The sequence below is a fragment of the Biomphalaria glabrata genome, chromosome 4 (genome assembly GCF_947242115.1).
Source record: "Biomphalaria glabrata chromosome 4, xgBioGlab47.1, whole genome shotgun sequence".
Classification (NCBI taxonomy): domain Eukaryota; kingdom Metazoa; phylum Mollusca; class Gastropoda; family Planorbidae; genus Biomphalaria; species Biomphalaria glabrata.
In genome coordinates, this window is record NC_074714.1 from 36,454,827 (window position 1) to 36,670,188 (window position 215,362).

General features: G+C 34.1%; 6 protein-coding genes and 1 pseudogene across 14 annotated transcripts; 6 read left to right on the top strand and 1 right to left on the bottom strand.

The window, feature by feature from the left end:
• Nucleotides 1-4,400: 4,400 nt before the first annotated feature.
• On the top strand, nucleotides 4,401-37,403 carry LOC106051916 (uncharacterized). 5 transcript variants are annotated; one of them, XM_056027627.1, is made up of 55 exons: nucleotides 4,402-4,544; nucleotides 5,695-5,776; nucleotides 7,641-7,934; nucleotides 8,574-8,601; nucleotides 9,225-9,299; nucleotides 9,859-10,093; nucleotides 10,575-10,683; nucleotides 11,043-11,073; nucleotides 11,362-11,448; nucleotides 11,876-12,110; nucleotides 12,249-12,366; nucleotides 12,486-12,516; nucleotides 12,731-12,817; nucleotides 14,301-14,535; nucleotides 14,697-14,814; nucleotides 15,501-15,528; nucleotides 16,942-17,028; nucleotides 17,222-17,456; nucleotides 18,241-18,358; nucleotides 20,451-20,481; nucleotides 20,622-20,687; nucleotides 20,853-21,087; nucleotides 21,556-21,673; nucleotides 22,410-22,440; nucleotides 23,014-23,100; nucleotides 23,236-23,470; nucleotides 23,619-23,736; nucleotides 24,327-24,354; nucleotides 24,551-24,637; nucleotides 25,486-25,720; nucleotides 26,619-26,736; nucleotides 26,910-26,940; nucleotides 27,072-27,158; nucleotides 27,257-27,491; nucleotides 27,779-27,896; nucleotides 27,985-28,015; nucleotides 28,327-28,413; nucleotides 28,581-28,815; nucleotides 29,110-29,227; nucleotides 29,488-29,518; nucleotides 29,918-30,004; nucleotides 30,187-30,421; nucleotides 30,960-31,077; nucleotides 31,943-31,970; nucleotides 32,070-32,156; nucleotides 32,306-32,540; nucleotides 33,122-33,239; nucleotides 33,569-33,599; nucleotides 33,971-34,051; nucleotides 34,486-34,720; nucleotides 34,915-35,032; nucleotides 35,184-35,214; nucleotides 35,368-35,454; nucleotides 35,666-35,900; nucleotides 36,413-37,403. In XM_056027627.1, exons 2-55 carry the CDS (start codon nucleotides 5,716-5,718, stop codon nucleotides 36,533-36,535), a joined length of 6,423 nt encoding a protein of 2,140 aa, XP_055883602.1. In that variant the 5' UTR covers nucleotides 4,402-4,544; nucleotides 5,695-5,715; the 3' UTR covers nucleotides 36,536-37,403. The 5 variants fall into 5 exon arrangements, with proteins under 5 accessions (XP_055883604.1, XP_055883606.1, XP_055883602.1 ...); XM_056027629.1 differs by lacking the exons at nucleotides 30,187-30,421; nucleotides 30,960-31,077; nucleotides 31,943-31,970; nucleotides 32,070-32,156 and having other exon boundaries at nucleotides 4,401-4,544; XM_056027631.1 differs by lacking the exons at nucleotides 28,581-28,815; nucleotides 29,110-29,227; nucleotides 29,488-29,518; nucleotides 29,918-30,004 and having other exon boundaries at nucleotides 4,401-4,544.
• A 2,564-nt stretch (nucleotides 37,404-39,967) lies between these two features.
• LOC106050211 (uncharacterized) lies at nucleotides 39,968-104,791 on the top strand (annotated as a pseudogene).
• A 5,826-nt stretch (nucleotides 104,792-110,617) lies between these two features.
• Nucleotides 110,618-111,640, top strand: LOC106073905 (galanin receptor 2a-like). Its single transcript, XM_013234584.2, has one exon. The coding sequence runs from the start codon at nucleotides 110,618-110,620 to the stop codon at nucleotides 111,638-111,640; it is 1,023 nt and encodes a 340-aa protein (XP_013090038.1).
• A 3,847-nt stretch (nucleotides 111,641-115,487) lies between these two features.
• On the bottom strand, nucleotides 115,488-120,153 carry LOC106073908 (peptidoglycan-recognition protein SC2-like). Its single transcript, XM_013234588.2, has 4 exons — nucleotides 120,037-120,153; nucleotides 117,647-117,829; nucleotides 116,867-116,980; nucleotides 115,488-115,908 (listed from the first exon to the last, which is right to left on the bottom strand). Exons 1-4 carry the CDS (start codon nucleotides 120,086-120,088, stop codon nucleotides 115,703-115,705), a joined length of 555 nt encoding a protein of 184 aa, XP_013090042.2. The 5' UTR covers nucleotides 120,089-120,153; the 3' UTR covers nucleotides 115,488-115,702.
• Nucleotides 120,154-125,427: 5,274 nt separating this feature from the next.
• Nucleotides 125,428-143,213, top strand: LOC106073907 (uncharacterized). 3 transcript variants are annotated; one of them, XM_056028138.1, is made up of 7 exons: nucleotides 125,428-125,616; nucleotides 127,451-127,549; nucleotides 129,143-129,192; nucleotides 130,284-130,334; nucleotides 139,590-139,679; nucleotides 141,773-142,010; nucleotides 142,158-143,213. In XM_056028138.1, the coding sequence occupies exons 2-7, from the start codon at nucleotides 127,499-127,501 to the stop codon at nucleotides 142,332-142,334; spliced, it is 657 nt and encodes a 218-aa protein (XP_055884113.1). In that variant the 5' UTR covers nucleotides 125,428-125,616; nucleotides 127,451-127,498; the 3' UTR covers nucleotides 142,335-143,213. The 3 variants fall into 3 exon arrangements, with proteins under 3 accessions (XP_055884113.1, XP_055884112.1, XP_013090040.1); XM_056028137.1 differs by having other exon boundaries at nucleotides 125,428-125,565; nucleotides 127,397-127,549; XM_013234586.2 differs by having other exon boundaries at nucleotides 125,428-125,565.
• A 3,474-nt stretch (nucleotides 143,214-146,687) lies between these two features.
• On the top strand, nucleotides 146,688-185,345 carry LOC106054046 (globin-like). 3 transcript variants are annotated; one of them, XM_056027005.1, is made up of 4 exons: nucleotides 146,688-147,084; nucleotides 176,674-176,899; nucleotides 177,724-177,949; nucleotides 184,963-185,345. In XM_056027005.1, the coding sequence occupies exons 2-4, from the start codon at nucleotides 176,721-176,723 to the stop codon at nucleotides 185,113-185,115; spliced, it is 558 nt and encodes a 185-aa protein (XP_055882980.1). In that variant the 5' UTR covers nucleotides 146,688-147,084; nucleotides 176,674-176,720; the 3' UTR covers nucleotides 185,116-185,345. The 3 variants fall into 3 exon arrangements, with proteins under 3 accessions (XP_055882980.1, XP_055882979.1, XP_055882981.1); XM_056027004.1 differs by lacking the exon at nucleotides 146,688-147,084 and adding an exon at nucleotides 155,447-155,606; XM_056027006.1 differs by lacking the exon at nucleotides 146,688-147,084 and adding an exon at nucleotides 174,146-174,169.
• A 14,094-nt stretch (nucleotides 185,346-199,439) lies between these two features.
• On the top strand, nucleotides 199,440-210,539 carry LOC106054047 (kelch-like protein 24). The gene is made up of 2 exons (XM_013209757.2): nucleotides 199,440-199,485; nucleotides 202,771-210,539. The coding sequence occupies exon 2, from the start codon at nucleotides 202,808-202,810 to the stop codon at nucleotides 204,575-204,577; it is 1,770 nt and encodes a 589-aa protein (XP_013065211.2). The 5' UTR covers nucleotides 199,440-199,485; nucleotides 202,771-202,807; the 3' UTR covers nucleotides 204,578-210,539.
• Nucleotides 210,540-215,362: the final 4,823 nt, after the last annotated feature.

The following is a 215,362-nucleotide window of genomic DNA, read 5'->3' on the forward strand; positions in this document are numbered from 1 at the left end:
TAAGTTTGTCAAAATGGAATTGGGTGGTCAATAGGTCTATGTACTTTCAGAAGTGATATCTAATGACCCAACCTCTAGTGGTTTGTTGGAGACGCTTATTGTTTTTTTTTCAAGAAATAAAATACTTTATAGTCCAATTTCAACTTTAAATTCACAGTAGATTGAACATGTAGCTTGAGACTGATAGAATGAACAGAAGGATTTTGGACCCATGAAATAAGCTCGTCTACTCAATTCCAAACCGAAATTTCAAGACTATTCTCCAATCGTAAACAAATCGTCTCAGGGATATTCTTATCTGTGAAGAAACTAGAAGCTATCAAAATGTCAACTGCTTCCTGTTTAAACTTCTCTGGCAAACTTGACGCGTTCATTTTTGTATTGCCTCAGTTTAAAAACAAAATATCATTGGAGCCTTTCCCCTACGAGGACCCAATTAGTCTATCAACTGTGTGCTACCCAGGAAAAAATCTCTACCGTCTTTTTTGCTTAAGTTTCCTTTTTATTTATTTTAGCTATAAGCATATCTATTGTGATGTTGCTTGTTTAGGCTGTCTTGAGGTCAACTATGGATGACTGTTGAATTTCAATCAATTACTCTGCAAGCGTTTGGGTATTATTGTTCGGGTGTATTCCGTGTAGTTGATCAACAATCCAGACAAAATAATAAACATCTATTTAACAAGTAAAGAGATGTAGTCAACGCTGAAGAACAATGTAACATGTATTTATTCTAAGAAAAGGCCACAGTAAACGTCTCTGTCAACTAAACACGTCGTTACCCTGGAATATTCTATCGCTAACTGATTTTCCGGTCTCTAACCCAACATATCCCAAACGTCACTAGTCCCGTTCAATATGCGTCTTCTATGGTGCGTCGCTAAATAACTAAACTATATAAATAAGGTGTCTAACACTATGCACCTACGTATATATTTTTCTGTGAGTGCGTGTATGTGAGTGCATATTATATCTTTGTATTATTGTTTGTCTGACTTATATACATTTGTATTACTATTTAAAAAAGGACTCAAAGCTATTTGGGGATTTATTTACAATAAGCTAAACAATGGAAACTTCAATGTTGCTAACTAAAACAAAGAATAAAATGGAGTTACAAACGGAAGAGGTTAGAACATTTGATCCTGCAGTGCTAAAAATGGCACACAAATTGTCATAGAGCTTTTAAAATTGTTAGTATCACTTCCTCTATTGTTTACACAAGAGGAACCAAAAACCTAGCAACTTAAAGTGTTTTCTTTTCAAATTATTCATAGGTATTCAAGAGAGAAAAAAAAACAATACAATAATGAGATAAATAAATATTTTTTTTAATTGAAGGCTCCACCCCTTTTATCCCACATTTAAATATACATGTTTAAGTAACTGAAGTGAATTAGTAAAAATCTTCAAACACTTTTCATTTGACTGTGGAGCACTATTCTCGAGAGACACTCCCGTCCACCTGTATCGCAGGGCATTTGTTTTAATGGTAGAGGAGCAAATCATTTTTCGTTTCTTCCAGAACTGCGGCCAGTGCTTTTTCGCTGTTCATAGCTTTCTTGGTCACCATTTCTCTGGTGCGGTTTAGGACCAGGTCTTCCCAGTAGTCAACATCCATATCCACTTCTTTTTGAGGTCCCGTTGGCTTACATTCACATAGCGAAGGTAGGCACGACCAGTTTTTTGTTGAGCCAGTCACACGTTGACCATAAAGAATGCCTTTCAGAATACGATTGTCCTGCATTCGGCGGACTTGATCGAGCCAGCGCAGGCGGAATTTCTGAGGATTGTAAAGATACAGGGAAGAAGACCTCTTCGAGACAGTATCTCAGTGGTACTCTGAGCGCAGGGCAGGTGAAATGAATTTAGTTTGCTCTCTACATGACATACTACCGTACAGAAGCGTGCTCATGAAACATTCCTTGTAGGCCTTCATTTTGGTCATTGTTTAAAAAAACAATCAGGAAGAAGTTTCAACTAAGTCAGTGATGCCCAAAGTACGGCCAACGGGCAAAAATAGGCCCGCGACCTGGTTCCATCCGGCCCTCCGAAATGTTGCACAAAAGGTAGAAAATCCTCCACCCTTCAAAAAGGTAGAAAATGTATCTTTACTTTCTTTATGACCCTAGTCACTTTTCTCTGATGGATTGGTACCATGACCTTTAACGATTGTGAGTTTATGAAATGGAAATCTGAATGTATAAAATCTTTCAGGAAAGGTGAATGGATCTTTTTTGTGGAACATGATAATAAGCCAACAAATTTTTTTTGTAAAGAAAATCTGGCTGTTTCAAAAACAACATATTAGTCATTTACAGCGGCATTATAAAACAGATATGAAGGCCTTCTTGATTTGAGCCGCGCATAAAATATTGGTTAAACTACGCCTATAGATTGGAGGATCGATGGAAATATTGACAATAATGAGGCAATAAAATACGTTGGTGGTAAAGGTAGCTACAATGTTGCTCACATTTTAAGGAGAGAAATAAATCTATTTTTAGACGCCTAAAATTTTTTAGACTTTAACTATCCAATTAATAGTCTCAAATAGTTTCATCGGGATTTTTATTTCATAGTACCTTTTTGTTGATCTGGGCCCGCGACACGCGTGTCGAAAGTTAAAATGGCCCGAAGGTCGAATTAGGTTGGGCATCAATGAACGGAGTAATTCAGTATTAAAGACCAAATGAATGACATAGAAATAAGATGTCTTTGCACATTTTTGTTTCGCTCCTTCAGACTATTGAGGTCATGACCTTTGTGTCTATTCTCTGTGTCACATTTCCATGAGCTTTGTGCTGAGCCACGATGTCCTTATCATTTCTTTCCGTCGCAGATATCAAGTCTTGTCCATGTTGGGAAGTCTGATGCGAACAGCGCTTCTCAAACTGATAAGTAAACAGAACTACTCAGAAAAAATGTAGCAGCTATCAATTGGTTTCACTTTCTGCTTTGTGGGTACTTCACCTTTTAAACACTTTCATTTCATTGAACAGAAGTATAAATCCGATATACAAGCTAAATTATCATGGCTACAGAGGATGTTTTTAGCCTTATTTTACAACCTTTCTTTCCACTAGAGACATTTTGGGGGGGGGGGGGAGAGGAGTTCCGTTATTTGGTTAGTGAAAGGCGTGGTGACTGGTAGCACGCTCAGTTTACCAGCTGATGAGTCTCAAGCTCAAATCTTGCAAAAGTCTTGGATCTCGAATTTTCTTGGTTTTCAAGACGTCTCCTAGTTGACCCTCCTCTTTCACATTCTGCAAGTGTTAATGACAGTAATATCAATTAGTCGTTATGCTAGCCACATGATGCTTCAGTTAAACTTGATTTAGAAACGTTTTCACTTAACTGTTTCAAGAAAATTTTTAACTTGTACCCCCAGTGTGTAACTGTATATTTTATATTCTATTATACACCGGAGGGAGATGTATTTTTTTTTTACAAACCAAATACTTGTACCCAAAAGATAACGTCAAAAAAAAACTCTTGTAGCCACAATAATGAAAGTGTTATATTATAATAAAACTATGTGATATGCAACAAAAAATAACAACAACAACAATAAATTAAGGACCATTTTTCATAAACATCTTTTTGTATTGAACACAACAGCTAATAATAACACATTCTTCAGGATTTCACGAGGAACTCTTCGTCTTGAAAACCAACTAGAACTAAGGACTTGTTGCATAGTGGCTCCCGAACCGAGATCTCGGTGAAGACTGGTTTTTTCTTTCTTTTTATTTCGGGATTTTAAGGGTGCCCCTGAGTCCAGCCAACAGGTACATAACTTTGGTGGGGAAAATAAAGGTGATGAAATAATCGTTGTGCTGTCCACATGACACCCAAAGAAAGAGCCCCATAGATTGCAAGGTCTGAAATGGGTAATTTAATTTTATATAAAGTACATTTGATTAAAAACAACATACATTTAAAATACTGTTTTGAAACCAACATTAAGTTAGGAACCTGTTCGTTTCAAAGTATAAGGAGTACACTAGACAACGTCATGTCCCACATCTTTTTGAACTTAGCATAATGAATTCCCATCACTTGAGTTCTAATAATTAGGCGAATGGCTTCGAGTCGGAAGGTAAAGTGCATTTCTCATGACTCGTCCGAATCAGTGGTGACCTACAAAATGAGACTCAAACGACCACGATATTCAGCAAGCATTGAGACAATAAAAATGATTAACATGCAAGTCTGAAATAACGGACACTCAGAGGAGATCAATGCCCTAGGTTTTGAAAATGGTCCCGTTCTTTATTTTACTAGTACTGACCCATATCCCCTGTCATTCGAGTCATCAACAGACCTATGCAATTATTTGAAGACAGCAAATGCTGATGCCACATGGAATCCTAATCAATCCAAAATGTAGGTGAAGGTCAGGGGGCGTAGATGTCGCATCATTAGGGTCGTGACTTGAATGGGATGCTCATCTTACGCAACAAAAGGTACATATACCGGGGCAGAAGGCAAAGCCATTCAGAGCCTCCTGTACCTTCCACAGTACACGGAGATTCCGGAAGGTAATTGGTTCATTTCAGAACAACATTTAGTTGGATAATTTGTATTTTTTTAAATCAGATTTTAAACTTATTGTTGATTACTATAATTGATTTATATCTAAAGATACAATAATTTAACAAGAAAAACATAAAAATACTTTAAAAAAAAACAAAGCTTATATTAAGTGCAAAAGTATCAGTTTGGATCTGTCATTTGTGTAATTAGCCTAATATATAAATCTGTGCGATAGAAACAATTTTACCAATTATTTTTGTTTAGCTTTTAGCTTTCCCTATGCGCTATGATCCCATCACTTGTCTGGACCACTTGGGAAAAAGGGAGGGAAGAAAGGAATATCTTGGTGAATGTTTACATGATCGTTTTTTTTTTTTTAGATGCATTAAAAAATGTTAACTAGGGCTCAAGATTCGTCTTCAACTTATACCACCACGTCTATCAAGTACGATTTCTTTCCCTTGTTCAAGATACCAAACAAATTAATCAATTACAAGACCAGGCAACATTTGCTATAAATATATAAAGAGTTGAAGAAAAAAGAAGTCAGTTAAATCTTTATTTCAAATGAATGTACTAATATATTTTAGTAAATAATTTATTTTTTTTTCCCATTATTCTAGCAAACGTCTTTTCCTGTTCATATAAGATATTGAGTAGACGCTAATTAGTATTTTTTTGGACGAGTTGAAGTTGATTTTTTTGCAAGACTGTATTACTTTCAAACCGAAAGGAAAGCTCCTGTCGAAGATAATGGTAGATGAAGAACAGAGAAATTAAATCAGCCACCTACAGACATCATTTTTGTCTACTCTGAGTGTGGTAAAATATGTAGTTTACGACTAGGTCTGTGTAGCCGCTGGACACCTTCTTAATTAATGTAAAGACTCAGAGATATATTTAATACATTGCGACTGAGTGACAAACTTTAAGGACTTTACTGTGGGAGATTTCGATGACTGAAACGTGTGCCTGTTTTCTAATTGAATAATTGTCACCACTGATAGGCTAGAAAGTTTAAGAAAATAAAAGAATTATGAAATCTTCCAGAAATAAAAATTGCTTTATTTTTTACATTCTTCTTTTTTTTTTAAATATTTCAGCTCTTGTTAAATTTTTATAAATAAATGTTTTATATATCTCTGAAAAACCTAGCTCATAGTACAAGGGGAGAGAATGGTGATGTCCACGAAAAGTATGGCCCAAGGCTTCATTGGTTTTGTTCTTCTTAGTATTGGTGAGTAGTCCTATAGTAAATTAGAATGTGAATCAAATGTGAATCATTTTTAGCCGTCCTCGAAAGAGGCATAGCCACTATTAGTTTTGTGTGGTCAGAATACAAATTAATATTAACAATGTAATATTAGCATTAATCTATCTCCGTACCCTAAAGTATCATGTCGTCTGTAGACCTATCAATACATTAATCTATCTCCGTGCCCTATGGTATCATGTCGTCTGTAGACCTATCAATACATTAATCTATCTCCGTGCCCTATGGTATCATGTCGTCTGTAGACCTATCAATACAATAATCTATCTCCGTGCCCTATGGTATCATGTCGTCTGTAGACCTATCAATACATTAATCTATCTCCGTGCCCTATGGTATGTCGTCTGTAGACCTATCAATACATTAATCTATCATGCCCTATGGTATCATGTCGTCTGTAGACCTATCAATACATTAATCTATCTCCGTGCCCTATGGTATGTCGTCTGTAGACCTATCAATACATTAATCTATCTCCGTGCCCTATGGTATCATGTCGTCTGTAGACCTATCAATACAATAATATCGGCCACACTTTTGACACACACACACTCGTCTCTTCTGTATAGACGTAGATAGAGTTCTGGTTGTTGACAGTTTTTGTTCATGGCTTCTGATAGTCATGTTGAAAACATTGAAACCTGCCTTTTGACCTGTCTGAGTGACCACTTCGGGGGCTGACTTTGAGCTTGTTGCCAACTAACTATCTTGCAACCTTGTTCTTTTTTCTTTTACATCTAGAAACTATAATAATGCTTCTAATTACTTTGTGAATGACAGAATGACATTGAATATTTACAAATTAACATTATTAACAGAGACTGAAAAAGATCTAAAGTAACATTCTTTCAGGTTAAAAAAAAGAATACTTAAAAATTTATCTGGATAAGTTTTGATTTTCAAAACTCCTCGCTGATTGGTAGAGCCTCTCTATTACTGTTTGAGGTCCAATGGATGAGCCCGTCTTTAAGAGTCAGATTACCTGGCTGCGGATTCAAACTTTTCTGATGTATATTTTTGTGAAGAAGGGATTTCTGGTCGGGAATTTGCCGTATGCATTATATCTTTCAAAGTCAGTTTAAGATTATTAGAGTTGTTTGAACACCAGTTGGCCTAGGAGCTGGATCCATACCATTCTTGTAAGAACTTTGTTACAGACTTCTGTTTTTTTCTTTGGTCACAGAGATAAATGTCTAAAAAAAGTTTACGTTTAAATATTCCACTTTAACTTCACCATTAATAAATGTCCAATACAGTGACAGTTTATTTATTTTGATATTGTTTTATCCATATTAGAAACCTATGGTCAGTTTACTTTGTTCTTGAAGTAGTATTAGAAGTGCAAGAAGAGTCTAGTACTATAACATTAGTAAGTTGAGTCTCTGCTACATAAATTGACAAGTCCATAGATCTCACTCGAACTGATCTCCTTTAAAAAGCCATCACTATGAAAGATGTTCAGGAAGCATAGACATGGCAATACAGTTGTCTCTAAACTTTAAACACACAAAAAATAATTAAAAAAGGATTAAACCCTACATTTGGAGATTTAGCAATACTGGAAGCTGATTACAATTTACCCGTGATATTCTCCGAAAGGATGCTGTCATCTGCTGACATCTTCGAGATCTTGAACTTTCCGGTACTGCCAGGAGAAAATTTCCCAGTCACTGCTTAAGAAAACTGTTAAGATTTTTTTTTTTACGAATGTCGATTCAGGCAGAGGCAGTTAATGACTTTTTTGGATTAAGTTTAAAAATACTATTAAAAACAAATATACTTACATATATCTAATGACCAATGTTGTCTATTTTCTCCGTTGTTTCAGTCTGTCTGAGTAATTCTATAGCCGACAGCGCTCGCTACGCCAATGCTGACTGGAAAAGATCAGAACAAAATCAAGGGGGAAGTCACTCCTGCGTGGCCAGACGACTGGAAGACAACAGTGAAGAAGTCTCGTGCAAGACATTAGTCACATTCAGACAAAAGTCGCCAGAGGAGTATGCCAACAAAGTCAGACAAGCGGAGAACAAACTCGGGCAGTTAGAATCACAGTATGATGACTGCCAACAGGAGACTGAACGCAAAGGAAGACTCATTAGGACTCGAGCCTTGCTAACAGGTACAGAATTGTGTGTGACTGCATGGAAGCTATGTTGCCAGTGATGGCTTCAGTCTATTAATAACGTGTGGATATCTGTGTGGACATCTGTGTGGATATCTGTTAGATATATGTGCGGATATCTGTGTGGATATATGTATGTTGAAAAACAAATCGTTGTCAGAAAATTTTAATAATAAAATATTAAAATAAAGTAACCACGTTCACAAAGCTTCTCCCCTCCCCTCTACTCTCGCCCCCTTCCCCCCACCCACATTAAGTTTACGCCAAAATACTTGCATTTAATTAGTATACATAATGAACAGGTAACTAGGAGCATGAATGGAAAGAATGCACATTAGACGGGTTATTAAGAAGAATATAATAGTTACAAAGGATATGGTAAAACCAGGTCTAGAATAAATCCTTTTTTTTTTAATGACAAAGAAATAAAAAAAATTATACATGAAGTAAATTTGAATAAAGTAGAATAACGTTTATACTTGTTTTCAATTATTTTGATTCCTGTGTGAGATAGTAGCTTCGAGTTTGTTGGTCAAATGTAGTATCTATTACGACGTTGGAAATAACATTAGAATACTTCAATTGTAAATTTTGAGAATTATAAATATTTATAGATTTCCCCACTCTTTATTACAGATTCAATTCATAGGCTTGTAACTGAGGAGTAAGTATTTGACTTACATTGTTTAACATTCATCATACTATCTTTTTATTTTCGGTCTCTTTTAATGTTAGAGTTCAGAGTTAGTAAATTGATACTTACATAATATGTTCATACAAATGTGCTTCAGTCCATTTGTATCAATGAAATAGACAACACATTTCCTGAAACAATACTGACATTCTGAGCGTGGTGATGGTTCCTCCACGTAACGCGATAGTAAAACATAGGCCTGGCATGGGGTGGGGGAGCCCATTACATTAACTAAAGGGACATGACCTATGAACAAACAGAGCAGATGTGATAACAAGATCATCTAGTTGATGGCGGTCTTCAGAAAAAAATGGTCGATGCTGGTCACGTGATAAAAGCCTTTCCCTTACTAAAGGCTCATAAAAGGCATTTATCTCTAACTTTTTGGACATTTCGAATTAGATAATCTGATCAAATCTGATCAGCATGAGATAATATTTGTCTGCTTTCACAAAAAGACACTTGCTAAAAAATGTTGGGTTAAATATATATTTAGGCCTATACACAGGGAACAATTAGTTGAACTGAAAATACTCCAGCCCTATGAAAGGCTAATTGTTTTCTTCTTTTCCTGTCTTCACTTTGAAATCTAGAGATATTAACGCTCTTCAGAATAGCTGGGATCTGTTGAACTCTTCACCAGAGTTCGCAACCGATCTGGTTATCTGGTAAGTTTATTTTATATTATATATTTGGTGCTTATATATTATTTGTATTACACTTTTGATCAGATATCTAAACTCAAAGACTGAATCGGGGAGGCATGTTTGTGTAGGTGTAGAACTAAAATTGCACTATATGAAATAAAACCGTTTAATGCCTAAGTAGAAAATAAGAAAATATTAGATATAGGCTATTAAGACACATTATAATTTAATTTCAGTTATAGATTCTTATAAATAGTCTGAAAATAAAGCTTGACACTTATTAAGCAAACAGAGTGCTTAGTAAACCCCAGCAGAAGTTATTTTTATTTATAGGCTGCCAAGCTCATATTAAAAAACGTAATCTCTCCAACTGGATACTCGAAACTTCTAGCTCCCAATGTTTAAATTAACATAATGTTTACACTTCTCCTAGGACCTTGACTCATACACCATGTAGTTTATATATATATATATATATATATATATATATATATATATATATATATATATATATATATATATATATATATATATATATATATAAAAGCAAAGCAATATTTTCATATCCCTAACGACACAGGATGTTGGACAACATTCCCAACATGCGTGCTAGATTCACCAAGTTCAATGCTGAGCAGTCTTCTGATGCACTTAAGAATGATGCAGAGTTTGTCAAGCAGGTGAAACTAATTAAAAGTGGTCTGAACTCTTTCATCTCAAACCTGAACAATCCTGGACAACTTCAGGCAACAATGGAGAGACTTGCAGAGGTTCATCTTCGAATGCAACCTAGCATCGGTCTTGAATATTTTAAGGTAATTTGTTCTGGTTGAGTAAATCGTATTTAATAATAAGCTCCTTTATCTCCTTATATTGCAATTAAGGTTTTTTTTCATTTATTTGGTTACTATGATCTTTCTATATGGCTTTCATGAAATGCACTGTTCTTCAATTTCAAAATATCTCCCAATTTTTCTCCATTTCTTTTCTTGCGAATTTCTTAAGGGTAACTTATATTGAATCAGCATTTCTCCATATCGCTTTCTCTTCTTTCTCAAGGATACTCAATGTTATTGCTTAAAGAATGTAAGCCGGATATTAATATCCAAGATTGCGGAAAAAAAAGAGCATATGACTGTGTTTCAACAATTCTTTTACTTGCTGTGTCGTGATATATCACATGATATTGTCACTCGTTGCATATATTTTACATCTTATTCTAATTAGTTATATTATAGTACAATGAAATTCATATTAAACATTACATTATTTTGAACATGATATTCTTGCTTCCAGCCATTGCAAGAAAAAATCGCCAGTTTCCTTGCTGAAAAACTTGGCAGTGATGATACTCCAAAATCCTGGGAACGTTTACTGGCTGCCTTCAACGAGGTTCTCAATAGCTGTAAGTGAAGACTTTTTGTTTTAAGTTTGAATATTTACTGGCTGCCTTCAACGAGGTTCTCAATAGCTGTGAGTGAAGACTTCTTTTTAAGTTTGAACATTTACAATACTTTGAATTACAGTGAGTGAATGCGTGTTAAGAAACATTAAAAGTAAGGGATTGCTAGGATGACGGGTCAGAGTTCAATTCTACAAGGTACAAAAGCTTCACTGTAGTGTAAGAGTAGACAGAATTGAAAACCAAAATGAGTGAATGAACATTCAATGAACTTTCTAGAAAGAACATTTTTATTCATAATTTTTTAATTTTAGAATTTATTATTTTAGAATTTCATTAATTTTTTTATTGTTTGTCCGTAGATACTAATTTCAACATTGGACTTTCAGAAGCGTAAGTAAATGTACTTTTAAATGAAAAGAAACTAAAAAAGAAATATTTGAACACACTTTGTTTAGTCACTGAGACTGTATTGAACTGTAGTATAATGTTCTTTGATTTTCCCTAATCTCTTTCTATCTCTCTCTCTCTCTCTCTCTAAAAGTAACACTATCTTCTAAGTTCTCTCTCTCCCCTTTCTGACTTTCTCTCCTCTCTCTCCCTCTCTCTTTCTTTCTCTTACTCCCATTCTAAACCTATATTCAATTCATGCGGACTCTAAATTTCTTGCACATTCTACAGTGACAAAGCAGCTCTTCAAAGTTCTTGGAGCAGACTTACAGCTGGAGCCAACGGAAAAAGAAATGCTGGAGTTAGACTTGTTCTCTGGTATCTCATTTTTTTAAAAATCACTCTATAAGAATATCTTCTAAATTTTTCATTCTCATCGAGTTTTTACCCCAAAAAATTCTTTGAGACCATAGTGTGAACAGGAAAATTTTTTTTAATGTATCCAAAATAAAAAACGAATTAATAATTGAAGCCTCTAACTTGATTCAAATACGAGAGTAAAGAAATCAAACGCTCTACAACTTCAGATTTATTAAACTTAGTTTAATGATAAACAATTATCTTCGTATTCTTTATGAACATTTTTCCTCTTGCAACAAATATCTTCGAAATTAGTGTATGTTTAAATATTGACTATTTGTTATTTTATATTATACGTTTTTGTGACCATTTAATAAAATTAATAACAAAATAAATTATTTTTTTTTTAAAAACGTAATTAAAAGCTTAAAATATATCATCAAAGGATGTTCGACAATGTTCCCAACATGCGTGAAAGATTCACCAAATTTAATGCAAGAGAGTCAGACGATGCTTTGAAAAACAATGCAGAGTTCCAGAAACAGGTGGATGTCATTATAGGAGGATTTGAGACTCTTATCAACAACCTGAATGATCCAGCCCTGCTTCAAGATCGTCTGGAAAGTTTAGCTGAAGCTCATTTGAATAAGAAGCCAGCCATCGGCAATAACTACTTTGTGGTAGGTTTTGGTGATTCGCTTTTTTAAAAAATGATTGGACTGACGCTTATTTTTCATCGCTCTATTAATAGCTTAATTAATTTGAAACGATTTACCTTGACCTTGTAAAACTTAATATCGTTTTACTTTTGATTGTAGCCACTCCAGAAGAAAATTAATTTGTTCATTGAGACTGCACTTGGTGTCAGTTCTGACAGTGAAGAAGCCAAGGCCTGGTCAAATTTGGTGGGTGCATTGAACAGAGTCATCAAAGATCGTAAGTTGTGTTGATTTCTTTGTAACGTCTGTAGCCTAGTTCATCCAGTAGTTCATTTATCTATCACGCAAATTTGTAATAATATAACAATCATATTCTACTGTTATTTATCTCCACAGAGGCTATCAATGCATTTGGCCTTACAAACTTGTGAGTTACCTTTCAATGTTTAAAAAAAAAAGAGAGAAAAAACTTAAGCCATTTCAGTCTAGATAATGACTCTAATATTACTGTTGTTATTGCTCTTATTCATTTTTTTTTACTTTAGTTGGCTTCTATCTTTTAAATAACGTAGCTTTATATTGTTATTAACATAATAAAAAGATATTTGTAACCAGATATTATCGTAACAAATGTGTTACAGAGACAGGGAGTCACTGGTCTCTTCATGGAATCAACTTAAAGCTCGTGCTGGCGGAAGTCAGAATGCTGGAACTAATCTTGTACTTTGGTAAGTGGCTAGACCAGTGATCTTAAACGGGGCGCTAGCGCCCCCTCCCTCCGGGGGACGATTTCGTTAAATTGGGGTGGGGGAGGCGCTGGGAACCAATGGGGCGGTAGTGGAGCACAGGGTATAATGGGGGGGGCGATAAAGGGGCGCAGGGCATAAAAGTGGGATGTAATGATGAAAGAAGACACTAGAGCTGCACTGAAACAAAACAAATAAATTTCTTCAAAATTAACGTTGGCAAACTGCTTATAGACAAATTAAAGCTAGTTTGCATCTAATTAAAGAACTGAAACATCATTAGAAATTGAGTTCGAGACTCTCCTTTTTCTATGTTTAAATTCTTACTATGTTGCTGTTACCGGAGTGTATCTATTGTCTCTAGTTTTCACGCGAGTAAACGTTAATGATTTGATAAGCAAACTAGGCCAATGCTTTTTAGATTATAGACATATGTTAATATATTACTATGTAAATCTTAAAAAACTAACATTCAAATAGAATAAATTTAACATTGACAAAGTCGGTTTTGAGGAAAAAACTCTCTGGTACGTACGTATAAATCTCTCCCAGAGTTCTATTGAATTACCATCAGATAAAAAGTAAGCTTATAATCCATTTTGAAAGAGAACATTTTCAAATGAGGTTATGAAACCAAGTCAGCTTCACGAACATATAGCAATATCCAAATAGTAATTAAGGAATGTTCATGAACAATTGAAAAACTTTCTATTTGCACAATACTAAAAACAAGCGACGAAGCAGAAAATGTTTTAGTGGCCTATCAGAAAACTGCATAGCTCCTTTGTGTTTTTTTTTTGTTTGTTTGTTTTTTTGCCAAAAGAAAACAAAATTTTTAAAAATTTTAAAAAAAACTTAAGTCTAATGACGTTGTTTAAAAATTGATTAAAACTCAAATTTAAAAAAGTTAAACAGTAATCTGTGACACAGAAGACTTTGCTTAGTGATTAAAGATTATTTCAAAATTGTGTAGTTATGTGGCTAATTGCGAATTATGGGGCACCATCAGTGGTTGAATGCTACTATCTATCCTTATGTGTTGTGATACACAACAGGCAACATCTTGTTAAAATTTGAGCCCATAATTTCATTCCTATTTGAATCTAATTATAAAAATATTAGCTCGTCTTTCAACAAAAGGGGGAGGTCGGCCAACAAATGTTAAAGACCACTGGCTAGACAAACATTTTGAGTCAATTCGAGTCTGTACAGAGATCTTACGAAATGTTTGCTTGTTAAATTAACTAGAACATACAGGAGAAATGAAACTAGACAGGCCAAAAACAAAATGGTGAACTATTTCCATTTACTATGAATTAATTTTTTTTTTTTTAAATCTAGAGTTTTGTGTATTGATACATAGAGTTTTAATAGCCATAAATTACATATGTTGATGTTTAATTCAGTTGTATTCTATAAAAATATTTCTAATAGCCTTATAATACTTCTTGTCTGTGTCTAACAGGATGCTTGAGAATGTCCCCAATATGCGTAGCAGGTTTAACAAGTTCAACGCACGCCAGTCAGATGACAACCTGAAGAAAGACGCTGAGTTCAGGAGACAGGTGTCTCTCATCACTGGTGGTCTCGAGTCTTTGATCAACAATCTCAACAACCCTGATAGACTCCATGACACTTTCGAAAGACTAGCCGATGCCCATTTGAACTTGAAACCAAGAGTTGGCCTTGAATACTTCGGGGTGTGTTTTAAGTTTGTCATTGTGAACATTCAAAGATTTTAGAACCAAATCATTTTTAGAAACATCAACATTCACGCATAATCTAATTTCATTTCAACATAGGCCTACATCTTTCGATACATAACATTGACAGTTAATAATCAAACAATCTCTGTCTTTAGCCCCTGCAACAGAGCATCAATGTCTACATTGAGAAATCTCTTGGTGTCTCATCTGACAGCGCGGTCTCTAGATCCTGGACAAGTCTTATCACTGCTTTCAATAACTTCCTGAGAGATAGTATGTACTACTAATATAATAAAACTTTACGTATATTAACATTCTACTCTAACGAATTTGTTTATTCAAAGATATTAAAAGTTAGTTTACGTTTTGATTATGTATTTATTAAAACGTAACGTGTTTAAATAGATATATTTTAAGAAGTAATACAAAACCCATAAACATCTGTTCAAAACGTTGAGACCATTACACTGACCACAAGGTCGGAACAGGTTGCCTAGTCGTTCAGTTTGTCCATCCATTTGTCATCACAAGAGTTCGAACCCTGCCTGCCGTCACAACTGTCATCCCTGAAGCTTGTAAAACACATTACAAACAGCAGAATATTACAAACAGTTGATAAAACATTACAAATAGTTAGTAGAGCATAACAAACAGCAGAATATAACAAACAGTTAATAGAACATAACAAACAAGCTAACATAACAACCAGTTGGTGAAACAGAAACAAACAGCAGAACATAAAAAACAGTTGGTGAAACAAAACACTGTTAAAGACAAGGACATTATTGAAAACACAATTGATATGCAAACTTGTTTTGATTTCACAAATAAAACTCGAAATGGAAAATTAATTTCCCCAACTTAAATATTTACTCTAAAAAAAAATGTGCCCTTTGTTAGTTTGAATTAAGTTTGTTTCTTATTCTTTATTTCTAATTCGTTTTCTACTTTGTCCCCAGGAACTGCCTTAAGGATTGTTTCCGACGAGTAAGTCTCTTATTTATTTTTACTATGTACACATAGAAACAATGGCATTTATTTTTTAATTTGGTAATAGCGACTAAAACGTACTTTTACTTCACTGTCTATGTTTTGGGAATGAAGTCGCTAGACCTAGAAAAACACAAGAGGATGTAGTTGGAAATGGAAAGCTAATGTTTGACAAACTAAAATGTAAGTGTAATGGAAGTTAAATGTCACAGCCATGCCTTGTGTAATCGGTAATCGATTTAATATTGATTTCAATATTTCTAATCCGCACGAACAATAGGGAGACTATGCATATACCTTGCATAAACCTTTTTCGTTGCTTATATCGATTCTTGTCGTCCTGGTACAGTTCTAAATCAGGAGCTAAGTATCGTTCAAGAAATATGTAGGACAAATGTGTATTGCAAATTTCTAACGATGCGGATAGCCATAAATAGCTAGCTTATTTAGTGTATGCTGATGACAGAAATAAAGACAATGCTGATAACTATGTTGTTTTTTAAGTGTATGATAATTTGTGTGCACTTTTCGGCACTGAAATTTTTAAGGACTTTCGCTTAAACTCAAATTTTTATTTAGTTGGCAACAGTGAACGTTCTACATGGCGTCCTTGACATTGTTTAGTTTGTCTATTTATTTCAAAATCTTTCCTTATTTCCCCTTTGTTTTTGTTACGTATTTTTTTTTTATATCGCCCCCCCCCCCAATTTTTTTTTTTTTACATTTTCCCATACCGCTTTCTCTTCTTTTAAGTTAACGAATGTGGACCATATGTTAAAAGGAGATTAATGTGTTGAGAGTGTATCCTTAAAATTCCTAAACAGGATTAAAGGAAAAACAATTATTGCTTAATGCTAAATCCAGGGCCGGATTTTAGGGAGGGCAGGCGAGGCTTCAGACAATTCAACAAGAAAGAGGCATCCACAAAAGAGATAAAATATATCCGACGGGTCAGAACTTTTAAGCTTTTCTTTTTCCTAACATTTTTTTTCAAATTTGTACAACTGGCACAACACTTACGTGATGAAGAAGTGTACGCTGGTAGCATGCTCGTAATGTGTACAAGTAGAACCGGATTTACCGACTAAAAAAACTAAAAAAAAAATATACATTTAAAAAAAATATATCAAAACTATTCAATATTTTATAAAAGGAAAGTGGTATTACAATTGCAAGATCTCTATTTCTTTCTTCCATACTTTAAGTTAAAAGTATTTTATTGATTCAATTTCGAAACATTAATAGGGGCCTCCACAAAAATCATGAAACTTATTTACTTATTTCCACCTACTCATATCCGGCCCTGGCTATATTTTAAAAACATTGTGTCTGTCAACTTTTCATTTTGATGTTGTACACATTTAGTATAACTTGTAAACCTTTCCGTCCATTGTTTCAACACAATCGCAGCGACAAAAAGGCGCTACAGAGCTCATGGAACAGACTAACAAGTCAAGCTGGAAGCAGCCAGAATGCGGGAATCAACCTTGTACTTTGGTGAATATACAATTGTTTTTTTCCTGCATCCACATATTCATTTTTCTTGGTTATGTATTTTTTCCATTTTTAAATGAATAAAAAAACAATATTAAACGTTTCTTATTAATTATTCCCAGTCTATGTCAATTATTAGTTTTAAATGAACACATGTTTAGCACATTATATTATCACGTTAATTATCTTATTTTAGGATGTTGGACAATGTTCCCAACATGCGTGACAGATTCACCAAGTTCAACGCTCACTCTTCTGATGAGGCACTGAGGAAAGATACCGAGTTCCTTAAACAAGTGAATGTCATAACAGGAGGTCTCGAGTCTCTGATTAACAACGTCAACGACGCTGATCAACTCAAAGCAGCTATTGAAAGACTGGTGGAAGTTCATCTGCACATGACACCAAGTGTTGGTCTGGAATATTTCGGAGTGAGATTTAAGTTCTCAATATTTGACTAAAACTACTGTTTGAAATTTGTGATCATGATATATCTAGCTGTTGTTTTTATACAATGTAAATAACCGTTATTGTCAAACAATAATAGAGTTATTTGTAAAATTCATTTGTCATATTTTACCAACAGATGATCGTTATTGAGTATGCACACCTGAGTCGAAGTCCCAAAATGGTTGTAGCCATCGCCATTACCCTATAAAAACCCTAGGCCATTGGAAAGGATTTCTTCTCATGATCAGGAGTGAAGCATAGTTTTTCACCCTTAGCTCTGAGCGCCTCTCGATTGGGCGAGAATTTTTCCGGGTTTGGTTCACACCCATATCTCAAGGTGTAGTCCCCTGACCTGCTGTTCTGTCTTATTCTAACACTAACAGACGAGGACAAAGGCTTTGCACCTCTGGGAATCTCCCTGTATACGTTTGGGTGACTAATATTTTCCGAAGTAGAACTGTTTTTTTTTCTTTTAGAAGACCACTTCCTGACCTTGTAGAAAGGCATGCTATACTTTTATATACTTTTGGACAGGTCTTTGTCCCACCATAAATCACAGGATACAAATTAATTCTCTCAGAATGTTAAATAATTCATAGAGAGCAAGTTTTTCCCGTTGCCCTATTCATTTTGCACTTCAGGTATATCCCTGGGGTGTTCACACCTTGTACTATATTTATTTGTACTGAACGACTCTAACACATTCTATGAAATTTAATGTATTAATATCTGTATTCATATCTGTATTCATATCTGTTTTTCCAGCCACTCCAACAGAACATCAGATTTTACATTCAGAGTGCCCTTGGAGTCGCGTCTGACAGTGTTGAAGCCAGAGCCTGGTCACGTGCGCTTCAAGTTTTTAATGAATTCCTTGCTGACCGTAAGTTATGCACTACTGCTTTTACTATGGCTTCCTTCAGTCGCGAAGCGACAATAAATTTTCATATAGAAATTAGATGAATGCATGGGCATTAGCTATGGTCGGAACGATGTCGCCGACACACAATTTTTTCACCTCTCCACGCAGATGACGTACCCAAATGAACTGCCTAAGGGTCGCCTGCTTCTGATTTTTCCTCAGGATTGACTCTTGAAGCCTTTCCCATAGTTGTGTATATCTGCAAGGCAGCAGAAGTTTGAATTTAGTTTTCTGTCTCCTAGATGGGTAACCAGTAAACTTGGGGCATGAGGGGCTCGTTGAGTACTAGATAATACTGTATCCGAAATTTTATATAATGTTCTTTGAGTATAGAAGTAATCAAAAAAGCTATCTGCATATTGTCTCTTCTACAATGATACTATTTTACCAAATTGGTGCTAACAATTTGATACATAACAAAATGTAACCCAATCATATAATATTAATAAATTGCAAAATTTTGGGCGATGGAGAGTGCAGTTTTAAAGGATATGATGGGCATTCTGTAGTGACATTCCACACGGGCAAATTTCAATATTTCCAATTTTCAGCTTTCGGTACATATGTTGTCTCATTTTGTCTCGAAGCGAAAAATTATGCGCTAGTCGTGTAGGGATAGCGTATTATAAGCGTCGTCTTTCTTGAAATTTGGATAAGAACTTGTTCATTTATGCTTTATTCTACTCACTATTAAATTCTTCATTCTCATAATGAATGAATATAAAATTAAAGTAAGTGTATGTGAATTGTCTCACTTTAATAAACTGAAAAAAGAAGTCACTAAACATTGACATAAGCTAAAATTTCTACCCTATTAAATATTCAGCAGCTGAACCAATATACCATGTCCTTGCTGGTGAAATACAAACATCTCTAAATAATGTAGTCTATTTCTCAGGAGATTTTTTTAATGAGTTTTCAGAAGATTTTAATAATTCCAGAAGATTTCCAGGATCTCCTGGAAAATCAAGTGGCCGTGGAAAACCTGTTAAAAGTTATAATAGTTTAAATTAATAATTTACACCTAGAATTAGCGCGGGCCTATGAAAGTGCGGGCCCACTGTCGTCGAAGGGTTGAAGTGGCCTAAGGCCGGCCTTGCTTAGGTCGTCCTGCATAGGATAAAAATCGTGGTTCTTACGACTACGAGCCCCCGACTGTAGTAGTGTAGAGTACTTTAGTTGATGCTCTCTACTGTAAAGAGCGACATGGGCTCACAGATGTATAGTGCAATTTTGGTGCTGGCCCTTTAAGTGTAACGATGCGGTGGTCTTTTTACATTGTGTATATGGCTCGATGTGGATGAAGGCAACACCACACTGTTGTACTAAGGGATATCATGGGTTGACCATTCTAGATAACATTCATATGAACAACTATATCAACACTCAATAATTGAGTAAGCTAAGATTCAGTCGATTCACATATACAAGTATGGAATTCACAATGAGATTTAAAACAAAAAACAGTAGGTAAATATAGGCCTACAAATATAACTAGTACGAGGGCATTTAGGCCTGTACTGTAATAGGCCCTATATGCACTAATATTTTAAAGTAAGCAATTTATGAACAGATTTACATTACTAGTTACCTGTACCATACAAGTGATATCCCCTTCGTGTAATAGAGTAGAAAAAAAACACAGAAACCCAGAAGACCAAATCATCTAACTATTTACAACATAATCTCTCCTGAATAAAAAAAAAAAAGCAACAACAACAAAACAACCCGTGTTTAAAAAAAAAAAAATTCCCATGTCCCACTCACAATAAATAAACAAAACCAACCCACACACACACTCAAATATATAACTATCCCCGCTCCTAGCAGCCTATTATATAATTAGTCGGGAAAATAAAACATTTACACAGCGATCGTAATTGTACTAATTTAGTTATAAATTAGTATTAATTAATTTAAATTTTTGACCTTCTTATTCACATTCAATGATTCAGACATTCACATTGTCACATTCATCACATTCATCATTGTGTTCATATTATATTAATTATTAATTACTATTAGTCAGTAATTTGTTTTCCTCTGTCTACAGGAACAATTCAGAAGATTGGACTTTCAGCTACGTAAGTAGATCTAACTATTTTTTATTTGTCTTCATCTCTCTCTCTCTCTCTCTCTTTTCTACATATATAGATCTAGTAGCCTATAGAATCTAGATCTATATAATTTAAAATTTTAAATTTACATGTAACATTGTCTGCAGAGATAGGAAACTTCTGGCTTCATCTTGGAAGCAGTTGAAAGGAAATGGCAATGATCTTGTATTCTGGTAAGTCAATCAAGAAAACTCTTTTTTAATAAAGTGTCTCATTAAGTCATTAAGTAATCAACTATAATCTATATCCTTAAGTACCATTTATGTAGGACAGCAAAGAAGATAGATTCTTGTTCTTAGATCTATAAATTATGTTTTTATAATTTATACACATTTTAGGATGCTTAACAATGTTCCTAACATGCGGGGACAGTTTTCCAAATTCAATGCTTTCCAATCTGATGAAGATCTCCAAAAGGATGCCGAATTTATTAATCAGAGGAACAACATTATTAGAGGTCTGGATTCCTTGATAAACAGCCTGGACAAACCAGGTCAGCTTCAGAAGACACTTGAGAACCTTGCTGATTTCCATTTGGATAAGAAACCAAGAGTCGGACTAGAATTTTTTGGTGTAAGTTGAATACTGTCTAGGTCTATATTTAGGTGTAGAGCTAGATCTAAATAAGTTGAATACTGTCTTGGTGTCAATATACCGTGTGACAAACATTCTTGTTTGAAAAGAGCAAGTTGTTTAATGCGAATTCCGATTTTTTGTTGGGGGGGGGGGAAGGCTAAGTGCCTTTTGAAATATACAGACAAGCCTAAACATAAATCTAGGATACATAAGTAGCCTAATGACAATTGTGACTGAAATTCTTAGAAATGAAATGCACCAAAAACTTATTGATCAAATTAATTAAATTATCTTTTTTTTATCAAAGCTTTCTTTTAAAAAACAATCAAGTCCTCTCTCTGATAAAAAATATTGGTAGAAAAATGTATTTAATGCATTGTAATTAAGAGCACATGCTACATATAAAGAACATTCTTTTTTTTTTTTCTTACAACCTTACAAGACTTTAAGTTCTCTCTCTTTTAGCCACTACAAAAGTATTCACACCTCTATATTGAGAGCACTCTTAATGTAGCTCCAGGAAGTGCTGAAGCCAGAGCCTGGACCAACTTACTCACTGCTTTGAATAATGTCATTAGAGACCGTAAGTATAAAGTTTGATATTTAAGTTTGACTAAAACTTATTTAAAAACTATTGGAACAGCTTAAAAAAAAATAATGTAAAGGCTAGTGCATTGATGGGCAAATGTTTTTAGTATAGGGTCAAAAACTTTATGGAAAAATTTTAGCCGGCCATAGTATTTTTGTATTTCAAAATACAGAAATTTATTATAAGATTTAATGATAATTGTTTTGGTAACAATAATCATAAGTTTAAATTGGGACATAGTTATTCTTACTATGACATTCCCTCTGAGTTGATGCCAAATGTAATACAAAGTGTTCCTTTGGAACACAACAGCAAAGTCGAGAGAGAGACCATGACCCCTTTGTCTAATGCCCAGAAATGTGCCCCTGAGAAAAAACTTAGATTAATACAGCTATACAACATGGGAGGCAGTTAGGGTTGCATATATTCTTAAGAGTGAAATGAAGTGTTCACATCTATTTTTGGCTCAGCGTTTTTTAATTATGATTACTGATTTGGGAAACTCAATGTCTCCAACAAATCATCTCAAACTATCTTCATAATTCATAAGCTTGTCTTCTTTCATATTAGTGAATTTATCCTCATGGAGTGCAAGGGGAATTTTTATATTCAATCATTTTAATCATGTGGCAGGCTGGATGAAGCCTTCTTCATAACTACTACACTAGTGAATTCAAAAAATATGTTAACAAAATTTTTTCATTAATTGATTTATTAAAACTTTTCCCAGATGCTATTGAAAGACTTGGTCTCACTGCCAAGTAAGTTTCATTGTTAACATTTTTAACATATATCATTATTTTAAATCAACAAAATGATGATTTGATTAATTAGCTACATATTTCAAAGTTTAAATTCCTTTTACTTCAAAACTCTATAAATGGGTTTGTTTCCTTAAAATTAAGTTCGACTTTTGTATTAGTCTAAGTATAAGAGAAACTAGTGATTATCATGACAAAAGCTGCTCCAAGCTGTATTGAAGTCTTTAAGTAGTACATGGCTGTTAACACATGTGTATATTCTTAGTTCCTATTATATTTTATAATTCCTTTTAATTCAAAACTGTAAAAAAGATTTGTTGACTCAAAATAAAGTTAAATTTTTAAATACTTCTAATATGAAAGATATTAATATTATATCATGGCAAAAGGTACTTCGATCATTACTTATTGAATTCTCAGTATAATTACAAGTTCATTGAACTCAACAACTAAAACTTTATTGCAAACAATATTTAATTTTACAAAATGTAGTAGATATATTTACATGGGTGTGAACACATATTTATTTTCAATATAAGTTGTTATTTTATGTTTTATAATATTTATGTACAGTGACAGAAAAGCTCTTGACAGTTCCTGGAAAAAACTCAGATCAGGAGCTGGTGGCAGAAAGAATGCTGGAGTCAAGCTTGTTCTCTGGTAAGACTTGTTTTTCATCTTATAGAATTAATAGCCTCATACAAAAATAAAATGGTTGGTTCAAGAAAAATTATTTTAAAAAGTCAAATAAAACAATGAAGTCTATTATTGTTATGGTGACTTTTTTTTACCTAGGATGCTGTCCAACGTTCCTAACATGCGCAGCCAGTTCAGCAAATTTGATGCTAATCAGCCAGACTCCGTCCTGAAAGAAAATACTGAGTTTCTGAACCAGGTGGACCGTATTCTTGGGGGCATTGAGTCATTGGTCAATACAGTCAATGATCCTGTTGCACTTAAAGCAGCCATTGATAAACTGGCTGATGCTCATTTGAGCATGCCATCTAGGATTGGTCTTGACTTTTTCGGAGTAGGTTCAATCAAATTTTTTTTTTTGTATATCTAAAAGAATTTTATTGCTGGTTTAATTAATATCACTGATGAACACCAGAATAAATGAAATGTTGAAGAATTTAAATCAGACTCAATGTATAATTCAATTCATCCATGCTCACCAGCCACTCCAACAAAACATTGCTCAGTACATCCAACAAGAACTTGGTGTTAGTGCTGACAGTGATGAGTCAAAGGCCTGGCCAGATTTATTTGCTGCCTACAACCTTGTCCTTAAAGAACGTATGTAATGATTTCTTAGCAACTAAATAAGCTAACCAATTGTAACTCTTTTCTAAAATACAAACAAAAAAACTCCTTTAAGCATTTAGTATTCTTATAAAGTGAAATGAAATATAATTAAACACTTTTGAATAATTCTTGTATAAACTCTAATTGCTGCTGAAGTCAAATTTTTTTTTTTAAAGTTTATGTCTCATGAGTCAGTATAAAATTTAAATAAAAAAAAGTAACCAGTTTGACAATTATTTATTGGTGTTTTATTATTTTGTTTAATAGCAACAAATATAAATAATACTTCAGAATTCACAGATGTGGCTAATAGTGTCCCCTTTAAATAATTGTTAATGCTATTTCTCCCTAATGCATTCTCCGATCAAGTACCTAACAAAAAATGAACCAGTAAACAAAAATACTCAATCCGTCAATTAATTATTGTAATTAATTATTTTGTTTGATATCAAATAGCGGAAATAACTTGTAAATTATTAGTAGATATAGTTTTAAGCATGTAGTTCTTCCCCTTTAGATAAGTTTTTTTTTTTTTTTAAGTGGATTTTTTAAATTTTGCTTGTTTTAATTTTTTTTGTTAGGTACTGTACTGAAAATTATTTCTGACAAGTAAGTCATTACATTAATTGCCTTTGTTCCTCTTTAAAATACTTTTTATTCTACAGTTTTAATAGTACATTGTATTTAAGATGATAATTAATTAAGATGCTACTTAATTCAATGTTGCCATTATTTTATATGAAGCTTATACATTTATTTATTAATGAAACCTAAAATTTCTTAATTTGTCTTCTTCTCCTATCAGTGAAAAAGTTGCACTCAAGAGTTCTTGGAAAGCACTTGTTGATGCTGCTGGAAGCCAAGAAGGTGCTGCAGTCAATCTGGTTCTCTGGTCAGTTTAACACAGAAATAAGAATTGCCTTATTTTCTAGGGACAACTATGTCATTTCATTGTTTGACTTGTACAACTATTTGTTATTTAATACACACAGTAAGGTTTTGTTTAATTATATATCCTGAGTCACCCACAGATTACTTTCACTCTAGCATTCTGTCTACATAGAACAAAATGACTGAACAACAGGTCACTAGCAAAAATGGTTATTGATGATATACAATGTACCAATGATGTAATATGATTCTATGAATAACTACATTAATCAAGCCTTGCACTGCATCTATACATATCATGTATAAATAATATGAACTGACAATTCACCTTGTAGTACCATAAGATATGCCTGCAGCCAGCAATATAATAAATAATAAGGCACACTTTGAACCATCTCTCATCTACCACTCTCTATCATTTGAAATTAGGTTGGTCCTAACACCAAAGCTAGATCCCAACTAGTTCCAAGCTCTCACAATAGCATTTGTAACACATAAGCCAAACTCTTACTCACAAACTACCCTACCATAATTTCATATGGGAGCCATGCAGTACCTAATATGAACAAAGTGATACTTAACAGAGCAGTGTTTTACAGAGACCCAATATACAAGAGGCATAAACAGATATCAGTGGACATGACCAAAGATAATATAAGAAAACATTACAACATATGATGAATGACATAATATTCATAAAACCAAAATGTTTTTCACTTTAACTATTGCATATATAAAAATACATATATTTAGAATGCTTGCCACCATTCAGACTTAAAAAAAAACAACAACATTTAATGGATTTAGAATTAAAATTAAATAAATCAATTATTTTTACTTTACCAACAGGATGTTTAAAAATATACCCAAAATGCCTGAAAGATTCACAAAATTCAATGGTCTACAATCTGATGATGACCTTAGAAAAGACACTGAGTTTATCAAGCAAGCAAATGATATTGCTGGTGGTCTTGTTTCTTTGGTCAACAACATTGACATCCCAGGCAAACTCCAGGCAGCTATTGACAGACTAGTTGATGTTCATTTAAATATGAGACCAAGTGTTGGACTGGAATATTTTGGGGTCAGTTCCTTTTCTTTTTTTAAGTAATATTTTGAGATAAAAAAATGTGTATTGAATAGGCCTATATTCAATTTTTAAAGGTTTCCCCAAAAATGTATTTTTAAATAAAATGAAAACACTTTAAAGACTAGCTTAGGGGCCAGCTTGCTTTAACTGACAGGACATGGCTTTCCAATAAGACAGCTGGAGAATTTTTACAAATGCATTTGATACACATTTAAGACCAAAAGGAAATCTACTGTCGAGGACAGACATAGATGATGAATAGAGAACCTAAACCAACCACTGGTAAACAATGGTTAGGTCTGCAGTGGAAGGGGCAAAATATGTAAATCACAGCTAAGGCTATATAGCTTCTTGAAATACTGCACTTTTCTATAATTTTTGGACTCAAAGAATAGCCCTTATTATATAAAACCATGTAAAAAAAAAAAAAAGAAAGTAAAGTTCACCTTTCAGACCTTGCGATTTATGTGAGAAACAAAATTATTGCCTATTGCTTAATCTTTTACTGTATACTTTTTTTTAATACATTTTCAAACTTAATTTTTATTTTTTAAAAAATGTATTTATCTTTCTAGATTAGCCTTTATAAAATAGTGTATTTCTTTTTTTATTTCAAATAAAATTATCTTTTTTTTGTGTATTTGGTAATAAATAAGTTTTTAATGTACATATATAATGTATATATTTATTTGTCAATGCTTTTTATAACTTCTGTTTCTTAATGTTTAAGAAATTAAACCAGATTAATAACCTTACTGTTTATCTTTATCTAAATCCTTTTAAATATTTATTTTTATAAAACTCAGTCAGTTGCTAAAGAAGCTTTGAAGAACTTTAATGCTGAATGTTTGTTAGATGTTTGAAGTATCACTATTTGTATCTTACATTTCAGCCACTAGAAGAGAAAATAGCTCAATACCTGGTTAGTGCTCTGGGTGTCACTGAAGACAGTAATGAAGCTAAATCATGGACACATTTATTAAATGCTTTCAACACAGTCCTCAGAGAAGGTATGTCATCTGCTTAGCATTGTTGATAATAATATCAATTCCATTGGCTAACATCTATATCATCTAGTATTATCAAGACAGATGTATCATGAATAAAGAAAAATATATAATTTATTGCTAGCCCTGTCAGTTATTGCCCTTTATAATATTTTTTTTCATTTATGCCTCTTCAGATTCCTTACAAAAAATTGGCCTCTCTGCTGTGTAAGTTTATGATCATTCATTTTTAATTATTAATAAATAAAAAAGTACTTTTTTTTATTTGAATTTCTTCTCATTTAAGTTCACAGTTGTTGTTTTTATTAACCAAATCTTGTAATGTTTATAAATGGCAGTGATAGGAAATCTCTTGAGAGCTCATGGAACAAACTTGCAGATGTTGCTGGAGGAAAGGACAAAGCTGGCACAAACCTTGTTCTCTGGTAAAATGTCATAATTTCATTATAAAATAATATTACACTTTTTTCTGTTGTATACTTAAATTACACAAATAAATAAAATAAATTACATTTTATTTCAGGTTGTTGGACAATATTGCCAAAATGAGAGAGCGATTCACTAAATTCAACGCTTTTCAGTCAGATGATGCCTTGAGAGCTGATCAAGAATTTGTAAACCAAGTACAAAGAATTACTCAGGGAATTGATTCTCTCGTTGACAATGTCAACAACCCAGCAGGTTTACAATCTGGTATTGAGAGATTGGTTGATGCTCATTTGAACATGCAGCCCAGCATTGGCCTTGCTTATTTTGGGGTAAGTTTATTTAAAATAGTTTTTAAAGGTATGCTTAGTCAGCACATCTCAACCAGTTACACAAAGCAACTGGCTTACTTTAATTTTTTTTTTTTTTAATATCAAAGTTCTCATTAATTTTCCAAAGTTAAAAGAGTTTTACCAACCATCGTTTTATGTATTAAAATAAAAAAAAGAAATAGTTTATATCAATAGATATATAAAAATTATAACTATAGATTAATTCTTTATTATTATATAAAACTTTACAACATCTGTATTATTACTGATTCTGCTGATTTCTTCAGTCTGTCCAACAATACATCCATCTGTATGTTGCCAAAACTCTTGGTGTGGCTGCCAACAGTGATGAAGCTACATCCTGGACCAACCTTTGGGCTGCTTTCAATAAAGTTCTCAAAGAGCGTAAGTTGTGATCAATAAAACCTTTTAATTAGTTTCTGTATTATAAACAAACATACTTCATTTTCTTAATTTTACTATTTATTTACAGATTCTCTAGAAAAACTTGGAATCACTGACAAGTAAGATGTATTCTTTGTTTCATTTTAGGCCTGAAAGTATGAAGTATTTTTAAGTAGAAGAGATTTAGATAACAAGTTCATATATTTAAAAAAAATTAAACTGCCATTAATCACTAGCTGATGAAAGTTTTTTTAAGTAAAAAAAATGTATGGTATAATATACATTTCATTGATATAAACTTACACTACATGCATATAATAGTAGCTTTGATACACAATCAATTGTAATTCACTAATTGCTCTGTCCAGATTTGCCAGCATTCTAACAGTAAAAAATGTTAATATATCCATATGGCTGTTATGTTTTACAGTGAAAGAAAAATTCTGGTTAGTTCTTGGAAAAGATTGACAACTGAAGCCAATGGTCAGCAAAATCTCGGAGTCAAACTAGTTCTCTGGTAGGCCAATGTTTGTTGGATCGCATTTTGTTTCTTAACTCATATTTTGTTTAGGAGTCTGTAATACCTCAATGTTGCATTAAGATCCTCTATTCTTAACAAAGTAATGTAATATTTATACAAAATACTGTTAATACAATATTAAATACAATTTAAATTAAAAACAGGATGTTGGACAATGTGCCCAATATGCGTGACCAATTCACAAAGTTCAATGCACGCCAATCCAATGATGATTTGAAGAGAGATGCTGGCTTTCTGAAACAAGTTAAGAAAATTATTGGAGGCTTGGGCTCCTTGGTGGACAGTTTGAATGATCCTGGACAACTTCAGGCTAACTTGGAGAGATTAGCTGGGGTACATTTGAATTTCATCCCAAGTGTCGGTGTTGAATTTTTTGAGGTCAGTTTTTACATGGAGTAAATATTTGTCAAGACCTTTTTAAAGTAATTAGACATACACCTTTGTTTTTTTTTAATTGAGATTAGTTTCTGTGTTTTTTAGTCATTGGCTTTACAAATTTAAGAAATATCTAAACATCATATTATATTTACCTATTTAACTATATATAATTGCTTATGAGCATAATTTTTGTACTGATCAAGGCACAATAGATTGAAATAATTCTAGTTAGAATGTTTTTATCTCTTATTACTATTTACCACCATAGTTTTACACAATGTGTTTTGCATCTAGCCTTTAGAAAGTCAAATTGGTTCCTTCATTGAACAAACTCTTCGTGTGGATAGTAATAGTGCCGAGTCTAAGGCCTGGACAAGACTCATTGGTGCCTTTAACAGAGTTCTTAAGGAACGTAAGTGTTGTTTTAACTTGATTAATAAGTGATCAATCTAAATTCTAGACTATTGAAACTTTATTTTGTGTATTAGATTTCTACCATTTTGTAGCTATATAGACCTATTTCTCATCATCATTAAACTTCTTTAAAGTTAAGGCTTCACGGGATCAAAACTTTCCTTTTAAATCCTGTAAGGTGTAGCTGGTTTTTTTTATCATTTTTACATTTGGTATATAATTTTATTAATTTTATTTATTGGTTTTTATATTTCACAGAAGCCCTCCAACAGATTGGTATCTCTGACAGGTACAAACTTGTCTTAAAGTGTATTTATTTTATTGAAGTAATGATAAAGTGCATTTCAGCATATATTTATATATTCATTGGATTACTACTATTCATGTAAAATGATCTTTGAAATCTCTATTTTGATACTTAATATTCATTAGCAGTTTTCTTTTTTTTTTTTGCCAAAATTGTCTGAATGCTGATGAACATCAGCTTCCAGTGTCCCATGTAACAATTGACGCTATAATGTGTAACATTTTACAATGTTATTTATATAGTTAACAGTTTCATGTGTAGTATTTTACAACATTATTTCATACATATTATTCACCCTAATTTCTTAAAAAGATATTAATATTTTATTCATTAAAAACTTTTTACTCATTACATTAATACTATTTACTTGACTCACCATAGTGACAGAAAAGCACTTGCCAGTTCCTGGAAGCTATTGACTGCTGGTGAAGATGGTGTCCAAAAGGCTGGAATTAGTTTGGTACTTTGGTGAGTCTTGCACAATGATATCAGTAGTTTTTAAGCTACGATTTTAAGAATATCTTCAAGGGAAAGTAACATTTACCTTTTTAAAACTTAACAGGTTTTTTCTTTTAAATGTGTTAGTAATAAGACATTTAGCAAGCCAAATATTATATGCTATTGTAGTTGTGGGCCTTGTTTTTCAACAGGATGTTCAACAATGTGCCCAACATGCGCCAAAGATTCACAAAGTTTAATGCAAACCAGCCAGATGATGTTCTGAAAGCTGACCCTGAATTCCTAAAACAGGTGGATGTCATCATTGGTGGCCTCAAGTCTTTCTTGGATACTGTTGATGATCCAATTGGACTGCAGACCAACATGGATAGAGTTGCTGAAGCTCACTTAAGTATGGAGCCAACTGTTGGTGTCACCTACTTTAAGGTGTGGAATAACAAATTACTTCTAATTTCATTTTCTCACTTTAGCTCTTCTTTAGTGACTACTTATTGGACATATTGAAATCTGATTTATACAGTTATTATTGACAATTGTACTTCTGGTAAGCAGTAACATGCTTGGTATTAGCACCATCTAAAGGTCTCAAGACTCAAGTTGAAATCCAAGTAAAGACTGGGGTTTTATTTTATATTTTAGAGCATCCATAGGTACACACATCTCTAGTAAGAATTTGTTATGACTTATGAAAAGTAAAGATGGTTTGTCATTGTTCTGACCAACTCTCATAAATTATTGTTGTAGGACCATGTGAATTTTTCATGAATTATCATTGTAGTACCATGAGAAATTCTAATAAACTATTAGCCTTTAAATGTTCATTTAAACATCATCTGTCCAAATCCTCTAATGGAAACGTTTTCTTCCACATACCTCACATTAAATAATCTGAGAGGTTATGTTTATGAAATTAACTTTAAAAAGTAAATTGTCATTTAATATCAGCATTTGAATCTCTGTACAGGCACTTGCTCAGAAGATTGATGCTTTCATTGAAAAATCTCTTGGTGTTGCCCAGGATAGTGATGAGTCCCAAGCATGGACAAACTTGCTAACTGCTTTCAAGAGAATCCTTAGAAACCGTAAGTATAATAAAGAAAAATGAAAACTATTTATTTATTTGTAAAAAAAATTAGAAATTTCACTATATTTAGATGAATATATTTATATCTATCAGACATTAGACATCTCAATTTACAGGAATATATTTATGTCTATCAGACATTAGACATCTCAATTTACAGGAATATATTTATTATGTTTTTAAAAAGTTACAGTTCACTCATGGAACTTTTAAAAAATACCAGCACTAGAATACTATATTTTGGTGACTGAAAATGGTAAATTAAATATTGCAAAGAAAGTCAAGCTACAGACACAGAATGAGCCAAGAACCTACAACTTGGCATCACCAACTGTCAGCAACACAAAGACTAGGTTACAATGCCATATAAAAGTCTACATTCTCATGACTTGGTAATAATTCCTTCACTATTGAATCTTCTTCTTCTTCTTGAAACTGTCAGATAGAGTTGAGCCTTCGGCTCTTGGAACTCTAGGCCAGCAAAAGTAAACAAGAACTCCCTCTCATCTGCCTGAATGAGAACAGTGTACATTGTTCTGTCTGGCAGGGCGTCAGACACACATACAATGGGATTTCTGCCTTTTTCCTTTTCTATACCAGGCTAACCGTGCAGGATATGCAATTTATGTAATGGCTCCTTGAGGAACAGCGCCTGGATTGTGACAAGGTTGCCTTAAAATATTGTATTGTAGTGTTTATTTAAAAGTTCTTTTATACTTTTGTAGTAGTCTAATTGTAAAGTTTTGATCTCCAGACCTTGATAAGTGATTTATGTCTTTTTAAAATTCATATTGTTTTTTTTTTATTATTTTATATTTGTGGTTCTATTTAAATCAAGATTTTCAACATATATTTCTTTACAGGTAAAGTACTTAGAAGCATTTCTGACAAGTAAGTAATGCAGTTTGAAAGATTTATTGCTCAATTGTTTAATAAGTTGGCCTATATTTTCTGGAATGTACTACATTTATTTCACATTTCTGTTCACAGCAATAAATCAGACTTGACAGCTTCCTGGAACAGACTTGTTGAAAAAGCTGGCAGCAGACAAAATGCTGGAGTCAATCTGGTTCTTTGGTAAAGCTAAATACTTTTTTTAGAGTATAAAAAATGAATATAAATTTTTGATCAAAATATTTTTGAAATGATTTTTACAAATTAATTTCATTAGCAATAGATTTTTTTTTTGTTTAAATCTGTTTTACTTTCTTCTTTTCACAACTTAGGATGTTAGACAATGTGCCAAACATGCGCAATAAATTTACAAAGTTCAATGCCAACCAGCCTGACGATGTCTTAAGAAACAATGCTGAGTTCCTCAATCAGGTAAACCTTATTGCTGGAGGTCTGGAGTCATTGGTCAAGAATGTGAACAACCCTGGACGTCTCCTTGATGCTCTAGAAAGACTTAGTTCTGCTCACTTGAACATGCAGCCAAGTGTTGGCCTGGAATATTTCCAGGTAATTATAGTTCTTGCAAGTTGTTTAAATATTTTTTTTTAATGTAGATTTGAAAGCAATTTAAAAATGAATATGATTTAAATAAAATAATAAGACTTATATTTATTTTATTTCTTATTTTTTCTTATAAACATTTTGAAGGATAATTTATCCATTACAAATTACTTGTTGATTAATGCAATAGAATTTAATCACTTGTTGATTAACAAAAAAAATGAAAATAATCAAATATTAATTACAGGAATACACTATTTTTGTTAACATACATCACCATAATATGATCACTTCAAGATACATAAGTCATAGAGATTTATCTAATGGTTGATACATACTGCACAGAAATAAAATCCCATACCCTAAAGTAAAGGGTATACCAATTATTGGATATAATCTATGTAATGCATTAGAATTTAATTATTAACATAATGAAACATATTTGGCAGGATCAGAAATGTAGGCACTATGTAAATAAATTCCACTTAGAAAAGTACATTCTCATTTTTTAATTAAAAAAAGCTTTGCCAAGTCTAAGAATACTAGGATATGATTGTAGTTGCATGTGTTGTTTTTTGTCAATCTAGCCACTACAACAAAAGATTGCCAGCTACATTGCCAATGCTCTTGGAGTGGCTGTAGACAGTGATAAAGCTAAGGCATGGTCCAATGTATTGGGTGCTTTTAATACAATCCTTGAATTTAGTAAGTAGAGTGTTAATGTAAATGCTGTGATTATTTTTTAATGTCAATTTTTTTTTTAATTACAGTTGTACTCTTTAAAATGTGACTTTTTCTCTTTAAAAAACAAGATTTATTGGTGACTTATCTCAAATCAAACAAATAATTTATTACAATTTTACCCTATGATTATGTTAGAAAGATATAAAAAAAGATTTTGATACATAGCAAATATGCACAAATCTGTGGATTTTGTTATTAATCTGTTTACATTTTAAAAGTTATTGTTAAATCATATATCTAATCTGTATATATGTATTCAAATCTACTACCAAATAATTTCCATTTCACAGGTTCAGTTGAGAAAATTGGTCTTTCAGACTCGTAAGTTCTATTTTTCTACAAATAAATACTATTTTTATCTATGAAATATTTAAAGTGAATTATTGTAAGTTGACATTTGCACATTTGTCAAAGGTAAATAATTTAAGTAACATATCTTGATTAATTCATCAAACATTTGATTTTCATACAGTAGGGAGAGGAGTGAGGCAGAATATAGTTGAGAAAAATGATGTAGAGTATTTTACTATCTATTTAGGTACTTGATGCTTAGTCTCTGTTTAAACCATGTTTGAGCTTTTTATTTGGTTAAGTCACATTTTCTTAAATCTCTTAATTATTTTTATGTTTAATTAGATGTAGATTAACAGGCTCAATAGTAATGCACTATCTATTTTTTTTTTTGCCATCAGTGACAAAGATGCTTTGGTCAGTTCCTGGAACACATTGACAGTTTCAGGTCTAGAAAAAGCTGGAGTTGATTTGGTTTTATGGTAAGTTTTCTCACAGAAAAGTGACTGTTGAAATTAAAACACCATGTTAATAATAAAAATATATAGGAAAAACTAATTAGAAAAAAAGGAAAAATCAAAACCAATATTTTAAATACTTGAAGTATGATGTCAGCAGAAGGTGGATTTATTTTAGAAAGAGTAGCGGTCCTCTCTATGATTTGTGATAGTCTTCTGTAGACTTCTTATAGATTTTCTTTCTAACTTAATATGATGACTTAAGTAGCTACCTTTGGCTGGTGTTAGGCTGTTTAGTGAAACAACTGCAACAATTACAGAAACATAAAGCTTACTCAAAATCAGGACAGTTTAATGGGCCTGATAAGGGGTGGAAAGAACACCAACACTTGAAAACATCTTCAAGATTGCTTTGATTGCAAGTGTTCAACTGTCTCAATCTTGTACTTCCTCCACAGGATGTTTGAAAATATTCCAAACATGAGAAGAAGATTCACCAAGTTTGATGCCACCCAGTCTAATGACAATCTTAAAAATGATGCTGAATTCATTGCCCAATCCAACCGCATTGTGGGAGGACTCGACTCTCTGGTTAAAAGTGTCAACCAACCTGGTGAACTCCAGGCCAACCTCGAGAAACTTGTGGATGTTCACTTGCACCTTGTACCAAGTGTTGGTTTGGAATATTTTGAAGTGAGCTGTATTCTTATGTTACTTTACTTACTTATGCTTTGTTAGTTTATCTTAAATGAAAATCTGAGCTCTTAATAAATTCATGAAGTTATGACTTATGACATCTAGACTATTCTCTGAGTACATCTATGAAAAATACTATACAATAAGGTTGATTCCCAATGCATTAATCTGATATTTTATCCTGTCTTCAGCCTCTCCAACAATACATTCATCTGTATATTGAGAAATCTCTTGGAGTAAGCTCAAACAGTGTTGAAGCCAAGGCCTGGCCTGGCTTGATTCGTGCTTTCAACAAAGTTCTCAGGGAACGTAGGTCCTTTCAACTTCTGTTTCTACACGTTTTATTAACTTATTATTTTTTAAACTGTCAAGTTTTATTGTTTAAAGTTTTGAATCTTTTTAATAATTTTTTTTTTAATTATCTAGTTGTAAATTAATCTACTAATACACATGTTCACAGATTCAGTCAAGAAAATTGGACTTTCAGATTCGTGAGTAACTTTTCAAATTTTTCAAAGTCTAAATTGAAGCATTTTTTACATTTTGAAGCTAATTGTTAAAACAAATTTAATGTTACCCAATGCAACAATTTATTTGAAAGTCAAATGGGTTAAAGTATTAATATTTAAAATGTGTATCTACAGAGACAGAAAATCTATAGTTAGCTCATGGAAAAAACTTGCAAGCAGAGCTGGTAGCAAACTGAATGCTGGTATTAACCTTGTTCTTTGGTGAGTTTGGCTGTAGTTGACATTATAATACATTTTTCTTTAAGACAAATATTTGCATGTTTCTTATAAAATTGTAACTTTCCAAAATATATGCACAGAATATGTTTATTACTTTAAAACAGATAAACAGATAAATATGTATCTCTCTCTCTCACTCATCTCTCTCTCTCTCTATATATATATATATATATATTGGTACAATATATTTTAGGATGTTGAAAAATGTCCCCAAGGCACGTGAAAGATTTACAAAATTCAATGCTTTCCAACCTGATGTCGCGTTGGTTAAAGACAAAGGTTTTATTGACCAAGTCAATGCCATTGCTAGCGGACTAGAGAGTCTGGTCAACAATGTAGAAAACCCTGGTCAGTTCCAGGCTGCCTTAGAGAGACTGTCCACCCTTCACAAGAACAAGACACCTAGCATTGGACTTGAATACTTTGGAGTAAGTTTCTTCAATTAAAACTTTTTGGTTCAATTTATTTACTCTTGTTAATGTCTCTTTTAAGTCTCAGGAGCGTAGCTAGGAATTTTCCATCATTTGGGGGCCCAGGGGGCTTGACCAATTTGGGGGCTCCTGCATTTTGCATAATATTTATTGTTAAAAACACTAATTTGGGAGCCCCCCTCAAATGAGGGCCCAGGAGGATTTTTACATTCTCCCCCCACCCTAACTACACCTCTGTTAAGTCTGCAATCTAAAAGGTAGGTAAATATTTGAGATTTTTGTTTGTTGGGGGGGGGGGATGTTGTAACAGTTTGATATTTTGTTTTAATGTTAATAGATTTTTTAATGTTTTTTTGTGACTAAGAGTTAAATTTATTATATTAATTAATAGAAATGAAATTCTTTAAAAAGAATCTTTCCAAGTTGAGAAAGTATTTTTTTTTCTTACATTTTTATGTCTTTAACTTTTTAATAAGAGCCTAACATTCAATTGTGTCAATGTTTTCCAGCCATTCCAAAAATACATTCATCTCTATATTGAAAAAAGTCTGAATGTTGAGCCTGACAGCCAAGAACCTAGAGCTTGGTCTAATATGTTTGCTTCCTTCAACGAAGTTCTCAAACAGTCATAATTCTTATGCAATCACTAGATCATGATTTGTATTTTAAATATCTTAACCCTGTTGTTTCTTATAGACTGTCTGTGATCTCTAGTCAATTACTTCTTTTTTTAACCATTCATTTTAAGTTGAAAATGAAAAATTGTACCAATGACTTGTATTTATTCTTTTGAAGTGTTGCAAATATGTTAGTATTTCTGTCTCTCTTGTCTGTATAACTGACTATTTGTATTTAGTTTTATACATATGAATGTTATCTTCAAAGTCAGGACATTCTGACATTTAGTACTCTTATGTTATGGTCTGGATTTTGAGGGGGGGGGGGGAAGGAGACTTTTTTCCTCTTCGTGAAGTTTGTCATGTTTGTATGTCCACCACTTGCTGGTAGTGTAGTCACTGGAAACAGCAAATATCTAGCTAGTACTCACTGAACTAGATGGCTACTATCTGAAATTAGCTAATATCTAGAACGTTTTAAATAATTTACTGGAACTAGGTAGTCACTGTCTGGGATTGTCTTGTTCTGTCTAAAACTAGTTAGTTGCTGTCTGGGTCTAGTAAGCCTATTTTGGAAACTAAAAATAGTCACTTCTGGAACTAAAGTAGTCACTGTCTGGAGCAATTTAGTCACTTCTGCAACTAATAAGTCACTGTCTGGAATTAGTTAGCTCTGTTGTTCTTCACATTTCATTCAGTGTTTTTTACCATCCCTATGATGCATTCCAGTAATAAAAAAGTTTATTCAACTTTAAAAATGTATCGCATTAAAGGTGGATAAGATAGACAGGAAACTGAATATTTGCACACAGTCAAAATTGTGTATTGTATTTTGTTATTGGGAAAATCAAAATGTGAATTAAACAGGATGCTTTGAAATCTATTTACAAAAGTTAAGTGTTTTTTTTCTTTTCCCTTGTTTTTTAATGCTGTAATTAACTTAATTATAATGAATTATTGTCTCTATGATTTAAAACATATCTACAAAACATTTTATAATGAACTTTCACCCAAAGAAAATCAATGCTGTAGTCATTCTAAAAATATGGCTTTCACATAGGCCTTAGTGGTATCTGTCATTCACATACATACATATTTCATTCAAAAATAATGAATTCACTAGCTACATATCAATAGCATCTAGGTTTGTCACTTGAACTAATATAATAAGTCAAAGAATTCAATGATTCAATTATATAGTGGAATATTTAGTTAATCACTTAGTGGATTTGAGTCAATCATGAAGTGAAGTATTATGTCAATCCAAAGTGACATCAGATCAGTCATGAAATGAAGTATTAAGTCAATCCAAAGTGACATCAGATCAATCATGAAGTGAAGTATTAAGTCAATCCAAAGAGACATATATCAGATCAATTATGAAGTGAAGTATTAAGTCAATAAAGTCAATTCAAAGTGACATCAGATCAATGATGAAGTGAAGTATTAAGTCAATCCATTCCAAAGTGACATCAGATCAATCATGAATTGAGTTAATCGTGTTGTCGTCGCCTAATGTTGTTAGAAAAGAGAACAAATTCAGTTGCTTGAAAAGCCACAACGTTGGCCTCGTTAACTATTTCACTGTCACCTACCTGTATAGACGTGATCATTCAAGAATGTTGAGGTTACCACTGATGTGTCATTTTGTCGCTCCTTTTTATTTTCTTGGCCTATAGGCAAAATAAGATTAGCAGATGACATCCATTTTTGACCTAGCAAAATAATCAGTGACTTCTATTAATCATTTGTATGTCAGAAAGAAATAATAGTTGTGGACATACAAATGTGTATTCACTTGAAAGTTTTCAAGTAAAAAAAAAATTGAGAAAGTAAACAAACAAAAGTGGAGGACGTTTATGAACCAGTGGCGTCACTAAGGTTGGTGTCATCCTGTGTGGTTAACTCAACGACATATAGGCCTACTTTACCTTCTCTGAAAAAGAAGTTCTTAATTAATAATGAATCACTACATCACTGTATATGAATGTCGATTCGTTTTAAAAATCTCACAATTTACGACATTTTATAAATAGTTATTAAATTCATTAAAATGAAAAATTATTAATATTAGAAACAGACTAAAATTCAATTGAATAGATTTTCTTTTTTATACTTTTAAAAGCTTAATACTTGTAACGACACATAAAACAATTACACTTCTTGTAAAATACACCAGTGTACACAAAATATAAAACAAATAAAAAAAAAAGCTTCAGCAAATTATGATTCCTTTCTGGATTTCAAACTTGCAAACTCATCAATAACTTCATCAGTCATTATCTTCCACGATTTGTTTTAATAGAAATCGTTTTCAGAGCTGTCCCATTGTCAGCCTCGAATAATTCTAAATTAACTTTTGTTTTGAACAGTTTCTTTGACATGACGCTACAGATGGTAAAAAAAAACAGTCTAAAATCATGTAAATTCTAAAAAATTAATACAATACTCTGATGACAGTACGTGTCCTATCAGTTTTGATATTTGTGCTAAAATGTCGAAATTGACTTCAACAATCCTTCATCATTTTCTGAAATAGCACTACTTGGATGAATTGAATAACATCGGCTTTTGCTAAAATGCTATTTTTTTTACACTTAGGTGCTATCCACTGGTAAAAGTCACTTGGTGTGGGCCGCACTCCCGTACCTACCTAGTCACACTACTGATATTAAAACTATGAATCCTTGTCTTATCTTAAAAACTCTTTATGGACTCTGCGTGTATAAAACCAAATATTACAATTATTATTGGTTTTGTTACTGTATCGGCAATCTGCTGCGTCGTAAGTCATATCATACAGCATCACATTAGTACCGTGTTGGCGTAGCAACAGTTGTAGCGCTGGGCATCTTGGTGTTTAATATATATATAAACACATTACATATGTTCATTTTATTCTTTCTTTAAGTGGAGGTGAAGTGTTATTTTTTTAACGAGAGTGTCTTGCGTCCAGCACAGCGACTGACCGACTTCACTCTCTTGAGAAATTTAGGATCCATTAGAGGTGGGACACGTTTCAAAATGTTTTGGTCAAGACATGAACTAGATTTGAGATGGCTTCGTAAGCTGGGCACTTTGACAGCCACCACAACTCTTGTACACACCGAGTACCGCAGCACAAAAATATCTCCACTGAAAGAGAAGATTGCAGTCTAATGCCCTAAGCCTATTTTGTAGACACGATCTCGTATATCTGATATTGTAACTATAAATTTGTTTACTTTTTATAAACGAATAATCGGAATATATCAAATAATTGTGTCTATGCTCTGTATGCATATAACTATGATTGCCTTTTATAAGAAAAAAGTGTCCTAAGATTTGAAAATGTTCCCGTTATTTATTTTAGTACAACTGACCCATATGGTCATTCTAGTAAACAACAGTCCTATGCAGTTATTTGAAGAGAGCAACAGCTGATGACACATGGAATTCTTATCAGTCCAAAATGTAGGTGAAGGTCAGGGGGCGTTAATGTTGTCACTTTAGGGTCATGACATGAATGGGTTGCTCATCTTACGCGACACAAGGTACACCAAGCCTACTGGACCTTCCACTGTGCACGGAGATTCCAGAAGGTAATTGAATCATGTTTAAAACTTAGTCTAATCCAGTAATTTAGAATCAGTTTTTCAAAATTTTAGTTAAAACTCTAACCGAACTATATGTCGGTAGATTCAATAATTAAAAAAAAAACACAATCGATACACTGCCATAAGTCTCAAAATTGTACAGAAGTACTCTTACTAGTGTAGGAATGAAACATTAATTTGACAATAGTCCTAGAGCCTACATTAGGCAAGAGAGGGCACGGGGTTCATTCCAGCCTAGAAATGTTTAAAAATGTATGAATCATAAAACAGGTTTCTTATTGCAATTCTGTCGTGCAGTATCTGGCTATATATATTTTCACAAAGCTTATATCAACTCACTCTGTCTGTTTGTCTGGTACAAATTTTGAACACGTTATTTCTCCCACTTCCCATTCTTTGAGCAAGTTATTTATTGTCTCTCAAAAAACGTGAATCAATATAAAACAAGGTTAAAAAGTCAGTTTATGTGGAAACACAAACTCAAAATCGGCCCCCGAAGTGGTCCCCCCAGGCAGGTAAAAAAGGCAGGTTTCAATATTTTTAGAAAGAATATCAGAATGAAATTCTATCAAAGGCAAATGACAGAGCACAATGGAGAAAGAAGGTTGACAGATCTTGTGTGGTGCCCCAACTATCCAGCTGACCAAGGGATAGGTGAAAGTGAAGGAGAAGTTAGATGTGAACCTGGCCTAACTGATATCATATAATGATTATCTAATTGTTTTGTAAAGGGTCAATCTCTTATTCAAAGCCTCAAGAAAAAAAAACGTTCAGTAAAAAAAAAAAAATAAAAAAAAGTCCTCTAGCTAAGTGTTGTGTGCCTGTGGATCAATCCTGCAGTTCACGCGATAATATGAAAAACTACTTATTAAATGTTGTTTTAAATTATGTTCCACTATATGCATATTAAATAGATTTGACATTATGACAGAACTTACATAATTTAGCAATAAATGTGTTGGAAATATGGTATATATATATATATATCTTCCTTACTGAATAGCCTTCCGTGTTTGTTACTATTAATAGTGAATAGTTGTAAAAATGGTGTATTTTTATGAAAAAAACTCCTTGCATAGTTGATTTAAAAAATACATTTTTCGCTTTCAGAAAAGACAAAAAGTAGCCATTGCATCAGAACTTTGAAAGGTCTAAAATATCATGATGTCGGATTTTCAATATCTTTTCTAGTTTACGAAATCTCAACGGGACGGACGGACGGACGGACAGACCGCACATAACTAATAGTGTCTATTCTCCTTTCCGGGGGCCGCTAAAAATAATCAATTAATTAATTAAATAGTGGTAATTAATTACTTTTATTTGATGAAGAAAAAGGGAAATAAATATTGCAGTATTGAAACACATGTCTGTATATGTGCAGTTTTTGTATCTATATAACCTTTTTTTTTTAAAAAAAAAATATCTGTGTAGGCCTACATAATTCTCTTCATGGCTCAAGAGTTTGGACACCACGTAAAGGAAAGAACACTCTTTTATTTCTAAAAGTCGTACTAGAGTTACCTTACGAAAAAACAAGAAAAGGGGGGGGGGGAGAACAAGTTTTATTCACCCGTCACCAAATAGCAGAGCTGGACTTAACCGTTGTGACCCAGAAGGCATGGAAAGATCACTCTTTTTTTATTATTTCTACACCACGTAGTTTTTGCGACGAAAAAAAAGGGTGGAGGGGTAGAAAACAAGTAATCTACTCTGTATTCACCCGTCACTAAATAGCAGGGCCGGACTCAACCGCTGTGGGGCCCTATGCGAAACGGATTTTGCGGGGCCAAGTTTGGGTAGGGATACGGATAGTAAGTAAAAATTAAGAGTTTGTATTAGAAAATAAAATCGTCTTTGCATTTAATTCATTCTTTACTACATACAGAGCTACTTTACGTATGACTTGCGTGTAACGAAGTCATACAGTATATAATAAAATTTGTATTTCCTACATAAATCACGTTCAATAGCAAGAATTACCAAATGTTTCAATCTATTGTGAGCTTGCGCTCCCAGAGCTATTTTTTAAAATGTATTTTTGTTATATAAGTTAGATCTATTTTTATATATTTTATTTTTATAGGTTAGTGTCAGAATTTATTAATTGTACTTCCGCATATTTATATAGGTTAGTGCGGGATAGTATAAAAGGGATGTACTACATGCTGTCTTAAAACAGTTGAGTGTACATTTGACCAGTGGTCAGTACCATATCTGTCTGTGTGACAGCTGAGGATCTTTGTGGTCTTGTGATAGTAAGTGAATGTGTTTTGCGTGGCTGGTAGTGCAGTGTGTGTGCCTGTGTATGAAATGACCAGTGGACCTTGAGTGTACATGCTTGAGTGAACAGCAGTGTGTCAGGGACTGTGTGTAAAAGGAAGTCAGAGGATAGAGAACAAGTGGCTGGAGTAAAGAGCATACAGATGGACGAATAAAATCATTGTGTTTATTGAAGCTCGTGTTGTTTTAGTCTATTACATGGTGTCAGAAGTGGGATGATCTACTTTTTCAATGACACCCTCATCTTCCATTCTTCTCATGGTGTCAGAAGTGGGATAGGGTTAGGGTTAGGGTCTAATTATATTTTTATTCCTGTACCTGGGACGGCCTGCTATTATACATTATAGCTGCTTTTAGCTGCTTTTAACTGCTGCTTTTAGCTGCTGCAATTACTCTGCTGAAATAGCTGCTGCTTATAACTGCTGTTGTAGATCTATTCTAATTCTAGGGAATCTAGATCTAGTGTTATTTTGTTTCTGCTATTGATAGTTTTGTTATTGTTTCTGTAGATCTAATTCTAGGGAAGCTAGTGTTATTTGTTTTTTGTAGTGTAGATCTAGGTCTAGTGTAGTAGTTGTAGTGATTTAGTTAGATAGTTAGTTTGTTAGTGTTTGTAGCGGTGTAAATTTAGAGGGTTTTAGTTAGTTGATGGGTTCAGTAGTAGTGATTAGTCAAGTTAGTGTCACTGGCGGATCGAGGGGGGGGGTGGGCGGTAGGGGCGATCGCCCCCCCCCCACTCGGCCGACCCCCCCCCCCCCCACAAGGAGGGGGGGGGGCGGACGAACTTTAGTATAGGATTCACACAATTTGTATACGAATTTATTACTTATGTTAAAAATATATACTAATTATTTATATTTCAACCTATTTTTAGATTATTTCGCCCCCCCCCCTCTAGTATGTTGGCCGATTTGGTGGCGATGGTATCAATCCCGCCCCCACCCCCTTAACTTTCGAGTGGGGGGGGGCGGTCCAATTTATTGGTAGAAATCACAGCCTGCTAACAAAATCAATTAAATATCTATATCCTTGTAACTTGTTATTGATATTTTAACCGATCTTTATATTATGTCGTTCCCTGTTTGCCGATTGGTAGGGGGAGGGGACGAATACCTCTTCTGCCCTTCCCACCTAAACCCTTTGAGTGGGGGGCGGTCCGTTTTTATTGAGAAATCATAGTTTGTGAACAAAATTAGTTGAATTAATATATAAATTTTATATTATGTCGCTCCCTTTCTGGTATTTTGGCCGATTCGGTGGGGTGAGGGGGGGGATTGCAAGTACTGCCCTCCCCACTCTAGCCCTCTGAGTGCTGGGGGGGGCGGTCCTATTTTTGTGGAGAATAATAGTGTGTGAATAAAATTAGTTGAATATCTATATAATATAAACTACGTATTGATATGTGACCCATTGTATTATAGTTAAGAAATTACAAAATTAAAAAAATCTGTCACTAATATAATTTATATATACTATAAATTAAATTCTTATATCGAGTCGCCCCATACCTATTCTTTAATGCCAAATGCAATCTTTAGCAGAAATTAGTAAAGGAGCGAGGATTAATCGTTTTCACTCTACCGCCATTCCCATTTCCAGACAGAGTTTTTGTAATTTCACATGAAGTTATCATAAGTATTTTAAGAAAGACTTTGCATTGGAAAAGTTAGAATTCAAACGAAATTTTTCAGTATAAGAGTCATGATTGAGATGAGTTCTAGACTCAAATAACGTTTTCATAGTCGCCTTTTCCCAACCTTTACTCAATCTGATATTTTTCTAGCTAAATAAATTTGGGACTATAACTCACAATTTATGCTAGAGTTTTCTTGAATACTATTTATCGAATAAGTTTTTTTTCGGCGGCGATCCTCAAAGCAAAAATCTAAATACGTGGGGTATCCTATCTTTTCAATGAACAAATCGGTTTTATTTGCAATGTATTATGGGTCTATAAATTCAAATTAGAATATTTTTCAAGTACAACATTATTCGAAAGGTCGTTTTTTAATAGTATAAATAATGAGCTTCAGGTCAGGAGAATGCGTTTCTGCAGTGAAGAATGCAAGAAAACGTTTTTGGCGTCGGGGCTTCGCCCCGAACTCCATTTATGAGTAATGAGTTGTAGATGTCAGGAGAATACGTTTCTGCAGAGAAGAATGCAAGAAAACGCTTTTGGCGTCGGGGCTTCGCCCCGAACTTCACCAGAGAACCTTATAGCGCTGCCCCAGTTGTTTTGGTTTTCGCCGAAGGTTGAGAAATGCTGCTTTTTATTCTCATATATATATATATATATATATATACATATATATGTGTGTGCGTGTGTGTGTGCGTGTGTGTGTGTGTGCGCGCGCGCTGTATGCACGTTTATGCGTAGGGTTAAGGTTTACTGGGCGTTAGGGTTAGGGTTTGGAAAAAAATCGCCCCCCCCCCACTCCAAAGTTCTGGATCCGCTAGTGGTTAGTGTATATATTATATTTTATTATTGATTTTTTTTTGTATGTAAATAAAGTATCTTTTTGTTTTATGTATCGTAAACTAAAGTTTGTTATCTTGTTTTCATTTAGTTAAGTTAGTATAGTTAGTTGTCTGGTTACTTAGGTGACTCTAGCCCCTTGGTCACCATACCGAGGTGCACAGATTGAGCCCACCCAGTAGCGCAAACATCGGCCTACTGTTGGTAAATTTTAATGTTGAGCAGTAAGAATATGTCCTCTTTCCTACTCGCGCCTGCCTGACCTGCTCACACTATCTACGAGAATTGTTGACCTCAAGTAATTCTTCATTAGTTTGAGGCGCGAGAAGCTTCTTTCACCAGATTACTCAATTACGGCTAATGCATAATGATGTTATCGTGCGTAGGATTGACGTTTTCTATATTGAATGACACCCCAAAATGACAATTTTTGTATATATATTTAATGAGATTTGTATGAGTTTTCAAAAGATTTTTAATAATTTCCGGAGATTTCCAGGACTATTTTTTGTATATTTTGCAATTTCAGGAGATTTCCAGGAGCTCTTAGTAAATCAGGGGGCCGCAGGAAATCTGTTATAAGTTATAGTATGGTTTAATTTAATAATTTATACACCTATAATTAGCGCGGGGCCTATGACAGAATTACTTTACGAGCCTTGCATGTAGCGAAGCCATACAGTATATCATAAAAATTCCAAAAAAAACCCAAATGTTTCAATCTATCTACGAGAATTGTTGACCTCAAGTAATTCTTCATTAGTTCTTTCACCAGATTACTCAATTACGGCTAATGCATAATGCTGTTTTTGTTTTTCATCGCGCGTAGGATTGGCGTTTTCCATTTTGAATAACACCCCAAAATGATAATTTTTTGTCTATATATTTCAGGCGATTTTTTTTTTTTAGTTTTCAATAGATTTTAATAATTTCCGGAGATTTCCAGGACATTTTCGTATATTTTGCAATTTCAGGAGATTTTCAGGAGCTCCTGGTAAATCATGACGCTGCGGGAATTCTGTTATAAGTTATAAAATGGTTTAATTAAATAATTTACACCTAGAATGAGCGCGGGTCCTTTGAAAGTGCGGGGCCCACTGCGGTCGCATAGGTTGCATTGGCCTAAGGCCGGTCCTGCAAAATAACGGCGTATGTTACGCCGTGGGTCGACTAGTGTTTTATATTTTGCTTGTTTTTATTTCCTTTCAAATTACTGTCTGTCTGTTTTGTTCATCTCTGGTGATCATATTTATATAAAACCTGTTCGTGTGAAAACATTCGTGTAGTCTCGTAAGCCCCTTCTGTATGGCGACCGTCGAGTTCAGTGGTAAAACACGTCTGCTTCAAGGCGCTATACGGCCATATTGCCGTTGTAATGTAAAAGCTACCCCATGCCCAGGGGTTTACTGGGTGTCAAAATCTGCCCGGGCATTTGTATGCCATGCGGACCACAAATTGTATTTCATATGATTGGTATCCAATCATACGTCCTCAAAATCATTGTTAAATTTGATAATGTGTCGATAACTATACGCATGCATACACCGTGGCGTAGCTAGGGTGGTGGAGGGGGGGGAGAATTTTTAAGTCTTCTTGGCCCCCACTTGAAGTGGGCCCCCAAATGAGTGTTGTTTTTACATTTAATATTAAGTATTACACAAAATGCAGGGGCCCCAAAAAAGAGGTCAAACCCCCTGGCCCCAAAATGATGGTAAATTCCTAGCTACGCCCCTGTGCATACATTGAAATTCTTATATCTTGACAAGAAATAAAGACCTTATATTGCTATTTGATCGCTTAGTGCAGTGATTCCCAAAGTGGTCTATATAGACCCCCAGGGGTCTACGAGAACTTCCAAGGGGTCTACGAAAGTGAAAAATCAAATTGGGGGTCTATGAGATGTCCACGGGGGTCTATGATCATGGATTTCATTAAGCAGGTCGTGACTTTAATTTTCAGATCCCGTTAATGTAATTATTTCATTTAGCCCCTCAGATTTGTACCTGATGTAATTCTTTAAATATTTATCCTACTAATGAAGCAAAAAAATGTTGTATTTTATTTCAATACTTATTTAAATTTCTTAATTTTGTCTACATGTAACTAATATTTAACAAAAAGAAATGTAGATTGGACAGCGTTGATTAATTAAAAACTGGGACTCATTCCACCCTTGTCAAACAAGCGGTTGTTGATGTGTCTTTTATGACGAAGATCATTTGAGACGATGCCACCCTAATAAAAAGATACATATTTGAGAAACTTTCGAATTCTCAAACATAAAGTTCAAAATAGACCTACAAAATTTCTCTTCAACATCATATAAACAAGATGATAGTTTGTGAGCGTCTTATAATATCTCTTTTACTTAAAACCAAATACAGAATAACACTACCAGCCGTGGAAGTAGTTTAAAAACTGTTTAACACAAGCCTACTTCTGAAATTATTTAAGCAACAATTCAGTTCAAGGGTACATCGATGACATTAGTGATAACATTAAAAGCTTCTTATGTATTTCTTTGCAAACAGCATATTATATTCAGTTTGGGATCAGCGGCATCACAGGCTCTCACGGGGTGTAGCGCTGTGTGCTACAAACTGCTTAAGAAACGCCGGTTCCTTATTTTTCCTCAGGGTTGACCCACGAAACCTTTCCCATGTTTGGGTATAGCCGCAAGGCTGCAGAGGTTTGAATTCAGTTTTCCTTCTGCTAGGTAGGCTGCAAGCGAAGGCTGATGAGCACTTCATGCTTGAAGTTACTGGTTTAGTCGACTGTTACTTGCCTTCGCCCCTTCTCCTGTTAGTGAAAACAGTTCCGCGGACCCAATATTTGAGCCAGACGTGAAAATCAAGAAATACACGAGAAACTGCTCTTTGCGAAAACGTTAATAATGATACTTAAGGCTAATTAATAAATTAATTATTATATAATGTTTAAGGACTACTTCAGAGAACAACAAATTCCTATATGAAACATAATATCCGTAGAAATTGATGATGAACCGGCAAAAAAGAAAATATATATATTGTTATTTTATTGATTTAAATTTAATTTTCTATCAATAAAAAAGATAGAGCTCTCTTACTTCTAATGTAGCTTTAAATTACTTGTTCATACTTCGACTCACTTCAGTTAGAAATAAGTTTAAAAAAATGGAATATGTAAATTTGCAAAAATGCAATATAAGTTAATCGGGGGGGGGGGGTCTACCGTAGCTCAGAAAACATGGTAAGGGGGTCTACATGACAAAAAAGTTTGGGAACCACTGGGCCTTAGTGTGTGGGCCCTAAAAGGATGAATCCTACTAGTAGCACTGTCTTCTGATGTAGGCTATTACATTATTTTGGAAAATGTGTTACTTTAAATTAGTAATAGAATGTAGTGAAAAGATTTTTTTTTTCACACAACGCTCTGAGGGCCCATTTTTTAAGAAGATATTATAAAACCTTTAACAATTTAATACGAGTCATAGTGTAATCGCGGCCCTTTCGGTGGCCCTACCTGTCCATTTGGGTAGGCCCACAGGCCCACCTGGCATTTGCCCGAACCCCCATTTAGCCCCTACCCATGCGCTTCTTCACATCTTCTGTACTATGTTTCAATTTTAGACTTGTCAGCATTAATGGGCTACAAAGTTTACTAATGAAGAAAGTAAATGATTTTAAGTAATGCTCCAGAAATAATTGCGCCAACATTTTTATTTCAGCGCTTTTTATATTCTTTTTTAACAATATATATGCATTGTATATGACAAGTATAGCTCTGGGTACAATCTGGAGAGAATGGCAGTGGCCAAGAGAAACATGGTTCAAGACTTTATTGGTTTTGTTCTTATCAGTGCTGGTGAGTAGTTTTACTGTGGATGAAAACGTTTTCAAAATATGAATTATTTTACATTATTCCGTTACGTCTAAAAATATAATAATACGTCTAGTTATTATGTGAAAGAAAGTCAATAATTATTATTTAACTCTGAGAGCTTGATGGCAGATTTGCAAAGCGCTTGGCTTTTGAACCAAAGGGTCTTGAATTCGTTTTCGAACCTCAGTGAAGGCTGGGATTTTTAATTTCGCGATTATCAGAACGCTTCTGGGTGCTTCCAACTCTGATATCCCTCAGATATTATTTGGAGAAAGTAAAAGCAGTTGGTCATTGGTCTGGCTACATGACACCCCCGTAGGCCAAAGACACAGATGACCTATACATCACCTTTACATCATCTTCCCTATAGATCGCAAGGTCTGAAAAGGGTACGGTACTTTTACTTTTAAGGAATACTTATCAAAAGTGTTTAATTGACCAAATGAGATCTTAAATGTTAAGTGTTATTTACATCAGATACTTTTTCATTGAAAGCAGCAGGAAATAAACAAAATTATTCTAGGGATTTGGTTTGATTTCTACATTTTCTGGCTCATTGGCAGATTTAGTGTTAGAGCCCCAAGTCCAGTAATTTCCGTTTTAGAGGCACGCTGCCTGACTGCCGATTCTATAATTTCGAGTGTATACTCTTTTGAAGATTGTGATTATAACTTGGAATTTTGACTTATAAAATAACATCTTTCAAAGCAAATAGTAGGTTTATTAGAGATCCATAGAGCTTAGAGCAGACTAATTAGTCAATGTGCTAGATCCACGAAGTTCTTTCAAGATCTTTGCCATAGAATTAGTTAAAGTTATTTTTTACTTCTTTGAATTGTCTCTTTAACAGTTAAACATAAACTGTTTATATTTAATGATTGATGTTGTTTTATAGAGTTTAGAAATCTATCGTCAGTTAACTCTGTTATGGAAGTACATGTAGAAATACAAGTAAAGTATAGGCCTAATTATATCTGGCAATAATAATAAAGTATGTAGTATTGTCTCTACTGGCATAGGCCAATCGTAAGTAACTACTGTGATAGTTCTATTCTAACTAACTACTGGTATAGGCTTATTTAAAGTAACTATCGTGATAGGCCTATTTTAACTAACTACTGGTATAGGTATATTTTAACAAGCTAATGTGACGTGCCTATTTTAACTAACTAATGTGATAGGTCTATTTTAACTAACTAATGTGATAGGCCTATTTTAACTAACTAATGTGACAGGTCTATTTTAACTAACTACTGTGATAGGCCTATTTTAACTAGCTAATGTGACAGGTCTATTTTAACTAACTACTGTGATAGGCCTATTTTAACTAGCTAATGTGACAGGTCTATTTTAACTAGCTAATGTGACGTGCCTATTTTAACTAACTTATGTGACAGGTCTATTTTAACTTACTAATGTGACAAGTAAAGTAAGTTCCCCTTTCCAGACCTTGCGATCTAAAAGCAGATGATGTTAGGGTCATCTGTTTCTGTGGCCCACGGTTCACGAGCAGGGTTTCATGTGGCCAGCACAACGACCAACCGCCTGTACTTTCCCCAACTAAATTCAGGTACCCAATAGAGTTGAGTGGACTCAGGGGCGCCCTAAAAATCCCAAAATTCAAAATCCCAGTCTTCACCAAGATTCGAACCCAGGACGCCAGGTTCTGAATCCAATGGGTTAACCACTCAGCCAACGCGCCTAATGAGACAGGCCTTTTAAAACTAATAAGATAAGAGAAATAAATCGACCAAATCTACTTTTTTTTACATATCATCCGCATCGAACATTAGCTTCTCAGGATTCTAGAAAAATGAAAAAAAAAGAAAACCAACGCTTGGATATTTAGTGACAATGGAATAGGTTTTTCCTTTTACAAATATTGAGCTTGACTGTGCCAGAGAATGAATCGTGTTTTAAATTATAAATAAATAAAGGAAAATAATTATAGTCCTACTGTCTGTAAATAATGACCAATGTTGTATATGTTCTCCGTTGTTTCAGTTTGTCTAAGTAATTCTATAGCCGACAGCGCTCGGTACGCCAATGCTGACTGGAAAAGATCAGAACAAAATCAAGGGGGAAGTCACTCCTGCGTGGCCAGACGACTGGAAGACAACAGTGAAGAAGTCTCGTGCAAGACATTAGTCACATTCAGACAAAAGTCGCCAGAGCAGTATGCCAACAAAGTCAGACAAGCGGAGAACAAACTCGGGCAGTTAGAATCACAGTATGATGACTGCCAACAGGAGACTGAACGCAAAGGAAGACTCATTAGGACTCGAGCTTTACTGACAGGTACAAAAGAATTGTGTGTGACTGCATGGAATCTATGCTGCCAGTGATGGCTTCATTCCAGTACAATAATGAGCATGCGCACAAAGCTTTCCCTTCTACCGAGTTTACGTCCAATATCTTACAATGAATTCATAGACATGGTCATCCGTTAACTGGGTTCATGTCCGAAAAAAACTTTGTGCTTTAAAAATGTTGAGTGTCTATCACGTTACTGATGTCGTCTGGATGCGCCAGTTGTTCACTTTAAATTTTTAAAATATTTATGGTTCGTTTATCTCTTTTTTTTTTTACAGATTTAATCCACAGGCTTGTAACTGAAGAGTAACTTTTTTTTTCTCTTTTAGCTATATATATATGTATTCTTTAATAGTTATAATTATATATATTTAATATTATCTCAGCGCCTTAAGCAATACATCATGTTTTTAAACAACGCTCTGTAAATTAAATTATTATTGTTATTATCTGATAAAGAAAACATATTCAGTTAATGTTAGGTCTGTTTGTTAATAATCATACATTTTAATATACAATGACTATTGATAAATAGGCATAAACAACGAAATGTTAAAATAAAATTGACAATCATTCTACAATTGTCATACACCTTCAATGAATGTTGATATTTAGATCTGTTTAAGGTTTTAATATGGTTCAACAAAAAGAACAAACCAACGATTCTTTTTATTGTATTTTTTGTGGGGGGGGGGGAGGGGAGTAAAAAAAGGTAGGGGTGATAGCCAAAGCTTACTACACCGGTTGACACCGACCCTAGTGAATCCTCTGATTAGTTCAAATATAGATATGGCCTAAACACATGGAGCGATTAGTTGAACTAAAAATTCACCAGCACTAGGGCAAAACAATACATAAAACAATTTATAAAAATAACCAGTTAGTTAATTAATTATTATAAATTAATTATTTTTTATACCGACAAGGGAAATTAATTCTTCAGTATTTTGATTACTTAATTATTGGTAATTAATCATTTTTATATCAAAGAAGGGAAATAGTATTATTATTTATTATTATTGAAAGATAAAGTTGAAAATGCGGAGTTCTTCACCTTAGATATGTTTTTTTAAAAATAGAATTAAAAAAATATATTTTTCTTGTTGTTCTTCTTTACTTGTTATCACTTTTAAATGTAGAGATATTCACGCCCTTCAGAATAGCTGGGATCTGTTAAACATTTCACCGGATTTCGGAACTGATCTGGTTATCTGGTAAGTTTACAATAATTAACATTTTATTGATATATATATATAAGTGTATAAATCTTCATATGCAGGTTTACAAAATTACGTTATAGAAATTTAGTGCTATAAGTTTCAGTTTCGCAAGGGAATCTATGTTTACGAAAAAACAAAATAAACAAATTCATGTTTATGAAATTTTAAAAATTAAACAATTTAATTCTCAACAAGAAAATGGAATTCAAAAACTATTAGCCAACACCAAACCAAATAAAGCTTCTGGACCTGATGGTATTCCAGCTAGATTACTCAAAGAACTAAGTAATGAGCTAGCCCCAGTGTTCAAAATACTCTTTCAGGCTTCACTTAACCAGGGCAGAGTACTAAAGGACTGGAAAGAAGCTAATGTCACCCCCCTATTTAAAAAAGGAGAAAAATCTGACCCAGGGAACTACAGACCAGTATCACTTACCAGCATCACATGTAAAATCCTAGAACACATAATATGTAGCAACATCATAAACCACTTAGACAAACATAATGTCCTCACACCATACCAACATGGCTTTAGGAAATATAGATCATGTGAAACACAACTAATAGGACTAATTGATGATTTTTCAAAAGGTTTAGATAATAGTGAACAAATAGATGCTATCTTACTAGATTTTTCTAAGGCTTTTGACAAAGTTCACCACCATAGTTTGCTTAAAAAATTAAAATATTTCGGCATTAATGGTCCACTGCATCAGTGGATTAAAGACTTTCTGATAGGGAGAGAACAAACTGTAATAATAAATGGCTCTAAATCAACACCGATAACAGTAAACTCAGGTGTACCTCAAGGTACAGTCTTGGGTCCACTACTATTTTTAATTTACATAAATGATTTACCAAATTGCATTAGTTCAGGAACAAAAGTCAGATTATTTGCAGACGATTGCATAATATATAGAACAATAAAAACAACACAAGACACAGATATTTTACAAAGAGAATTAGATGAATTACAGAAATGGGAATCAAATTGGAGCATGTCTTTCCACCCAGAAAAATGTCAGTTGTTAAGAGTAACAAAAAAACTAAAACAAATTAATTCCACTTATCTTATTCATGGCAAACCAGTATCACAGACTAAAAACGCAAAATACCTAGGTGTTATAATAAATGAAAAACTATCATGGAATCCACATATTGATGAAACTACAAAAAAATCAAACAAAGCATTAGGATTTATTAAAAGAAATTTCTATAAATCAAATAAGAACATAAAACTAAAATGTTACTTAACCTTGGTTAGGCCAATAATAGAATATGCATCCTCCGTTTGGGACCCCTCAACTCAAGAAAACATTAAGAAACTGGAACAGACACAAAATAGAGCAGTGAGATTCATAACAAACGAATATTCACATTTGACTAGAGTAACACCTTTAGTAAAATCACTAAATTTAGAAAGCCTTCAGGACAGAAGGCTCAAAAGTAAAGTAGCAATCATACATAAAACACTGAACCATAATCTTCAAATACAAAAACAAAATTTAATAAAATACTCTGAAAGACACAAAGATAAAGGCACATTCCTCGTCCCATATGCTAGGACAAATTTGTACAAATACTCCTTCTTCCCTAGTGCTATTAGAGCATGGAATGGGTTGCCTGAGCTAGCCAGGAAAACCAGTGACTTGGCAGAATTTAAGTCATTGGTTAATATGCATGACTAAATGCATGACGCGTAGGACGTAATCATCTTCTTTTTTGAAGTAACGTCTGTATTATATAAGATAAGATAAGATAAGAAATCGTGAAAAGATTTAACACACAATATAAGTTAATTTCAATAATAGATACATCATACACTACACACCAGTAGATTTAGCATGAAGCTTGAAAAATATTGGCTGAACAGAGTTTGTTTTTTTGATTCGTTATAAGCGTGTCTCCCTTATTTTTAGAATAGAAAGTTCTCCAAATTTCGGTACTAATTTTACATAGAAACTCATTGTTAACACTTCTATGAGACCATGACACGTACAGTCGTACACCATGCAAGGCCATATTTAAGTTAGATCACTCGGGGTTACTGCCCGGGGACCCAAAAGAGAGTTACCCGAAGAATAGAGATAACAAAAAAATTCCAGTATTTGATTATTCTACACATCGACGATTCAGCATAATCATCAACCTCTTTTCATCGAATAAAGCTCGCTAAGTTTTATTCGTTAACTTGCTGAATAGTTTTTAATAAATTGTAGCTGACTTTAACAAATTACACATCCATATAGAAATAATTTTATATTTTGACAATGAACTTTTTTTGGAAAAATAAATAAATGGCATTCACGCCCTTGTTGCCCCCGGGGCCTCTTTCTCTCTCTATATATATAGTAATAGTTTCATTGTTCACGACACAGGATGTTGGACAACATTCCCAACATGCGTGCCAGATTCACCAAGTTCAATGCTGAGCAGTCTTTTGAAGCACTTAAGAATGATGCAGAGTTTGTCAAGCAGGTGAAACTAATTCAAGGTGGTCTTGACTCTCTCATCTCAAACCTGAACAATCCTGGACAACTTCAGGCAACAATGGAGAGACTTGCAGAGGTTCATCTTCGAATGCAACCTAGCATCGGTCTTGAATATTTTAAGGTAATTTGTTCTGGTTGAGTAAATCGTATTTAATAATAAGACATATGTTCCTTATATCTATGGGAAACGTGGTCGAGAGGCTAAGTACGTTTGAACTTGGCTTGGCTACCAATGATGGGGGCTCGAGGTTCGACACCTGAATCGAGCAGAGTTGTGTTTACTGAACGCCCAAAGCAGGGGTTCTCAACCTGTGGGTCGCAACTCCCTTGGAGGTTAAATGACGATTTTGCAGGGGTCGCCAGAGACCAACAGAAATATGGATTTTTTTTTTAAAGTGTAGTTACTATTTTGTTGTTTTGTTTTAGGATAGATGTTGCAGAATATATTTGAAAAGAGTTTACGTTTATATTTCATTGTTTTGTCATTGTCTTTTAGTCCATACGTTACTGAAAGTAATATTTTCATAACGGAACAACTCATGAAACTGGATCTAGAACAAATAACGTTAAGAAGATTTAAATGGTAAAGTTTTATATAAATAGTTACGCAGAAATTGGAAAACCTCAATAAGTCATTTGTAAGGAAGTTCTTTAAGCCGAATCTATGAAACTGAAACATCTTTAACTTCATTTTAACAGAAGCATCCCAACTTTACAGAAAATGATACTGATTATCTGAGACGATTTTAACAAGGCGTTTCTTTTTTGCAAACCTCTTGAATCGACTTCTACAATATCCGATGTATGCGACTTTGATCAAGTTAGTTTTTGGAAAAGTATAAAATCTCTTGTAAAATATTTGTGATTTTATTGCGATGATATTGGTCTGGATTTCAGCATTTGGAACAAAATGAGTCACCAAAAGTCATCGACGAATATTAGTAACAAATACACTACCAAAAGAATTACAAAAAGTTAGGAAAAACGTCATTGGAATGATCAAATGCAACAGAGCTGGATTTGACTGAAAAAAATCCAATCTTTCCAAAGGACACTTCAGCTTTGGCAGACAAATATAGGGCGAAAAATATATTTACATGTTTCCAATATTATCTGCTTTCTACGAGGATACAATGATAATTTCTGTCAAGTACATTTGCCCATGCTTGCAAACAAAGTTCATACTTTTGCCGATTTACCGTTTGCACTTGTTAAGAGTCTATTTACACTCAAAGTTAAAGTTGTTATGGAGAAATCACAGAAAAAGTTTATTGAACTCATTAATTGTGATGCAGAGAAAAAAGTTTCTCTTGAATGTTCAGTTACACAATTCTTGATCTTTTTCAGTCATATCCGGTTGTGACTGTGTTTCTTCCATTTCAGTCATATCCGGTTGTGACTGTGTTTCTTCCATTTCAGTCATATCCGGTTGTGACTGTGTTTCTTCCATTTCAGTCATATCCGGTTGTGACTGTGTTTCTTCCATTTCAGTCATATCCGGTTGTGACTGTGTTTCTTCCATTTCAGTCATATCCGGTTGTGACTGTGTTTCTTCCAGTTCAGTCATATCCGGTTGTGACTGTGTTTCTTCCATTTCAGTCATATCCGGTTGTGACTGTGTTTCTTCCAGTTCAGTCATATCCGGTTGTGACTGTGTTTCTTCCATTTCCATAAACATTTTTCCCCACCATGTTAGTTTACAAATCTTCATACAGAAGTAGACTTGATAAAGAAGATGACATTCGTTGTAATCTAGCAAAGACTGTTAGGAGAATCTCTGAGCTTAGGAAACAGAAACAAGCTGAACCTTTGCACCGACGTTGTATTGTATCCACTAGTCTCTATCTCAAAAGTAATGTAGCCGTGTAATTCACTATCTTTCTTTGTGTCATGCTTTTGAAATAGTCACATAAGTATAAAACATGAATATGGGGAAAGTGCAATAGAAAATAAAATAAATGGTAGTCATCAAAAAATATTATTTTTTTTTACATTTAATTATAAGCAGAAATATATTTTTAACAAAATATAATTTTATATCATTTCGTAATTAAGCATAAAGCTTGGGCAATACTTATTTTACATTATGATTAAGATTTCAAAACATTATCAAAAGCGCAGTTACTTTATTATTATTTTACTGTTGGGGGTTGCCGCATGGTGGGGAATAGTAAAAAGGGGTCGCAGAGCTAAAAAAGGTTGAGAACCGCTGGCCTAAAGGCAGCACAGAAAACCTTCTCTCAGATACCCCCTCCACCCACTGGTCCATAAATGAGATTTGACCACGGCGCTCTTAGCATGCTATAAGCATGAAAGTAGCGCTATATAAAAGCCATAATTTAATTTTAATTTTAATTGCAATTAAGTAAATTTTATAATAATAGTAATCTTTGTTATCCAGAGGAAATTTATTTTACAATTGAACACTAAAAGTTTCTCTGCTGTGTTTAAAATCAATACTTCAAATCCCCAATAGCAAATAATTCATTTACTTGCTGTGATATATCACATGACGCTATCACTTGTTACATATAGTTTACTTGCTGTGATATATCACATGACGCTGTCACTTGTTACATATAGTTTACTTGCTGTGATATATCACATGACGCTGTCACTTGTTACATATAGTTTACTTGCTGTGATATATCACATGACGCTGTCACTTGTTACATATAGTTTACTTGCTGTGATATATCACATGACGCTGTCACTTGTTATATATAGTTTACTTGCTGTGATATATCACATGACGCTGTCACTTGTTACATATAGTTTACTTGCTGTGATATATCACATGACGCTGTCACTCTTTACATATAGTTTACTTGCTGTCCTTATCTGTTATAGTACATTGAGATTCAGATGAAACATGATATTATGTTGAACATGATATTCTTGCTTCCAGCCATTGCAAGAAAAAATCGCCAGTTTCCTTGCTGAAAAACTTGGCAGTGATGATACTCCAAAATCCTGGGAACGTTTACTGGCTGCCTTCAACGAGGTTCTCAATAGCTGTAAGTGAAGACTTTTTGTTTTAAGTTTGAATATTTACTGGCTGCCTTCAACGAGGTTCTCAATAGCTGTAAGTGAAGACTTTTTGTTTTAAGTTTGAATATTTACTGGCTGCCTTCAACGAGGTTCTCAATAGCTGTAAGTGAAGACTTTTTGTTTTAAGTTTGAATATTTACTGGCTGCCTTCAACGAGGTTCTCAATAGCTGTAAGTGAAGACTTTTTGTTTTAAGTTTGAATATTTACTGGCTGCCTTCAACGAGGTTCTCAATAGCTGTAAGTGAAGACTTTTTGTTTTAAGTTTGAATATTTACTGGCTGCCTTCAACGAGGTTCTCAATAGCTGTAAGTGAAAACTTTTTGTTTTAAGTTTGAATATTTACTGGCTGCCTTCAACAAGGTTCTCAATAGCTGTAAGTGAAGACTTTTTGTTTTAAGTTTGAATATTTACTGGCTGCCTTCAACGAGGTTCTCAATAGTTGTAAGTGAAGACTTTTTGTTTTAAGTTTGAATATTTACTGGCTGCCTTCAACAAGGTTCTCAATAGCTGTAAGTGAAGACTTTTTGTTTTAAGTTTGAATATTTACTGGCTGCCTTCAACAAGGTTCTCAATAACTGTAACTTAAAAAAAAAATTTAAGTTTGAATATTTACAACATTGATTTTGATTACAGAATGGATTGCTAGGTTGACGGATCAGAATTCAATTGAACAACGTACAGAAGTATGAAATGAAATTTCTATAAAGGATATTTTTATTCATAATTTTTTATTTTAGAATGAATTTAATTTTTGTTTGCTTTTTCCGTAGATTTAAGTTAAAACATCGGACTTTCAGAGACGTAAGTAAATGTTTTTTATTTATTTTTTTTTTTTGTATTGAAAGAAACTAAAAAAAAAAAGAAATATTTGCACACACTTTGCAAAGTCACTGAGATTGCATTGAACTGTAGAATGATGTTATTTTATTATCCTTTCTATCTTTGTCACTCCATGAAGGTAAAACTGTAATCGAAAGCATTTCTCTGTCTTTCTCTCCCTCTCTGTTTCTCTTTCCCATCTTTCTCACTTCCCTTCTCTTTCCCTCCCTCTCTTTCCCCTTCTCTCCCTCTCCTCTCTCTCTTACTCCCATTTTAAACCTATATTCAATTCATGCAGCGGACTCTAAATTTCTTGCACATTCTAGAGCGACAAGTCAGCTCTTCAAAGTTCTTGGAGCAGACTTACAGCTGGAGCCAACGGAAAAAGAAATGCTGGAGTTAGACTTGTTCTCTGGTATCTCATTTTTTAAAATTATTTGACTAAACAAATCGGCTCTCATCATTCTACTTTGATTCACATCTTTCTAAATCTTTCATTCTCATCGAGTTTTTACCCCCAAAGAAATCAAACGCTTTACAGCTTCAGCTTTAACAAAATCATCTTCAAGATAAAGAATTATCTTCGTATTCTCTATTGCGACATTTTTCCTCTTGCAATAAATATCTTCAAATTTAAGTGCAAGTTACATTATTTGTTGTCTTGTATAACACATTTTTATGACCATTTAATAATTTTACTGTCACAGTGATCTACTTTAACAAATTTTCTCACGTTTAATTTTTGAAAAATTAATAACAAACGAAACATTTTTTAAAAAGTTAATGAAAATGCATAAATATATCCTCAAAGGATGTTTGACAATGTTCCCAACATGCGTGAAAGATTCACCAAATTTAATGCAAGAGAGTCTGACGATGCTTTGAAAAGCAATGCAGAGTTCCAGAAACAGGTGGATGTCATCATAGGAGGATTTGAGACTCTTATCAACAACCTGAATGATCCAACCCAGCTTCAAGATCGTCTGGAAAGTTTAGCTGAAGCTCATTTGAATAAGAAGCCAGCCATCGGCAATAACTACTTTGTGGTAGGTTTTGGTGATTCGCTTTTTTAAAAAATGATTGGACTGACGCTTATGTTTCATCGCTCTATTAATAGCTTAATGAATTTGAAACGATTTACCTTGACCTTGTAAAACTTAATATTGTTATACTTTTGATTGTAGCAACTCCAGAAGAAAATTAATTTGTTCATTGAGACTGCACTTGGTGTCAGTTCTGACAGTGAAGAAGCCAAGGCCTGGTCTAATTTGGTGGGTGCATTGAACAGAGTCATCAAAGATCGTAAGTTGTGTTGGTTTATTATATCAACTCACTCTTTATGTCTGTCTGTCTGTCGTCTGTCCGTCTTATAAAAATTTTGAACACGTTATTTCTTCCATACACATTCTGGATCAAGTTGAAACTTTCCTAAATTATTTATTATACCGGTACATTAAAAAAACACAAATCAGTTAATAATTAACCAATTAGTCAATCAGTTGCGCCACTAGGGGGTGTCGTAGGTGCGGGCCGCACCGGCTGATACAAACACAAAAATAAAATAAAAATACTTACTGTTAACAAAATATTTGCAAACAGATGTATTTTTTTTATTGAGAAAAAAAAAAACCATGAAACATAATTTTAAAACATCTTCTTAATTCAGAAAACTTGTCAAGAACTTATCTTGTGTGATCTGTTATGTTCTTACGCTGCGATGAGTAATTGAACTATATACAAACTCAAAGGAGGTAATGCCGAACTGGAACAGCAACACCAACGAAAGGTCTAGCCTCTCTTAGAACGTTCTTACTTTTTAAAGATCTATCACGTCATTTGTCACTAATTAAAACTTTCCCCTTATTCCTGAAACAAATACCTAATTCCTAATCCTATCATAACAGATCTAATGCGTTCTCTACATTCAAACGAATTCACCACAAGCATCTAAAGCAGCAATGGGATCACCTTAGTTTCCTTTGTGTATGAAGTAGCGAGACAAAGTTTCAGTGCTCCTGGCATCCTGCCTAGTCACACTAACAGCACACGTTCATCATCATTCTTCATTTCAGTTCTCCATTTTATGTTTATGGAGAGGCAATGAGGGGGGGGGGGGCTGGAAAATATTTAAAACCGGAATGATGTTGCCATCCAATTGTTCCTCTCTTTGGTACATTTAAACAATCCAGGGGTATGTAAGAAATCTTTCAGTGATGGCAAGTTTCAACTGTATTTTTTTATGGAGGGGGATAGGTTTGTCATTATATATATTTTTTTTGGTTTTTCGTTTTTAATATTAGTATAGAAAACAGAAAGACTGCATTTCTTACTTGCATTGAACAGTGAATCCATAAGCGAACCCACCGGGCCTGCTAGAGTTTGTGAGTGACTGTAATAGTTACTAAGGTTATTGGCATTTCTAGGGTCAGTATCACATAGTGAAATTAGTTAATGGAGTACCCCCCTCCTAATCAACTTTTCCCCAAAAAGGTCCCTATAAAAACTATCGTAGGTTTTTTTTTTGTTAAACTATAATACAGTAAACTAACCATCTAGGTTTATTAGGGATTACGCAGATAATTTAATATGAACAAATATCATCTAGGTTACCGCGTATATGACATTTAAAAAACAATGAAAACAGTCCTTTTATAGCTGTGTAGCAATCAATTAATGTATGTAATGAGCTTACTATGTTGATATTTAACAAAACGAACAAAAGATGGAGTTCATAGAGAAATTAAGGGCTTGGGGGTGGCGATAGGGGGAGAAAGGTGAAGATGAATGGGGTGGGGGTCACCTTGAGCTAAGCGCACCGGGTGACACAGATCCTGGTGACGCCACTTTTATTAGTAATACATTTGTTTGATATCGGAAAAAGGAAATAAATATTCTACAATATTTAGAGCTTTAGGCTTTCTTGTAAATGTGGAGCTCTTCCCTTTAGATAAGCTTGCTTTAAGCGGCCCCGAAAGAAGAAAAGACGCTATTAGTTTTGTGTGGCCTGTCTGTCCGTCTTTCCGTCTGTCCGTCCGCCTGTCCCGTTTAGATCTCGTAAACTAGAAAAGATAGTGAAAATCCGACATGACAATATTTAGGACCATTCAAAGTTCTGATGCAAGCAGTTTTTTCATAAAAATACACTTTTACAACTATTCACTATTAATAGTAACAAACACTTGAGGCTCTTTATTAGGGGGGACGAGTATTTACCAGTTTTTCAACACATTTATGCAAACGGTTTTAGATTTTTGTCAAAAAGTTTTTTGAAATATTTTTATTGTTAAGTTATGTAAGTTCTGTTATATTAAGTACAGTATTTACACATAAAAAATGTTTATTATTTTTTAAAGAGAAAAAATCTATTTAGTATGCATATAAGACATCCATAATTTAAAACAACAATTAATAAGTAGTTTTTCATATTATCTCGTGAATTGCACTGGTAGACAGCATATCCTATACTCTTAAGCGAGCAATTCTTGTATGTATGTATGTATATATATTTATATATATATAAATTTTATTTCGAAAACGGCTCTAACGATTTTCTTTAAAATTTCAAGGTACGTGCATATTAGTGAGAAAAAAAATCTCAACTCATTGGCCACATCGGGAAAACTCGAGGTCGACCGTTATATCGGTTTGAAAATGGCTCATCGAAAAATTAATTTTGGCTAGAATGTTTTATGAATGAAATTTTCTATATGACGTCAATGTGAAAAAAACTTGACACCGCTTACGTCACTAGGCTCACAGCAGTACACTAAGACATTTATTCGCAAACAAGAAAAAGTTTTAATGATTCAATTGGCCTAATTAAACATTTGCGCACCATCTTATTGTCATCGATCCATTATGAAACTATGGAAGAAAAATATGCGAGTTTAAATATCTTTATATATGATTAGTTATTGTGTTTTAAAGGCTTTTAAAATTTGTTTACACTTTAATTGCGTACACTCGTAGATAGCTTTTACTTTGTTATTATTTTGCTGGTGAATTAGTGCAATGTGTTTAAGCTTCGAAGTCTACTGTCCCATACCAAAAATTGGAAATGGTCTTAACACAGCTTATCTATGCCTTACTTGCACAACCAGGGCCGGCCCTAACATTTGCGGGGCCTTATGTGAAATGGATTGCGCGCGGACCAGTAAGGGTAGGAATTAGGATAATAAGTGAATATAAAGATTTTGAATTAGAAAATAAATGCGTATTTGCATTACATTTTTATTAATGAAAGCTGACGATGCCGTTTTTTTTATATCACGCGTAGGACTGGCGTTTACCATTTTGATTGACACCCCGAAATGACAATTTTGTCTTTTAAAGGACATTTTTATGAGTTTCAGGAGATTTCCAGGAGCTCCTTGAAAACAAGGAGACCACGGGAACCCTATTATAAATTATAATGGTTTAATTTAATAATTTACACCTAGACTTAGCGCGGGGCTTTTGAACCTTCGGGGTCCAATGCGGCAGCATAGGCCTAAGGCTGGCCCTGATGATATCCAGCTCGCGGTCAACAAATTTTCATCACGCTGCTGCTTTTTTTTTTTGTTAACCTATAAACCTCAGTAAAACAGAAGTCATGTTCCAGAAGTCACCCAATAAAACCAACTCAGCCCAAAGATCACCGCACATATACATCCCTTCAAGTGGTAGATAACTTCACATTATCTGGGAAGCATATTATCAAATGACGCATTGCTTTAAAGGGAGGTTGATATGAGATCAGGGATTGTCGTGCTTTTGGATCAGTGTCAACCAGTGATTATCTCAACCCCTCTATGTGGATCTGAGACATCAGTACTTTATAGAAAGCAACTAAGACTTCTTAAACGACTTCACCAAAGACCGCAATACAAACAGCGATATTCTTGCAAAATGAAATGAACTTCTTATAATCCGACAGTCTTATCTTCTTATCTTATATAATACAGACGTTACTTCAAAAAAAGAAGATGATTACGTCCTACGCGACATGCATTTAGTCATGCATATTAACCAATGACTTAAATTCTGCCAAGTCACTGGTTTTCCTGGCTAGCTCAGGCAACCCATTCCATGCTCTAATAGCACTAGGGAAGAAGGAGTATTTGTACAAATTTGTCCTAGCATATGGGACGAGGAATGTGCCTTTATCTTTGTGCCTTTCAGAGTATTTTATTAAATTTTGTTTTTGTATTTGAAGATTATGGTTCAGTGTTTTATGTATGATTGCTACTTTACTTTTGAGCCTTCTGTCCTGAAGGCTTTCTAAATTTAATGATTTTACTAAAGGTGTTACTCTAGTCAAATGTGAATATTCGTTTGTTATGAGTCTCACTGCTCTATTTTGTGTCTGTTCCAGTTTCTTAATGTTTTCTTGAGTTGAGGGGTCCCAAACGGAGGATGCATATTCTATTATTGGTCTAACCAAGGTTAAATAACATTTTAGTTTTATGTTCTTATTTGATTTATAGAAATTTCTTTTAATAAATACTAATGCTTTGTTTGATTTTTTGTAGTTTCATCAATATGTGGATGCCATGATAGTTTTTCATTTATTATAACACCTAGGTATTTTGCGTTTTTAGTCTGTGTTACTGGTTTGCCATGAATAAGATAAGTGGAATTAATTTGTTTTAGTTTTTTTGTTACTCTTAACAACTGACATTTTTCTGGGTGGAAAGACATGCTCCAATTTGATTCCCATTTCTGTAATTCATCTAATTCTCTTTGTAAAATATCTGTGTCTTGTGTTGTTACGCTTTGCAGGGCACTTATTCCGTATGGGGGACGAATATATTTTTGGCAATCTTTTTTTTTTAGTAAGCTGAAACGTTGTCGGAGTAACAGAGATGTCTCACAATAACGCTTCTTTAGAATACTAACGCTATGTTTTTTGTTACTTTGTTACTAGGTGCACGTTTTACACTATAACGTAAAGATTTTGCATTACTTGATGATTCTTACTAAAGCCATAATAATAAGGCTTGTCTTTGAACCGAAGATTAGTGAGGAATGCAGTATTTCCCGTGGCTGCGCATCCCCAGCTGTGACCTACATATTTTGCCACATTCAGGGCAAGCATAACCATTATCTGCAGGTGATTGATTTAGATTTCTTTTCGCCGTCTGCATTTGTCCTCGGCAGCAGATTTTCTTTTGGTCTCAAATGTGTATACCGCGGCCTTCGTGAGTGACCTCCAGCTGTCTCGTTCGGAGGCCGCATAGAACTAGGTGCTCTCTTCTATGTCAGCCAAGGAAAGTTGACGCCTAAGCTGGTCTTTGAAGCGTTTCCCTGGGGCACCTCTGTTACGTCGACCACCTTTTAGCTCACCAAAAAAAAAAAGACTGCCTTTGGCATACGTTCGTCTCCCATACGGGATATGTGCCCTACCCAGTGCAACTGTCGGACCATAAGAAGTCCCTCTATACTGTCCATACCGGCGTTGGCAAGGACATCGCTGTTTGTAGTGCGATCCTGCCACCGTATGTCCATGATGGAGCGCAAGCATCTTAGGTGAAAGCACTCAAGAAGTCTTAGTTGTTTTCTGTATAGTGTCCATGTCTCAGAGCCATAATGAATATATTAATTGCAATATTAAATGTCAGAAAGGAACCATTTTAGAAGTTACACTGCAAAGACTTTCTTCCAAGCCTATAATAGCCCAATAGTCTTACGCGAAGATAGCAATGTAAAACATTAAGACGTGAGCTGTGGTTTTCTATAGGCCTACTGTTGGGGGGACTTTCTATTCCAATCGCCATGTACAATTACATTGAAAAATGACAGTACGAAAAAGCAACTCTTCGGATTGATAGTCTTTAACCGATCGTTCATTTTCGTAATTAAAAAAATATTCCCAAAATGACTTCGGGTATATATCCTTCCTTAGCAAATTATTCATCCGAGCGAGGCTCGGTCACCTGATATTAAAACACCTAACCAAAGAAAAACAAATATTTTGTTTTGATTCTTGAGGAATAAGAGATTGGCCCTTTACAAAACAATTAGATCAATTAGATATTCATTATAAGACATCAGTTAGGCCAGGTTCACATCTAACTTCAAATTCACTTTCACCTATCCTTTGGTCTGTGGACCGCTGGGGCACCACACGAGATCTGTTAACCTTTTTTTCTCCATTATTTTCTGTCATTTATCTTTGATAGAATTTCATTCTGATAATATTGAAACTTGTCTTTTTACCTGCCTGGGTGGACCACTTCGAGGGCCGATTTTCAGCTTGTGTTTCCACACAAACTGTCTTTGTAACCTTGTTTGTTTTTATTTTTAAAAAATACATTTTGCTTGTTTGTAATGTTTGTAGTCTAATTCTTCTGGTATTTCATTTACCTATCAGGCTTTTTTATAATATATAACAATCTATTATTCTATTTTATTATCATTTATCTCCACAGATGCCGTCAATGCATTTGGCCTTTCAAACTTGTGAGTTACCTTTCAAATTTCTATATGTTTCAAAATAACTTGTACTATAACAGTTTTGTTAGAAATTCTTCACGTTCTATTAGTTGTGTTATAATTGTATTGCTTTAGTTTGCTAATGTCTTAATTCGATATTGTTATAAATATAATAAAAAGACATTTATAAAAAGATTTTTATTGAGATAATAATATAATAGAGACAGGGAGTCACTGGTCACATCATGGAATCAACTAAAGGCTCGTGATGGCGGATGTCAAGATGCTGGAACTAATCTTGTACTTTGGTAAGTGTCTTGACAAACATTGTCAGTTTATTAAAGTGTGCACAGAAATGCATTTTGTAAGATCTGACATGACGACGTTGAATTAAGAGAAACATAAAAGAGAAATGAACCTAGATCTACAACGGAATTAATACAGAGAGAACATTTGTTTTCTATGTACAGAGAAATTAGATTTTTTAACGGCCCGCGAATGGGGAAAAGAGCTATTAGTTTTGTGTGGAATGTCCGTCTGTCCGTCCGTCTCGTTTAGATCTCGTATACTTGAAAAGATTGTGAAAATCCGAGATCATAATATTTTAGACCATTCAAAGTTCTGATGCAACGGCTACTTTTTTCTATTCTGAAAGCGAAAAATCTATTTTTTTTAAATCACTTATGCAAGCAGTTTTTTTTTCATAAAAATACACCACTTTTACAACTATTCACTATTAATAGTAACAAACAAGGGAGGATCCTTAGTTTGGGAGATATCTATCTACCAAATCTTTAACACGGTTTTAGATTTTTTGTCAAAAAATATTTTTTTTACATTTGTATTGCTAAGTTAAGTAAAAAATGTTTACTTTTTTTAAGAGAAAAAATCTATTTAGTATGCATATAATTGAGACATAATTTAAAACAACAATTAATAAGTAGTTTTTCATATTATCGCGTGAACTGCAGCACAGCACTATAGCGATAGAACACTGAACTAAAGGAAATTTTTTTTTATGGAAATGGTTTTTTTTCTTTTGGAATACGAGATTGTCCCTTTACAAAACACTTAGATCAATTAGATATTCATTATACGACATCAGTTAGGCCAGGTTCACATCTAACTTCACATTTACTTCCTTCTATCCTTTTGTCTGTGGACCGCTGGGGCACCACACAAGATCCGTCAACCTTCTTTCTCTATTCTTCTCTTTCATTTGTCTTTGATAGAATTTCATTCTGATGTTCTTTCTGAAAATATTGAAAACTGCCTTTTTACCTGCCAGGGTGGACCACTTCGGGGCCGATTTTGAGTTTGTGTCTCCACCCAAACTGTCTTTGTAACCTTGTTAAATTAAAGCTTATAGTTGTGGTAATTATCTTATATATAGTACAGACTTTCCTTCCACAAATGATAATGACGTCCTTTGCCTATCCATGTGTTCATCTAGTCGTGCATGTCACTAGAGGCTAAAACAGTTAACCAAAGTCTTTGGTTTTCTGGCTGATTCAATCACTAAAATAGTTAACCAAAGTCTTTGGTTTCTGGCTGATTCAATCACTAAAATAGTTAACCAAAGTCTTTGGTTTTCTGGCTAATTCAATCACTAAAATAGTTAACCAAAGTCTTTGGTTTTCTGGCTGATTCAATCACTAAAACAGTTAACCAAAGTCTTTGGTTTTCTGACTGATTCAATCACTAAAACAGTTAACCAAAGTCTTTGGTTTTCTGGCTGATTTAATAACTAAAACAGTTAACCAAAGTCTTTGGTTTTCTGGCTGATTCAATCACTAAAATAGTTAACCAAAGTCTTTGGTTTTCTGACTGATTCAATCACTAAAATAGTTAACCAAAGTCTTTGGTTTTCTGGCTGATTCAATCACTAAAACAGTTAACCAAAGTCTTTGGTTTTCTGGTTGATTCAATCACTAAAATAGTTAACCAAAGTCTTTGGTTTTCTGGCTGATTCAATCACTAAAATAGTTAACCAAAGTCTTTGGTTTTCTGGCTGATTCAATCACTAAAACAGTTAACCAAAGTCTTTGGTTTTCTGGCTGATTCAATCACTAAAACAGTTAACCAAAGTCTTTGGTTTTCTGGCTGATTCAATCACTAAAACAGTTAACCAAAGTCTTTGGTTTTCTGACTGATTCAATCACTAAAACAGTTAACCAAAGTCTTTGGTTTTCTGGCTGATTCAATCACTAAAATAGTTAACCAAAGTCTTTGGTTTTCTGACTGATTCAATCACTAAAATAGTTAACCAAAGTCTTTGGTTTTCTGGCTGATTCAATCACTAAAACAGTTAACCAAAGTCTTTGGTTTTCTGGTTGATTCAATCACTAAAATAGTTAACCAAAGTCTTTGGTTTTCTGGCTGATTCAATCACTAAAATAGTTAACCAAAGTCTTTGGTTTTCTGGCTGATTCAATCACTAAAACAGTTAACCAAAGTCTTTGGTTTTCTGGCTGATTCAATCACTAAAACAGTTAACCAAAGTCTTTGGTTTTCTGGCTGATTCAATCACTAAAACAGTTAACCAAAGTCTTTGGTTTTCTGACTGATTCAATCACTAAAACAGTTAACCAAAGTCTTTGGTTTTCTGACTGATTCAATCACTAAAATAGTTAACCAAAGTCTTTGGTTTTCTGGTTGATTCAATCACTAAAACAGTTAATCAAAGTCTTTGGTTTTCTGGCTGATTCAATCACTAAAATAGTTAACCAAAGTCTTTGGTTTTCTGGTTGATTCAATCACTAAAATAGTTAACCAAAGTCTTTGGTTTTCTGGTTGATTCAATCACTAAAATAGTTAACCAAAGTCTTTGGTTTTTTTGTTGATTCAATCACTAAAATAGTTAACCAAAGTCTTTTGTTTTCTGGCTGATTCAATCACTAAAACAGTTAACCAAAGTCTTTGGTTTTCTGGTTGATTCAATCACTAAAATAGTTAACCAAAGTCTTTGGTTTTCTGACTGATTCAATCACTAAAACAGTTAACCAAAGTCTTTGGTTTTCTGGCTGATTTAATCACTAAAACAGTTAACCAAAGTCTTTGGTTTTCTGGCTGATTCAATCACTAAAATAGTTAACCAAAGTCTTTGGTTTTCTGACTGATTCAATCACTAAAATAGTTAACCAAAGTCTTTGGTTTTCTGGCTGATTCAATCACTAAAACAGTTAACCAAAGTCTTTGGTTTTCTGGTTGATTCAATCACTAAAATAGTTAACCAAAGTCTTTGGTTTTCTGGCTAATTCAATCACTAAAATAGTTAACCAAAGTCTTTGGTTTTCTGGCTGATTCAATCACTAAAACAGTTAACCAAAGTCTTTGGTTTTCTGACTGATTCAATCACTAAAACAGTTAACCAAAGTCTTTGGTTTTCTGGCTGATTTAATCACTAAAACAGTTAACCAAAGTCTTTGGTTTTCTGGCTGATTCAATCACTAAAATAGTTAACCAAAGTCTTTGGTTTTCTGACTGATTCAATCACTAAAATAGTTAACCAAAGTCTTTGGTTTTCTGGCTGATTCAATCACTAAAACAGTTAACCAAAGTCTTTGGTTTTCTGGTTGATTCAATCACTAAAATAGTTAACCAAAGTCTTTGGTTTTCTGGCTGATTCAATCACTAAAATAGTTAACCAAAGTCTTTGGTTTTCTGGCTGATTCAATCACTAAAACAGTTAACCAAAGTCTTTGGTTTTCTGGCTGATTCAATCACTAAAACAGTTTACCAAAGTCTTTGGTTTTCTGGCTGATTCAATCACTAAAACAGTTAACCAAAGTCTTTGGTTTTCTGACTGATTCAATCACTAAAATAGTTAACCAAAGTCTTTGGTTTTCTGACTGATTCAATCACTAAAATAGTTAACCAAAGTCTTTGGTTTTCTGGCTGATTCAATCACTAAAACAGTTAACCAAAGTCTTTGGTTTTCTGGTTGATTCAATCACTAAAATAGTTAACCAAAGTCTTTGGTTTTCTGGCTGATTCAATCACTAAAATAGTTAACCAAAGTCTTTGGTTTTCTGGCTGATTCAATCACTAAAACAGTTAACCAAAGTCTTTGGTTTTCTGGCTGATTCAATCACTAAAACAGTTAACCAAAGTCTTTGGTTTTCTGGCTGATTCAATCACTAAAACAGTTAACCAAAGTCTTTGGTTTTCTGACTGATTCAATCACTAAAACAGTTAACCAAAGTCTTTGGTTTTCTGGCTGATTCAATCACTAAAATAGTTAACCAAAGTCTTTGGTTTTCTGGTTGATTCAATCACTAAAACAGTTAATCAAAGTCTTTGGTTTTCTGGTTGATTCAATCACTAAAATAGTTAACCAAAGTCTTTGGTTTTCTGGTTGATTCAATCACTAAAATAGTTAACCAAAGTCTTTGGTTTTCTGGTTGATTCAATCACTAAAATAGTTAACCAAAGTCTTTGGTTTTCTGGCTGATTCAATCACTAAAACAGTTAACCAAAGTCTTTGGTTTTCTGGTTGATTCAATCACTAAAATAGTTAACCAAAGTCTTTGGTTTTCTGGTTGATTCAATCACTAAAATAGTTAACCAAAGTCTTTGGTTTTCTGGTTGATTCAATCACTAAAATAGTTAACCAAAGTCTTTGGTTTTCTGGTTGATTCAATCACTAAAATAGTTAACCAAAGTCTTTGGTTTTCTGGTTGATTCAATCACTAAAATAGTTAACCAAAGTCTTTGGTTTTCTGGTTGATTCAATCACTAAAACAGTTAACCAAAGTCTTTGGTTTTCTGGTTGATTCAATCACTAAAATAGTTAACCAAAGTCTTTGGTTTTCTGGCTGATTCAATCACTAAAATAGTTAACCAAAGTCTTTGGTTTTCTGGTTGATTCAATCACTAAAACAGTTAACCAAAGTCTTTGGTTTTCTGGTTGATTCAATCACTAAAATAGTTAACCAAAGTCTTTGGTTTTCTGACTGATTCAATCACTAAAACAGTTAACCAAAGTCTTTGGTTTTCTGGTTGATTTAATCACTAAAATAGTTAACCAAAGTCTTTGGTTTTCTGGCTGGTTCAATCACTAAAACAGTTAACCAAAGTCTTTGGTTTTCTGGCTGATTCAATCACTAAAATAGTTAACCAAAGTCTTTGGTTTTCTGGCTGATTCAATCACTAAAACAGTTAACCAAAGTCTTTGGTTTTCTGGCTGATTCAATCACTAAAATAGTTAACCAAAGTCTTTGGTTTTCTGGTTGATGCAATCACTAAAACAGTTAACCAAAGTCTTTGGTTTTCTGGTTGATTCAATCACTAAAACAGTTAACCAAAGTCTTTGGTTTTCTGACTGATTCAATCACTACACTAAAACAGTTAACCAAAGTCTTTGGTTTTCTGGCTGATTCAATCACTAAAATAGTTAACCAAAGTCTTTGGTTTTCTGACTGATTCAATCACTAAAACAGTTAATCAAAGTCTTTGGTTTTCTGGCTGATTCAATCACTAAAACAGTTAACCAAAGTCTTTGGTTTTCTGGCTGATTCAATCACTAAAACAGTTAACCAAAGTCTTTGGTTTTCTGGCTGATTCAATCACTAAAACAGTTAACCAAAGTCTTTGGTTTTCTGACTGATTCAATCACTAAAACAGTTAACCAAAGTCTTTGGTTTTCTGACTGATTCAATCACTAAAATAGTTAACCAAAGTCTTTGGTTTTCTGGTTGATTCAATCACTAAAACAGTTAATCAAAGTCTTTGGTTTTCTGGCTGATTCAATCACTAAAATAGTTAACCAAAGTCTTTGGTTTTCTGGTTGATTCAATCACTAAAATAGTTAACCAAAGTCTTTGGTTTTCTGGTTGATTCAATCACTAAAATAGTTAACCAAAGTCTTTGGTTTTTTTGTTGATTCAATCACTAAAATAGTTAACCAAAGTCTTTTGTTTTCTGGCTGATTCAATCACTAAAACAGTTAACCAAAGTCTTTGGTTTTCTGGTTGATTCAATCACTAAAATAGTTAACCAAAGTCTTTGGTTTTCTGACTGATTCAATCACTAAAACAGTTAACCAAAGTCTTTGGTTTTCTGGCTGATTTAATCACTAAAACAGTTAACCAAAGTCTTTGGTTTTCTGGCTGATTCAATCACTAAAACAGTTAACCAAAGTCTTTGGTTTTCTGACTGATTCAATCACTAAAATAGTTAACCAAAGTCTTTGGTTTTCTGGCTGATTCAATCACTAAAACAGTTAACCAAAGTCTTTGGTTTTCTGGTTGATTCAATCACTAAAATAGTTAACCAAAGTCTTTGGTTTTCTGGCTAATTCAATCACTAAAATAGTTAACCAAAGTCTTTGGTTTTCTGGCTGATTCAATCACTAAAACAGTTAACCAAAGTCTTTGGTTTTCTGACTGATTCAATCACTAAAACAGTTAACCAAAGTCTTTGGTTTTCTGGCTGATTTAATCACTAAAACAGTTAACCAAAGTCTTTGGTTTTCTGGCTGATTCAATCACTAAAATAGTTAACCAAAGTCTTTGGTTTTCTGACTGATTCAATCACTAAAATAGTTAACCAAAGTCTTTGGTTTTCTGGCTGATTCAATCACTAAAACAGTTAACCAAAGTCTTTGGTTTTCTGGCTGATTCAATCACTAAAATAGTTAACCAAAGTCTTTGGTTTTCTGGCTGATTCAATCACTAAAACAGTTAACCAAAGTCTTTGGTTTTCTGGCTGATTCAATCACTAAAACAGTTTACCAAAGTCTTTGGTTTTCTGGCTGATTCAATCACTAAAACAGTTAACCAAAGTCTTTGGTTTTCTGACTGATTCAATCACTAAAACAGTTAACCAAAGTCTTTGGTTTTCTGGCTGATTCAATCACTAAAATAGTTAACCAAAGTCTTTGGTTTTCTGACTGATTCAATCACTAAAATAGTTAACCAAAGTCTTTGGTTTTCTGGCTGATTCAATCACTAAAACAGTTAACCAAAGTCTTTGGTTTTCTGGTTGATTCAATCACTAAAATAGTTAACCAAAGTCTTTGGTTTTCTGGCTGATTCAATCACTAAAATAGTTAACCAAAGTCTTTGGTTTTCTGGCTGATTCAATCACTAAAACAGTTAACCAAAGTCTTTGGTTTTCTGGCTGATTCAATCACTAAAACAGTTAACCAAAGTCTTTGGTTTTCTGGCTGATTCAATCACTAAAACAGTTAACCAAAGTCTTTGGTTTTCTGACTGATTCAATCACTAAAACAGTTAACCAAAGTCTTTGGTTTTCTGGCTGATTCAATCACTAAAATAGTTAACCAAAGTCTTTGGTTTTCTGGTTGATTCAATCACTAAAACAGTTAATCAAAGTCTTTGGTTTTCTGGTTGATTCAATCACTAAAATAGTTAACCAAAGTCTTTGGTTTTCTGGTTGATTCAATCACTAAAATAGTTAACCAAAGTCTTTGGTTTTCTGGTTGATTCAATCACTAAAATAGTTAACCAAAGTCTTTGGTTTTCTGGCTGATTCAATCACTAAAACAGTTAACCAAAGTCTTTGGTTTTCTGGTTGATTCAATCACTAAAATAGTTAACCAAAGTCTTTGGTTTTCTGGTTGATTCAATCACTAAAATAGTTAACCAAAGTCTTTGGTTTTCTGGTTGATTCAATCACTAAAATAGTTAACCAAAGTCTTTGGTTTTCTGGTTGATTCAATCACTAAAATAGTTAACCAAAGTCTTTGGTTTTCTGGTTGATTCAATCACTAAAATAGTTAACCAAAGTCTTTGGTTTTCTGGTTGATTCAATCACTAAAACAGTTAACCAAAGTCTTTGGTTTTCTGGTTGATTCAATCACTAAAATAGTTAACCAAAGTCTTTGGTTTTCTGGCTGATTCAATCACTAAAATAGTTAACCAAAGTCTTTGGTTTTCTGGTTGATTCAATCACTAAAATAGTTAACCAAAGTCTATGGTTTTCTGGTTGATTCAATCACTAAAATAGTTAACCAAAGTCTTTGGTTTTCTGACTGATTCAATCACTAAAACAGTTAACCAAAGTCTTTGGTTTTCTGGTTGATTCAATCACTAAAATAGTTAACCAAAGTCTTTGGTTTTCTGGCTGGTTCAATCACTAAAACAGTTAACCAAAGTCTTTGGTTTTCTGGCTGATTCAATCACTAAAATAGTTAACCAAAGTCTTTGGTTTTCTGGCTGATTCAATCACTAAAACAGTTAACCAAAGTCTTTGGTTTTCTGGCTGATTCAATCACTAAAATAGTTAACCAAAGTCTTTGGTTTTCTGGTTGATGCAATCACTAAAACAGTTAACCAAAGTCTTTGGTTTTCTGGTTGATTCAATCACTAAAACAGTTAACCAAAGTCTTTGGTTTTCTGACTGATTCAATCACTACACTAAAACAGTTAACCAAAGTCTTTGGTTTTCTGGCTGATTCAATCACTAAAATAGTTAACCAAAGTCTTTGGTTTTCTGACTGATTCAATCACTAAAACAGTTAATCAAAGTCTTTTGTTTTCTGGCTGATTCAATCACTAAAACAGTTAACCAAAGTCTTTGGTTTTCTGGCTGATTCAATCACTAAAATAGTTAACCAAAGTCTTTGGTTTTCTGGCTGATTCAATCACTAAAATAGTTAACCAAAGTCTTTGGTTTTCTGACTGATTCAATCACTAAAACAGTTAACCAAAGTCTTTGGTTTTCTGGCTGATTCAATCACTAAAATAGTTAACCAAAGTCTTTGGTTTTCTGGCTGATTCAATCACTAAAATAGTTAACCAAAGTCTTTGGTTTTCTGGTTGATTCAATCACTAAAATAGTTAACCAAAGTCTTTGGTTTTCTGACTGATTCAATCACTAAAATAGTTAACCAATGTTCTTGGTTTTCTGGCTGATTCAATCAACCCGTTCAGGAAAACAGTTCTAGTCAGATATTGCGTATGTTACTTTACGGTTGAACTGTATTTCTTTACTAATATTTCCGATAGTCTTATAATACTTCTTGTCTCTGTCTAACAGGATGCTGGAGAATGTTCCCAACATGCGTAGCAGGTTTAACAAGTTCAACAAGTTCACGCCAGTCAGATTACAACCTGAAGAAAGACGCTGAGTTCAGGAGACAGCTGTCTCTCATCACTGGTGGTCTCGAGTCTTTGATCAACAATCTCAACAACCCTGATAGACTCCATGACACTTTCGAAAGACTGGCCGATGCCCATTTGAACTTGAAACCAAGAGTTGGCCTTGAATACTTCGGGGTGTGTTTTAAGTGTCATTGTGAACATTCAAAGATTTTAGAACCAAATCTTTTTTAGAAACATCAACATTCACGCATAATCTAATTTCATTTCACATACGTGGTTCATGTTGTACCCAACAAGAACAGTTGATAATCAACTAATGTCTGTCTTCAGCCCCTGCAACAGAACATCAATGTCTACATTGAGAAATCTCTTGGTGTCTCATCTGACAGTGCGGTCTCTAGATCCTGGACAAGTCTTATCACTGCTTTCAATAACTTCCTCAGAGACAGTATGTACTACCAATATGCGTTATTTATAGAATTTTACATATATTAACATTATACTCTAACAAATGATCTCAGAATTTTTTTTCAAAGATATTAAAATCTAGTTTATGTTTTTTTAAATAAGTAGTTACTAAAATGTAACGTACGTAAATACCTATATTTTAGAAAAGCAACAAAAACAATAAACATTTTCATTACTAAGAACTTTTTGAGTATTATAACACTGATTACTAAATCTTGGATGGCAGCCTGGTCGTGCAATGTGCACCTCTGGCTATACCAGAGTTGGAACGCCGCTACCCTCAATCCCTGCCATCCTCACGGAGGTCTAAACTATTACATAATAGTAATCTTCATTTCTGAAGGAACCGAAGAAGCTTGTAAAGTGCATAACAAACAAACACTTAGTAGGAAATAATACAGAGACAATGGCGCAGCCTAAAGATAAATTACAAGCAACAACAACAACAGGAAACCCCAAAAGTAAAATTCCAGATTTTTAAAGGAAAATCTTTGCAGAAGTACACTTTGAAAAAAAAAAAACAAAAAAAAAAACGACCAAAAATAAATTTAAAAAAACAACATACAATCAAGTTTGTTTATTTCTAATTCGGTTTCTTCTATGTTAATAGGAACTTTCTTAAGGATTGTTTCCGAAGAGTAAGTCTAATTTTTTTACATGCACTTACATATATAAAGGCACAGCATGAAAACAATTTTCAATGTTTTTTTTTTTTATTTCGGTTATACTAATTCAGATGTAATTATATTTTACTGTGGTGGGTGAATGGTGAAACGCTTGACTTTCAAACTGAAGAGTCTTGGAAGAAAGACTGGCATTTTGAATTTTGGGTCCATCCAACTTTAATGAATACTTGACATACTTTGTAAAAAGTAAAACGTTTGGTCGTTGTGCTGGTCACATGGCACTCTTGTTAGCTGTTAGCCATAGAAACTGATGTTCTTTACATCATCTGCCCTATAGATCGCAAAATGTAAAAAAGGGAATTTTACTTTTATTAAATTTTTCTGTCTATGTGTGGGAATAAAGTCGCTAGACTGTATTAGAAAACGTAGCGAGATATGAAAAGCTAGTGTAAGAAAAACTTTAATATTAGTGAGATGAATGTTACATTTCAAAGCCAGAAGTGGTGTATTCGGTAACTGATTCATCTGGATTTCATTATTTTATAATTCACCAATAGTTAAGGCATACTGTGAAACTATCTTGCACAAATTATATTTTCCCATTCTTACTACATTATTATAGGTTACACTGACTCTTGTAGTCATGTTTTAGTTGTCAGTCAGATGCAAAGTGGCGTTCATAAAATATTTAAGGAAAAATGTGTATTGGAGGCTTTCATAAATGGCGGACAAACCTTTAAATAGCTAGCTTTTTGGTGTTTCCGGTGATAAGCTCTATGTTTAAAAATGTTTTTTCAAACTCTGTATTTCAAAATTATACAATACGTTTTATGTACTTTTTAGCACCGAAATTCGTAAAGACTTTCGCTAGTAACTCAAAGTGTAATATTTTATTTACTTCCTCATTTAAAATGGCCTCATTACATTTGTAATTGTTTGTCTATTTATTTCAAAATCTATCCCAATCTTTCCTTATTTAGCTGGGAGGTCTTCAAACAGTCTTTTATATCACTCAAAAAGATTAACATGTTTAGAATTTAAGGCGACAATCCCCAATAGAATTAAAAACCTTTCATGCGTAATGCTCTATTTTAAAAAATTTTGTTACCACAACTTTTTTTTTATGTTGTATATTTTTTCAAACGTTGTTTCCGTCCATTGTTTCAACACAATCGCAGCGACAAAAAGGCGCTACAGAGCTCATGGAGCAGACTAACAAGTCAAGCTGGAAGCAGCCAGAATGCTGGAATCAACCTTGTACTGTGGTGAGTACACCAAAGTTTTTTCCCTTCACCCATTCACATATTCAGTTTTCCTGATGATATTAATTTTTTTATGAGTAAAACATAATATCAAATGTTAATAAAATGAATTATCTCAATTATTCTCAATGTATGTCAATTTTTATTTTTCGTTTAACTCATTTTTGAAGTAGGCCGATATATAAGTGTTAACTGTTCGTTTTGTGTTCAGGATGTTGGACAATGTTCCCAACATGCGTGACAGATTCACCAAGTTCAAAGGCCACTCTTCTGATGAGGCACTCAGGAAAGATACCGAGTTCCTTAAACAAGTGAATGTCATAACAGGAGGTCTCGAGTCTCTGATTAACAACGTCAACGACGCTGATCAACTCAAGGCAGCTATTGAAAGACTGGTGGAAGTTCATCTGCACATGACACCAAGTGTTGGTCTGGAATATTTCGGAGTGAGATTTCATTTCTCAATATTTGACTAAAACTACAATTTGTAATTTGAAATCGTAATATACCGTATATATTTATTTACAGAGATTGTTTAGCAGCAATGGGGTAATTTGTAACTCCAGCTTCATTAACTGTTTATGTGGATGAATCTGTTTTTTTTTATTATTAATACGTTTTAATTAGTCTGAACTGGTTATCTTCTGTTCAATAGTTTTAAATCAGCATTTGATTGAGGCTCTTTTTGTTCATATCAACAGTCAATCGTATACAAACATGAAAAAGTCTTAGTCTGTTATTAGGTTTTCATCATGACCCCATTAAAATTCTAGGCCGTTAGGAAAGATTTCTAGGTAGTTTTTCTTCTAATGGTCAGGAATCAGGCAGAGATTCTTGGCCCTCAGCTCTTTTTGAGGGCTACTCTACTTGTTGAGATCAATCCAGGCTTGGTTGCCATATTATCTTCTCGAGGTGTCGTCACATGCATGTTCCATGCCTTTTATCCTATTCCCATTACCCGTGATAGTGCTGTTATTTTAGGACAAATCCCCCCCCTCCTCAAGGTGTTGTTGTTTTCCGGATTGGTCTTATTTATTAAATCCTCACCATAAAGCTTCGGATTAAAATTCGTTCTCTCAGAACATTATGTGATTCATAAAGCCATTTTTTTTCCGTTAGCCGCTTCATTTTGCATTTCACGAATGTTTCTAGCGGTCATTAAAGCTGACACAAAGAAAGCAGATACCCCTGGTGTGTACTCAACCTGTCCGTGGACCTTAGGGATATGTTTACATAACGGAAACCTTTTTCTATTACTTGTATTACTTGTGAAGTAAATTGAACTTCTTGAATGAATGGGAATGATGAATGAGATTGAACTTCTTGAATGAATGGGAATGATGAATGAGATTGAACTTCTTGAATGAATGGGAATGATGAATGAGATTGAACTTCTTGAATGAAAAGGGTAATGATGAATGAGATTGAACTTCTTGAATGAAAAGGGTAATGATGAATGAGATTGAACTTCTTATTAAACGACTGTTAGAATTAACAAATCCGATAAAAGTTAATGTATTTATTTAATTTTTTTTTTCTTTAGCCACTTCAACAGAACATCAGATTCTACATCCAGAGTGCTCTAGGAGTCGAGTCTGACAGTGTTGAAGGCAGAGCCTGGTCACGTGTGCTTCAAGTTTTCAATGAATTCCTTGCTGATCGTAAGTGATGCATATTTTCTTTTTAACCATAATGTTATTTTAGCCTTTACCATAATGATACTGAACCGTTTGATATTTAACAAATTGCTATTCAATGATTAATAAATAAATATAGAGTGGAGATTAGGTTATATTAAAAGCATTTTTTCACATAATTAATGAATTCAAAAGACAAAATTGGTATTGTGATCTACAGATATTGACTTTGATCGAGTAAAACTAAAAACATACATTTCATAATATTTCATCTGAAAAAAAAGTCATTAAATATTTAAATTAAATGTTTAAAATTTTAGAACCAAAACCATTTTATCAATGTTATTTAGTTCTAGGTTGAATAAACAGATAACCATAAATAGCTGAATTGTTGACTTTGAAGAAAGGGAAATAATGACAATAAAGAAATTAGTATTTTTAGCGGACCCCGAAAGGGTTTAAGACGGTATTAGTTTTGTGTGATCTGTCTGTCCGTCTGTCCCGTTTAGATCTCGTAAACTAGAAAAGAAAGTGAAAATCCGACATCATGATATTTTAGACCATTCAAAGTTCTGATGCAATGTCTACTTTATTCTTTTCTCTGAAAGTGAAAATTTAAATTTTCAAAATCAATTATGTCAGAAAAATACACCACTTTTACAACGATTCACTATTAATAGTAACAAACATTGAAATTGATTGAAAAGACTACCCAGTGACGGATGTCTACATGGTCTGTGATGGAGTCCGACACAACGAGCCTAGTGTGTGAAGTCAGTCCTGAACTGTTGAACCCAGTGCAAGCCCGGAACGAGACGGAGAGCCCAGTGCAAGAGTTGATACGGAGAGATATTTGTACAGCCTGTGTTACGTGTTGCCAGTTGTATAGTTTTGGCTCAGATTTATTCAACTATTAAAGTGTTAAGTTAACTTTGAAGTCCTGAGTTGTCACGTTCTGTAAGTTGGTGGTGTGTGGTGCATTTATACTTGCAACACGTTTATACTAATGGTTTTAGATTTTTGTAAAAAAAAATATTTACAATTGTTAAATTAGTTAAATAAGTACTATTATACTAACTAATACATTTACAAAAAAAAATGTTTACTTTTATTTTTAAAGAGAAAAAATCTATTTAGTAACCATATACGTAGAACTGAATAATTATTAAGTAGTTTTTCATCTTATCGCGTGAACTGCAGAGCTGTACAACAGCCGCGAAACACTGAACTAAAGGATTTTTTTTTTATGGAAATGTTTTTTTTCTTGAGACTTTGAATAAGAGATTGACCCTTTACAAAACAATTAGATAATCATTATATAACATCAGTTAGGCCAGGTTCAAATCTAACTTCGATTTCACTTTCACCTAACCTTTGGTCTTATGGACCGTTGGGGCACCTCACAAGATCTGTCAACCTTATTTCTCCATTCTTCTCTGTCCTTTGTCTTTGATAGAATTTCATTCCGATATTCTTTCTGAAAATATTGAAAGCTGTCTTTTTACCTGCTGGTTGGACAACTTCGGGGGCCGATTTTGAGTTTGTTTCCACACAAACTGTCTTTGTTTACCTTGTTTTATTTCTCTCCTAGTCTTGTAAATATTTTTTGAATAATGAATGTAGTTTTTATTGCATTTTGCACAGCAAAAGTCTCAGAGTATCGAAAAGACATTCAAAGTCAAACGTAATTGTACAAATACGATTTTCCTATTTATGTACTCAATGGACTCACATTAGTAGTCATATCATTTGCTTTGCTCTGTCTACAGGTACTAGTCAGAAGATTGGACTTTCAGATACGTAAGTAGGCCTACATTGAAAGCTGTCTTATTACTTCATACCAGGTGTTTGGTCTTTGGCGTCTTCAGACTGCAGCTTTGCTATGTTCATTATTCTTCTCCGACTTTTTACTTCAATTTATCTTATTGATGCATTGCAGCAATGACAAGAGCAACAAAAAAAGCTTTGAGATGAAAAGTTTGTTTTAGTTTGTGATCAGACTACCACCCTTCTCGACGCTAACTTAAAGACAGAAGACTAAAAAGTAAAGTGGGAATAATACATTAAACACTGAAACATAACTCACAAATTCAGAAACAAAACCTAATAAAATACTCAGAAATTCACAAAGATAAAAGCAATATTCTTATTTCATTTGCTAGAACAAATTCATACAAGTGCTCCTTCTTTCCTGGTGCCATTAGAGCATTTAAAACCAGTTGTCTAAATCAGCCAATTATTAGCAGAGGTTAAATATATATATATATATATATATATATATATATATATATATATATATATATATATATATATATATATATATATATATATATAAATATATATATATATATGTAGTGGAGTGGATAGCGTTTCAGGAAACACCGGCCACCCCGATATCCACGTGACCCTTCACCCTAGATGGCACCTTGTGTCCGCGCATGACAAGGCAGACCAACGTGGGCACTGTCCGTTCGACCGGCATTTCTTGTCGCTGTAATGTCCGTATGTTAGTGGACCTAAGTCGTCTCCACTCCCTTTTGTGCTTGGTTCTACACCATGTGTTCACGTATGGCTGCAGGTCTTTAGTGTATAATAAAGTTTGGATTCGTCCTACGAGTTGCCTTCGTCATTTAGAATTTAGTTGTCTTCTGTGCCAAACCCACCACACATATATATATATATATATATATATATATATATATATATATATATATATATATATATATATATATATATATATATATATATATATATATATATATAAAGAGAGAGAGAGAGATTTGAGACATGCATGTCTCTTATATTAATTTAAGATCAGATCTAGATTTAAACCTTGATCTGCATCATGTTACATTCTTTGTGATTTAACTTACAAATTTATGTTTTTTTAATTCAAAAATTACACTCTCTGCAGTGATAGGAAACTTCTGGCATCATCTTGGAAGCAGTTGAAAGGAAATGGCAATGATCTTGTATTCTGGTAAGTCAACCAAGAAAACTTTACTAATTAACTTTCTCTTTAAGTTGCTAATGATATGAAGGATAGTAAAGAAAAGAAGATGGATTCTAGTTCTTATAAATTATATTTATACACATATCTAGGATGTTTAACAATGTTCCTAACATGCGGGAACAGTTTTCCAAATTCAATGCTTTCCAATCTGATGAAGATCTCCAAAAGGATGCCGAATTTATTAATCAGAGGAACAACATTATTAGAGGTCTGGATTCCTTGATAAACAGCCTGGACAAACCAGGTCAGCTTCAAAAGACACTAGAAAACATTGCTGATTTCCATTTAGAAAAGAAACCAAGTGTCGGACTAGAATTTTTTGGTGTAAGTTGAATTCTCTTTAGATCTAAGTGTAGATATCTTGGTGTAGATCAGTGGTTCCCAAACTTTTTTGTCTCGTAGACCCCTTGCCATGTTTTCTGGTTTTCCGTAGACCCCCTGCTTAAGTTATGTTGAATTTTTGAAAATTCATCATTTTCAAATTACACATAATTAAAACTACATTTTAAGTTGAACTATTTTTTTAATAACTCTATTAACTGGCACAAATTAAAACCCATTATAGAACAGTGAATACGTATAGCATACAATCACTAAACACATTGGAAACTTTTTGTTTTTAAAGGCTTGCAAGCTCACCATCCGTTGCTATGGAGATAATTTTTCTTATAGGAATTTGCTGTTTAATGAAGTAGTTCTTTAAAACATTAAATATTTATGTGCCTTAAGCATCACAGTAAAGTTTTCACTTGGAGCAGTTTTTCGTGGATTTCTTGAGCCATAATAATTTGAAAAAAAAAACTCAGCCAGCTGTATAGAGAAATATGTTGTTTGCAGAAATATGTCGTTTGCAAAGACTTACATTAGAAGAAAGAAATATTTGACTACATTCCAACAAAGCTCAAGAATTTAGTGAGCTCTTCTATAAATCCATTGCCCTAACAACCAATGGGTCAGAGTTTGCATGGATGGTTCTCAGAAATCCACCACAAACGGAGGAGCTGGAATACTCATTTAATGGCCCAATGGAGACAAAATAATTTAAAAATTAAGTTCATTATAACTAATGAGCTCTATGACAACCACAGAGAAGAAATAGGAGCACTGGAGCTAACAGCTACCATGCTAGCGAATCAGCCAAGTTCACTAAACAGTTGTTTTTTTCATGGCCGATATAAAAAGAGTCCTTCAAAGCTTGACAAACTCTGATTCCTCCTGAGTAAAACAACTCATGATGCCTGAAATGACGTTCGGTAGTCACCTTGCCTGCTCGCATCTCCGGTCTGGAGGTTTGGGCTAGGATGTAATTATCCACATAATCTGAAGGAACATACAAAAGATTTTGTACAAAACATATTGGGTCACATTGTAAAGCTCAACAACAACAGCAAGAACACTGTTCTCCAATGTTGAAATAGAAGGAAATAGAAGGCTGACACGCTTGCCAAATGTGAGAAAACAAATACACACTTCAACATCGCACTCTATCCGGAAGAAATGAAGAAACCAATAGTGAATTGTAAAATCGAGAAATGGACAAGCTCTCATTCGATGACATCTTTTATTATCTATTCCGATAGGACCACCTATAATTTTTCACATCAGAACCGTACACATCATAATGAGAAAACATATGTTCCAGAAGCTCAAAATTGGGACCATTGAAATTAGCCCTTTTGGAGTGAAACCAGAGAATGCCGACCATGTCTTCAAAATTGCACTCTTCATCAAGAGGCCCAAAACAAGACACCGGCCACAGAACCCAAACATGAAATTCTTTTAATGATTTAAGTTTGTGTAAGAGTTTGTACAATTTCTTCAACGGCTGTTAAAATAAATAACTTGCCTATCGTGTGAAGTTTTCAGTATTTTACTATAAGTAAAGAGATATAGTAAAACGCTCACTAATCATCATCTTCTCAATGTCAGGTCAAAGAGAGATTTTTGTGGTTGTTTTATAAATTTTATCTTTGAGTGTTTGAACGTTTTGCAAACCTTTATCTTTTTTTATCAGGGTAGCATCATCTCAAATGATCCTCCAGCTTAATTGGTTTCATGGCATCATAAAAAATGGCACATTAACATTCGCTTGTTTGACAAGGAAGTAATGAAGTTCAATTTCAAATACTTAACGCTGTACATTCTACATTTCTTTTTGTTAATTTTATAACTAGACAAAACTACACTCTTTAAATCTAGTTATTAAATTAAATAAAACAATTTTTCATTCAATCAGGATGATAAAAATTTTAAGGATTTCCTAAGGTACAAATCATAAATGTGTGTATGAAAAGATTCCCATTGCAAAAGTGAGATTCTTTATCGTAGACCCCCTTGCACATCTCATAGACCCCCAATTCCCTTTTAAACTTTCGTAGACCCCTTGGAAGTCTTCGTAGACCCCCTATTACTAGATCTATTCGATTTTTATATAGAGATCTAGACTAGAATTAGATTATAGATCTAAATATACTAATGGAGAGATGATATGCGGTGTTAGCTAATAGCGTTGCACAAGAAACAAACCTGGGTTTGTCTAAACTCTAATACTTGGTATGTCTTATCTTATCTTATATAATACAGACGTTACTTCAAAAAAGAAGATGATTACGTCCTACGCGTCATGCATATTAACCAATGACTTAAATTCTGCCAAGTCACTGGTTTTCCTGGCTAGCTCAGGCAACCCATTCCATGCTCTAATAGCACTAGGGAAGAAGGAGTATTTGTACAAATTTGTCCTAGCATATGGGACGAGGAATGTGCCTTTATCTTTGTGTCTTTCAGAGTATTTTATTAAATTTTGTTTTTGTATTTGAAGATTATGGTTCAGTGTTTTATGTATGACTGCTACTTTACTTTTGAGCCTTCTGTCATGAAGGCTTTCTAAATTTAGTGATTTTACTAAAGGTGTTACTCTAGTCAAATGTGAATATTCGTTTGTTATGAGTCTCACTGCTCTATTTTGTGTCTGTTCCAGTTTCTTAATGTTTTCTTGAGTTGAGGGGTCCCAAACGGAGGATGCATATTCTATTATTGGCCTAACCAAGGTTAAATAACATTTTAGTTTTATGTTCTTATTTGATTTATAGAAATTTCTTTTAATAAATCCTAATGCTTTGTTTGATTTTTGTAGTTTCATCAATATGTGGATGCCATGATAGTTTTTCATTTATTATAACACCTAGGTATTTTGTGTTTTTAGTCTGTGTTACTGGTTTGCCATGAATAAGATAAGTGGAATTAATTTGTTTTAGTTTTTTTGTTACTCTTAACAACTGACATTTTTCTGGGTGGAAAGACATGCTCCAATTTGATTCCCATTTCTGTAATTCATCTAATTCTCTTTGTAAAATATCTGTGTTTTGTGTTGTTTTTATTGTTCTATATATTATGCAATCGTCTGCAAATAATCTGACTTTTGTTCCTGAACTAATGCAATTTGGTAATTGTAAAACAGCACCTACCTAAATAAATCGTAACTAGAAATCAAAAACCTATATTTATTGTAGTATATATAGGTCTGTGGCTGTATTTTATATAGCCTTCGTAACTTCTATAGAGAAATGACTTTTGTAATTTCTTTTACTGAAAATTGGGCTATTCGCGTCTAACACATATAATTTTTTTGTTCAGCAACAAACCCTATTATTAATAATATTTTTGATTGATTCGTGTATTATTACGCCGATGAATATTCAACTGGGTCTGAGAATAGGTGTAGGAGAAATAACGTGTTCAAATGTTTTACCAGATAGACAGAAACAGCTGGTGATGTAAGCTTTGTAAAAATACAGTGCATTGAGTACTACTTATAAAATTCTTTTAGTCATTTTTTAAATTAAGTATTTCATTTAAAAAGAAATCATGTCATCTATATAATCAGAAAAAAATGGTAGAAAAACCTATGTAATGCACTTTAATAATCAAGTTCTTTTGTTGCATAAAAAGAACAAAAAATAAATAATTGTTACATTCTTTTTTTTTGTTACAACCTTACAAGCCTTTAAGTTCTCTCTCTTTTAGCCACTACAAAAGTATTTACATCTGTATGTTGAGAGCACTCTTAATGTAGCTCTAGGAAGTGCTGAAGCCAGAGCCTGGACCAACTTACTCACTGCTTTGAATAATGTCATTAGAGACCGTAAGTATAAAGTTTGATATTTAAGTTTGACTAAAACTAATTTAAAAACTATTGGAACAGGTTATAGTAGAAGTAGGCTACCAAGACTATTTTTTAAAAAATCATTGTAGCATGCATAAGATCATAATTTAACAAAATTTATTCAAAACATTAATTGATTTATTACAATTTTTCCCAGATGCTATTGAAAGACTTGGTCTCACTGCAAAGTAAGTTTCATTGTTAACATTTTTAACATTTATCATTATTTTAAATAAACAAAATGATGATTTGATTAATTAGCTTCATATTTCAAAGTTTAAATTCCTTTTACTTCAAAACTCTATAAATAGGTTTGTTTCCTCAAATTTAAGTTAGATTTTTGTATTAGTCCAAGTGTGACGATACGAAACTTGCATGCAAAAGTTCATTTGAGTTTTTCCCAGCAAACCGTGAGAAACTTTAATTTTTAACTTAAAACAATTATTTTCTTGTCCACCCATAACTAAATTCTTTTAGGATTTATCTCCCCTTGCACTGTTTCTCACGGGACGAATCTCGACCTAAAACATTAACTAGCGTCTCTAGGGCTAACTTTACTTTTAATTATTGACCGCTGGACAGGTGACCAGCACATAATAAGTCGCTGCACCAGCGCTACACGCCGTGGCCTAACAACTTTTCACACCTATTCCCTCCCCCCCCGCCGCCCCCCCCCCCCCCCCCCCCCCCGCAGGATACACATCGCTCTAAGAATAGCATTGCACTCGGGCTGGACAGATACATATTCGCTTAAGACTTTACTCTCACGGTAGGCAACGAATATTGACCATAAATCTGACCTGACGCCTGACATCTCCGGTACATCGATACATGTGAGAAAATCAGCTAGGTTTCTTCCCCACCCGTTAAACAAAATGCCTCAACTATATAGAGAGAGACCCGAGCATTCTAAGTTAGGCCCGCTAGGATTCATACAGTCTCCTCTGTTAGGAAGCTTAGTTGTGAGGATTCATTAGGGACAAACGGGTGAGTGTAAACATTTTACTATACTTATTTTATCTTATAGGAATGTGTGAGTACATATTAGTACACAACCACGTTCCCCGTCATTATGCTATGACTTTATTATGTATGTACATTGTGCTATTCTATGTCAATGCTATATCTTCATATAGTATTATTAATGCCGCTATGGTTGTCTACGTTTGAAGCCATAGTTAGTATATTTGATTTGTTATGTTTCATCCATTCCTGTATCTTAGTGATTGATAACCTTTCGGGAATCTAAGTACAGTCTAAGAACTAAGATCACAGTGCTCTAAGATTACAGAGCCCATGTGAAATTAATCATTTCACATTTCTATTATATCCCTCATACATATTATTATGTCTCACACGCTTGTGAACTAATAGTTCCTTGGATGAATACAATTTTGATTAATTATATCAAACCCTTATTAATGTAGCCCTATCCCTAATATTTTATTTGCATCTTATCCTTAGTATATACTATGCTCATTCCCCATTTTACTATAACTGATTACTTATCGTCGTAATCAAATTTAATGGATGAATCTTGACTAGTATCATCCTACATTGTATGATGACACATTTATTGTGGTAATCTTACTTGTATCTTTTTGTTATTGAGTTATATGCATGCTTTAAGATTTTATACATGATTGTCTTAAATGCCTTCTTGGGATTGATACCAATGCCTGCAACTGAATGATTGCAAGGCATATGGGAATCCCTGCTCAATGCCTTTAGGAGGTTCCTAATTGTCTGTCTTATCCCCAGCCTGGTTGCTACCCCGATTGCTACACACAATTGCTACAACTACCAGATCTCCATAGGAAGCTGTAACCGGAGCAGACCACACCAGATACCCCCCCCCATTATATACCTGTTAGCAAGAAGGCATTGCCTACTGTCCTTGGCCTTCACATATTGCCCAGTGTCCACAGTGCCCTATACTGCCCAGTACCTGGCCCAAATTGTCCACTGCCCAATAGCTATTGCCTAATGCCGACAGATTAGAGCAACCTTCGCAGCAGAAGATAAACTGGTGTTGAGTTAGCACGGCTCTCTACGAGCTAGAGATCACAGCTGAGAGATTGTCCCACTACAACTTAGTCTGCAGCACCAACCATCTCTACTGATAAACAGGCAGCGGCCTCACGCTAGAGTCAGCATAGAGACTACCCCGAGCCGACATCCTAAGACAGAGCCGGATGACTCATCCTTCTGAGTGCCAGTCCTACGACTGCCAGAAGACGACCCACGGGCTAGCAGCTAAGAAAATAAGTAACCAGACATAGGAACATTCTTCTCCTCCAATCACTCAATAAATAGCAATCCATGATGAGCACTTATGTTAGACATTAACACCTTCATTTCATTTCTTAATTATAATTTTATTTGATCATTTATCTTTTGTAAACTTTCATTTATTAAATTATATTTATTTATAAACTTATAATATTGGTCTGTTCTTACTGTTAGTTGCGGTGTGCCTGAACAAAATCTTATATGTGAGCGGGATAAAATAATATAATTTCCCCTAGACTTAAACAAACAAGCCAAATAATAACTAAATAAACATCTCATCACACCAAGTATAAGAGAAATTAATGATTATCACAACAAAAGTTGCTCCAAGCTGTATTGAAGTCCTTAACTCTTTCTCTCCTAACTGATGATACCAACGTTGATTCCACCAGAATGTGGTAAATAATTACAGAGAGAAAGAGTCAAGTAGTACATGGTTGTTAACACAAGTGTATATTCTTAGTTCCTATTATATTTTATAATTCCTTTTAATTCAAAACTCAAAAAAAAGATTTGTTGACTCAAAATAAAGTTAAATTTTGTATAATATTAATATTAATATTAGGGCCTATATCATGGCAAAAGGTACTTTATTACTTATTGAATTCTCAGTATAATTACATGTTCATTGAACTCAACAACTAAAACTTTATTGCAAACAATATTTAATTTTACAATATGTAGTAAATATATTTACATGGGTGTGAACACATATTTATTTTCAATATAAGTTGTTATTTTATGTTTTATAATATTTATGTACAGTGACAGAAAAGCTCTTGACAGTTCCTGGAAAAAACTCAGATCAGGAGCTGGTGGCAGAAAAAATGCTGGAGTCAAGCTTGTTCTCTGGTAAGACTTATTTTTCATCTTATAGAATGAATTGCCTCATATAAAAATGAAATGGTTGGTTCAAGAAAAACTATTTAAAAAAGTCAAATAAAATAATGGAAGTCTATTATTGTTATGGTGATTTTTTTTTACCTAGGATGCTGTCCAACGTTCTTAACACGCGCAGCCAGTTCAGCAAATTTGATGCCAATCAGCCAGACTCCGTCCTGAAACAAAATGCTGAGTTTCTGAACCAGGTGGACCGTATTCTTGCGGGCATTGAGTCATTGGTCAATACAGTCAATGATCCTGTTGCACTTAAAGCAGCCATTGATAAACTGGCTGATGCTCATTTGAGCATGCCATCTAGGATTGGTCTTGACTTTTTTGGAGTAGGTTCAATTATTTTTTTTTGTATACCTAAAAGAATTTTAGTCCTAGTTTAATTAATATCAATGATGAACACCAGAATAAATGAAATGTTGAAGAATTTAAATCAGACTCAATGTATAATTCAATATATCCATGCTCACCAGCCACTCCAACAAAACATTGCTCAGTACATCCAACAAGAACTTGGTGTTAGTGCTGACAGTGATGAGTCAAAGGCCTGGCCAGATTTATTTGCTGCCTACAACCGTGTCCTTAAAGAACGTACGTAATGATTTTTTAGCAACTAAATAAGTTAACCAATTGTAACTTTTCTGAATTACAAATAGATACTCCTTAAGCATAAAGTTTTCTTAGAGAGTAAAATCTAATATATAAAGCAGAAAGAAAAGTGTATGTATGTATGTCATACATAGAAATGAAAAATGTTTGAGCAATCTTGATTAAACTTAGCATAAATGTTCGTTAGATCATGGTGGAGACTGTAGTTTATGTTTAATATCCCTCCCACAATCGGTGGCCCTAAAAATAAATAAAAGTAGCTAAATTTATCTATATTAAAGAAAAAACTTTTTAACAAATCGGGTTAACCCATTTTCACAGTATTTTATATAAATGTATTGGCTTACTGGCTTAACCCATTCTCGCAATAACTTTTGTGTTTGTGGTGAAAGAAGGAACATTAGCTAAGTTTGACATAGATCTAAATCCAATCCATCTTTATATTAGCCTAGATATTTTATAATTGATGCAAATGTATACAATTATAAAATTCATTTATATATATCTAGCCTACTTTAATTTTTTTTTTATTTTAGGTACTGTGCTAAAAATTATTTCTGACAAGTAAGTCATTAAATAATTAGCCTCTGTTTCCCTTTATATTATCTTTCATATTACAGTTTTAATAGTATGTATTTAAGACGATAAGCAACAGATGCTACCAAATTATTAGTTGGCATACTTTATTAAGCTTATTTATGCATGGAACAAAAAAAATTACTTAAATTGTCTTCTTATCCTATCAGTGAAAAAGCTGCACTCAAGAGATCATGGAAAGCACTTGTTGATGCTGCTGGAAGCCAAGAAGGTGCTGCAGTCAATCTGGTTCTCTGGTCAGTTTAGCACAGAAATAGAATCACTGCATTCTCTACATATTATTTCATTGTGTGATATGTAGGCCTATAATTAGTATAATGTTATTTTTTAATACACCTTTCCTAGGATGAATCCGAAACTGCCAGGGGAGTCTTGCAGCACATGCGCCACCCTAACCGATACGAGGCTAAAACGGTCAGAACAGTTGATAATAGCGCAGTGGCGTACGAGACACTGACCCATTGGTGCATACTTTGCACGGTTCCGACCCAATCATGATGCCCGTTTCCCATACTGTGGGGAGTCAGAAGAAACAGTGGTGCACGTCTTGCAAGAGTGTCCGCAGCTCCGCGAGCTGCCGGGAGACGTATCCAGTGGTCAATTAAATATGTATGGAGGCTATGAGGCACTATGCCACACAGCAGAGTTCCTTACCAGGGCACTACGGGAGACCTAGGTGTCCTTGCCTTGTCACCAATCGGAGTTCATCTCAGGTTCAATCAAAGAAAAATATTAGATTTTACACCACTAAACCTTCTGGCAAAGCAAAGCAAAAAGTGAAGTAAGGGAACACAGCGTTGGTTTCACAGTTAAGAACACACTTATGAACACAATAGTGTTGAAGTGATGTATTGGACTATTTTGTGTTGAAAAAAATAAATGAAAATGGACAGATAACTCGAGGTCTGCTCAATACACTCCTTCTGAATAACTAATACCTATTTCAAGACTTGATCACAGCACAGGGTATCAAGGCAGCATCTTTGCTCCAAACATTAGAACAAACTAGATCTAATCATGGTAAAACTTAAGTGCTTCAAATTTCAAGCTTTCCAGGTCTTATCACAGTGCAGACGGCTACACAGATCACTCTTGGTATGTTGTAAGATCAACCGTTTGCCTAAAAATCCACCATATTAAGCAAAACAGAGCACCTCAACCAAAATTAAGCAAAAATGTGTCACTCTGATCTCCAAATGCAGTTTGCGGGACATGTCCCCATTACAAGTTACAGGGTGCTAGTGTGAGTCAGTTTGAACTACTTTGGAGTTTTAGGGTTAGGACCAACCCAGTGCTGAGCGACAGAGTGTTATTGGCGATGTTGCCTATGTTATCCTATTATTATTTTGCCAGCTGCAGGCCTGGTACCACCATGTGTGTTGGCCTCCTTCAGTCATAGAACGACTATGGTTCATCTCTGGTTCATCTCGTAGAACTACTCTGCTATTATTTCATTGGGAGTAATACAATACCAGATGCATAAAAAAATTAAAATATATTTAGAATGCTCAACTTTGCATTATTCAGTCTATTACACAAACTTTGTAACCAATGCACTTAATCATTTGAATTCGATTTACAGAGGAATTTCATCAAACCTTTATATATATATATTGCGTTCAAACAGGATGTTTAAAGCTGTACCTAAAATGCCTGAAAGATTCACAAAATTCAATGGCCTACAATCTGATAATGACCTTAGAAAAGACACTGAATTAATCAAGCAAGCAAACGATATTGCTGGTGGTCTTGTTTCTTTTGTCAACAACATAGACATCCCAGGCAAACTCCAGGAAGCTATTGACAGACTAGTTGATGTTCATTTAAATATGAGACCAAGTGTCGGACTGGAATATTTTGGGGTTAGTTCCTTTTCTTTTTTAAGTAATATAAAAAAAAATGTTTATTGAATATATTTAAATTTTCTCAGGCTTTCTAAATGAATTGTTTGATAAAGACATATAAAAACAATGTGCCAAACAAAATTATCTCTTTCGAGAGTGCTAGATGTTTTATTGTATACTTTTATGCATTCTAAAACATGTTTAATTTTATATTTCTATGTGTTTTTTTAATCTCAAATAAGTTTTTTTTTGTACCTGGTAAGAAAAAAGTTTGTAATGTTTTTATTTATTTAAATGGATGATTAAAAAATGGTATTGTTCATTTAAACTCTTCCAGTTTCTAATATGTTAAACCTACTTAATAAACTTTCTGTTAATTTAAAAAAAAAGTATGTCAAATAAACTTATTGTTAGTTATTGAAACTACTGTCAGCTTCACATGAAAAGTTTTACAGTTCTTCCTCTTAGACTTTTAGGTATTATCTATCAAGAGCAGGGTATAACAAGTATGGGTTTTGGTCATCAACACTATTTGGAATTGCTTTGTCTGTACTCTCATAGCACCTTTAAAAACCTGGAAGATGGAGTATATATGCACAGTAGATTGGATGGAAGGCTTCTTAAACTGGCTTGACCAAAACGACTAGACGACATATCCTTATTAGGGAACTGATGTTTGACGACGATGCGGCTCTCACTACCGGTCGCAATAATGATTACAAAGGCTGGTCAATACTTCGACAGCTGCTGATCAATAATTCAGTCTTACAATAAATCTCACCAAGACAGAAAAAAGGGCATAAAAAGTCAACATCATCAAACTCCATTTGAGTGAAGGCTTGAGAGGCTCAAATCCTCTCTTGCAAAAGCCCTGGACAGAAACCCTGCTGTATTGCATAGTGCATACAGGTCGAGAATTTTTGGTTTCCCTGACCTGTTGAGATGGAGATCAGCCAGTCTGGGCAGTCAAACAGAATATGGGGGCACTGTGAATCGAAATTTGGCCATAACCGTGAGAAATATGAGCCAACAGGACAGTGGCCTGGCCTGCACTGTATTATAATAGGTTGCCATAAAATGTCACAGAATATACTGAAATGTGTGATTCCTCCTTTTTCTGTTTTATCATTCAAAAGCCGCATGTAACCAAGATGCTGTCTTCTATGTCAGCTAAGGCAAGTTGGCGCCTAAGCTGGTCTTGAAAGAATCTCCATGGGTCATCTTTGTTATGTCCACCACCTTTTAGCTCACAAAAAAAGACTTATTTTGGCATACGTTCATTCACCATATGATATTTTGTGTAAATTGTCAAATGTGATTTTTAAAAAAATAACCCCAACTGGCATCACAATTCAAACAATGTCGTAAACAAGAAAATACACGAAATACAGGCTTGGCTAATTAGTCTATATTGGCTCAGAAAATCAGTTATAAAGCTTTACAGTTATAGATCTAAGTCACAAAATGGTTTGTGCACACTTAACTCTGTAACATCTTCTATGACAATTAAGTTTCCATTCATGATTTGCTGTAAAAGTGGTGGTAAAAATCTTCGGGAATGGTTTCTTTATATATGAAAAAAATCTACGGAAGTCAATTTGTCATGCAACCAAGGACGCCTCGGTGAACGGGACTTATTTATTGAAAAATATAGGCTTAGTGCGCAGTCCATGTAATATATAGTCTATGGTTTTTATGTAAAGAATGTTTAATAACCTTAATGTTAATTTTTAACTCAAACCTATTAAATATAATTACTTTTTTTACAAAATTCAATCAGTTGCTAAAGAAGCTTTGAAGAACTTTAATGCTGGATGTTTGTTATATGTTTGAAGTATCACTATTTGTATCTTACATTTCAGCCGCTAGAAGAGAAAATTGCTCAATACCTGCTTAGCGCTCTGGGTGTGACTGAAGACAGTAATGAAGCTAAATCATGGACACACCTATTAAATGCCTTCAACACAGTTCTCAGAGAAGGTATGTTATGGGATATCATTGCTGACAATATCATTTTAATTGGCTAAGAGCTACTTACTTCATCAAGTATTTTCAAGACAGGATAATAATGTATATGAAATAAAATAAACACTTAAAAATTGATTGCTAGTAATGTAATTTATTGCCTTTTATAATATATTTTTAATTGATGTCTTATCAGATTCCTTACAAAAAATTGGCCTGTCTGATGTGTAAGCTTATGATTATTCAATTGTAATTATTACAGATGTATAAGTTTTTTATTATCCAAATCTTAACTCTTTGTAATGTTTATCATATGCAGTAATAGGAAATCTCTTGAGAGCTCATGGAATCAACTTGCAGATGTTGCCGGAGGAAAGGACAAAGCTGGCACAAACCTTGTTCTCTGGTAAAATGTATTTTGAAATAAGATTGTCTTTATAATTTCATTATAAAATAATATTAACTATTTTTTCTGTTGTATACTTAAATTATACAAATAAATAAAATAAATTACATTGTATTTCAGGTTGTTGGACAATGTCCCCAAAATGAGAGACCGATTCACTAAATTCAACGCTTATCAGTCAGATGATGCCCTTAGAACTGATCAAGAATTTGTGAACCAAGTACAAAGAATTACTCAGGGAATTGATTCTCTCATTGACAATGTCAACAACCCAGCAGGTTTACAATCTGGCATTGAGAGATTGGTTGATGCCCATTTGAACATGCAGCCTAGCATTGGCCTTGTTTATTTTGGGGTAAGTTAATAATAAAAAAGTTATTGAAGATAAGTTTAGTTGTTACATCTATTTCAAGGAAAAAAAAAGTTTAATCAATATATTTGTACCAATTTCAGAATGCAACCATATTTTAAAATATTATTTGTAATAGTAGTATTGAAAAAGATATTATTACCTTTTTGATTTGAGGAAGTAAAAAAAAAAAGATAATACTAACAAGGAGCAAAAATATAAATGTTTTAATGAGTAATAAATTATCATATAACAAATTAGAAGATATATTTTATATCCATATTTTGCTAATTTCTTCAGTCTGTCCAACAATACATCCATCTGTATATTGCCAAAACTCTTGGTGTTCCTGGCACAAGTGATGAAGCTACATCCTGGACCAACCTTTGGGCTGCTTTCAATAAAGTTCTCAAACAGCGTAAGTTGTATGGCCTATTCATTATAACCTTTCAATTTTATTTTATTTTAATAAAAGTACTTAATTTTTATTTTATTTTATTTTTTCATAGACTCCCTACAAAAACTTGGAATCGGTGATAGGTAAGTTTTCTTTGTTTTTTTTTTTTGGCCTGAGATTTTTTTTTTTCTTGTAAGAGCACATGAGATTTAGATACATTCATGTAAAGTTAACTATTTATAGTCTGATGGTGTCAGTTTACCAAAAAACATCAGATTACGCTAGGTTAGCTGTACTTGGATATAACCATATATCAAGAAAAGTCTTTTTATGATGTAATAAGATTTTGCTTAGACTTTCATTAGATAAACTGTCTTAAAATTGTCCAATCTTATTTGAAAACTAATTACTAGAAGAAGAAAATCTTAACATAGATGAGCTAAAATATGTTTGATATAAGGAACGTTTTTATTGTTTGATTTATTTTTTGCACCCATAATGTTAAAATTATTTACAAGTCCTAATAGGTTTTGATATACGTTCAATTCAAATTCATTAAATTTTTGTCAAACTTTGTCCACCTCCAAACTCCTAGTAATAAAAAGGTAACTTATCATAAAGCTTTGACATTTTACAGTGAAAGGAAAATTCTGGTTAGTTCCTGGAAAAAATTGACTATTCAAGCTGGTGGTCAACAGAATTTTGGAGTCAACTTAGTTCTTTGGTAGGCCAATATTTGTTGGATTGCATTTTCATTTTACTATCTATAATACCCATCTTTCACTCCAACAAAAATAATGTAATAATTACAACAAAATACCCATACTACAATTTAAATTAAAAACAGGATGTTGGACAATGTGCCCAATATGCGTGACCAGTTCACAAAGTTTAATGCACGCCAATCCAATGATGACTTGAAGAGAGATGCTGGTTTTCTGAAACAAGTTAAGAAAATTATTGGAGGCTTGGGCTCCTTGGTGGACAGTTTGAATGATCCTGGACAACTTCAGGCTAGTTTGGAGAGATTAGCTGCGGTACATTTGAATTTCATCCCAAGTGTCGGTGTTGAATTTTTTGAGGTCAGTTTTTACATGAAGTAAATATTTGTTCAGACCTTGTTAAATTGAGAGAAAGATTTCCTTACACTTCTATTGTGAAATTTGATGTTTGTAGAATGTTAAACATTGACTTGACCAAATTGATAAATAGGCACAAGTTCTGAAATATTTAAATTTTAGACAATTAGACATGGCATTCGAGCATAATATTATAATAGATCTAAATGCAAATAATTGGTATAATTAAAGTACTAAGGTTATCTAATTAATTATTTAGCACCATAGTTCTACAAATCCTGTTTGTATCTAGCCTTTAGAAAGAAAGATCAATGTCTTCATTGAACAAACTCTTCGTCTGGACAATAATAGTGCTGAGTCCAAGGCCTGGACAAGACTCATTGGTACCTTCAATAGAGTACTTAAAGAGCGTAAGTATTAACTTAATTATTGTTTGATCCATTTAGGCAATAAAAACTTAAGTTTTTTCTTTGCCAAATTTCTATATGTCTTAATCAAATTTTGAAACTAAGTAGCCCAGATCCTCCTTTTGGAAAGCTCAAGATAAATAAACCTCTATCTATTTGTTTATCGTTTTGGCAATCTTTATATTATTATGTTACATTTATTTATTGGTTTTCATATTTCACAGAAACTCTCCAACAGATTGGTATCTCTGACAGGTAAAACATCTTGAAATGAAGTATAGTTGTGAAAAAATATCAAATATATCTTATTAAATGTCTTTCCAGTTTTGTGTGCGTCAACTATACAGTTGTACGATCTACATTTTAGAAAGTTAGCATCAATTAGAAGTCTTTTTTACTGAATCATAAAAGAATGAAAGCTTACAGTGTCAGTTATAATGGTGCATCTATAATAAAGCCTTTAAGCAGTTTACAACTTATCTATAACATGTCAAAATGTTATTTATAACACTTTTCAGTTTCTTGATCAACAGCTGTCTTACTATAAAATAACTAATACATTTCTAATTTAGAAGTTCACAATTCTGTGTGCAATATTTATCAGAGTTATACCTATCTATTAACATTGTCATTAAAACAATTACAGTATTAGGTGTAACAATTATGTCTCAGTTTAACACATATTAATAATTTAATACTTTCTAAACACATCTTTAAACCATAACTTGTCCTAACATATTTCAGAGACAGAAAAGCTCTTGGCAGTTCCTGGAAGTTATTGACCACTGGCGAAGATGGTATAAGAAGAACTGGAATCAGTCTGGTACTTTGGTGAGTCTAACACAAATGATGTCTAGCTATAAAATCAAGATTTAATGATAATGGTTTAAAAGCTAGATTTTGTCTTTGAATTGTTGTGTTGGTAATAGTACTAACATAATGAAAATATACTTAGGTAAACTTTTTTTGACAACAGGATGTTCAACAACATACCCAACGTGCGTGACAGATTCACTAGGTTTAACCCTAACCAGCCTGATGATGCTCTTAAGGCTGACCCTAAATTCCTTAAACAGGTTGATGTCACCATTGGAAATTTCAAGTCTTTTGTAGATAATGTGAATGATCCAATTAAACTACAGTTTAACATGGATAGAGTTGCTGAAGCTCATTTGAATATGGGAGCATCTGTAGCTGTCAATCACTTTAAGGTAACATCTTAACTTGCGCTTTCATCTTTCTCTTGCTTTTCAACAGAGAAAACTAAGTTTTTCATAAGAGTAGTTCTTGGACTTTGTTAAGCTTTTAAACTTGACTGAAAACTGGTTAGCTATAATCTTAATTTGTTCTAGTGGCTAGTGATTATGTGCATGATTTGGAACTTTAAGTCCTTAATTTTAATACATGTAAAAATGGGATTTTTTATTTTAGATTTTAGTGTCCCATAGTTCAGACATATATTATGTGTATGTCATATGAGTTTTGCAAGGTAAAGACAGTTAATAGGCAGACCACATAATACTCTCATAAACTGTTGACGTTAATTCACTACGGTCTTAAAGGGGATCTTATTGAAGTTTTTTCTTACCTAATAGATCTGTGTAGTGATTTCAATAATTTTAAAAATCTTTGACAGTTGATTGAACTATTTCATTTGAAATTAGATTTTGTCAGCACAACAAAACTATCAAATGTGATTTAAACCTGTTTGTTTGAAGACATATGTTTCAAACAAACATGTAAACGTAACAATTAATTTTAAGCTTTGAATCACTGTGCAGATCCTTGCTCAAAAGATTCATGGCTTTGTTGAAAAATCTCTTGGTGTTACTCAAGATAGTGATGAATCCCAGGCCTGGACAAACTTGTTCACTACTTTCCAAAAGACCCTTAGAAATCGTAAGTATGAAATGAAAAGCTAAAACAATTTGAGTAATTATCTCTATGATAAGCTAAAATTTTCTATTCATTTATAAAAATATTTTGCTTTTTAAAAATAATACAAAAAATGAATACCATGTTAAGAATTAGCTTACAGTGCTTTTAAAACTGAACCAACATAAAACAGAAGTGATTGTATAACCCTAGAATATTTTTAAGCTTATGTCAATAGGAAAATGCATAAAGTAAGGAAAGGTGTAAATAATATAATAGTTGTAAGACAAAATCATGTTAAATGTGTTTTACAAATACTCTTCTTATATTTGTCAAATTGAGTAATTATGAATTTCCTGAAGGTGTGGATTTGTGAAATAGGTTTACAGGTTTTCTTTTTACTTGCAGGACCACCTATGAGTTTGTGTGTTTTTATTCATAGTTTTGTTTGTTGCTAGTATTTATTTTTGTATATAGATCTACATTTTTCTATATCCCAAGCCTTTCATCTTATCTCTATTTCTCTACAGGTGAAGTTCTAAGAACCATTTCCAACAGGTAAGTAGTGTAATTAGGAAAATTTTGTTTTTTTAAATTGAAAAATTTAATCTGTCTATTAAAAAGTGAAACATGCAAGATTTGTTGATCACAGCAATGTTTTTCACAGAGATAAATCAGAATTAGTTTCTTCCTGGAATAGACTAGTTGAAAAAGCTGGCAGCAGACAGAATGCAGGAGTTGAATTGGTTCTTTGGTAAAGCTAACATATTTATTTTAACTTAAAAGATTAATAAACATTCAGTTTTGTTTTAATTTTAGGTTTCCCAAAAGATTACTTTTATTACCACTTTTTTTTCATGTACTTGATATGTAAATCAGGATGTTAGAGAATGTCCCAAACATGCGCAATAAATTTACAAAGTTCAATGCCAACCAGCCTGACGATGTCTTAAGAAACAATGCTGAGTTCCTCAATCAAGTAAACTTTATTGCTGGAGGTCTAGAGTCATTGGTCAAGAATGTGAACAACCCTGGACGTCTCCTTGATGCTCTAGAAAGACTTAGTTCTGCTCACTTGAACATGCAGCCAAGTGTTGGCCTGGAATATTTCCAGGTAATTGGAATTTTTGATTTAGTTAAAAATATATAATGCAGGGTATTTATTAATTGCAGAGTAAATTGCAGTTATTGGATAATTATATCCTTTAAATCATAAAACTGATTGAATACACAATCATCTAGTGATAAATACTGCCTCAGAATATAATCACTTAAAAATATGAACTCAAATGAAAAAAATTTAGATCTCTGTATAAAAAAATCACATGACCAAAAAATTACAATTTAAGTTGAAAAAAATAAAAAGAACACACTTGTAAAAAAATGTTTTGTCTCTAGCCACTACAACAAAAGATTGCCAGCTACATTGCCAATGCTCTTGGAGTGGCTGTAGACAGTGATAAAGCTAAGGCATGGTCAAATATATTGGCTGCTTTTAATAAAATCCTTGAATTTAGTAAGTAGAGTGTTATTTTGAATGTGATATTTTACAAAATAATTTTAAAAATAAATTATATTAACTTGCTAAACAATTAAACTTTAAGGCTTGATTTTCTAAAATGATTATTTGTCAGCTACATCAATGCAAACTGAAATAATTTGATTACATTTTAAGTTTAAGATTATGTTAAAAATACATCTAAAGCCTAAAATATTTTCATTGAATAAGTGTTTTTTGACTATCTATTTGTTGAAATTGCTCATTGTTGAAATACATAGCTATTTGATTAAGCTGTACACAATATACATACTGATATATATAATATAATATATATATATAAATTTATTTATTTATTTTATTTTAATTTTTTTTTTATTTCATAGGTTCAATTAACAAAATTGGTCTTTCAGACTCGTAAGTCTTATTTTTTATTATTTATGAATTAATGTAAACTCTTAGAAAATGATAAATTGAAGTAAATTGGTGTTTGCTGATATATATAGATCATGACTGTAACGTAATACATTAATTAATTAATTGATACTCAGTTTGTTCTTTGTTAAATTACCATGTTTGAACCTTACTAAAGGAACATTTTTTTTTTTAAATCTCTCACTGTTTTAATGTTTTTAAATGTAATTTGAATGTAATTTAAAATGCAAATTTACTTTTTTTTCTATTACAGTAATAAAGAAGCTTTGGTCAGTTCCTGGAACACATTAACAGCTTCAGGTCAGGAAAAAGCAGGAGTTGATTTGGTGCTTTGGTACGCCTTTTCATTGAATGAAAATACTGCCATAATTGAAATTAAAAGACTTGTCAAGTTCTATCAGAAGAACAAACTACAAGATCAAGAGGAAAAAACAAAATTTTGTTAATGTGTGACAGTAGCATTTCTTTTTATTAGAGAAATACTAACATTATTCTTGTTTATAATAACTGTCATTTTATTAGAGAAATGAGTTCAACATAAATTTTCAAACTTAATGTAGTAACATAAAAAGTTGTTCTGTGGATACTGTTGTGAAAAACAAGTAAAATAACTCCAACAGTTACATAAACATTAATAAAGCTTGCAAAGAATCAAGGCAATGCCACAGGTTTTGCTAGAGCTGGATAAAACATCATGAGTATCCTTGAGGCTGCTTTAATTTGTATGTCTATAACTGTCTCAATCTTGTACTCCCAGGATGTTTGAAAATATTCCTAACATGAGAAAAAGATTCACCAAGTTTGATGCCACCCAGTCTAATGACAATCTTAAAAATGATTCTGAATTCACTGCCCAATCCAACCGCATTGTGGGAGGACTCGACTCTCTGATTAAAAGTGTCAACCAACCTGGTGAACTCCAGGCCAACCTCGAGAAACTTGTGGATGTTCACTTGCACCTTGTACCAAGTGTTGGTTTGGAATATTTTTAAGTGAGCTATTTTCTATGATACCTTGTTAGTTTAATAGTGTTAAGCAAATCCATGATTTTTATAAAGTCCTTTTTTCTTGGTAATTGTAACTTATTAAAAAGAAACAAAGCTATGTTAATTATTTAAAAATAAATTTTAAAACAAATTTACAGATAAGATTATTGTATTTCAGCTCAAATATGCAAAAGACATAAATATATAAAAGTAATGCTATGAGATTAAATAACCATTTTATGAAGTCCAAATTAGACAATTTTTTTTAAAGATAGTTTAGATCTAGTTGGGTAGCACAAAATCCCAATTTAAACTTAAAGTATTTGGTAGATTAAATTTCCAGTTAAAAATATATATATCAGGGTGCATCAAAAAAATGTATACACACTTTGAACTGACAGACAATTGATTTCCCGTTCTACAAGGTTTTAAATTTCTGTGAGAAAGTAATGTTATGTTTCTTCAACAAGTTGCAGCAGTGGCAAGGAAGTAACTGCAACATGGTGGACGTGCGTTTGAGTTTTGAAGAGCGGAAGCAGATAATTAAGTGGTACTGGAAGTTTGAGAATGTAACTGCGGTATGAAGACAGTGGAGACATGAGCTTGCTGACTCAATATTCCCTGCCATTTGTGCATTATACGGTAATAATGAGTTTTATTTCCAACAAGATGGCGTCCCGACGCACTATCATAGAGACGTATGAGCATACCTGGATCACAATGTGCCAGGCCAGTGGATAGGATGCAGGGGACCAATCGAGTTTCCTGCACACTCTACAGACCTCATGCCGCTGGATTTCTTCTTATGGGACACAGTTCAAGATGAGTTGTACAAACGTAAACCACTTCACCTGGACACACTGTGGAATGAGATTCAGGCAGTGGGGGCAGAAATCTCAGTGGACACTTTGGTACGATGTACAGAATCAGTTTTGACTCATACTCAGCAATGTATTGACGCTGAGGGCCACCAGTTTGAACATTACTCACATTAATCACATTTATTTTTCCAATCAGACATTAAGCTTTCCATGTCCAGAAATTTAGCATTGTAGAATGGGAAATAAATTGTCTATGTCAGTTCCATTTTTTTGATGCACCCTATAATCATTTTTCCCAGTGTACATCTAGGAAAAATACTACACAATAGCCATTCACAAAAGTATTTGTGTGATATTTTATCCTGTCTTTAGCCTCTCCAACAATACATTCATCTGTATATTGAGAAATCTCTTGGAGTAAACTCAAACAGTGTTGAAGCCAAAGCATGGACTGGCTTACTGCATGCTTTCAACAATGTTCTCAGGGAACGTAGGTCCTTTCAATTTCTGTTTCTACACAGTTTATTAACTCATTTTTTTTTAAATTGTCAAGTTTTATTGTTTTAAGTTTTAAATGTCATTAATAATTCTTTTTGAATTGTCTAGTTGTAAATTAATCTACTAATACACATGTTCACAGATTCAGTCAAGAAAATTGGACTTTCAGATGTGTGAGTGACTTGTATATTGTTAATATTTAAATTCTATATTGATTAGTTTTTTTTTACATTTTGAAGCTAATTTTATGTAACCTTATGTCTAATTCTAACATAATTTATTTAAGCCATTTTCTAAAGTGTTTTATTGTCTTCTCCTAAGTCAATGGGTTAAAGTATTAATTTTTAAAATATGTATCTACAGAGACAGAAAATCTATAGTTAGCTCATGGAAAAAACTTGCAAGCAGAGCTGGTAGCAAACTGAATGCTGGTATTAACCTTGTTCTTTGGTGAGTTTGGTTGTAGTTGATATTATAATACATTTTTCTTTAAGACAAATATTTGCATGTTTCTTATAAAAAGTGACTTACTGTAATATGTACTGGTAAATATGTATGATATAATGTGTACACATATATACTTCAGGATGTTGAAAAATGTCCCCAAAGCACGTGAAAGGTTTACAAAGTTCAATGCTTTCCAACCTGATGTTACATTGGTAAAAGACAAAGGTTTTATTGACCAAGTCAATGCCATTACTAATGGACTAGAGAGTCTGGTCAACAATGTTGAAAACCCTGGTCAGTTCCAGGCTGCCCTAGAGAGACTGTCCACCCTTCACAAAAACAAGACACCAAGCATTGGAATGGAATACTTTGGAGTAAGTTAAAATCTTTTTTGTTCAATCTCATCATACTTGTATGTAGTAGTCTGAAAGAGATGACATTATAATGAATGATGTTCACATGTCACTTATAGGCAGCACTAGGAACACATTTTTCAAGAGAAAATGTGAATTAAATTTAAAAAAAGAATAGACAGTCCTGACTAGGACACCAACCATGGATCCTTCGATTGGTCAACTCCTCCAAGTAGAAACATAGTACCAGACAAACATTATTTTGCTATATTTAATTCACATTTTCTCTCTTTGAAAATCTGGTCCCTAGTGCTGCCACTGTATATATATTTAACATATCTGCAAGCATTCACTGTTTTGGCACTTAGCTTCACATTTCTAGTTATGACATTATTAGATTTGTGGGTGTAAATAATTTGTCTTTTTTAAAATAAGTATTAAGGTTGTTATGTTATTTAATATAAATGAAATTCTTTAAATAAAAACTTTCCAAGTTGAGAAATATTTTCTAAGTGATTTTTTATTTCTTACACTTTTATGTCTTTAACTTTTAATAAAAACCTAACCTTCACATTTTTTCCAGCCATTCCAAAAATACATTCATCTCTATATTGAAAAAAGTCTGAATGTTGACCCTAACAGCCAAGAACCTAGAGCTTGGACTAATATGTTTGCTTCCTTCAACGAAGTTCTCAAAAAGACATAATTTTATTGAAGGGAATAGATCATGATTAAACACTTCAACTCTGTTATTTCTTATATTCTGTGATCTAAATCTGTGGGAGTGTCTGAAGTTACAGAGGAAATAGATACCTGCCAACAGACCAAATAGTTTTATTTTAAATCTCTAGATCTCACAGGCACTCCTATTACACAGCTAACACAATGAATTAGTTAAATGTAACCATTGGTAGTAAGAATTGGTTATAAGGTGACAATACCAGAAGTAAATCTTGTGAGACTATATCCAAACATAGGAGAAACTCAGTGAAATAGTATTCACTATGTGAAAATTCAATTTATAAAATATATATATACATTAATATCACAAATGATTACCTTTTAGCTGCAAAGGAATAATATAAATTAATTCTAATAAGAAATTCATATTCAAAGTAAAGAAATAAAGCACAACTGACCCTTAATTTCAGTGAGTTTGAGAACAAAATGGTAACAACCAGCTTTCTTTGGTATTGGCAACCATTGGCACGATTTATGGCGTGAATGTAATCATAACTTTTGTTTTATTTACAAAGATTACATCCACTCTCTTTGTTTGTCTGGTACACATTTTGTATGAGTTATTTCTTTCTTATATTAAAATATTCTAAAAAGTAGAAAATTTGAAATTTTACACAGTTATTCATAGTCGATGACAGTACATAAATCAATAAAAAAAATTAACCAATTAGTTAATCAATTAGTGTAATTAATTTTGTTTAAATAGAAAAAGAGAGTTAAACCTTGCAGAATGGAATGATTTTGCAATTCTTTCCTTTATATAACAATGTTTTTAAGTATTTTTTTTTTACAAAGCTGTTTGGTCAAAAGTTTCTACACGTTATTTCTCCCACACCCAGTCTCAGGTCAAGTTGAAATTTTGCACAATTACTTCTTGTTTCTGACAAAACAAGAATCAATTTTAAAATAACCAGTTAGTTAATTAACTATTGGTATTTCATTTTTTTGTTTGGTATCAAACAAAAGAAAGAAATTGTATTTGAATAATGATGATTGAATCACCATATTGATGAAATTATTTTAAAAAATCAAGCAAAACATAAAACTAAAATACTATTTAACTTTAGTTAGGCTAATATTAGAATATGCATCAACTCAAGAGAACATAAAGAAAAACATATAAAATAAAGCAGTGAGATTTAAAACAAACGAATATTCAAATTTGGAGTAACACCATTTGTAAAATCACAAAACTTTTGAGACATTTCATAAAAAAAGAATAAAAAGTAAAGTAGCTATAGGCCTAACACACAAAACTCTGAACCCTAATTTTTAAACAGAAAAACAAAACCTAATTTTGATTCAAAGAAAAAGGCACATTTCTTATTCCATACGCTAGAAGAAATTCGTACAATGTTCTCCTTCTTTCCTAGTGCCATTAGAGAATAGAATGGATTGTCTGAATCAGCCAGGAAAACCAACGAATTAGCAGAGTCTAAGTCTTTATTAACATGCATGATTAGATTGACACATGAAATGCGTAGGACGTAATTATCTTCTTTTTGAAGTAACGTCTGAAATATATAAGATAAGAAGATACAAGTTAAATTAGTCCCCTTGAGAGGAGGTATCCCTAGAGAAAATTGAGTTTTAGGTCTAGGATATTGATTTTTAACTAATAACATAATTAAGTAGATCAATCATTTTTCTTTACATTACAATCATTTTTAATGCTTAAATCTGTGTCTAAAACATGTTTTTTAAATGTTTTTGTAAGGTCTATGAGACAAAATCTTAATAAAATTTATACTTTAAACTCATTTTTCTCAAAATGTTAGTTTTTGCACATGTCATTGTGCTTTACTAGGAATTTCTCCTAAACTACTTGATAGATTTTGATGAAATTTGAAACACTTAAGGACATCATTAACTTTACTCGTACAATGATTTTTTTTCAATATTTTATTTACTTTTTTTTTAAAAGAATTTTTAATTAATATTTATCCTGTTTTTTTTAGGTATAAAAAATACTAAAAATTCAAAAATTTGTAAAAAATTTAACATACTTAAATCTTTAATTCTGACGTTGTATCAATTTAGAGAATCCTTTTTTCTTATCTTTTAATTCAATTTCATGTATTTCTGATCAATAGTTTTTACAAAATTCAGACTTTTAATTTGTATACAATAAACAATATGGCCGCCGTTACCAAGGCAACCATCATTCAAAAAACTTTTTTTTAGCATTATTTATTTTGGAATATCATTATATGTTACCATAACAAATTTCAAAGGCCTAGCTTCAGAAATAACAAAAATAAGATTTTCAGGGATACCTCCCCTTGAGGGGGCTTGAGTCCGGAGTTCTAATTTTAGTCGTACAACTTTTATTTTTTCAATGTATTTAAAAAGCGATCACGGTAACAGTTATTCACATACCCACCTTTTGCCCCCTTTCCCTTTGGTCCAAACAAGTGATATGTTTATACGCATTTAGAAAAGTTAAAGCATGATTTCGCGCTAAACAAAAATATTTTTGATCGCACAGGTTTATTATTGTTATTCAAGATCTTTACGAATTTAGCTACATGACTGATCCAAACTATTTCTTACTATTACACTTAAATTAATAAAATAATTTTTTTTTAAAGTATTATTTATGTTTTTCTTTTTTTAATATTTTCCTTGTTTAAAGAAAAAAAAAACGGTTCCCGGTCATTTCATCCCCGGTCACTTCATCCCCCGGTCATTTCATCCCCTGGTCACCTTCATCCCCAGTCATTTCATCCCCTGATATTTTCATCATCTGATCATTTTTATCTAACAAATTGTAATTTTAAAAATCATGAAATGAGCACTATTTAATGTATTCATTTTTTATTTAAATGACAAAATTGTAACACGTTAATGTTTAAAAGGAATTAAAGCAAAACTTATACAGGCGACATGATATCACGAGGATGGGTGATAACAAAATAAAACCTTATTTCAAGGCTAAAAATGACGCGCCCATGGTCAAGAAAGAGCGATTGAAAAATAAAATAAAGTGAAACATGGTCGTACTTCCACCACACCTTGGCCTTTGATGATAAGTTATCAGTGGCAAGATCATAACTATTCTAATCGCACTTCTATCTCTCAAAAGATTTCCACTACTTGCACCACACCTTCGCCTTTGATGATAAGTTATCAGCGGCATGATCATAACTATTCTAATCGCACTTCTATCTCTCAAATGATTTTTTACTACTTCCACCAAACCTTGGCCTTCGATCCGAATAATATTATGATATTACAACCCCCACATCCAATAGAAGCGCTATAGCTAAGTACACACCCAGATTTACAATATAATATAAGATTTCTCATTAAGAAAACAAAGTGGAAGAGGAAACACTATAAACGCATTAGTAACAAGTCATAAAATGTCAAATAGCATTCTACATAATCATATTTATATATAAAATATTTAATTGGGGATGAAATGACCGGGGATGAAGTTACCGGGGGATGAAGTGACCAGGGGATGAAGTGACCGGGAATGAAATGACCGGTCACCAAAAAAAACCCACCAACCACTTGTTTAGACAGTCGTTTGGCTTAGATAAACCAATACCATTATTAAAATGTATTTTTTTTTAATACTTTGAAGTTCAATTAGCACGCTTATTCGTCTCTTAAATAAGACAAGATCGATATCCCTCAAATTTTCTGAATTAATCCATTAATTCAATAATAGATTTTTTAAAGCCCTTAAATTCATTGGTAGTGTTTCGAACAATTGAGATTAGTAATTATTAGAGTTCACTAAATTAATTAGACAATACAATTCACGTTTTTTGTTGCTACATCTAATCGACAGTCTTTTTTTTTTCAGTTTAGAATAATGTAAGTTCTCATTTTTATTGAGTTGTTCAAATTCTGAGGGCAGCGTTTCTCAAACTGTGGGGCGCCCCCCCCCCTCGTGAGCGCTAGAAAGTCCAACTCAGGCGCCATTTTACTCTCATTGACATAGAGTAAAGTAGCTGAAAGCAGATGGTCTTTCAAAAAGACAGTTGTAGAGCTCTCACTAAGGCCGCGGAACATACATTTAAGGCCCAGAAGAAAGCCTTTAAAGAAGACAGCGCAGAAGACTTAAAGAAAACGTAAGAAGACTTCTAGCGGAAAACGGCTTTGTCTGCATGAGATGCAGGAAAATATGCAGGTTGCAAATGGGTCTGCTTAAAAAAATTCAGAAACACCACAGAGTATCAGAGTTCTTTTTAGCGCGCACATCAGTAGAGTCTTTTGTAGAAGTCAAATAGATGTAGATATCTTATTTTGTGATGTTCATGGAAAACTGGGAGGGGGCCCCAATAAAGTGCCTTGCCGCGGGCGAACGTTATGCTCACTACGCCCCTGTGTCAGACTGTCACTGATTCTTGTCTAGTACACACGTTCCTTCAATAACGTTCTACGGGTATATGTTTATATAGATTAAACTTACACTCTGCTAAGTCATTGGTTTTCCTGCCTGATTTAGGCAACCCGCCAATACACTGGTTGCAATATAGAAGAAAGAGGTTGTAAAAAGCCTATAATGTATATTACATTTCGATAAATAATCTACTCCAGCTCCTACAAACTACTTAATATCTTAGAGCTAAAGCGCTCAATGTTTTCTAATTGAACCTTATAGCAATGTCATAATGAGGTCAATAAAGAGTGAATTTGGTTCGGTAGATGTGCAGCCACTGTACAAAATTACAATTACTATCTACTAGCTCTTGCAATGTTCTTAAATGTCTGTCCAAAATGTGATTATTATCGATCGTTTCAATTATTAACGTTTTCGCTACATATGTCAATTGATGTAAGCTGCATTACCATTATTATTATTTTTATCATCATTAAAACTAAGAGAAAGGAAAGAAAACAAGTATATCCCCTGAAAACATTTTTGTTTGTACCAAGCCGATGATTAGCTATGACACATATAGCCTAAAGCCAAAAGATTCGCAGTAAAATTGAAAAATTGCCACGCCCATCAAAGAAATTCTGTTGACATCGAAAACAAAGACCAAGGAAGATTGCATATTGTTACAATTTGTCAATTTAAATACTCCGATCCTATGTGTAATAAATCGTTTGAAATACCTTTAATGTATAATTTATTTAACTACGAAATTGTATTTATGGCATTTTTACTAAAAAAGAAATTTACGAAAAGCTAAATCTGAACATTCTAGATTTTTATTTAATACAACTTGGTTGAAATAGATTTCAAACATGTATTGGTTAGGATTACTTTTACAGAACAGGTTGCTAGAATTAGACAAGATAATGGCTTGAACAGTTAAAGTCTCTAACATAGTCTCACAGACCTATACAATTTCTATGTCCATGGTCTCTAACATAGTCTCACAGACCTATACAATTTGTATGTCCATGGTCTCTAACATGCACGACTAGATCCACACAGGACGTAATTATTTGTTCTCTATTGAAGGAACGTCTGTAATGTATAAGATAAGAAGATAGAACTTAAACTTTTTGCAATCTTTTTTTATGCAACCTGAATTAGCAGTTTTTATTTCATCTTAAATAGGAATAATTTTGAATTCTCGAATTGCAAATGAGTAATTGAATACATCCTACGCAATAAAAGGTGTCCAGAAAGTGTTTAAAGGAAGTTTTAGTTTCCCATTAGTTTTTCATGATTTGGTTTGAATGCAACACCAAGCGAGATGTGAACCGATGATATTGGACAAACTCTACAAGAGGAGAATATATCTTATTTAACTGAATTAGTAACAAACCTGGGGAAACAATTCGAAATTCGCATCTTAATGTGTTTGAGAATATTTTTAAAGTTTTAGAAGAACTTCATGGTAATTCAAAATACATTATCTTTAATCATGGCGGAAATAAACAAATCCAAAGGCCTCGACGACCAGTACCAGGAGTTCTTCCACTGGGAGATATTTAGCCTAGTCAACAATGCCATCGTATGCACCTTAATCGGACTCTTGGGGCTGGTGGCCAATGTGATCAATATGATGGTCTTTGTTCGACAAGGCTTCAACAGTTCCATGAACATCAGCTTCTTCTCCATGGCTGTTTCAGACATTGTACGCATCCTTTCTGTTGAGTGGGCCAATATCTGTTTTAATCCTTATATTGAAAAACTGGAAGCATCTATTATGTTTGACTACGTGTTCTATATCACAGGCGGCTGGACTGTGGGCTGTGCCTGTCGTATCACTCTGCACATCACTCTGTATGTTACGGTGGAGAGATGTCTCTGCATCGTGTTTCCGCTGACCATAAGAAAATTTATCACGATCACAAGAACCAAGATAGTTATCATCCTCATTTATTTCACAAACGCCCTGACATTGGTGCCCGAGTATATGTCTGTCTATCTGACCTGGCTATATGACGTCAAGAGAAATGCCACAATACTGGGAGTTGGGTTTAGAAACAATGGATTGCAGACGAAAGGAATCACTTTCATGCTGCATGTCTTGTTAATCGTGATTGGTCTGTTCTGCATCGTCGTCATGACGACAGTGCTGGTGTTGCAGCTTCGACGTCAGAGAAAATGGCGGTTGAAGAACTCCAGCAACAGCCTTGCTAAAAATTCTCTGACGTTACGTGATAGAAGGTCTGCAGTACTGGTCATTGTCGTGGCCACTTCGGTAGCCATTTGTTACATTCCCATAGCTTCGCTTTCACTGGCCACAGTTTTCGTGCCAGATTTTTATGTTGGAGGAAAATACGTCAATTTTTTTAGAGACTCTTGGGCTTTAGCGTTTTTATCTGGCATAATTAATTCAAGTTCCACTATACTTATTTATTACCGAATGAGTTCAAAATATCAAGAGACTTTTCTGAAACTTTTAGGCCGTAATGTGCAGAATACAAAATCTGATAAATAGTTAATATAAACAGTGATTCAATGATAGCGTGAATGTGTCGGGGGCGCATTTTAAAGAGGGTCTTTCCAAATCAAGACAAAAGTCTCTGTTGGAGAAATTACGATGCGCAGGTTAAAAATACAAATGGGGGTTCCTGAAAGCGAAAGAGAGAGAGAGGGCCGCGAAATTTTATTGTAACAGGTACACTAGTTCACGGGCTAAAACTGTGGGTGGTGAGGGCCGAACGGAGCATCAAGTGGCTAGTGGCATCAAAGTATGGATAAACTTTCTCAGTAAAAACAACACATTGTACATGCATAAACAAAGACTGCTCTAGAAATGTTAACTACAAATTTAATAATTTTCGAATCTGATATCTCCAATATTAATTCTTATATGAAATGTAAGCTGTCGACCAGCTTGTATCAAATTAAATAAATGCATTATTAAATGCCCACATTCTTCTGATGTACATGTTACACGTTTTTACTGCATTGTTCAATTCACTCGTGTTATAAGAGGGACCAGGTTATGATGGTAGGTCCTACATTGTTTATTTCATTGTTCAGTGCACGGGTTTCATTTAGATATACGTTTTAAAATATAGTAATATACCTCTAGGCTCTAAATATAGAGTCATCATAGTATTACTTTACGTGACTAGATACGCTAAATCAGGTTTCTCTTATATTTTAAGAATATGCAGAAAAAAAATGCATATTACAAATATGTAATTGGATTTCCTCGGAGATAAATAGTTTTTAAAATATATTTTTTTTAAATTTAATTTCTTATTACCATATATTTTCATGGGAAATACGCCATTTTTGTTTTGAAGGATCAACACTAGATTATCTCCCATAAGTTAATTGCCAACTTTTTTTGTTTGTATTTTATCTTTGTTTCTAACAGCTATTAGATCTAATATTAAAATTCATTTAAAATGAAAGCATTAGAACAAAAAACTCTCTTTAAAAAAGTTATTGAAAAAAAGAAGAAACAACTTCATCAATTTATTATTAACATTTTTTTAGACCTTCATTTCAGTAAACACACTTAAAAATTCATAAGTTAACAGCAGAAGAACAAAAATCTCTTTAAAAAAGTTATTGAAAGTTTAATATAGATAACAACATGGTGGTCAGTAAAGGTATCTGGGCATCTAAACTATTACCACCATCATATTTTGTTTTTCGTTTCTCTGTAATTCATTTTAGTTTTAATCAATTCTGCAAGAATTTACTGCTTCTAGACTTAAGCGTTTGATGGAAATCCACTGGAGTGCTAGAAGAGGATCCGTCAAAAAAAAAAAAGGCAATAATTGTAAAAACTCTGGAGACACTCTGGAGACCAGACACTCTGGAGAAACTGACCAGTACAAATAATAGTCTTCTACTTGATCTACAGCCGTCAAATTGTTAGTTGCTATGCAGGCTTTTAATTTTCTAACCTCCCTTAAAAAGTGGCTTCAATGACTTGTAACAGTTTGTTCAGAATAATGACCTGTTGTGCTCTTGCGTTGTATAAACAAATATTGGCTAGATGATTCAGTCCCGAATATCGTCAGCGTGATTCCCATACTTCTGGCAATAGCGGTAGGCTAAGTGTGGTAACAAGTGGGCGAAGTTTTCCCAAACTAAATAGATCAAGAATTTAACAACTGTAACAGATCTATAACTCACTAAGTTTGCAATTTTGTTCATTGAACAATGGCTATTATATAAAGTTTTTTTTTTTTTTTTTTTTGGGGGGGGGGGCATCACGAGCTGCCGCACAGGGCATCAACAACTCTAGCTACGCCACTCGTGCGAAGGTTAAGTTTTTTTCTTCTGTTTCACAATTAGGAATTCTTTGGGCTGTCTTAGTAAGATTGCAGCGAATCTCTTGCATCAAGTCTATGTCTGTATTTAGACTTGATAACTAACAGGCTCGGAAGTCTCGCAAAGATAAGAAGTGAAAAAATCTCAACTAGAACGGAATGACTGCGAAACGTTAATCCAGAATCGATGGCATTGAAGAGAAATCATATTTAGTTGCATCGCTATTGATGTAATGATTATAGCAGTGTCTTTGTTGCCAATTTATGTAAATTCCAATGACTTTTAGTGACTCATTATGTAGCAAACATAAAAATTCAAACCGATATCCAAGCATTGTGAACTATATTCAACGTCTAGGGATTCAACAAGCTTGGTGAGAAATATTGGATGTGGAGCAGATATCTTTTTTCTGGACTACCTTTTCTATAATATCAAAGGACATATAAACTATTCTTCTGTTAAGTGTCATTTTGAAGTAACGTCTGTATTTTATAGGATAAGATATAAGGAAATTGCACTAAATTTATAAACGAATTCGAAAAATATCGTTAGGCCTATATATATATATGGAAATTGCACTAAATTTATTAACGAATTCGGCTTCTATCATAACTCTAACAAGGTCTTAGGCCGCTGACATTAACTCCTTGGTAATGATTATGAGGTTTGATAGCTCTTCAATACTGACAGCCAGCAAATAAGAAGCTTCAATGACTACTATGTTTCCATTGAGATAATGTTTCAAAAATCCTAGATCGAAATAATTCAAGTGTGTTGATTCTAATCATCTTATGCACAACTTTACTTCTTATAAATACTTTACAAAACAACGCCTTGTTTCAACTTTTTAAAAAATGTTCATGACATTTTTTGTAGTGTTAAAAAATCTCCATGTCCAGTCTAGGTCTAATCTATATATAAGTCTATGTGGTATCAGCATCAGCTTTAGTTCAGTTCACCGGATACACCAACACGTTGGCTATTTATAGTTTTTTCCGCCATGTATGAAAATCTCCAATTGAATGTTATTGTTTACTTACTTACTAATTTACTTTGTACTAGATTGAAAACAGAGGACAACAAGAAACAAGCAGTAACAACCCTGGTCTTATCTGATCAAAGTTCTTATCTTTTATCACTCATATATGTCAACATGTGAATTTATTTTTAACTTACAAATGATTTCTATAAATAGCATTGTTCATCATTGAGACCATTTGAAGAGTTTGATTGTGTGGGAGAGAGAGAGGAGATAGAAAAAGAGAGACAGACAGAGGGAGAGAGATAAAGAGACAGACAGACAGAGAAAGTGGCGAAGAGAGACAGACATAGAGATACATAAAGAGAGACAGACAGAGATACAGATTGAGAGAGAGAGTCAGAGAGAGAATAGGCAAGATTCTGCCAAGTCGACAAAAAAAACAACAAAAAAACTACAGGGATTACAAAACAACTTTCTACTTGACTCGCAATATTTTTCTAGTTAATAATAAAGTAACCTTCACATCATAACATGTACAACCTTTTTTTTCATTCCATTGCTGCGTTAATAACGTAGGTCTCTATGTCTGTATGTCATTCATTACTTCAAATACTAAGACTTGATTTTGTTTGATATCTAAACACTTGAAACCACTTGACATGGTTGAAGGTATATTCATATCTCTAAATAAAGACGTCACATCATTAAACAAAGATTTGACATCGCCTAAAAAATGACTTCACATCACCAAATGTTTCACATAAAAAAAAAAAGACTTCAAATTACCAAACAAATATATATAATTTACATTGCCGAAAAAAAAAACAAAAAAAAAACTCAACGTCAATAAACAACGATTTTTCATCACCATACAAATACTGCCCATAACTAACTATTAATTAACTCTTTCTCTCCTTTCTAATCGACGATACCATCGTTGATTTGACCTCATTTAATTAATGTTTAATTTTATAAACGTTATTTTGGGTTATAAAAAAAGAGCATGCATTTCCCTTTAACTCTACACCAAATACAACATTTTCTGATGACAAACAACAAAGCTATAGAAGCTTCATCATAACAATTTATTGAAATAGTAATGAGCAAAATGAAGAATTTCTTCGAAACGTGGACAAATAATAACCATGAGGTGCACAAAGGAACACATGTTCAAAACAACAATTGATTTTATTTATTATGAGCAACACCAAGTCAACTATGACCATCACCTAGTCAGCTTTGACTAACACAAACTCAACTATGACCATCACCTAGTCAGATCTAATAGTGGGGCCAATGTTTGATTGCATTCCACAGCATGGTGCCAGGACACTCGGTGCTTGAGCCAGGCATGTCTCGATGACCTCTGAGGGTGTATTCGCGCTTGATCTTGCCAAGCTGAACCCCGCAGTCGATCAAGTCTTTGACTGCTTGCTGTGCGGCTGCAGTTGGCATGTGGCTCGTGAAGGTACCGATCATACAGAAACCTAATAGACAAGAATATGCCACAGTGTTAGAATTTCAACTAATTATGTAATTCATTAAACATTTTAATTGCAAGAAACAAAGCTATTAAGACATTGAGAAACAACATTATACTTTACTGATAACGTACATTCCATTTAGTACAAAGGCTGGGATCACAGCAGTACAGGATGGAAGAACTCAAAGAGGTAAGACGTGAGGTTGCAACTAGACAGAATGGGTCAAGCAAGCCAATAGGGTCACTTTTCAGACACACCAAAAAGAACGAGCACGTGATGTCTTTGGATAAAACACCTACGGTCACGTGATATCCATGTTTGATTCAAATTAGGTCGTAAGATGGTGGTGCATGTGACTGAAGGAGCATTTGATTACGATTGGTAAATGCGGTCCATTGTGTGCCTATAATGCTACGACCCGTGAAATCTTTGATTCCCAATGTTGACAGTACCAGGAAGATTAGGAAATGTTAGAACACATTCTTTATAAGTGCAAGGTGCTCTCTTTGTCTCTCTCTCACTCTTTTTGTCTCTCAATCTCTGTCTTTGTCTCTATTTCTCACTCTGTCTCTCTCCCTTTGTCTCTCTCTTTTTGTCTCTCTCTCTCTCTCTTTGTCTCTCTCTATCTTTGTCTCTTACTATTTTCTCCCTGTCTCTCTTCCTTTTGTCTCTTTCTTTTTGTCTCTCTCTCTCTCTTTTTGTTTCTCTCTTTTTGTCTCTCTATTTGTTTCTCTCTCTTTGTCTCTCTCTCTTTGTCTCTCTCTCTCTCTCTTTTCTGTTTCTCTTCTCCACCTAAATCCTGTTTTTCCATCACAACATTTTTGTTTGAAACAAATGACTGAAATAGTTTAACAAATGACTGAAATAGCTTAACATTATTTGTAATATCGAGTGTTATTTGTAAATAAAAGTAGACGCTGGACAAGAGCTGTTTAACAAATAAATAGAAACAAGTACTTACCATAGCCAACACTGTTGTAGTTCAATGTATGGGCCCCTACTTTATCCCATCCACGGCCCTCAAAGACAGAACCGTCACCACCAATGACATAAGTGTAACCAATGTCAGGCCAGCCTGAAAGAAAATATTGCTTTGACATCAGGTGCCAGGTGAATAATTGTAAAATATTTTTTATCGAATTAAATAATCAATATTAATGGTTATTAATTAATTATTATGTGTGCATCGTTATGTGTTAATTTGTCTTGAATTAAAAAAACATATAAATATTTCATTCATGTAAAGGATTAGGAAGATATATATCATTTTTTTAAAATTATTTTTGCGTATGGTATTTAAAAACAGAACTGCTTAAGGAACATGCAATGGTATAACAAAGCAGAAAACACCGAACCGTGGGAGATGGGTGGACATAGAAATATAGAGGAGCAGATCTTAGAGACAAAGTGGGGGTGGATTGGTCACACCCTAAGAAATGCAAACAACAGAGCTAGACAGGCCTTAGAGTGGAACCCCCAGGGCACAAGACGCAGAGGAAGACCAAAAAAAACCCATGAGACGCAGTGAACTAGAATAACTAGATGACGCCGCGAGGAAAGAAAAGAGCAGGGGAGTCACTAAACTAGCAAAAGATCGTTGAGAGTGGCGAGTTTTTACTTAGGGCCTATATTTCCACAAAAGACAGATGATGATGAGACGGGCTTAAAGAGAAATGTCTTTTGATTTGTGTCATCAACCTACCACAATGTTTAAGGTGAACATTTTATTCTATTTCCTTACCGTGTGTGTCCATATGATAATTCTGGAAGATTTTCACTTGAGCCTGGCAAGTTGCTCTATCGTGACAGTCAGGTCCAGCTGAATGGTGGATGAAAGCGTACTGAACCGGGTTGGTCAGAAACCACTCACCATTAGGTTGTCTCGCCCCCCATTCAGCCCTTGTGATGATATGTGGACACGCCCCTGTAACAGCAAATGACACGTGTTACTGTAGTTTTGACTTGCAAATAAATGTCATATGTCAATGTGCTCAAGTTGGGTTTGTCAGTTTACCATTAGCTCTTTAAAAGTCTCTATTCGGAATGTATGGACATCTTTTAAGTATGACAAAAAGCAGAGAGTTGTATCTGCAACTGACCAAACCTACCCATGACACGTATACGGCCGGCTTTTTAAAGCGAAGATTGGAGTTCTTCGAGTTCATAGGATATGAGAAATGTGCTCATCTTATGGTTCCGCAAGGTTGTCATAGCCGGAAGTGGTAATGGATGTAAGCACCCCACTTCCTATAAAATGCTTCACTTTGGCATGCGTCTCAAATAGCCTCTGACAACCAGTCCAACTTCTGGCCTTCACGTGTGGCTCAGATATTGAGTCCGGCGGAGCTGTTATCATTAACAGAAGAAGGGGCAAAAGCGAGAAACTGGTGCCTTAACCAGTAGGCTTCGGGCAGGAGGGGCTCGTTAGCCATGGCTGGCTACCCACCTAGGAAAAGGAAAACGCTGAATTCAAACCTCTGTTGCCTTGCAGCTATACTCAATCATGGGAAAGGCTCCGGGAGTCTACTTTGAGGAAAAATCAGGAGCTGGCGACCCTAAGGCAGTTTGTAGCACCCAGTGCTACACCCTGGCAGAACCTGCGATGCCTCTGAACCCAAACTGTATCGGCACTGCCGTTCCTTTGGATACATCAGCTGCGTTGAGAGGGGGAAACTGATGTGTGGGAGACATCGTTCCAACCACAGCTAACTAATGCCCAGGCATTCATCTTATTTCCATCAGATGATCCATAGTCGCTTGGCGACTGAAGGAGGCCATATATATCGGAATATGACTGCAAACACTTGATCCTGATTTGTGTAATTGATATTAAAGAGAAATATTTTTTCTCTACATCGCTATAAATGAGTGCAATAAACTCTGTCTCCGAAACACCTACTTTGTGAATGAACTTCTAGAAAGTGTAAGCAGCAAGCGGGATGTTAGGTAGATTTGGAAAGTTGGATGAAATTTTGTGCGCATGCATTCATAAATGCTCATTCAGATTTTTTCCCCCTTTGTAATGTTCACTCTCATTGTCCTCATAGAGAGTAGATAAGTTTGGCAACATGCTAATTATTTTTTAAATTCAGTTTTTGTTTGCCAATTGGCCAATTCAGATTGTTTCAGAAATATCGAGCCATGTTACATTTCTTCGATGCAGTTAGCCGTTTAATTTCTTGTCATTTTTATAGCTGTGTCTTTGTTACTAATATTCGTTCATGAATCATACAGTAAGTTCCAATAACTTTCTATGACTCATTCTTTACCAAACTTTGAAATCCAGAACAACATAGTTTCAAAATTGAAGCACCATCTATGTTGACACCACTAATATTTTTATAAAATTTTATTTACTTTACCAAAAAACAACAACACATGTTTCTGTAATCATTTCGAGTTGCTTGCAAAAGAGAAACTTGGCTTTGAAATCGCGTCCATAAAGTAATGGTTACCCTGTCGACAATGCTCGGATGTTAAGTATCAAAATGACGTTGCCTTTATTTCGGCTACAGTGATTCGGCTTATAGAACTTTGTTACAAATAACGCACTGGGAGTTTTCAATTTCTGCTTAAACTATTGAAGTAAAACCAATCGACATTATATTTTCTTTTCTTAACGGTTATACGTGCTAGAACCATTGTCATAGGGTTTCCATAATGAAACTATTACCTTCAATAACATGTAGCCTACTCTTAAACGATGGTGTATTAATAACGTAAACGAAATGACTTATTAATTTCGCCACGACGTAACCATTGAAATAACATCTATGATTCCACACTATTGCAACGTTGTGGCATAAATTATTTTACATTAATTTAAACTGTTAAAAATAATTCTTCTGCTACATTGCAAATGTTTGAGATCATTCTGTTTCAATTGTCTAAAACGTCGATTCTAGAATGGCAATAAAAATAATTACTAACTTCCAATGGGAAAAAAGTTTGTACAATTTACATTTTTACACGTAAGGCAATAGACAAAATAGACACAAACTATCCATGTATTCGATGGTCTTAGCCGACCCCTGGCAAATCGTCAATCGACCCCCAAAGAGATCGCCATCCGCAGGCTGAGAACCACTGATCTAGACAATATATTTTAAAATAGAGCGTTAAAAAAATCACCATTAACACTGTAGGTCTGCAAACAAATGAGGGCGACAACTAATCCTAACATGGTTCTACTATGTAATCAAAACATAAATCACTGTTCTGTACCTTATATACAACACCATAGAATAAGTAGTTATTTATAAAGTAAAACACATGTTCTCTTTCACACGCAATTTTTTTTTAGTGATTCTGCTTTTCCTTGACCTATTTCTTAACGATAATTCCGATAGACATACTCGTTCATTGGTTGTACTTCAAAATAAGTATATTGTTCATACTTTTTTTTTTCAGAAAAAATTTTTTTTTCAGATTTTTGTTCAGACTTCAAATTTAAGCGCTGTTTTTAAATGTTATTTTTTGCCATGACCTTGGTCATGGAAAAAGAAAAACTAAAATACTTTTAAAAAAAAAAAAACTTATACAAAGTATAATTGTATCAATTACTTTGGATTAGTCATGTAACTAAATTTGTAATATATCTAGACCAACAACAATAAATCTGTGCGATTAGAAATATTTTGACCCAATGTTTTCGTTTAGTGCTATTTCGTGCTGTTAGCTTTCTCAATGCACTATGATCCTATCACTTGTCTCAATGCACTATGATCCTATCACTTGTCTCAATGCGCTATGATCCTATCACCTGTCTCAATGCACTATGATCCTATCACTTGTCTCAATGCGCTATGATCCTATCACTTGTCTCGATGCACTATGATCCTATCACTTGTCTCAATGCAATATGATCCTATCACTTGTCTCAATACTCTATGATCCTATCACTTGTCTCAATACTCTATGATCCTATCACCTGTCTCAATGCACTATGATCCTATCACTTGTCTCAATGCACTATGATCCTATCACTTGTCTCAATGCACTATGATCCTATCACTTGTCTCAATGCACTATGATCCTATCACTTGTCTCAATGCGCTATGATCCTATCACTTGTCTCAATGCACTATGATCCTATCACTTGTCTCAATGCGCTATGATCCTATCACTTGTATCAATGCACTATGATCCTATCACTTGTCTCAATGCACTATGATCCTATCACTTGTCTCAATGCACTATAATCCTATCCTATCACTTGTCTCAATACTCTATGATCCTATCACTTGTCTAAATGCACTATGATCCTATCACTTGTCTCAATACGCTATGATCCTATCACTTGTCTCAATGCACTATCATCCTATAATTTGTCTCAATGCACTATGATCCTATCATTTGTCTCAATGCACTATGATCCTATCACTTGTCTCAATACTCTATGATCCTATCACTTGTCTAAATGCACTATGATCCTATCACTTGTCTAAATGCACTATGATCCTATCACTTGTCTCAATGCACTATGATCCTATCACTTGTCTCAATGCACTATGATCCTATCACTTGTCTCAATGCACTATGATCCTATCCTATCACTTGTCTCAATACTCTATGATCCTATCACTTGTCTAAATGCACTATGATCCTATCACTTGTCTCAATGCGCTATGATCCTATCACTTGTCTCAATGCACTATGATCCTATCATTTGTCTCAATGCACTATGATCCTATCATTTGTCTCAATGCACTATGATCCTATCACTTGTCTCAATACTCTATGATCCTATCACTTGTCTAAATGCACTATGATCCTATCACTTGTCTAAATGCACTATGATCCTATCACTTGTCTCAATGCACTATGATCCTATCACTTGTCTCAATACGCTATGATCCTATCACTTGTCTCAATACACTATGACCCTATCACTTGCCTCAATGCTCTATGATCCTATCACTTGTCTCAATGCACTATGATCCTATCACTTGTCTCAATACACTATGATCCTATCTCTTGTCTCAATACACTATGATCCTATCACTTGTCTCAATACGCTATGATCCTATCACTTGTCTCAATACTCTATGATTCTATCTCTTGTCTCAATACATTATGATTCTATCTCTTGTCTCAATACACTATGATCTTATCACTTGTCACAATGCGCTATGATCCTATCACTTGTCTCAATACTCTATGATTCTATCTCTTGTCTCAATACACTATGATCCTATCACTTGTCACAATGCGCTATGATCCTATCACTTGTCACAATGCTGTATGATTCTATCACTTGTCTCAATGCACTATGATCCTATCACTTGTCTCAATGCGCTATGATCCTATAATTTGTCTCAATGCACTATGATCCTATCATTTGTCTCAATGCACTATGATCCTATCACTTGTCTCAATACACTATGATCCTATCACTTGTCACAATGCGCTATGATCCTATCACTTGTCACAATGCTGTATGATTCTATCACTTGTCTCAATGCAATATGATCCTATCACTTGTCTCAATACTCTATGATCCTATCACTTGTCTCAATACTCTATGATCCTATCACCTGTCTCAATGCACTATGATCCTATCACTTGTCTCAATGCGCTATGATACTATCACTTGTATCAATGCACTATGATCCTATCACTTGTCTCAATGCACTATGATCCTATCACTTGTCTCAATGCACTATGATCCTATCCTATCACTTGTCTCAATACTCTATGATCCTATCACTTGTCTAAATGCACTATGATCCTATCACTTGTCTCAATGCGCTATGATCCTATCACTTGTCTCAATGCACTATGATCCTATAATTTGTCTCAATGCACTATGATCCTATCATTTGTCTCAATGCACTATGAACCTATCACTTGTCTCAATACTCTATGATCCTATCACTTGTCTAAATGCACTATGATCCTATCACTTGTCTAAATGCACTATGATCCTATCACTTGTCTCAATGCACTATGATCCTATCACTTGTCTCAATACTCTATGATCCTATCACTTGTCTCAATACTCTATGATCCTATCACCTGTCTCAATGCACTATGATCCTATCACTTGTCTCAATGCACTATGATCCTATCACTTGTCTCAATGCACTATGATCCTATCACTTGTCTCAATGCACTATGATCCTATCACTTGTCTCAATGCGCTATGATCCTATCACTTGTCTCAATGCACTATGATCCTATCACTTGTCTCAATGCGCTATGATCCTATCACTTGTCTCAATGCACTATGATCCTATCACTTGTCTCAATGCACTATGATCCTATCACTTGTCTCAATGCGCTATGATCCTATCACTTGTCTCAATGCACTATGATCCTATCACTTGTCTCAATGCACTATGATCCTATCACTTGTCTCAATGCACTATGATCCTATCCTATCACTTGTCTCAATACGCTATGATCCTATCGCTTGTCACAATACTCTATGATTCTATCTCTTGTCTCAATACACTATGATCCTATCACTTGTCTCAATACTCTATGATCCTATCACTTGTCTCAATACTCTATGATCCTATCACTTGTCACAATGCTCTATGATCCTATCACTTGTCACAATACTCTATGATACTATCACTTGTCTCAATACTCTATGATCCTATCACCTGTCTCAATGCACTATGATCCTATCACTTGTCTCAATACGCTATGATCCTATCACTTGTCTCAATATTCTATGATCCTATCACTTGTCTCAATACTCTATGATCCTATCACTTGTCTCAATACTCTATGATCCTTTCACTTGTCTCAATACTCTATGATCCTATCACCTGTCTCAATGCACTATGATCCTATCACTTGTCTCAATGCACTATGATCCTATCATTTGTCTCAATGCACTATGATCCTATCATTTGTCTCAATGCACTATGATTCTATCACTTGTCTCAATACTCTATGATCCTATCACTTGTCTAAATGCACTATGATCCTATCACTTGTCTAAATGCACTATGATCCTATCATTTGTCTCAATGCACTATGATCCTATCACTTGTCTCAATACTCTATGATCCTATCACTTGTCTCAATACACTATGATTCTATCACTTGTCTCAATACTCTATGATTCTATCTCTTGTCTCAATTCACTATTATCCTATCAAGTGTCTAAATACGCTATGATCCTATCGCTTGTCACAATACTCTATGATTCTATCTCTTGTCTCAATACACTATGATCCTATCACTTGTCTCAATACGCTATGACCCTATCACTTGTCTCAATACTCTATGATTCTATCTCTTGTCTCAATTCGCTATGATCCTATCTCTTGTCACAATGCTCTTTGATTCTATCTCTTGTCTCAATACACTATGACCCTATCACTTGTCTCAATACACTATGATCCTATCACTTGTCTCAATACTCTATGATCCTATCACTTGTCTCAATACTCTATGATCCTATCACTTGTCACAATGCGCTATGATCCTATCACTTGTCACAATACTCTATGATCCTATCACTTGTCACAATACTCTATGATTCTATCTCTTGTCTCAATACACTATGATCCTATCACTTGTCACAATACTCTATGATCCTATCACTTGTCTCAATGCACTATGATCCTATCACTTGTTTTAATACGCTATGATCCTATCACTTGTCTCAATACTCTATGATCCTATCACCTGTCTTAATGCACTATGATCCTATCACTTGTCTCAATGCACTATGATCCTATCACTTGTCTCAATACTCTATGATCCTATCACTTGTCTCAATACTCTATGATCCTATCACCTGTCTCAATGCACTATGATCCTATCACTTGTCTCAATGCACTATGATCCTATCACTTGTCTCAATGCACTATGATCCTATCACTTGTCTCAATGCACTATGATCCTATCACTTGTTTTAATACGCTATGATCCTATCACTTGTCTCAATACTCTATGATCCTATCACCTGTCTTAATGCACTATGATCCTATCACTTGTCTCAATGCACTATGATCCTATCACTTGTCTCAATACTCTATGATCCTATCACCTGTCTTAATGCACTATGATCCTATCACTTGTCTCAATGCACTATGATCCTATCACTTGTCTCAATACTCTATGATCCTATCACCTGTCTTAATGCACTATGATCCTATCACTTTTCTCAATACTCTTTGATCCTATCACTTGTATCAATGCACTATGATCCTATCACTTGTCTCAATGCGCTTTGATCCTATCACTTGTCTCAATGCAGTATGATCCTATCACCTGTCTTAGTGCATTGTGTAGCATTTTGACGCAAAACCTCATGAAATTGTATTCGCAAAATATATTTTAGTTTTTTTTTAATGTTTAAACCATACAGACGGACGGGTGTTTGGACAAACAGGCCTCGACACGCACAAAACTAATAGCGGCCTTTTCCCTTTCGTGGGCCGCTAAAATGTAGGTACCGCTACATATACAAAAAAAAGTATCTAACTAATACATTTTGAAGAGATTTTAAGACATCGAACTGCACCACTATTGAACTAATTGAGAATAGGGAAGTATTAGTGAAAAACAGACACTAATCATGAAGTAAATGAGAAGATGCTTTTGAGATGTATTCTGTTCAACCAGACTCACTAGAGACACACTGCCTGATTTGACCCTGGTCATTTGTACAGCAAGATATTCTATTAATTGGAAAAAGTATTTTAAATCTTTTTTTATACTAGATCGTGATCTAAAACTAGATCTAGAGTAATCTACTTTTGTTTATCATATTTTATGCCTAATACTTACTGATAGATTATTACATCTAATAAGATTAAGAATCTAGATTCTAGATCTGAAGAATTAGATCGATACCAGACGAAATACAAATGTTTAATTTGTACGTGTATACTAATTACTAACAGTGCCAGATTTACGGAAGTGTATCTTTGAGACCCACCAGGTTCTTTTAAGTTATCTGATATAGTACAGACATTACTTCAAAAAAGAAGATAATTACGTTCTACGCATTTCAGGTGTCGATCTACTGATGAATGTTAGTCATGAACGTTGGTTTTCCTGGCTAATTCGTGTTTAATCATCCACAAATTAGACTTTAATTAGACTTTGGCATAGATTTTCTCGATAAGTTCGGCGCATTGGACGGAAAGTATTCTCCATAGAGACATGACTCAGGCAACGTCTGCAGCCTCATCTTAGCCGTTGTCCACTGTTCTGGGGTCTTCCATGAAGATGTGGAGTCAGCTTATAAGAGAACGTCCCGTTTGCCCTTTTCTTGTATTGGCATTCATGTCATTGCAACTCTTGGTGTATGTGCTTCATTTTGATGGAGAGCTTGTCCAATGAGCTTCATTCGACGCTCGGTCACCTCGACTCCCAGCTTGGCAAAGGATTACTTTGTTTGTTACCCGATATCTGTAACTGACTCCTAAAATCTGTCTTAGTCGGGTTTTTTTTTCTGAGTCACACTTAATATTTTCTCGATCTTGCAGAGGACTTCCATATCTTGTATGAATACTTCGCGTAATAATTTTAATAATACAAACAAAAAACATAAAACAAATACTTCAAAGCTTATACCCCGTGTAATTGTATCCATTAGTTTGGATCAGTCATGTAATTTGGTTTGTACAGAGCTAGACTCATAAAAATAAATCTGTGCGTTTAGAAATATATTTAGCAAATTATATTTGTTTAGCCCAATTTCAATGAGCTATGATTCTATCACTTGTCTTGACCAGTTTGGAAAAAAAGGCTGGGGGGGGGGGAGGAGGGGGGGATCTATGTGAAGGTTCCCGTGATCGCTTTTTAAATGTATTTATAAAAAAAAAGTTGTACGACTTGAATTCGAGCTCGAGGTCTCAAGCCTCCTCAAGACATTACACTAACCACTGTGCCAGAGAAATGCTTTTGAAAATATAAGGTTTTATAGCTATTGTTAGTTTAAAAATTTTATACGACGACACAAAGTATAAAGGGAACTTATTCAACTTATACCATCACATCAATCAAGTACAATTTATTTCGCTTTTTCGATGCCAAACAAAATAATTAATTACTAATAATTAATTAACTAACTGGTTATATTTTTGTATACTCTTGTTTTGTTAGGTACAATAAATAATTGTGCAAAATTTCAGCTTGATCCAAGACTGGGTGTGGTGGAAATAGCGTGTACAAACTTACAACCAGACAGACAGAGTGAATTAAAAAAAAAAAAAAACTTTATAATTAACCTTGAAATTCTACAGATTGGGATGTTTAGATTTATATTCCTACATGTATTGCACAGTACAATTGATATTGAGCTAATGAGAATAATATTTGTACGAATTGTCATTAAAATGGGACATGTTAAATTTGTAAACATTAAAATTGAACAAATTAGCCTTAAACAGTACATATTCCCCTGAAAGTAGTATCCTTAAAATGAGCAATAAAATAGCGCAAATCAGCATTAAAAAAGACTTCAACTAGTTGAAAGCATTGAATTACGTTGCACCAAGAACCTAATCATTGCGTTTAGTACCATACAATGTTCAATGTGAAAGCCAACACAAACTGTCTCTCTCTAACAAAGAAAACCAGAGAAGTTGTGAGCAAGTGGGAACCAAAGTTCCAACATCAAATGCCAAGCCCGAGTTCTTCTAAAAGAGGCTCTTCCCTGCTTGTCCCTCAGGTACATTGGAGATTTTTTGTTTGAACTTCAACGAATTGACTTTGTTTTGTTTAACATTTATTGCTTTATTTCTTTTTTTTAAATTTAAATTCCTTAAAAAAAAAACACATTCTAATGGCGCTTTTAAAGGGGTTTCTATTTCTATCGTTGTGATTGTAATATAATTATTTCAGAAAAAGAGACGATTTTTATTTTCATACCAATACATTGATTTTTCTTTTGCCTTTTAAAAAAAAAATCTAGACAGTTATTTAAAGATTTAAAACATCAAAAATATTTGTTCAGATTTTGTAAAGTTTTATTTATTATTTTCATATACTTATTTGGATTTTAAATAATGCACTTTTTTTAACGTAGTTTCAGGAAAACTGTCACGTCAACTGTTACTGTCTATTCCTTAATGTTCCAATTTTCTAGTCTATTTTCTAGTCTATTTTCTAGTCTATTTTCTAGTCTATTTTCTAGTCTATTTTCTAGTCTATTTTCTAGTCTATTTTCTAGTCTATTTTCTAGTCTATTTTCTAGTCTATTTTCTAGTCTATTTTCTAGTCTATTTTCTAGTCTATTTACCTTAGTGTTCCAGTAAACAGGTTTATTGATCCAGATCTTACAAACCTTCTTACACAATCTTCACGTGTAATGCTGAAGTGAAACTATGCTCTAAATAATAAAAGTATTTATCTTGTGAGCTGTCGTATAATTTCTTTGCTCTTGTCTTGCATTGTTATGTGTGATGCACAATTATAAAATACATTATAATAATAATTGATATATTATTACAATCATTAAACGACAAATAGCAAACAATGGAAAAATACTACTGCAAAAAAAAATAAAAATAATATTACATAGGGAGTTTGTCTTATAACACAAAATCATAGCCCCCCCCCGAATCCGCCCATGGACAATGAATATTCAAGCCATATTGTTCTTTTGATTGTTTAAAGTAATAAAATTGCAAAGAATTTTACTTGGCACTTCTTTTCAATTGAAAAAAAAAATGGGCAACCTATTATCAATAATGTGACCTTTTAACCTTTTGGTAAGAAAACGAAATGAAATAAAAGTTGTGCGATGTCAAAGAATCTCTTTGGAGTTTTTGATTGAAAACAAACTTAACTTTCGATATTGAGATTTCTGATTAATATTCAGATTTTTTTTTCCTAAATGAAAAATCATCTTTTCAATTTCTTTTTTTAGTTTATTTCTGTATAATCGTGGTAGACCGACAGTCAGACAACACAAAACTAAAATCACCAATGGGCTTGTGTTTGGAAACAAAACTGTTCATAGCTTTCATAAAACAAAAGTGACACCAAAACTTTTGCACAATATCGTGAGATCGTATTTTCTATAACTTTTTTAGTTTGTCAGATGTGAGTGTAGCAGACGGCGGACGGACGGGCAGACAGACCACACAAAACTTTCGGCCACTTAAAAAAGTGTTGAGAACAATAGATCTAAGTACTTCTGTTGCCACTTTGTAATTCAATTCAAGTTCTTCATTTGTTATTGTCTTGTAAATAACTCAGTTGTGTCTATCTTTTAATTAATAGTTGACACATAAACATTGCTTTGAATATTTGTTTCTAGGATAACAAAATCGCTCGTCTAAGAAGATCTATTTCTGGCATGATGGATAGGTAAAGTTTATAGAACTATCATTGTAGGTTTCAAGTATCTTTGTATAAGACAGACAGACCGATAGATATGTGTGTTTTTTTTATTTTGGATATTAGAGTGTACTATGTCACATGATCACGCAAAGCCGTTGTCCGGGGGGGGGGTAAGTTTTATAAGTTTAAGTTTTTGAAGTTTTCTTTTCGTCGTCTGCGCCTTTCGTTAGCAGGGATCATCATGTGTTTATCTAATGAGTATCAGGTGACATTCGTGAGCGCTCACCAGCTGTCTCTGTCAGAGTCCCTCTGCTGCTATCTGCTAACCTCTTTACCAGTGAGAGCATGAAGGTGCCTTATTTGATCTTTATATCGCTTCCAGGGGCACCTCTTTACGCACTTCTCCTCTAAGCTTGAATGCGGTCATCCTACATACTGGATAGGTATTCCATCCAGCGCAACTGTCGAATTGTAGGTAGTTCTTCTATACTGACCCCACAAGCCTCTGGCTGAATATGGGTATTTGTGAGATAGTCTAGGCAGCGTATGCCCATTATGGAGAGAATGCACCTTTGATGGAATCGTTTGAGGAGCACTAGAGAGCTTCTGGAGAGCACCCAAGTGTCCCAACCTTACAATAAATTGGTGCACTGTTTTGTAGACATTAATTTTCTTTGGTAAGGGAAGAGGCCCATTCCGCCCTACTTTCATTTGAAGGTAACCAAAAGCGCTGCTGGGCTTATTCCTTTTCCTGAGGTTGACAGATAAACCAAACGACACATCAGCCTTATTAAATTCATTGATTGCAAGATGAAGCTCCTGTTCGGTGTGCGCTATTGATAGATAGAAAGATAGAAAGAAAGATAGATAGATAGATAGATTGATAGATAGATAGATAGATAGATAGATAGATAGATAGATAGATAGATAGATAGATAGATAGATAGGTATATAGACAGACAGATAGACAGATAGATAGATAGATAGATAGATAGATAGATAGATAGATAGATAGATAGATAGATAGATAGATAGATAGATAGATAGATAGATAGATAGATAGATAGATAGATAGATAGATAGATAGGTAGGTATAATATTATCTTTCGTTCCTACAGAGGAAGTACAGAAGAAGAAGCTCGATGTCTGATCACTGAAATGACAATAAAGTAAGTTTATTTTTTAGATAGATCTTCCTAATACTTACTTCTACTCCTGAAACCAAAAAGGAATCTAAATGGATGGGGACAGCCTCTTGCATTCACCTCAGAACCCACAAATGTCCCCGAAAAAAGTTAAAACAAATATATTTAGCTCTTCTGTGCTATTGTGGGTTTGGGGCTGAATTGTATAATTCTGAACGCTTGCTTCGAATTTCGATGAAGACTGGGATTTTTAACGTTTTGAATTTTTAGGACACCCCCGATTTTTCCAACTCTAATCGATACCTGACATGCATTAGGGAAGTAAAGGCGGTTGGTCTTTGTGCTGGCCACATTACACTTTCGTTAGTGGACTTTTAAAACCGATGACCATTACATCATTTGCCCTACAGACCGCCCATTGCGAAAGTTTTTGTTTACTTACTTTTTTTAAAATTTTATACAATTCTGCACAATTCAACGATTAACCAAAGATATCTTTCTAAGACGACTCATTGCTTATAGTGTCATCGGTTCCAGTCTAGAACGTGTCTAGCAATGTTGTCTGCTGTTCTTCACATTGTATACTCAACCCAGCGCTATTTGATTTCTTGCAGTTTTGTTGGGAGACTTCAGTATGAGATTTTTGTGCGGCCATCTAACACCAATTAGATCTATATATAGCGCAAGCATTTGCTAATGAACGCTATGCGATTGTCTGCTATCACAAAGCTTATATTAACTCACTCTGTCTGTCTGGTAAAAAGTTTGTACACGTTACTTCTCAGACACCCAATCTGGGATCAAGCTGAAATTGTGCACAGTTAATTCTTTTACCTGACAAAACAAGAATCAATAAAAAAAACAATTAGTTAATTAATTTATTATTTTATTTGGTATCGAACAAGGGAACAAAATTGTAATTGACTGATGTGGTGGTACAAGTTGAATTAGTCCCATTTATATTTGAAACTAACTATAGATAACTATAAAACCATCTATCAAATGGCGGGTGCTGTGGTCGTTCACCTTCTAGTTTTATAAATTCATTAAAAAATAATCGTGATAACATTTACCCAGATAAGCGATTTGAACCCCCTTCAGTCACCCCATCTCCTTTCTCAAGTGGTCCAGACAAGATTGTCCGATGTAATTGAGTGTTATTCTTTCTCGGAATGGGGGGGGAATGGATTGGCGAGGTAAAAAATGTTCCATTGTTGTTTGTTGTTATCTAACAATGTATTAATTATTAAGAAAAAAAATGTCGTAGTCAGCCGTTGTGTATCGATAACTAAATTGTTTATTAAATTTAAAGTTGCATTAAGTTTATTTATAGATTATCTAAGATTTGCTTGTGTTTTTACGTAAATCTAAATCTAGACTTTAAGAGTTCTAAATTAGCAGTCTAAATCTAGATCTAGTTCTAGAAGTCTATTCAATGAAAGTGCCACTAAAACAATGACATACATGAAAGCTCTGGCCTATTGGATAGAGACTTAGGTTCACTGAGTTGACGGTGCTGGAGCATGAGTTCGAGACCCGGCTTGACCAAAATGTTTTCTTCAATAATGTCTTTTGTTTACATTTCATTTGAATTTGTATAATGGAGGTACTGTCTTTTTTTTTAAAAATGTATTTTTTCTTGTTAAAGACTAGACCTACCTAATAAACACCCGATTTTGAAGTAATAACATCCATTCAACATATCCCAATGTTTGTACTTCACACGATTAAATAACATCAATTCAACATATCCCAATGTTTGTACTTCACAAGATTAAATAACATCCATTTAACATATCCCAATGTTTGTACTTCACACGATTAAATAACATCCATTCAACATATCCCAATGTTTGTACTTCACAAGATTAAATAACATCCATTCAACATATCCCAATGTTTGTACTTCACACGACTAAATAACATCCATTCAACATATCCCAATGTTTGCACTTCACACGATTAAATAACATCCATTCAACATATCCCAATGTTTGTACTTCACACGATTAAATAACATCCATTCAACATATCCCAATGTTTTTACTTCACACGATTAAATAACATCCATTCAACATATCCCAATGTTTGTACTTCACACGATTAAATAACATCCATTCAACATATCCCAATGTTTGTACTTCACAAGATTAAATAACATCCATTCAACATATCCCAATGTTTGTACTTCACACGATTAAATAACATCCATTCAACATATCCCAATGTTTGTACTTCACAAGATTAAATAACATCCATTCAACATATCCCAATGTTTGTACTTCACACGACTAAATAACATCCATTCAACATATCCCGATGTTTGTACTTCACACGATTAAATAACATCCATTCAACATATCCCAATGTTTGTACTTCACACGATTAAATAACATCCATTCAACATATCCCAATGTTTGTACTTCACACGACTAAATAACATCCATTCAACATATCCCAATGTTTGTACTTCACACGATTAAATAACATCCATTCAACATATCCCAATGTTTGTACTTCACAAGATTAAATAACATCCATTCAACATATCCCAATGTTTGTACTTCACAAGATTAAATAACATCCATTCAACATATCCCAATGTTTGTACTTCACACGACTAAATAACATCCATTCAACATATCCCAATGTTTGCACTTCACACGATTAAATAACATCCATTCAACATATCCCAATGTTTGTACTTCACACGATTAAATAACATCCATTCAACATATCCCAATGTTTTTACTTCACACGATTAAATAACATCCATTCAACATATCCCAATGTTTGTACTTCACACGATTAAATAACATCCATTCAACATATCCCAATGTTTGTACTTCACAAGATTAAATAACATCCATTCAACATATCCCAATGTTTGTACTTCACACGATTAAATAACATCCATTCAACATATCCCAATGTTTGTACTTCACAAGATTAAATAACATCCATTCAACATATCCCAATGTTTGTACTTCACACGACTAAATAACATCCATTCAACATATCCCGATGTTTGTACTTCACACGATTAAATAACATCCATTCAACATATCCCAATGTTTGTACTTCACACGATTAAATAACATCCATTCAACATATCCCAATGTTTGTACTTCACACGACTAAATAACATCCATTCAACATATCCCAATGTTTGTACTTCACACGATTAAATAACATCCATTCAACATATCCCAATGTTTGTACTTCACAAGATTAAATAACATCCATTCAACATATCCCAATGTTTGTACTTCACACGATTAAATAACATCCATTCAACATATCCCAATGTTTGTACTTCACACGATTAAATAACATCCATTCAACATATCCCAATGTTTTTACTTCACACGATTAAATAACATCCATTCAACATATCCCAATGTTTGTACTTCACACGATTAAATAACATCCATTCAACATATCCCAATGTTTGTACTTCACACGATTAAATAACATCCATTCAACATATCCCAATGTTTGTACTTCACACGATTAAATAACATCCATTCAACATATCCCAATGTTTGTACTTCACACGATTAAATAACATCCATTCAACATATCCCAATGTTTGTACTTCACAAGATTAAATAACATCCATTCAACATATCCCAATGTTTGTACTTCACACGATTAAATAACATCCATTCAACATATCCCAATGTTTGTACTTCACACGATTAAATAACATCCATTCAACATATCCCAATGTTTGTACTTCACACGATTAAATAACATCCATTCAACATATCCCAATGTTTGTACTTCACACGATTAAATAACATCCATTCAACATATCCCAATGTTTGTACTTCACACGATTAAATAACATCCATTCAACATATCCCAATGTTTGTACTTCACAAGATTAAATAACATCCATTCAACATATCCCAATGTTTGTACTTCACACGATTAAATAACATCCATTCAACATATCCCAATGTTTTTACTTCACACGATTAAATAACATCCATTCAACATATCCCGATGTTTGTACTTCACACGATTAAATAACATCCATTCAACATATCCCAATGTTTGTACTTCACACGATTAAATAACATCCATTCAACATATCCCAATGTTTGTACTTCACACGACTAAATAACATCCATTCAACATATCCCAATGTTTGTACTTCACACGATTAAATAACATCCATTCAACATATCCCAATGTTTGTACTTCACAAGATTAAATAACATCCATTCAACATATCCCAATGTTTGTACTTCACACGATTAAATAACATCCATTCAACATATCCCAATGTTTGTACTTCACACGATTAAATAACATCCATTCAACATATCCCAATGTTTTTACTTCACACGATTAAATAACATCCATTCAACATATCCCAATGTTTGTACTTCACACGATTAAATAACATCCATTCAACATATCCCAATGTTTGTACTTCACACGATTAAATAACATCCATTCAACATATCCCAATGTTTTTACTTCACACGATTAAATAACATCCATTCAACATATCCCAATGTTTGTACTTCACACGATTAAATAACATCCATTCAACATATCCCAATGTTTGTACTTCACAAGATTAAATAACATCCATTCAACATATCCCAATGTTTGTACTTCACACGATTAAATAACATCCATTCACCATATCCCAATGTTTGTACTTCACACGATTAAATAACATCCATTCAACATATCCCAATGTTTGTACTTCACACGATTAAATAACATCCATTCAACATATCCCAATGTTTGTACTTCACACGATTAAATAACATCCATTCAACATATCCCAATGTTTGTACTTCACACGATTAAATAACATCCATTCAACATATCCCAATGTTTGTACTTCACAAGATTAAATAACATCCATTCAACATATCCCAATGTTTGTACTTCACACGATTAAATAACATCCATTCAACATATCCCAATGTTTTTACTTCACACGATTAAATAACATCCATTCAACATATCCCAATGTTTGTACTTCACACGATTAAATAACATCCATTCAACATATCCCAATGTTTGTACTTCACACGATTAAATAACATCCATTCAACATATTTCAATGTTTTTACTTCACACGATTAAATAACATCCATTCAACATATCCCAATGTTTGTACTTCACAAGATTAAATAACATCCATTCAACATATCCCAATGTTTGTACTCCACACGATTAAATAACATCCATTCAACATATCCCAATGTTTGTACTTCACAAGATTAAATAACATCCATTCAACATATCCCAATGTTTGTACTTCACAAGATTAAATAACATCCATTCAACATATCCCAATGTTTTTACTTCACAAGATTAAATAACATCCATTCAACATATCCCAATGTTTTTACTTCACACGATTAAATAACATCCATTCAACATATCCCATATCAACATATCAACATATTCAAAATATAGAATCAACATTTTGTAAAATTAATACCACCTCAACATCCCTAATAATAGGCAGCATTTACAGACCACCAAATTCTAGTTTAGAATACATGCAGGAACTATGTAATCAGATTACTACACTTAAAGAGACAAATAAAAATGCAGTTTTTTGGATTATGGGTGATTTCAACCTACCTGATATAAATTGGAAAACACTAACCATAGATAAACATCAAAACCTTAAGGACATAAATGAGCTTTTCATAGAAACTTTACACAACCTAAGTTTAGATCAAATCATTAAAAAGCCAACTAGATTAAACAACACATTAGATCTCTTCTTAACCAACAGACCTGGATTAGTAGTTGATTATGAAATTATCCCTGGTCTATCAGACCATGAGATCATAAAAATACACAGTCAGATAAAAGCAGTAGCCAATACAAAACCCAAAAGAAAAATCTTACTCTGGAATAAATGTAACCTAACACAACTACACCAAGCTGCACTAAACTTTCAACAAACATTCTTATTAGAAAAAGACATTAACCAACCAGTCGATGACCTCTGGAATTTCATTAAAAACCATCTTAAAAGCATAATAGAAAATCATATACCAACTAAATACACATCAAACAAAATAAATAAATGCTGGTTTAATAATAGACTAAAGAAGCTTTGTAAACAGAAGGAAAACCTCTATAGAAAATTTAAAGAAACTAATGCAGAAAGAGTTTACAAAAAGTATATAAAAATTAAACACTTAACCCAAAAAGTAAGCAGACAGCTGCAGAGTGAATACATAAACAATGTAATATCTAAAGATAACAACAAAAACCTTTGGTCATACATTAAGTCTAAGAAAATGGAAACAACAGGCGTAGCGCCATTAAAAGATGAACATAACATAAAACATAATGATAATGAAACTAAAGCAAACATTCTAAACAAATACTTTGCATCAGCATTCTCAGCCCCAGGAGACAAAGACATATTACTGAATTTGAACCAAGTAGACAACATAGAAGATATAGTAGTACAAGAAAATGGAATTCAAAAACTATTAGCCAACACCAAACCAAATAAAGCTTCTGGACATGATGGTATTCCAGCTAGATTACTCAAAGAACTAAGTAATGAGCTAGCCCCAGTGTTCAAAATACTCTTTCAGGCTTCACTTAACCAGGGCAGAGTACCAAAGGACTGGAAAGAAGCTAATGTCACCCCCCTATTTAAAAAAGGAGAAAAATGTGACCCATGGAACTACAGACCAGTATCACTTACCAGCATCACATGTAAAATCCTAGAACACATAATATGTAGCAACATCATAAACCACTTAGACAAACATAATGTCCTCACACCATACCAACATGGCTTTAGGAAATATAGATCATGTGAAACACAACTAATAGGACTAATTGATGATTTTTCAAAAGGTTTAGATAATAGTGAACAAATAGATGCTATCTTACTAGATTTTTCTAAGGCTTTTGACAAAGTTCACCACCATAGTTTGCTTAAAAAATTAAAATATTTCGGCATTAATGGTCCACTGCATCAGTGGATTAAAGACTTTCTGATAGGGAGAGAACAAACTGTAATAATAAATGGCTCTAAATCAACACCGATAACAGTAAACTCAGGTGTACCTCAAGGTACAGTCTTGGGTCCACTACTATTTTTAATTTACATAAATGATTTACCAAATTGCATTAGTTCAGGAACAAAAGTCAGATTATTTGCAGACGATTGCATAATATATAGAACAATAAAAACAACACAAGACACAGATATTTTACAAAGAGAATTAGATGAATTACAGAAATGGGAATCAAATTGGAGCATGTCTTTCCACCCAGAAAAATGTCAGTTGTTAAGAGTAACAAAAAAACTAAAACAAATTAATTCCATTTATCTTATTCATGGCAAACCAGTATCACAGACTAAAAACGCAAAATACCTAGGTGTTATAATAAATGAAAAACTATCATGGAATCCACATATTGATGAAACTACAAAAAAATCAAACAAAGCATTAGGATTTATTAAAAGAAATTTCTATAAATCAAATAAGAACATAAAACTAAAATGTTACTTAACCTTGGTTAGGCCAATAATAGAATATGCATCCTCCGTTTGGGACCCCTCAACTCAAGAAAACATTAAGAAACTGGAACAGACACAAAATAGAGCAGTGAGATTCATAACAAACGAATATTCACATTTGACTAGAGTAACACCTTTAGTAAAATCACTAAATTTAGAAAGCCTTCAGGACAGAAGGCTCAAAAGTAAAGTAGCAATCATACATAAAACACTGAACCATAATCTTCAAATACAAAAACAAAATTTAATAAAATACTCTGAAAGACACAAAGATAAAGGCACATTCCTCGTCCCATATGCTAGGACAAATTTGTACAAATACTCCTTCTTCCCTAGTGCTATTAGAGCATGGAATGGGTTGCCTGAGCTAGCCAGGAAAACCAGTGACTTGGCAGAATTTAAGTCATTGGTTAATATGCATGACTAAATGCATGACGCGTAGGACGTAATCATCTTCTTTTTTGAAGTAACGTCTGTATTATATAAGATAAGAAGATCCCAATGTTTTTACTTCACAAGATTAAATAACATCCATTCAACATATCCCAATGTTTGTACTTCACAAGATTAAATAACATCCATTCAACATATCCCAATGTTTTTACTTCACACGATTAAATAACATCCATTTAACATATCCCAATGTTTGTACTTCACACGATTAAATAACATCCATTCAACATATCCCAATGTTTGTACTTCACAAGATTAAATAACATCCATTCAACATATCCCAATGTTTGTACTTCACACGATTAAATAACATCCATTCAACATATCCCAATGTTTGTACTTCACACGATTAAATAACATCCATTCAACATATCCCAATGTTTCTACTTCACACGACTATTCAGATCGTAATGAGATTTTGCCTTCGTTTTCTCACGTCCCAATGTACTAGGAATACTACTGGTTTATTATATAACTATTTTTTATTTACACCTAGAGACTCAGTGATATAACAATAATTAACAAATTAAATGTTTTTATCGATGCTAGCTATGAATTTCTAGTTCGCCATTGACCACACCGAAGATAAAGTTATTGAACAAATACACCCTTTATCACATTTTTGAAAACTACATGCATCATACTTTGTAACACTGACTAAGTGAAACATTGTAACACAGCATAAATCACATTTTTGTAAACTGCATAACACAAATTTTAAACACTGGCTATAGGAAACATTTCTACACAGCACAAATCACATTTTGAAAACTGCATAAGTCACATATTGAAACACTGAATATATAACACATTCCAATTTCTGTATAAATCACATTTTTTTAAAATACTGACTTAGAAATATACTATAACACTGCATCAACCACATTTTGTACATCACATAGATGACTTCTTTTGACAAAGCTTACATCAACTCAATCTCCCTGTCAGTCGGTATGGTAAAAAGTTTGTACCAATTATTTCTGAAATTTTGCATAATTATTTTTTTTTATCTGACAATACAAGAATCATTTTTTAAAAAATTAAACAATTAGTTTATAAACTATTGATTATTAATTATTTTGTTTGGTACTTTGAACAAGGGACAGAAATCTTACTTGACAGATGTGATGGTGTAAGCTGAATTAGTCCTTTTGAGGGCTCGAGCCCTGAGTGAACATTTTTATACATTTAAAAAAAAACGATCATGTAAACATTCACCAAGATTCCCCTCTTCTTCCCTCCAAGTATTTTTTAAATGTTTTTTTTCTTGTTTACTTTTGATTCACCAGAGAAAAAGAAATGCTCCATGCTTCATGGACTCGAGTTTACGGTTTGACGGACGCACAACGTAAGGCCTCTGGGATCAAGCTGCTGTCTTGGTGAGTAAAGAAAATACTTTGAAAGGTTTCAACACAGAGACAGGACAAAGTACAAGGGCCCTAACTCTCTCTCTCTCTGCCAACAAAAACGTTAAAAATAACTGTTTCGGTAATAACATTTTAGGGTGAGCGAAGCTTATTGGGCTGAATTTCCTTTTTTTTTTTTTTTGGGGGGGGGGGGGGGGGGGGGAGGGGAGACACAAAACCAGTTAAAATCTAAAACTTTGGATCTAAAACTGAAACATTAGTGACGGATACCACACGGCTCGTCCTCTAATAAGAATCACACACACTGCCTTGTTCAGCATTTGTTTTAGTGGGGGATTTTTGTGTGTGGTCAATATTCTATTCTCTTTTGAAACCCTGAGAGAAAATGTCAGCCATACCTTTTCTTTATTGATGTATGTATTGTCATCGCATATGAATAATTCTGCAAAATTTCAACTTGATCCGAAAATTGGTTGTGGGAAAAAAAACGAGTACAAAACATAATAAAGGAAATAACTCCACATAAAAAGCTATATCTCTCAATTAGTATTTATTTTCCTTTTCGATACCAAACAAAAGAATTAATTATGATTAATTAGCTAAATGGTTAATGTTCTGGGTAATTTTTTTTTATTGATTCATGTTTTGTAAGGTACAACAATTAATTGTGAAAAGTTTCATCTTGATCCAATAATGGGTTTGGGAGAAAAAATGTACAAAAATTGAACCAGACAGAGTGAATTGGAATAAGCTTTGTAAAAATGGTTCGAGTGCTGGATCATAAATCGCTCTGGCCGGCCTCCCCGTGGTGCAGACTGACCAGGCCTAATAGAGCTATTTTAGCACACTCAAGAATGGCCTCTGTCCAGCTGGTTCATGTTTCGACTTACTGCCCCTGACTTTCTTATTTCCGTTTCGACAGGTTTGGGAAGCCACAAGTGCCTTACACAGGGTTTCTGTCCTGGGCTTTTGCAAGAGGAAGATTTGAGGCCCACACTCACAGGATGATCATGAACACCGATAACTAGGATATCTATTACTGTTGCATTCGACGTCTCAAGAGACAATCTTTTCCCTTTGCAACTTCTTGTATGACTAAAGAGGTCAATCCCTGATACACAGCTGCGGTCGCAGGTTGGGCATCACCAAGTGCTGTTGCACTTTCACCCTTCTTTCAACTTCTTTATGAATGGCATCTGAACTACGGAACCCTTCCTTTAGGATTGCTTTGTATTTGGATCTATCTAGTGCTGTTAGTGTCGATTTTTAAGAGCTTCATGTCGCGTTTGCATACATCAGTATACCTTAAAAGTGGACGACCAGCGGCTCTCCTGCCTTCTGTTAGATCATACTACAAAATGTCTTGCAGAATTCACTTTTGGCATTCTTGGAATTGACCAAGCCAGCTAAGGCATCTATTGTTGATAACAGCGCCATGTCCTGACACCCTGCTCACCACAGCACTTCCTGTTTGGTAATTTTATCTTGCTTTTTTTATTCAAAGAAAAACACCTTAGGCTTTGTAGGTGGAAGGCAGTGCTTTTATTGTGACGGTAGGCACCGGTATGGCGTACCGGCACCTTTCTCAATGTGTGGAAAAAATTATTACATTTCTAGTATTTTAACTTTAATTATTAATGTATTAGTAGTTAAATTTAGGCAATCCATCACTGAGTACCGGCACCCATATTTTTTTTTTTAAAGCACTGGTGGAAGGTATTTATTTTTTTTCTGCCAATTTTCCTAGCAAATGTATATATGGCTCATTCTGGCCCGGAAGACAATGGATGCGTCCAGATGAGTCACATAAGATTTATTTCCCTTTCTATTAAAAACAAAATTTAGTTAAACCATTTGATTGCCTAATAGGTTAATTTTTCAATTGATTATGTTTTGTTAGGAACCATGAATAAGTGTGTAGACTTTCAACTTTTCCGACAATGGGAAATGGGAGAAATAACGTGTTATAAGTTTGTACTCGACAGACAGACTTCGCATTCCCCAAAGTAAAAATGGTTCAAGGATCAGAAACTTTCTTCAAAACTTTTCTTTTAGACAAAACAGTGTTTACTCCTAGGTTTATGAAATACACTTGATATGTTTAGGTTATTGGACCATGTCCCCAACATGAGGTCCAGAATCGTTCTCAAGCAACCACCCGACCAGAACGAAGATCCTCCTGTGATGTGCCGCTGGTTTATCCACCTGAGCGTCGCGGTCCCCAACACGATTGACGACATGGTCAGGCATTTGAAGGATCCCATAGAGTTCAACAATTACCTTGGAAACATAGCTAGATACCATATCGACCAGGAGCCGCCTGTTACCGTCCAGTATTTTAAGGTAAATGAATTAGTTTTATAGAAACATATACACTGAGATTTTTTTGTCTTTGGAGATAGACAGGAACACTTCTACTGACTATAGCAAAGACAGACAGACAGACTTTATGTGGTCCAGGACTTTAAGATAATGTTTTATATGTTCCAGGATTTTGAGACTATGTTTCCCCTCTACGTCCAAGCTTTGCTTGAACTGCCAAGCAACTCTGATGAGATCATTCTGTGGAAAAAGTTGTTTGGCCTGCTGACCAGGAGAGTCCAGCAAGAGAGTATTGCCGCAGGTCTCGACGAGAATCCCAAAAAAAGATGTTGTGTTATCTTATGATGGACACTCGTGTCTGTGTTTGTATCGGGGAAACCTTTTAACAAATGAGAACACACACCATTTACGTCTTCGTTGAGGCCCAACACATTGACGGCCAGTATTGTATTGAAAAACAAATTGTTGATCATTTCTATGACGGGGCTGTAGTGTTTGTCGATGGAATATGGCGATTGCTATGGTAACTAGTGTACTAATGTTTTAGACTGACTTTCTGTTGGCAGGATCAACATTTTCTTTTAAAATTCCTTATTTCAATTTCTGTATATTAAGTATTACCAGCTCATACATATAATTAACTATTGAATTTACGCTATTTACGCTATATATAATATTGAGGCATTGTCTGAGTTGAAATGTCGATTACAGACTTTTATGTTGCTATGATGATGACCTAATAGTTTGCTATTAACTTTCTAAATGACGGCGTTGTCGTCTGCTCGGGAACGTTTTAGTTCTAATTGTCTGTCGGGCATCATAGCTATTTGTCATAAGTATTTATATAAAAATATTTATTTAAAACTTATACGTTCAGACAGAGTGTTCATTTTATTGGAAGAAAAATTCCAACATACACACAGCTAGGTCTCTCATTCCATTCAAGTAAATCTTCAGCAGACCAGGCAGCATGACGAGATCAGTTGTAACTGCTTTGAGAAGATGATTAATTATTTCACTAGTGTAAATAATATGAAATCATGGTCATGACAATGTTTTTATTAATGCACTAATTTGTTTGATCTTTGCTTTTATAGTCTCTATATTCCATACTCAATACATGTTACAGCCTTGTCATCTGTTGGTCCAAGACTGTAATAACTTTTTATTTGTATTTTATGTAGAAGAGGAAATTGAGCCTTTTAATAAATGGAAGAAACATAATTTTGAAAATGTATTTTGTTTTCTATTTTCACTTTAATTTTTAGCGGCCCCAGTAGGAAAATCGCTATTAGTTTTGTGAAGCTTTGTGAAGATTGTCTATCCCTCTGGGACATGTATACGAAATTTCATGCGAAACCCCCGTGGGTATTTTGGGCTTTAATTAATTTCCCCTTAAAGACCTTGCGATCTTTAGGATAGATGATGAAAAGGTCATCTGTTTCTGTGGCCCACGGTTAACGAGAATGTTGTGGTCAGCACAACGACCAACCGCCTTTACCTTTTCCACAACTAATGTCAGGTACCCATTAGAGCTGGGTGCACTCAGATGCGCCCTTAAGACCTGAAATTAAAAACCCCAGTCTTCATCGGGATTTGAACCCGGGAGAAAGATAGATGGAATGATAGATAGACTAAATCTAAATATACTTTTCTACTAAGCCTATTATACTATACGTTTTAGTTTACCGAGTAAATTAATTTGTTTGTTTTTTCTTAAGGATGCACTATGTTCATCACTAATTTTACGCATTTTAAAAACAAGATTTAATAATCGGGGTTTAGTGTTATTTACCGCAGTGTATTGTAATAACGGGGAAATATTGTCTCTCCAGACGAAAATGCCATTTTCGTTTTAACAACATAATGAGGGAGGTAACTTTTCAAGATATGCGTTACTCGTACAATGGGTAAATACAGCATTACCTCCCTTAACAATCCCCTTACTTCAACTATCCCATGGGGAAATGGGCCCTGGCGATAAATTACCTGATAACGATGGACATCCATTCTTACCTGTTCTTACAGTATGTACAATTTTGATCTGTCTAACTACGTAGCTATCTATTTATCTATCTATCTATCTATTAATCTATCTATCTATCTATCTATCTATCAATCAATCTATCTATCTATCTATCTATCTATCTATCTATCTATCTATCTATCTATCTATCTATCTATCTATCTATCTATCTATCTATCAATCTATCTATCTATCTATCTATCTATCTATCTATCAATCTATCTATCTATCTATCTATCTATCTATCTATCTATCTATCTATCTATCTATCTATCAATTGAGGTTTGATGATGACCACTTTCGTCATTCACGTGACTGTTAGACTGTGGTCTCTAGTCTCAATGATTACAAACACAATCTTATTTATACTGAATTACTTTTAATCATTCCACTCCGTTGAGACAGCCGTACGGAATAGAGGCCCTGTGTTGTTAACTGTTCGCTTAGTATGTAGTTCTACAAGGGATGTACAAGGAATGGAAGCTCAAAGTAAAACATAAAATACGTTTTAAAAAAAGACAAATCTCTTTAATAGAACTTACAGTGAGATTTTTTTCGGCTCTAATTAACAAATAAATATTAGATTAAAAAAAAAAAGAACATTATTTACACCGCGGCATTACAAGCCTGCCTTCACAGATTTTCTAGCCCTCCATTTCTGTAAGTCCCCTTTAGGTTTAACTCTTTCATCCTTCACTCGAATGGCCCGCAAACCCTATTATGGAGTAATCACAAACATTTCTTAGGCTCATCCTTTGTAGTCTTCAGATCTACCTTCTAACCTGCCTTTTAACCCCCCCCCCAAACTATTTTTAATGAAACGCCCCTGCCCCAATACTTTTGGCCCCTTGTAGATTCAGTGGAACAGCCAGTTGTACAATAAAAGGTCCATTCTATTCTTTACTTTTTTGTTTTGTTTTGTCAGTTATGGTCCTAAATCTAGAGCGGCACCTTATTTAGAGCAACCCCTCTGTACACGGCGTACTATACACCCACCCTCAAAACAACAACAGCAACAATACGTTCACACACTCGTACTTTGAATAGGCCCCGCCCTTCACTGTGACAATTTAGTTTTTGCTCTAGAATTAAGGACTACTTGTAGACCTAGGTTTAGTTTTTGCTCTAGAATTAAGGACTACTTGTAGACCTAGGTTTAGTTTTTGCTCTAGAATTAAGGACTACTTGTAGACCTAGGTTTAGTTTTTGCTCTAGAATTAAGGACTACTTGTAGACCTAGGTTTAGTTTTTGCTCTAGAATTAAGGACTACTTGTAGACCTAGGTTTAGTTTTTGCTCTAGAATTAAGGACTACTTGTAGACCTAGGTTTAGTTTTTGCTCTAGAATTAAGGACTACTTGTAGACCTAGGTTTAGTTTTAAAATTGTTCTACACACACGCCCGCTTTTATACAGATGTGAAAACACATTAGATAATCACAATGATCTAAGGATAGTCCCTCACATGCACTCTGACAAATTATATGTGAAGAAATATACACAAATAACAAATTGGAACCAGAAAAAAAAGTTACCCACCAAAAATGTGTTAATATTGTTCATATCAGCACATCTTTTTCCTAAACATTAATTTATAAAACTCTTAAATAATATACAACAACCACGTGCATAATTACCAGAAGACATAAAGTCTGTTCAAGATAAATATCTTCGAAATTCCTCTCAAATATTAAATAGACAGAGAGATAATGCCCTATTTACTATAGCCTATGTTCTATTCTACTCAAATCTATTTATTTAATTCTGCTATCTATCTATCTATCTATCTATGCATCAACCTAGGCCTATATCTATTAGTATCTATCTATCTATCTATCTATCTATATATTTATCTATCTATCTATCTATCTATGCATCAACATAAGCCTATCTATTTATCTATCTATCTATCTATCCATCTATCTATCTATCTATCTATCTATCTATCTATCTATCTATCTATCTATCTATCTATCTATCTATCTATCTATCTATCTATCTATCTATCTATCTATCTATCTACCTGTTTGTCTGTCTGTCTATCATCTATCTATCTATCTATCTATCTATCTATCTATCTATCTATCTATATATCTATCTATCTATCTATCTATCTATCTATCTATCTATCTATCTGTCTGTCTGTCTGTCTGTCTGTCTGTCTATCTATCTATCTATCTATCTATCTATCTACCTGTCTATCTATCTATCTATCTATCTATCTATCTATCTATCTATCTATCTATCTATCTATCTATCTATCTATCTATCTATCTATCTATCTATCTATCTATCTGTCTGTCTGTCTATATACCTAGCTATCTATCTATTCAAGTTTTACTTGTAACAATCGATGCTAGACCAATGCAATGCTCCAGAGTCTGCACGTGTCGCAGTGAGCGGCTATAACACTCACGTGCACATTTCCCCTGGGCTCTGAGAGTTCCTGGCCTCTCGACACCATCGATAAGCATTACATCTTCCTGAGCCCCCGGAAACGATGTGGGACAGATATAGAAGAGATTATGTCCATTGATTTCTCAGGCGCTGGTCAGTGGGGCCACCGTGTGACATGAGTTGAACCCGAGGATTTGTGTCAAAAGGATGGACACCTTTGATTCATTAGAAAAATACTATTTTGGGAAAACAGTGCTTTTGTTTGTATTTATATCTAGGTTAAGAAATATTAAACCCAGAAACCAAGGCCAGTGAACTTGAATGGAGTAAATTGTATTCTTCTAGTCTAGGCGGCTTAAGATTGTGAAGGCCCGAAGGCTGTAGTTTTATGTGCCTGTTTACATAGCTGATCACACTCATCTGAAGTGCACTGTTAGGAGAAGGCTGAATTATACACGTTTAAGGATTGCTTGAGATAAAGATAGTTTAAGGCCTGGTATTTGAGGACAAACATTGTGGATTAAATAGTTGTACATGTCACATGGTTGAAATGTGTGTGCGTGTGTGTGAAATGTATTGCACAGGATAGTGGATGATATTTTTGTCTTATTGTTTACTTCCTGGAGTACGCCAGCTGTTTAGTTCTTTAATGATTTGACTATAAACTTTTAAAGGTAAGTTTAGGTTGAATTAAGCTTCCTAACAATAATGTATGTGCGTGCGTATCTTTTTTTTTTTTGTTTGCTAATTTTTTTTATCTTTCAATAAACTTAAAGAAACTTTAAATTTACTCAGTTATCGCATATTATCGGTACATTATGACTGACTACGCCATGTTTTTGTTTTTTTAATTATTGAATAATTCCAATGATAGGCCTTTAAATCTTAGAAGACTATACGCAAAATTATCCTGAGCATTAATTTCATAAACTCTAGAATCAATAATGCCGTACATTCGGAAATCCCCGAATGCTGTATTTCTTTGAAGAACGCGGTAGTCCTTTCAAAACCTATGTTGGCTCTAGATCTAAGTCTACTTCTTAAGCCAAATTTACATTTATTTATTTTTTACTTTGAAAAATTATAACGGTCAAACTAGAGTTTTCCATGTGGCCAACAAGCTGGTAATTCTTTTCTCAGCGATATACATCAACTGTTCATTTCTAGGATAGCCTAATCGTTAGAGAAGTTTTTGAGATCAGACATCGTGTCCAGGTTCCATGCAGGTTCCACGAAGTTCTGAATTGAATAGAGGTATTGCAATAAAAACAAATTAACTTGTATATCAAAGATCCGTTTCAAAATCTAGAAGTACTCAATTGGTGTCAAGCATGTAGCCTATATTTAAACGAGAAATCTTAACTTTGAAAGCATATAAGAGTATATTTTTACATCTAATGTAGAGCCTACTTTATTTTTTATTCATTCAATATCATATAACCAAAAATAATAATGATACAATTTGTTTTTTTACTAGCCGGATATGACCCGCGGCCTGCGGGCCTTAGTCTGGGTATTACTGATCTAGTGGACTGAATTTAGGTCTATGTCAAACATGGCGAATTCTACCTTATTATTTTTTTTTTATTTTGCTACTAAAATGAAAGTAGAGTGTGAAAATAGGTTTTCCAGTTTAGCCGCAGTATTGATATCAAGTATAAAATACTGTGAAACCGGGTTAACACGCTTTGTTAAAAAGTTTCGTCCTTTAATAAATATATATTTAGTTTTTTTTTTATTTTTTATTTTTAGAGCCATCCGGTTGTGGGTGGGACATTAAACATACACTGCGACATGATCTAAGGGACATTTATGCCAAGTTTTATCAAGATACATGTCGTGCGCATCTGGTAGGGTATTTTCGTTTGAGCACCATAAGGTCTTATTAGTTCTGTTTCTAAGGATGCGCTATATTGGTGTCATTGTTCTTTTGTTGTGCCTTGAGATGAGTCTCTTTGTGTTCTCTTGGTCTGCCTTGAGATTGAGTTATCCGTGTGGTGTTATTCCCCAGTATTGGGTAAGTTAGTTTATTTTACTATCTTCTACATGTCGTAGCTTTACAATCGGTTCTTTAATAATCGTGAAAATGGCGGTATCAAAGGAGTGTGTATTTTTCTTATCTAGGGACGCAGGCTTGGGACTCTGCTGGAGTCAAGTCTGAGTTGTAGGCTTGGTAGTTGACTATTGCCCGTGGCGTTGGGTTGGCGTTGTGAGGCCTGATTGACTATGGCACTGAGATTAAGGTGTGCTATAGCCCTTTGAATGTAATCTGTAATTGCCATTGATATTTATTCATAATGTATGCCTCATAATATCATATATATCATTAACTCATTAAACCTTTGTTGTTATATGCAATATTGTTATTCACTAGTATACGTTAATATTTGGTTTATTCGTTCCTAGATATTTATTGCATAAATTGATTACTAGACTGTTAGGGGTGCCCAGGCAGACGAGCCAAGGCTAAATTATAACCCCGGCATAAATTTAATAAACACTGTTCAGGTGGGGAGCCCGGCGGAGTACATCATACCCTAGATGAGCGCGAGGACAAAACACACCTGACAATACATACATATATACATACATATATACATACATACATACAAACACACACCTACTTTCTACTTTCTATGTTAGATTAGGGCGGCTACTAAATCTCTACCGGCTGAATCAATAAGGCGAAGCAAACAAGAAGCCAAGTGGTGCAATGCCAACCGGTCGGTCGAAAGTGGCCAATGAATTAATAAAATGATTCGTTTTTTTTTCTAATGTATTGAAATTTTAGTAATTTTACTTAGCACCCATTGTGTATTTATCTTTATTAAATTATCATTATGGCATAAAAGATAATAACAGAATTGGAATGTTTTTTGGTAAATGATTTGTTTCACAATGAATGGCTCAATTAGCATTTTTTTTAAATCGGGAGATGGCCCTTGAGTTGGCCTACGCTACTGCTACTGTGTAGACTAAGACCTTTGTAACATTTAAAGTAAGTCATTGACATTGTTTACACTCGGCACTCGGCACATTACATTTTTGTTTATGCTATGTAGTTGAAATCTTTCTTTTGTATACTTAAAGGAATAACTCACTATAATACTCAGTATGCTAAATCTATTTCGTTACTAGCGGTGGGATTGCCCGCTGTACACAAGAAAGTCTCTGTATTGACATAATGTTGTAGCCGAGACTAGTCACGTAGCACATTCACACCTAGACCTGGAACGCCTGATACAGCCTAAATAGAAGGTCTTGTGACGGAACCTTTCAGCTGAGAATGAAAAGTCTCATCGAGTTTTTTTCTAGTGTGCGGATTAAGTATTAAACTCAGCTCTACACTGCCCTGTTAAATAGCGGACACTATAACACGTTAGATCTGAACATGTTAGATCTGAACTTGTTAGATCTGAACATGTTAGATCTGAACTTGTTAGATCTGAACATGTTAGATCTGAACATGTTAGATCTGAACTTGTTAGATTTGAACTTGCTAGATCCGAGCTTGCTAGATCTGAACTTGTTAGATTTGAACTTGCTAGATCTGAACTTGTTACATCTGAACTTGTTACATCTGAACTTGTTACATTTGAACTTGTTAGATTTGAACTTGTTAGATTTGCACTTGTTACATCTGAACTTGTTACATTTGAACTTGTTACATTTGCACTTGTTACATCTGAACTTGTTACATCTGAACTTGTTACATTTGCACTTGTTACATTTGAACTTGTTACATTTGAATTTGTTAGATTTGAACTTGTTACATCTGAACTTGTTAGATTTGCACTTGTTACATCTGAACTTGTTACATTTGAACTTGTTACATTTGAACTTGTTACATTTGAACTTGTTACATTTGAACTTGTTACATCTGAACTTGTTACATTTGATCTTGTTACATCTGAACTTGTTAGATTTGAACTTGTTAGATTTGCACTTGTTACATTTGTACTTGTTACATTTGAACTTGTTAGATTTGAACTTGTTAGATTTGAACTTGTTACATTTGAATTTGTTAGATTTGAACTTGTTACATCTGAACTTGTTAGATTTGCACTTGTTACATCTGAACTTGTTACATTTGAACTTGTTAGATTTGAACTTGTTACATTTGAACTTGTTACATTTGAACTTGTTACATCTGAACTTGTTACATTTGATCTTGTTACATCTGAACTTGTTAGATTTGAACTTGTTAGATTTGCACTTGTTACATTTGTACTTGTTACATTTGAACTTGTTAGATTTGAACTTGTTAGATTTGAACTTGTTACATTTGAATTTGTTAGATTTGAACTTGTTACATCTGAACTTGTTAGATTTGCACTTGTTACATCTGAACTTGTTACATTTGAACTTGTTAGATTTGAACTTGTTAGATTTGAACTTGTTAAATTTGAACTTGTTACATCTGAACATGTTACATTTGATCTTGTTACATCTGAACTTGTTAGATTTGAACTTGTTAGATTTGCACTTGTTACATCTGAACTTGTTACATCTGAACTTATTAGATTTGAACTTGTTAGATTTGAACTTGTTAGATTTGCACTTGTTACATTTGTACTTGTTACATTTGAACTTGTTACATTTGAACATGTTACATTTGATCTTGTTACATCTGAACTTGTTAGATTTGCACTTGTTACATTTGAACTTGTTAGATTTGAACTTGTTAGATTTGCACTTATTACATTTGAACTTGTTACATCTGAACTTGTTAGATTTGCACTTGTTACATTTGCACTTGTTACATTTGAACTTGTTAGATTTGCACTTATTACATTTGAACTTGTTACATCTGAACTTGTTAGATTTGTACTTGTTACATTTGAACTTGTTACATTTGAACTTGTTACATTTGAACTTGTTACATTTGAACTTGTTACATCTGAAGTTAGATTTGCACTTGTTACATTTGAAGAACTTGTTACATTTGAACTTGTTACATCTGAAGTTAGATTTGCACTTGTTACATTTGAACTTGTTACATTTGAACTTGTTACATTTGAACTTGTTAGATTTGCACTTGTTACATTTGAGCTTGTTAGATTTGCACTTATTACATTTGAACTTGTTACATCTGAACTTGTTAGATTTGCACTTATTACATCTGAACTTGTTACATCTGAACTTGTTAGATTTGAACTTGTTAGATTTGCACTTATTACATTTGAACTTGTTACATCTGAACTTGTTAGATTTGCACTTGTTACATTTGAACTTGTTACATTTGAACTTGTTACATCTGAACTTGTTAGATTTGAACTTGTTAGATTTGCACTTGTTACATCTGAACTTGTTACATCTGAACTTGTTAGATCTGAACTTGTTAGATTTGCACTTATTACATCTGAACTTGTTAGATTTCAACTTGTTAGATTTGAACTTGTTAGATCTGAACTTGTTAGATTTGTTGTTGAACTTTGTAAAATGAACAAAGGTACTTGACTTCTATTGTCACAAACATCTGCCACTCTTCTATAAACGCTGAGGTGTTATGTCCGATTTTGTAAATATCCTAGATATTTTGTTCTTAACCCTAGTCTTGAGATGAGTGGATGTCATTAAAGGACGCAATGATCAACAAGATCTAATCCTGCTCTGCGACTAATACAATGTCTCGAGACAAAGTATGTCAACAAGTTTCACGGATGTGGTTTTTGTTTTAACATTCTAGTCCTGTTGATCTCTTGTTCAAAATGTACTGGATAATAATAGCTATGTAGTCTTTACTTTATATCAGGGCCGGCCTTAGATAATCTGAGCCCTAGGTGAAGTGAATTTGGTATCCCTAAATAAAATTAAAAAGTAAAAATTATACAGCAAAAAAAAACAAATTCGCAATTTTATTCAAAACCTAGGGTACTCCAACAATACCTTTGAGGACAAGTTTCGCTATTTCTTCTCTAAAAATAGTTTTTAGAGTCCTGTGCGAGGCCCCCACCGATTTGGGACCCTATGCCTAAGGCCGGCCCTGTTTATACATAAGAAGAAGATAGGTAAAATTGTTTATGTACAATATGAAGGGACCAGATGCGTTGACTGCAGTCGTGGTTACAATATTGTGGGAGGGCTTCGGCAGACATATAAATTGAGATTACACTGGACTAGGGTTTACAAATGTACTTGTCCATTTTGTATTTCTAGAAGCTTGAGACACACTGCCAAAAACAACGAGATGGAGATCTAGCTATAAGCGAGTTTCATTGAGTTCAACTTGTCTGCGCTCTTGAAATAGACATAGTCTGGTCTTGACCAGATATTTTGTCCGGGATGTCAATATCACGTGGTTGGCTCAGCTAAGGGAACTAATCCTGCCTAAAAGGGAAATAATGAGGTCGGATGTTTAATCGGTAGATCTAGTAAACAAAAAGCACAGAAAGAGTATAATTAGCTTTAGGTATGTTTTATTCCATAAGCAAGAATGTTTATTATGTATTAGCCTACAAATAATGTTATCAAAGTTCACACGACAGAAAACATTAACCCAGAGACCTATATATATTATATGTAGACTGGAAATGGAGATCTACATCTACACTACAAAAAATATTTTAATTTTTTTTTTTTTTAAAGTTGAAACAAGGCGTTGTTTGTAGGGTAATAATATGTAATAGTCTTTTTCAACCCAAACCTATGTAACATATAATTTAATATTTAGATCTTGATCTAGTAATTTAAACCATGATTGAACAACGAAATAAGAGTACTCTCGTCTCATAATTATTATTTTGCCATTGTTAGATACATAAAAACAAAATCAATTTATTGAAGTGTACATAAGATGACTAAAATCAATAGACGTGAATTATTTCGATCTAGGATTTCGGAGTGTTATCTTAATGGAAACTAACAGGAAATTACTTTATTTCATGAATTTGCGTGAACATATAGTTCTGTGATTAATACATATATTAATATATATAGGTCTGTGAGTTGATCCATCGCGGATAAGAATTTGTTTCCGTTTTCCAGTCTAGATATACTATTTATATAGGTCAGTGCATTAACCATTGTTTAGAGAGTTTCTATAATTTTTGTCTTTATTGGTGCTTTTCACACTAAAAGTAAATCGCAAGACTCTACTCTTTGTTTGCACTTCGATTTTATAATACTCCGTTACCTTTAATTAAGCAATAAAATTCAGTAAGAGAGATAAAGAAGACAAAACGATATGAAGAAATGTGGTGGAGATTTGATATAACCTAAAAATCCCTGTTGCCAAATAAATTATAATAATTTATTTTGTGCTTCTAGCGAAGGCGCTTAGAAATAGTATTCTCCAGGGCTAACCAATGCTTCCCTCTACACCGGATACAATAAAAAGCTTGCAATTTATGGATTGGTATCTATGTATGAAAATGTTCAATGGAAATTAGATCTGATTAATGTTAAACTGAGTGGATTAAGAAATTTCCTCAATAAATCTCAATTAATATAATCACAGCCTGGTATGGAATTTAACCCTCTTTATAGCAAGGAGGACAGGCGTGTCTACAGCCCAGCGGACTCCAGGGGTTCCCACAATAGAGAAAACAAATCCATATTTCTACATGTCGTGTATTGTACGTTTGCAACTTTACCAATGATACTTTAAATCTTACAGTTGGTAACATAGTCGTGGTTTCAAAGTGTTCGCTAATAGTGTGTTCGTATTCTCCTAGTATACTCCGGATTTACTACATTGCGTGAACGTTAAAAAAATTTTTGTTACTAAAATATGCATATTAAATAATTGTATTTTTTTTTAATTGAAGGAAAATTAAATTGAATTTTCAAGTACTATCTTTTATAATACGGCATGTTTTAGTATTTTTATTACACTGTTTCTATCAACCCACTCTCTGTCTGTGTGGTAAAAAGGTTTGACACGTGATTTCTCCCACACCCAGTCTCGGATAAAACTAGAAATTTTGCACAATTATTTCTTTTACCTGACAACATAAGAAACAATTAGTTAACATGTAAAATAGGTCGAGACTATAGAAACAATAGATAGCTATACAATCTTCCATGTTCATAAGCCCTCTAAGCATGTTTGTAAAATGTTTTACAGGCTTCGGATGTTCCTTCAGAGTTGAAGAGTTTACTTCCTAATCCAAACCTCCCGCAGGACGACGGGGGATGGGAGCGGGCAGGGTTTGAACCCTCGACCGTCGATAAATCCGAACGACAGTCCAGCGCGCAAACCGCACGACCAGGCAGCACTCTACTAGCAAAGTTGTTACCGTGTTGGCACTCAGTCATGAGTTCGAATTCAGGTCTCCCCCCCCCCGACCTTTTTTTTGTAAATGCTTTTTTATTGTTAGTCTAGAATAGTCTAGATCTATATATATGGCTCCTTTTGTCTCGAAAGGCAATGGATGCGCCCAAATGAGTCACTGGTTTTGGCTTAATCTTGAGACGGGGCAGAATCTGGTGTGGCCACACCAGTCTAGATCTATTACACATTTAATTACATAACTGATCCAAACTAATTGATACATGTACGCTTAATATAAGCTTTGTTTTTTTAAAGCATTTTTCTTCTTTAATAAGTAAGCTTTAGAAAAAGTGTATGAGCCTTCACAAAATTATTCAGCCCCGGGGCTCCACCTACTTAAACCCTGTCCTGAGAGCTGGACATTCGAATTATCAAGTGAACAGCTCATGACATAGTCAAACATTTTACATTCGGAAAGGGAAATCGACTGGTCAGATGTACGAACTGGTCAAAGACAACTATAATCATGGTTTGACCATCTTTGACCACTGCTCAAGAATGGTGTCAAGCGTGTTCATTCGATAAAATACAAGGATGGAATTGACAACCTGGACTGCAGTAGTATCGTATAACTTCTTGGTTACAAGCTTTCTACTTGTCAACTAATACAACACACTGATAACCTGTATACAATATTTGTCTCTACGTAAAGTTTTTTTTTAGACTTAAAATGTTCATATGTGTAAGTGTGTGTGTGTGTGTGTGTGTGAGAGTGTGTGGGTGGGGGGTGTGTGTCTTTGATCGAACTTTGAACTATATGATACGTTTCTGTCTAGCGAAGTCACAGAGATATCTGTCCTATGACCTACTTCGAACGACCTCTACATTTGGGCACGTAGTAGTCTATTCAAGTTCCAGGTGTAGAGAATTCCGCTATTGTATTGTTTCGTTTGTGATTTGATTGAATTTTTTATTCCAAAAGTAAGTATTCCGCTTTAATTGATACTAATAATAATCATAGAGTTCTGCTGTAAATGTGCAGTATTAATTTGATTTAAATTAAAAATACATTCAATTAAATATAATTAAATTGTATAAATACATATATACACAAAAAGTAGGACATAAATAATCAATACTAGCGCTTTTTTTAGGACGGTTACATTATTCCAACAGGCATGCTTCACAACTCGCCAATACATAGTTATACTTCTAGTTAGGGTGGTGCCCCCCCCCCCCCCCCGGGGTATAAGGCTTTGTGTTGTAGCTCTGTTTCTCTCCGAGCCCGTTCTAAGTCTAATTATACATAAGAATAGCATCATGTTTGAAAAATAAGATCTCAAACATAAGACAATACAAACTACATTGTCGATTATTTATGTTGAGAATTTTGTAGCATGACTGTAATATTATAAGAAGGCCAAGAGAAAAAGAGACCTAGTATGATTAAAGAGGCCTGGTATTACTACAGATAAAAGAGACCTGGTATAATTACAGATAAAAGAGACCTGGTATGATTACAGATAAAAGAGGCCTGACATGATTACAGATAAAAGAGGCCTAGTATGATTACAGATAAAAGAGCCCCACATGATTACAGATAAAAGAGGCCTGACATGATTACAGATAAAAGAGGCCTGACATGATTACAGATAAAAGAGGCCTTGTATGATTACAGATAAAAGAGGCCTGACATGATTTCAGATAAAAGAGACCTGACATGATTACAGATAAAAGAGACCTGACATGATTACAGATAAAAGAGACCTGACATGATTACAGATAAAAGAGGCCTGACATGATTACAGATAAAAGAGGCCTGACATGATTACAGATAAAAGAGGCCTTGTATGATTACAGATAAAAGAGACCTGACATGATTTCAGATAAAAGAGACCTGACATGATTACAGATAAAAGAGGCCTGACATGATTACAGATAAAAGAGGCCTTGTATGATTACAGATAAAAGAGGCCTGACATGATTACAGATAAAAGAGGCCTAATATGATTACAGATAAAAGAGACCTGGTATGATTACAGATAAAAGAGACCTGGTATGATTACAGATAAAAAAGATCTGGTATGATTACAGATAAAAGAGGCCTGACATGATTACAGATAAAAGAGGCCTAGTATGATTACAGATAAACGAGGCCTGACATGATTACAGATAAAAGAGGCCTGACATGATTACAGATAAAAGAGGCCTGACATGATTACAGATAAAAGAGGCCTTGTATGATTACAGATAAAAGAGGCCTGACATGATTTCAGATAAAAGAGACCTGACATGATTACAGATAAAAGAGACCTGACATGATTACAGATAAAAGAGACCTGACATGATTACAGATAAAAGAGGCCTGACATGATTACAGATAAAAGAGGCCTGACATGATTACAGATAAAAGAGGCCTTGTATGATTACAGATAAAAGAGACCTGACATGATTACAGATAAAAGAGGCCTGACATGATTACAGATAAAAGAGGCCTTGTATGATTACAGATAAAAGAGGCCTGACATGATTACAGATAAAAGAGGCCTAATATGATTACAGATAAAAGAGGCCTGACATGATTACAGATAAAAGAGGCCTAATATGATTACAGATAAAAGAGGCCTTGTATGATTACAGATAAAAGAGACCTGACATGATTACAGATAAAAGAGACCTGACATGATTACAGATAAAAGAGACCTGACATGATTACAGATAAAAGAGGCCTGACATGATTACAGATAAAAGAGGCCTGACATGATTACAGATAAAAGAGGCCTGACATGATTACAGATAAAAGAGGCCTTGTATGATTACAGATAAAAGAGGCCTGACATGATTTCAGATAAAAGAGACCTGACATGATTACAGATAAAAGAGACCTGACATGATTACAGATAAAAGAGACCTGACATGATTACAGATAAAAGAGGCCTGACATGATTACAGATAAAAGAGGCCTGACATGATTACAGATAAAAGAGGCCTTGTATGATTACAGATAAAAGAGACCTGACATGATTACAGATAAAAGAGGCCTGACATGATTACAGATAAAAGAGGCCTGACATGATTACAGATAAAAGAGGCCTTGTATGATTACAGATAAAAGAGACCTGACATGATTTCAGATAAAAGAGACCTGACATGATTACAGATAAAAGAGGCCTGACATGATTACAGATAAAAGAGGCCTTGTATGATTACAGATAAAAGAGGCCTGACATGATTACAGATAAAAGAGGCCTAATATGATTACAGATAAAAGAGACCTGGTATGATTACAGATAAAAGAGACCTGGTATGATTACAGATAAAAGAGACCTGGTATGATTACAGATAAAAGAGGCCTGACATGATTACAGATAAAAGAGGCCTAGTATGATTACAGATAAACGAGGCCTGACATGATTACAGATAAAAGAGGCCTGACATGATTACAGATAAAAAAGGCCTGACATGATTACAGATAAAAGAGGCCTTGTATGATTACAGATAAAAGAGGCCTGACATGATTTCAGATAAAAGAGACCTGACATGATTACAGATAAAAGAGGCCTTGTATGATTACAGATAAAAGAGACCTAATATGATTACAGATAAAAGAGACCTGACATGATTACAGATAAAAGAGACCTGACATGATTACATATAGAGGAAGCCCGAAGACATGCTACACGTGATATTTGAACTGAGCGCTCGAGAACTATGAAATTTTTACTTTATGGTTATTAATAATAATTCGTTTGTACAATTTTTAAATAACAGCCGTACTACTCGTGTAATAAGACCAGGCCTCTTTTGTCTTGGCCACCCTGTATTTTTGTATTTCTGTGACATGATTGACATTTTAAGAAAATAAAAGGCGTTAAAAGAGTTATGTTTATTACTTTTCTATAATCAGGCTCTTTGTTTTTCATTGAGTGCTTTAAATGTATTGTTGCTTTTAATTCGTAGTGGTCGCTTAGGGTGGAGGTTTTATCGTCATGAGTGTGAAGCTTTTCTTAAAATAATCTACAGGCTTAAGTAAGCGGGGACCAGATATGATTACGTAGCAATAGAAGTCATTCGAATCCGTGCGTTCTCAGATAATAATATAGTATAGCTAATGTGTTTTATCATTTTTATTATCACTTAATAGAATTGAAGATGATTTTTTTTTTCATTTTGAAAATGAACAAAACATTTGCTCTTGCTGGTTGACTTCGATGTTAACAAGTATCTCGGAGACAATATTCTTGTATTTCAACATCATCATGTAATCTACTACAGATATCTCTCATCTCTATATAGCCTCTTGATATCTCACCAAAGTTGTCATCTCTATATGGCCTCTTCATATCTCACCAAAGTTGTCATCTCTATATAGCCTCTTGATATCTCACCAAAGTTGTCATCTCTATATGGCCTCTTCATATCTCACCAAAGTTGTCATCTCTATATAGCCTCTTGATATCTCACCAAAGTTGTCATCTCTATATAGCCTCTTGATATCTCACCAAAGTTGTCATCTCTATATGGCCTCTTCATATCTCACCAAAGTTGTCATCTCTATATATCCTCTTGATATCTCACCAAAGTTGTCATCTCTATATGGCCTCTTGATATCTCACCAAAGTTGTCATCTCTATATAGCCTCTTGATATCTCACCAAAGTTGTCATCTCTATATAGCCTCTTGATATCTCACCAAAGTTGTCATCTCTATATAGCCTCTTGATATCTCACCAAAGTTGTCATCTCTATATAGCCTCTTGATATCTCACCAAAGTTGTCATCTCTATATAGCCTCTTGATATCTCACCAAAGTTGTCATCTCTATATAGCCTCTTCATCGCCTTTTTTTTATTCCAGCGTTCCTTTGAAATTCATAGTCTTCTGATGTTGTAATTGCATTATAATTAAATAAGAGTCAATAAAGGACGTCTGCCTTTGATCTTTGACTTGAACTCGTTTTGATATTGCGTAAACTTTACTCTTTTTATATTCATTTCCGATTTGTTAATCTCTTTAATAGCTTGGAACGTTTCCCTTCAATCCCCAATAACTCCCCCCCCCCAATCCAGTCTTTCACAAATAATTGTTCAGAACTGGTGAAGTATCGACATAACAGTCTTCTGCCTTGTCTACCGGTTCCCTTATGAAGCTTATCCAAATATATACCCAGTATACACTGTATACCAGACTAGATGCATCGCCCTAGTTTATTCAACCCCCATATTTTTTTCTGAATGTCATTGTGCAATTTTGAAATGTCAAAAGCTAAAGAAAACTAGAAAAAGAAACGCTTCAAATGTTTATCTATTTTAGCGCTAGTTCTGAACTAAAGACATTCCTTTCAGATTATTTAATGATGGTTTTATTGTACATTTTGTGGAAACATTCACACTAATAATTACCCACTTTCTTGTTTATAGCGAAGAGCTAGCCAGCTAGTAGAGTTAACTGAATCAGCAAGGGTGACGACAAAAATGGTGACATTTCCTCCTTTTGTATGGGGGGCGGGGGGGGCAGACATTGTCTTAACATGTAAGAATATCTGGCGTTGACTCTGTTGTTGACTTGTGTTTTTCTTATTGTATCTATCAATTAAATTCAATCTATCTTCTATATCTCTATATATAATTCTTTTCATAGCTCAACAGTTTGGACAAGAAGAAGTAAAGGAAAGATCACTCTTTTATTTCTGTAAGTCGGACTAGAGTTACCACATGTAACATTAGCGGCGAAAGAAAAAGGGGGGGGGGGAGAACAAGTAATCTATTCTGTATTCACCCGTCACTAAATAGCAAGGCCGGACTTAACCATTGTGACCAAGAAGTAATGGAAAGATCACTCTTTTATTTCTGCAAGTCAGACTATAGTTATCCACTTAACTTAAGCGGCGAGAAAAAGAGCAGGGCCGGACTAAACCATTGTGCAACTGATTTCGCGGTGCCAAGTTTGGATACGGATGATAAGTGAAAATTAGGAGTTTGTATTAGAAAATAAATTCTTATTTGCATTTTATTCATTCTTTACTACGTACAGAATTACTTACTTTACGAGCCTTGCGTGTAGCGAAGTCATACATTATATCATAAAAATTATGTTTCCTACATAGATCACGCTCAATAGCAAGAATTACCAAATGTCTCAATCTCAAGTAATTCTTCATTAGTTTGAGTCGCGAGAAGCTTCTTTCACCAGATTTCATAATTACGGGTATTGCATAATGCCGTTTTTTGTTGTTTTTTTAATCGCGCGTTGGATTGGCGTTTTCCATATTTAATGACACGCCAAAATGACAATTTTGGTATATATATTTCAGGAGATTTTATGAGTTTTCAAAAGATTTTAATAATTTCCAGATATTTCCAGGACTTTTTCGTATATTTCGCAATTTCAGGAGATTTTCAGGAGCTCCTGGTAAATCAGGAGGCTACGGAAAATCTGTTATAAGTTATAAAATGGTTTAATTTAATAATTTACACCTAGAATTATCGTGGGTTTTATGAAAGTGCGGGGCCCACTACGGTCGCGTAGGTTGCAGTGGCCTATGGTCGGCCCTGCAAAATAGCGGCGTATAGTACGCCAAGGGTCGACTAGTCCTTTATATTTTTAAAATTCAAAAGTAGTTTGAAGTTGACAGCAGAACATGTGTTTGTTTATTTAAAAAAACAACTGGTACAATGAACTTTCAAAGTTGTTTTTTTATGTAAATGTTTTCTCCAAGGTTTCAGAAGATTTGCAAACAGAATGTTTATTTACGCATTGGTTTCAAGAACATCCAGGCTTTGAGACAGAGTTTGTTAATTAGAAACAAACATTATTACGTTACATGCGTTTTCTATTCTAAATGATTTTTATTTTAAAGCTATATAAGGTGAGGCAAGCTGTTATGGTAGGCCTTCGGTAAACATGGTTCAAGTTTAATATTAAATACTTTTATGCTATAAATCTATTATTGAAATTACAATACACCACACAATAATATAGGTTGCTCACTATTTTTGTGATTTCTTTTTAAAGAATTAAAGCGTTTCATTTCCTCAGGAGGATATATGTTCTCTTCCGTAACACTGGAATGTGGGTCATCAGAGAGTTTCTTACAATACCAAGCCATGGATTATAATATGTAACTGCTATCCCCTTACATCATACAAATAGAGAAAATAGACTCTCCAGTGAATCAAAGGAAGGCATGGCGATTATAAGATTATAATCTATATGCCGTGCATGGAGTTCCACGCCTCTGTTAGCGCGAATGATTTCAATACATTGATTCCCCTGAGAAAAACGATACTTTATATAGCATGATAGTTGTATAAAATATGATTGACTGATAAGTTTCATGTAAGCATTAGCCTAGTTTTAATGTTGACTGTGTCTTTCTTTTTTGGTCCTCCAATGGGAGGCTTTGTCCTTCTTTCTGTCCTTCTTGGTGGTTCAGATGTCTATTTTTAATATCGCAATTTATTCTGTCACTTGAACAGATCTGTTCTTGTGTGTCGATCATTTCCACAACTTTCATCTTTACAAAACGGCAAATCATATCATCTTAGAATGCCTCAATTAAATTCAGATAATACTGCCTCTTAAAACGCAGCTTAGAGCTCAGACTGCAAGAGAGCTTAGAGCTCAGACTGCAAGAAAGCTTAGAGCTCAGACAGCAAGAGAGCTTAGAGCTCAGACTGCAAGAGAGCTTAGAGCTCAGACTGCAAGAAAGCTTAGAGCTCAGACAGCAAGAGAGCTTAGAGCTAAGACTGTAAGAGAGCTTAGAGGTCAGACTGCAAGAGAGCTTAGAGCTAAGATTGCAAGAAGTCTTAGGGTTAAGACTGCAAGAGTGTTTATAGCTAAGACTGGAAGAGAGCTTAGAGCTCAGACTGCAAGACAGCTTAGAGATCGGACTGCAAGAGAGCTTAGAGATGAGACTGAGAGAGAATGTCAGATAACAGAGGAGCGAAAATTGTGTACAGGCAAAAACCAAACGGCAGGCGACCCGAAGGCAGACCCCGAATGCAATGGATTGATGATGTGGAGGCAGATCTGCAACAGCTAGGTGTCAGGCCGTGGAGACGTAAAGTCCAGGAGAGATCTGAATGGAGGGATGTGTTGAAGCAGGCCAGAGCCCTCCATGGGTTGCAGCGCCACTGGGATGGGATGGATGAATGGATAATCAGAATGATTGGCCAAAGAGAATGTACGAAAAGTTTGGCTAAAACGACTCGGATCTTCATAACGGCGTGAACAAAGCAGTAGCTACCAAAACGGCAGCATTAAAGCGTCCTATTCTAACATATTACAGTACTTTGTAAAAATGTATTCCCGACATGTGGAATGAAGTCTATTTAAAATCTTCCTACATATCAGACAAGTTTAAATATCAACCTTTTTGGTGTATCCGGTCTAGAACAGAAAGTGTTGATAAGCTTTGTTCTTGAATGGACCTCATTCACCAATCGTAAACAAACAACATTTAGTCACGTGATCTTATTGATAAAACAACGAAAAAAACTGTCACGTGACAACCATCATGAACTAAACATGAGATCGTAAATTATATAGAAGAGATAGAGCACCACGTGGCTTAATGTTGTTTGCTTACGTTTGGTGAATGATGTCCATTAAGTCAATGAGAATATGTCTGCATTGTTTAGCTCGGCAGAATCAGAGGACATAAGATCTTCCCATTATATCACAAACTAATTTCATTACAGAGAATGTAGTAGAATTTCACTCTAGGACTTCAAACTTATTTTTTTTTTTAAATGTGCCACTCAAAATCGGTAAAAAAACGGAGATTGTTTACCAAGATGAACTGCCACGCCTTGTTCAAATTACTACAGTTCATTTTTTTTTCTTTCTTAGTTGGTACATGGAACTAGTTCCATGGTTGGTAACAGTCAAACGTCCTTGACATTACCTAGTTCATCGCGAACAATCTACATTTTCAAAAAGCTAACTCTTGTCAGTTGTTGTGTATTTTAATCCAAACGAAACAAATACGAATATAAAGGGACCAATTATCTTAGGAATTGTTTCCTTCCCGAGAGACTTACGTTGAGACTATTCAGAGATTGAATTAGGATTCATTCAAGTTGAACGAACGTGTGACAATATTCACGCTGGCGTGGGAAATGTTTGATTGTAGGGGTGAAGCAACGCTTTTTTTACGAGACGCAGGTTGACGATCTTTGCGATTAGCTGTGAAGTCTAAGCCAACAATTCTAAACTTTGAAAGACACTATAGCATTCAGGAAAAGTGTCTAATGATTTTAGTACGTAATAGTTTCGTTTGAGTGTTTGTTATTATATATGTTGTATGAGAACAACTTAAAGTCTGTAGCACATGCATTTTTCAATTCCCAATTTAATTTACTGAAAAAGGGAGACAATAAGCTACACACTGGGAACCGCTGATAACGCATACAAGCGGCACATATGTTTTTCCCTCACCTTGTAATTGTTGATCACGCTTTTCAGTGTCTTCATTCATTGGTCCCATAGTTTGGATGATGCATGTCAAGGAGGTTTTGTTCCTTCGTTTGTACTTGTCAGAATCATGTTTTGGTATTTCATGGTTCAGTTGAGTTGGAAGTCGGGCGCCTTGGGCAAAAATTGACATGTTTCAGCGGCGAATCAATGATAGGGGAAGTGGTAGCCTACCAATAAATAGCTACTGGATAAAACATCGGAATATGAGACTTTAAAGTGTCCTTACTTTCATTACAAGGGCGCTGTATCTGAGTGGTTGAGCGCTTTCCTCCCGAACCTGGTGTCCTGGGTTCGAATCTCGGTCAAGATTGGGATTTTGAATTTCGGGATTTTTAGGGCGCCCCTGAGTTCACCCAACTCTAATGGGTTTAGTTGGGGAATGTAAACGCGGTTGGTCGTTGTTCTGGCCACATGAAACCATGCTTGTTAACCGTTGGCCAAAGAAACATATGACCCTATAGATCGCAAGGTTTGAAAAAGGAACTTTACTTTTACTGTCATGTTCTTTCTGAAAATGGTTTTTAAATCTTAAAACAAATTTAATGTGCAATGTCCGTTCATTGTGTTTGCTTTTGTTTTTTCAATGGTTATTCAATGTGGTTGTCTTCTTTACACTTGTAATTCAATGTGGTTGTCTTCTTTACACTGGTTATTCAATGTGGTTGTCTTCTTTACACTTGTAATTCAATGTGGTTGTCTTCTTTACACTGGTTATTCAATGTGGTTGTCTTCTTTACACTTGTAATTCAATGTGGTTGTCTTCTTTACACTGGTTACTCAATGTGGTTGTCTTCTTTACACTGGTTATTCAATGTAGTTGTCTTCTTTCACTGGCGGATCCAGAACTTTGGAGTGGATGGGGCGATTTTTTTCCAAACCCTAACCCCTAACGCCCAGTAAACCCTAACCCTATGCATAAACGTGCGTACAGTATATGTATATATATATATATATATATATATATATATATATATATATATATATATATATATATATATATATATATGAGAATAAAATAAGAGTGTTTCTCAATCTTCGGCGAAAGAAAACAGAAAAAAAAACAGTCATGTTGAGGCCTTTCTCTTGCAAGCTTGGGGGTCTGGGAGAGCGCTGTAAGCTTCCTTAGTGGGGTTCGGGGCGAAGCCCCAACACCCAAAAGCGTTTTCTTGCATTTTTCACTGCAGAAACGCATTCTCCTGACATCTACAGCTCATTATTTATCATTGGGGTCCGACGCCAAAAGCGTTTTCTTGCATTTTCCATGGCTGAAACTCATTCTCTTGACATCTACAGCTCATTACTTATTATTGGGGTTCGCGGCGAAGCCTCGACGCTAAAAGCGTTTTCTGGCATTCTTCACTGCAGTAACGCATTCTCCTGACCTACAGCTCATTATTCATTCTATTATAAAGGACCTTTTGAAAATATTCTAATATGAATTTATAGTCTCTTAATAGATTGCAAATACAACCGATTTGTTCATTGAAAAGATAAGATACCCCACATCTTTAGATTAAGGCTTTGAGGATCGCCGCCGAAAAAAAAATATTCGATAAATAATATTCAATAAAATCAAGTATAAATTGTGAGTTATAGTCCTAAATTTATTTAACTAGAAAAATATGAGATAAAGGTTTGAAAAAGTCGATTAGGAAAAGATTATCTGGCTTTTGAACTCATCTCAACCGTGACTGTTATTTTGAAAAATTTCGTTTGAATTATAACTTTTCCAAAGTAAAGTCTTTCTTAAATTAGTTATGATAAATTCATGTGAAATTACACAAACTCTATCTGGAAAGGGGAAGGGCGGTAAAATGAAAACGATTAATCCTCGCTCCTTTTTATAATTTCTGCTAATGATTACATTTTGCATTGTAGAATAGGAGTTGGGCGACTCGATATAAGAATTTACTTTATAGCATACTAGACATATGTTACCCGCGACCCGCGGGTCTTTATTTGCGCATTACTGTCGATATAGTCACTGAGAGTGTTTTGTAAACAATTAAACGAAATAATAATGTAATAAGTAAAGCGAATGTGTCAATGTAAAAATAGTGTGAATGAAGCTATCAAATCAGAATAGCTAATAGGCTTAAATCCATTTGTTCAAATTAAAACATTTGCTTGTAGGCCTACATATATTTGATTAAAATTTGAGACGAATAGACTTAATTTTGTATGTCCATGTGTTAAAGTATAAAGTAGATCTTTAGGTAGACATAGATCTAAATCTACACTAATCTAGAGGCTTTTATAGAGTTCATTCTGTGTTGCGCATGCGTGACCTTTTTTCATGAATGAATATATAATAGGCCTATCTCAACACGGCTACGCAGCTTTATTTAGCGAACAGCGAACGAATGTATTAAAAAATGCTTTAGGAAAACAAATTTGAATGCTAATTTGATTAAAATATGAAATGAATGGACAATAATTAGTATGTTTATGTGTTAAAGCATAAAACTATCTTTGCGAAAAGAAGTTTTATCATCTTAGAGTTCAATAAGAGTTTTAGTCCAAGGCCTAGGCCTAGGAATAGACTCAGTAGAGAGATGTGTTAATCACTGTTATTTAATGTGTAACCTTTTGGTAATGTCTAATGAAAGGATGTTCGCCAGACATTACCCGCGGCCTGCGGGTCTAAGTTTGTGTTTACTAATCTAGTGGATTGGATTTAGATGTATGTTAAACCTAACTAATGATCCTTTCAAGTTTTTTCTCTTTCGCTACGAAAATAAAATTAGGTTTGCGAAAGTGGGTTTACCCGAAGTCGATACATTCTTATCTATTAAAAACGAAAATAGCGATAGCTTTGTTAAATGAATGGGATTATAAAGTGAACAATTAAACGAAATAATTTTTAGTACGCGATTCATGAATGAATATAGATCTAGGCCCTAGGCCTATCTCAACTCGGCTTCGCAGATTTTGTAAGCGAATGTAGCTTTTGAAAACCAAATTTGAATGTTTATTTGATCAAAATATGAAATGAATGGACTTTAATTAATATGTTTATGTGTTAAAGTATAAAACTATCTGTGCGAAGAGAAGTTTTATCATCTTAGAGTTGAATTAGAGTTTTAGATCTAGGGATGGGATCATAAAGTAAACAATTAAACGAATTAATTTTTAGTACGCGATTCATTACGGTATTGTCTAATGCAAAAAAGTTCGCCAGGAAACCTGTAGTCACAGATATCAGTAACTAATTTATGTAAAAAATGCTTTTGAAACACAAAATTGAAGGTTAATTTTATTATATAATGAAATCAATGGACCTTCCTTTGTATTTTTATGTGTCAAAGTAAAAAACTATCTGCGCAAAGTGTATTTTTTAAAATTAGATCTAGGTCTAAATCCTTTCGATCTTTTCTCATGTCAACATTGTAGACATGGCCTAGATCCATAAAATACTATAGCTGTAATAGAGTCGGACAACTTTATTTTTTTTGAGGGTCTTAAGTTTGTTTTAGGGCTACAATACATACACTACGGTCTAGGTTGGTACCCAAGGAACATTCCTGCCTAGTTTTATCAAGATTGGTCAAGCGGTTTTGATGTCTATAAGTAACATACATCCATACATACACCACACATTCTACTTTATAATATAGACTAGACATATGTTACCCGCAACCCGCGGGTCTTTATTTGCGCATTACTGTCGATATAGTCAATGAGAGTGTTTTGTAAACAATTAAACGAAATAATAATGTAATAAATAAAGCGAATGTGTCAATGTAAAAATAGTGTGAATGAAGCTATCAAATCAGAATAGCTAATAGGCTTAAATCCATTTTTTTTCAAATTAAAACATTTGCTTGTAGGCCTACATATATTTGATTAAAATTTGAGATGAATAGGCTAAATTTTGTATGTTCATGTGTATAAAGTATAAAGTAGATCTTAAGGTAGACATAGATCTAAATCTACACTAATCTAGAGTTTAAAATTGGCTTCTATAGAGTTCATTCTGTGCTGGGCATGCGTGAACTTTTTTTCATGAATGAATTTAGGCCTATCTCAACACGGCTACGCAGCTTTAGCGAACAGTGAATGAATCATTAACGAATGTATTAAAAATGCTTTAGAAAAACAAATTTGAATGTTAATTTGATTAAGATATGAAATGAATGGACAATAATTAGTATGTTTATGTGTTAAAGCAAAAAACTATCTGTGCAAAGAGAAGTTTTATCATCTTAGAGTTGAATTAGAGTTTTAGATCTAGGGATGGGATTATAAAGTAAACAATTAAACGAATTAATTTTTAGTTCGCGATTCATTACGGTATTGTCTAATGAAAGAATGTTCGCCAGGAAATCTGTAGTCACAGATATCAGGAACTAATTTATTTAAAAAATGCTTTTGAATAATCTAGTGGATTGGATTTAGATGTATGTTAAACGGTGCTAATGATCCTTTTACGTTATTTCTGTTTCGCTACGAAAATAAAATTAGTTTTGCGAAAATAGGCTTACCCGAAGTCGAAACATTCTTATCTATTAAAAACGAAAAGAGCGATAGCTTTGTTAAATGAATGGGATTATAAAGTGAACAATTAAATGAAATAATTTTTAGTACGCGATTTATGAATGAATATAGATCTAGGCCTATCTCAACTCGGCTTCGCAGCTTTCGTAAACGAATTTAGCTTTAGAAAACCGAATTTGAATGTTTATTTGATCAAAATATGAAATGAATGGACTTTAATTAATATGTTTATGTGTTAAAGTATAAAACTCGAATATTCACATTTGACTTGAGTAACACCTTTAGTAAAATCACTAAATTTAGAAAGCCTTCAGGACAGAAGGCTCAAAAGTAAAGTAGCAATCATACATAAAACACTGAACCATAATCTTCAAATACAAAAACAAAATTTAATAAAATACTCTGAAAGACACAAAGATAAAGGTACATTCCTCGTCCCATATGCTAGGACAAATTTGTACAAATACTCCTTCTTCCCTAGTGCTATTAGAGCATGGAATGGGTTGCCTGAGCTAGCCAGGAAAACCAGTGACTTGGCAGAATTTAAGTCATTGGTTAATATGCATGACTAAATGCATGACGCGTAGGACGTAATCATCTTCTTTTTTGAAGTAACGTCTGTATTATATAAGATAAGATAAGATAAAACTATCTGTGCGAAGAGAAGTTTTATCATCTTAGAGTTGAATTAGAGTTTTAGATCTAGGGATGGGATTATAAAGTAAACAATTAAACGAATTAATTATTAGTACGCGATTCATTACGGTATTATCTAATGATAGAATGTTCGCCAGGAAATCTGTAGTCACAGATATCAAGAACTAATTTATGTAAAAAATGCTTTTGAAACACAAAATTGAAGGTTAATTTTATTATATAATGAAATCAATGTATCTTCTTTTGTATTTTCATGTGTCAAAGTAAAAAACTATCTGCGCAGAGTATATTTCTTAAAATTAGATCTAGGTCTAAATCCTTTCTATCTTTTTCTCATGTCAACATTGTAGACATGGCCTAGATCCATAAAATACTATAGCTGTAATAGAGTCGGACAACTTTTTTTTTTTTTTGAGGGTCTTAAGTTTGTTTTAGGGCTACAATACTTACACTACGGTCTAAGTTAGTACCCAAGGAACATTCCTGCCTAGTTTTATCAAGATTGGTCAAGCGGTTTTGATGTCTATAAATAACATACATCCAAACATACATACATACATACATACACCTCACATTCTACTTTATAATATAGATATAAATTATATTAGTGACAGATTTTTTAAATTTTGTAATTTCTTACTGTAATACAAAAAGAAAAAGTATTGGTTTGTCTGATGGAGGGAAGGTGATTGCATGTATCGCACTTCCACCTATTTATATTATATAAATATTCGACTAATTTTGTTCACATACTATGATTTCTCCATAAAAGTAGGACCGGGAAGGGCAGTAGAGGTATTCGCTCTCTCCTTCCCAATCGCCAACAGGTGAACGGCGTAATATAAAGACCGGTTAATGTACCAATAACAAGTTTTAATCATATAGATATTTAATTGATTCTGTTAGCAAGCTGTGATTTCTACAAATAAATAGGACCGCCCCCCTCACTTGAAAGTTTATGATGGTAGGGGGGGGGGGGGCGGATTGATGCCATCGCCCCCTCCCGACCCTACCACATCGGCCAAAATACTAGAAGGGGGAGCGAAATAATCTAAAAATAGGTTGAAATATAAATAATTAGTGTATATTATTAACATAAGTAATAAATTCGTATACAAATTCTATACTAAAATTCGTCCGCCCTTCGGGGGGGGGGGGTCGGCCGAGTGGGGGGGGGGCGATCGCCCCTACCGCCCCCCCCTGGATCCGCCAGTGTTCTTTACACTGGTTATTCAATGTGGTTGTCTTCTTTACACTGGTTATTCAATGTGGTTGTCTTCCGTATACTGGCTATTCCATGTGGTTGTCTTCTTTACACTGGTAATTCAATGTGGTTATCTTCTTTACACTGGCGATTCAATGTGGTTGTCTTCTTTACACTTGCAATTCAATGTGGTTGTCTTCTTTACACTGGTAATTCAATGTGGTTGTCTTCTTTACACTGGCAATTCAATGTGGTTGTCTTCCGTATACTGGCATTTCAATGTGGTTGTCTTCTTAAGACTGGTAATTCAATGTGGTTGTCTTCTTTACACTGGCATTTCAATGTTGTTGTCTTCTTTACACTGACGATTCAATGTGGTTGTCATCCGTATACTGGCAATTCAATGTGGTTGTCTTCTTTACACTGGTAATTCAATGTGGCTGTCTTCTTTACACTGGCTATTCAATGTGGTTGTCTTCCGTATACTGGCTATTCAATGTGGTTGTCTTCTTTACACTGGTAATTCATTGTGTTTGTCTTCTGTACACTGATAATTGATGTGGTTGTCAGACAGGCAGACAGATATATACATATATATTATATGATATTAATATATATCGAAAGGGAGATATCTTTAGCTACCGACCAATCCCTGGAAATAAAAAACAAGTCGATGATCTAACAATAAATAAAGCAAACAAAGACGTGACAAGGTCATCTACAATCCCTAAACAAAGGGAGTCAAATCGTCTAGGTCTGTAGAGTCAACCAGTCATTCATATATTACCTGTATATCAGTTTGAATAGAAGAGAAGGCTACGGTAGGGTAGCATGTCTTCTGGCTTGAGCCTTGACCACATTGGCATAAGCGTAGGTATGGTAAAAGAAAAATTATCTTACTGAAAAGAAAACGCTAAAGAAAGAAAGAATTAAATGTTCAAATCTCTTTTTAATTTTGTCAAAAAAAACATAAAAAAAAAGAAGCGAAAAATCTCTGAATTCATTTTCATGTATCAAAAAAAAATGGTCTAGTAGGTCTACATTTCTGAAAACGTATTAGGATTAAACCAATCATATTTTCACTACAATCATTTAAAAAGTTGTAATACTTTGTAGGGATAATATCACGTGAGGATTATTGTTTGAAAAAGTGTTTCTCATTATTTCATGTTTCAAAATAGAACTTAATCGTTACGTTTGTCAGGAAGAGAAAGTCAATAGAAAGTGGCTGGCTTTGTTCAGAATCTATTTCCATTCTTTCTTTAGCACGAGTTTCAGAGCGCAGTCTTTGTCAACCATTGTCTCGCTCTGTCTTTCATTTCTCTTTGCCTTAGTCTCTCTCTCTCTCTCTCGCTCTCTCTCTCTCTCTCTCTCTCTCTCTCTCTCTTTCTCTGTCTGTTCTACTGTGTTTTTTAAAAGAATACTTTGGAATATTTTCTGATATATTATTTTGCTTTCTTTTTTTTTCCCCCTTCTTCTCTTGAGTCTTTTTATTTCTCTGGTTACTGTATGAGTGATGGGCCTTGTGTTTGTTCGACATGTGTGTTTTTGTCCTTTAGTGTGTGTGTGTGTGTGTGAGAGAGAGAGAGAGAGAGAGAGAGAGAGAGCGAGAATGCAATAGTGAAACTGTGTGCAATAAGTGGAGCGCTCCTCAGTCCTCATATAGGGTAGAAGAAAAGCGGAGACAACTCTGAATTTCCTGGTTTAGTTGTTCCCCAGATCGATGACGAGAGACCGTCACAAATTAAAACCAGAATTTCAAATCCGTCCCTCGTGTGTCAACAATCAGTGGACGGGAAGATACTGAAGTCGAGGGCGTTTCCACGGTAGACAATGGAATCCTTTCCTTGTCAATTTAGAACCAATTACCATTTTACTTACACCGGTAACATAGTTTTACTTACAAGAAGATTTATTTCTCTTAATCAATAGTGTACTAAGTAATTCATTACCAATAATTGACTAATTGGTTAACTTTTTAATTGCTTCACTTTCAAGTTTCAAGAATGGGTGTTGGAGAAATAACGTGTACAATTATACAAAGGGACAAAACCGCATATTACTTTCTTAGACTTATTTAGACTTGGATCCTCCCGCGCCATTCAGCGCATTGAGCGGCAAGCTGTCTCCAAACAGATCAGTCACTGGCAATGTCTGAAGCCTCTTCCCACCCGATGTCCACTGCTCTGAGGTCCTCCATGAAAGTATGGCGCCAAGTTATACATGGACGTCCCTGTTTGCGCTTTCCTCGTTTTGGTAATTGCAACTCTTGGTATGCGTAATTCATTGAGTCGGATGACATGCCCCTCAAACTTTATGCGACGCTCTGTTACAACCTCGCTAAGTGATCGACTCCCAATTCGGATTAGGATTTCTATGTCTTAGTCATGTTTTATTCACATTTAGTTTTTTCTCAATTTTGTTCATTCATACGTTGCTGTTGGGATGATGATTGTGTTAAGTATGTGTATTTGTGTCTTAAATCCAACGGCTTGGCTTGTCCAAATATACCTTAGCCTTTGAAAAAGCTCCTTGCCTTTCCCGCTACTTCATGGTAGGCACTCCCATCGTTTGCTATGACGCTGCCTAGGTATTTGAACTCTTCAAGCTCTGACTCGCAAGTCAAGTCTGACGGGACACCCTTTTCCCTTATATCCCACTCGCACAAATTTAGTCTTATCCAAGTTTTGCGGAGGCCAATTTTGGGTCCCTCTCTATCTAGGCTTTCAGACATTTATTTAGCCATATCTGTTAATAGTGAAGGATTAATTCCCCTTGTTATTATCAAAGAAAGTAATTAATTATCAGTAATCAACTTACTAATTGATTATTTTTTTTAAATTAATTTAAATTTTGTTTGTTAATTTTGTAATTTTCAATAAATAATTGTGGAAAGTTTCAACTTGATTCGAGAATTTGTGGGGGGAGAAAAAACGTGTTCAAAATGTTTACAAGACAGAATCAATTGAATGTAAGCTTTGTAAGAAGGAATTTCCAATATACATTATGTTGGTCTATTTCTCCACTAAATACAGATATTGCTTATATATTACATTGTTCACTTTACATTTTATTGTTTTTTAAGACTAACTAGCATTACTTACTATTAAAATGTAAGCATAACTTCTAGATCATTCTCTCATAATAGGCCTACTTTTTCTGGTAATGGAAATAGAAAGGACTCAACGTTCTGTACCAACTGCTCGGGCAATAAAAAATAGATTATGGGATTCATTATAACGCTGATATTTAAACGCATCCAGCACACTTTTCGTTTAATTGGTGTGTGTATGTGCGCGGGTGCGTGTCTGTTCTCGATACGCTGTCATGGTCGTGAAGTTTCACGCAGCTAATAGCTCTATAAATAGTAACTTCAGAGCTAAAACATCCCCGCCGCCATTAGCAAGAAACATATAAATGGGGCAGTCAATTTGGTTGTGGTGGACATTGCAACACTGGCCTAAGAGTGGCCACCTTGAACTCGATTGTTCTGAATTTGTGACGCTTACATATGACGCTATTGGCTGGACCTTCGTCACGAAAGACCAACCTTGACCTTGTAAATTTATGAATAGGATTACAAATAGTGTCGAGGTCCGTTGACACCTGGACGTATTCATTTAAGGGCACACTCTGTGGATTTTAGACTTTTCAATTCTATTTGTGGATCTATTTTACAGTCGTTATTTTCAAGAGGAGATACGCAGGTATTTAAAAATGATTCCCCTTTATTAATTTATATTTTGGACAGTGATTTCTTTCTGATTTTAACTGTCAGCCTAGATGAATGACTTTGAATATTGAATCATTCGTAGGCCTACATTTTGTAGCACTAAATCTAGTAACCTGACTTAGTTTAATAGTTCATTGTAAGATCACTCATATATATACACACATCGTGACCTTACTTTTTATTATGTAACTTTCTTAACAACAAATTTTTTTTTAAATACTTTTTTTTTAAACAATAGGCCTACCTCCTTTATACAATTAATAAGCTATTCTTTTACCTTATCTTATCTTATATAATAACTAATGAATGTTAGATTTATATTTAAAAAAAAATAAAATTTCTTTTTATACTTTGAAAAATTATAACGGTCGAACTAGAGTTTATCCAATGTGGCCAATGAGCTAGTAATTCTTTTCCAACAATATACAGCAACCGTCAAATTTCTAGAAAAAATAGAGCCATTTCGAGATCCGTGTCTTGGTTTTTGAGCCCACTCAGTTTCCACAAAATAGAAAGAGTTGAATAGAGGTATTGTAAAAAATGATCTTCGTTGGGGTACATTGTCTACTGATATTCTTCAAATTCAATTAACAAAACAGAATAAAAACATAACTCTTTAAAAAAAAAAGACAATGATAATGAAATCTTCGAAATCTTTTCCTAAACCTCATGTCGCTTTTGACTTTTTTTTGTTTCGGTTGAATGTTCGTTGTCTATAGACATTGTTACTGAACATCCTACATTAGGATTAGCAGGCTGCATTAGTGTTAGGACACTCTGTTACAAAGTGTGAATCTGTGTGATTGATGTATCTCGACTTTAACAAATGTCTATTCTGTTTGTTAGTTTGGATGTTCCTCTCCATGGTAACGATTGAAACAAACTAACGTGTTTCATTTGTATTCCAATGTATCATATCTCCTTGACATTGTGGTGTAGCTTTATAAAGCTTGGCGTCTCGTTCACTTCAAATCATCGACCATTTTAAAAACTATTTTGAGCTAATGCTTTTTTTTTCCCTCCGTAACACAGTCACGTCAACGAGTTGTTTTTAGACACCCAAATTTAAAATCTTTGCCGTGAAATGTCACAACAATTAACAAGTCAATCGTTGATTTCACCCCAAGGGTAGAGATGATAAACATAGTAACTTGCACTGGGAAGAATACAGGAGTGCTTCTACTTCTAGGTGTCACTTCGCATCCTTTGTTTACCCATCCCCGCAAACAACAGCGCATGATACAGAGTTATAGACTTTAAAGCGAATTTTAGCATTACACCGAAGCTGTGGCGTCACTAGGGTCGGTATCACCCGGTGCGGTTTGTTTTCTTCTTTTTGTTAAATCCTAACATATTGAGCTCATTGCATACATTCATTGATTGTTATGCAAATGTAAAAAATGTTTTTACATTATTTGTAAATGTCATGTTCAGTAACCTATCTACATTTTAAAAAGTATTTTGTAATTGTCTGCGTAACTGCCAGTGAATCTAGATTATTAGTTCACACAATGAACAAACCCACGGATAGTTTTTATTTGGACCTATATTTGGGGAAAGTTGAGAGGAGGGGGACTCCATTAGCTAACGTCACTGGGGGACACACCTTAAAATGTCTTTAACCTTAGCAAGTATTAAAGTTACTCGTGTGACTCTCGTGTGAAATTCGACATCATGAGAAAGCGTTACCGGGCAATAATACCTAAAGGAGCCGTGTCTGCATCCTGCAGGTGTGTTCATTTAGTAATTTTAGTTGATGCGGGTATTTCAGAAAGATGGGTCGGTAAATAGTTAATCTTGATCCTTTTCACTTTCCTGGTCAACGAGTACTGTCTGACCGAGTAAGGAGCGAACACATATTTTTAAAATTCGTTTCTAGTCTTGATTGACAGAAGTCGCCCACTTCGCAACGACTTACGCAGTTATGATGGAGCGGGTGGCTATGATAGATTACCTACGGTTAAAGCATCCGAAAATAGAAAGGCTCTAGACCTCAACCCTGCAAGCACCGGCATAGATTTCTCACTTAACGAGATCTCTACTATCAATTGGTTCTTCGGATACTCATCATTTCAGAACCTCGTAAATTTAATAAAAATCTTCCTTCCTTCCTCTCTCTATCTCTTTCTCTATCTTTCCTTCTCTTTCTACCTCCCCTTCTATCTCTTTCCTTCTCTTTCTACCTCCCCTTCTATCTCTTTCCTTCTCTTTCTACCTCCCCTTCTATCTCTTTCCTTCTCTTTCTGTCTTTCTGGAACTTTCTCCTTTTTTTGCTATCCCGCGTATCATATTGCATTTCATAATGCTCTCCCATTGAGCCTTTTAACTTGAATCATCTTATTGTATTCGCTTATTTTTTAAAACTGTTTTCCCAAGTCTTTCTGTTTTGTGGAAGGATCAAGAGAGTCTGTGTGTGTATGAAAGCTAAGTCGTAATACCAAACGGTTTCATTCAAAACTTGACCACGTTATCCCACAGCAACAAATTCAACAAACTAAAGGCATCCTGACCAAGACAGTGAAAGAATGGGAGGTCTTGTTTCATATCTCATGAGCTGGGCGGCTCCAGCAGCACCACAGTACGACGCCACCCCAGACCCAACGACAGGCTTGACAAAGAGAGAAAAAGAGCTTATCATTCAGACCTGGGCGCCGATAGCCGATAGAAGCAAAGTGAAAGAGAACGGCTTGGAATTTTTCATTCAGTAAGAAAATTGCTTAATCATGCATTTTTATATTTTCTCTACATTAAAGAGTATTCTATAAACATCAATTCTGATCTCCATCTTCAGTAGCATGAAGATATAAACCATTCGTTTTTTAATATCTTCCTCGAAGCTTGTCTACTTATAGTTATTAACAGAATTAATTCAATTTTTTAAAATGTTTGTACTGTTATTTTGTGTTTCTTTGTAACAGTTTAGCCTTTCAGCAGAAATTGCAGCCCAATCCCTTAGCTAAAAATGTCACTAAAATTGAAAGGAAAGAATGGCGTTGATTTAAACTAAGTATTGCTCTCTTTACCACCCACCTCTATTTCCACGCTGCTTCTATCTACTTCTAAATCAATCTACTTATGACAAACGCCTCTGCCGATTTCCCATTGAAAAGAAACGATATGAGCCTACTTTTGAACCAACCCTCCTTCCTTAGCCTGTTTTTCTCTAACACTGAAGTCTACGTGCGCCGATGAATGTTTGTAGTTCTATCCACATTGGCTGTCGATCAATTTCTGAATATAGATCTGTCTAGATCGATGTCTGAATGTTGATTTCTAGAAATCAGTTTAGGGATATTGATCTATATTTATTTAATTTCAATTTCAAAATAAGAATAACGGTATGGAAATGAATAGAAAAGCATATTTTTGTTTAGTATTTCTTAATTCAAAGAATGATTGCCTTTTTTCTTTTGACATATTCTCAAAGGCCACATGACTCAATGTGTTACACCACTCCACCCCTTCATTCTCTCTCTTGTATTCAGAAAAAGAAATCGATAATTAAAATACTTTTCTTTCTCTTCCCAGACTTTTCTTGGCCTACCCTTACATGCAAAACTACTTCTCGCTCTTCAAGGGCAAGTCCATAGAGGAATTACGCACCAGCGCAAAGTTGAAAGCGCACGCCACCAGTGTGATGTACGCCCTGACTTCGTATGTGGAGAATGTGGAAGATTCCGAAAACTTGGTCGGCCTCGTGCAAAAGATTGCAGTGTCACACATTGGAAGGGGGATAACTGTGGAAGACTTTGAAGTAAATTCTACTTTTCACTTATCCCACTTCTTTTTATAGGCATTACACACCGGCTACGCCTGTTGATATATTCCTAGGCGATATGTTGTTTATTTTGTCTGGAACGTTTCAAAACTCCCCTCTAGCATACTTTTTAGCACGATAAATCTATTATCTTCTTCTTCTGCGTTCTCGTTCTATTCTCTGTTATGTTGAATTGAAACGACCCCCCCCCCGTCTTTCTTTCCTTCTCTGTCTCCCTGTCTTTCTCCCTATCGACCTCTATATCGATCTCTCGCCCTTTCTCTCTCTTTATCTCCTTTAGATTTGTAGTTTCATTAGACTGCTATTCCCCTATAATAGATTTGTTGTTAAAAAAAACGCATAATTTGGGTAGAATGCCTTAAACTTAAACTACTGGAGTACACAAACAAAGCGGCACTAACTGTGATAATTTACATTTCGTTATTGCCAAATATTTATCAGTGATGTATTATTATTATTCCATCAATACATATTGTATCTTTTCTTCTTATATTAACAATGGCACAAACAGAATCATCTTGCCGGGGATGTCTATAAATAACTTGACGACACACTGAAGAAACCTCCGAGTTCTTTTCTTCCTTCTGTATTGCACATCTTCAAACTATACATAGACGTAGACTTTCAATTCAATAACAACTTGACTTTATTGCACATCTTCAAACTATACATAGACGTAGACTTTCAATTCAATAACAACTTGACTTTATTGCACATCTTCAAACTATACATAGACGTAGACTTTCAATTCAATAACAACTTGACTTTATTGCACATCTTCAAACTATACATAGACGTAGACTTTCAATTCAATAACAACTTGACTTTATTGCACATCTTCAAACTATACATAGACGTAGACTTTCAATTCAATAACAACTTGACTTTATTGCACATCTTCAAACTATACATAGACGTAGACTTTCAATTCAATAACAAGTTGACTTTATTGCACATCTTCAAACTATACATAGACGTAGACTTTCAATTCAATAACAACTTGACTTTATTGCACATCTTCAAACTATACATAGACGTAGACTTTCAATTCAATAACAACTTGACTTTATTGCACATCTTCAAACTATACATAGACGTAGACTTTCAATTCAATAACAACTTGACTTTATTGCACATCTTCAAACTATACATAGACGTAGACTTTCAATTTAATAACAACTTGACTTTATTGCACATCTTCAAACTATACATAGACGTAGACTTTCAATTCAATAACAACTTGACTTTATTGCACATCTTCAAACTATACATAGACGTAGACTTTCAATTCAATAACAACTTGACTTTATTGCACATCTTCAAACTATACATAGAAGTAGACTTTCAATTCAATAACAACTTGACTTTATTGCACATCTTCAAACTATACATAGACGTAGACTTTCAATTCAATAACAACTTGACTTTATTGCACATCTTCAAACTATACATAGACGTAGACTTTCAATTCAATAACAACTTGACTTTATTGCACATCTTCAAACTATACATAGACGTAGACTTTCAATTCAATAACAACTTGACTTTATTGCACATCTTCAAACTATACATAGACGTAGACTTTCAATTTAATAACAACTTGACTTTATTGCACATCTTCAAACTATACATAGACGTAGACTTTCAATTTAATAACAACTTGACTTTATTGCACATCTTCAAACTATACATAGACGTAGACTTTCAATTTAATAACAACTTGACTTTATTGCACATCTTCAAACTATACATAGACGTAGACTTTCAATTTAATAACAACTTGACTTTATTGCACATCTTCAAACTATACATAGACGTAGACTTTCAATTCAATAAAAACTTGACTTTATTGCACATCTTCAAACTATACATAGACGTAGACTTTCAATTCAATAACAACTTGACTTTATTGCACATCTTCAAACTATACATAGACGTAGACTTTCAATTCAAAAACAACTTGACTTTATTGCACATCTTCAAACTATACATAGACGTAGACTTTCAATTCAATAACAACTTGACTTTATTGCACATCTTCAAACTATACATAGACGTAGACTTTCAATTCAATAACAACTTGACTTTATTGCACATCTTCAAACTATACATAGACGTAGACTTTCAATTCAATAACAACTTGACTTTATTGCACATCTTCAAACTATACATAGACGTAGACTTTCAATTCAATAACAACTTGACTTTATTGCACATCTTCAAACTATACATAGACGTAGACTTTCAATTCAATAACAACTTGACTTTATTGCACATCTTCAAACTATACATAGACGTAGACTTTCAATTCAATAACAACTTGACTTTATTGCACATCTTCAAACTATACATAGACGTAGACTTTCAATTCAATAACAACTTGACTTTATTGCACATCTTCAAACTATACATAGACGTAGACTTTCAATTTAATAACAACTTGACTTTATTGCACATCTTCAAACTATACATAGACGTAGACTTTCAATTTAATAACAACTTGACTTTATTGCACATCTTCAAACTATACATAGACGTAGACTTTCAATTCAATAACAACTTGACTTTATTGCACATCTTCAAACTATACATAGACGTAGACTTTCAATTTAATAACAACTTGACTTTATTGCACATCTTCAAACTATACATAGACGTAGACTTTCAATTTAATAACAACTTGACTTTATTGCACATCTTCAAACTATACATAGACGTAGACTTTCAATTTAATAACAACTTGACTTTATTGCACATCTTCAAACTATACATAGACGTAGACTTTCAATTCAATAACAACTTGACTTTATTGCACATCTTCAAACTATACATAGACGTAGACTTTCAATTTAATAACAACTTGACTTTATTGCACATCTTCAAACTATACATAGACGTAGACTTTCAATTCAATAACAACTTGACTTTATTGCACATCTTCAAACTATACATAGACGTAGACTTTCAATTCAATAACAACTTGACTTTATTGCACATCTTCAAACTATACATAGACGTAGACTTTCAATTCAATAACAACCTGACTTTATTGCACATCTTCAAACTATACATAGACGTAGACTTTCAATTCAATAACAACTTGACTTTATTGCACATCTTCAAACTATACATAGACGTAGACTTTCAATTTAATAACAACTTGACTTTATTGCACATCTTCAAACTATACATAGACGTAGACTTTCAATTTAATAACAACTTGACTTTATTGCACATCTTCAAACTATACATAGACGTAGACTTTCAATTTAATAACAACTTGATATTATTGCACATCTTCAAACTATACATAGACGTAGACTTTCAATTCAATAACAACTTGACTTTATTGCACATCTTCAAACTATACATAGACGTAGACTTTCAATTCAATAACAACTTGACTTTATTGCACATCTTCAAACTATACATAGACGTAGACTTTCAATTTAATAACAACTTGACTTTATTGCACATCTTCAAACTATACATAGACGTAGACTTTCAATTTAATAACAACTTGACTTTATTGCACATCTTCAAACTATACATAGACGTAGACTTTCAATTTAATAACAACTTGACTTTATTGCACATCTTCAAACTATACATAGACGTAGACTTTCAATTTAATAACAACTTGACTTTATTGCACATCTTCAAACTATACATAGACGTAGACTTTCAATTTAATAACAACTTGACTTTATTGCACATCTTCAAACTATACATAGACGTAGACTTTCAATTTAATAACAACTTGACTTTATTGCACATCTTCAAACTATACATAGACGTAGACTTTCAATTTAATAACAACTTGACTTTATTGCACATCTTCAAACTATACATAGACGTAGACTTTCAATTTAATAACAACTTGACTTTATTGCACATCTTCAAACTATACATAGACGTAGACTTTCAATTTAATAACAACTTGACTTTATTGCACATCTTCAAACTATAAATAGACGTAGACTTTCAATTCAATAACAACTTGACTTTATTGCACATCTTCAAACTATACATAGACGTAGACTTTCAATTCAATAACAACTTGACTTTATTGCACATCTTCAAACTATACATAGACGTAGACTTTCAATTCAATAACAACTTGACTTTATTGCACATCTTCAAACTATACATAGACGTAGACTTTCAATTCAATAACAACTTGACTTTATTGCACATCTTCAAACTATACATAGACGTAGACTTTCAATTTAATAACAACTTGACTTTATTGCACATCTTCAAACTATACATAGACGTAGACTTTCAATTCAAAAACAACTTGACTTTATTGCACATCTTCAAACTATACATAGACGTAGACTTTCAATTTAATAACAACTTGACTTTATTGCACATCTTCAAACTATACATAGACGTAGACTTTCAATTTAATAACAACTTGACTTTATTGCACATCTTCAAACTATACATAGACGAAGACTTTCAATTTAATAACAACTTGACTTTATTGCACATCTTCAAACTATACATAGACGTAGACTTTCAATTCAATAACAACTTGACTTTATTTCACATCTTCAAACTATACATAGACGTAGACTTTCAATTCAATAACAACTTGACTTTATTGCACATCTTCAAACTATACATAGACGTAGACTTTCAATTTAATAACAACTTGACTTTATTGCACATCTTCAAACTATACATAGACGTAGACTTTCAATTTAATAACAACTTGACTTTATTGCACATCTTCAAACTATACATAGACGTAGACTTTCAATTTAATAACAACTTGACTTTATTGCACATCTTCAAACTATACATAGACGTAGACTTTCAATTCAATAACAACTTGACTTTATTGCACATCTTCAAACTATACATAGACGTAGACTTTCAATTCAATAACAACTTGACTTTATTGCACATCTTCAAACTATACATAGACGTAGACTTTCAATTTAATAACAACTTGACTTTATTGCACATCTTCAAACTATACATAGACGTAGACTTTCAATTCAATAACAACTTGACTTTATTGCACATCTTCAAACTATACATAGACGTAGACTTTCAATTCAATAACAACTTGACTTTATTGCACATCTTCAAACTATACATAGACGTAGACTTTCAATTCAATAACAACTTGACTTTATTGCACATCTTCAAACTATACATAGACGTAGACTTTCAATTCAATAACAACCTGACTTTATTGCACATCTTCAAACTATACATAGACGTAGACTTTCAATTCAATAACAACTTGACTTTATTGCACATCTTCAAACTATACATAGACGTAGACTTTCAATTTAATAACAACTTGACTTTATTGCACATCTTCAAACTATACATAGACGTAGACTTTCAATTTAATAACAACTTGACTTTATTGCACATCTTCAAACTATACATAGACGTAGACTTTCAATTCAATAACAACTTGACTTTATTGCACATCTTCAAACTATACATAGACGTAGACTTTCAATTCAATAACAACTTGACTTTATTGCACATCTTCAAACTATACATAGACGTAGACTTTCAATTTAATAACAACTTGACTTTATTGCACATCTTCAAACTATACATAGACGTAGACTTTCAATTTAATAACAACTTGACTTTATTGCACATCTTCAAACTATACATAGACGTAGACTTTCAATTTAATAACAACTTGACTTTATTGCACATCTTCAAACTATACATAGACGTAGACTTTCAATTTAATAACAACTTGACTTTATTGCACATCTTCAAACTATACATAGACGTAGACTTTCAATTTAATAACAACTTGACTTTATTGCACATCTTCAAACTATACATAGACGTAGACTTTCAATTTAATAACAACTTGACTTTATTGCACATCTTCAAACTATACATAGACGTAGACTTTCAATTTAATAACAACTTGACTTTATTGCACATCTTCAAACTATACATAGACGTAGACTTTCAATTTAATAACAACTTGACTTTATTGCACATCTTCAAACTATAAATAGACGTAGACTTTCAATTCAATAACAACTTGACTTTATTGCACATCTTCAAACTATACATAGACGTAGACTTTCAATTCAATAACAACTTGACTTTATTGCACATCTTCAAACTATACATAGACGTAGACTTTCAATTTAATAACAACTTGACTTTATTGCACATCTTCAAACTATACATAGACGTAGACTTTCAATTCAATAACAACTTGACTTTATTGCACATCTTCAAACTATACATAGACGTAGACTTTCAATTTAATAACAACTTGACTTTATTGCACATCTTCAAACTATACATAGACGTAGACTTTCAATTTAATAACAACTTGACTTTATTGCACATCTTCAAACTATACATAGACGTAGACTTTCAATTTAATAACAACTTGACTTTATTGCACATCTTCAAACTATACATAGACGTAGACTTTCAATTTAATAACAACTTGACTTGAATCTCTTGATAACATTCAACTTTCTACTGATACAATTTTAACTGATATAACGTATTGCTGAAACAACTTAATGATACAACTTAAACTTCATCTTATGGACCTGCAATCGTTTAAGAACTCATTACAGTGACAATCAATCATGATCAAAGTATCGGTAGTAATATGTAGAAACTAATGAGAGACTATTCTCAACAACGTTGGTTCAAAAAATACAATCTCTTTATACATTTGTGTGCTATTCGACATATACAAAAAATTATAAACATATATATTAAAACCTGGTAAAAAACATTACAAGAATTCTTTGCTTAGACTTATATGCTAATTGTAGCAGCATAGATTTTAGAGCTAGTTTCATTGTTATGTGTTTGTACTTTTATTAACAAAAAATGTCTTTCAGCTTTTAGAATTGGATTTTTTAAAAATTGTAATACTATATTATTTATTGCAAATTGCCATTACTATCTATTATTGCACCAGAAATAATTTTGTTAGTACTTTTTTTTTGTGTCGTTTACAGAAGCTCAAAACTGTTTTTCTCAAGTTTTTGATGTCCGGTCTTGGGGACCGGGCCACACCCGAAGTAGAAACAGCCTGGACAAAGCTGCTGACCGCCCACAATGCCGTGTACAAGATGACCGCTGATGAAATCGCTTCCAAGGGCAATAACTGAAGAAAAAGCTCATGCGTTATTCCCCTCCCAAAAGATTTAGCAAGACAGATAAAATTGTAGTCGACAAATCGTAAATGCGACCACAATGTGAATGATATTGAAAATGTGTGTGAACATTTGTTTTGAATAAGAATGTGTGTAGAGAAGCTGTACACAAATGAATATCGTGGTGAACTCTATTATATTGTTTGTATTACAGTGTATTACAGTGTTTGTGTGAAATAATACAACATACTGAGTGCAAGATTTCGTTTTGTGAAGTCTTGGGTTGGCTAAAGAATTAACTCATTGCATCTCCCACTGGTTTTTTAGTCAACTCAATTTATGATACATTTAAAGTAAAACAGTTAACTTGTAAGATGCAACCGTAGAAGTGATTTTTAAAGTTATTATATTTTATACACCTTCAAAGCTGTATAACATTGTGAGCAACTCACAAAGAACTAGGTACACACTAGGTTAAGTTCAAGGTCTTTTTACTTTATATACATATATATATATATATATCATGGGCGTAGCCAGGGGGGGTTTGGGGTTCAACCCCCCCCCACCCCCGAAATGAAATCCCCCCCCCCTTAAGTTTTGAGTGTAGTCAAAGGGATTTTTAGTTTAAACTCCCCTCCAGTGGAGTTTGAAGCTAAAAAGTACCTCTTCAATATAAATAAAAGCAAATTACTCACAATAAAATCTATGAACGCAGCCAAAGGGGTTTTGAGTTTAAAGAGCGTATTCAAGAGTGGTTACACATTTTACCAGTGGCAGGGCTCCCTTAATAAACTGTAGTGAATAGTCATCTGCCGAAATTGAAAAACACTAAATGTGGCTCAACAAAGATGGCTAAGACAGATTTTAGTAGTCAGTTATAGAGATCGGGTTTAAATCAAGGAAATCCTATGCCGAACTGGGAGTCGACCCTTTAGTAAGATTGTGAGAGAGCGACGCATGAGGTTTGCGGGACATGTTCTCCGACAAAATGAATTATGCATAAGAAGAGTTGCAATGATATCCTAGTACAACTTGACGCCACTCATTCATTGAGGTCCTCATGGCAGGTGGGAAGAGGCTTCAGACATTACCAGTGACAGATTTTTATGGAAACAGCTTGACGTCAAATGCTCCGAACGGCGCGGTAGAGTCTAAGTCAGTAAGAATAGCACATTAGGTTTTTGAAATAAAACTTTTTAATTGCAGGAAAATGCACTGTAGATACCTCAGAATATGCATTTTGTTGGCTTTCAATACCAGAAATAGTGCTTGGCGGCGGGGCTTCGCCCCGCGCTAGCGCTCCCCAGACCCCATTGCTAGTAATGGCAGGGAATCTACAATTTTATGGAAACAGCTTGACGGCAAATGCGCCAAACGGCGCGGGAGGGTCTAAGTCAGTAAGAATAGCACATTAGGTTTTTGAAATAAAACTTTTTAGCAGGAAAATGCTCAGTAGATACCTCAGAATATGCATTTTGTTGGCTTTCAATATCAGAAATAGTGCTTGGCGGCGGGGCTTCGCCCCGCGCTGGGGGATCTCCTAGCGCTCCCCCAGACCCTCTTGCTAGTATTGGCGGAGAATCTAAGATTTTTCCACTAACTCATGGAAGAACCTATTCTAGGGCACAATAAACGTCTTCCGAAAGAATGAAGGGTCAGAATGCAATAAAGATTATTTACACACACACACACACACACACATGAATACATATAAAAAAAAATTCGCGGCCGGGGGGGGGGGTCGGGCGGGGGGGGGAGAAAAAAAATCTCCCCCCCAAACCCCCCCCCCCCCCGAAAAAAAATCCTGTCTACGCTCATGATATATATATATATATATATATATATATATATTCATTTTTAATACACTGTCATACTGTACACATAGCGTTGGATTATAGAGTCTAGATGGTTAGATCTAGATTTAATAGTTAATAAAACTTTTAAAAACATTTATTTTCTATTTATTTTAATACATATATCATAAATAAATACTTGTATTCTAGGGTAAATATGTCACTATGTTTACAATTTTATTGTATTTTTTTTTAAAGGAATTAATTTTTCCCCTAAGTGACTTTAGTCCTGAGGTTAAAAAAAAAAAAGATTAAAGTCACATGACATCCAAATGGATGTGGTCACTTTTGAACTTTTGTTTTGGTTGTTTTATTTCCACAATGTTTGTTTTGCGAGTACGACTGTAAAAATCTTTTGAAATTGTGATTTATACTAACAGAACATCTTCAGTTATTTTAAATGGTCATGCTAGATCTGTAAGTTTTAGTTAATGTTTTAATTTAATAAGCCCCTTTTAATATTACTGTAGATTGAAATATCTCTTACTTCTGATTAATGTCAATACCATTCTTTTTTTTAAACCCCATTTTCCATTATACATACATGTCTCAATATCATTGCTTTAAAAAGCATTCTCACTAACTCCGTATTGTGCTTTTATGACAGTATTGACACATCCACCTATGCTCTATGCATCTGAGTCATTATCAATCATACTACATTTACATATTTCAACTTATCTCCTATTTAGATCCTATTTAGATCATTGTAGCCTATTAGTGGACACATCTTGGCAAAATTAGTTAAGAATTTCTTACAATTATTAACAATATATATATATTATTGGAACGTTATAACACAAATTATTATATCAGCCTTTGTGTGTGTGTGAGAATTCTTCAAAATCCTGTTTAAACTACAACTGTCTCTAGAACACATTATATAGATAAAAAAAAAACAGACAAAAAGTACTTCTTATCATTTGTATATATGAGATCTATCATGTCGTAGTGTTAGTGTAATAAATCATAAATATTAAGAATTGTAAAAGTCTTGTGGTTACCAATGTTCCTCCATGCTTAAGTATCTCTGTATCATTTTATTTGTGTATGTTTGTTTATTTGTTCCTGTACTATCTTACCCTTTTTTATCTGTTTGCAGTTCTCAAAGCATATTGGCCGTAATCAACATTCCTGAATAAGCTTGTGAATAGGCCCTATATTACTCTTAAAAAGCATAGGGAAAAAAAGTAGCAAATATTTCTACATGAATAGGCTTACCAGTACAACAGTTTCAATATTATTTATTATAAGGCCTAACATTGACTTTGGTAGGCCTATCAATGCACACGATAAAATATCTTTTGTATGTTGAGAAAAAAAAATCTCTGGAAGAAAGATCTACATTGAAAAGTTCCATTAGAGAGTGTGCATCCCCATAATCCCTTTGACTGCTGAGAAGAATTTAGCGTGGACCGGAAGCTCTACACCCCTTGTCTGAAGTTTCCACTATTAAACCGACCATTAGGCCTACTGGGTTAAGTCGTGTCTTAAAGTGGGTGTATCTGCTCTCGGGCATCCGTTAGTTACCCTTCTGCGGAAGGCCGAAGGCTGACACCCGCTGAGAATTTCTTCATATTTCTATTAGGGCCTATGTGTGGTAACCTAATAAAATACTACAAGAATACATGTTCTATTATGAATATATATGAATATACATTCTTCTATTAAGAATACATGTACATTCTATTATTATTCTAGGCTTTATTTAACAAGAATGACAAAACAGTTCACAATAACACGGTACACACACATATACAAGCTGACCTGGACACCAAGCAATTTTGGCAAACAAGAACAGAACAACACACAACAAGAAACATAAATACACAACACTATGTGACCATCACGTTCCGTGGTAGGACTGTTATTGTGAGTAGCCGCTTTCCCCCTTGTGGCGGCTTATTTGGACTGGGCTATTAGATCTTTTTCCCACCCCGGGACTCTGAGAACCGTTGCATTGAATGCGTGGGCTCCCAGGCCCCCGGAATAAACCGATGAGAATCAGTTTCTGCTCCCCGTTGTTAGCCTGTTTGCTTCCACCCAACAGACGTTACAACCGAGGCGCCACGTTGATGCCACAGAAGCTGGAATAGTCGGCCTGGAAGATTATTTGTATCCATTAAATGTGTTTGGCTACTTACTTTGGTTTTGAAATCTATTGTGTCTTAAACGAATGCTGCAAATGAACACTTACTTTAAAAATGAACGGTCTTTGGGAAAAATACCGTGTAAGCCTATGCAAAATAATAGAGAAGAAACATAATTTTTGGCGTCTAAATAGGGGACTCCTAAATAACATGTAGACATTTTATTAGGCCTACGTAATAAAATCCACACATTAATAGAACGCGATACCCAAAGTAGCCACATAGGTGCCAATAATAGAAGCCACTAGAAAGCCAAAATGAAAAAATAATTTGTTTCTCTATAAAACCATGATCAACAATTTCTATTATTTGTAGTGGAGTGGCTAAATTATACTGGTAGGCCAAAGTTGACTGTCCGCAAAATATCGAGTTGACCTCTGTCCCGGAAAACGCCGCCAAATCATGGATTTAAAAGAAAGAATCATTGTGGTCACTTTCCCTTTCGGCTAGCACCCTTCGTTGAAGCTTGAGACTACTCCTTGATGCTGCATTGTGTTGTCCTTTTGTGTTTTTTACAAGTTGTGTTCGTGTACGGCTGCAGTTTTTTTTTATCTCTAATAAAAGCTTTAAATTGGCCTACGAGTTGCCTTCGTCATTTTAGTATTCTGTGTCAAACCCACCACATATGTTTTAGCTGCGGTCCCGTGTTGGGAAAACCCTCTATTTGATTTGTGAGGTCTGGCTATCCATCCGTCACCTTTGATTTCAAAAACGTGAAAAGTTGTTATATCCGATTTCACCTTATTTTCTAGTTTGCTAAGTTTAGATGCAACGGCTATTTTTGTGGTTCTTCGGAAAGCGAACCATTTTGTTTTTTAAATTAATTATGCAAACCGTTTTTAGTGGAAAGATAAAAGCCGCTTTTATTTTTGTGTTGTATGTCTACCTGTGTCTGTCAGCTTCCAAGGTTTAGCTGTAGCATGTACTTTTTTATGTACTGACAATAGGCTCACGACAAATAATTCACGTGACAAATGGCTCACTGACATTGGGTACATCCGGACAATGTTGACAATTCCTTATCATAGCTCAAAGCAACAACCTTAACTCTAGGCCCTAAATTAAATATCAAGAAAGAGACAAACACTTATATTAATGAAATAAATAAATTTATAAAAAACCATTTTGAAACACCAATAAATTTGTTTGAAATACCCTCGCTACATACTGCGCTGCTGTGGCTGTTACGGAGCTCGCTGGACAAGAGATCTTCGAGCTAGGCCCAATTAATAAAAAAAACAAAGCAGGGAAAAGGCGCCTTGAAGACAATATTAATCAGCTCAGGACTCAAGCGATACAATTGGACAATATCTTAGAAACAACCATTCTTAACAAAATGAAGACCATATAAAGATTAACTGGAATCAAACTGACGGACTGTGATAGCCACACACGATACGCTGAGACGGAAAGTTAAACTAAAGAGAGCTTAGTTAAAGCGCTACAACGAAACCACCAAAAGTAAAGAGCATAACGCTCTATTTCAACACAAAAGAAAACAGTTCTTCCGTAAACAAGCTGATAATGATGTTGACAAAATTCAAAACATTGATAGCACTAAACACGGCGCGTTTATCGACTATTGGGCAGCGCTTTGGTCCAACCCTATAGGTTGCAACGCGAAAGTAGACTGGACCGATGAAATCCAAACTACCAACAACCTAATACCAGAAATGCCTGATGAGGATTTCACAGCTGAGAAGTCTCAGCGGCTATATCAAAAACTCACAACTGGACTGCTCCTGGGCCGGATACTTTTGGCTGAAAAAACTTACAGCCATACAAGTTCCACTAACATTAAGTTTTAACGAGTTAATATCTAAACCGTCTTCAATGTTTAAAGAACTCACTGAAGGGAGAACATCTCTCTCCCCAAAAAAGGAGATCCGAATCAACCATCAAACTATCGCCCAATCACTTGTCTGTCAGTTGTGTATAAACTCATAACTTCATTTTTAAAAAGTAAAATGTATAAATTTTGCTCTGCCCATAAGCTACTAGCAGAGGAACAACAAGGTTGCATTGAAGAGTCGATGGGCTGTAAATTACAGCTAACCATAGATGGTATTATATTGCACCAAGCTAATAGAAAAAAAAAAAAGAAACACATATGCTACACCGACTACAAAAAAAAGCATTCGACTCAGTTCCACATGATTGGCTATTAAAAATTCATAGAATCAACCCTAGAATAGTATAACTATTGAAAGTCTGAATGGATAATTGGAAGATAAATCTACACCTTAATGGTTATAAAGTAAAAAAGAAGGGTTATATACCAGGGTGACTCTCAATCTCCGCTCTGGTTCTGCCTAGCAAATAACCCACTATCTAAATTACTCCAAACGGTTTTAGGGTTGACATTAAATGTACAAAAGTGTGTCTCATCTATAATATACATGGATGATTTAAAGCTATGTGCATAAACCGAGTAAAAGTTATACACCTTAATTAAAACAGTAAGACACTTCAGTTACGATATCTGTATGTCTTTTGACCTGGATAAGTGTGGTATCATAAGCATTAAAAAGGGCAATGCAGCCAACATTAACATTGCATTTGAAGGCATCGAGGAATTGAACTCTGCTACTCTTATAAATATATTGGAATAAATCCGAATGTCATGATAAACCATAAAACAATAAAAGAGGACTTTCTATGTAAATATAAGCAAAGAGTAAATAAAATCCTCAACCCAAAACTGTCTGGCAGTAACCTCATCACTGCAATTAATAGCAAGTTTTAAAAATACGATCAAAATTGCAAGTCTCCAGCAATGAACAAGTTTTCTTCCTACGCAAATACGACTACGAAGCAATCCTTCTGAACCTAAACAATACTAGTGTTAATGTTGGTTTGGACAACGCAGAGCATGAGATGAGCCAAGAACCATTGAGCTAACGCCACCAGGCTTTCTTTTAAAGAGTCTACCTCGAAAAACAGGCAGCGGAGGGGGCTTAGCAATACTGTACAGAGATAGTCTAGCCAAGTATGTAACAATAAGACCTGAAAGCTCAACGTACACCACCTTTGAGATGTGCGAGTTTCGCCTTTCCCACCACAGTAGAACACTGACTTTTATTTTCCTGTACCGCCCACCACCAAGCAAGAGAAATAAATTGACAACAAAAGTTTTCATCGAAGAATTTCAAGACCTCCTTGACAGTCACATATCAACAAAAGATCTATTTGTCATAGGCGATGTGAACTTGCATTTTGACAGTGAAAATGAGACATACGCGATGTCGCTGAAAAATGCGCTAAAGGATCGCAACTTAGACCAACTGATAAATGTTCCGACACACGTCAAAGGCCATACTCTTGACTGGATTGTTACAAATGCAAGTGAGCTTGTAGCCAAACTCAATGTCTCAGACCGCGGCTTGTCAGATCATTTTCTCGTAAACTTTGAAATGCGCCTATCAAAAGCAAAAAGGCCAAAGAAAAACGTGACTTCCCGTAAACTTAAAGCCATAGATATTGCCTCCTTCAAAATGGACGTGACCTCTTTGCTGTTGCAACAGAGCAACACAGACGTTCTCAGCAATTACAATTCTTGCTTGAAAAAGTTGCTGGACAGCCATGCACCTCTTGTCACTCGTACAGTCTCAGTTAGGCCATCTGCACCCTGGTTGACGGAAGACATAAAGAATGCCAAACTTATTCGCCGACGTGCCGAACGTACATTTCAAAAGACAGGTCTGACGATACATCGACAAATATACATACGAGAAAAAAACAAGGTTAACCGTATGATTAGAGACGCAAAAGCTAGCCATATTCGACAAAAAATCGAAAATTCTGATTCTTCAAAGGAGCTATTTAGGATCACCGCTGAAATGTTAGGGGGAGCAAATAACGAACGTTTGCCGTCATCTATTCCAGTATCTGAACTTCCTGATTCCTTCAATAGATTCTTCATTGGGAAGATTGAGCAGATTAGAAATGACATGCCATCCCTCTCATCACAGCTTGACCACTCTCCAATTTTTCAAAATACTCCTTTTTGCGAGTTTCAGCGTGTATCTGAAGATTATGTCAAAAGTACTATTTTGAAGATGCCAAATAAGTCATGTGACCTTGATCCCATTCCAACCTCCTTGCTCCTTGAATGTTTAGATGAGCTTGTACCTACAATTACCAACATTGTGAACTCTTCACTGACTTCAGGCATTGTACCACAGCAATTTAAGCATGCACTTGTCAGGCCCTTATTAAAGAAATCCAGTCTTGACCCGGAATGTCTAAAAAACTATCGCCCGGTTTCAAATCTTCCCTTCCTGTCAAAGCTTCTGGAGCGCATCGTGTTAGTGCAAATTCTTTCTCATCTTGAACAGTACTGTCTCTTGGAAGAATTTCAATCTGCATATAGGAAGTGCCGTAGCACAGAGACAGCAGTGGTCAGGGTACTAAACGACTTACTTCACAATTCCGACAAAGGCCACATATCAATTCTTTCTATGCTGGACTTGTCCGCAGCCTTTGATACGCTAGACCATGAAATTATGATGGCCAGATTCTCTGCAACTTTTGGTTTAGCAGGAGTCGTCCTAAAGTGGCTTGGATCCTACCTGACGGAACGCACTCAAAGTGTCGTTGTTAGCGGGACGGAATCAACAAGCTTACTTTTGAAGTACGGAGTACCCCAAGGATCAGTTCTAGGCCCAGTACTGTTCACTATGTACACATATCCACTCAGCGGTGTCATACGGCCAACCGGCATCTTATACCATTTCTTTGCCGATGACTCACAGTTATACGATTCATCAGTACCCTCAGAGGTGTCGCATCTGGCAGAGAAAATCAGTAGTACCGTTGCAAGGGTGAGCGATTGGATGGTTGAAAATAAACTCAAGATGAACGAAGACAAGACAGAAATAATTAAGATTGGCACTAGGAACAATGTCTCAAAAGTTGAAAGCACAGATTCTCTCTTTATCACGAACTGCCATGTTCCTTTTGTCCATATAGTGCGGAATCTTGGAGTTTTCTTCCACTCAACACTATCTTTCGACCCACACATAAATCAGCTCTGCAAAGGTCTTTATCTGCAGCTGCGCAGATTGGGCCAGATCCGACCATATTTAACAACGGAGTCAACAAAAACGCTAGCTGTGGCATTCATACTCTCCCGCCTTGACTACTGCAACGCCGTGCTAGCAGGTATACCTGATGACAAAATAGCCAAGCTGCAACGTATACAGAACAACGCCGCTCGAATAGTCCTTAAAAAAACTAGACAAGATTCTGCTACTACGCTCTTGCGCACGCTCCATTGGCTTCCCGTGAAAGCGAGAATCGATTACAAGGTCGCCACACTTTGTCATCAGTGTATATATAACAATGAGATGCCCTTGTACCTTAGCGAACTGATTACTCCATATGTCCCCCAGAGAACCCTGCGCTCAATGGACTCAACGCTTTTAGTAGTGCCACGTTTCTCCCTCAAAAGCTACGGTCTGCGTGCTTTTTCAGTTCACGGACCAAAGGTTTGGAACTCACTCCCCATTGATCTCAGACAGACAACATGCTATACCACTTTTAAGAAGAACATTAAGACCTACTTGTTTAAAACTTTTTTAGATTAACTGTTATCCTAGAAATTGTGTATGTTTGTAATGTTGTTACAGCGCCTTGAGCCTACATTTTGTTTGTTAACAGCGCTTTATAAATAAAATTATTATTATTATTATTATGAGATTCGCTAATGGGAAGAAAAAACACTCCACGGAAAATTCCAGGCTTTATTAGATGGGGACAACATTGACAAGGCTGCTTCCTTATTTTAACATGGCTCAAAGCAGGTCATCTCTACCCTGAAACAGAAGGCTTTGTTACAGCAATACAGGACAGAGTAATTAGGACAAAAAATTACGAGAAGCATATCCTAAAGCTGAATGTTGTTTGCAAATGACGAAAATGTGGAAATGTGGGTGAGTCAATTGAAAATATAATGGCAGGATATTCAGCCTTATCAGAATCTGCCTACCTAGGTCGAATAACCAAGTTGCAAAATTAATACATCATTTGATCGGTAAGGTCGAAGGATACTCCTCCTTATTACAAATACTCGCCACAAGAGGTTTTTCGAGTCTACTGATCGTCTGCTGTACTGGGATAGGCCTATTTAGACCGACAAAACGGTAGATTTTAATCGCCCTGATCTGATGTTCATTGATAAAAAAAAAAAGAAAAATCGCTACCATTATTGACATCGCCGTACCATTGTCTCATAACGTAAGAAAAACGGAAATGGGAAAAACAACGAAAATATATGGGAACCTATAGGCTTGGAGTTAAGCGTTTATATTGAAGTTATCCAAAATAACAATATAGCCTAGCTACCCCATTGTTATAATAATAATAATAATAATAAATACAAGAAGAGATTAAATAAAATTCTCAACACCAAACTGTCTGGCAGTAACCTCATCACGGCAATAAATAGCTGGGCCGTCCCAGTGCTCCTTGAATAGTCAGATGTCATCAAATGGACAGATACCGACCTACATGACATTGACAGACTCACGAGGAAAATAATAACCAAATTTCGATGTTTACACCCCAAGTCCTCCACCATAAGGCTATATCTGCCCCGGAAGGATGGAGGCCGTGGATTGCAGAACATCTTCAAACTCTGTAAGACGCAAGTTTCAAAAATGCGATCAAAACGGCACGCCTCCAGCAATGAACTAGTTTCCTTCCTACGCAAATACGACTCTGATGCAACCCCTCTGAACCTAAACAATGTTGATGTTAATGTCGGTTTGGACGACGTCGGGCATGAGATTCGCCAATGGAAAGAAAAACACTCCACGGCTTTATTACATGGGGATAACATCGACAAGGCTGCTTCCTTAACATTGCTTCAAGCAGGTCATCTCTACGCTGAAACAGAAGGCTTTGTTACAGCAATACAGGACAGAGTAATCAGGACAAAATATTACGAGAAGAATATCCTGAAACTCAATGTTATCGACAAATGCCGAAAATGTGGGCGAGTCGATTGAACACATTATGGCAGGATGTCCAGCCCTATCACAATCAGCCTACAGATAGGTCACCATAACCATTGCATTAAGTTGCAAAGTTAATAAACCAACACTTGGCTTTGACACACAATTTGATCGGTAAGGACACTCCTTCTTATTATAAATACTCGCCACAAGAGGTTCTCGAGTCTATTGAACATCTATCTGCTGTACTGGGATAGGCCTATTCTGTATTTCTGACCGACAAAACGGTAGATTTCAATCGCCCGGATCTTCTAGAATCTATTCTAAATAGTAAATCTAGTCATAACGTATGCATGTTAATCACTTAAGTTAAGACAGTTAAGTCGTCTAGATCTAGATTTGATAGGTCTCAAGTCTAGAATAGTCTAGATATATATATTATAATTTATATCGTACTAGATCTAGTAGCCTATATTATAATAAAACTAGTCTAGAGAGATCTAGCCAGATCTAGAATCGACTAGATAGTCTAGATCTATCTCTAGATTCTTAGCATTCTAGACTATCTAGATATCTATTCTAAGTCTAGACCTAATCTACTATCTAGATTAGATATGTTAGTAGTGTTAGACTACTTAGAGATTTATCCTCTGTACCTGTGATAGGCTTAAGACTTTAACTTAAAAGTTACGACCATTCCAATTGAATTTCCATGGCTACTGCCAGTGCCAGTGCTGGCATGAGTTGAAGAACATGTCATATGATATCAAGAAGTACAGCTCATATAATATTATCTATTATATTAATGAAAGTCTAGATTGACTAGACATAGATCTATAGTTCTATAACTTGTAGTATAACTAGATCTAATAACTAAACAGATTTAGATCTAGATCTAGCTAGCTCTAATTTGATCCACGTGTGTACGTTCTAGAGTGAAGACTGAATAATCCAGTTTGTGCCGAATATCTCGAGCTTAAAAGAAAGCTTCTTTTTCATTGGTCGAAAAAAAATGTTAACATGTATAAAACTTTTTTTTTTAAATCTAAATCTAGAAAAAAAAAAATAAAAAACGAATATGTTCCCCTTTAGATTCTATGTGTGATTAAATATTACTAGATGTAGATATATTTTTTTAGTGTGCACATTAAAAAATCAGACACACACACACATACACTATTTGATTACGAAAAGTCTGCATTGGGCCCTTACGGGTAAAACTTCACTATTCCAGTTAGGGATTTCCCCAATAAAACCCTAATTATTTTTTTTTTAAATCCTAATATTACTTACAAAAAGTATTCAAAGCAAAATTTAGCTTTAAGACAATTAATACTAAATTTTAAAACATCATAATATTGTTTTTTATTTTATAATAAAGATTTCATCATGTTGGTTCTGGCGTGATTGGGGAAATCCCACACCGGCACGAAAGCGGAAAGACGATAACGGCCCAATTACTAAAATCCCACACCGATCCGTTAACGTTTTTATAGGGGCGAGTGTAATAGGTCAATCTACCCAATGAAACCTTATTACCCCACACCGCGTTGGAATGGTTTTGATAGGGCTTTGTTTATAGGGCTGTTCGTTGATAAAAAAGAAAAAAAAACGCTACCATTATCGACATCGCCGTACTACTGTCTCATAATTAAAAAAAAACAACTGAGATAGAAAAACAAAGAAAATATGGGAACCTAGGCTTGGAGATTAAGCATTTATGAAAATTGTCCAAAATAACAATATACCCCATTGTTATATCAATTAACCGAGGGGATAATAACAACTGACCTCACAGACACCTTCAAGGCCCTTAACATTCCTAGGAACATCTTCGTTGCCTGTCAGAGGGCGGTACTGCTGCAGACCTGCCACATCACCAGAAAATTCCTGAGTGGAAACTGTTAAAGGGACTACGATGAATTTTGTTTCTCTTTAGCGAAACTCGACCCTGGCAGCGCCAGAGAATGACAACTCGTTCATTTCTAACATAATAATAATAATAATAATAATAATACATGGGGACAACATCGACAAGGCTGCTTCCTTAACATGGCTCAAAGCAGGTCATCTCTACCCTGAAACAGAAGGCTTTGTTACAGCAATACAGGACAGAGTAATCAGGACAAAAAATTACGAGAAGCATATCCTGAAACTCAATGTTGTCGACAAATGCCGAAAATGTGGAAATGTGGGCGAGTCGATTGAACACATTATGGCAGGATGTCCAGCCCTATCAGAATCAGCCTACCTAGGTCGCCATAACCAAGTTGCAAAGTTAATACACCAACACCTGGCTTTGACGTACAAATTGATCGGTAAGGACACTCCCCCTTATTATAAATACTCTCCGCAAGAGGTTCTCGAGTCTACTGAACATCTGCTGTACTGGGATAGGCCTATTCTGACCGACAAAACGGTAGATTTCAATCGCCCGGATCTGCTGTTCATCGATAAAAAAGAAAAAACCGCTACCATTATCGATATCGCCGTACCACTGTCTCATAATTTAAGAAAAACTGAGATAGAAAAACAAAGAAAATATGGGAACCTAGGCTTGGAGATTAAACGTCTATGGAAATTGTTCAAAATAACAATATACCCCATTGTTATATCAACCGAGGGGATAATAACAACTGACCTCACAGACACCTTCAAGGCCCTTAACATTCCTAGGAACATCTTCGTTGCCTGTCAGAAGGCGGTACTTCTGCAGACCTGCCACATCACCAGAAAATTCCTCAGTGGAAACTGTTAAAGGGACTACGATGAATTTTGTTTCTCTTTAGCGAAACTCGACCCTGGCAGCGCCAGAGAATGACTACTCGTTCATTTCTAACATAATAATAATACAGTTTATGATCTTTTGACTTGTTAATCGGAGTCGTGTTTGAAATATTGAGTCTATATAAATGTAGCTATATATATATACATTTAATGTTTGACAACAATTTACTACAAATAAACTAATTGTACATGCGAGTTAATATGGAATGAATCAATGGGGAATTGAACCCTCTCTCCTACCCCCACCTCCACAGGCTTAAGCCCATGGAATAAATGTTGATTTAATAATGACACTAAAAAAATATTTTCTTCTTTGTTAAACTTGACAATGATAAAGCATACATTGCTTAAATAAAATTGGCCAGAAAAGCTCAAAAGATGATTAATAAAGTAAACTTTGATTACGAAATAAGCAGTATTTACTATTTCCTTATTTATTTTTGGTTTCCAACTAGATGAACAATATTTTATCTAGATCTATATACTGTTTTACTATTTAAAAGTACATTTAGTATGTCTAACTCATTTGAAAATATTTATTTTACTTCAGGATTCGAGCGTTTGGCTTTTTTACCTTCTAGACAAAATCTGGTCTTCATGATAGAGGATATCGATTCTTAGTATAGCAGTAACTAAAATGTAAGACTAAGACTAGAATCAAGACTCTGAATTAGAATCTAGAGTCTTGATTTATTATTATATAGATCTAGAGTCTATATAGACGTCCAGATCTAGAATCCAGATTATTAAATATCTATAGATATTATAGCGATGTTACAATTTTTAAAGAATCTTGTTGTTGTAAAATAATGAATATTAATAATATTTTATTTATATTATGATCAATGACAATATATGAATATTTAGATCTACAATGTCTACATAGTATATAGATCTATTATCATTTATTATGATTTATGATATCATCAATTGATCAATATGATGAATAACAATTAACATTGATCATGTTGATGATTGAATATCAATATATTAATAAATAATATAATAATATGTTGTATTTTGTAGTTGTACTTTTGTAGACTTGAAAATAAGTTGAAAGTAAATGAAAGTTGAATGGTAACGTTATGGTCTTGCGCATGAAAATAAGTTGAAAGTAAATCATAAATGAACGTTGAATGGTTATGGTCTTGCGCAGTCTTGAAAGAGGATCTGATCATCATAGGCCTACTTGACTTAGTCTAGTGACTAGTGCGACTTAGTCTTAGACTAGACTAGAGCCTTACTTTTAGATAAACTAGATTTTATAGATCTACTATTCGGCTAGACTAGATTCATTTTTTCTATGAATTATATATGTATGATTTATGATTCCTGGTTGAAAGAATATAATTATAAATTTTTTATGTGTGCTTGTCCTTATCCTAGCAACCAAAGGGCACGATGTGATGAGATCTACTTATCATCTAGATTATTCTAGATCTTGATATAATTATATTATATATATATAGATCTATAGTCTATATATTAGATAGAAGTCTAAAGTACTCAGTCTACTCTACTGTCACTACTTTTTTTACTACATAGACTCACTTGTTGTGACTTGACTTTGTAAGAGTTTGTGCTGTGACTCACTGACTGACACAAATAAAGTAATGCAACTGTGACTATACACTCAACTCTGAACTCACAGTCACTCGACTGATTAGATGTCTACTAGTAAAAAATTTATTTAATAATAGATTCTAGAATTTGTCTTTTTATTCTAAAGATATCTGAGCTAGTATGTAAATAGGTTTAGAATTTATAAAATTTAATGAATCTAGTATGTAAGGCAGGTCATGAATAAATGATAGTATATCTAGAATATTTAGATCTAAATCTATATTATATAGATCCAGCTATTTGACTCGAAAGATAATGATATATATATATATATATCTAGATCTATAAGTCTACAAGTCTATTAGATATTAATAAAATAATATTTTATTTATAATAAAATTACACTTTATATATATATATATAATTATAAATATATATTATATATATCTAGATCTAGACTATTAATAAAATTTAATAAAGACTTGTATTACTAGAGACGGTTTTACTAAACCTGAGTAACATTGTAAACATATAAATATAATATATATATCCCATATATTTTGTTTTAGATTAGTTACCTAGACTCTATAGAGTTTTTGTTCCAATAAGAAGATTCTCACTACTAGATTAAATTTCAAGAGTAGACATCATTTTGTCTTCTTATCTTATAAAATACAGATTCTATGTTAACATGTTACTTCAAAAGATGATTGCATCCTACACGTGTCCTTGCCCTAGGTCATAGTCATGCATGTTAATCAATGACTTTTAAACTCTCCCTAGTCTGCAAGGCAACCCAGTTCACACTCTAATAGCACTAAGGAAGAAGGAGGATGTGTACAAATTAGTCCTAGCATATAATGTAATAAGAAAATCTGCCTTTATCTTTGTGTCTTTCTGAGTATCTTATTAGGTTTTGGTTTTGTATTTAAAGATCATGGTTTGGCAGTGTTTTACTTTTTAGTCTTCTATCCTGAAGGGTCGCTAAATTTAATGATTTTACTAATGGCTTAAAGATGTTACTCTAATCAGATGTAATAAATTTGTTCGGTATGAGTCTCGATGCACTATATTGTGTCTGTTCTAGTTTCTTTTGTTTTTTTGAGTTGAGGGTTCCCAAACAGAAGATGCAGATTCTATTATTGGCCAAACCAAGGTTAAATAATAATTTAGTTTTATGTACTTATATTTGAGTTGAAATGTCTAGGCTGAAAAGATTACTTAAACATGAGATAGAGGGGATTCATATTATGTGTATATGTCATTCCATTTAAGTTAATTTAACATTATTTTTCAACAATAACATACTTACACACTTGTAAACCTACATATATATATCTAGTTCTAATAGTTCTGTAATACATATTATATATATATATATAATTAATTTGTATATATATATATATATATATATATATATATATATATATAATATATAAATATTCCTCTAATGGTGTATTGAAAGACAATTGATATGCCCAGATGAATTACTGGTTTTGGTTTCTTCTCATTGAATGGGGCGGAATCTGCTGTGATTAAACAAGCTGTTTCTTGAGTGCCTTAGAACTCACTGTCCTATCTTGGGCAGTTTCCTCCCTCATTTATTCATTGATGTACTGCAGTCCTGAGATCCGTCTCTCTTGACATCTCTGTAGGCATTCCTTGAGTGTGACTCTTAACAAGCTCAGTATATTAGTATTTATATAAGATGTCCTTCGATTTAATATATACATATATATATATATATAATATATATCTTAAGTCCTCATTTTTTGTAGCAGCAATTAAGAAAAAATTAATGTTTTCTTAAAAAATGTAGAATATAAACCTATAATAATAGATTTAAGAATAGAATACTATTTAATCTTTTTAAATAGATGGTGGAGTCTTGCCATTGAACAGGTCTATATCTAGTACTAGAATCTATTACATTGATTTCTAAAGCCTTTTTTAATTGCCTAAGAAAATTAGTTAGTTCTACAAATATTAGTCAAAATTAGAATACATAAGATCCAACACTTAAAAGTAACAATGAAAAAAGCAACACTATAATCACACCAGGTGTCAGTGGATTTGTATAAAAGTCATTTAGACAATAGCCACTTTCTGTAATCCTCTGTTCTTCATTTTAATTACAGTACAAGTATTTTTATAAAGCTTGTTTTTTCGTTAGTAGCATTTAATGCTCAACAGGTCTTTTAGTTTGCCATGTGCTTCTATTTTTTGTGTAAATAATGCATCCCAATTTAAACAATGTAAATATACTTTCCATAATATAAGCAAAAATATTAAAGAATTTGTTTATATAAGGTGTTAATTACAGAAATTAAATATGAAATTTAATAAATTTTTTATTTTTAGGGATTGATTGGGATAAAAGTAGAAGCAAGAAACAACTATGGAAGGTGCTTCCTCATGGCTCCAGCAGTACTATCATGCTATGTCTTCTGGCATGGAAAGGCTGTACACATCTGGAGCCCACACAGATACTACCATCATTGTGGAGGAGAAGACCTTTCAGTGCCACAGAGTGATCTTGTGTGCCATATCTCCATACTTCGATGCCATGTTCTCATCCGGAATGAAAGAAAGTGTCTCTGGGGTCGTCAAAATTGAGGGCACTGACAGTTCTGTGTTTGAATCCATTCTAGACTACATTTATAAAGGGTCAGACAGTGTGAATGAAGATAATGCTGAAGCCATATTAAAGGCAGCTTGCCTTCTTCAGATGGAATGTTTACAGAAAAGGTGTGAGGAATTTATCTGCAAAACTCTGACAGTCACAAATTGTTTTGAAAGGTGGCGATTAGCTATTTGGCATTGCAGCCAGCACCTCAAGCAACAAGCCTGGCGATTTATAATGACAAATTTTGTGAAAATATCACAGCAAGAAATTTTTCTTTACTTGGAGAAAGAGGAACTAATATCTGTAATAAAAGATGATGACCTGAGCTGCCCTAATGAGGAATTTGTGGTTGAGAGTGTTCTCAAATGGTTTCAGCATGACCTTGAGGTAAGAGGTCAACTTCTTGGAGATATTTTTCCATACTTGAGGCTCCCACTGACGAAGCCTCAGTTCTTGATTGACATCTTGAGAAAATATTCTTTTGTTAAGGAGCATACTGAGTGCCACATGTACATAGATCATGCTAAGAATTTTCAGCTTCTGCCAGCACATCGTCATGACAGCAGCAGTCCCGTCACATCATACAGGACCACTTCTTTATATGAGGATGTTCTTGTAGTGATCTCTGGAGGTGAGTCACCCAGGCCTCCATACATCAGATCTAAAAATGTCCTCGCCTTTGGATTTAATAGTCGTAAGTGGTTTCGTCTTGCACCTTTACCATATGATCCTGGCATTGAATTTGCAACTTGTGTTCACAGTAATGACATATTTGTCACAGGCGGTGGGTTGTACAAACATTGCTTCTTGCGGTATCGTTCAAAGAAGGACAAATGGTCACAATGCCGCTCAAAATTGAAGAACGGTAGACGGCGGCATGCTATGGCAGCTTGTGGCAACAAAATCTATGTTATTGGTGGTTACAACAGTGAGTTGGAACAAGGATCTAAAGTCCTTAGCTCCATAGAAGAATTTGAACTTGGCTGCAGTGAGTGGACAGAGGTGGCCAACCTGGTAGTGCCAGTTAGCTCCATATCAGCAACATCTACCAAGGACAAGGTTTTAATATTTGGTGGTGAGACTAATGATCGCACAGATACAGCTTCCATCCAGTGCTTCGACACTCAGACCCATACAACCAGTGTTATAGCTCAACTACCTATAGCTTGTAAATTGACAAGGGCCACTGTATGCAACAGCTGTAGTTACGTCATTCTCTACAACGGTAAAATAGTTCAGTTTGATCATCGTACAGATTTAGTGAAGGTCATGGGCCACATACAGAACTTCGATTGTGTTCATTACGGCCTAGTCCATAGACGAGGTTGCTTGCTGCTCCTGGGTGGTCAAAGAATTATACCAGGTCCTAACCCGGTTAGAGCCCTTGTGGACACCATGCTTCTTTATGATGTGAGAAATCAGAGGGTCATAATGTTGAATGATAAAATTCCTACACCCAGATTAGTTGACAGTTGCGCCAAGGTAACCATTGAGAAAAAGTTTTTAGTCACAGAGTTTGTTGAGACAACACAAAACTGTTGAGTTCAAGTATTATGTGTGAATTCTATTATTAGCGTATATCTTAAATTATTTATTTTAGTCATTTTCAGAGGGTAAACTCCACTTATTCTAATCCAGTAATATTTATATGAACTAATCTCTTTTGTTTAACAAATAAAACCTACTTTAAAGATTGGTCATTTAAATGAGATTAATTCATTAATTTTGTAGCAATGTTGTGTGTGCAATATATATATTTATGGGTTCATTGAAATCCTAAACAGTTAATGCATTTGTATTAAAGTTGCTTAGGAATAATGTGATTCTATTTATTATTATAATGAACTTAAATATCATAATGTATTTCTAATTATTGCTATAAAAAAATAACTACTAGATTATAAAACTTTTTATAGCGCTGTTGTGTTTTAATTACTGTATTTTCGCACATATACTGCATAGGTGTATAGCCCACCCACGCTTATATCCCGCACAAATTACATATAATAATTAAAATAAAAAACTTATAACATGCACCCATATAAAACCCCCAACCCCCTTGACTACCTGTAAACTACCGGTACATAAAGTTGTTGCTCATCAGATGTCTGACCCTCGAGATGCAATTGTGTTCCAGTTGTTGCCCCAACAATCAATACAAAGAGTGCAACATGGGTGGGAAATATTAGCAGACAGTCATATCTGTAGTGTAAGTATCGACAGAAAGTCCTTGACCCGTGAACCCCAATACTGAAGATCATGATGAAGAGTTGATTTAGGACCCAATTGCTGCTGCCAGCAATGAGCATGCTTCGCTTATAGCTCATACAAGTTTTGATGGCTTCACTAACTATAGCAAGGACAGTGGCATTAGTAAGACTGGCGATTGATTTTGAATGTAGTATTGCATGCATCATAGTCTATACCAGTGGTTTCCAAACTTTTTTGTCTCGTAGACCCCTTGCCATGTTTTCTGCTTTTCGGTAGACCCCCTGCTAAATTTATATTGCATTTTAGCACATTCATAAACTAACTTTTTAAACTAATTTCTAACTGCAGTGAGTCAAAGAGTGAAAAAGTAATGTAAAGCTACATCATAAGATAGAGAGATCTATCTTTTTTTTACAGATAGAATTCAAATTTAAACCTATTAAAATAACAATTAATATGTTTTGCTGGAATCACCACGCACATTGGAAATGTTGTGTTTTTTTTTTTTTGTATGTTCATCATCTGTTTTTACGGATATTATTTCATACAGGAATTCGTTGTTCTATGAAGTAGTCCTTCAAACATTAAATATTAATTTACTAATTTGCCTTATGTATTATTGTAAAAGTTTTCGCAAAGAGTTTCTCATGTATTTGTTGATCTTTCACGTTTGGCTCAAATATTGGGCTTGCGGAGCTGTTTTCACTAACAGGAGAAGGGGTAAATGTGAGTAACTGGAGCCTAAACCAGTAAGCTTCGAGCAGGAGGGACTCATTAGCCATGGCTTGCAGCCCACCTAGCCGAGGGAAAATAGAATACAAATCTCTGCTGCTTTGCAGCTATATGCCCAAACATGGGAAAGGTTTCGTGGATCAGCCCTGGGGAAAAGATATGAAGCTGAAGACCATTAGGTAGTATGCAGCTTTAATGCTCATCCCACATTCCCACCAATGTGCCCTTGAACTGTAGTGTTACTAAAAGAAATTCGTTTCATAATATCCAATGAAGGTTTGTGTAAAACAGTTTTTAAAACTACTTCAAAGGCTGGTAAAATCAATGTTTTATCTATAGTTTGTTTCCGTATTTGGCTATAGGTAATTGGTTTCATATGATCATAAAAAGGCTCTTATTATAGACAATCGCTTATTTAACAAGGAAATAAATAATCAACGCTTTAAAATCAAGATTTCTTTTTGTTAAACATTAGTTACATGTAGACAAAATTAACTATTTAGATTAGTATTGAAATTAAATCATACTATTTTACTTTTGATTGAGTAGATTAATATTTATAACTATGGTATAAATCATTTATAAGTGTTTGAAAAAATGAAAATTTAAGTCATAGACCCCCATGGACATCTCATAGACCCCCAATTTACTATTTCACTTTCGTAGACCCCTCGTAAGTCTTCGTAGACCCCTAGGGGTCTATATAGACCACTTTGGGAATCACTGGTCTATACATTTCAACATTTCTGGTATCAGCAAATTAGCTAAGTTGCTTACCTACTTGTCACTTACGATCGATTACTGGTTTTAAAGATTCTCTGCTCTATTGGTACTATTGGTTACTTGAGGTCTATAATGAGATGTTCATAAAGCTTCCCAATGTACATCTCACCCACACAGCGAACTATAGGCGGTGTAAAGACCCACCGGTATTTCAATAGTTTCTGTTTACATGCTATGTTTATGGGTGAAATAAATTTTGTTAACCACGCACCTTTGTATACGTTGCACAGCTGCCATTTGTTTGTAAAAATGTATAACCTGCAGGTTATGTGCGAAAATACAGTATTGCCTTATTTGTCTATTCTGCTTAAAAATAATTTTGAAGTTGATTGCTTCAGTTATCTTGGGAAAACGTTTTCTTGATTAGCTGATATAGAATCTAGTCTAGATAAGAAACTAAAACATTTTTAACTTTTAAAGATTATGGTGGTAAAGAATAGTTAATACATTATTTACACATATATGTATTTTTATAAATGTATGCTTATTCAAAATCTGTGGAAGTGGCCTAGGACTGATCTATGGAGAGAGCTTGCTGCTTAATGTGCAGATTGTCATTGGGAGGACCAAAGTCTTAAGTCAGAAGTAGATCAAGACTATTAATACATAAACTGTGTTGTTAAGTCATCAATCTGTTTTAAATGTCTTTCAAACTGTCTTATTATATTTAACTTAAATATGTGTCATTAGATGACATTCTTAAAAAGACATATATGAATCTGTGTTTAAATAAGGTGCATGCTTTAACTAAATTCATAAAAACAAATTATAACATTAATAACCTTAGGCATAAGATGTACAAGTAATTTTCTTTTGAATGCTTCAAAATTGTTCTACTTATATCTGAAGGTTTCACATTTGTGCCCTGGTGTAGAAAGCTAACCATAGAAATTATATTATGTGTTTTGAGTGGGTTTTTTTTGTATAAAAGTATTGAAAGTCTTTTTTAAAAAACTGTACCTATTTATCTATGCTTTTTTTTAATGTTAAAACAAAAAAGATTTAATTACAGTTATCATTCTCAAACCTTTTTTTTTTCTTCAACTGGAAATAGAAGCTATGGAGATAAAGATATTTGTACATAGTTGTACTTTCCCCCCAACACCCTCATTGACCAAAGAAGTAGCTGAACTTATTGTGATCTGCCCCATAGAAACACTAACAAATTGTTTGAGTGATAACCTTAATCTGTTTACGTTTTAGTAGGTCTGAGCAGTATGTTTATATATATATTTTTAAAATTTTTTTTTTATTGTTAAGAGCTTGTCTGATTTTTCTTATTTATGTGTATATTTATTAATAATTATTGGATATTCTATAGTCATCTTATTTCTATGTCATAACACAATTGTTGGTACATGTTTTTCAATTTTAACATTCTGGTGATAAATATCTATAACCTGCTACCCTTATTTTCTGTTTTAGTTTAGTTACAAGTTTGGTTATCTTCTACATCTCATTTTAACTGAATGAACTAATCAGCTAATCTTAGAAAAAAATTATTCTAAGGAAATGAATGTAGCATAATTTAAAATTATAAGTTAAATCTGTGAAACTTATCAGTCTTATTGTTGACTTGCAACAATCTAGTCAAATGTTCAATAATCTAGCAAATGACTGCATGCTGCTTTTTTCATGCTGCCTTAAAAGATGTTCAAAAGTTATTTTAAATAGGATTTTAAGCAATAATTACTGATTAGAAAAGTGAACAATTCTAAGCCATAATCCTGAGCCAAAGCAGTTCAGAACCAGTTCAAGGCAAATCATCAATGATCTTATTCAAAACTTTAAGATAAACTCTGCATTATTCTTTTCTTTGATATTAATAAAAGAGAAGGTTAGATTTGATACCATATCACAATTTGTTTTTTTTTTTTTTTTCAATAGAGACTGTTACTGAATAAAATATCACTGCCTTCTTTATTATGCTGCATACTACTCATAAAGGCTGCACATTTTTGTTTCTAAAGACACACACACAAATTATGATAACTCAGCTTTTGCGAAAACAAAAAATCTCCTTTAAAATTTACTTGCTCTCTAAAGGCATTCTAAGTTTATAGATCTATGATTATGAATTTATAGCTTTGAATATTCACTTTCATATAGTTTCCACCAACCAATGGTATATTCTTCAAGTTTTGAAGGTATCTCTATATTATATATATATGTATGTCAATGTCCATTTTATTTTTAGTTTGTTTAAAAAAAAAAAAGGTAATTGTGACTCATTGGCATGTTTGAAAGAAGGAATGATACATAACTCATAGATGTAAAGTGAATATGAAGCCATAAAATAAAAGATGGCACTTTCAGAATAATTGTACTTTCTACACAATATTGTTCAACTTTTGTTAATAACTTGTATAATTAACTTTTATTATACATTAATTTTTTTTAATACATATATGTAGATTAGATGGTTAATGGCTTGTTAAACTATTGGCATTTCATGGGTTTTGTTTTTACATATTTTTGTTATGAGCCAGTATAACAAAAGCTCATCTTTATTTTCACATTTAAAAAAACTACTTAATTTGTAGTGACTGTTGACAGTCTACTATATTTTAAAATGACATTGTAGAAAATGCATTGAGCTGTTAAATTAATTGTTCTTTGAAACATGTGTTAATTTGAAGTTATATTCTTGGATATATATGTACTACATTTCCTAACCCAACAGTGTCACTCAGCATTGGACATGCATTAAGAACTAAAAGCACATTTTGATTGGCTCCATGCTTTTAGTTTTCAATACCACAAAAAGAAAAGTTTCCTTTTCAGGCCTTGTGGTAGATATTGTAAAGGTCATATTTTTTTGTGGCCTATGGTTAACGAGGTTGTCATGCGGCCAGCACAACGACCACCAATCGCCTTAACTTTTCCCCAACTAATGTCAGGTACCCATTAGAGTTGGGTGGACTCAGAGGCTCCCAAAAATCCTGAAATTAAAGGTCAGTCTTTACAACAATTTGAACCCGGTACTGCTCAGCCACCGCACCTCCATTTTCAATACCATAGCTCTAAGATTATTGAAAGTTGTTTAGGGCACTAAAATTTTTTATTTTCGGATTCTTCTTTTATCCTCTGTCTACTAAATAGCTTATAAAGATACCAATGTGATATTTTTTGAGATGCTAGGTTAATGTGATAGATCTGTTGGTGTATGTACATTGAATAATGTACTTTAAGCAATTTTTTTTTTTTATTGCATTACAATATTTGATGTTAGAATATCAGAATATTAGTCTGATTTTTTTTTTTCTTACTTTTGACTTTCTGATTTAGTACTGAAGTAGATTTTTTTGTTGTCACTTCGGTAGATATCATTACTAGATAATTTTTTTGTGTAATTTTAACGATCTAAATAAATATGTAATTTGACTTGGTGTTAACAGCTATTCAATCAATATTATCAATGTGTCTATTTTTATAAAGATTCAATAAAATATGTCAATTCCCCAGTTTCCTTCTTAAGGATAATACCTTATGGCACATACTATCAGTATTATGTCACATATGACAGAATATTTAAACTGCTACAACCAAAGCATCTATAGCAAGCTATACGAAATAGGACATGTTTAGAGATCTTGAATTTTGTTTGAATGCTCTGCTGTGATTTCATGCCATTTCCTACCATCCAAAGTGTTGACTGGTCTTCTTTCTCTCAGCTTTGCTTGTTGGACTATTGTTGATGTTATACACACAATCATTTTATGTAGAACATTATCTGGCTCTTGAAGCAATGCAAATAAATGCTATTTTAGGAGCAACATTCAGATGTTTTGTTTTCCTTCTATTCATAGTTGATTTCTAAATACACAGACTTGAAAATATCATGATAATGACTATATAATAAAACAAAGTTTCAATAGAATCCTTGTCTATATCAACATGGAACATTTCAAACAGTTAATAATGTATTAGTGAACTTATTAGCAATGTATTAGATCTATGTATCCAGCCCTCTGGTATTTTTTGAACTTAAACATAATGAAGAAAAATTTTGCTTTGATTGGCACATTTAGGATTCATGGCAACATTTTATTCTTTTAGAAATGATTATCTGATTTTACATCAAAACTCATAATGAAAATCGCTGGATCTTATTCAGTTGCAAGAATTTTGAAAGTACGTACATCGGGAATATGCATTATTACGATAGATGGGTTAGGGATCCAAATTCTATAATGGGGAAAATATCTGGATTTTTGGGGATTTTGTATCAAAACTAATCACAAATTATGAAGATAGCTTTAGACAAGTTGGTAGTGCCAACACTTTAGTGCTATTGAAAAAAAAAAAAAGATTTTTTTTTTTTTTAAATTTTGTTTTGCTTTTTTTAATGTGGACTGAGAAGTAGTCACAATTAGTGAACCTAGGCTAGCAACTTGAAATAATTGACTGCTATCTAATAAATAATCACCTCAAACATGTCTTACATGTTTTGAATTAGGCGTCTACAGGGCTTGTCGAAGTTTAAAAAGAAAAAAAATCTCATGCTCAAAGATTATGTAAAATGTAGGTCCTATATATCATAACATATTTAGGAGCAACTTCAAAATGTCAGAAATAGACTGACGGGTGAACTACTCAGTTAACTTTCAATAATAACTACTTCTGAAGCTGAACTAAAGTAAGAACTAGTATCAAAACTCTCGAAGCTTGGTATGATCATTAATGTATTTTCTTAATACAAATTATGGCCCACTAAAATTTTTCTTTAACTTTTTGGCCCACTCCTCAAATATATCGAAATTTTGATTTTTTTTTTTAACTCGGTGAGTGGAGTGTCATTTTATTATTATTATTTTTTATTATAGGAGGGGCTGGATTGAGCCTTACACTGGGCTGAATTCTGCCCACAGGCCCTAATTAGCCCAGCAGCGGATTAGAAAGAGACGTTTTTATTTATTACTTGTATTCCTTGTTTTGTTAGGGATAGCCTGTTTTTAAACAAGACAGGTAACTTTTAAAGAGAGTTCTCTTCATTTTGGAATTTCTATTGCTATGGCAATCCTGCTTTATGGAGGGGCGAACGATTGATTAGCTACTGGCCAAGAATATCCAGCAAAGGATGGGAAACATGTTTTAAAATGAAACAAAAAAACATTGAGCACATTAGAACATTTGCAAAAAAAAAAAGGCGAATGAGTACAGGCTCAAAACATTTTTTTTTCAATTTTCAAGGGCACCCTTGACAAAGTTCACTAAGTATTCTGACACTTTTAAATGCATATGTATTTATTGACCAATTTAAAGGTCTCAATGGGAATAATTAGCAAATCTATGAAATGAAGGGCAAATGTAACGAGCGACGGTTGTCAAAAGTACCCTACACGGTACATTTATTGATCAGTTTTTTTATATACATATTTCTTTTTATTTTAAAGGTTTTTGAGTCACCAGAGGGTGAGAACAATTATCCGGTAGATCAAGTTTGCTAAACACAAATTAGACCTCTGAGAGAGGAAAACAATTGTTATTTTCGTCTCGGGACGGCGCTCACTTACCGATACCCCATTGGGCCGGTAAGGTCAGTGAAAGGGTCGCATGGGTGCCACTAAGACTTGTATTCATTTATAACAAGATTGTATAATATTCTTTTAGAAAAGGAGAGCGTCGTGATTTACAGACTCTACAGTGTACATTAGTGCTACTAATCTAACACATTTTCCGAAATAACGTAATACAGTATGCTTCTTATAGGCTTCATCCCTTTTGTAGAGGCCTACACAAGATGTTGTTAAAACTTAAATCTCATGCTGACAGCGCCTATGAATGAGCAAAACACAACGTCATTTATTCCTGGAGATCCAGCCACGTTATCCAATGAAGAAACACTAAATGTCAAAATAATGAAGATGTAGACCAAGATACAAAGAAACTAAAATATAAAACAATCTTGACAGTATTTGTTTTCCACAAAAGCAGGGGTGGACTGGGCATCAAAATCGGCCCGGGCATTACCATATAAACCGGCCCACAAATGGCATGTCATATATTTTCGGGGGGGGGGGACTTTTACCCAACTCCGCAATTTTTTTTTTCAAAATGACGCTGCACTGTGGCGACATGCAATTTGTGCTTTGATTATCATATATATATATATATATATATATATATATTAGTGTGTGTATGTGTGTGTAATTAATCTTCATTACATTCTGATCTTTCATTCTATCAAAGTTTTTTCTACCCTAGAATACTCTCTTCCTATAATTAGTGGAAAGACAGTACACACCGCCAAAGGGCAGCTAGGGAGTCCGGGGAAGCGCTCTGAGCTCCCCCCAGTGGGTCGGGGCGAAGCCCCGGAACCAAGCATTATTTCCGTGATTTTAAGCTTTAAAAATGCATATTCTGAAGTATCTACAGTGCAATTAGCCTGCTACTCTTCCGCTAAAAAAAAATAAAAATAATAAAATCTGCTATTCAATGGAGACCAGCGACTGGTAGAAAATGGTAAAATACTTTAGTTTTTGTATTGGAGGGGGAAGGGAAACCACAAAAAACCCTTTTGGCTACGCTCATGAAATTTGGTGACTGTAGTTTGCTTAAGTTGGCTGCACTGGGGGCAGTAAGTAAAGTTTCCTTTTCAGACAATGAGGTCTGAGGCAAGTGATGGTTTGAAGACCCTCCCGGCTACGCCCATGTGTTATATTATAGGTGTAAGCCTAATTCTCTACAAAATATATAATGTTTGACAACGCATCGAAAACTGGATGTATGCATTCGTAGGATTACATAAAGTATTCTATTTATACATGTATGTAGTCTGAAAACTATAAACAATACAATAGCAGCCTAATGAGTTTAAAGCTTTTTGGTATTACTTATAGATTACAGACGTTTCTTAAAAAACAGATTGTTACGTCTTACGCATTTCATGTGTTAATCTAGTCATGTATGTTGATCTGTGACTTAAAATATGCTAAATCATTGGTTTTCCTGGCTGACTCAGGCAACCCATTCCATTAAAAGATAAAGAGAAAGCAGAACGGTTAGACATGCACTTAATTAATGTGAAAAGCTCTTGCTTACTCCTAGTACATTCTCAAAAAACGCGATTTGTATATGAATATACCATGACCCATTATTTAAAATATAAATTTCCTTTCATTAAATATCGGACGTGACAGTGCTATATAAATTATTGTAATTATTGTAATAATTTTCATCATTAATGACTTCATACTAAGTTGCTCGACCGACTAACCCACTCTTTAGTGTACGAGGTCTTATCTGAAAGCCAATGTGGTTCAGAGCCGGTAGAGGTACATCTAAAATGATATTTGTTCTGCAACAATTACAAGAAAAATGCAAAGAGCAGAACTTAAACCTATACGCTGCCTTTGTGGACCTCTCCAAGGCTTTCGACACGGTCAGTCGCGATGGTTTGTGGAGGATTTTGGCCAGGCTGGGATGCCCATCTACGTTCCTATCCATTCTCAAGCAGCTTCACATGGGACAAAGAGGCCAGATCAGACACAATGGTGCCCTTTCTGATCACTTCCCAATTGACCACCTGTGGACAATGGTTATGTTTGCCCTGGATTTGGCAAAATATGTAGGTCTCAGCAGGGGCTGCGCAGCCACGGGAAATGCTGCATTCCTCACTAATCTTCGGGCTCGAAGACTAGCCTTATTATTATTACTAAGCATAAGTTTGCCATTAATAATAATAGTATAAAAATTGATTTAGATCTATTTTTTAATAAATTTTTTTTGTAAGCCCCAAGTGCAGTATTTTTAGATCTATGTTATTAAAAATAAACAAAAAGAAACTTACCTTTTCTTTTCAAATCGCAGAAAGTAGATCTTTATACCCATATTGAGCTGTGAATACGTTGGGTGGCTTGCAATTTCGCGGTTGTGTGTATGTGTTAAAGTTAATTTCAATTAAGTATTGTTAAAGAGCTAATTGTCACGCCTATCTTTTTTTGCTGCGTTATATCAATGTTTTCTAACTTAACCTCTCTCATCCCTCTTTTCGGTTAAATTTCATTGGAACCATTAAAAGATGGAGGAGGGAAGGAGCAAAAAAAAAAAAATGGGAGTGCCATCAAAGGCCCATGCCGACCAGCAAAATGAGTAGGCCAAACACAACCTAGAAGACATCAAAGCAGTCCATGCCGCTCGTGCATAGCAGAAAGAACGGTGTAACGTTTTGCAAATGATAATACGTACAGTGTATAGTGTATTTTTTTTTGGTTATATTTTTGTTGAATTTCAAACAAAATTAATTGTAATAAGAAAAAAAAAAAAAAGAAAACGTGTTCGGGCCTTTGTGTCTTGCTGCTGTCACTTTTTTTAAAAAGTTGTCTGCATTGAAATTTTTTTTTTCTTTGGTCGCGACCAGACCGGCCAATTTGGTACCGGCCCACCGGGCATTTGCCCGTTTGCCCATATAGCCAGTCCGCCCCTGCACAAAAGGATATTAAATTACATTTAAACAAATGAACGTGATGCTCTGAGAGCATATAACATTTGTACAAATGCTCCTTCTTCCCTAGTGCTATTAGAGCATGGAATGGTTTGCCTGAACCAGACAGGAAAAACAATGACTTGGCAGAATTAAAGTCATTGGTTAACAAGCAT

Coding starts and splice junctions, on each gene's coding strand:
- LOC106051916 (XM_056027627.1), top strand. CDS start 5,716: ATGGTGATGTCCACGAAAAGTATGGCCCAAGGCTTCATTGGTTTTGTT. Junction 29,519..29,917: donor CAGATTGGTATCTCTGACAG/GTACAAACTTGT, acceptor GACTCACCATAG/TGACAGAAAAGCACTTGCCA. Junction 31,078..31,942: donor CAAGAGAATCCTTAGAAACC/GTAAGTATAATA, acceptor ATTTCTTTACAG/GTAAAGTACTTAGAAGCATT.
- LOC106073905 (XM_013234584.2), top strand. CDS start 110,618: ATGGCGGAAATAAACAAATCCAAAGGCCTCGACGACCAGTACCAGGAG.
- LOC106073908 (XM_013234588.2), bottom strand. CDS start 120,088: ATGTTAGGATTAGTTGTCGCCCTCATTTGTTTGCAGACCTACAGTGTT. Junction 116,981..117,646: donor TTATCATATGGACACACACG/GTAAGGAAATAG, acceptor ATTTTCTTTCAG/GCTGGCCTGACATTGGTTAC. Junction 115,909..116,866: donor CTACAACAGTGTTGGCTATG/GTAAGTACTTGT, acceptor CTTGTCTATTAG/GTTTCTGTATGATCGGTACC.
- LOC106073907 (XM_056028137.1), top strand. CDS start 127,406: ATGTTCAATGTGAAAGCCAACACAAACTGTCTCTCTCTAACAAAGAAA. Junction 130,335..139,589: donor ATCACTGAAATGACAATAAA/GTAAGTTTATTT, acceptor TTGATTCACCAG/AGAAAAAGAAATGCTCCATG. Junction 139,680..141,772: donor GGGATCAAGCTGCTGTCTTG/GTGAGTAAAGAA, acceptor TGATATGTTTAG/GTTATTGGACCATGTCCCCA.
- LOC106054046 (XM_056027005.1), top strand. CDS start 176,721: ATGGGAGGTCTTGTTTCATATCTCATGAGCTGGGCGGCTCCAGCAGCA. Junction 176,900..177,723: donor GGCTTGGAATTTTTCATTCA/GTAAGAAAATTG, acceptor TTCTCTTCCCAG/ACTTTTCTTGGCCTACCCTT. Junction 177,950..184,962: donor TAACTGTGGAAGACTTTGAA/GTAAATTCTACT, acceptor TGTCGTTTACAG/AAGCTCAAAACTGTTTTTCT.
- LOC106054047 (XM_013209757.2), top strand. CDS start 202,808: ATGGAAGGTGCTTCCTCATGGCTCCAGCAGTACTATCATGCTATGTCT.